This window comes from Bufo gargarizans, chromosome 1, assembly GCF_014858855.1.
Source record: "Bufo gargarizans isolate SCDJY-AF-19 chromosome 1, ASM1485885v1, whole genome shotgun sequence".
NCBI lineage: Eukaryota > Metazoa > Chordata > Amphibia > Anura > Bufonidae > Bufo > Bufo gargarizans.
In genome coordinates, this window is record NC_058080.1 from 358,698,973 (window position 1) to 358,987,330 (window position 288,358).

A 288,358-nucleotide genomic window follows, 5' to 3' on the forward strand; every position below is an offset into this window, starting at 1 on the left:
CGACACTACTAGGCTGGCAGCCTATCAGAGGCTGGCGTAGGCGGCGCAATTACGTCATCATGCCGCCTCAGCCGTACAGCGCTGGAGTCGGGACACAGGCCGGAAGAGACCTGCATCGCATCACTCCAAAGAGGTAAGTATAAGTGTTAATTTTTATTTATTTTTTTACTGCCAGTCTGGCACATAATGGGGGGGCCCTGGTATTATACTGGCACATGATTGGGGAATTTGGGGGGGCCCTGGAATTACTGGTACATGATTGGGGGGGTCTGGTATTACTACTGGCACATGATGGGGGGGTCTGGTATTACTACTGGCACATGATGGGGGGGTCTGGTATTACTACTGGCACAAGATTGGGGGGGTCTGGTATTACTGGCACATGATTGGGGGGTCTGGTATTACTGGCACATGTTTGGAGGGGGGTCTGGTATTACTGGCACATGATTGGAGGGGGTCTGGTATTACTGGCACATGATTGGAGGGGGGTATGGTATTACTGCCACATGATTGGAGGGGGTCTGGTATTACTGGCACATGATTGGAGGGGGGTCTGGTATTACTGGCACATGATTGGAGGGGGGTCTGGTATTACTGGCACATGATTGGAGGGGGGTCTGGTAGTACTGGCACATGATTGGAGGGGGGTCTGGTATTACTGGCACATGATTGGAGGGGGGTCTGGTATTACTGGCACATGATTGGGGGGGGTCTGGTATTACTGGCTGATGAGAGGCACTGGGGGCTGCTATGAGACATGGGGCTCTTATCTGAGGTCTGATTGGGGGTCATTCATATTGGGGTCTAAGCTGAGGTGTGATATGAGGTCTTATTAACATTGGGGATCTTATTGGGGCTGTTAGCTGAGGTCTGATTAACATTGGGGGTCTGATTGATGGTCTGACCTGAGGTGTAATGAAAAATATTTTTTTCTTATTGTGCCCACTTCCAGCCCGGAGCCCAGCTGCCCAGAGCACTGATCCGGTTCAGCTTGGAGAAAAAGGCCTCACAGTCTCCCAGCCAGCACCCCTGAGGCCAAGCCAGCCAGCCAGCACCCCTGTGTCTTCAGAACTGTAAGTAAATTATACACTACGTGCAGAATTATTAGGCAAATGAGTATTTTGACCACATCATCCTCTTTATGCATGTTGTCTTACTCCAAGCTGTATAGGCTCGAAAGCCTACTACCAATTAAGCATATTAGGTGATGTGCATCTCTGTAATGAGAAGGGGTGTGGTCTAATGACATCAACACCCTATATCAGGTGTGCATAATTATTAGGCAACTTCCTTTCCTTTGGCAAAATGGGTCAAAAGAAGGACTTGACAGGCTCAGAAAAGTCAAAAATAGTGAGATATCTTGCAGAGGGATGCAGCACTCTTAAAATTGCAAAGCTTCTGAAGCGTGATCATCGAACAATCAAGCGTTTCATTCAAAATAGTCAACAGGGTCGCAAGAAGAGTGTGGAAAAACCAAGGCGCAAAATAACTGCCCATGAACTGAGAAAAGTCAAGCGTGCAGCTGCCAAGATGCCACTTGCCACCAGTTTGGCCATATTTCAGAGCTGCAACATCACTGGAGTGCCCAAAAGCACAAGGTGTGCAATACTCAGAGACATGGCCAAGGTAAGAAAGGCTGAAAGACGACCACCACTGAACAAGACACACAAGCTAAAAAGTCAATACTGGGCCAAGAAATATCTCAAGACTGATTTTTCTAAGGTTTTATGGACTGATGAAATGAGAGTGAGTCTTGATGGGCCAGATGGCTGGATTGGTAAAGGGCAGAGAGCTCCAGTCCGACTCAGACGCCAGCAAGGTGGAGGCGGAGTACTGGTTTGGGCTGGTATCATCAAAGATGAGCTTGTGGGGCCTTTTTGGGTTGAGGATGGAGTCGAGCTCAACTCCCAGTCCTACTGCCAGTTTCTGGAAGACACCTTCTTCAAGCAGTGGTACAGGAAGAAGTCTGCAAGGTAAGAAAAACATGATTTTCATGCAGGACAATGCTCCATCACACGCGTCCAAGTACTCCACAACGTGGCTGGCAAGAAAGGGTATAAAAGAAGAAAATCTAATGACATGGCCTCCTTGTTCACCTGATCTGAACCCCATTGAGAACCTGTGGTCCATCATCGAATGTGAGATTTACAAGGAGGGAAAACAGTACACCTCTCTGAACAGTGTCTGGGAGGCTGTGGTTGCTGCTGCACGCAATGTTGATGGTGAACAGATCAAAACACTGACAGAATCCATGGATGGCAGGCTTTTGAGTGTCCTTGCAAAGAAAGGTGGCTATATTGGTCACTGATTTGTTTTTGTTTTGTTTTTGAATGTCAGAAATGTATATTTGTGAATGTTGAGATGTTATATTGGTTTCACTGGTAAAAATAAATAATTGAAATGGGTATATATTTGTTTTTTGTTAAGTTGCCTAATAATTATGTACAGTAATAGTCACCTGCACACACAGATATCCCCCTAAAATAGCTAAAACTAAAAACAAACTAAAAACTACTTCCAAAAATATTCAGCTTTGATATTAATGAGTTTTTTGGGTTCATTGAGAACATGGTTGTTGTTCAATAATAAAATTAATCCTCAAAAATACAACTTGCCTAATAATTCTGCACTCCCTGTATATAAGGGGAGATTATTGTTTCGGCGGGGGGGGAGCGCCACAGAAAGTACCCGGAATAACTGAAATATATGCCAAACGTTTGGTTAATTTCTGTGACCTGATAAACAAAGAACTGTTCCTTTTGCATATTTTTTTGTTGTGATATTTTTCACACACACACACTTAAAATTTAACGATATAAACAACTCGCAGTTTACTGAATAAGAATATACCCGGCGAGCAAAAATGCTGCCCCCCCCCCCCCCCCCAGATTTTTGGGGGTTCCTACACCCATGTCTTCAAGTACCTGCAGTAACCAGAATGAAACAAATAACTTGCAAGTTTCATATGGCAAAGATTCCAGTGACATTATTTGTGAATACATTTGGGAAAAGTTGTATAGCTGTGACTACAGTACTTTGAGATAAGTGACTACATTGTATACTTAATGGACTATAATCAGTGTGGGAATACTTATATTCCATAAACTGGCTATTCATGTATTATGCAATTCTATTCATTCAGCGTGGGGGGGGGGGGGGGATTGTAAAGATGTCTTGCTAGCAGATCACTGCTCATTGTCACAATAACTATTGGTAATTTTATCATTTCTTCTGCTTTCCATCACAAAGAAAGTTAGTCTTCTCAGGACAGCAATAGTTGTTCTGTTTGTATTGTTCGGAGAAAATGATTGTGGAATGTGTGTTTATAACCACCGTTTGTGTGGAAAATTATGGGTAAATTAACTTGTGACTGTGAAAATCATTTTGCTCATCCATTTCTGGACAAAGTTGGGACGTAAGAAAGAATGAGGTACTGTATATTTCAAATGTTTAGGCTGTGTTTACATCCGGGGGCTGCCACATGCAAACAAAACCCTGCCCACTCATGGCAGCCAGTAACTCCTATCCACTAAATATGCGACCATTGAGTGCCACAGATAGGCAGTGTTAGCTGTAACGTATCATTACCCTTGAAGGGTAGTAGTGGGAGAGATAACATGAAGGATAATGTTTGGACCAATGGGATATGGGATGGGATATGGGCCTATAGAGGGAGGGGGGGCGGCTTTTTCTTGATTGGTATAGTCTTTATCATTGCAACTTTCCTAAAAGAGAAGCTAGTCCAACATGTTATGTACTGTATATGTATAAAACTCAACAAAAAAAAATATAAAAAACAAACAAAGATAGGTAGTGTTCTGACCACATGTGGTGTTGTAACCCCAGGGTTATAATGCTTTTAAAGAGGACCTTTCACCACTCCTAACATGCCTGTTTTAATAGCTTCATGCATTCTCTATGTAATAATAATTCTGGAGAATCTATTCTTATGGCCCTATGTTGTGCCATTCCTTTATTATTTCTACTAGAAGTTATGAATGATTTGCTTGCAGTAAGGGTACAGAGGGGTGTTAACCAGTTGGGGGGGTGTCACTGCACAGTCTGACTGTATCCAATTAGTGCTGCCATTGTTAGATTGTGCCGGGCCCCCCCCCCTCCCCCAGCTGGTTACCACCCCCTGTACCCTTCCAGCAGACTGCTAGCAATTTATTCATAACTTCTAGTAGAAATAATAAAAGAATGGCATACCATAGAGCCACAAGAATAGATGCGCCAGAATTGTTATTACATGAGAGATGCATGTAGCTATCAAAGCAGGCATGTCAGGAGTGGTGACAGGTCCTCTTTAAAGAGGGACTTTAATTAAGTTACTGAATAGTGTTGATCGAGCACTGAAGTGCTCGGGTGCTCCAGTAGAACACCTCGGGATACTCGGGTGCTCTACTGAGCACCCGAGCACAATGGAAGTCAATGGGAAAACCCGAGCATTAAACCAGGCACCCCCTTGCTCTGAAGAGGGGAGGGTGTCTGGTTCACATGAAAAGGTCAGAAATTGATGGAAACACCACTGAAATGGTTCAGGAACAGCATGGGGAGGATGTCTGGATGCATCTTGGACTCCCAGGTCGCTGCTGGGAACGATGTTGTCCAAGTAGTACCCTACTTTTACAGACTGACAATAATACGCACAAAACCGAAGATAAAATAGATTTTAGAGGAAAAATTGTTAGGAAACATTCTTTCCTATATATTTACTTGTAAAAAAAGTGCAAGTGCTGCCAAAAATTACAAAGAGGCACTCCAATACAACCGGTATATCACGTAAAGGAGGGCCTCATTCACATTGTGGTACAATTGTTCAGGTAGTGGGACTCCTACACTCATAAAGCCTATGCACTAAGTGAAAGGGCTGCCAAAGATTACAAGGAACCGACACTCCAATACACCCTTTAGTACACATAAAGGAGGGCGTCATACACAAAATAGAAAAATTATGATTGATGGCCTGATGGTGACCCTCAAAAACATTAGGATCAAGGGATTGCGCTGGTGACCCTCTAAAACATTAGGGGCGAGGGCCTTCTACTGATCTGACCGTCTAAAAAATTAGGGGTGAGGGTCTGCTGCTGATCTGACCTTCTAAAACATTAGGGGTGAGGGTCTGCTGCTAATCTGACCATCTAAAAAATTAGGGGTGAGGGTCTGCTGCTGATATGACCTTGTAAAACATTAGGGGTGGGGGCCTGCTGCTGATCTGACTATGGAAATAATTATGGGCAAGGCCCTGCTGCTGAGCTGACCATCTAAAACATTAGGGGTGAGGGTCTGCTGCCGAGCTGACTCTCTAAAACATTAGGGGTGAGTACCTGGTACTCATCTGACCATGGGAAAAATTATGGGCGAGGGCCTGCTGCTGAGCTGACCATCTAAAAAATTATGGTTGAGGGCCTGCTGCTGGGCTGACCCTCTAAAACATTATGAACGAGGGCAGCCTAATAAGCATGTTGATATGATGGAGGAGGACGAGAAAAGGAAGATTGAACCATATACCCTTTTTTGTGGTGGAAGGGGTGCATGGAAATACAGTGTATTCAATACACCATAGAAGCCACATTTAACGTGCCTTTAAGTTCATCTGCTTTCCTTTGGTGGAGTAGAGAAGTCAAGGGCAATCCAGGCCTTGTTCATTTTTATAAGAGTCAACCAGTCAGCATTTTCAGTTGACAGGCGGATGCACTTTTCAGTTATTATGCCCCCAGCAGCATTAAATACCCGCTCTGACAAAACGCTGGCGGCAGGGCAGGCCAGCACCTCCAAGGCGTAGAGGACCAGTTCGTGCCACGTGTCCATCTTGGACACCCAATAGTTGTAAGGCACAGAGGGATCATTGAGGAAGCAGACACGGTCTGCTACGTACTCCTTCACCATCTTCCAAGATTTTTCCCTCCTTGTGACAGTAGGCCGAGCATCAGGGTGAGGGTGCTGGCTGGGTGTCATGAAACTGTCCCAGGCCTTGGAGAGTGTTGCCCTGCCTCTGTTGGAACTGCTGTGTGTTCCCCTCCTCTCCCCTCCTCAGTTGCCCAAGGAACTACGTACTCTGCCGCCAGCCTTGTCAGCTGGAAATTTTGGAGCAATTTTTCCACAAGGACCTTCTGGTATTGCACCATTTTGCTATTCCTCTCCACCACAGGAATGAGATATGAAAAATTCTCTTTGTAGCAGTGGTCGAAAAGGGTAAACAACCAGTAATCGGTGTTGGCCAAAATGGGTACAATGCGAGGGTCACAGGAAAGGCAGCATAACATAAAGCGATTAGAAAAGTAAACCAGCACCTCCACATATGATGTCTCGTGCAAGGACCCAGTCCAGTCCGTACAATTCCAGAGAAGTAGTACGAGATGTCCAACACCATTGCTAGTGTGAACAATATCCAAGGATAGTATGTTCAATCAGTATTGATAGGAACGGTGCTAGTTTTTAAAATTACGTTAGCTTATGTGATACCCCTCCATGTGGGGATTTATTCCCCTCTCATACTGAGGTTATATGTACATTCACTTTATTACAACAAGAATTATATGGGATTGGGGTATTGGAGGATTTCTTTAGAAATTTCGTTATTTAGTTATATGTATTGTATTTTATTGTGTTCTAACAAGTTCAAGTGAGCAGTAAAGGGTTAAATGCAAGGAGTAACTGACATTATAATCACCTGTGTGTTAATGAAAATACTAAACTGGTTGGTGCAGTTTTTTGCTTCCCAGGTATATACTGTAGGAGCATCATACTTGCATTTACCCTATACCATGATTAAGATTGTAAAGATCGCGTCGGTAGCGTTACCATCATCTATGTGAAGAAACTGTATTCTTTTAAATGTATTAAATAAAGACTGAAGATTTTTATTTATCTCGGTGCTGGACATCTCTTACTACTTCTCCAGCATAACATAAAGTCAGCCATGTGTGGCAGAGTCCCAACAGACAAGATTTCGCTGTCCTCATCAGGAGGATGAATCTCAATCTCCTCATCCTCTTCTGCCCATCCACGCTGAACCAATGGAATAAACCTGCTATGGGTACTACCCTCTGTAGCGGAGGCAACTGTCTCCTGGTCCTCATCCTCCTCAATGAGGGTGGTCTGGCTATCACTCTGTGTACTGTCTTACCCCATTTCCACCTTTTCCACATGCAAAGTGTCCGTCTTCATTGTGAGCAGCGAGCGTTTCAGTAGACACAAATGTGGGATGGTTACACTGATAATAGCGGCATCGCCGCTCACTATCTGTGTTGATTCCTCAAAGTTGCGTAAAACCTCACAGAGGTCAGACATCCATACCCACTCGTCTCTTATGAAGAGCGGCAGCTGACTGGAAAGGCGACGACCATGTTGCAGCTGGTATTCCACTACTGCCTTCTGCTGCTCACAAAGCCTGGCCAACATGTGGAACGTGGAGTTCCAGCAAGTTCTCACGTTGCACAACAGTCGCTGAGCTGGCAATTGCAAGTGCTGCTGCAGCACTGCCAGACTGGTGGCAGCTGTAGATGACCTTCGGAAATGGGCACACACGCCTTCACCAATAGCTCAGGCAAATTGTGGTAAGTTTTGAGAAACCGCTGAAACACTAAGTTTAACACGTGGACTAGGCATGGTATATGTGTGAGCTTGCTGAGCACCAAAGCCGCCACCAAGTTACGGCCATTAACCATGCCTGGTTGTAGGTTGAGTGGCGAGAGCCACAGTTCATTCTGGTCCCTTATACCCTGCCACAGCTTTGCGTCGGTGTGCTGTTTGTCATCTAAGCAAATAAGTTTCAGCACGGCCTGTTGCTGCTTCCCCACTGCAGTGCTACACTGCTTCCAGCTACTGACTGATGGATGACTGGTGCTAAAAGATGACAATTCAGAGGTGGAAGTGGAGGAGGAGGTAGAGGAGGAGAAGGGGGGTGGGGGGTTGCAGCCACTAATGTAGGTGGTGACGGAAATCCTGATGGAAGTATGGCCCACAATCCTTGGTGTCGGTAGCACCTGTGCCATCCCAGGGTACGACTCGCTCCCGGCCTTCACAACGTTTACCCAGTGTGCCGTCAGGGAAATGTAGTGTCCCTGGCCTCAAGCACTTGTCCATGTGTCAGTCTGTAATGACCGGCAACACGCACAGGGAGGAAAACAGGGAAAGCCCTGCCCAAGGGAGAGGGAAAGGTGGTGACCCTAACTCACCTTGCAGCTGGCACCTGCCTGCCCTGACGTCCCTAGACGGGTTCCTCACCCGTGCGGCGATCACGTGCCTAAACCCTGGCTTTCCCAGAAATGAGCCCTAGATAATGAACGGGCCGGTGGGATCGCTAGTCCTCACCACTGCACTAAGAGGGAAACACCAGGGAGAGGACAGACAAACACAGACAAACACAAACACCCAGGTGGACGGCAACAATTGTCCACAAAGGTCCAACAGGGATCCGGAGGGTAGCGTTCTAAGGCAACACTCAGAGAACGCAGCAACACAGCTCCAGTGGGTCAGAATAGATGTCCAGGCAGGAAGCTCTATATCTGGCAACCAGAGAAGTGTGAGAGGGGAATATAAGGAGGATTGGGAGTGCTGGACAAGGAACAGCTGAGAGAAGGAGCTACGGATCCCTGAGTGAGCCAAAAGGGTTTGTAAAGCAAACCCAGAAAGCTACAATAAGGAAACTTCCCTATCTGACATAGAGCGTGCAGCCAACCGCTGCGACCTCCTGACCCCGGGTACAACGGAGTCAGGCGTGGCTCTTGACACCCTCGTGACAGTACCCCCCTCTCTACGAGGGGCCTCCGGACACTCAGGACCAGGTCTCTCAGGATGAGAGGCATGAAAAATCCGGACTAGCCTGTCGGCGTTTACCTCAGACGCAGGAACCCACATTCTTTCCTCGGGACCGTAACCTCTCCAGTGCACCAGATATTGGAGAGAGCGGCGGACCCGGCGAGAATTAACAATTTTGGATATCTGAAATTCCAAACTACCATCCACGACAACAGGAGGGTGTGGCAGCGGTGACGGTTCTAGAGGTGGAACATATTTTTTGAGTAACGACTTATGAAAGACATTATGGATTTTAAAAGTCTGAGGTAACTCCAGGCGAAAAGCCACGGGGTTGATGATGGCTACAATCTTGTAAGGGCCAATAAACCTAGGACCCAGTTTCCAAGAGGGAACCTTCAACTTGATATTCCTAGTAGACAACCACACATAGTCATTCACTCCTAGGTCCGGACCTGGCGACCGTCTCTTATCAGCCATGCATTTGTATTTACCTCCCATATTTTTCAAGTTAGCTTGCACCTTCTGCCATACTGATGAAAGAGATGACGAAAACCGTTCCTCTTCGGGAACCCCAGAAGACCCCCCCTCTTTGAAAGTACAGAATTGGGGATGAAAACCATATGCACCAAGAAAAGGTGACTTGCCAGTGGATTCCTGACGGCGATTATTTATGGCAAACTCCGCTAACAGTAAATATGACGACCACAACTCTTGGTTTTCAGACACAAAACATCTTAGATATGTCTCCAGGTTTTGGTTGGTACGCTCAGTCTGTCCATTCGACTGAGGATGGAAAGCTGAGGAAAAGGACAAGTGAACCCCCAAACGGGAACAAAAAGCTTTCCAAAATTTTGAAATAAACTGGGTTCCCCGATCCGAAACAACATCGGAGGGGACCCCGTGAAGCTTCACGATCTCACTGACGAATACCTGAGCAAGAGTTTTAGCATTAGGTAGTGCGGGTAACGCAATAAAGTGTGCCATTTTGCTAAACCTGTCCACTACTACCAAAATCACTGTTTTACCCGCAGACAAAGGTAAGTCAGTGATAAAATCCATAGACAGATGTGTCCATGGTCTATTGGGAATGACGAGTGGTAATAGAGACCCTGCAGGACGTGTATGTGAAACTTTTGCGCGCGCACAGGTAGAACAAGAAGACACAAAATCCAATACATCCTGACGCAACCTTGGCCACCAAAAACGACGAGACAATAGCTCTAAGGTTGCTTTACTACCCGGGTGCCCAGCAAGTGCCGAATTATGATGTTCCTTTAATAATTCGAGACGTAGGTTCAACGGTACAAACAATTTCTCTGAGGGGCAAGAGACCGGGGCGTCCCCCTGGGCCTCTAACACCTTCCCCTCCAAAGCAGAGTGTACCGCAGAGACAACTACTCCTCTTTGTAGAATGGGTACCGGATCACTCACATTACCCCCTCCAGGGAAACAACGAGATAGTGCATCAGCCTTGGTATTCTTTACCCCAGGACGATAGGTAATCACAAAGTTAAACCTGGTAAAAAAATAGCGACCACCTAGCCTGTCTAGGGGTGAGACGCTTAGCTGATTCGAGGTACAGCAGATTTTTGTGGTCCGTAAACACAGTGACGGGGTGGACTGCCCCCTCTAAAAAGTGACGCCACTCCTCAAACGCAAGTTTAATAGCTAACAGTTCCCTATTGCCAATATCGTAGTTCTGTTCTGCTGCAGATAGTTTTTTAGAAAAGAAAGCACAAGGACGCCATTTGCCAGGAGACGGACCCTGAGACAGCACAGCCCCCACTCCCACCTCTGATGCATCGACTTCAACAATAAAAGGCTGAGAGACATCAGGTTGGACTAGTACAGGTGCTGAGGTAAACCTCTCTTTTAGAGAGGAAAAAGCAACTTTAGCGGCGTCAGACCATTTAGAAAAATCAGTCCCCTTCCTAGTCATGTCAGTAAGGGGTTTTACGATCACCGAATAATTTTTAATGAATTTCCTATAGAAATTCGCGAAGCCCAAGAACCGTTGTAGTGCTTTGAGGTTCTCAGGAAGATCCCAATCCAAAATTGCCTGGACCTTCCTAGGATCCATACGGAAACCTGACGCAGATAAATAATAACCTAGGAATTGTATCTCCTGAACGGCAAAAACACATTTTTCAATTTTAGCATATAATTCATTCGTCCGTAGGACCTGTAGTACTTGTCTGACATGCTCCTCATGTGTTTTCAGATCAGACGAATAAATTAAGATATCATCTAGGTATATTACCACAAACCTGCCGATTAGATGACTAAAAATGTCATTAACGAAATGTTGAAAGAGGGCAGGAGCATTGGTCAGGCCGAAAGGCATAACTAGATTTTCATAATGCCCCTCAGGGGTGTTAAAAGCTGTTTTCCACTCATCCCCCTCTTTAATACGAATCAGATTGTAGGCCCCCCTAAGATCGAGTTTGGAGAACCACCTAGCACCCGCAATCTGGTTAAACAGGTCAGGAATGAGAGGAAGAGGGTATGGGTCTCGGATGGTTATCCGATTTAATTCACGAAAATCTAGGCAAGGACGCAGGCCCCCATCTTTCTTTTTAACAAAGAAAAACCCTGCAGCCACGGGTGAAAAGAGGGTCTGATGTGTCCCTTAGCCAAACTCTCGGAGATATAATCCTTCATGGCTTGTCTCTCTGGACCTGAAAGATTATATAACCTGGTCTTGGGTAATTTTGCGCCGGGAATAAGGTTAACCGGGCAATCATAAGGACGATGAGGTGGTAACTTCTGACAACCCTTTTCAGAAAAAACGTCCTCAAAGTCCGAAACAAATGTAGGTAGGGTAGTTATGGAGGCGACTAAGCAATTGCTATTTAAGCAATTTTCTCTGCACGGCTCACTCCACTCCAATATCTCCCTGGCCTGCCAATCCACCACTGGATTGTGCGCTACCAACCAGGGAAGGCCCAGCACCACCGGAGTGGGAAGCCCCTCCAGAACATAACATGAGAGCATCTCGTTATGGTGGTCCCCTACCCGAAGGTGTAAATTATGAACGATGTGGGTGAGGTTTCTCTGAGACAGAGGAGCAGAATCTATAGCAAATATGGGAATAGGTCTCTGTAACGTACAGAGAGACAAACCCATAGTGCGGGCAAAATGGGCATCTATCAAATTTACCCCTGCTCCACTGTCTAGAAAGAAAGAAACAGTCTCTGTCTTATCACCAAAAACAATAACCGCTGGCAACACAAATTGTGATGTACGTATGGAGGAAACGTATACCCCCCGGCTGACATCCTCCACACAGCCTGGGGTTAGTAGTTTTCCGACGGTTTTTTTGTTTCTGAGGAAAGAAGGACAGGCGTTAATGAAATGACCCCTCTCCCCACAAAAAAAACAACCCCCACGCCTACGGCGAACCTCAGGAGGACGGACCTGACGAGTAGTTCCTCCTAGCTGCATAGGCTCGTCTATGTCCGTACAGACTAACTGCTGCTTGGGAGGGGTTACCAATGGCTCCGGTTTTTTCAACCTGTCCCTAAGGCGTCTATCTATACGGATAGAAAGGGACATAACTGCATCAAGGGAAAAGGGGGTCTCATACAATGCAAGCGCATCCTTAACCCTTTCGGATAACCCAGAGCAGAACTGACTCCTGAGAGCCGGGTCGTTCCATTGGGTATCCGTAGCCCACCTACGGAAGTCAGAGCAATACTCCTCTACCGGCCGCTCTCCTTGTAGGAGTCTCCGTAATTTTGATTCAGCCAGTGCGACTCGGTCAGGGTCGTCATATATGAGACCCAAGGCCACGAAAAACTCATCCACTGACCGAAGAGCCTGGGAATCAGTAGGTAAAGAGAACGCCCAGGACTGCGGGTCCCCCTGCAGCAGGGAAATAACAACACCCACCCGCTGTTCTTCATTACCAGAGGAGTAAGGACGCAGTTTAAAGTATAGTTTACAGGCCTCACGGAACGTCAAAAACTTGTCCCTTCCCCCAGAAAATCTGTCAGGGAGAGGGACCTTGGGTTCCGCAACAACCTGGTTACCAGTAGCAACCGCTGGGCTTTTTTTTTTTTACCTACACAAAAATAAGGGCCAGATATAATGTAATGACCGGCAACACGCACAGGGAGGAAAACAGGGAAAGCCCTGCCCAAGGAAGAGGGAAAGGTGGTGACCCCTAACTCACCTTGCAGCTGGCACCTGCCTGCCCTGACGTCCCTAGACGGGTTCCTCACCCGTGCGGCGATCACGTGCCTAAACCCTGGCTTTCCCTGAAATGAGCCCTAGATAATGAACGGGCCGGTGGGATCGCTAGTCCTCACCACTGCACTAAGAGGGAAACACCAGGGAGAGGACAGACAAACACAGACAAACACAAACACCCAGGTGGACGGCAACAATTGTCCACAAAGGTCCAACAGGGATCCGGAGGGTAGCGTTCTAAGGCAACACTCAGAGAACGAAGCAACACAGCTCCAGTGGGTCAGAATAGATGTCCAGGCAGGATGCTCTATATCTGGCAACCAGAGAAGTGTGAGAGGGGAATATAAGGAGGATTGGGAGTGCTGGACAAGGAACAGCTGAGAGAAGGAGCTACGGATCCCTGAGTGAGCCAAAAGGGTTTGTAAAGCAAACCCAGAAAGCTACAATAAGGAAACTTCCCTATCTGACATAGAGCGTGCAGCCAACCGCTGCGACCTCCTGACCCCGGGTACAACGGAGTCAGGCGTGGCTCTTGACACCCTCGTGACACAGTCGTTAAGTGGACCTTCCCAATAACTGCATTGGTCAGGGCACGGGTGATGTTATGGGACACATGCTGGTGTAAGGCGAGGACTGCACACCGGGCAAAATAGTGGCGGCTGGGGACTGAGTAACGAGTGACAGCCGCCGACATCAGGCTGCGGAAAGCCTTAGTGTCCACAACTCTAAATGGCAGCATTTCCAGGGCCAGAAATTTGGAAAGGTGCGCATTTAGTGCTATGGCCTTTGGGTGGGTGGCTGGGTATCTGCGCTTTCATTCAAAGGCCTGGGGTATAGACATCTGTACGCTGCACTGGTACACAGAAGTGGATGTGCTAGCTGATTCTGCTTGCGAAAGTCCAGGTGTAGGGCGGGAGGCATTCTGGCCTGCGTCTTGGACAGGGGATTGGCCAGCATGTAAAACAGGGGAAGAGGAGGCAGTGTTGTGGCCCGCAGACACTGATTGTGGACCCCGGCATTGAGCCCACCTATTAGGGTGCTTTGATGCCACGTGGTGGATCATGTTGGTGGTTGTGGGTAGTTGCTGCTCATTTTGGCACAGGTTTCAAATGACAATTCTTTTATCGTCCGCACTTTCATCAAAAAAGCGCCAGACTGTGGAACACTTACCCTTGGCAAGGTATATTTCCGCAAGGGGGTGCTCCGGGGAACAGTTGCGGGCCTGTTTGGTGTGGCCCGCCTTCTCCCTTTTGCCACCAAACTGCCTCTTCCAGCCTGTTGCGGTGCTGCGGATCCCTCCACCTCTGTACTGCTGTCCTCGCTTGGCTTGCCACCTTCCCAGGTTAGGTCAGTGATTTCATCGTCCACCACCTCCTCTTCCACTTCCTCATTCTGGTCATCCCCCTGACTTATTGACCTAACAGCAACCTCATTTATTGACAACTGTGTCTCATCCTCATCATCAACCTCTTGAGACACTAATTGCCAGTCCTGGACTTTGTGGAAGACAAGGTGGCGCTTAACCGACTGGAAGCATTATCTGCTACAATCCAACCGACCACCTGGTCACACTGGTGTGACATCGAGTGTGGTGTCCTCCGCCGCCCTGCAAACTGGGACATGAAGCTAGGTATCGTGATGAGTGTGTTTCTTGGGCTCTGGCAGCAGGCACAGTTTCACCGCACACAGGGCCACGGCCTCTGTGTGCACCATCAGCAGCACGGCCACTTCCCCGTCTGTTACTGCTTGCCTTCCGCATATTAAATGGTATATATGCTTGCAAGTATGTCACACGTACAGTAGCGCAGGTTTTGTAAGTGTATGCGCAAATAAATTAGACCAAATGTCACTGATATTTAGGATGGGCAAACGTTATACAGGAGATGTAGCACAGGTAATGTCGCTGCCACCAGCAGCGAAAAAATTTGACTGAATGTCACTGATATTTTGGATGCGCTAACATTATACTGGAGCTGTAGCGCAGGTAATGTGTCACCGCCAGTTCTGTGAGAAGGTCTGGCAGACGTTCTTCTCTACCTCTTGCATGATGTTCTTTGTTTTGGTTTCACTTTGTCATCTCCTTTCCTTCTCCCAGGGGTCACCTATTTAGACTATTAGTCTCCCTTTATATTCCCTCCCATACTGCCTAACTTTGCAGTTTATACTACTTCCTGAATGAAGTGTTCACTGCTGGAGGCTGCTGCTGTTTACTCAGATAAGTCTTTTCATGTATTGTGTTTCCTTGCTGGCTTGATTCTAGGTGACCCTGACTTCGTCCGTATTAAGTGCAGGGAGCCGGTGGTCGTGTCCCCTCACTATTATAGGGTTTTCAGGTGTCACACAGTCTTAGGTACGTGGGCATGCAATCGTCTACCATTGAGACCATTGCATGGGCATAGCAGTCAGGGAGAGCTCTTAGGGTTTTATAGGGCTCACCTATATGCTCCTTAGTTTGGGATCAAGCCAGTCGGGCGTTTATTCATAAGTTCCAGCTATCTGCAACATCATCCATGACATAATGTCACTGCCACCAGCAGCGACAAAATTACACTGAATGTCACTGCGCTACCGTTATACAGGAGATGTAGCGCAGGTAATGTCGATGTCACCAGCGGCGAAAAAAATTACACTTAATGTCACTGATATTTAGGATGCGCTAACGTTATACTGGAGATGTAGCGCAGGTAATGTAGCCATCACCAGCGGCGAAAAAAATTACACTGAATGTCCCTGATATTTAGGATTCGCTAACGTTATACTGGAGATGTAACATAACATACAATGCAACAGCACTCTGCAACCCAAATAAAGTACAAGAATGAATTATATTGCTTATGCTATGATTATAAATTAGAGATGCTTGGCAAATCATTTTGTACAAAATTATTTAAGCCCGTCTGCCGCACGTCAAGGCGATCTCTGTAAGACGAGAACCTAACACTAAGTTCAACCTGTTAAGTGCCATGTTGCATTGTACAGTATGTTATGTTCTATGTTGTGTTTTCAGCTATGGCGACATGCGCCTGCGCACTGGGATGTGCTGACTGACCCCCTTTTTTTCTTTGCGTTTGTGCTGGAGGCGTGGCTGACTCTCTTGTTTGGTCGTGCACTCCTGGTCGGCCTGTTTGCCTCATTGGCTGATTTTAATTAGCATGAGTATAAAGCATAGTTTGCTCAGCATGCATGTTGGTACTTGTAGTCCAGCATGCAGGCGGAACCTATACCCCCTGAACTTCATGGTTGCTGTATGGCACTTAACAGGTTGAACTTAGTGTTAGGTTCCCGTCTTACAGAGATCGCCTTGATTTTTCCCCCCACATTTTTATTATTTTATCACTATCAAAACGCAAGAAAAACTATACATATAAGGTATCATCGGATTCGTACTGACCTTTAAAAAAAAATTAACTGGTCAGTTTTATTGCACATTGAACGTCGTAAATAAGAAACCCGTAAAACTGTGGTGGAATTTATATATTTTTGCAATTTTACCATATTTGGAATTCTTTTCCTGCTTCCCACTACATCATATGCAATATTAAATGGTGGTGTTGGAAAGTACCACTTGTCTTGCAAAAAACAAGCCCACATATGGCTAGACAAATAAAGTTATGGCTCTGGGAAGGCCAGGAGCGCAAAATGAAAACGCCAAAACAAAAAAACCTCTGGGATAGAAAGGGTTAAAATGCATTTGCTGTACTTTTTTTTTAATCGGAGTGAGTAGTGGGGTACCATACATTCTTTAGGAGCTAAATCTGTAAGCAATTGCATCTGGTAGCAACATACTGATGAAAAAGTACAAGTCTATTTAATCTGCTCATCCTTAAAAAAATATTTTAATCTGCCCTTGTGACACATTTGTTAGGTTTCTTTCACACGAGTGTGACGGATTAGGTCCGGACGTGTTCAGGGAAACTCGCACCATTTTGCAAACAAGTTCAATAGAGTTTTGTCTGCGATTGCGTTGAGTTGTTCAGTTTTTTTCACGTTTTTTTCGTGTTCAGCTTTTGATGCATTTTTCACACGTGTGATAAAAAACTGAAGGTTTACAAACAACATCTCTTAGCAACCATCAGTGAAAAACCCATCGCACCTGCACTTGCTTGCGTATGCAATGCGTTTTTCACGCAGCCCCAGGGCTGCATGAAAAACGCTGAATATAGAACATGCAGCGATTTTCACGCAACGCAGAAGTGATTTGTGAAAAACAACGCTCATGTACACAGACCCATTGAAATGAATGAGTCAAGATTCATTGCGGGTGCTATGCGTTCGCATCATGCATTGCTCCCGCGTGGAAAATTTGCTCGTGTGAAAGAGGCCTTAGTAAGTATTTTTGTTCCCCATGAAGTAATAAAGCTGGTGCAACATTTTAGGGTGCCCATACACAGTGCAGCTAAGCCACTGTAATTGCATGCAGATTACCTCTACTTACCATGGTTTCACTGCTAGTACTGGGAAATCACAGATGGCTATGTATTGGCCCCTTGTATTCCATGGGGTTTGCTCCCTCTCTCACACTATCGGCCCATTGTGCTGAAATGACAGGGGGCTGATGGCTGCTAAGGCAACCCGATGTCTTACACAGGCCTCTGGGTCTGCCAGCAATGGAAGCCCAGCTCCGGGCTGGGTCTCATAGGCACGCTGTCAGTGTAATACTGACAGTTTAATGCATTACAATACATCATGTATTGTAATGCATTGTTTAGGGGATCAGACCCCTAAAATTATAATTTGATAGTGGGCCAAAATTATTACAGTAAAAATTGGGGAAATAAAATGTTTTACAAAATAAAAGTTTCAAGTAAAAAAAGTGTCCCTTTCCCATAATCAACTCATTTAAAATTGTAAAAAAGAAAAGAATACATATTTGTTTGTTTTTTCCCGCATCCATAATTACCGGCTCTAAAAAATATCACATGCTCTACCCCATCAGGCAAACATCGTAAAAAATAAAAACTGTGCCAAAACTGCTACTGTATGTTTGGTCGCCATGCCTCACAAAAAGAATAATATCAAGCAATCAAAAAGTACTATGTACCCCAAAAAACAAGCCCCCAAATGCTTTGTGTAAAAGTGATAAAACGTTGAAAAAAACGATATAAAATTGGTATCTCTGTAATCGTACAGACCAGCAGAATAAAGATAACATAATTTTTTTCCACAAGGAGTGTGTCACAATAAGTAAACCCAGAAAGTAGTTAAAAAAATGACAAAAAAGTTGTATGTACCGAAAACTAGAACCAATGATGATGGCTACTCACCTCACAAAAATTAGCCCTCACACCAAAAATTGCTGTTCAATAGCAACAAGGCACCCATAAACTAATCCATCAAAATCTGAACTGCAAGAGTTCTGAACACTGCAGCATACCCAATAGTAGTTTCTATGCACATTTTAGTACCCAGTAGAAACCACTTAACAGTTTAAAGGGTGTGGTGTGTTTTAGATGGCAAAAGCTGGGCACAACATATTAGCCACTGAAATGCCATATTTCTGAAAAAATAGCAATTTTAATTTTGCACAGTCCCCTGCTCATTATTTTTTTATAGAACACCTGTGGGGTCAAAATGCTCATCCCACCCTTTAACCACTCCGGGACCGCCGTACGCAGGATTGCGTCCTGCCGGCGGCCCTGCTCTTCTGGGTGGATGCATATACGCGTCCTCCCGCGATACCCGGGATTTCCTGTGAACGCGCGCACGCAGGCGCGCGCGCTCACAGGAACGGAAGGTAAGCGAGTGGATCTCCAGCCTGCCAGCGGCGATCGCTCGCTGGCAGGCTGGAGATATGATTTTTTTAACCCCTAAAAGGTATATTAGACGCTGTTTTGATAACAGCGTCTAATATACCTGATACCTGGTCCTCTGGTGGTCGCTTTTGTTTGGATCGACCACCAGAGGACACAGGTAGATGTGTAAAGTAGCACCAAACACTACACTACACTACACCCCCCCCTGTCACTTATTAACCCCTTATGAACCCATGATCACCCCATATAGACTCCCTGATCACCCCCCTATCATTGATCACCCCCCTGTCATTGATCACACCCCTGTCAGGCTCCGTTCAGACGTCCGTATGATTTTTACGGATGCACGGATACATGGATCGGATCCGCAAAACACATACGGACGTCTGAATGGAGCCTTACAGGGGGGTGATCAATGACAGGCAGGTGATCACCCATATAGATTCCCTGATCACCCCCTGTCATTGATCACCCCCCTGTCATTGATCACCCCCCTGTAAGGCTCCAATCAGATGTCCGCATGTGTTTTGCGGATCCGATCCATGTATCCATGGATCCGTAAAAATCATTTGGACGTCTGAATGGAGCCTTACAGGGGGGTGATCAATGACAGAGGGGTGATCACCCATATACACTCCCTGATCACCCCCTGTCATTGATCACCCCCCTGTAAGGCTCCATTCAGACGTCCGCATGTGTTTTGCGGATCTGATCCATGTATCCATGGATCCGCAAAACACATGCGGACGTCTGAATGGAGCCTTACCAGGGGGGGTGATCAATGACAGGGGGGTGATCACCCATATACACTCCCTGATCACCCCCTGTCATTGATCACCCCCCTGTAAGGCTCCATTCAGACGTCCGCATGTGTTTTGTGGATCCGATCCATGTATCCATGGATCCGTAAAAATCATACGGACGTCTGAATGGAGCCTTACAGGGGGGTGATCAATGACAGGGGTGTGATCACCCATATACACTCCCTGATCACCCCCTGTCATTGATCACCCCCCTGTAAGGCTCCATTCAGACGTCCGCATGTGTTTTGTGGATCCGATCCATGTATCCATGGATCCGTAAAAATCATACGGACGTCTGAATGGAGCCTTACAGGGGGGTGATCAATGACAGGGGGGTGATCACCCATATACACTCCCTGATCACCCCCTGTCATTGATCACCCCCCTGTAAGGCTCCATTCAGACGTCCGAATGATTTTTACAGATCCATGGATCCATGGATCGGATCCGCAAAACACATGCGGACGTCTGAATGGAGCCTTACAGGGGGGTGATCAATGACAGGCGGGTGATCAGGGAGTCTATATGGGTGATCACCCCCCCTGTCATTGATCACCCCCCTGTCATTGATCACCCCCCCTGTAAGGCTCCATTCAGACATTTTTTTTGGCCCAAGTTAGCGGAAATATATATATTTTTTTTTGTTTGTTTTTTCTTACAAAGTCTCATATTCCACTAACTTGTGTCAAAAAATAAAATCTCACATGAACTCACCATACCCCTCACGGAATCCAAATGCGTAAACATTTTTAGACATTTATATTCCAGACTTCTTCTCACGCTTTAGGGCCCCTAAAAAGCCAGGGCAGTATAAATACCCCACATGTGACCCCATTTCAGAAAGAAGACACCCCAAGGTATTCCGTGAGGGGCATATTGAGTCCATGAAAGATTGAAATGTTTGTCCTAAGTTAGCGGAAAGTGAGACTTTGTGAGAAAAAAACTAAAAAAAATCAATTTCCGCTAAATTATGCAAAAAAAAAAATTCTATGAACTCGCCAGGCCCCTCATTAAATACCTTGGGGTGTCTTCTTTCCAAAGTGGGGTCACATGTGGGGTATTTATACTGCCCTGGCTTTTTAGGGGCCCGAAAGTGTGAGAAGAAGTCTGGGATCCAAATGTCTAAAAATGCCCTCCTAAAAGGAATTTGGGCACCTTTGCGCATCTAGGCTGCAAAAGAGTGTGACACATCTGGTATCGCCGTACTCAGGAGAAGTTGGGGAATGTGTTTTGGGGTGTCATTTTACATATACCCATGCTGGGTGAGAAAAATATCTTGGTCAAATGCCAACTTTGTATAAAAAAATTGGAAAAGTTGTCTTTTGCCAAGATATTACTCTCACCCAGTATGGTTATATGTAAAATGACACCCCAAAACACATTCCCCAACTTCTCCTGAGTACGGCGATACCAGATGTGTGACACTTTTTTGCAGCCAAGGTGGGCAAAGGGGCACATATTCCAAAGAGCACCTTTCGGATTTCACCGGTCATTTTTTACAGATTTCGATTGCAAGGTACTTCTCACACATTTGGGCCCCTAAATTGCCAGGGCAGTATAACTACCCCACAAGTGACCCCATTTTGGAAAGAAGACACCCCAAGGTATTCCGTGAGGGGCATGGTGAGTTCCTAGAATTTTTTTGTCGCAAGTTAGTGGAATATGAGACTTTGTAAGAAAAAAAAAAGAAAAAAAAAATCATCACTTTCCGCTAACTTGTGACAAAAAATAAAAAGTTCTATGAACTCACTATGCCCATCAGCGAATACCTTAGGGTGTCTACTTTCCGAAATGGGGTCATTTGTGGGGGTTTTCTACTGTTTGGGCATTGTAGAACCTCAGGAATCGTGACAGGTGCTCAGAAAGTCAGAGCTGTTTCAAAAAGCGGAAATTCACATTTTGCCTCATAGAACTGAAGGAATGTCCCTGTGTTGCCAGCGCTCCGGGACAGCACAAAAGAGTTGTACATGGCAACCTGCACCAAGTAGACCGCAACTTTTTTGTACCATGCACAGGTTTTGTGCATGGCATTATATGGCTTGAGGACTTGATCAGAGAGATCAACTCCTCCCATATACCGATTGTAGTCAACGATACAATCGGGCTTGAGGACCGTTGCCGGGGTACCTCGCACTGGGACAGGGGTGATGCCGTTACCATGAATTGTGGACAGTACAAGGACATCCTTCTTGTCCTTATACCTGACCGGCAACAGGTTTCCAGTGGTAAGGGCACGGGTCTCACCCCTGGGGATAGGTACCTGAAGGGGGAGGGCAGGGAGGCCGTGTTGATTTTTCTGCACAGTCCCACAAGCGGACGTGGATCTGGCGACAAGGGACTGGAACAAGGGGATACTAGTATAAAAGTTATCCACGTAAAGGTGGTAACCCTTATCTAGCAGTGGGTGCATAAGGTCCCACACAAGTTTCACGTTAACACCCAGAGTGGGGGGACATTCTGGGGGTTGAATACGGGAATCTCGCCCCTCGTATACACAAAACTTGTAAGTGTACCCTGAGGTACTCTCACAAAGTTTGTATACCTCGCCCGCTTGGAGGGAACATACTGGCGGAAAATGAGTCTCCCCTTGAACGCAATGAGAGACTCATCAACCGCGACCTCCCTTCCAGGTACATAGGCCTCCATAAATTTGGGCCCGAAGTGATCGATGCTGCATTATCTGAATAATGCAGACATTTCCGGATGGTCTCAAACCGGGAGCGTGTCATGGTCGTATTGTAAAGTGTGGTCTGGTAGAGGACGTCCCCACTCCAGTACAGCCTGACACTGGGTTTCTTGACCAGGCCCATATGCAGCACGAGGCCCCAAAATGTCCTCATCTCGGCTGCACTGACCGGCATCCAGCCACCGTGCCTAGCCAAAAAGGAGCCCGGGTGTTGAGCAACGAACTGTTGGGCATACAGGTTCATCTGCTCCACCATCAGATTTACCAGTGGATCACTGAAAAAATTACAAAAAAAAGTCATACTCAGTGTAGCCCACTGTGGAAATCTGGATTCCTGATTGGCCTACAAAATCAGGAATCGCGGGCTCATATCGCTCTGGGGTACACCAGACAAGTTCACCGGCAGGGTGCTCTGGTGGATTTAACTGGTGGGCCGGAAAACTAGTATGAGCCCCAGAGCTGCTCGTACTAGGATGGGCCACAGGGTCCCTAACATGGCGGTCCCCTTGCTCCGCCTGGCGGCGTCTCCATCGCCTTGGGGGCTCATCATCATTGCTAGATGATGAGGAGGACGCGGATGACAACAGTAAAGTGGGGTCATCCTCATCCTCACTGGGACTCTCGGAGTCGGAGGCAAGCTGGGTGTATGCCTCCTCGGCCGAGAACGTCCGGCAGGCCATAGGGGAGTGTGTGTCTGCGTGTATATGTGCGTGTGTGTAAATCTTTATTTGGTCTGCTTATGTGTGGAGGCACGGGTGTTCGCGAACTCACCCTAAAAATAACAGGAAAAAAAAAAAAAGGGCAAAAAATTCTAAAAAAAAAATTCGAAACCGCTGATCAACCGTCCGGACGCTGAGAGTGCCAGCCACAGTCAGCGTACACAAAAAAAAAAATCCTGCACCCCAAAAAAGTTGGGGGGGCAGGGGGGGGACAAGCGGCAGCACCCCTGGCGGGTCTAGGGTCACACAGCTGTGCGGTGATGCAATCAAACTTTTTCAAACTAACTTTCCCTTTATTTTCCCTGCCTAGCCCAACCTTTTCCTATACTTTCCCTAAGTACCTGCTAAACAGATGGGGGGTGCTGGGGCACAGATCGGGTCCTGGTGGGCACAGATGGGGTGATGCTGGCACAAATCCACAACGTGCAGGCAGCGCTCCTCTCTCCTCCGGCTCCGGGACACAAAAGGAGGAGGAGAAGAGCGCTGGCAACATTTGAATCTGCCGCCGGCCGGCCCGCCCACCAGCCAATCAGAGGCGATCCTGAGAGGTGATGTCACCATCACCTCTCAGGATCGCAGGATGGTGATTGGTAGGGTAAAATCACACCACCGATCACCATCCTGTTCCGGGTTATCGGGTCCTCAGAGACCCGAATAACCCGGAAACGCAGAAAACCGCAGGTCTGAATTAACCTGAGGTTTTCTGCGATCGCCGACATGGGGGGGTCACAGGACCCCCCGACGCATTTAGCCTAGGTGCCTGCTCAATGATTTGAGCAGGCACCGGGTTCCGATCACCGCCCGCCGGGCGGCGGTGATCGGAACCATACATGACGTACTGGTACGTCATGTGTCCTTAAGTACCAGGACAACATGACGTACCGGTATGTCATGTATCCTGAAGAGGTTAAAAACTGGGTTTTGGAAATTTTCTTGAAAATGTAAAAAATTGTTTCTAAAATTCTAAACTTTCTAACGTCTTAGAAAAATAAAGTGACATTTTCAAAATGATGCCAACATAAGGTATACATATGGGGAATGTTAAGTAATAACTCTTTTATGAGGTGTTGCTATCTGTGTTAAAGGCAGAGAAATGTAAGTTTCCCAAATTGCTAATCTTTCCAAATTTTCTGTACATTTGGGATTTTTTTTATAAATAAAGATAAAACGTATTGACTCAAATTTACAACTAATATGAAGTTCAATGTGTCATGAGAAATCAATTTCAGAATGGCTGCATAAGTAAAAGAGTTCCAATTTTATTACCACTTAAAGTGACACGTCAGATTTGCAAAAATCGCCCTTAGATTAAAAAAATTGATTTAGAATAATGTGTAATGTATACATTTAGATGTCAGTGTTTTTTTTATTCAGTTATAGATGGAGGCCATCTTATCAGTGACTATCAGCAACCTCTGTATATACATTAAATGTCAATTTATACGGGCCAACACAGAAGGCAGTTGTCGGGAATGATCCATTCATTCCTGATAATTGCCTGTTAGCCATAGAAGGTAAGAATTGCATATACATGCAGCAATCACCTCTGCTGTATGGGGGCAATGGATTGCTGCTCTGATCAATCCTCCCCATAGAAAAACATTGTTTCTAGGCAGCACATCTGCTGCCCGTAAAAACAGATTTAGGTGACCACATCAGCGATACTTTAGCATCAGTGTGTGTTCTTTCTTGGGTGATCAGCTGCACATTCACACAGGGCAATTATTGGAAACAAGTATTCCTAGGAACACTCCTGTCCAATAATTGTCCTAATCATTGACTAGTTTAATGGGGCTACAGCAGAATGGACACACCACCTGAGAAAAGGACATGCCCCCTGAGCTGTCAGCCTGAAGACAATCTAGTAGAACAATTGGAGCAATAAAGGTTTCTGTTTCCATGTGGTACAGGGCTGGTTCTGGCTTTTTTAGAAAGAGACTGTCATCTACTATATGATATTTGATTTACATTTTTTTTACATCAATCATGGCATAACCCTTTTAAGAACCATGGAATGGTTGCCATCTAGATCCACTGCCTTATTTAACTTTAAAAAAGCAAGGGACAAATTTATTAAGACTTGTGTTTTAGACGCTGGTCTTATTAAAGCCCTAAGTGGGCAGTGGATCTTCGCAAGTATCTTCCTTGCTGTCTTACATTTAGACCTTTTTCTACACCTAAAACAGGCATGGAAAATGAGATGGGCCTACCTGACCGTCCCCTTCCTCCACCACACCACGTCTAAAATAAGCCTCCAACAGCCTCAAAAACAATGGAACAGAACCATTAACAGTAGAACTAGAGCCCTGGGCAAACAACATTTTCAGTGACATCAGTAAAAATACTGTCACAAGGCGCCGGCTTCGTGCTCCATCCCTTCGGTGCCGCCGGCGCCCTGTGATAACTTTGGTGCAAGGTCGTGCGCTGCGTCCTCGTCTCCAGGGCAACGGGGGGCAGAGAGGACCTGGCCACACACGCCTCCTTAGCATGGTTGGGTTCCTCCGCTCCCGTAGTTTCGGCAAAAACTGGACACTCGGCGCTCAGCAGTGTGCAGGAGGAAGAGTCATGTGATGCTGGCAACGTCACATGACTCCTTCTCTGCTCTATTTAACAGGCAGCCTGCTGGCCATAGATTGCCTGTGATTAACCACTTCAACCCCGCTAGCTGAAACCCCCTTAATGACCGGGCCACTTTTTACACTTCTGCACTACACTACTTTCACTGTTTATTGCTCGGTCATGCAACTTACCACCCAAATGAATTTTACCTCCTTTTCTTCTCACTAATAGAGCTTTCATTTGGTGGTATTTCAATGCTGCTGACATTTTTACGTTTTTTGTTATTAATCGAAATTTAACGATTTTTTTGCAAAAAAATGACATTTTTCACTTTCAGCTGTAAAATTTTGCAAAAAAAACGACATCCATATATAAATTTTTCGCTAAATTTATTGTTCTACATGTCTTTGAAAAAAAAAATGTTTGGGCAAAAAAAAAAAATGGTTTGGGTAAAAGTTATAGCGTTTACAAACTATGGTACAAAAATTTGAATTTCCGCTTTTTAAAGCAGCTCTGACTTTCTGAGCACCTGTCATGTTTCCTGAGGTTCTACAATGCCCAGACAGTAGAAACCCCCCCACAAATGACCCCATTTAGAAAGTAGACACCCTAAGGTATTCGCTGATGGGCATAGTGAGTTCATAGAACTTTTTGTTTTTTGTCACAAGTTAGCGGAAAATGATGATTTATTTATTTTTTCTTACAAAGTCTCATATTCCACAAACTTGTGACAAAAAATAAAAACTTCCATGAACTCACTATGCCCATCACAAAATACCTTGGGGTGTCTTCTTTCCAAAATGGGGTCACTTGTGGGGTAGTTATACTGTGTTGGCATTTTAGGGGCCCATATGCGTGAGAAGTAGTTTGCAATCAAAATCTGTAAAAAATGACCGGTGAAATCCGAAAGGTGCACTTTGGAATGTGGGTCCCTTTGCCCCCCTAGGCTGCAAAAAAGTGTCACACATCTTGTATCGCCGTACTCAGGAGAAGTTGGGGAATGTGTTTTGGGGTGTCATTTTACATATACCCATGCTGGGTGAGAGAAATATCTTGGCAAAAGACAACTTTTCCAATTTTTTTATACAGAGTTGGCATTTGACCATGATATTTATCTCACCCAGCATGGGTATATGTAAAATGACACCCCAAAACACATTCCCCAACTTCTCCTGAGTACGGCGATACCACATGTGTGACACTTTTTTGCAGCCAAGGTGGGCAAAGGGGCACACATTCCAAAGAGCACCTTTCGGATTTCGCAGGCCATTTTTTACACATTTTGATTGCAAACTACTTCTCAAACATATGGGCCCCTAAATTGCCAGGGCAGTATAACTACGCTACAAGTGACCCCATTTTGGAAAGAAGACACCCCAAGGTATTCCGTGAGGGGCATGGCGAGTTCCTAGAATTTTTTATTTTTTGTCACAAGTTAGCGGAAAATGATGATTTTTTATTTTTTTTCTTACAAAGTCTCATATTCCACTAACTTGCGACAAAAAATAAAAAATTCTAGGAACTCGCCATGCCCCTCACGGAGAACCTTGGGGTGTCTTCTTTCCAAAATGGGGTCACTTGTGGGGTAGTTATACTGCCCTGGCATTTTAGGGGCCCATATGTGTGAGAAGTAGTTTGCAATCAAAATCTGTAAAAATGACCGGTGAAATCCGAAAGGTGCTCTTTGGAATGTGTGCCCCTTTGCCCACCTAGGCTGCAAAAAAGTGTCACACATCTGGTATCGCCGTACTCAGGAGAAGTTGGGGAACATGTTTTGGGGTGTAATTTTACATATACCCATGCTGGGTGAGAGAAATATCTTGGCAAAAGACAACTTTTCCAATTTTTTTATACAAAGTTGGCATTTGACCAAGATATTTATCTCACCCAGCATGGGTATATGTAAAATGACACCCCAAAACACATTCCCCAACTTCTCCTGAGTACGGCGATACCACATGTGTGACACTTTTTTGCAGCCTAGATGCGCAAAGGTGCCCAAATTCCTTTTAGGAGGGCATTTTTAGACATTTGTATCCCAGACTTCTTCTCACGCTTTAGGGCCCCTAAAAAGTCAGGGCAGTATAAATACCCCACATGTGACCCCACTTTGGAAAGAAGACACCCCAAGATATTCAATAAGGGGCCTAGCGAGTTCATAGAATTTTTTTTTGGGCATAAGTGAGCGGAAATTGATTTTTTTTTAGTTTTTTCTCACAAAGTCTCACTTTCCACTAACTTGGGACAAAAATTTCAATCTTTCATGGACTCAATATGCCCCTCAGCGAATACTTTGGGGTGTATTCTTTCCAAAATGGGGTCAGTTGTGGGGTGTTTGTACTTCCCTGGCATTTGAGGGTCTCCGCAATCATTACATGTATGGCCAGCATTAGGAGTTTCTGCTATTCTCCTTATATTGAGCATACAGGTAATGAGATTTTTTTTTTCCGTTCAGCCTCTGGGCTAAAAGAAAAAAATGAACGGCACAGATTTCTTCATTCGCATCGATCAATCAGGAGGGGAAAGGCGTCTGCCAGGACATAGGAGCTCCGCCCAACATCCATACCCACTTAGCTCGTATGCCCTGGCAAACCAGATTTCTCCATTCACATCAATCGATGTGGATGAATAAATCATTGCCGGGATTTTTTTATTTTATTTTTTATATACAAAGTGTTTGCCAAAGCATAGGAACACCGCCTCCTCCTCAGCTCATATGCCTCGGCAAACTTATCTTTTACTGCAGAGGAGAAATCTCGTCTTGCAGCGCCGCATACACCGACTTGTGTGTAATCTGACAGCAGCGCAATGCTTCTGTCAGAATGCACATCAGTGCTGCAGCTAGTCGATCGGTTGGTCCACCTGGAAGGTAAAAAAAAAAAAAAAAGGCCGCAACGCAATCATTTTAAAGACATGTATAGAGGATGTATGAATGGAGGAGAACATATAAACGTCACGCTTGTCTCTCAATTTCACCGCGAGCAGTTCTTCGTTACACAAGGCAGCCCTCTCCCCCCTTGCAAGACGGGTGGTAACGAGCCGTTGGAGGAAGCCTGCGCGACTAGTTTGCGCGGTGCCACAGCAGCCAATCTGTTCTAGAAACAAATGCCTGAAGAGGACCACACTTGTGTAGAAATTGTCCACATAAAGATGGTACCCCTTGCCGAATAAGGGTGACACCAAGTCCCAGACTGTCTTCCCACTGCTCCCCAGGTAGTCAGGGCAACCGACCGGCTCCAGGGTCTGATCTTTTCCCTCATAAACACGAAATTTGTGGGTATAGCCTGTGGCCCTTTCACAGAGCTTATACAATTTGACCCCATACCGGGCGCGCTTGCTTGGGATGTATTGTTTGAAGCCAAGGCGCCCGGTAAAATGTATTAGGGACTCGTCTACGCAGATGTTTTGCTCTGGGGTATACAAATCTGCACATTTCTGGTTGAAATGGTCTATGAGGGGCGCGAATTTTGTGGAGCCGGTCAAAAGCTGGGTGGCCTCTGGGACGGGAGGTGGTGTTGTCGCTAAAGTGCAGGAAACGCAGGATGGCCTCAAAACGTGCCCTGGACATAGCAGCAGAGAACATGGGCATGTGATGAATTGGGTTCGTGGACCAATATGACAGCAATTCATGCTTTTTAGTTAGACCCATGTTGAGGAGAAGGCCCAGAAAAATTTTAATTTCGGAAACTTGGACTGGTTTCCACCGGAAAGGCTGGGCATAATAGCTTCCCGGGTTGGCGGTTATAAATTGTGTGGCATAACGGTTTGTTTCGGCCACGACTATGTCTAAGAGCTCCGCAGTCAAGAACAGCTAAAAAAATCCCAGGGCCGAACCGATCTGAGCTGTCTCAACCCGAACTCCAGACTGGGCGGTGAAAGGGGGAACTACAGGTGCGGCTGAAGTTGGGGACTGCCAATCAGGGTTTGCCAGCACCTCAGGGATTCTAGGGGTCTACGGGCCCGTCTTTGCGGTGGCTGCGACGGGGTAACTAATGCACGTGCCACCGTACCAGCTTCAACTGCCCTTCTGGTGCTCGCCACTTCACCAGTGTCACAACCAGACAGCTGAGAAGCTCTGACAGAGGCCTTTCAGAACCTCCTCCTTGAGTTCTCTTTGTTGTGCTGTTCAGTTCCTCATCTCGTTAGCCTCTCTCAGCTGTCATGGAGTTGGACTGATTGCATCCCTTTAAATTCCGCCCCATAATGCATTACTGGGCGGCTTATACTACTTCCTGGAGTGTGTGTGCATGCTGATCTTGTTTTCCAGTCTGCTACAAAGTTAAGTGCTCAACATTTCTCTGTCATTTTCTGTTTGCTGGATCCCAGGTGACCCTGACTCCCTCCGTGTCTGGTGTAGGGAGCTGGTGGTCGTGTCCCCTCACTATTGTAGGGTGTTCAGGGGTTATATAGTCGAGGTACGTGGATATGCAACCTTCCACCTTTCGGATCTTTGCATAGGCTGAGCAGCCAGGGAAAGTCTCAGGTCTTGTGCAGGGGTCTCCCTTTTGGTTCCTTAGCTTTGGATCCACTCAGTCATATATGCATGTTGCTTTGTCTTGTTTCCTGTACACCGTCCGTGACATTATAAGCCGCCAAAACCGTCTCAAGCATGGATCCGGTTTCACTTTTGGCTGAACGCCTTCAGGGTCTTTCATTGGAGGTAGCTGATCTCCGTAAGACTTTTTCTCAGCTTCAAGTGATCGGTTCAGCTTGCGTTCATGGAGTTTGTTCTGAGCCTAAGATCTCGCTCCCGGATACGTTCTCCGGGGGTAGTGAGAATTTTGTGTGTTTTAGAGAGGCTTGCAAACTCCATTTTCGCCTTCTTCCCCATTCCTCTGGTGATGAGGAACGGAGGGTGGGGATCATTATATCGCTGCTCAGGGGTAATGCTCAGTCCTGGGCCTTTTCGCTGCCGGAGGGGGCACGGCCTCTCCGTTCAGTGGATGAATTCTTTTTAGCCCTGGGTCAGATATTGTCACGGCTGGGTGTGGGGGAAACACCCAGCCGTGCGGTGCCAGGAAGATGTAAGGGTTACCCCTTGGCCGGGACCACAGAGTTAGGGAGCAGGTCACCTCCTATTGCGTCCCTAACGCTGACCCTGTCTCCTGTCAGTATGAGCCGACCTTGGTGGTAGGAGGGCTCATACGCCGGAACCTAAAAGTCCCTACGAGCCCTCAAGTCGGCCCTGTACTAGGGGACAGAGTGAGACGACCTGCTCCTCCTTGGCACGGGGGAGCAGGAGTCTCAACGGCCAAGCAACACAGGGGAATACAATAACAGACTTATGGAAATGACAGGTAAGTGAGACTAGTCCTGCACCTACCTGCCACAGACACACAAACCTGGAACCCAAGAACAAGTGCTGATGTCCACAGCAACATAAAGGACACAGCACACACCAGACATACAAGGGAAACCAGGAAACCATAAGCTGCACTAACATAATAACCCCACACACACCTAGATAACACTGTGAAACATAGTTTTAACTGACAATGGTTTTATGACCAGAAGGATGGTCCTCACCAGGCAGATGGAGGAGACAGGAGGCTGCTCCAGCCAGCATGGCTGAGAGCAACCTACTGAAGCCTGCAAGAGACTCAGGCTATATAGGCCAAGTGGCCACACCCAAACGGCCAGACACACCCAGTGACTCACACACACTGGGAAGGGAGTTAACCCTTCCTACACCACAGAAGAGAAGGGAAAACACCAACTTAAAGGGAAATAGCACACACACTCACTCACCTGTTACCGCTGGCAACGGCATGCGTGGCAGCCATGACCTGAAGAACAACCAGCAGGCCGAGACCCTGCCACTACATGCACACAACACCAGACGTTGCCGCGGACCACCGCAGGTGAAGGGAGGTGTCCAAGTGCATACAACCAACACAATCTCGTGCACAACAAACACACAAAGGGAGTGCACATAAACAGACGAAGGACGTGCACACCAAAACATGTTGCCAAGGGCAACCGCACGCATGCCTGTTATTCGCGGCAACCTGCACCTGAGGCAAACCACTAAGTGCCCCCAGCTGCGGTTGCGACAACACCAGACCGCGGATAACTGCATGCGGCTCCCAAGGAGTCACGACCATGACCAGGGGTCGTGACACTCCCTCCCCTCAAAGCCCCCTCCAACCGAAAAGGGAAGCTGGTGGGACCAAAACAACAGGGAGGGGGGGAGGGGCAATGCCTGATAACCACCAGTGTCTCCCTCCAGAGCTGCCGCCAACGGACCTGGACCGTACACAACAGTCCCAGGTCGCCAGCCAACAGAGCAGACTGGAAGAGAGAACACTGGAGGCACTGCCAGATAGATGCCCGTATCTCCCCCCGGAACTGCCGCCAACAGACCTGGACCGTACACAACAGTCCCCAGGTCGCCAGCCAACAAAGCAGTCCGGAGGAGGAACACAGGACACCAGACCGATGCCCGCATCTCCCCCCAGAACTGCCGCCAACAGACCTGGACCGTACACAACAGTCCCCAGGTCGCCAGCCAACAAAGCAGTCTGGAGGAGGAAAACAGGACACCGCGTCCAACTCAGGAGGACGTTCCTACTCCAGGTCGCTGCCAGCAGACACTCCCCAACCAGCACACCTGCCGGAACACCGAAGGAATGCTGCCAGCAGACGACCAGAGATAGGAACCCTGAGAGGGACGAGGGGTCACCAACACGGACACGGTTAGCAAGGTGGCGGGGAAAAGCCACCAACCGCGCCGTTAACGGTGAACCCCGTAACGCTCTCCCTCCGGAGAACGCGCATGCACCCCAACGGTCAATGGATGCATGCTTCACCCTCTTTCGAGGGGAAGTGCACATAATACATAACCCCACACACACCTAGATAACACTGTGAAACATAGTTTTAACTGACAATGGTTTTATGACCAGAAGGATGGTCCTCACCAGGCAGATGGAGGAGACAGGAGGCTGCTCCAGCCAGCATGGCTGAGAGCAACCTACTGAAGCCTGCAAGAGACTCAGGCTATATAGGCCAAGTGGCCACACCCAAACGGCCAGACACACCCAGTGACTCACACACACTGGGAAGGGAGTTAACCCTTCCTACACCACAGAAGAGAAGGGAAAACACCAACTTAAAGGGAAATAGCACACACACTCACTCACCTGTTACCGCTGGCAACGGCATGCGTGGCAGCCATGACCTGAAGAACAACCAGCAGGCCGAGACCCTGCCACTACATGCACACAACACCAGACGTTGCCGCGGACCACCGCAGGTGAAGGGAGGTGTCCAAGTGCATACAACCAACACAATCTCGTGCACAACAAACACACAAAGGGAGTGCACATAAACAGACGAAGGACGTGCACACCAAAACATGTTGCCAAGGGCAACCGCACGCATGCCTGTTATTTGCGGCAACCGCACCTGAGGCAAACCACTAAGTGCCCCCAGCTGCGGTTGCGACAACACCAGACCGCGGATAACTGCATGCGGCTCCCAAGGAGTCACGACCATGAGCAGGGGTCGTGACATATATATGATGACCCGGATCGTATTGCTCTGGCTGAGTCTAGACTACGTCTATTATGCCAGGGTAAACAATCCGCAGAAATATACTGCTCAGAATTTCGGAGATGGGCAGTTGATACTGGTTTGAATGATGCTGCACTCCGAAGTCAATTTTGCCATGGTCTTTCAGAGGGATTGAAAGATGCATTTGCCTTTCATGAGAGGCCTATTTCTTTGGACTCTGCTATGTCTCAGGCCGTTCGTATTGACAGGCGTCTTAGAGAGAGAGGAGAGATGTCCCCTTCCTGTCATACTCAGTCCCAGGACAGTGCAGCGGTCCCATTCTGTGCGCAGGGGTCTCAGTCGCTGTCAGCCCCTTCTGAGCAGGAGCCCATGCAGCTGGGGTTGATTGCTTCTGACAATAGAAGATTCAGCTTGCATGGGAGGGTTTGTTTTTGTTGTGGAGGTATAAATCATTTGGCAAATATTTGTCCCTCTAGGAGTTTCAGGCAGTTTTCTGGGAGTAATAATGAAACAAACAGGAAAAAATATTTTAAAAATGTTCCGTCTGTTACTATTGGCAGGGTTGAGGCGGAAATTGAAAGTTTTCCGTTTGCTTGTAGTTCCCGTTTTGTCCTGCCTGCTAGGGTGGCGCTAGAGAGCAAGAACATTTTTTGTGAGATTTTTGTGGATAGTGGAGCAGCGGTCAATCTCATTGATAATCAATTTGCGATAACTCATGGTTTCCAGATGCGCACTTTGGGAAAGGATATTCCTGTTTTCTCTATTGATTCCGCTCCACTTTCTCAGAAATCATTAAAGGGCATAGTTCACAATATCCGTTTAATTGTGAGTGATGCTCATGTTGAGGATGTGTCATGTTTCGTCCTTAGCGGTTTGCCTACTCCTCTAGTGTTGGGGATACCCTGGCTCACTAAACATAACCCCACCATTGATTGGCAAGCGAGGCAAATAAATGGTTGGAGTGACTTTTGCAGAGAGAATTGCCTCACGACATCTGTTTCTGAGGTTGCTACTAAGACTGTACCATCTTTTCTCTCTGAATTTTCGGATGTCTTCTCTGAGAGTGGAGTTCAGGATTTGCCCCCGCACAGGGAGTACGATTGCCCTATTAATCTCATCCCAGGCACCAAACTGCCTAAATCTCGTTTATACAATCTTTCCCAACCTGAGAGGATCGCTATGCGTGCTTATATCTCTGAGAGTCTGAGAAAAGGACACATACGACCCTCGAAGTCACCTGTTGCCGCTGGTTTTTTCTTTGTTAAGAAAAAAGATGGTTCTTTAAGACCTTGTCTGGATTTCAGGGAGCTGAACAGTATCACTATTCGTGACCCTTATCCGCTTCCTCTGATCCCGGACCTGTTTAACCAGGTTGTTGGGGCTAAAGTCTTTTCCAAATTAGATCTAAGAGGGGCATACAACCTGGTCAGGGTCAGAGAAGAAGACGAATGGAAGACGGCCTTCAATACCCCTGAGGGCCATTTTGAGAATTTGGTTATGCCTTTTGGTTTGATGAATGCCCCAGCCGTTTTTCAGCATTTCGTGAACAGCATTTTTTATCATTTGATGGGAAAATTTGTATTAGTGTATTTGGATGACATTTTGATTTTTTATCCTGATTTCAAAACTCATAAGGAACATTTACGTCAAGTCTTGCTCATCCTGCGGGAGAATAAATTATATGCGAAACTGGAAAAATGTGTGTTTGCGGTTCCAGAAATTCAATTTCTGGGGTTTCTTCTCTCCGCTTCTGGTTTTCGCATGGACCCCGAGAAGGTCCGCGCTGTGCTTGAGTGGGAGCTTCCTGAGAATCAGAAGGCGCTGATGCGGTTTTTGGGCTTTGCCAATTATTACAGGAAGTTTATTTTGAATTATTCCTCTATTGTTAAACCACTCACTGATATGACCAGAAAGGGGGTAGATTTTTCTTCTTGGTCAGTAGAGGCGCGTAAGGCTTTTTCTAATATCAAGGAGAGTTTTGCTTCCGCTCCCATCTTGGTGCAACCTGATATTTCTTTACCCTTCATAGTTGAGGTTGATGCTTCTGAGGTGGGTGTGGGGGCGGTCTTGTCTCAGGGTTCCTCTCCTGCCAAATGGCGACCGTGTGCCTTTTTCTCGAAAAAACTCTCCTCCGCAGAGAGAAATTACGATGTGGGAGATAGGGAATTGTTGGCCATCAAGTTGGCTTTTGAGCAATGGCGCCATTGGCTAGAGGGAGCCAGACACCCTATTACCGTATTTACTGACCATAAAAATCTGGCCTACTTGGAGTCAGCCAAGCGTCTGAACCCGAGACAGGCCAGATGGTCTTTGTTCTTTTCTAGGTTTAATTTTGTGGTCACGTTCCGCAGTGGAGTTAAGAATGTGAAGGCAGATGCCCTGTCACGTTGTTTTCCGGGAGGCGGGAATTTTGAAGACCCGGGTCCCATTTTGGCTGAAGGTGTGGTGGTCTCTGCTCTCTTTTCTGAATTGGAGGCAGAGGTGCAGGCAGCCCAGTCAGAGGCTCCTGATCTTTGTCTTCCTGGGAGGTTGTTTGTGCCTCTCGCTTTAAGACACAAGATTTTTAAGGAACACCACGATACGGTCCTTGCTGGGCACCCGGGGGCAAGAGCCACACTGGATCTCATCGCTCGGAGATTCTGGTGGCCTGCGCTTCATAAGTCGGTTGAGGGTTTTGTGGCAGCCTGCGAGACTTGCGCTCGTGCCAAAGTCCCTCATTCACGGCCATCAGGTCCTCTCCTTCCCTTACCCGTCCTTGGACACATCTGTCCATGGACTTTATAACGGACCTGCCTCGTTCCTCGGGGAAGACTGTGATTCTGGTGGTGGTGGACCGTTTTAGCAAAATGGTGCATTTCATCCCTTTTCCTGGTTTGCCCAATGCTAAGACGCTGGCGCAGGCATTTATTGATCACATTGTCAAATTGCACGGTATTCCTTCAGACATAGTCTCTGATAGGGGCACGCAGTTTGTTTTCTGTTCTCGCTTGGGGGTTCGATTGTCATTCTCTTCTGCTTTCCACCCACAGTCGAATGGCCAGACAGAGCGCGTCAATCAGAATCTGGAGACATATCTGCGCTGTTTTGTGGCGGAGAATCAAGAGGATTGGTGTTCTTTTTTGTCCCTTGCTGAGTTTGCTTTAAATAACCGTCGTCAGGAGTCCTCTGATAAGTCACCATTTTTTGGTGCATATGGGTTTCATCCGCAGTTTGGGACTTTCTCGGGAGAGGGGTCTTCTGGTTTACCTGATGAGGACAGATTCTCCTCGTCTTTGTCATCTATTTGGCAAAAGATTCAGGATAATCTAAAGAGCATGAGTGAGAGATATAAGCGTGTGGCAGATAAGAGACGTGTGCTTGGTCCGGACCTGAATGTTGGTGATCTGGTGTGGTTGTCTACCAAGAATATCAAATTGAAGGTTCCCTCCTGGAAGTTGGGTCCTAGATTTATTGGGCCTTACAAAATCCTGTCTGTCATCAATCCTGTTGCCTACCGTCTTGATCTTCCTCAGACTTGGAAGATCCATAATGTTTTTCATACGTCCTTATTGAAACCTTATGTTCAACCCATTGTACCCTCACCTTTGCCTCCTCCTCCGATTATGGTTGATGGGAATCTTGAATTTCAGGTCTCTAGGATTGTGGATTCTCGTCTTGTCCGCGGTTCTCTTCAGTACCTTGTTCATTGGGAGGGTTATGGTCCTGAGGAGAGGATGTGGGTCCCAGTGACGGACATTAAGGCCTCTCGTCTCATCAGGGCTTTCCATAGGTCCCATCCTGAGAAGGTGGGCTCTGAGTGTCCACTCGTAGAGGGAGGGGTACTGTCACAACCAGACAGCTGAGAAGCTCTGACAGAGGCCTTTCAGAACCTCCTCCTTGAGTTCTCTTTGTTGTGCTGTTCAGTTCCTCATCTCGTTAGCCTCTCTCAGCTGTCATGGAGTTGGACTGATTGCATCCCTTTAAATTCCGCCCCATGATGCATTACTGGGCGGCTCATACTACTTCCTGGAGTGTGTGTGCATGCTGATCTTGTTTTCCAGTCTGCTACAAAGTTAAGTGCTGAACATTTATCTGTTATTTTCTGTTTGCTGGATCCCAGGTGACCCTGACTCCCTCCGTGTCTGGTGTAGGGAGCCGGTGGTCGTGTCCCCTCACTATTGTAGGGTGTTCAGGGGTTATATAGTCGAGGTACGTGGATATGCAACCTTCCACCTTTCGGATCTTTGCATAGGCTGAGCAGCCAGGGAAAGTCTCAGGTCTTGTGCAGGGGTCTCCCTTTTGGTTCCTTAGCTTTGGATCCACTCAGTCATATATGCATGTTGCTTTGTCTTGTTTCCTGTACACCGTCCGTGACAACCAGGTTGTACGGCAGTGCTGGTACTAGGTCCAGGGAGGGCTGCGCTGCTGGTGTATGCCTCACCACGTAATCCAACAGCGCCAGCCCCACTCTGCTGCCCTTGAAGCGGGTCCTGCGCAACCTGTGGTCTAGCGACACGGGGCCGGGTACGCCTGGTGCTATCAGGGACCTCAGCCTCCTCGTCCGAACTTTGGGTCAGAGTGCCACTGCTTTCTACAGGTTCATATTCTGCCCCGCTAGATTCGTCAGATGAGGGTTCCCATTCCTCATCCGACTGGGTCAGAAGCCTGTAGGCCTCTTCAGAAGAATACCCCCTGTTTGACATTTGAGCAACTAAATTTAGGGGTATTCCCTGAGACTACCAAGAAAAAAAGCAAGCCGGTCTTACAAATGGGAGGCTAGCGAAGTACCGGAGGCCGCTGCGGTTGATAAAAAATATCAAAACCGATTTTTTTTATCGCCGCAGCGTGTGTAAAGTGAATGTGCAGTGATAAAAAAATATATATTTTTTGTCACTGCGGTGGGGCGGGTTTGGGCGAACGCACGTGTGGGCGACCGATCAGGCCTGATCGGGCAAACACTGCGTTTTGGGTGGAGGGCGAACTAAAGTGACACTAATACTATTATAGATCTGACCGTGATCAGTTTTGATCACTTCCAGATACTATAAAAGTACAAATGCTGATTAGCGATACGCTAATCGGCGAATAAGGGACTGCAGTGCAGTGGGCTGGGCGCTAACTGATCCCTAAACTACCTAACCAAGGGGCCTAAACTATCCTAAAACCTAATGGTCAATACCAGTGAAAAAAAAAAGTGACAGTTTACACTGATCACTTTTTTCCTTTCACTAGCGATTGACAGGGGCGATCAAAGGGGTGATCAAAGGGTTAATTGGGGTGCAGGGGGTGATCTGGGGCTAGTGTGTGGTGTTTGGTGTACTCACTGTGAAGCCTGCTCCTCTGCTGGATCCAACCAACCAAAAGGACCAGCAGAGGAGCAGGGCAGCCATATAACAGATCATATTTACTAATATGATCTGTTATCTGGCCTTTGATTGGATTTTTTAAAAATCATCAGCTTGCCAGCCGCGATCATTGGCTGGCAAGCTGATGACGCGACCCCCCTTGAAGAAATGCCGGCCCGCAATGCGCATGCGCGGGCCGGCTAAGCGCGTCATCTCGCGTCTCGAGTATGACGAGTATATGCGTCAGTCTGCCTGCAGCTGCCGCCTCCGGACCGTGAATCTGCATTAGGCGGTCCGGAGGCGGTTAAGGTCCTTAGTATTTTCCCTTTGATGTTTGACTAGGTATTTGTATTTCGGTTTGTTACTTGACTTCATCTCTTTCTTGCTTCTTTTGTACTGTTGAGTCTCCTGGTAATTGACTTCGGCTTGACTTAGACTTGTCCTCGCCTGCTCCCTGTGTTCTACTTGCTTTTCCTGGTATTAACTCTCAGCTTGTACATTGACGCTGCTTCTGCTTGTTCCCTGGTACCGCCTTGACCTCCTGGTTTTGACCTTGCTAGTTCGACCACTCTTTGTCTGTTTGTTTGTCTCTCTGCACTTACTCAGGTTAGGGATCGCCACCCAGTTGTGCTCCATTCAGTGGTGTACACAAAATCCATGGGGCCCCGGTGTGAAACTGATCCATGGAGCCCCCTCTCCGTCACCCACCCAACCTGCCTACACCCCCCACCCCCACTACTTCCCCTACCATTCACCCAACATGCTTCACAACAGTACCGCTTTGTGCGGGACAGGCCGATTTTGGATGGCAATCCTGCTGTCCTGGCAAGCTCTACCTCTGCACAATTCATGTAAAGCTTAACCCCTTAAGGACAGGGCTAATTTTCACCTTCAGGACCAGGCCATTTTTTGCAAATCTGACCAGTGTCATTTTATGTGGTGATAACTTTAAAACGCTTTAACTTATCCAGGCCATTCTGAGATTGTTTTGTCGTCACATATTGTACTTCATGACACTGGTAAAATGGAGTAAAAAAAATTAATTTTTATTTATAAAAAAATACCAAATTTGCCACAAATTTTGAAAAATTAGCAAATTTCCAAGTTTCAATTTCTCTACTTCTATAATACATATTAATACCTACAAAAATAGTTATTACTTTACATTTCCAATATGTCTTCTTTGTGTTAGGATCATTTTAGGAATGACATTTTATTTTTGGGGGACTTTACAAGGCTTAGAAGTTTAGACGTAAATCTTGAAATTTCTCAGAAATTTTCAAAAAACTACTTTTTAAGGACCAGTTCAGGTCTGAAGTCACTTTGTGAAGATTACATGATAGAAATCAAATGACCCCATTCTAGAAACTACTTTTTTTGACACCATGTCCCATTTGAAGCCCCCCTGATGCACCCCTAGAGTAGAAACTCCAGAAAAGTGACCCCCATCTAAGAAACTACACCCCTCAAGGTATTCAAAACTGATTTTAAAAACATCGTTAACCCTTTAGGTGTTCCACAAGAATAAATGGAAAATAGAGATACAATTTCAAAATTTCACTTTTTTGGCAGATTTTCCATTTTAATATTTTTTTTTCCAGTTACAAAGCAAGGGTTAACAGCCCAATAAAACTAATTATTTATGGCCCTGATTCTGTAGTTTACAGAAACACCCCATATGTGGTCGTAAACTGCTGTACGGGCACACGGCAGGGCGCAGAAGGAAAGGAATGCCATACAGTTTTTGGAAGGCAGATTCTGCTAGACTGTTTTTTTTTACACCATATCCCATTTGTAGCCCCCCTGATGCACCCCTAGAGTAGAAACTCCATAAAAGTTACCCCATCTAAGAAACTACACCCCTCAAGGTATTCAAAACTGATTTTTCAAACGTCGTTTACCCTTTAGGTGTTCCACAAGAGTTATTGGCAAACAGAGATGAAATTTCTGAATTTACACTCCTAGAGTGGAAACTCTATATTACACTTTTTGTGAAGCAAGGTAACAAGAAATAGCTTTTTTGGCACCGTTTTTTTTTTTGTTATTTACAACATTCATCTGACAGGTTAGATCATGTGGTATTTTTATAGAGCAGGTTGTCACGGACGCGGTGATACCTAATATGTATACTTTTTTTATTTATGTAAGTTTTGCACAATGATTTCATTTTTGAAACAAAAAAAATCATGTTTTAGTGTCTCCATAGTCTGAGAGACATCGTTTTTTCAGTTTTTGGGCGATTATCTTAGGTAGGGTCTCATTTTTTGCGGGATGAGATGACGGTTTGATTGGCACTATTGGCTTGCTACTTGTAATTTTTGTAAGGTCAAAATTTTTTTTGTTTATTTAGCACAGTTTTTATTTTTTACGGTGTTCATCTGAGTGGTTAGGTCATGTGATATGTTTATAGAGCTGGTCGATACGGACGCGACGATGCCTAATATGTCTATATGTCTTTTCCCTATTTTTTTTTACTATTTTTTTACTTTATTTTTGAAAAAGGACGCTTTGTTTTTTACTTGAAACTTTAAAGCGAACCTTTCACCTCATTTTCACTATATAAACTAGCAACAGTACCTTTATAGATTATCTTCAGTGTGTTCTTCTACATGTTAGAGCCGCTTTCTTGCGCTGTTTATTCTTGTAAAAATCGACTTATAAAGTTCTCATTTCCTGCTCCTGAAGTCACGCTACAAGTCAAGGGGGTAGCCCTTCCCTCACCTCTGGCCGTACCTCCCCTACCCTAACGCCGCCTCTATGCGCTGTAATTGACAGCCGACACAGTCGCCGGGACCGCGCTTGTGAATCCTGCGCATGCGCCGTCCTCCTCCATCGCCGCGCGATCCAGTCTTTCTTTCGGACACAAGCACGATCCTGTAACAGAATCGCGCATGCGTCATCCGCGATCCCTGCCTGTCTGCGCTCCCTCTCATGCTCGCGCTCCCCTATCCTCAGGCTCCAAGTGGCGAAAGAGGAGGACGGCGCATGCGCAGGATTCTCAAGCGCAGTCCCGGCGACTGTGCCGGCTGTCAATTACAGCGCATAGAGGCGGCGTTAGGGCAGGGGAGGTACAGCCAGAGGTGAGGGAAGGGCTACCCCCTTGACTTGTAGCGTGACTTCAGGAGCAGGAAATGAGAACTTTATAAGTCGATTTTTACAAGAATAAACAGCGCAGGAAAGCGGCTCTAACATGTAGAAGAAAACACTGAAGATAATCTATAAGGTACTGTTGCTAGTTTATATAGTGAAAATGAGGTGAAAGGTTTGCTTTAAATTTATTTTTTTAAACTTTAATTTTATAAACTTTATTTTTTTCACTTTATTTTTTGTCCTACTATGGGACAGGGTCTGATCCTTGTTTCAATACAGCACAATATATCTGTATTGTGCTGTATCGAACTGTTAGTGTCTTACACTGAAAGACACTAACAGTTGCCTAGGAGACCCATCCTGGGGGCTGGGCCTCTTAGGCTTCCAAACATGACAGGCCCCAAGCCTTGGAATGGCTTGGGGCTGCCATGGCAACCATTGAGTCCCCGCCACAGCAGTGCGGGGACCCGATTTATGAGGGGAGGGAGCGCTAACCGCCGGATCTCTGCTGCTGATCGGGGGGACCGCACGCGGGGGGATGAACGACTGCAAGACGAGAACGCTCGTCCTCTAGCGCTAAGTGCCGGCGATTGAGGACGAGCATTCTCGTCCTGGGTCGTTAAGGGGTTAAAGTGTAACTGCCATTTAAATTTTTTATTTTTTTTCCTAAAGTGTAGGGCAATTGATAGGTAACATTTTTGTAATATACTTTATTTAGCCAAAATGTTTAATTTTAGTAGTAAACTGGGGCTCAAATGGGCTTTAGCAGCGCTCTCAGAACTGAGCGTTACTAAGGCCATCCGTCTTCTATTTGAAAAGGGGAGACGGGTTGTGCGGGCGCTGTGCTTCTGCCTTCCTATGCTCCCCCAATGGCCATAGGCATCATAGGAGTTAAAATAATATGTATATTCACCATTTCTTTGAAATCTAATGCTCCGGTACACTTACTATCCTGCGTTCCGTGCAATAATCACTCATGAAAAAGCCGCCGGAAGTAAGTGCTCACTGCACACAGTGCTTCAACGTCCAGCGGCTGCTTCATAAGTGATTATCGCAGGGAAGGCAGTGTTATACTGTATATTGAACGGCATGGTGTATGGATTATAATGTACATTGTATAGCATTGTGCAGGGATTATAATGTACATTGTACAGCATGTTAGAGATTATAATGTATACTGTACAGCAAATGTTTGGAGGTTACACCATGCCGAACAATATAACCCCTGAGGTATAGATAGATATGAGATAGGTAGCTAGATAGATATGCCTATACTTATATACAGCCTATAGCTATATATAGTCTACACCTATGTACTGCAATATATAGTTGTAGGCTGTATATAGGTATAGGCTGTACACAGGTATAGGGTGTACATAGGTATCGGCTGTACATAGGTATAGGCTGTATACAAGTGCAGGGCATGCTTCTGCAGAACACAAGGGGTGAAACCACTGGCATGAACACACCATCCCAGTGATAGACTATCACTGGGATAGGATGGTGTGTCCCTGACAGTGGCTTCACCCTTGTGTTCTGCAGCAGCATGCCCTCCAGGTCTGTCCCCACTCCCAGCATACTTATGTAGCAGGTGCAGCAGGCAGCTCTCAGTCTCAGGAGGGAGTCTAGCTTCTAAGATGGTGACAACGCCGCCTCCACATTACCTCTCCTTGTGCAATACCGCTCCTCCTCTTCAGTCAGAAAAAGAAGGAGGAGGCAGAAGCAGTGACGCGGGGAATATGTGGTAGGCGGTGCCCCACTTACCTTGCACTCATCAATAGTGTGGGCAAGTGTGTGGGCATTTTGCAAGGTGGGCGAGCGGGCACGCTGAGTGGACATAGTAAACTTGTGAGTGGGGGCACAATAATTGCTGCTCGGCCGCTCACCCGCGCAGCTTAGAGGGAACACTGCCCAGGGGTCAGTGGCGTAACTATAGTGTTATGGGCCACAGTGTAAACTTTGGATTGCCCCCCCCCATTTTTACAAAGAAGCGGCAGATTGTCTTACTAAAGGCTCTTTCCGTGCGGCTAATCCGCTGCGTGAATGACAGCCAAGCCCCATTCTGGACAGCAGAGACATGGAGCAGTAACATGATGTGATCTTTTTACTACAAAATCATGGTGACAACTTTATCTCACTGTGATTTTGTAGTAAAAAGATCACAGAGCGCCATGGAGCATTATCAATCATGTTACTGCTCCGTGTCTATGCTGTCCGGAACAGGGCTTGGCTCTCTTTTACAAAGCAGATTATCGTGTTAAAGAGCCCTAAGCCCAATGCATGGCTACACTCACCCAGTCCTACCTCATCCAGGTGTCACTGGCGTCAGCGCGATGAACGCTGGATCCAGAACAAGGTCCCTTTGGTGAGAAAAAAGAATAATCACATAAGGAAGGGATGGTGACTGCCCCTGTAAAATCACCAGCAGGGGGTGCTGTGCTGGCTGTAAGACTGAGCCATGCCAATGTATAGCAGGGTAATCTAGGACATTTCCCCTAAGTGCAACCACACAGTACTAATGCCCACCTTGTGGCCCCTCACAGCAGTTATTCCCACCTTTGTTCCTGTCACAGTAGTTATGCCCAGATATGTGCCCCCTCACAGTAATTATGCCAAATATGTGCCCCCTCAGGGCCGTCTTTAATATTGATTGGACCCTGGGCAAAAATTTACTTGGGCCCCCTGGATCCCGCCTTCCCACACCTTAGCAGGCAATCATGCCCTCTACCACAACACACACACAAAAAATCCACACATCTGGTAGAGTACAGTGAATGACTGTAAATACTTCCAGTTCTGAAGACTCCAGCGGCTCAGGATCAGTGTTCTGGGCTGGAAGTGGGCACCGCTCTGCAGGAAGGAGATCAGGGCTCGGCTCACCCTAGTGTTACAGCAGCACCCCACAGTATGCAGTGTAGCACCCTATAGTATACAGCACCACACAGTATGCAGTATAGCACCGCACACTATACAGTACCCCACAGTATATAGTAGAGCAGTATAGCACCCCACAGTATACAGCACCCCACAGTATACAACACCTCACTGTATACAGCACCCCAAACTATACACAATACAGCCCCCCACACTATACAGTACAGCAGTATAGCACTCCACACTATACCGTACCCACAGTACACAGACCCCCACAGTATACAGTACAGCAGTATAGCACTCCACAATATACAGCCCCCCACACTATACAGGCCCCCCACACTATACAGCCCCCCCCCCCCCCACTATACTGCCCCCCACAAAGTATACAGCCCCCCACACAGTATACAGGCCCCCACACTATACAGGCCCCCCCCACAGTATACAGGACCCCCCACAGTATACAGGCCCCCACACAGTATACAGCCCCCACACAGTATACAGCCCCCCCACACAGTATACAGCCCACCACACAGTATACAGACCCCCACACAGTATACAGCCCACCACACAGTATAAGGCCCTCACACAGTATACAGGCCCCCACACAGTATACAGCCCCCCACACAGTATACAGCCCACCACACAGTATACAGCCCACCACACAGTATACAGGCCCCCACACAGTATACAGGCCCCCACACAGTATACAGCCCACCACACAGTATACAGCCCCCACAGTATACAGGCCCCCCACAGTATACAGCCCCACACAGTATACAGCACACCACACAGTATACAGTCCCACACAATATACAGCCCCCCAAAGTATACAGGCCCCCACACAGTATACAGAACCCCACTATACAGTAGTTTACAGTATATTAACATAACAGCCCCTGTCACCTTTTTCTGATGTAATCTTCACACAAAAAAGCTCCACAGTTAACTTCTGCAACACTCCTGCTAGGACCTGTGATGACCTCATAGCCATGTGACCAGTAATTGCTAGGTTACTGGTCACATGGTGATGATGTCATTAAGGTCCTAGATCACAACTTTAACACAGTACGATGCCTGTGTAGCTGACAGCTTGACACCCGGGGCAGTAGCTAGCAGGGCTCAAGAGGCAGCTGCCTTGGGCCCCCAGGAGCAACTGGGCCCGGGGCAGCTGCCCCTTTTTCCCCTTGGTAAAGACGGCCCTGTGCCCCCTTACAGTAGTTATGCCCAGTTATGTGCCTCCCTCACGGTAGTAATGCCAGAATGTGTCCCCTCACAGTAGTAATGCCCAGTTATGTGCCCCTTCACAGTAGTAATGCCAAATATGTGCCCCCTCACAGTAGTAATGCCCAGATATGTGCCCCCTCACAGTAGTAATGCCCAGATAATGTGCCCCTCACAGTAGTAATGCCATATTATGTGTCCCCTCACAGTAGTAATGCCAGATTATGTGTCCCCTCACAGTAGTAATGCCAGATTATGTGTCCCCTCACAGTAGTGATGCCAGATTATGTGCCCCCTCACAGTAGTAATGCCAGATTATGTGCCCCTCACACCAGTAATGCCAGATTATGTGCCCCTCACAGTAGAAATGCCAGATTATGTGCCCCTTCACAGTATTTATGCCCAGTAATGTGTCCCCTCAAAGTAGATATGCCCAGATATGTGCCCCCTCAGAGTGGTTATGCCAGATTATGTGTCCCCTCACACTAGTAATGCCAGTTTATGTGCCCCTTCACAGTATTTATGCCTGGTTATGTGCCCCCTCAAAGTAGATATGCCCAGATATGTGCCCCCTCAGAGTAGTTATGCCAGATTAGGTGCCCCTCACATTAGATATGCCCACATATGTGTCCCTTTACAGTGGTTATGCCAGATTACGTGCCCCCTCACAGTAGTTATGCCTTCATATGTGCCCCCTCATAGTTATGCCTTCATATGTGCCCCCTCACAGTATTTATGCCAGAGTAGGTGCCCTCTCAAATTAGTTATGGCAGATTAGGTGCCCCTCAGTAGAGATGCCCACTTTTGTGCCCCCTCACTCTAGTTGTGCCCATCAAACACCCCCCCCCCCTTGCCCCCAATCTGCAGCATTAAAAAACAAACACATACTTACCTTCTTCCCTGATGACAGGCTCCCACACTCATTGCGCTGCTGGCTAGGCTGAAGGCAGATTTCAGAGCTTTCAGCTCTCCTCCCACAGCCAGCAGCGCGATGTGGAGCCAGCAGGGGGAGCTCCTGAGCACTGAAGATCAGTGAAGCAGGGAGAAGAGAGGTTTTCCTGCTTCACTATGGAAACAAACTGCCTGGCTGGGTGTGTGTGAGTGAGTGTGTGCTCCCCCTCCCATATTATACATGTAATGGAGGCATGGAGCTCTCTGATGGGGCCTGAAATTGCCACTGTACTTCATGCCGGGCACCATCAGAGCGCTCCATTATATGTGAGTACAGCAGGGCCCCTGCCAGCGGCCGTGCCGGGCCCGGTCGCAACTGCGACCCCTGCATGTACACCGGTGGCTCCGTTGCCTAGGACGGGTAAGTGCAAGTAGGCAGGGACAGAGGTGTGGGTGGAGTCAGTGTGCACCTTCCCCATCGCTTCTCGTGACAAATACTCAGCAAAAGTAGCTATTCAAATGATCAGTGACAGCCTTAGCTGTGTTTCACGTTGGCGTTAGGAAATCTGGCAGTCTGTTCCAGCAGGGAACAGCCTTTCACATCTCTCTGCATTGTGGCATTGCTGGTAGCAACTGCATCGCCATCTGGCCCCATTCACTATAATAGGGATCTGCGCGATCCAGCTGCAAAGCAGCAAAGATACCGAGAAGCAGGCGGACAAATAGCTCTGCGTGCAGCAGTATTTGTGCAGTAACTTCTCTGAATGTTTGACGGGTTGTGGCCAGATCGCCGCCGTTTCCCATTATAGTGAATGGGGCCCGTGAGTGTCCGGTAGCTTCCAGCAGTGCCAGATCCAGACATCTCTGGCAGGCTGCTCTCCTATACTTGCCTATTACTAATTTCTGCAATTCTGAAGTTTTTTTTCTTTCAGTAACTAATGTACCTGTAAAAAGGTTTATCACCCTACATAAAAGAAGTCTGTTACCAACCTGACTGGTTTTACACAAATGTTAAAAATGTGGGGGGTTCAGTCCGCACGACCCTATGCAGGTGCACATTGCTATGGCGAAATACAGATAAATGCAAAGACACAAATGCAATCGCACTCTGCAACCAGCACCCTGCCCTGCCTCTATGCTGGATGTTGAATGAGGCATTGGTGTACATTTTGGCCAAAGCGTAATAAGCCACTCACCACGTCAAGGTCGCCTCCATGAGTGGTCCCTAACACTAGTTCCTACCTGTTATGGGCCATGACAACCACATAAAGTCCAGGGAGCGCAGGTACAGCATGCACGCCAAGCACACTCTGCTTTTAACCCCGTCCGGTGCCATTACAGCTTTCATCGAATCCAGGGATGCAAGTACCAACATGCATGCTGAGCCCTCTATATACTTCTCTTGGAGCCAAATGGCTACTGGTAGGTGCTATATAAGCAGACTCAGTTTTATACTGACTTTAAAACCAGCCTCCAGGGCAGACTAACTGGTCAGGTGTGCATGACTGCATGGAGATCGCCACACCTCCAATATATACTACAAAGAAAAAAATGTGGGGGGTTTAGTCCGCACAACCCTATGCAGGTGCACATTGCTATGGCGAAATACAGATAAACGCAAAAACACAAATGCAATCGCACTCTGCATACTTATATGTATTTCGCCATAGCAATGTGCACCTGCATGGGGTTGTGCGGACTGAACCCTCCACATTTTTTTCTTTGTAGTATATATTGGAGGCGTGGCGATCTCCATGCAGTCATGCACACCTGACCAGTTAGTCTGCCCTGGAGGCTGGTTTTAAAGTCAGTATAAAACTGAGTCTGCTTATATAGCACCTACCTGCCTGCACAGCCAAAGGCTGTCCAGGCATGCTGGGAGTTGTAGTTTTGCAACAGCTGGAGGCACACTGGTTGGGAAACACTGCAGTAGCCATTTGGCTCCAGGAGAAGTATATATGGGCTCAGCATGCATGTTGGTACTTGCATCCCTGGATCCGATGAAAGCTGTAATAGCACCGGACGGGGTTAAAAGCAGAGTGTGCTTGGCGTGCATGCTGTACCTGCGCTCCCTGGACTTTGTGTGGCTGTCATGGCCCAGAACAGGTAGGAACTAGTGTTAGGGACCACTCATGGAGGCGACCTTGACGTGGTGAGTGGCTTATTACGCTTTGGCCAAAATGTACACCAATGCCTCATTCAACATCCAGCATAGAGGCAGGGCAGAGTGCAGGTTGCAGAGTGTGATTACATTTGTGTTTTTGCGAATACACAAATGTTACCTGTGTTTAGTTTTTCAGATCCTCCAAATCAGCAAAAAAAAAGTTTTTATGATATGCTAATGATAAACAAAGAGGGAAATTCCAAAAATTGGAACTGTGTGGCAAGAATGACCATGGATATGTATGGAGAAAAATGGTGGAGGCCAGAAAGCCAAAGAAAACCATCCCAGCAGTGAAGCACTGGGCTGGCAGCATCATGTTATATGGGTGCTTTGCTGTCGGATAGAGTAGTGTACTTTACAAAATAGATGGCACTATTGGCAAGTAAAATGATGTGGAGATAATTAAGTAACATCTAAATACTTCAGACAAGAAGTCATAGCTTGGGTAAAAAATGGGTCTTCCAAATGAACATTGACCTCAAGCATACTTCCAAAGTTGTGTGAAAATGGCTTAAGGACAACTAAGTGAAGGTAATTGAATGGCCATGACAAAGCCCTAACCTTAATCCCATAGAAAATGTATGGGCAGAACTGAAAAAGTGCGTGCAAACAAGTTCCGCCACCCAGAACAGGATATTTGCAAACTGTGCCATGTACAGAGAATCACCTTCTTTGAGGATTATCTAATGACTGAAAGACCTGACTGAAGTCATTTTATAGGGAACCTGTCACCTACAATATGCTGATTTCAGCTGTGGCACTCAGTACTTTTAGAGTGCTGACATGCCAAACTCTGCAGTGTGTGCCAGTGTAAGGGTCAGCCCCTAGAATACTGTTCTCTGCACCGATATCTACAATATGGTGCACATAGACTGTGATGATTTATTTCAGCCACTAGAGGTCACTGTGGCTCTGAGTAAGAGGAAGCTGAACTGTTTCTGAGATGCCCAAGAGGTAGGAGGAGCCGGAAGTTCTTGGGGTTTTGAGTCCTGGCTAGAGGTGGGAGTGCCCTGGGAGCTGTGAGAGGATGGCTGCCATGTTAGGAGCCAAGTAAAGGCTAGTGATGGGACATGGAGCCTGACTGATGGAGTCCTGAGAAGCTGGCTGTGCTGGAGACAGGCCAAGATAGACTCTAAACTGAAGTGCTGCAGCTGGGACCCAGAGAAAGAGACTGTACTGTGTGTTCCAGAGAAGTGGGACTGTGTGTCTAGAGGCCAGACGGATCCCTCCTGCCAGAGGTGGAGAGCTGTATCTGTAGTGACCAGAGAGAGAAAGACAGACAAGCAAGCGACCGGACCTGGAGCCAGACTGCATCTTATTGGATCCAAGAGAATCTGCAGAACTGTGAGTGGCACCGGTACTTATCTGGGATAGGTTATAGAGTCAGGGACTTAGTCAGTGCGCTGTAGAAGCGTCCCCTGGATAGCAGGACTAGATAGGTAATTGGTAGTGAGAGTAGCCTGCAAGCTGACTGTTCGCTGTTTAGCTAATTCTGTGTCTATGCAAAATCTCATTACCACTGTTGTTGTGTTATATTCCTCTGTGCATACCATTCCTGTCATTGACCCATTGTGCCGCTGGTGTGGTGGTACTGTATTGTTACTCAGGTTTTCCGGCAGTTTCATTTTGATCCTTAATAAAGCCGGCTTTTGCTTCAGTCTCCTTGTCCGCTGTACTGTACTTGAATCCTGCTTTGCGGTCTCTCCCTCCTCTGACCACTACAAGTGGCGCTGCGAGCAGAGTACAGTCACAGAGATGGAGGCGGCTGAAGGTAATGTGCATAATGCTAATGTGAATACCTCAGGCAATGGTGGAACCTCTGCAAGGGCCCTCCCTATGGGCATGTTGTTTAACTTGCTACCCAAATTTGATGGCCAGAATATGTCTCTGTCAGACTGGGTGTTAAGGTTACGGAGCGCTACTAGGATTTACAATGTCGGCCCAGAACTCCAGGTGGAAATCGCGTTGGCCGCATTAGAGGGTGAGGCCCGGAAGACTGTTTTCCTACAACCAGAAGCCACCCATAGAAAGTTGGAAGAGATTGTACAATTTCTAGAAGAAATATACGGTGAGACGACTAGTGCGGGGCACCTCCGGACAACGTTCTTTTACTGGATTCAGCGAGAAGAAGGGGTCTCACAATATGCGATGGCGTTACAGGGAATATTGGCCGAGATACAGAAAAAAGAGGCAGATGGAGTAACCGGCCTGGGGCCCGTGGACCGTATACTGCGGGAACAATTCATTCTGGGACTCTACAGCACTCCCCTGAGACAGGCCCTGCAGGAACGAGTCGGGGTGGACCCTGCCCTAACCTTCTGACAAATATTTGCAGAGGCTGTGGCGCGGAGTAAAGAGGAAAGTTATGCGTCTGGAGTGATACGGACCCAGACCGTCACACCCCACGGGGTTACAAAGAGCGAAGAGGTCCTAGTCAGAGTGGTACAAGACTTACAGAGTGCTCTGAGTGCTATGCACGAAAAGTTGACGCACCTGAAAAAACGGATAGAGTCGTGTTATCTCCCTGAGGCGGCCTGTCCGGCCCGACAACAAGCCTATCAGGTGACCCTGCAGGTTCCTACACCAGAACATCCTCACCTTAGGTGGCCTCCCCACCAAGTTCTAGGGGCACCTCCTGCACGCAGACGGAGAGGGGGCCGTCGAAGGGTACAGTGTTGGCGGTGTGGAAATATAAGACATTTTGCCAGAGAGTGTTGGAGTAAGCCGCCTGGACACCCAGAACCTCGGGATTATTGGGAGCAAGCCACTCCACACAAACCTACCCAGACAGCATTTCAACAGCGGATCCGATTTTGTGGGACCCGGAAGAGAGTCCCAGCACACCAATCTGTGGTAATTCCGCGAGAGAAACGTCCCAGAGGCGATTTGAACGAGTGTTGGGAGGTACAGCCATACAAAGTGAGCAAGGGAGTGTATCCCGATGGTCCGGCTTACAAAGTGCAGGTTGAAAAGGAGGAGTTTGCCTCACGGACTCTACATAGGAATATGCCATGGCCATGCTGGTCCGAAGAACCCGCGACCACATCCAGATCTCCTGCTGTCCAGGAAGAACCCAAGTTAACAGCTACCAGTGGAGAAAGTCAGGTCCTAGCAGATAGTCAAGACCTCCGGAGATCCAGTAAGTCTACTGCAGGGGTTCCACCAAACAGGTACGCTGCTGATGAGTTCATTTGGCCTGCCTGTAGGTATGGTGGACAATGTTGTACTGCCGTTTAAATGTTCTATTAACCCCTTTGTTTTCCATGGACTATATCGCGAGGCTGAGGACGGCCGCCTTTAAAGTGGGGGGGCATGTAAGGGTCAGCCCCTAGAATACTGTTCTCTGCACAGATATCTACAATGTGGTGCACATAGACTGTGATGACTTATTTCAGCCACTATAGGTCACTGTGGCTCTGAGTAAGAGGAAGCTGAACTGTTTCTGAGATGCCCAAGAGGTAGGAGGAGCCAGAAGTTCTTGGGGTTTTGAGTCCTGGCTAGAGGTGGGAGTGCCCTGGGAGCTGTGAGAGGATGGCTGCCATGTTAGGAGCTAAGTAAAGGCTAGTGATGGGACATGGAGCCTGACTGATGGAGTCCTGAGAAGCTGGCTGTGCTGGAGACAGGCCAAGATAGACTCTAAACTGAAGTGCTGCAGCTGTGACCCAGAGAAAGAGACTGTACTGTGTGTTCCAGAGAAGTGGGACTGTGTGTCTGAGACCAGTCGGATCCTGCCTGCCAGAGGTGGAGAGCTGCATCTATAGTGACCAGAGAGAGAAAGACAGACAAGCAAGCGACCGGACCTGGAGCCAGACTGCATCTTATTGGATCCAAGAGAATCTGCAGAACTGAGTGGCACCGGTGCTTATCTGGGATAGGTTATAGAGTCAGGGACTTAGTCAGTGCGCTGTAGAAGCGTCCCCTGGATAGCAGGACTAGATAGGTAATTGGTAGTGAGAGCAGCCTGCAAGCTGACTGTTTGCTGTTTAGCTAATTCTGTGTCTATGCAAAATCTCATTACCCCTGTTGTTGTGTTATGTTCACCTGTGCATACCATTCCTGTCATTGACCTATTGTGCCGCTGGTGCGGTGGTACTGTATTGTTACTCAGGTTTTCCGGCAGTTTCATTTTGATCCTTAATAAAGCCGGCTTTTGCTTCAGTCTCCTTGTCCGCTGTACTGTACTTGTGGTCTCTCCCTCCTCTGACCGCTACACCAGCTCTGAGAGGGAAATTAGTCTGATGAGGCTCGCTGTTCCTGCTCTCCTGAGTGACAGTTTTCTTTCCTGATGCGATCTGTGTGGAGTACCACGCTTTGATTGCCTGCTCCATATGCCTTTCTCTTGAATAAAGTAAAGTTTGGACCTTCCTGGTGAGTGCCGTCTCGTATTTTTTTTACTGTGTACGTGTTGCATAGGAGGTGACAGCGAGTTTCATCAGGTTAATCTCCTTTGCAGAGCTGGCATGCATGCTGAGTTTGGCATGTCATACTATAAAAGTACTGACTGTGAGAGGCCACTGAAATCAGTGGGCTTGGGCCTGTCAACACTAGTGTCACTAGTGTGCCTCAGTGAAGGCAGCATAGTGAATAAGCAATTGGAATCTTTGAACAGGTTTAAAAATCATTGTTTACTGTGTAATCAGGATCTGCTGCCGGCAAACAGTGATCAGTATGGGGACGAGCGATAGCATAAGCAATCGCTCCGCCCTATACTGAGGAGGAGATCGCTGCATGTAATAGAAGAGGTCTCCTCCGCTGACAAACTGAAAATTTCTGGGAAGGAATGCTTTCCTTCTGACAATCACGTGGGTGATCTGCCTGTCTAATACAGCCTTATACAGGTCCTTCTCAAAAAATTAGCATATTGTGATAAAGTTCATTATTTTCTGTAATGTACTGATAAACATTAGACTTTCATATATTTTAGATTCATTACACACCAACTGAAGTAGTTCAAGCCTTTTATTGTTTTAATATCGATGATTTTGGCATACAGCTCATGAAAACCCAAATTTCCTATCTCTAAAAATTAGCATATTTCATCCGACCAATAAAAGAAAAGTGTTTTTAATACAAAAAAAGTCAACCTTCAAATAATTATGTTCAGTTCTGCACTCAATACTTGGTCGGGAATCCTTTTGCAGAAATCACTGCTTCAATGCGGCGTGGCATGGAGGCAATCAGCCTGTGGCACTGCTGAGGTGTTATGGAGGCCCAGGATGCTTCGATAGCGGCCTTAAGCTCATCCAGAGTGTTGGGTCTTGCGTCTCTCAACTTTCTCTTCCCAATATCCCACAGATTCTCTATAGGGGTTCAGGTCAGGAGAGTTGGCAGGCCAATTGAGCACAGTAATACCATGGTCAGTAAACCATTTACCAGTGGTTTTGGCACTGTGAGCAGGTGCCAGGTCGTGCTGAAAAATGAAATCTTCATCTCCATAAAGCTTTTCAGCAGATGGAAACATGAAGTGCTCCAAAATCTCCTGATAGCTAGCTGCATTGACCCTGCCCTTGATAAAACACAGTGGACCAACACCAGCAGCTGACATGGCACCCCAGACCATCACTGACTGTGGGTACTTGACACTGGACTTCAGGCATTTTGGCATTTCCCTCTCCCCAGTCTTCCTCCAGACTCTGGCACCTTGATTTCCGAATGACATGCAAAATTTGCTTTCATCCGAAAAAAGTACTTTGGACCACTGAGCAACAGTCCAGTGCTGCTTCTCTGTAGCCCAGGTCAGGCGCTTCTGCCGCTGTTTCTGGGGAATGCGGCACCTGTAGCCCATTTCCTGCACACGCCTGTACACGGTGGCTCTGGATGTTTCTACTCCAGACTCAGTCCACTGCTTCCGCAGGTCCCCCAAGGCCTGGAATCGGTCCTTCTCCACAATCTTCCTCAGGGTCCGGTCACCTCTTCTCGTTGTGCAGCGTTTTCTGCCACACTTTTTCCTTCCCACAGACTTCCCACTGAGGTGCCTTGATACAGCACTCTGGGAACAGCCTATTCGTTCAGAAATTTCTTTCTGTGTCTTACCCTCTTGCTTGAGAGTGTCAATGATGGCCTTCTGGACAGCAGTCAGGTCGGCAGTCTTACCCATGATTGCGGTTTTGAGTAATGAACCAGGCTGGGAGTTTTTAAAAGCCTCAGGAATCTTTTGCAGGTGTTTAGAGTTAATTAGTTGATTCAGATGATTAGGTTAATAGCTCGTTTAGAGAACCTTTTCATGATATGCTAATTTTTTTAGATAGGAATTTTGGGTTTTCATGAGCTGTATGCCAAAATCATCAATATTAAAACAATAAAAGGCTTGAACTACTTCAGTTGGTGTGTAATGAATCTAAAATATATGAAAGTCTAATGTTTATCAGTACATTACAGAAAATAATGAACTTTATCACAATATGCTAATTTTTTGAGAAGGACCTGTATGTAAGGCAGGGCGATTAATTGAATTAATTCGCCCTTTCAGAGCCTGACAATGTTTTTTGAAGCATCAATTTTTTTTTCACCAGGGCACTGTATCAGCGCAATCTTTTTATGAACTGTTCTGGTGCTGCGGCAGGTTAGTTAGCTGCTTCCTTGTGTCACCTCAGCTCTGATCAGGAGTTGGGTTTTGCTCCTACCCATGACAAGAACTGCTCCCTGGCCTGTCACCAGCCGCAAGCCCCACAGTTACTGTACTTGCAGCGCTCCCCTCCCTGTATCCCAGTCGCCTTCACGGCCCACGCGATCGAGTGATGGCACTAATGCAGGTGTTGGAACTGAATAGCAACATCAAAGGCATGCACTGAGGCCTGGCAGATAATCAGAGTGCTGCTGACTGGAGACCCTGTCCACCAAGTGACATCCCCCGTGGAGAAATGTGCTGCCAGTGTTCCTGTATCTAGCTGTATATATTGATCTTGCACCTGTAACTGTATATAATGAGCCATCTGGACCTATATATAACTGAATATAATGAGCCTGTACTTATTGTAAGAAGGTACAAGGAATCATTGTGTATGATAGGTATCGGTCACCAAGGTTCCTGGCCCCGGTGGAGTATGAGACGTTTTTTATTTGTCAGCAGCAGTTGCTGTTTGACACCTTTAATACTTTGTATGGCTGTATAGCTGAGCTGCTTCGGTATGGCTCTTACTGGTAGTAGTCAAAGTGCTGGGTGGGTGACTACTCCCCATGTTCCATGCCGGGTTTTGCCAGGCCTAAAAAACAGCCAGCACTGCCAGGTGAGGAGGATTACCTCAGTCTGACAGTGGAGCTCAGGAGGTGTGTGTGCTGGGATCAGAGGCTTGTGCCGTGCTGGAGGGCTGAGACCCGTCTGTAAGGGATACGGGCCCCCTAAAAGCCTGCTATGGACTGCTGGAGGCAGAACTGCCAACAAGGTGATTTTTGCTATGTGGACTTTCCATTGTGTGTGAACTAACACCAAGACTGCAAAGTGACGTTTTGTTTTTGCTTTATGTGTGAATAAACATGGAAGTTTGATTTAAGAACGGGTAATTTGCCTCTGTACTGTGTCCGCACACCCTGTCGTCCAGAGCGAATCCCCACAATTGGTGGAGGATGCGGACAAGGGCAGTGAGGCTGGCGTGAACGCCAATATTTTTGGGTTCTGCATTTTTCCAGGCACGGTTGTATGTCGCACATTAGACCAGCAGTATTACAACTAGTGCCCCACGACAAAATGGAGGCTGTTGTGAAGGCCCTCATGGAAGCTAATCTGCCGCAGTGAGAGACAAACCTGCATCAACGCAAGGCTAATAAGCAGCAACAGCAGACCAACCAGTTGCTGCTACAACATGTGATAGCTTTGCAGACAGCAGGAGCAACCTTGAACGTCCACGATGCCCAGAACTCCTAAGATGACCCCCGCAGCCAACATCGAAACCTACCTGGCGATGTACGAGAAAGTGGCCATCAGGGAGAAGCTACCTAGAGACCAGTGGGCTGAGCTTGTTTCTCTGTTCCTGGCATCCGATTTCCAGCGAGTGTATTTTGACTTGCCGGACGATCAAGCGTCCAACTACCAAAAAGTAAAGGGTGAGATTTTGGCAAGACTGGGGGTGAATGTGTTGGTCCGGGCCCAGCGGGTACATCAGTGGGGGTTTAAGCCGATGGAGCCTGTGAGACCCCAGTATTATGATTTATTCCACCTCTTGCAAAAGTGGTTACAGCCTGATGTGCTAAGTCTCACGGCTATGCTGGATAGACTATTGGCTGATGTGTTCTGGAGGGCTCTGCCACCCCCTCTCCAGCACTGGATCGGCCAGGTGTCTCCTGGCAATGCTCTGGAAATGGTGGACCTGGTGGAGCGCTACGAGGCAACTAAGAATCTTACAGGAGGTTCTATTGGGAGGGGGGCAGTCAAACCCCGTAAATATCCATCCCAGACCTGGCGACTTGTACCAATCAAACCCACCCGGGATGTACACCCTACGAACCTGGCTCCGATAGTCTGCTGGAGGTGGCAGGAGCCTGGCCATGTAAGAGCTGACTGTCCACATCAGGTGGAACCTATGGCCTATGGATACTAACTATGGCTACCGTCAGTCTTTATAGGCCAGGAAGCTGTGTGCAGCAGGTACCCCAGAAACTCTAAACCACTTGTGCCGGGTGGAAGTGGGAGATACTCCAGCAGAGGCTCTGCTGGACTCGGGGAGTCTGGTGTCCCTAGTAAGGGCTCCCCTGGTACGGTCTACGGCGTATACTGGCTGGAAAGTTGGGGTCATGTGCATCTATGGAGACTTAAAAGACTATCCCCCCGCCTTGGTGTCTCTAACCACAAGGGCCGGCAGGCGGACTCGCGAAGTGGCAGTTGCCACAAATTTACACTATGAACTTCTGTATGAACTTATAATAGGAAGAGACTTCCTGGCACTGTGGCCTGCTACGAGAGTGACTGATACCTATGAGACAGGAGTAACCCCAGCAGAGTGACCTGGCTCCAGGGGGAGGCCAGAACCCTGGGAACTCAATTCCATAACCAACACAGACCCTACGAACCGCCGCAGCTTGGTTGGGGTCTCGCCATCCTTAACCCATGCTGGACCCAAGACTGGGCTTCAGCTTCCAGTGGGTGAACCTCTACTAAATCTAGAGAGCAGGAACAAGCTCTTACAAGAGCTTATACCCAGGAGAGTATTGTGATATAGCAAGAGTGTAGTTATCCCATCCCCCAAACATGAGTCAAGACTTCATAAAGGGGTAAAGCAGGACTCTATAATGGGGCTACCTGTCAGCATTTTATTCAGTTTCTTCCAGCAAGGGACACTCCCCCTGCGGACCTTGTGGAAAACTGCGACAGTTTATACATTAGCCAATCACTTGCATTTACAGTATTCCAAAACACCACATATCCCCATAAAAGTCACATCCCCTGATAACCTCGATCTTGGTGAACAAACTATCCCAAAATCACCCAGATTGGTTCAGGGGTTCAGGAATTTCCTGGAAGTCTTATTTTTACCCCACCGTGGTCTTATGCCCAAAATAGTTCCATACACTCGACGGCAAAACACTGCTGGACAATTTAAGATGGCCGCCACCACATGTTTGAATCTGTTCCGGTTAAAAGTCCAAGGGGCAGAAAAAGTGCCTTTAAAATCCAATATGCCCAAATAGTGTCCCAGGGGCCATAGTCACAGGGCAAAAGACTGGCAAGCAGGCCTCTCCAAATCCCAGTGACAAAGGTGCTTTCGTCACACATCTTCCCTCCCAGGGGGAGACTAAGCAGGTACCTGACCTCCTGCCGGTCAGTACCTGAGTTAGTCGAGAAGCCCACCCACAACCAAGTACTGCACCTGTAGTTCTCGGGTGTCCAGCTTTGTTCGGTTTGTCCTAGGCTGCAGAGGGTAAATCTGCTTCCCCTGATCTCCCTTGCGTTCCCAGGCATGGGGCTGCAGGTATGTGGTGGGCAGAGGCCGACTGTGCTCTGCCCCTGTTCCGGCGCTTCTGCTGGGACAACCTGTAAGCAGTCAGGCTCTGGATCAAGGAAAAGGGTAGAGCAGAGGCTAGCAGCGTTCTGCCCGGATGCCAGCTCTTCTGCTGGAAGGGGGTCAGTGGGTATTAACGTCTCCTTCACTACCACCAGAACTTGGTTGAGCAGCTGCTGCTGGAGAGGGGGACCAGTTGTCCTCTCTCTCTGTTTCATACATGGGCATTGGGGAATGGGACCAGTAGTTTCCACTTCCTGTAGGACACACTGCCGCTGGGGAGAGAGACAGACTGCTTCCTCTCCCTGTGATGCTGGCTTCTGCTGGGGAAAGAGACCGGTTGTCTCTTCTCCCTTTACAACACACTGCCGCTGGGAAGTCAGACTGACTGTCTGGACTTCCGGTAATGCTGTCTGGTGCTGGGTAGTGGGTGCGACCATCTCCACTCCCAGTGATGCTGGTTGCTGCAGGAACAAGGGACCGGCAATCTCCTCTCCCTGTGATGCTGAGAGACAGACTGCTTCCTCTCCCTGTGATGCTGGCTGCCGCTGGGGAGAGACCGGTTGTCTCTTCTCCCTTTACAACACACTGGCGCTGGGGAGTCAGGCCGACTGTCTGGATTCCGGGTAACACTGCTTGGGGATTAACAGCCTGCTGCTGTGGGGATGAGGGACCGACAATCTCCTGGTAGGGAAGCAGGGGGTATCACCGCCCAGTCTTCCCAGTTGTAGGATGGCAGGTCTGGCTCTGCTTGTTGGGTAGGTTGGTGCTAAACGGAGCTGAGCAGGTGTTGGTAGGTCTGCTCCAGCTCCCACTCCCTTGTTACCAGGTGGGTCATGTCTTTGCTCATCTCCCATCCGTCAGCATAAACATACATGCCCATCCGGTAGTCGTAGATGTCCCAAAGCCTAGACTCCTCTGTGCTGCCGAAATCAATGTCCTCCTCCAAGGCCTTCCATAGTAACCCAGGTCAATCATAATCCTTCCCTTCGGGTAAGTCGTGCTTGGCCGTCCAGGGGGTATGTTGAATGACATGCCACTGTAGGGCCTGGTAAGCATACTCTAGCCAAAGCTCCTTACATACCAGGCTCTGGAGCTCTGTTACCCACTCGTCCAGGGGCTGCTCTCCCAAGAGACCCATCCGCATCGCCACACGCTTCTGTAGCCGCTGCTCATAACTGGGGAGACTCTCACCTCGCTGCCGCTGGGCATTTTCCAGGGCATCTTACCAGACTTCCTTTCTATCTGCATCCCTATAGTCCGTGGCCGCCTCCTCCTTCTCATCATGGAACGCTGTCCGAAGACTAGCAGATTCCATACTGCTGTAGCCAGGGGTGCTGTTCGGATACTAGCATTGCCCTCAATATATTCCACCCGTTACCGGTGTCTCCGAGCTGCTTTTCCTCACACTAGGATGCTAACCCACTGCTGCCACCACTGTAACGGAACGCCTGGCACCCTGACTGGACACCTTCCGCTGACTGATTCTCCTAGTGCTTCCCGAGGGCTCCAAGTACTACACTGGACACCATAACCACCACAGACCTCACGAACAGCCCCAGCTTGGTTGAGGTCTCGCCGTCCTCCACCCACACTGGACCCAAAACCTGGCTTAAGCTTCCAGTGGGTGAACCTCTCCTAAATCCAGAGAGCAGGAACCAGGAACAAGCTCTTACAAGAGATTATATTCAGGGGAGTATTGTGATATAGCAATCCCCAAGAGTGTAGTTATCCCATCCTCCAAATATGAGCCAAGACTCCAGGAAGGGGTAAAGCAGGACTCTTTAACGGGGCTACCTGTCAGCCTTTTATGCAGGTCTTCCAGCAAGGGACACTTTCCCTGGGACCTTGTGAAAGAATGAGACAGTTAATACATTAGCCAATCACTTGCATTTACAGTATTGAAACACTCCCAGCAATTGTACACAACCCCCCTCTGCCTGTGATACAATTAACAAAATACAATGGGCATTGTCTGTGACACAATTAACAAAATACAATGGGCTCTGCCTGTGATACAATTACCAAACACAATTAACTTAATCACTCACAGGTAGAAAACACATTTTTCCCAACCACAGAAAACACCCCAAAACACCACATATCCCCATAAAAGTCCCCATGATAGCCTCGATCTGGGTGAACAAACTATCCAAAAATCACCTAGATCGGTTCAGGAATTTTCTAGAAGTCTTATTTTTGCCCCACCGTGCACATGGTCCCATGCCCAAAATAGTTCCATACACTCGACGGCAAAACACTGCTGGACAATTTAAGATGGCCGCCACCACATGTTTGAATCTGTGCTTTCGTCACAGATCCGTCATAGGATCTCGATAGCGGAAGAAAACGCTTCAGTTTTGTCCCCATTCATTGTCAATGGGGACATAACTGAACTGAACGAAATGTAATGCACCAAAATGCATTTTGTTCCTTTTGGTTGGGTCCCCATTGCGGACAGAATAACGCTGCAAGCAGCATTTTTCTGTCCGCGTTGCGGTGCGGAGCAAGACAGATCCATCCTGACACACAATGTAAGTCAATGGGGACAGGTCAGTTTTCTCTGACACAATAGAAAACAAATCCTTCCCCCAATGACTTTTAATGGTGTTCATGACAGACCCCATCATGGCTATATAATAGGACTGCACGATATGGGAATTCAGTGCGATTGCGATTAGGGCCCTAAAAATTGCGATAACGGTATGCAATGCGATATTTTAAGGGAATTGTGCTAGAGGTCTATTTGCTTGGATTTTCAAGGCAAAAGCACACACAAATGCTGAAATGTAGTTATGCTTAACTCAAGACCTGAAATGCACAGTGTTTTTCAAAATAAAACATTTTACTAAATTAAATAACATATTTGCATTACTGCAAAAGTACAAAATACAAAACTTGCCATTTTCTTAATAGCACTGCACAGAACAGATAAATAAAATAGAATAAATAGAAGAACATTTGTTCATTAAAATAACGACTTGCCTCCAGCCCCTCCTCTCTCCCCATACTGTAACTGATGTATCGCCGGCCGCTATGCTGCACAGAGCGGCCGGCAATACATCCTTGTCAGCCACATAAAGAGTCAACCATCGCTTTATAAGGCGCACTGCCATTTCCCCCCCACTTTGGGGGGGGGGGAGTTTGTCTTATAAAGCGAAAAATATGGTAATATAATTGCAGCATTTTTGGGTCGGCCAATTGGCGATTGCGATTAATTGCGCGATATATTGTGCAGGCGTACTATATAAGACATTATACAACCGGATCCATTCATGATGGATTCATGCAGTTGTATTATTGTAACAGAAGTATTTTTGCAGATCCATAACGGATCCGCAAAAAATGCTAGTGTGAAAGTAGCCTTATAAATAGCATGGACTTGAACAGAGCATTATATGGAGAGCCAACACCTGTATATTGCTGTATATAATAAGCTTGGACCTGTATGTACCTGTATATAATGATCCTGTACATGTATATGATTGTATATAATGGTCGTATATAGCAGTATATAGTGAGCTTCCACCTATATATAGTGAGTCTGTACCTGTAAATAGCTGAATATAATGATCCTGGACCCGTATAGACTGTATATACTGAATTCCTGCTGGATGGCGGTGTTCCTGCAGGAATTCAGTTAGGGCACACTGGCCGTGAACAAGGTTCCAGGATGGAACCGAAACGTTGGCCGTGCTTTATTTGTACTAATCGGAGTGAAATAATAAACTAACTGTAACTAACCTAAAGTTTGAGTGCCTTGATTCTTCAACATAAATATTCATAGTGGCCATCTCAAGTGTTGCAAGCCATCTTCCACTTGCTGCCCTCACGAATCTGGATCAAATTATAGGGCCCACGGAGATCCAATTTTGTGAAGGTTCTAGCTCCACAAAAAGCTCAAAGATCAGCTGCAGGGGATATTTAGTCTTCACAGTAATTTTTTTCTAACCCCCAATAATCAATGCAGGGCAGCAGAGAAACTTCCTTCTTCTTGATGAAAAAGAATCAGGCCCCAGCTTGTAAGGGCAACTTTATAATTAATCCTCTCTCCATGTCCTCTTTTATATAGTCAGACATGGCCTAAGTCTCAGGTAAGGATAATGGATAGACTCGGTTGCAAGGGAGCATCTTACCAGGTTGAATCTCGATGATGCAGTCATATGCTGTGGCTGAGTTTCCACCTCCTTCTTATTAAAGCCATCTGCACAACTAATGTAAACTGAAGGTGGGCCCTGTAGGTTCTGGGGAACCTTTGGAGCCCGGGCAGGTCATACCTAAGCCAGAAAGCACAAAATCTGACCTAATGTGATGAAAAAAAATATAGGAGACATAGCAGTGCCAGTAGGAAGGGAATAGTTGACAAAGTTGGTAGTTGGCAGGACATAAAAGGAAATATTTTCTGTGTGCAAAAGTCCCAATGGGAGATCCATGGGCATCATGTTGTATTTTATGGAATCCAGAAGTGCCATTCTGTTGCTAGACGTAACCACCAAGAACTTCTCCAATTACTTGGTAGGGATTTGAGATGAGCTAATCCATTCTGAATTAATCAAATCCATTATAAATTTCACAAAAATTCTGCTGCCAAAAGAATTTGAAGTTTTGGCGATTCACTTCAGTCAAATCACGCAAAACAGTGCCTTTTTACAGTGAAAACGCAGGGAAAATGACAGGAAGGATGGAAATAGAGGATCACATGACCATGGGAGGGAAGGGGATTGCCCTGATTGGCTCACAGACTGTTAGCCTATGAGCCAATCAGGGGCCATCATTCTGACAGGTCCTTATGCTCAAAAGCCAAAGTCATCAATCTGAGTGTAGCTTGTGATCTGAGAGCATGTGTCTTGACTGTTGTGATGGACTAAACTGTCACTGGGGCTGCTGGAGAGGCCTGAGGGCCAGCCTCCTTCCTACGGACTATGGAGACCCCCCTCAGACCTTTTGGGGTTACAAAGAACTATGAACCCTGATTTATGTGTGGAATGTATATGCCACATATTTCCCATTGCCCATTAAAGGTGCAGGGTGTGAATTCAGCAACACAAAAAGGGTTAACTCTGCACTGAGACTCCCACTGATTGTGTTAGTGATAGGATTAAGATAGCTGACTTTAGGAGCAGCCGACTCCTAGATGAGTAGAACACCCTATGATACACTCAGGAGATAATCCCATCATATGTGTGTCTCCTCTCTCCCTATTCATTCATTATGGAGGGAATGAAGATGTCTGTTTGCATGTTGTTCATGGTTGATTGATTTATGTTGTTAGACTTCTTGAACTGTATATATACTGAGTTTATCTTCAATAAAGTGAGTTCCTGTTTTGGCCTTCAACATAGAGCCTCGTCTCATGTGTGTGGGGATTACTATACGCTGTATACTCCCACAGCTATAACCCCTAGTTCTTGTAAGAGCTGTTCCTGTTCCTTGTTCCTGTGGTGGTTACGGTGTTGGGCAGAGTGCTTGGAGCCCTCAGGAAGCACTAAGAGCATCCATCAACTGAGGTACCCAGTCGGGGTGCCAGGAGATCCGTTACAACTGTCTGCCAAAAAGCAATTATAGTACATGCTAGTAATCTAGGTGTGGTAGGGAGAGTATAGGGGCAGTACAGGGACGTTTTAGACGCCGGTCTTAACAAGCCTCTGTGCTGGCGCCACCCTCTACATAACTTTGTGTATTCAGTGCCGGTCTAAATGTAAGCCAGCTTCGTCTACAGTTAGACATAGTGGTGGTGTGTTGAGGGGACAAAGGTATCTGGAATGTAAATGCTCTACAAAGGGGTCTTCTCTTACGTCAGACCTCCATATCATGTTCTCAGAATCATACAGTAGATCGATTCACTTGGCTAGAGATACCAACACATCCATGGAACTAGGTACACCACGCCCAGCCAGTTCGACTTTTATCTGACCTGTCAATCCTTCCAAATAAATGCCATCAGAGACTCATTATTCCATCCCAGCTCCAAGGCCAATGTTATGAACTGGATGGCTTATTGGCTCACAAACTGCTCTGGTGAAGGTGTAACAGAAGCCGTAGAAGTGGTCTCAATAAATAACCTCCAAAAGGTCTCGAGGAAGTCCTTTAAGTTGTTAGTAAGGGGATTATTTCTCTCCCACAGTGGATTGATTTAGGCCAGAGCCTCTCCAGAGAGGTGAGACATCATAATGGCAACCTTGGCACAATCAGTGGGAAACTGGAGGGACGGCAGCTTGAAGAGCAGAATTCACTGGTTTATAAAACCATGACATTGCTTAGGATCTCCGTCAAACTGAGGAGGAGCAGATAAGCGCGGCCCAAATCTGGTCATAGAAGCCGCTTGTGGTGGAGGAATAAGTGCAGGAATTGCTGTGGAAAGCTACGCAACTGCTGCGGCAGTAGTCAAAGAATTCAGACGGGCATTAACATTATACAAATACAAGAGTATTTGTTCTTGGTTTTCACGCTAACAACTATCAACTCAAAATGGAGGAACAACTAAAACTTTACTTTTATTAGGATTGTTTAAAAAGAAAATTATGTAAAATATGAAGTTGTTTCAAAAATTATATGTCTCTGGTGCATCCATCATATCTTTATGCCCAGATGACACATTAGACCATTAAAGAAGTTAGGTAACCTAGTGTCGGTTATTGAGGTCTACTTTCACCCCATCAACTAAATGAGTACTCTAAACCATCCTACCTCCGGCATAGTCGGAACACCTGCTGTGATAAGAGCAACCCTAGCAGGCACAGGAACCTAAAATTCATCCCTACACGCTTCATTAGGTTTTTCTAGCTCCTCAGGGACTTATATGAGCAGCATAGTAGGAGGTCTAAGGTTGGAGCGGCAGTGGCGAGTTGCCGTGGCCGGCTCGCTCCTTTTATTCATTGTGCTCTTCCCCTTGAGAGCTCGTCATCCACAGCAGACAATCACCATTCGGTGGGCATTCCTGCATCACACCGTGTCATATCATTGTCTCTGTGATGATGTTCCTTATACCGGAGCGTCGGATATAGTCATGGAGACCTTAACGCATCTCCTGGCTGTAAGAACTGAGCGGTTCACTTCTAACTGATGGAATAATATGGTGTTAGATTGTTTATTATGAATCACTGAACGCACTCTCATCAATCATGTATATTGTTATGTTATTATGTATGAGGAATCAGGGAATCTATTTATAGCCATCAAGGATGCCTAGGCAAAACTGAAACTCTGGCTTTTATTGAGACCAAAAGGTGTGTGTGATTTTAAGTTTTTATAGATCCATTTCAATTCTATTTGTAGGAGTAATTTATCCCAGTCACCCTCTCTTGTGTTTGGGGGGTACTGAATGTGATAGATTCCATATCCACTCCATGTCTATCCCATGCATGTTTGGCAAAGAGGGCTATCCCTTTTATTTCAGATTTAATCAGTGTGTTCCCTATTCATTTCCGGAATTCACTTTAGTTTTTTCCCTCATAGTCCAGTGGTCATGTGCATTTCCCCAGGTATTTGACTTCTTTAGTTTTGCAGTTAAAAAACTCTCTGGTCATATAACTTCTTTCAGTGCAACTACTATTAAATCTCTTGGATGGAGATATTTTATTGCATGCAGAACATGTGCCACAGTCTTGCATGGGTATGGGGGTTAAATCACTTTGTACCAAAAATTATTTTACATTTGGGCTTCTCCTAAATGATAATCTGTGCTCTGTCTACTATCATTTTTTTCAGGTGTGGTTCCATACATAGGATTCCCCCCAGTATTTTTCTAAAATGTTACAGATTCCATGGTGGGCGTTATCATGCATGCCAATTATTCTGATTTATTGTTCTGCCATCTCTTTTTTTTTTTTTTGGGTACCAATAAATCACTCCTTTTTCTTTGAATTGACTCAGTGAATGTCTCCCTCAGCACTTTATCAGAATTCTAATCCTTCTAATTCTGAGATAATGTTCCTTGGGGATTCGCTTTTTTAAGCTATATGTGTGGGCACTTTCCAATCTCAACAAATTGCTGGTAGCTGTAACTTTTTTCTAAACACTCCAGTTCTAATCGTGCCATATTGTCCTTTTTTGGAGGAGTACATCTAAGAAGGCAATTTGCAGATCGTGAATTTCAGGCCCAAGTTGTTATAATCGATTTCTTGAATGAATCCATGAAAGTCTTCTCTTGGGCCAGCCCAGAGGATGAATATATTACCGATATATCTACGCCAGAGGTGCAGGTTGTTATACCTTCACAAAAAATTATTCTGCCTCCCACCAACCCAGGAATAAATTGGCATATGTCAGTGTGCATGGGCTCCCCATGGCAACACCTCTGAGTTGGTGGTAGTACTGGTTGTCAAAAATTGTAGTAACTTTAGAATTAATTAATTATATGCCCTCATTCTTATATACCTGGTTGAAAGAAATTATGTCACTGTTCTAAGCTCTAATGTATGATATGATGTATTGATATATATAGCTTTGACATCAATAGATGCCAGGAGCATCTGGTCATCTAGGAAGAGACCTTCAATCCAGGATAGCTAATCAGGTGTATCTCTTATGTATGATGGCAAAGTCATGACAAAGGGTCCGAGGACAGTGTCTATATAGATGCTCACATTCTAGATAAGACTCCCTATGCCAGATACAATTGGCCTTCCCCTCATGGGGTTAACACCTTTATGTATTTTGGTAAGGCATAAAATGTTGCGGTTGTAGGATATTCCAATATAAGCTATAATATATGCTATTTCTTTGACTTCTTATAGAAATGCATCATTCGTGTTAGATGATAGTTTCTGATAGAAATCTGAGTCAGACAGCAGTGATTTACACAAGTTCCTATATTCCTCAGTATTGAGGACCACAACATTTCCACCTTTATTAGATGGTTTGATCGTTATATTTTTGTTATTCTTTAATCTTGTGACTGCTATACTTTCTGATTTAGTCAGGTTGAATTTCTTATTACTAGTGCTTCTAGTTCATCTACATTCCATCTCTTGGAATAGCTCAGAGAGTCCACTTGGGTTTGGGTCAGTGGGGTACATGGCCTGACCTTACTATAACAGACAGTGGGTGTGAACCAACTGTGCCAACAAACTAGTTTGACTTTGGGCTAAACTGAAGGGTGTTGTCCCGGTGGTTCCCTGGTATTCACCCTTTAACCCCTGTATATAGATCTGAACTTTGCCACAGGGAACCAACCAGGCTGCTTCCTCTGGAGTATTCGGCTGCTAACCCACGGGGGTCAGAGACACTGTTGCACCAAGGAATCGGGCAGAAGACGTAATCTGAATACAGTCCAAGGTCTGGGCAAGCTAAAATGGTGCGTATTCCAGATAACATTTCCACTGTTGGGGTAGGCTGAGTACATGCGCAATTCACATAGCAATTCCAAGTTCGGGCCAGGCGGCAAGGAGCAGAATTGACAGTCAGGAAAAGTACAGTACATGGGTAGTCAGATGAGAGATAACACCTGGTTACTAGAGACTAGACAACCTCAAAGCTCAGACGAGGAGGTGGATACACAGCCCAGCTAAATAGGAAGGCTGATCAGCTCCTTAAAGGGAGTGTCCCATGAAAAATATTCTACAGTTTCTGAATACTGACGCCCAGGATAGGCCACGTTGTGCAATTTTCAGAACGGACATAGGGATGCAGACAGCAATTCCAATGTACTGCAAAGCACACCACATCTCAAGGCTCCTGGAAACAGATTCCTAAAAGTAAGGGTACTTTCACACTAGCGTGTATTGAAATCCGAAAAAGGGTCTCAATACCGAAAAAAAACAAAACGCTTTTGTTTTGTCTCAATGCATTCTGAATGGAAAGCAATCCGTTCAGTATGCATCAGGATGTCTTCAGTTCCTTGTACGGTATTTTCTTTCTGGCCAAAATTCCGGAACACTACTGCACTTGCTGGATCTGGCATTAATTTCCATTGAAATGTAATAATGCCAGATCTGGTACCAAGTGTTCCGTAAATTGTCGCATCGCTGTTTCCGGTTTTACGGTCTGCATATTCGCAGTTCTTTCTAGCTTTGAAAAATACCGGATCTATTATTCCGGATGATAGCGGAAAGACGAATCCGGTATTTCAATGAAAAAGTCTAACTGATTCGGAAAAAAAGATATCCGTTTGCATACGGATTTACGGAAACGGCAGGCAGTTCCAGCAACGGAACTGCCTGACGGATCCTCACTACCTAGTGTGAAAGTACCGGAAGAAAGCCATGGTGATAACACTCTTAGTGGACAAATGGCCTGTGGTGGCCGACAGTAACATGATGTAGCCACCTTGCTCCAAACCCTCGGCTAGAAACTAGTTGAGCGCCACTTCCTCATACTCCAGTTACTAAGCTGTGAGGCGCCTCAGGCTGCGCAGTCAGGAGCGCGCCCGCCGTGACGTCCTGCTCCCTATTCCCCCCTCCACTCCGGCTGCTACGTCACGTCCAGAGCGGGAGTGCGCATCCTGAGGAGGAGGGAAGATGGCGACCTCAAATAATCCACGGAAATTCAGTGAGAAAATTGCACTGCACAACCAGAAACAGGCAGAAGAGACCGCAGCCTTCGAGGAGGTGATGAAGGATCTGAGCATCACCCGAGCTGCACGGGTAAGACGCGTGCCAGTCATGGGGGAACGTGGTAGATGTCGCTGTGGAAGAAGAGACACCACCAACGGGTAGCTTGTTACCAGACACCCCCCTCCGGGGCAGGGGCGGCCACCTGCACTGGGGTGGAGGGTGCTGCGTGCAGGGTGTCCAGGGCTGGGCATTGGGAGGGGGTGGCCGTGGGGGTGACAGTGTGCAGCAGGCCTGTCATCGAGAGTCACTTCATCATAGCATCTCTAAGCCCTGCACAACCCATGAGACAGGGGTGCCACCTGCCCTTCCAGGCTGTGCCACCCCTCAGGAGTGTCCACTGCCACCGCTGTCCAGCGCTAGTGGACAGACCTTGTGCCTGTACACCCTGGCACCGATGGCAGCTGCATCCTGTGTTGTGTGTGGTGACATCTGCTGGATTTGGATGTGTCTCCTGTTTGTTGCCATGAACTTTGTCTTGAAAAGTGTTCTACTTGGGCATGTTAAGTACCAGGTGCTGGCACTGCTCCAGTGTGGGGGAGCCCTTAAATTCAGCTTTTCCTACTCTGGAGCCTTCGTATATTATTACATATGGAACTGTTTAGTTTGAATTGTTGCTTTTGGGTTAGAGGAGTATTGGCTAATCCTTTGAATGATTCCTCAATACAATCATCCGTCTGATGTAAGATCACAACATGAATGGTTCAGGGGGAGCCAATTCACAAGGAACCAGTGCACATTGAATGGGCCATAGGCTATCGGTGCATAGGATCACTAAATATGCTACTGGTCAGCCAGGGCATACTGGTGGGTGGATGGCAGATGCTGTAGACCAGTAATTTCCATTCTCCCAGCCTTTGTTATTTTATAACAGGTAATGAGCTGCAGGTCGGAGACTGCTCCTATAGACGAGCCAGATGAAGCCAAGTGTTTATGGCTCCTGACTAGTGTTGAGCGATCTTGTGTTAAGTTCGGCGTCTAAAGTTTGGGTTATTAAAGAATCGCATTATGGATTCCGCTACCACGGACCATAATGCAATTTATAATCCATAACGCAATTCTTCGATTATCCAAACTTTAGACACCGAACTTAAAACACAAGTTCGCTCAACACTACTCCTGACTAGGGATGAGATAACTTGTGTTTTCAAGTTCGGCGTACAATGTTCGGGTTATCTAAGAATTCCATTATGGATTCCGCTACCACGGACCATAGCTTATGGTGAATCCATAACGGAATTCTTAGATAACCTGAACATTGTATGTCGAACTTGAAAACACAAGTTCGCTCAACACTATTTATGACATTTGAACTTTTGCTTGGTTATCCTTGTACACGGTTCCTTGGCTTTTCCTTGTTTGAGAAGTTTTAGCAATGTATGTTTTTGACTTATTGTATTGACTTATTGAAAAATGGAAAAGTAGGCCTAAGGAGACATAACAATTGGCGCGACATTGAATCTAATGATTGTGAATTGAGTCGAAGTCGTAACTGGACAGTAACAGCAAATCCAGCACTGTTAGAGTTTTGGTTGTGAGCACAATACTTTGCGGAACGCACACGGACGCCATCCGTGTTTTGCGGATCCTCAATTTGCGGACCGCAAAACGGTCGGGTGCATGAGGCGTAAGGGTGCATTCACACAGCCGTATAAATGTATCCGCAGCCGTTCCTCAAATTTGCAGAACAGGTGTGGACCCATTTATTTGAACGGAGCCGCAAAAGATGCGGACAGCACACAGTGTGCTGTCCACATCCGTTTCAATCTGCGGTCCTGCCAAAAAGATGGAGCATGTCCTATTCTTGTCCCTTATTCGCTATATAGCGCTGGCCATGTGCGGTCCGCAAATTGCGGAACGCACACGGTCGGTGTCCCTGTTTTGCGGATCCGATTTGCTGACCGCAAAACACTTATAGTCGTGTGAATGCACCCTTAAAATAGTCGCACTACTGCAAGTTGCAGATAAGTCGCAGAATTTTTGTAAAAATCTTTTAAAATTTTTTTTGGGGTGACTTGCTAGAAAAGTATATATATATTTTCACAGTAATTCTGGCTGCAGAATTCAGGTTTCCGTTTCTGCTTGTAGCTGTATTTGGGCACTTTCTATGGTAATTTGCTTACGCTGTATAGCCTAGACATAGTAGCCTGATGTCAGAATGGAAAGTTTTGTCACATCTTGTTTGTTTTTTTTTTTTGTTTTTTTTTTTGCATGCAGTGGTACGTATAAGGGTACTTTCACACTAGCGTTTTTCTTTTCCGGCATAGAGTTCCGTCACAGGGGCTCTATACCGGAAAAGAACTGATCAGTTTTATCCCCATGCATTCTGAATGGAGAGTAATCCGTTCAGTTTGCATCAGGATGTCTTCAGTTCAGTCGTTTTGACTGATCAGGCAAAAGAGAAAACCGTAGCATGCTACGGTTTTCTCTCCGGCGAAAAAAACTGAAGACATGCCTGAACGCCGGATCCGGCATTTTTTCCCATAGGAATATATTAGCGCCGGATCCGGCATTCAGAATACCGGATCCGTCGTTCCGGCATGCGCAGATCGGTAAAAATGTACAAGACGGATCCATCGGTCCGCATGACAAGCGGAGAGACGGATCCGTCCTTGCAATGCATTTGTGAGACGGATCCGTCTCACAAATGCTTTCAGTCAGCAGCAGATCGGCGGATCCGGCGGCCAGTTCCGACGACGGAACTGCCCGCCGGATCACACTGCCGCAAGTGTGAAAGTAGCCTTAGCCATAGGGTCTCATGGTTAAAAAAAAAAAAAAAAAAAAAAAAGTGTGTAAAATATATTCGTGGTTTTGTTACTGTTTAGGAAAGTACAGCTGAGTATGAAAAAAAGAACAGTCTTGGCCTTTGTCCGCCATAAGCTTTCAGAGTTCTCCTGGCACGTTGAGCGATACCAGTGCAAAGATAACATGTGAGCCTAAGGCCCCTTTCACACGGGCAAGTTTTCCACGCTGGTGCAATGCGTGAGGTGAACACATTGCACCCGCACTGAATCCAGACCCATTCACTTCAATGGCACTGTGCACCTGAGCGGTGATTTTTCACGCATCACTTGTGAAAATCGCAGCATGTTCTATATTCTGCGTTTTTCGCGCAACGCAGGCCCCATAGAAATGAATGTGGTTGTGTGAAAATCGCAAGAGTCCGCAAGCAAGTGCAGATGCGGTGCGATTTTTCACGCATGGTTGCTAGGAGATGATAGGGATGAGCAGCCCCATCAAAGTCTATTCACTGTATTATTTTCCCTTATAGCATGGTTATTTTAGTAAGCATCCTGTATTCAGAATGCTATTAATTTCCCATATAACCATGTTATAAGGGAAATCTGGGACACCCGTGTGAAAGAGGCCTAAGAGCCCTTTCACATGTGCTGAAGAGCGGGACAGTTACTGGGGAGGAATGTTTGTACGAATAATCGTTGTAGGGATGAGCAAAGAGAGCGTCAGATCCTAGATCTGAAGTCAGATCTCCAAGTTTTGAGTGACAGCATTAAAATGTATGGCCTCCGTCGAGGCGAAGTCAGTTATTCCCGCAAGACTTCGGTGAATAACTTCAGTATTTGATTTTTAAACTGGAAAACCATTTCAAAACTTGGATCCGAACTCTGCTTCAGTTCCGACTGGTACCTGGTTGACAAGGATCACCCCATGTAAAGGTGCTACTGATCACCCAACAAATAATCAAACACTCATTTGGTGGATGATTGCATCTTTCATTCAGTAATTAAACAATGAATCTGTATGGATCGGATGATTGCTGAAGGAGCTGGCAATGATCAGGAATAAGCAGTTAGTTCCTGATCATTTCCCTGTAAAAAACACACATAACCACACAAATTGCAACAAATTTTTAATTTGGTCAGTCTTCATGACGTTCACATGGCGGAATTTTGGCGTGGACAGCCATGCCGAAATTTGCCAAAAACCCGCTGACAGCCGCACCCTCTCTGCCTCCCATATACTTCAGTGGGAGATAGTGCTGAGGAGGCAGCTTAAAGCCACTTTCTCGTCGCAGCTTTAAGCCGCCGTTCTGCGATCCTCCGCTGCCTCTCATTGAGATGCATGGGAGGCAGAAAGGACACGACCATCGGCAGGTTTTCTGCAAAACTTCGGCATGGCTGTCTGGTCAAAATTCCGCTTAAAAAGCCGCTCCGTGAATGTCCCCTTATGGTGCCTTCACATGTGGCGGAAAAATCCGCTTGAAAATATGCAGCATAAAGTTTCTCCAGATGTTATGATATGGGGTTACTCTGCTGCGGAATAACATTCAGCTGTGTAATAATGTGTTGCAGCTTTTCTGAAGCAGAATGTTTCCGTTAATTTCAAAGGTGGATGCGGGCCAATCCTGCTGTGAGTGTTGCCTCCCCCCCTGTCTAGAGAAAAGGCCTATTCTTGTCCACAAAACAGACAAGAATAGGACATGTTTTATTTTTTTCGTGGGTCTGCAGAATGGACTCATGGATGCAAACAACACACGGGTGTGCTGTCCTCCTCTTTTGCAGACTCATTGAGATGATTGGGTCCCCATCAGATGCGCAAAAACCACGGATGGGAATGCAGACTTAAACAACAGCCATGTGCATGGCACCTGCATATTTTTTAGTAGTTTCAGTTTTTACTCCATAAGCAGTTAAATGCATATAGGGCCCCCCTTGGTGCGATGGATCTCTAAGGGAAAAGTATAATTATATTTAGGAAATATGATACATTAAAGTTGGTTGTCTTACCTTGGAGCTGAGAAACCATGTCCCCCTGTACATAAACCCAATCACCTGTTCGCTGTCCACTGCTGCTCTGTTCACTTGCGTAGTGCTCAGCTTGCACTATGCAGTGTATAGAGGAAACTGCGATCATGAGATCATTAAGTGTCTCCGCCATAGGAGACCCTGTCAGCTCAACTTTTTATACTTCTTTTTTTTTTTTTTTTTTTTTCTTTTTTTCTCCAGCTTCCCACTTATGCAATATTAAAGTGAGCCACAACTTGTACCGAAAAAAGGAAATCCTCATACAACTGTGTGAACGGAAAAAAGTTATGGCTCCTGGGAAGGCAGGAGTGAAAACTGAACATTGCTATGTCAGGAACGAGTGAAAAACAAAATGAACAAAAAAATTGTTATATTATTTTTGTAGTCCAGCAAATAAAGTTTCAACCGTTGAACCAGCACATGTGCTAAGGCCTCTTTCGCGCCATTGATACGGATTGTGTCAGTATCTGTTCAGAGAAAAACTGATGAATAATAATCTACATCTCCTCGCAAACAACCACCAGTGAAAAATGCATTGCATCCGGATGCCTTATGTTTTTCACGCAAGCCCCATTCATTTCTATGGAGCCAGGACTGTGTGAAAAACACAGAATATAGAACATGATTTTTCCTGAATGCAAAGATTATGCCTGAAAAACATGTGCTTAGACCAGTTGATGAATGAGTCAGGATTCAGTGCGGATGCTATGCATTCACACCACGCATCACTTCCGCTCGTGTGAGAGTGATCTAAGGGTACTTTCACACTAGCGTTTTTGTTTTCTGGTATTGAGTTCCGTCCTAGGGGCTCAATACCAGAAAAAAACTGATCAGTTTTATCCTAATGCATTCTGAATGGAGAGCAATCCGTTCATGATGCATCAGTTCAGTCCCTCTTACGTTTTTTAGCCAGAGAAAATACTGCAGCATGCTGTATTTTTCTCTCCAGCCAAAAATCCTGAACACTTGCCGGAATGCCAGATCCGGCATTAATTTCCATTGAAATGTATTAGTGCCGGATCCAGCATTAATATTGCCGCATTGACTGATCCGTTCTTCTGGTCCATGCATGCGCAGACCTTTTAAATCTGTGAAAAAAGTAAATACTGGATCCGTTTTTCTGGATGACACTGGAGAGACGGATCCGGTATTTCAATGCATTTGTCAGACGGATCCGGATCAGTCTGAGAAATGCCATCTGCTTGTGTCCGGATTGCTGGATCCGGCAGGCAGTTCTGGTGATGGAACTGCCTGCCGGAATCCTCTGAACTACCCTAACCCTAAGTTCACACCTGAGCGTTATACAGCGCCTTCCTACGCGCTGTAAAACGCTCGACAAGGAGAAACCAATGCTTCCCTATGGGAATGGTTCTCACCTGGGCGTTTTACAGCGCGTACGATCGCGCTGTAAAACGCCGGACGCTCAAACAAGTTCTTGAGCTTTTTTGGGGCGTTTTGTCGCTCGTTCCCGTACATAGATATTCGGGAACGCGCGACAATGTGTGTTCGCTTGTCTCTGTATGCGCGATTGTAAACGCCCGTACAATCGCACATACAGAGTGCTCCTTTCAGAACGCTCAGGTCTGAACCCAGGGTAAATCACAAAAGTCATTAAGGTCTTTTCAGGCCTGGTTATGAAAGGGTTAAAGGGAAGTTGGTTACAGATTCACATTAAAAGTTAACATTTGTTTTCAAAGGATAAGTAATGTGAATATATATATATATATATATATATATATATAATAATTTTTTTTTTTTTGCCCCCCCCCCCCAGTATTTTGCTTTTCTACAATAATAATACATAGTGTCCCTGTACTTAAAAAAATACTTTTGATATGTCACAGTGACGTATCAAAGGTTTTGATCAGTGAGGGTCTGAGTGCTGAGATCCCGACCGATTTTCATGAATGAGTGGAAAGAAGTGCTCACACAGAGCGTTCTCTCTTCACTGCAGAAGACTGCTTTCTCCACAGTCTAGTTATGGCTGGGGCTCTTGGCACTTGAACCTTTGATATGACAGGCATGGCCAACCTGTGGCTCTCCAGCTGTTGTAAAACTACAATTCCCACCATGCCCTGCTGTAGGCTGATAGCTGTTGGCAGTCTGGGCATGCTGGGAGTTGTAGTTTTGCAACCTCTGGAGAGCCTCAGGTTGGCCATCCCTGCTCTATGACATAAAAAAAAAAAAAAAACTTTAAATCACACACAGATTTTTTTTTTACACCAGAAAACATAAAACCGCTCTATGTAACGTAAATTATGCTGAATCTAAGATTAATTACCTAAGATACTTTGTCTCTTAAAGGTGTTTTCCTACGTATAATACTCTACAGGTTTCAAACCAGCACCTTGTTCTGAATACTTTTGTATTTGCATGTAATGAAAAATGTATTATAAATACAGTTATTCACTGAACTCTCTGTATAGCGCCACCTACTGTTTGCTCTTTCTAAATTCTCTCTACATTAATTATTCGATAACTCCTTAACGCATAATGCTGTACGTGTTCGGCATTATGTACCCTCATTTGGATAGCGCAGGCTGCTGCAGTGAACTCGCCCCATATGCGGCGGGTGCCGGCTGTATCATACAGCAGGCACCTAGCCTCAATTACCAGGAACGGCAATCCCACCGAATGTCATTTAACCATCAAATGCCGCGATCATCACTGATCACGGCATCTGTGGCGTTAGGCAGAGGGCTGTGGACAGTGAAATTGCGGGGCTCCGATCGGTTACCATGACAGCCTGGACGCTGCTGAAGCCTGTTATGGTAATCTGCCTGCTGAACTATGCACGAGGCATAGCTCAGCAAGGACAGTGTAAAAATCCTAGTCACCCTAATAGATCTCTATTGGGGTGAATAGGACAAGGCATCAAAAGGTTGTAGCTCACTAAGGTGGCTAATAGTTAAAGGGAGTCTGTCGCCTCCATATGGCCATATACAGTGCTTACGTGGCTCTGTAGCAAACCTATACAGGATTGTAACAGTACCTTTGTTCTTTTCTTTAGACTTGCACAAGCAGGAAAAACTAAGTTTAATTCATATGCAAATGAGCATTTGCAAGTGCCCAGGGGCGGAGTTCAGTGTGTAGGTGCCCAGGCTGCTCTGCCTTCTTTTCACTTTACTCCTCCCCAGTCTCTTCCTTTGCCCGCCCTCCAAGTCCTTTACGTCATCGCTAGGTCCGGCCAAGATCCCACGCCTGTGCACTGCTTCGCCGGGCTGGGGCATGTGCACGGTGATGCCCATTGTGGGCTTCACCTAGTGCGCATGCCCTCGGCTGGACCTATCGATGAGGCAAGAGACTTGGAGGGCGTGCAAAGACAGAGACTGGGGAGGAGTAAAGTGATAAGAAGGCAGAGCAGCCTGGGCACCTACACACTGAACACCGCCTCTGGGCACCTGCAAGTGCTCATTTGCATATATATAAAACTTCATTTTTCCTGCTTGTGCAAGCTATATAAAGTTTAAATCGCCCGAATTACCAAATTCTCCATATAAAAATATATAAGCAATAAACATATCGGTAATTGTCTGAACTATTAAAATATTTAAAATGTTCCTGTGTGGTGAACACCGTAACGGAAAAAATTAAAAACATGCAACTTGACTGTTTTGCCCAGAAAACTTTCTTTTCATCACCTATACATTAGGTCTCAAAGTGTATGCAAAAGTTTAGGTACACTTTTCAAAAATGTTTTGTGTTGCCTTGGTAAAATATCTTGTAATTCTGAAAATACATTAGTTCGTCCAGCTCAATCTATTAATCTTTAATATTGATACAGAGAGAGAGAAACAAACACCCATGAATTTAGGTTTTCTAATTTTAGGGCAAAATCATTCCAGAGTCCTCCAGAAATCTATTAACTATAATTTGTAATCAAGAAATGAATCTAGACCCCTCCATCACCACCTCCACCTTCCATAATCTCACTGCCCTTAGAATCCTCTTATATATTGGTGTAGGAGGATATCCCCTTATTACTATCAGTCATGTTTGTTACAGCTGTATGTTATAGCTGACTGATCCAGCGTGGTACTAAGGCCCACCCATTTACAGAACAGGAAAGGATATCTGACCTATGCAGAGGATGAGATGCACAAAAACTGCTAAAATAAAAGTTCAAAATGCCAGTCATGTCATGCATTCTAATAGTTACACTGTCTATATACACATATCTTCACAAAACCATAGAGACTAGAGAGACCAGAAATCTTGTAAACATTCAATAAATGTACAACTGTTCAACTTCTCACTGCTTTACTAGAAAAAAAATACCTCTTCTATATAAATGAGAACACAGATCCTCTGTCATTTGTAGGTGATAACATGAAGAAAAGATCCTGTATCGCGCCCCTGGGGTTACTGAAAAACTGTACGTGGGAGAGATTGGGAGTAACAGGCTGTGATCTATCTTCTTGCTGTCACTTGCTGCCTTCTCCCACTTTACAGACACACAACCACAGAGTGAACATTTTCAACCTGCTCGCCGAGTGCTGTGTCCTAAATATTCCACTAAGAGCTTTGTTCCTAATATAATTTAAAAGCAATTTTTATTTTTTGATACTTTAGACATGCCAGACGTTTTACCCCTTAAAGGGGTTATATGAATTCTAAAATATTCAATGCCCGGGCCCCTTGTATGAATTATATTTACCGGTTTCCCAGCACCGCGTCGCTCCCGAACCCACCCCCACCCCCCGGTGTGGCCTGCCCCTGTTGTCGAATGTTTTGATCAGAGTGACGTGGAGATGCAGTGGTGGCTGCGCAGGGATCAGGAGCGACACGGGTGTCAAGCAGCAGGTAAGTACAATCCATGCAAGGCGCCTGGGCATTGGGGGGGATATTTTAGAATTTGGATAACCCATTTAACGATCACCAATATGTCTTTTTACAGCTGCCGTTTTTATCGCAACTTAAGCGATTCTCATCTTCTTTGTGTGGTGCCAAATCAATTAGAGGTATAAGCATGCACGTTCCATACTGCTTTCATAACGAGACCAGACACACCAGTTGGTTTCATGAAAAGATCTCATCCCCCTGAGCAAGAGTTTTGTTCAAGATAGATTCACTTAAATAGCAGACATGACATCACAAAAGGGGTGTTCCTTAAAGGACTATTGGCTCCTTAACTTGACAGGAGTGAATCTGAGTTTCATTGGTAGATTTGTAAACTGAAAATGGCATTCAACCTTCTCCCTACAGTTGTCTTAGGAAAAATGTACAGAGGCTCACACAGCTAGTTAGCTGCCACCTTGTGGACAAAAATGTGTGCTACAGAGTGTTCATATTATATAGAAAAACCTATCTCTCACAAATCCCTCCTTTTGTGGGAAATGGACCAAAGGTGAACAGGCAACGTAAGGTACTCTCCCAACGCCCTAAAAGGCGAAGAGCTGGACATTCCTTATTGCTTCACCAGGTCCCCTCAACTCCCTTGCGTGTTTGCCTTCACCTTGTCCCATTTACCCCGCAACCATCAACAATAGTAAGTGCAGTTATATCCCTGCACTATGCTCTACGTTTACTGATACTTAGTTTATAATGTCTGGACCCATGAGGGTTCTCTTTAATACATTGCAGAGGGTTGTCCGAGAATTTTAATTTTTCTTTCCCTGCCCCGTTACCCATTACAGACAAGGATAGGACTGTTTTATTATGACCCAGACATTCCATTTCACAAAATGTGGCACACATAGCGGGTATCCATGTTTTGCGGACAGCAAAATGGGCAACTGTTGTATGCATGAGCCCTAACTCTGTTGAATCCATACATTTTGAACCCTTTCATTATGGCAACCTGTGCATTTGATCTCAAGTCCGACTCCTTTTTTTAATGTGTAAACAAGAACTGTCTCTCCCTGTGGCTGACTTCCTGTGAACTATAGGATGACATTGTTACCAATCAAATCCTTCCTGGCAGCTTTCAGGCCCTTCCCCCACACTCCTCTGTATTCTGTTGAAGATTTAAAGGGGTATTTCCATCGTAGACAATGGGGGGCATATCGCTAAGATATGCCCCCATTGTCTGATAGGTACGGGTCCTACTTCTGGGACCCGCACCTACAATAAGAACGGAGCGGGGGAATGAACGGAGGGCGCACTGCACATGTGCAGTCATTTCTATGGGGCTGCCGAGAATCTGCTATTCCCGTCTGCCCCATAGAAATTTAATGGGAGCAGGGGCCGGGTGTGCCCTCCCATTCACTTCTATGGAAGCAGTGCTTGGTGGTGGACAGACCCTGGGAAATCCAGGGTCCTCCAGCCACAGCTCTTTCCACTCTGTTCTCGTTGTAGGTGTGAGTCCCGGAGGTATCAGACAATGGGGGCATATCCTAGCGATATGCCTCCATTGTCTGTGATGGGAATACCCCTTTAATATCTCCCCTATCTGAAGGACCAGGAGTGCAAATCTATATTAGATGCGTGTATACAGTGATTAGCTGCAGTTTTATAAACCTCCTAACTCCCACTCCTTGTCTGTACTATCTGTGTGTGCTGACTCTCCAGTGTAGTTATATTGAATATAGCTTCACACCTTCTACCTGTTAGAGATGACAGGAGAGAGGGCAGACATGCTCAAGCGGTATCCTATACGTGGAGACCCTGCGGTGTAAGAGGAAAGCAGCTGTGTCACTAATCTGTCTTTGCTGCCCTCAGAGGACACAGCATAGTGCAGTGTGTAGAGACTCTATTCCCACTGCAAAGTCAGGTGTGATGGGAAATATGAATTATTGAGAAAACCATATCTGAGGGAAGAAAGAATCAAGATGGCTGACAACCCTCAATTTATACGTTAGGAAATTTTTCTAATTTACTTAATTTAAAGGGATTCTGTCACCTCCCCTAAGGCAAAAAACGATTTAAAACCAGCCATGCAGCACAGCTTACCTGGATTAGGCTGTGCTGTTCAATCTTGAAATCCGTCCAGCAGTTAGTTCAAAAAACGAGTTTGATCAATGAGGAAATGCGTCCTGAAGGTGCCCAGAGGGGCGTTTTTTTCTTCTGAGAGAGCCCAGTCCCGCCCCTTTTTCAGTGCCCAGCCCGCCTTCCTTTTACTTCCTAACTGCCGCCTCCAGCCTGCCACAGCCTCCCCTTCCTCTCCTCCCCCTCCCTCTTGCCGAACGAAGTCTCGCACAGGCGCAGTACCCACTGAGGGCTGCGCCTGTGCGATCATCAGGAGACTGAGGGCGGCAGCTTCATCTTCGTCACTGGGCATGCGCCGAGCCCAGTGACGTCCGATGCTCGCTCTTCCCTGCTGACTGAGGGAAGAGCGAGCATCGGACGTCACTGGGCTCGGCGCATGCCCAGTGACGAAGATGAAGCTGCCGCCCTCAGTCTCCTGATGATCGCACAGGCGCAGCCCTCAGTGGGTACTGCGCCTGTGCGAGACTTCGTTCGGCAAGAGGGAGGGGGAGGAGAGGCAGGAGAGGCTGTGGCAGGCTGGGGGCGGCGGTTAGGAAGTAAAAGGAAGGCGGGCTGGGCACTGAAAAAGGGGCGGGACTGGGCTCTCTCAGAAGAAAAAAACGCCCCTCTGGGCACCTTCAGGACGCATTTCCTCATTGATCAAACTCGTTTTTTGAACTAACTGCTGGACGGATTTCAAGATTGAACAGCACAGCCTAATCCAGGTAAGCTGTGCTGCATGGCTGGTTTTAAATCGTTTTTTGCCTTAGGGGAGGTGACAGAATCCCTTTAAAATGTTGCTCATATACTAGGGATCGACCGATTATCGGATTTACCGATATTATCGGCCGATATTCAGGATTTTGAACGTTATCGGTATCGGCATTTATTTTGCCGATATTCCGATAACGTCCTGGGAACACAGATCGCGCTGCTGTCAGCGCTCTCCGTGCTCCCTCAGCAGCAGCACAGGGGAGAAGGAGCAGTGTCTCCTCCCCCTGTGCTGCTGCTGCCGCTCCAGCCAATGGGAGGACAGGGGACAAGAGGAGGGGAGGAGCTATGGCCACTACTCCACCAATGAAGATTAATCTCACATTAATTCATATACAGGAGGCGGGAGCTGCAGAATCACATAGCCGGCTCCCGGCCTCTATGAGCTGTAGCTGCGATCTGCGGTAGTTAACTCCTCAGGTGCCGCGGATCGCAGCTACTGCTCATAGAGGTCGGGAGCCGGCTATGTGATCCTGCAGCCAGCTCCCGCCTCCTGTATATGAATAAATTAGAGATTAAGCTTCATTGGTGGCGCAGTGCGCCCCCCCCCCCAAGCCCCCCAGTATCAGACATTGGTGGCGCAGTGCGCCTCCCCCCAAGCCCCCCCAGTATTAAGCATTGGTGGCGCAGTGCACCCCCCCTCCCCCCCAGTATTAAGCAGTGGTGCGCTCCCCCCCCCCCCCACCCCAGTCGCAGTGCGCCCCCCACAGGATTCCCTCTCCCCTGCTCCTCCGATCGGAGCCCCAGCAGTGTAATGCTGGGGCTCCGATCGGTTACCATGGCAGCCAGGACGCTATTGAAGCCCTGGCTGTCATGGTAAGCTCCATGCTGCTGTGTGCACAAAGCACAGAGCAGCAGGGACAGTGTGAGCTCCTATTCACCCTGATAGATCTCTATCAGGGTGAATAGGACAAGGGTTCTAGTCCCTAAGGGGGCTAAAAGTTAGTTTAAAAAAAAAAAAAGTAATAAAAATAAAAACACCAAAATATTAAATATAAATGAAAAAGAAAGATTTACAAAAAAAAAATACACATTAACAATAAACATTAATTTTCAGCAGATTTGTGGGAATTGTAATTTTTTTTTCAAAAATGAAAATTCCCAGAATATCGGTATAAATTATCGGCTATCGGCCTGAAAGTTCACAAATTATCGGTATCGGCCCTAAAAAATCAATATCGGTCGATCCCTATCATATACCCTTGTTACGGTGTACATCAGTGCAGTAGGCCACTGTTGAACGAAACGTGGTATCAGTCATGTGACCCACCCAGTCATGTGGCCTAGAATTCAGTTGCCGCTGTCTAGGTAGCTAATGGACAGCAGCCTCTCATTGTCTGTCATGCAGATCTTTAATTCTTCTGTGTCCTTTGCTTTTTAACATTTAAAGGGGGTTATCCATCCTAGAAGCAAACAATCCTTATTGTCCAACATGTGTGCCATAAAAAAAAAAAAAAGCTGCGGTTTTCAATCATCGCAGAACCCGGTAGTGGCTTGGTCCAGTGAAAGCTACATTTGGGTTGCCCTGGGCTGAAAAATGGAGGAGGCTTGTGTAAACCATGCCCATAAATAGGTGTTCTCAGTCTGATTAAAGTCATTCCCAAGGCTGGGCTTAAATGTCCTGAATATATAAACAAGAATGTTGGTAAATGTGGGTCATGTTGCTTGTTTGCTAACTGAATGCCAGGGGTCACATGACTGACACTATGTTCAGTCCTAATGATTCCCAGAGATGCATTACACAGGACTGATCCACAGGCTGCACCATGGATACTCAACTGGCAGATGTAGGTCCAAATCTGCACCATGGATGCCAGCTCTCTGGACTCCTGCAGACTGCGGTATGTTGAGCGACAGTCTCAGCAGAGACTGGTGCAGACCTGCTGTGCTCTGTTTGTCGAGGGAATGTGGGGAAGGTAATAAGAGGTATCACTCTGTGTGGGGCCAATTAATGGGGCATCATACTGAGTGGGGAGCACTTAAGAGCCGTCTCTCTGTGTGGTGCAGTTAGGAGCCGTCTCTCTTTGTGGGGTGCACTTGAGGGAACCTCATACTGTATGGGGCGCACACTAAAGGAACCTTGCTCTGTGTGGAGGCACATCATCCTGCTGTGAGGAGGGGGGGGGGGCATAAGGGGCATCATTTTGTGTAGGTGGTATCATACTATGTAGAGGCCACTAGGGGGCATCATATTGAGTAGGGAGTACTAAGGGGCATCGTACTGATCTGCCTAAAAAATATGGATGAAAAGCATTTTTTGTTCACCCAGCCTCTCAAAAAAACATACAAACAATTTAAAACATTTTATGTACTCCAAAATGGTACCAATGAAAATGGCAATTCATCCCATAAAGAATTAGCCTTCACACACCATTGCCATGGAAAAAGAAAAATATGGCTCTGAGAAAATGGTCACACAAAAACTTTTTTTTCATTTATGCTTTGATTTGTAGTAAAAGTGTAAAAAATAAAGAAATAAATTTAAAAAAAAATTCCCTGCTCACGCAACGTTTACGAAAGCGGCAAAAAAGGGACCAGCAGTCTTGTCTCATTCTTAATTTTCCACGCCAGTTTTTGGCGTGAAAATTACCTTAAACTTTGCCAGTAAGGGAGCTGGTGTAGATTAAAGCTTGTTGCACGGCCGGCGGAAGCAAGAGCAAAAGTTATGTAGAGGCTGTGCATCAACATAACTTTAGAACATCCACCATCAGCTCAGATGGATTAAGACCTGCGTCTAAATCCCCAGTGTTTGCAAAATGGGGTCCCTTCTCAGGGGTTCCATACATTTTATTATTTCACCCCAGACCCTCTACAATTGTCAGCAAAAGCGATGTAAACCACATTGGGCCTCAAAATGCACATGGTACTATTTTACTCCTGAGTCCACTCATATGTTCACACAGAAGAATAGGGCCACATGTAGGGTGTTTCTAAAACCAGGAAACAAAGGCTGACTTTCACAAAAGCACATGCTGGGCACAACATATTGGGCACTAAAATGCCCTTTCCGTGAATTTTTTCATTTTGCACCATTTGTTGTGCATTAATCTTTGAAAAACACCTGTGGGGACAAAATGCTTCCAACATTCCTTGGTATACTGTGTGATGGATATGGTTTCTAAAACAGAGTCTCTTCTTGGGGGTTTCTTTTTTTAATTTCGCCTCAGAATCTGCAGTTGTCGGCCAGTGCTGTATAAATCCCAAATCCAGGCCTCAACTGCAAACGGTGCTTTTTCTCTTCTGAGCCCTGCATTTTGTACAAACAGTTTATGACCGCGTAGGAGTAAGGGGAAAAATTATGAAACAAAATTTAAGATGCATTTTCCCCATTACCACTTGTGAAAATTAAACATTTGAGGCTAAAACTACATATAATTAAGATAACATTTTTCAATTCATGTCCCAATCTTAAAAAAAATTCTATGAAGCAACTGTGGGGTCAAGCCAATCACTTTACCTCTCAATAATTCCATGAGGGGTACAGTTTCTAAATCGCGGTCAATTTTTTTTTTTGGGTGGTTTCCACTGCAGAGGTTCCTAAGTGTCTCTTCAAATGTGACATGGCGGCTGAAAACTATTCTAGCATAATCTGGCCTCCAAAAGCCAAATGGCGCTCCTTCCTTTCTGAGCCCTCCGATGTCCCTATTCAGCAGTTTTACAACCACAAATGGCATGTTGCCTTATTCAGGAAAAATGTTTACCAAATTATAGGGTGCTTTTTCTTCTGTTACACCTTGTCAAAATTAAACATTTTGAGCTAAAACAACATTTTATTGGAAGAAATGAAACAAGTGTCTCCAAATTTTATGAAGTGCCTGTTGGGTCAAAACACTCACTACACTCCACGATAAATTCCTCGAGCGATGTATTTTCCAAAATCAGGTCACTTTTGGGGTGTTTCTACTGTATGGGTGTTTCAAGGTCTCTTTAAATGCGACATGGCGCCCAAAAATTATTCCTGCTAAATCTGCCGTCCAAAAGCCAAATTATTATTCTCTTCTGAGCCCTATCGTGTGCCCATACAGCAGTTTACGACCACACATAGGGTGTCTCTGTAATCTTCAGAATCGGGGTAATAATTGTTGTCGTTTGTTTTTCTGTTAACCTTTGTATGGATTAAAATGGGAAAATCTGCACAAAAAAATGACATTAAGTTTCACCTCCATTTTGCTTTTATTCCTGTGGAACACCTAAAGATGTTAAAGTTTCTAAGATAAGTTTTAAGTAATTTGAGGGGTGTAGTTTCTAAGACACTTCAAATCTGTTCACTTGGCAAACAGATGTGGAAAGCACACGGAAGACATCTGTATTTCCATTCTGCCTGTCCTGTTCTTGGCCACAAATGCGGACCATGGACCTATTGATCAATGGCCTCGCAAAAAAAGGATGTCGCATGGACATCATCCATATTTTGCGGACCGCAAAATAAGCCTGGTCATACGAATGCCCCCTAAGTAAAAGCATTTCAAATTTTTTCCACAGTCTATATTGCATATGTTTTTTTTCCGGTAAGGGTTAAACACGATTTGTCTCAGATTCTTGAATTTCTACTGTATTCATATTTATCAATTCAAAGTTTCTTGTCTCCTCTTGTTAAGCTTAAGTTTTTGTTCTTTTCTTGGGAAAGAAGTTTTTTTTATTATTGTTCCTGTTGGTGAAAGTAAGGCACCATTTTTACTTTTTCTTTACCAGTGCCATGACTGGCATTATTGTGCCCTGCTCTCTTTTATAGCACAGTCTTCCTGTTGCTGTGTACAGTGTATAATTAGTCTCCATTTGTTATTGAATTCGGGTTTCCCATTTCCTAAGCTTGTGTTTAGTTTTATGTTACTCTCTATGCTGTTGGAAACGGGTACAAGGGGAGACTGCAGCTTTCACTGCACTCATAGTGCTGGAAAAAAACGATTGCACCCTTTGTCTTGCACAGCACGAATGTCCTGTGGGGTTATCTAGGTTTTGGTTCGTGAATAATTTTACTGTACCTAAAAGCACTGCTTTTACAATTTTTAAGTAAAAAAAAAAAAAAAAAATACACTCTATATACTCTTTAAAACTATATTATTAAATATATGAAAGAAAACAAAACCTATAAACAGGATCCCTATTTTCCCTAATGTACCCTTATGGTTATCTTATAGGATTAGGTTCAGTCATGAATACTAGCATTTGTTTTAAATGCTCACTGCACTTTCAAGTGATGAGTGTCACTTTTAGTTACAGCTACAGAAGACCCAATATTTGCAGTTGGGACAGAACCGCGGGCAGTACTATGGAGGGTCTCTGCCAAACGTCAATCAGATTGGGAACAGTGGTATTGACCTGCCTTTTCAGGTGAGTATCTTAATCTGTGTCTGTATGTCCATGAAAAATTGGCTAAAGTTCTTTTTTTTTTTTTTTTCTAATTTGCAATATCCAAAATTTAAATTTCTTTTTGTTGTAAAGATAAACCATTTGGTCGTTTGTGTAAGGCCTAACACAATATTGCATAGGTGTAAACAGCCATTTGGAGCCCCTTGAATCTGATTCATAGCTCTCCTTGTATAGTTTTCTCCAGGAGTCCTTGCAGCACTTGCACAGCAAACTAAACAAAAAACAATATTCAGATGTAGCAGAGTTAACACAGACTTGGTGAGTTATCACATCTAGTTAATGCATTATGACTTTGACTGTTGACTCTGCTGCATCTGTATGCCTGAGTTCAGTATCCCCCCTGTATTATGTCATTAGATAAGGTAGCATAGGAGCCATGACCATGCAACTTTAGAACGTTTAAAGGGAATCTGTCACCTCCAGTAAGCCCTAATAAGTGTCGTAATACATGTATAAAACGCCTAACTCTGAATAAGTAATTTGTATGTCTATGCTCGCCCCCAGTCCACCACTGTACGCCCACAAACCAGCAATGGAATGCATTGAGAGGACTCCTAATGGAGAGTACTCCAGGAGAAGTCATCTGTATGTATTCCACCGCCAGTTTGTGGGCACATAGCGGGAGATGGTAAGTATGGACATACAAATGACTTATCCGAAGTGAGTGGTAGGGGTTCTGTACATGTATTGGTGTACTTAAAGGGAACCTGTCACCGGGATTTTGTGTATAGAGCTGAGGACATGGGTTGCTAGATCGCCGCTAGCACATCCGCAATACCCAGTCCCCATAGCTCTGTGTGCTTTTATGGTGTAAAAAAAACCGATTTGATACATATGCAAATTAACCTGAAATGAGTCCTGTACGTGAGATGAGTCAGGGACAGGACTCATCTCAGGGTAATTTGCATATGTATAAAATCGTTTTTTTTTTTACACCATAAAAGCACACAGAGCTATGGGCACTGGGTATTGCGGATGTGCTAGCGGCGATCTAGCAACCCATGTCCTCAGCTCTATACACAAAATCCCGGTGACTGGTTCCCTTTAATAGGGTTTGACGGAGGTGACAGATTCCTTTTATAGAGGACCTTTGATCAGAAATGGGGCCTCGATTTTATGAGAAAAATAATTAGCCCCTTAAAGAGTCTGTTGCATCGATCTTCCTATTCAACTGTTGACGTACACACACAGCTGTAGTTTACCTCAATGAATGTGTGTTTTATTTTTTATTATTTATTTATTTTTTATTCCAGGCTCAGTTCCCGAATTTGTATACTTATTCCTAATCTAATTACGCATTTGATGCAATGAGGGAGTCTCTGTTGCTCTAATTGCACAAAAGCTCATTTTCTTTCTGTGGCAAGCCCCTCCCTTGCTGGTTTCGTGGACAAGGCAAGGCAGCGGCAAAGCTTTTTGTCTATGCAAACAGTTGGCTAGGGAGGTCACTAGTGACAGACTTTCTTTAAGAAATAAATTTTTATCCAAATACGTCCAAGTATGCAGAATACCTGACTGCTTGCAGGAGTCTGGTCTGAACTTCCATCCCAGAAGTATTAGAGCTCTGACTAAACAAGCGCTGTCTGCAGCATTAAAGGGTTTATCCTACTATAACAGCTGATCACCTATCCACATGAGAGGTAAAAGTATGTGATTGGTGGGGACAGATGCCTGCGACCCCCACCAATAATCCCTGAGTGAATAGAGATTTGGTTATGCATGTGGCTTCTGCTGGGGATAGCGGAATACAGCCCTCTGTGATCTCTAGCAGTCTTTGCATGCTTAGAAAGTAAAACTTGGCACTCGGGTGCAATCAAATTGAAGTGTTTATTTGTGCAATGCACTAAGATACAAATAAACGAGAACGTTTTCTGTCAGTAGACCTTTCTCAGACACAGATTGCAGAAGCAGAGCCAGATGAAAGATGGAGAGCAAAGCTAGGGAAATGCCACGTACCACCAGGAAATGCAGTAGTTCCATTCCTTCATGGAACTCGAGGAAACCCCATTCTCATGATCGGTGGGTTCCCAACAGTCAGATCCACTACTTATCACCTACCCTGTGGATAACGAATACATTATTCTGCTGGTACAACCGCTTTAACAAAGTAGTTGCTGCTGTGTTAATATTGCAGATCAGAAACTGTAGACAGTGCTCCTTCAGTCAGAGCTGTGAGATATCTCGTTCTGAGATTATACAATTGCATGCTGCTGTACAGGTTTTGTGGGAAGCCATTGAATGCCTGTGGTTCGGTCCCAACTCTTAAATTTTCACAAGTGGTTTATGGAGGGAGTTGGCTCCCTCTTTACCCCATCAACAACAAGATTGGTCTCGATGGTTCTTATTGCAGCCGGAGACCCTAGAAAGGGCTTTGGGTTTACCATGTACAGAGGACCTGTCAGGTGAAGTGTCAGTGACAACTAGCGCAGTGTTTTGACCATTGTACACGTTCCCTAGATACATTTTTAACAAATCTATTTTGAACAAATTCCCCCCCCCCCTCTTATCCAGCCATTATTAATTGGTACAAAATGAAAATATAATAAATTATACATAACTGGATTCACCATGTCCGTTCTGAACTAATATATAAAAGATCTCATTAATTACCCCACACAGTGAACACCATAAAGGAAAAATAAATGGCATAAAAAAGGGCTCAACAAATCCCAAGCGCCAGATCTCCATGGCGATCAGGAATTTTGTCCTTGCGCCTGGGTATTTGCCCTCACATGGCTGCCCCACAGTAATCTGGGGCGCTCCCGGCACTCCGCCGCCTATACGTGGACTTCTCGGACAGTCTGACAGGGAAGGAGTTGCCCGGATCCGCCCCGCCTGCTCACTGGATGCTGCTCGTGGCTAGAGACATCAGCTTCTCTAGTGGGCATTCCTTCTCCCTGGCTGTAGCGCTGTCCAATCGAAGCGCAGGGAGAAGGAGAACCCAGGAGAGAAGCGGATTTCTCCTCCCCATTGCTCCGATAGTAATTAGCATATGGCGCAGGAGCCAGTGATGGGCACTGTGGGCGAATGGAGCGGCGCCCAGGAATAATAGTAAGTGCAGGGACATCTCTGGGCGCCGCTCTGTGTAACCTGCTACCTAAATTCTGGACCCACGTCTTTAGCCGGCAGCAGAATCGCATAGTCGGCACCCTGCCTCTGACAGATAGCTGCGATCAGCGGCAGTTAACCCCTCAGGTGCGGCACCTCAGGGGTTAACTGACGCTGATCTGCTGCCAGTACCAGCCTCCTGTATTAAGGGTTAATTATCATTGTTGGCACAGTGTGTCTCCCCCCCCCCCCCCCCATTAAAATCATTGGTGGTGCCCCTCTCAACCCCCCAGTATTAACATCATTGGTGGCAGTGGCCACAGGGTCCTCTCCTCTTCATTGGTGGCAGTGGCAGCTTCTGATCGGAGCTGTGTAATCCTGGGGCTCCGATCAGTTACCATGGTAGCCAGGACGCTCCTGAAGCCCTGGCTGCCATGCTGAGCTCCCTGCTGCTGTGTGCACTATGCACAGAGCAGCAGGTAGAGTGTAAAGTCCTATTCACCCTGATGGAGATCTATTAGGGTCAATAGGACAAGGGATTAAAAGATCCCAGGTTCTGCCCCCTAAGGGGGGGAAATAGTTATTAAATAAAAAGTGTAAAAAAACACAAACAAAAAAACCCCCACCAAAATATTAAGTATAAATCATCCCCTTTCCCAATTTCACATTTAATATACATATATATATATATATATATATATATATATATATATATATAAACATCGCATATCGCCACGTCAGAAAAGTCCAAACTATTAAAATCAAAAAAAAAAAAAATCTATGTGGTGAACGCCGGAACAGAAAAAATAAATAAATATGCCCGATTCGCCATTTTTTAAAAATGCGGAATGCACGTGGCTTTTTTTTTTTTTTTTTTTTTTTTCCGCATGGTATCGAAATTGAATCAAAAATTACACTGCCGCTGTATATGTGTGTGCGGTACTGTACACTGCCGCTGTATATGTGTGTGCGGTACTGTACACTGCCGCTGTATATGTGTGTGCGGTACTGTACACTGCCGCTGTATATGTGTGTGCGGTACTGTACACTGCCGCTGTATATGTGTGTGCGGTACTGTACACTGCCGCTGTATATGTGTGTGCGGTACTGTACACTGCCGCTGTATATGTGTGTGCGGTACTGTACACTGCCGCTGTATATGTGTGTGCGGTACTGTACACTGCCGCTGTATATGTGTGCGGTACTGTACACTGCCGCTGTATATGTGTGTGCGGTACTGTACACTGCCGCTGTATATGTGTGTGCGGTACTGTACACTGCCGCTGTATATGTGTGTGCGGTACTGTACACTGCCGCTGTATATGTGTGTGCGGTACTGTACACTGCCGCTGTATATGTGTGTGCGGTACTGTACACTGCCGCTGTATATGTGTGTGCGGTACTGTACACTGCGCTGTATATGTGTGTGGCTGTACACTGCCGGTTGGTACTGTACACTGCCGCTGTATATGTGTGTGCGGTACTGTACACTGCCGCTGTATATGTGTGTGCGGTACTGTACACTGCCGCTGTATATGTGTGTGCGGTACTGTACACTGCCGCTGTATATGTGTGTGCGGTACTGTACACTGCCGCTGTATATGTGTGTGCGGTACTGTACACTGCCGCTGTATATGTGTGTGCGGTACTGTACACTGCCGCTGTATATGTGTGTGCGGTACTGTACACTGCCGCTGTATATGTGTGTGCGGTACTGTACACTGCCGCTGTATATGTGTGTGCGGTACTGTACACTGCCGCTGTATATGTGTGTGCGGTACTGTACACTGCCGCTGTATATGTGTGTGCGGTACTGTACACTGCCGCTGTATATGTGTGTGCGGTACTGTACACTGCTGCTGTATATGTTGTTAATGCCCATGTTTGGTTCTATACTTCTTTATATGTTAATTTAAGATGTGTTATTTTTGTCACTGAAAATAAGGCTTTATAAGGTAAAAAAAAACAGCTCCTAACTTTTTTAGCAGACTCCTAGATTCCAAGGAAATTTGTCAAGCCCTTGCATAAAAAGTGCCAAATGTGCCCCAAAATGGTAGCAATAAAAACTACAGCATAAACGACAAGCCCTTACACCGCTACCTCAACCTAAAAAAAAGTATTAGATATGGAAGTGCAAAAAGTTTTAAATTGTGATTTTATGATGCAAATGTAAAATGAAGAAGAAATAAAATATATATAAATTTGGTGTTTGTATCAACTTGCAGAATAAAGTTATATCCCGCATGGTGAACCCTATAAAATTTGCATTTTTTGCCCACCTCACCGCCCAATAATGGCGATCAAAAGGTCATATGTACCCCAAAATGGTAGCAATAGCAAGTCCTCAGACACAGGGCTCCAGATGGTGACCAGGAATTTGCAAATGGCGATAAGACTTTTAAGTAACAAAAAAAGAACTTCCTTCAGCAGATGCTATTCCCATGACATCCAGCCAGCGAGGACGGCAAGCTTGATGGAGGACAGACAGGAACTTGCTTTCCCATAACCCTTTTTGTCGCGAAGCATGGGCCGCAGCCAATCGGACTCTAGATGTTATTCACGCTTCCCTGAGTAACGCTGGGAAGAAATGGCTTCCTAGGGTGACTTCCAGCTGCTCCGCGCTGTCTCTTTCATCTGAGAGTCCCGCACAGCTGCCCGCAAAAGGAAGGGTGGGCTCGGTCCTGGATGTGCGCAGGTTAGATCATCACTTATGGGGTGGGCGTTGATACCAGCTCGGGTCAGACACAGCGCTACACTTCAGTGACCTGCTATGATCGGTTACTGTACAGAGCTCAGGGCGCTGGAGCAGTGTATGGTGGAGCAGCAGCTGCTAACGCTTTGATCGTCCCGCAGACCCGAGCTGACCACAGACTACGAGTGTGTGTGTGTGTGTCTGTCTGTCCGGCGCTGTGCACTGCATGCAGTGAGGTCTTCTCAGTGGGGTCTGTGCAGTGTGATCTTTTCAGTGTGGTGGAGGGTGGTGTGATCATATACAGTTATGACTAGTGCAGTGTAGTAGTGTGCCCAGTGTAGAGTAGGGCAGAAGATTACGGCACCAGCGCTGCCTGCCCAGGGTAGTGGAGTACGGCACCAGCGCTGCCTGCCCAGGGTAGTGCAGTGTGTTTTGTGTAGCTGTTGTCTTATACCTCTTTCTCATGAGCGTTTCCCTTACGGGAATCTTGCTTCGTGTGAGAGCGATCCTCCTTTCTGGACTTAGGAAGCGCATGGCGTTATACTGATTTATTATGCTCTTTGTGACCTTTATCAAGCCCAGAGAACTGCCTTAATAAAAGTTGATAGATAAATTATATATAACCTCCGGATGGTACTATTGAAAAGTAGAATCCCATGTGAACGAAGGTTTATCTGCCCGAAACAGAATTAAAGCAAAAGGTATGCAATCAATTCATATTTCTACACTGGAGGATCTAATCCAAATTAGCTCAGAAGGCCCTTCACTTGAGCCATTTAATCCTGAGCCCTGTGTTACATGCTGGTTTGGATCTAAAAGAGGATGCCTCATTACACAGGATGGCCAAGTGACGCTAACATTTTGACTGTTTATTTGGACCAACTATGTAAATAGTTTTGGTCAGTGATGAAAGTTCAAATTTAAGTTCAGCTGTAAGAGGACCAAATGGAATGAGGAGGAGAGAGATGCAGGACACTGCACACAGTCAGCCCTCATTTACACATCAGTGTTTGGTTAGTGATTTTTAAGCGAAAGCCAGGTGTGGCTCTAAACACAGAAGCGCAGATCTTTCCCTCAAGTTGAATGGGTCCGGCCCGCTGCACGGATGTTGCCCGTGCATTGGGGACCACAATTGCATGCGGCCTATGTCTGTGTAGCCTACACTCCTGGTTGTGGCTCACAATCACTGATGGAAATCGCTGACCAAAACACCGTGAGCCAATTTTTTTATATCATAATTATATATGTATTTAAATTTGGCGACTAAAAATTTTAATTCGCTCCCAAAATTTTTCAGTTCGGAGCCAATGGCTCCTAGGTAATTTTGTTTAGTCTGGAGCACTGAGACAGCAATGTGACTGAAAAATAAAAATGTTATTCATGTTAGTATATGGCGATGCAAAATTTAACTGATTTTTAATAGTGATTTTATGGGCAAAAGTAGTAGATGAAAAAATAAACTATATAAATTTGGTCCCCATAAAAGCTTGTGTTATTTCTTGGGGTTTCTACTGTTTCGGTACCTCAGGGGTGTTGCAAGTTTAGCATGGTGCCCAAACCTATTCTAGTAAAATCTGTGTTTCAAAAGCCAAATGGCCCTCCTTCAAAAGCCAAATGCGCCCTGCTGTGTGCCCAAACAGATGATTACAACCAACTGTAGGCTATTGCTGTACTTGTAACAACTTTTGGGTTGCATTTTCTGTTGTCACCAGTTGGGGGGGTGTACCTGCACAGTCTGAAAATGGCAGCACTGATTGGATTGAGTGAGTCTATGCAGGTACCACAAATGCAGACTGATTTGCAATTCATTCATAACTTCTAGTAGAAATAATAAATGAATGGCACAACATAGAGCCATAAGAATAGATGCTCCAGAATTGTTAGTACGTGGGGAATGCATGAAGCTATAAGGGGAACTTTCACACTAGCATTAGAAGAATCCTGCAGGCAGTCCCATTGCCAGAACTGCCTGCCAGATCTGGAAACTTTTTAATTTTTTTGGGTTCCGTCTTTCTGTTATCGTCTGGAATAATGGATCCAGATATATTTGGATCCAGCTAGAAAGCACTGCGCATGCACAGACCAGAAAACCAGATCCGGCGATGTGGTAATTTCTGGAACACTTGGTACTGGCATTAATACATTTCAATGGAAATTAATGCCGGATCCAGCAAGTGCGGTAGTGTTTTGGGATTTTGGCTGGAAAAAAAAACACTGCATCATGCTGTGGTATTTTGTTTGGTCAAATACCGTACAAGGGACGGAACAGAAGACATCTTGATGCATACTGAACGGATTGCTTTCCTTTCAGAATGCTTTGGGACGAAACTGATGCGTTTTTTTCCGGTATTGACACACTTTATCGGATTTCAATACTGGAAAAGAATAACGCTAGTGTGAAAGTACCCTAAGGGTCCATTCACACGTCTGTAGTGTACTGCGGATCTGCAAATTTCGGATCCGCAATACACTGGGCCAGCACCCTTTTATAGAAATGCCTATTCTTGTCCGCTATTGTGTACAAGAATAGGACATTTAAAATAAGAAGGTAGCAGGCACACTCATAGATGGGATAAATAAAGTGTTTTTTATTTTGTTAAAATCTTACATATGTTAAAATTGGGTACTGGTGTTTCAAGAAAAGGTAAGTGTAATAGTCTGGGCACTTGTTACGGGTGCCAGATGGGAGGTGACTGATATTAGGTGATCTTGGGGTAAATTCGTGGAGAATGGATGGGGGAAAAAATGGACGGTATTTAGTCCGGGGAGTACAGTCTTTTGAGACTGGCTAGAGTAGGTGGGGTAGCCTTTCCCAGTAGTTTGTGATATATGGTGTAGAATAGAGTGAATTGGGCTAAAGGGAAAAAAACAATTCATGTAGTAGGTGAAATAAAATGGATAAAAAATAGAAAAATTATGTAAAAAATAGAAAAGAGTATTATAGTTCAGTATCCGGTGGTCCCAAAGATAGCGCTAAAAAGAAAAATTAAAAATGGTAGAGAGATAGTATGTGTTACGTATGTAACTTATTGTCCCATAAGTAGCACTTTAAACAAGATTTCAGTGAGTTAAAAAGTGATACTTTTTTGTGTAATAGAAGGCCTTATATTTGTGGGAAGATGTATAGCTCCTGTGGGGGAATTGGTGCTCTGGACCTCGGTGCGGCGTCCCGCACTGTCTTAGGTACAGAGATCACTTACCCGCCACGTGGAGGTGTCTTCCTTCACTGCTCCGGTCAGTTGTTGCTTGCAGTAGGATTCTCCGGCTGTCGGCGTCCCTCGTGGTCTCCAGGCGCGCGCGCTCGTAGTTAGGTCTGTAATATTCATGTGACCTAGTGTCGGTCACGTGATCGGGATCTGCCGGGCCGGTTTGCAAGTAGAAATAGAGCTGGGGGAGCGCTTCTACTTCTATATCCACTATCACTGCCCCCGTTTGGCAAGATTCCTCCTTTCTCCTTAAACGCGTTTCGGGACTATACTTGGTCCCTTCTTCAGTAAGGCTTACTGAAGAAGGGACCAAGTATAGTCCCGAAACGCGTTTAAGGAGAAAGGAGGAATCTTGCCAAACGGGGGCAGTGATAGTGGATATAGAAGTAGAAGCGCTCCCCCAGCTCTATTTCTACTTGCAAACCGGCCCGGCAGATCCCGATCACGTGACCGACACTAGGTCACGTGAATATTACAGACCTAACTACGAGCGCGCGCGCCTGGAGACCACGAGGGACGCCGACAGCCGGAGAATCCTACTGCAAGCAACAACTGACCGGAGCAGTGAAGGAAGACACCTCCACGTGGCGGGTAAGTGATCTCTGTACCTAAGACAGTGCGGGACGCCGCACCGAGGTCCAGAGCACCAATTCCCCCACAGGAGCTATACATCTTCCCACAAATATAAGGCCTTCTATTACACAAAAAAGTATCACTTTTTAACTCACTGAAATCTTGTTTAAAGTGCTACTTATGGGACAATAAGTTACATACGTAACACATACTATCTCTCTACCATTTTTAATTTTTCTTTTTAGCGCTATCTTTGGGACCACCGGATACTGAACTATAATACTCTTTTCTATTTTTTACATAATTTTTCTATTTTTTATCCATTTTATTTCACCTACTACATGAATTGTTTTTTTCCCTTTAGCCCAATTCACTCTATTCTACACCATATATCACAAACTACTGGGAAAGGCTACCCCACCTACTCTAGCCAGTCTCAAAAGACTGTACTCCCCGGACTAAATACCGTCCATTTTTTCCCCCATCCATTCTCCACGAATTTACCCCAAGATCACCTAATATCAGTCACCTCCCATCTGGCACCCGTAACAAGTGCCCAGACTATTACACTTACCTTTTCTTGAAACACCAGTACCCAATTTTAACATATGTAAGATTTTAACAAAATAAAAAACACTTTATTTATCCCATCTATGAGTGTGCCTGCTACCTTCTTATTTTAAATCTTCTCCTTTTGACTGGGTGAGTCAAAACCAGCAGTTCAGCACCTCAGCCATTCTACTGACCAGTTGAGCCGCCTTAATCCTATTTTTCAAGAATAGGACATGTTCTATTTTTTTTTCCGGGACCTGCGGATCAGAAATGCGGATGCGGACATCCTTTCCGTCCCTATTGAGAATGAATGGGTCCGCACCCGTTCCGCAGAATTTCGGACCCATTCTACGGACGTGTGAATGGACCCTTAGACAGACATGTCAGGAGTGGTGAAAGGTCCTCTTTAAAGATGGATACCATTAGATCAAATGATCTATGTGTGAGAAAAACAATAAACGCATATTGGGGGGGCATTTATCAATCCAGATGCCTCTTAACAAATCAAGCGCACCAGAAACTGAAGTCTACGCCAGCTACAGGCTAGCGTAGACTTCAGCTATAACTTTCTGGTTGTAATAAATGCAGCGGGTGGAGCGAGGCTCCGTCCCCTTTTCTCACCACTTTGGAAAAGTGACGAGTAGCCTAATAAGTCGCAAGTTATAGCGCACATATGGCGTGCGCCACAATGTGCAACTTATTTACACCAAAGGACTTTTTATCCCATCAAAAATAATGGATTCAAAATAAGCACAATGGATGCTCTAATGCAGTGATGGCTAACCCAAACTGCAACCCAAAAACCACTTATTTATCGCAAAATGCCAACACTGCAATTTAACCTGAATCCCAGTACAGTATATCTTCCATGTACTTTATCATTTAGCCTGCATTCAATGCACGGTCTGCTTTTCATAGTGCGCCCTGTGCTGATGAATGGCATACAGAGTCTGGCATATTGGCACACCTCAGACTTTTTTTCTAGGGCGCGGGGGCCAACAGAGAGAGCTTGAAGTGCCGCCTCTGGCACCTGTGCCATAGTTTTCGCCACCACTGCTCTAACAAATCAGAAGAACGGAAAACTAAACGGTGATATGAACCTAGCTTTATAGTTATTAGAATTCTAGGGATTTCCCCCATCCTCCCCCCCCCAAGATGAGGAAAATTAGCTTGTACCTAACTATTATTTTTTTTTTTTTTTTTTTTAAATATATCCCTTGTGAACCCGCACCTATATTGAGAGCGGAGTACTCCGGTCCAGCTACCAACAAGCCAGCTTCCCACAAAAGTGAATGGGAGCGCACCACGCATGACCTGCCACAGCTCCCATTCACTTCTATGGGCTCAATGGAAATGGCTGAACCAGCGCTATTTTCGCCGGCCCCATAGAAAATGAATGGAGGGTGGCTGCGCTGGTGCAGTGCACCCTCCTTCACTTTCAGGGCTCCGTTCTCGATATAGGTGGGGGTCCCAGCAATATGCCCCCATTGTCTGTCATGAGACAACCCCTTTAAGACTATTGCAAGGCCTGGTGGCTGATGTGCCAAACTTATGTAGAGGCCTTTGTTTTCTCCGGCAGCGCAGAGGGACTTGAGACCTGTATAGAAAACACTGATCTTAATAAATGTTTTTAGACATATGGCCTGAATGGGATGTCAACTGAACGTACTTGAAATCAGGTTTTTGTTTTTTAGGCTGCATTCACATCTGTGTCAGACTCCATTTTGAGCCTCCACTGCAAATTTTGTTTTTTATTTTAAAAATAGCATTGCAAGTAGAGCTTTTTATCCCATAAAAAAAAAAGCCCCTTTTTGTCAATGGGCATCATTGTGCAGTGGAGCCAGCGTTACATGGTAGATTCTGTTTATAGCAGAAACCTCGACGCAGATATTAATATAGCCTTACTCCAAGATTTCCAAAAGTTCCTTTGCAACATAAAATTTTATCTGCGGACAGCTTGAATGGTTCCTTGTGTGGGATTTAGTTATTGCAGGTAATCTGCTTCTAACTGTAAAATGTCTCCTGACACATGTTCCGAACAGAAACCCACCGACTTATGGAAGTGTGTACTTTATATAGTTACAAATGACATACATAGGTTGCTCAACCCCATTATACCAGGCATATTGCCTGGTAGAGTCGATTATTGTGAATAAAATGAGCACTGTATTGCTGCAAATTATACTGCAATGTAAAATCAATAATTGTATATTTATGCAAATGAGGATGTGAGAGCACCAAGGGACTGGCCTGGCCTCTTGAAGCACTGCTTCACCACCTCTTCTTACCCATGACCACTCCCCCTTGTGGCTTGATTTTATGCTTGCGCTGGGGTAATGTCATCACGGTTAATCTCGGGAGGGTCTTTCCGCTAAGTTATGCGCTATGCAAACTCCTTCTCTGCATGATGCACAATAAGCTGCACCATTCTATACAGTTTAAAAAAAAAACTTTTGGGGGAGATTTAGAAAACTGGTGTAAAGTACAATTGGCTTAGTTGCCCATAGCAACCAATCAGATTCCACCTTTTTTTACAGCCCCTTTGGAAAATGAAAGGTAGAATCTGATTGGTTAGCTAGTTGCACTTTACACCAGTTTGATAAATCTCCACCTTGATCTTTGTCAGGATTTATTAGACCTGTTCGGCAAAGGTGCCAGGCATGCTTGTTACTTAACCGCCTCCGGACCGCCTAACGCAGATCCGCGGTCCGGAGGCGGCAGCGCTGCGCACAATCACGCATTGGCGCGTCATCTCACGAGACGCGCTTAACCGGCCCGCGCATGCGCAATGCGGGCCGGCATTTCGTCAAGGGGGGTCGCGTCATCAGCTTGCCAGCCAATGATCGCAGCTGGCAAGCTGATGATTTTTAAAAAATCCAATCAGAAGCCATATAGCAGATCATATTAGTAAATATGATCTGTTATATGGCTGCCCTGCTCCTCTGCTGGTCCTTTTGGTAGGTTGGATCCAGCAGAGGAGCAGGCTTCACAGTGAGTACACCAAACACCACACACTAGCCCCAGATCACCCCCTGCACCCCAATTACCCCTTTGATCACCCCTGTCAATCACTAGTGAAAGGAAAAAAGTGATCAGTGTAAACTGTCACTTTTTTTTTTTCCACTGGTATTGACAGTTAGGTTTTAGGATCGTTTAGGCCCCTTGGTTAGGTAGTTTAGGGATCAGTTAGCGCCCAGCCCACCGCACCGCAGTCCCTTATTCGCTGATTATCGTATCTCTAATCAGCATTTGTACTTTTATAGTATCTGGAAGTGATCAAAACTGATCACAGTCAGATCTATAATAGTATTAGTGTCACTTTAGTTCGCCCTCCACCCAAAACGCAGTGTTTGCCCGATCAGGCCTGATCGATCGCCCACACGTGCGTTCACCCACGCCCGCCCTACCGCAGTGACCAAAAATTATTATTTTTTTGATCACTGCACATTCACTTTACACGCGCTGCGGCGATAAAAAAATAGTTTTGATATTTTTTATCAACCGCAGCGGCCTCCGGTACTTCGCTAGCCTCCCATTTGTAAGATAGGCTTGCTTTTTCTCTTGAGTAGTCTCAGGGAATACCCCTAAATTTAGTTGCCCAAATGTCAAACAGGGGGTATTCTTCTGAAGAGGCCTACAGGCTTCTGACCCAGTCGGATGAGGAATGGGAACCCTCATCTGACGAATCTAGCGGGGGAGAATATGAACCTGTAGAAAGCAGTGGCACTCTGACCCAAAGTTCGGACGAGGAGGCTGAGGTCCCTGATAGCACCAGGCGTACCTGGCCCCGTGTCGCTAGACCACAGGTTGCGCAGGATCCGCTTCAAGGGCAGCAGAGTGGGGCTGGCGCTGTTGGATTACGTGGTGAGGCATACACCAGCAGCGCAGCCCTGTATGCCACACAATTTTTAACCGCCAACCCGGGAAGCTTTTATGCCCAGCCTTTCCGGTGGAAACCAGTCCAAGTTTCCGAAATTAAAACTTTTCTGGGCCTTTTCCTCAACATGGGTCTAACCAAAAAGCATGAATTGCGGTCATATTGGTCCACGAACCCAATTCATCACATGCCCATGTTCTCTGCTGCTTTGTCCAGGGCACGTTTTGAGGCCATCCTGCGTTTCCTGCACTTTAGTGACAATAGCACCTCCCGTCCCAGAGGCCACCCAGCTTTTGACCGGCTCCACAAAATTCGGCCCCTCATAGACCATTTTAACCAGAAATTTGCAGATTTGTATACCCCAGAGCAAAACATCTGCGTAGACGAGTCCCTAATACATTTTACTGGGCGCCTTGGCTTCAAACAATACATCCCAAGCAAGCGCGCCCGGTATGGGGTCAAATTGTATAAGCTCTGTGAAAGGGCCACAGGCTATACCCACAAATTTCATGTCTATGAGGGAAAAGATCAGACCCTGGAGCCGGTCGGTTGCCCTGACTACCTGGGGAGCAGTGGGAAGACAGTCTGGGACTTGGTGTCACCCTTATTCGGCAAGGGGTACCATCTTTATGTGGACAATTTCTACACAAGTGTGGCCCTCTTCAGGCATTTGTTTCTAGAACAGATTGGCGCCTGTGGCACCGCGCGAACTAGTCGCGCGGGCCTCCCCTAACGGCTCGTTACCACCCGTCTTGCAAGGGGGGAGAGGGCTGCATTGTGTAACGAAGAACTGCTCGCGGTAAAATGGTGAGACAAGCGTGACGTTTACATGCTCTCCTCCATTCACGCAGACACGACAATCCAAATTGAGCGAGCAACCCGTGTCATTGAAAAGCCCCTCTCAGTCCACGACTATAACCTTCACATGGGAGGGGTGGACTTCAATGACCAGATGTTGTCTCCGTATTTAGTTTCCCGCAGAACCAGACGCTGGTATAAGAAGGTGTCTGTATATTTGATTCAATTGGCTCTGTATAATAGTTTTGTTCTCTACAGTAAGGCTGGGAGAACACGATCCTTCCTCAAATTTCAGGAAGAGATCATCGAGAACCTCCTGTACCCAGGAGGTTTCGTGGCCCCATCCACCAGTGTAGTTATCCGTCTACACGAGCGACATTTCCCCAATGTCGTTACCGGTACCTCAACCCAACCGTCACCCCGAAAAAGATGTGTCTGTAGCAGGAGTGGAATAAGGCGTGACACCCGCTATTTCTGTCCTGACTGCCCTATGCTTAGGGGAGTGTTTCCGGAAGTGCCACACACAGGTACACCTAGCATAGGGATCATCTCACCAGGACAGGCACACAGGGCTATTAGGGCCCATTCACTCACAGCTGCTGCAAACGTCTCCTTTCACCTGGTACAAAGTGCATAACGCACTTCGCCCCATCTTTGGGCGATTTGCGCTTTGCACATTGTCCCATGAAGGAGAGGTTTGTTCTATAAAGGTAAAAAATAAAAATAAAAAAAATCACCAGTAAGCAAAAAGGTTAATGTTCAGTTCAAAAAGTTAGTTTATATGTTCTGTTCCAAAGTTAATAAAATTATTGCGTTGCGGCCTGTTTTTTTTTTTTTTAACCTTCCAGGTGGACCAACCGATCGACCAGCTGCAGCACTGATGTGCATTCTGACAGAAGCATTGCGCTGCTGTCAGATTACACACAAGTCGGTGTATGCGGCGCTGCAAGACGAGATTTCTCCTCTGCAGTAAAAGATACGTTTGCCGAGGCATATGAGCTGAGGAGGAGGCGGTGTTCCTATGCTTTGGCAAACACTTTGTATATATAAAAAAAAAAAAATCCCGGCAATGATTTATTCATCCACCTCGATTGATGTGAATGGAGAAATCTGGTTTGCCAGGGCATACGAGCTAAGTGGGTATGGATGTTGGGCGGAGCTCCTATGTCCTGGCAGATGCCTTTCCCCTCCTTTTTTTTTTTTTTTGGGCAGAGATTTTTTCATCCACATTGATCGATGCGAATGAAGAAATCTGTGCCGTTCATTTTTTTTCTTTCAGCCCGGAGGCTGAACGGAAAAAAAATCTCATTACCTGTATGCTCAATATAAGGAGAATAGCAGAAACTCCTAATGCTGGCCATACATGTAATGATTGCGGAGACCCTCAAATGCCAGGGCAGTACAAACACCCCACAACTGACCCCATTTTGGAAAGAAGACACCCCAAGGTATTCGCTGAGGGACATATTGAGTCCATGAAAGATTGAAATTTTTGTCCCAAGTTAGTGGAATATGAGACTTTGTAAGAAAAAAAAAAAAAAATCATCATTTTCCGCTAACTTGTGATAAAAAGTTCTATGAACTCACTATGCCCATCAGCGAATACCTTAGGGTGTCTACTTTCCTAAATGGGGTCATTTGTGGGGGTTTTCTACTGTCTGGGCATTGTAGAACCTCAGGAAACATGACAGGTGCTCAGAAAGTCAGAGCTGCTTCAAAAAGCGGAAATTCACATTTTTGTACCATAGTTTGTAAACGCTATAACTTTTACCCAAACCATTTTTTTTTTTGCCCAAACATTATTTTTTTTTTTTTATCAAAGATATGTAGAACAATAAATTTAGGGAAAAATGTATATATGGATGTCGTTTTTTTTCCCAAAATTTTACAGCTGAAAGTGAAAAATGTCATTTTTTTGCAAAAAAAAATAGTTAAATTTCGATTAATAACAAAAAAAAGTAAAAATGTCAGCAGCAATGAAATACCACCAAATGAAAGCTCTATTAGTGAGAAGAAAAGGAGGTAAAATTCATTTGGGTGGTAAGTTGCATGACCGAGCAATAAACGGTGAAAGTAGTGTAGTGCAGAAGTGTAAAGTGGCCTGGTCATTAAGGGGGTTTCAGCTAGCGGGGTTGAAGTGGTTAAAGGGGTTCTGCAGCTTTTTTTTTTTTTCTTCTAATCTATCTATGGATAGATCATCAGCATCTGATTGGTGGGGGTTCGACACCCGGGACCCCTGCAGATCAGTTGTTTGAGAAGGCAGCAGCTCTTGGCAGTGGTACTGCAGTCTGCTCCCTGTTTCTAGCATGTCCAGTGACATCACGACTAGTATCACTGGTCTGAACCCTGCCAACCAGATTATGATAATCTATTCAGAGGATAGATCAACAGTTTAAAAAAAAAAAAAAAAAAAAGCTGCCAGCGTCTAGTGCTCTTGAGGAACGTGCCACACCAACAGCGGCAGCCATTACCCCCAGTTACCCATTCTCCCAAATCTTGTCTTGTGTAGGCTAATTGTTCTGGCATGTGTCAGGAGAGGTGTGTAGCCAGCATATTTGATTTTTAGGTCCCTATGTCTGCAACGATAATGACAAAAATCTGAAGATAAAACTTTCTCTTTAGAATCTATTATGGCCTGTGACCTCAAACAATCATATCCTTGCATCTAAGTCAAACCCCTTCCATAAAGGAAGGCTCACTGGCTGTCAGCTGGTTGGTAGGATTTCAGCAGCTGTAAACCCTCCTAGGTAGCATCACTGAAGTATGGCATTACTTTGTGCCCATTCAGATGAATCATATGGCCATGGAGACATCCAGAGCAGTGTCTCTCCGCTTGCTATGAATAGAAGACCTGTATCTCATCTGGCTCCGTCCAGTACTTATTTCTGGTATATTTCTTCTAAAGCTGTAATTGATAAAGGGAAACTTAATAATTAATGTTCTTTCCTCGTTGTTTTTGAACCATCATTTTCTGATTGATTATTTTTTCTTTTATTTTTATAGCAGTAGGAGCTCCATATTTTCCTTTGGTCAATACAGATGTCTAAATCTCTTGTATAAACATATAAAACATTTGTCTGATCTTGACCGACAACCACTATTCCATACAAATGCATCCAGTTAAAAATGTGTAGCACGCACCTACGGTTGACAGATGTCACTGTGTGCCTACAGTGACGCATTAATTGAAGGTGTATGTCGGGGAGGTTCCATGACGCATATCTTTGATGGACACTGCTAAACATATTTGTGTGCGAAGAGTTTTACAGAGCAGACTGCTCTTAGTGATCTTTCTCAAAAAGGAAGGGGATTTGGGGGCAGAGAAGTTGTAATAAGACTGTCCTAAGTGCTCAGCTGTGAAATGGGGAACATTTTGGAGGTGAGAACCCAGGTTTGAGAATGCCACATTGTAAGGGTGAATCTTTATTTTTATTGCGTATATACATATATTATATAAAATTTCCCCCTTTTTTTTAGGGCAAAAATTGCATAAAGTAGTATCAAGACAGGCTTGGGGTTGGTGTTGGATTTTTTTTTCACAGGCTTTTTGGTTTATTTTTCCATTTTTGTCTTAATTTATTATGTCTGAAGGAAGGTAGGAATAACGTGTTTTCTCATACATTCCATTGGGGGACACAGACCATGGGTATAGCTTAGAGGTATTAGTAGGAGGGACACTATGCAAATATAAATGAGCGCTCCTCCTCCTCGGGCTATACCTCCAGGAGGAACTCAGTCTTTGCTTAGTGTCTGGTGAAGGAGGATGACACTTATTGATTCTACTCCTTTTTTGTTATTTTCATTCTAGATGGGGACACAGGTTAGCATAGCGCTTTCCTGGTCCCCCGTGGAGTGCCCGCCGCCGTCTTTTAGATGCTGCCTGGCTGCCTCCATTTTTTTCCCCCAAGAAGACAAGTGGATCCGGGCTTGACCTGTTAGCTCCGGCATCCCACCAGCCTCTGGGTCACCTGCTGCTGCCCTCCATCCAGAGCCCTGCTGGTACTTAACAGAGGGAGAAGACTTCAGGAGCAGATAAGTATACTACAATCCCTCTCTGCTCCCCCCCCCCCCCCCCCTCCCGCAGCAGCACTCGCCAGCAACTGGTCTCCCGCTTCATTCGGGGGCCTCCGACAGAACTGCAGGGGATGCCGTACCTTCATTAACCCACGTTACTCCGTGTTCGGCGCCGGGGGACATTTTTTCATATTGCGCAGGGAGCGGAGTGAGCGCTCTTTTCGCGCTTCTATGACGCATCCTGGGGGAGGAGCCTAGTGCTTCGCTCCGGCATCTTCCTCCGCCTGCTGAAAAGCTCCTCGCGCCTGTGACTGCTCCCCTGCTCCTGGTGTTCTTTTTCTGTGCTGTTGCCTGGGTGGTGGGACTTTCCATTTTCTAACTGCAGCTGGTAGGCATGATGGCAACCATAAAAAGATCTAAGTCTGCCAAGACCCCTTCTCAGGCCCCAATGGGGTCCTGTATGGAGTGTCTTCTACCACTTTCTGTCACTGGTACCTGTGCCTCCTGCCCTGCCCCTTTTCCTCCTTCTCTTGCCCAGCCCAGTTCTCTCCCTGTCCCTGCAGAGCCTGCTGTACCCGCTTGGGCGTCTGCCATGTCCAGCGCGGCCGCTGATTTGGCCTTAGTCGCCGAGGCAGCCATGTCCTTTATGGAACATATGGCAGTTTCCAATCCAGTGGCGCCAACCACTCAGTCTCCTCGCAGTGGTTCCTGCAGAGGACCCCTGACTACTAAGAGGCAGCGTGAGTGGCAGCATCCCTCCTCAGATAACGCCGATTTCCCCCCCCCCCCCCCTCGTCTAGAGGCGCGTTCGGACGATTCCCGCCCCCCCCCGAAGGGAGCGCAAGTCTAAAGGGGGAATTGTCTGGCTCAGACGAGGTCATGGAGCGGGAACCTCCGCCTAAGCTCTCCACCATGGTGGCTGACTTAGTAGCGGCTGTTCGTCACACCTTTACTCTCAAAGGGGATTCTCCTCCTTCCTCTAGGTGGGAGTTCGCCCTTTTCCCGTCCAAGAAGCCGGAGGCTGCCGCGTTTCCTATCCATGAGGAATTTTCAAATCAAAAGTTTTCTGCCACCAAACGCATGGATACCCTTTTGTGGAGAGGTGTTCTTCTCCCCCTAAGGTGGATCCCCCGGTGGCCAGGTTAGCCAAAAACACGGCCGTCCCTGTCCTAGACGGCTCCTCTCTGCAGGACGCTGTGGACAGGCGCCTAGAGTCTTTCCAAATCCATTTTCTCACTGGCGGGCTCGTCACTGCGACCTGCCTTTGCCTCGGCATGGGTGGCCAGAGCTCTCTCGGTGTGGTTGCAGCGCCACCACCAAGACCTGGCGGAACAAGATGCGTCCACTGACACACTGGATTTGGTTCTCCAGATGTCTCGGGCTTCCAAATTCCTTTGCGAGGCTTCCATGGACATTGGTTCCCTCTTTGCCCGCATTTCAGCCCTCTTGGTCATTAAGTGCAGAGAGGTCTGGTTGAAGGTGTGGGACGCCGACGCTTCTTTCAAGCGTTCCCTGGCTAACCTCCCCTTCGAGGGTTCCAGACACTTTTTGAGTTAATCTCTGCCGCTACAGGGGACAAGAGCACTCATCTTCCACAACCTAGGTCCAAGCGCCCCTTTAAGACCAGGTCTTCCGGTACCAGTCCTTTTGCCGCTTCTCGTCCAGCAGGACGTCGTCTGCTTCCTCCGCAGGGGCGGTTACAGGACTCCCGCAAGAAGCCCTCCTTCAAGCCCAAGCCTTCCTGGAGCCCGAGGGCGCAGTCGTCTCGCCCTGCTGCTCCCAAGCAGTCTTCTGCATGAAGGGACGCCCCCACCCCTCGTGGTGGGGGGCCGCCTGCTCTCTTATTAGCAGGTTTGGAGGGCTCATGTTCACGACGCCTGGGCTCTAGAAATTGTAACATCGGGTTGCAAGATAAAATTTGCGTCCAAACCGCCAGAACGTTTTTTTTTTTTTTTTTCCACTTCTCGCTTTTCGGGGGATCCGGCCCGAGCCTCGGATCTCTTGATGGCAGTTTCTTCCCTTCTGGACCGGGGGGGTTATTACCCCAGTTCCCCCAGAGGAAAAGGGCACAGGTTTCTATTCAAACCTGTTCGTGGTCCCAAAGAAGGCGGGTTTGGTGCGTCCGATCCTGGATCTGAAGCTGCTCAACAAGTTTCTGCGGGTGCGGAGGTTTCGAATGGAATCCCTCTGCTCCGTTTATTGTTTCTCTTCTTCCAGGGGAGTTCCTCGCGTCCTTAGACATCAAGAACGCCTATCTGCATGTCTCGATCGCAGAATCTCACCAACGATTCCTGTGCTTCGCCATTGGTGGCCGGCACTATCAGTTTGTCGCCCTTCCTTTCGGGTTAGCGACTGCCCCTCGGGTCTTTACCAAGATCCTAGCGCCGCTAATGGGTCTTCTTCGCACCAGGGGCATTCCTTTGCTGCCCTACCTGGATGACATCCTGATAAAGGCCCCTTCGCTTCCGCAGGCCGAGGACAGCGTCCGGATCTCTGTTCAGACTCTGGAACAGTTCGACTGCCTGATAAACTTCCAAAAATCCTCTCTCCTCCCGGCCCAGAAGCTCTCCTTCCTGGGGATGGTTTTGGATACCTCGGCCGCCAAAGTGTTTCTTCCAGACTCCCAAGTCCTCCCAGATCCAAGGGGCAGTCTCTCCATCCGGGAGTGCATGCGGGTTCTGGGTCTTATGGTAGCCTCTTTCGAGGCTGTACCATATGCCCAGTTTCACACTCGTTCGCTGCAACAGGAGATCCTTTCCCTCTGGGACAAGACCTCTCGTGGTCTGGACGCTTGCATCCACCTGTCTCTGCGGGTTCGGGCAGCTCTTCCTTGGTAGCTGTCCCCTGTGAACCTGATGTTGGGAAGATCTTTCCTCCCGTTCTCCTGGACGATCGTCACCACCGATGCCAGCCTCCTGGGTTGGGGCGGCGTTCTCCGATCCCGCACGATTCAGGGAGTTTGGTCGGCGACAGAATCTCGTCTCCCGATCAACATCCTGGAGCTGAGAGCGATTTTCCACTCCCTCTCCCATTGGACTCCTCTGCTTGCCGGACGCCCGGTGAGGATTCAGTCGGACAATGCCACGGCGGTGGCTTACATCAACCATCAAGGTGGGACCCGCAGCCGGGCAGTGATGCAGGAGGTGAGGAGAATTCTGCTGTGGGTGGAGTCACACGTTCCGGTGTTGTCAGCGGTATACATTCCAGGAGTAGACAACTGGACAGCGGACTTTCTAAGCCGCAACAAGGTGGATCCAGGCGAGTGGTCTCTGCATCCGGATGTATTCGAAGACGTGTGCCGCAGGTGGAGCCGTCCGGATGTGGACTTGATGGCGTCCAGGTTCAACAACAAGCTCCCGGTGTTTCTGGCTCGCGCCCGGGATCCGAAGGCATACGAGGTGGACGCGCTGGTGTCTCCGTGGCAGGACTTCAGCCTCCTCTGTCTTCCCTCCACTTCTTCTGCTGCCGAAGGTTCTACGCAAGATCGAGACGGAAGGGATTGCGACCGTTCTCATCCCCCCGGATTGGCCTCGCTGTGCATGGTTCTCGGACGTGGCTCGGATGCTGGCGGACGCCCCATGGCCTCTTCCCGACAGAGAAGATCTGCTGTCTCGGGGCCCGCTCTTCCACCGGAATTTACAGTCACTTTGTTTAACGGCGTGGCTGTTGAAACCGCCATCCTGAAGAAGAAGGGGTTCTCTGATTCGGTGGTTAGGACCATGATCAGAGAGAGGAAGCCGGCTTCCTCCCGGATCTACTATTGTACCTGGAAGGCCTTCCTTGCCTTTTGTGAGAACTCGGGTTTTCCTCCCCTTCGTTTTTCCATCCCGATGGTGCTCTCGTTTCTTCAGTCCGGACTCAAGATGGGACTGTCACTGAGATCCCTGAACGGTCAAGTTTCGGCTCTGGCCGTCTTTTTTTTCAGAAGTCCCTTGCTGTCCTGGGTCCTGTGAGGACTTTTCTTCAGGGGGTGGCGCATTCGGTTCCTCCTTACGTTCCCCCTTTACCTCCTTGGGATCTCAACTTGGTCCTGCGCGCCCTCCAGACGGCCCCCTTCGAGCCTCTAAGGGAGGTCTCCCTGACCTTTCTCACCTGGAAAGTGGTCTTCCTTGTGGCCATAACTTCCATCAGGTGGGTATCGGAGCTGCACTTTCCTGCCAGGAGCCTTTTTCTGGTTTTTCACCAGGATAAGGTGGTGCTCTGTCCGGTTCCCCTCTTTTTGCCCAAGGTGGTCCCCCCTTTACACCTTAACGAGGATCTTGTCCTGACCTCTTTTTGTCCTTCTCCGGCAAACCCCAAGGAACGCGCTCTCCATTCCCTGGATGTCGTCCGGTCCCTGAAGGTGTATCTGATGGCTACCGCCTCTGTCCGCCATTCAGACTCCCTCTTTGTGATTCTCGAGGGACCTCGTAAGGGTCTGGCGGCCTCCAAGGTCACTGTGGCGCGATGGATCCGCTCGACTATCTCCGCTGCTTATCGCGCTCGTGGTAGGGTTCCCCCGGCTCGGATTACAGCTCACTCCACTAGGGCGGTGGGAGCTTCTTGGGCAAGGCACAGTTGTGCCTCTGCGTCTCAGCTGTGTAAGGCGGCCACCTGGTCGTCCTTACATACTTTTACGAAGTTTTATCAGTTGCATTCGCTGGCTTCGGCTGATGCTGTCTTTGGCCGCAGGGTTTTGCAGGCTGTGGTTCCTGTTTGACCGTTGGACGTTCCTCCTGGCGGTGCTGATGTTTTTTCCCGTCCCATGGTCTGTGTCCCCCAATGGAATGTACGAGAAAAGGAGATTTTTTTTTATTTTTATTTTTTGTGAAACTAGCCTGTAAAATCTTTTTCTCGTCTTTTCCATTGGGGGACACAGCTCCCACCCATTCTGCCTGTTGCGGGAGGGGTTCAGTTCAGTTCTGTTTGTGGTTGGACCTCATGGGCTTTGGTCCTATGGCTTCCGTTATTTTTTCTTTCTTTCTCCTACTGCTTTTGCAACGCCTGAGTTCCTCAGGTGGAGCCTGGGGGTATAGCCCGAGGAGGAGGAGCTCTTTTATATTTGCATAGTGTCCCTCCTACTAATGCCTCTAAGCTATACCCATGGTCTGTGTCCCCCAATGGAAAAGACGAGAAAAAAAAAAATCTCCCTTTTCCTCTGTATGCATATCACGGGTAATGGTGAACTAGCCATTAGGTCATTATTTGAAGTGGATTTCTGGGAGGACACAAGTCCTCATTGTGAGCCTCACAATAGGCTGACAGAAGAGATTGTCCGAGATGAAATTAATGCTGCAGCAGTACATCATAAAATAATATTATTATTTTTTTCTCCCACTACGCTTCCAGCGTTGCGCTACAGTCTTCCCTGCCTATTAAAATAAAAAAAACATATATCGGCAATAATGCACACCATTGTACTTCAGTCTAATTACAATATATAGATGCAGCTTTTCCCTTTCTGCGGGAGGGCAGCAGCTCATCAGATGACAATCAAGATCTGCATTGCAGTCATCTGTTGCTAACCCTTTCACCTGTGGTTCCACTAATAAATAGCACTATGGTATGCAGTGCCCCCCAGATTTTCTTCACTTCTTCTATGAATTTAGAAGTAGGAATGAATGAATGGTGCGTGGACTGCTAGACTACGCAGACACTTAGAGGGTGAATGGAGCAGGGATGCTACCGCACATGTCTTGTCCACCGCTGAATGCAAGAGAAGCTGTCCCACAGTTCTGGCCACATGAGAAACAGCAGGGGGTGCCACCAGAGAGGAAAATGTAATGTACATAAAAATGCCTAACAACATTTTATCGCATGTATGTAGATATAACATCTCATATGACATTCCCTATTCATTGCATAGTAACACTTTTTATGAGATCCTTTTAACAGAGCAGAGCGCTCCGAAAAGATGGATTGTACAGAAATAAAATCTACAATCCGAAAATAACAAAACACACTTCACAATCTAGTGTTGGTTATCAAAAGAGGATGGTTTAGGTAGAAGGGCAGTCCTAATGCAGGCGCAAATATTGGTTACAGCATTGAGAGCTCTGATTGCACTATGGTCATAATTTTGGTGGCGATTTGGAGGCCCCGAGGTTTAGTTCAGTGAGTTTACTGTCTGTTCCAGGCATTTAAAGGGGTTGCCCAAGCTACAGATATTGATGACCTACTATCTGGATAGGTGATCAATGTCCAATCAGTGAGGGTCTGACACCAAAGCACTCCCGCTGATCAGCTGTTGCGCCAGAAACTATGCAGTTTACTGAGTGGAAATTAAAGGCTTATTCATGGTGTTGTTTTTGGTGACAGAATACTGAAGCTCAGCTCCCATACACTTGGATGGGAGATGAGCTGCAGTACCCCAATTGGGTGTACAGCGACTTCTGCTTCTGGTCGTTAGAGGGGTTTCCCGAGACTTTAGTACTGATGACCTATTGCCCAGCCCCGTAGCCTTCTCTCTGCTTTTCATATGCCGAGTGACTACATCTTCATGTGTCACATGACCTAGCTGCAGCTCAGCCCCATAGAAGTGAATAGGGCTGTACCAAGCACAGCTAACTATACAATGTACGGCGCTGTACTTAGTAAGCAGAGAGAAGGTGATGGCACTCACAGGAGCGCCGGTGCCTTCTTAACCCCTTAGTGACCACCCATACGTGTTTTTACGGCGGTCACTAAGGGGCCTTGGGCTGGAGCGCCGCCTTTTTACGGCGGCACTTCAGCCCGAGTTAACGCTAAAATCAAGCGTAGTAGCTCCGTGCCCGCAGCTACCGGAGGTAGCTGAGGGCTCGGGGCAGTGATCAGAGACCGTGACAAGCGGTCTCTGATCACGTGATCGCCGTGATACACTTTATCACGGCGATCACCGAAAATGATGCCTGAACTAAAACTTTCTCCCTCCTCTCATGTGAGAGAGGAGGGAGAAAGTCTCCGGTGCTAGGATCGGGTCCCCCAGCACTTCTGTCCCTAAGCTGTCCTCACCCCCCCACCCCCCTTACCCTCATGGAAGATGGCAGCGGCGGCCCGGCGCATGCGCAGACTGAAAGCCGGCCGCCGCCGCTTACTGTAAGGTCTCTCTCCTCAGGAGAGGAGAGAGAAGTTCAAGTTATGCCCCGATCGGGTCCCCCAGCACCCCGATCGGGGCAATAGGGCCCTTAGATATATTTTAATAAAGTTATTAGGGCGCCCCCCCCCCATCTAATAAAAAAAAAAAAAAAATGGCACAGACATGCGCACTGGTTACTGTGCTGAAGATCTGCCTTCAGCACAGTTACCATCAGGGACCAATAATAATGGTCCCTGATCATGTGGTCTCCATGATAAACCTATCATGGAGATCACATCCATTATATTTACAAAACATGGCCAGGACAGGGGCTGTGCTTCTCTCTCCCCTCAGCGCAGTTGTTCTGTGAGGAGAGAGAGATCAGACTTCTGTCCTGGCTCTGTGATTACATACTGTGAAAAAAAAAAAGAAAAAAAATCAAATTATAAACTGTCCGTCAGTAACTGGCGGTCAGTGGATGTCCGTGATTAGGCGTCCGTCATTAGACGTCTATTAGTTACAGTCATTTATCTTTATTAGGGACCCTGTTCGTCTGTTACTGGCGGTCAGTGAGTGTCAGTCAGTGAGTTGTTGGGTGTCACTCCGTCAGTCGGTGGGTGTCGCTCCGTCAGTCGGTGGGTGTCGCTCCGTCAGTCGGTGGGTGTCGCTCCGTCAGTCGGTGGGTGTCGCTCCGTCAGTCGGTGGGTGTCGCTCCGTCAGTCGGTGGGTGTCGCTCCGTCAGTCGGTGGGTGTCGCTCCGTCAGTCGGTGGGTGTCGCTCCGTCAGTCGGTGGGTGTCAGTCATTTTTAGGGACGGTCAGTTATTTGAATTTTTCTGAGCTGTACAGAAAAAAAAAATGGCTCGGAGATTGTTAAGTGCGGAGCAGGCATACGAATTTCTCTGCTCTGACCACTCTGAATCTGGCACCGCTTCAGAGGCGGAAATATTTTCAGATAGCAGGGACTCTGATTCCATCCCCAGACCCCATAGCCCTATGGTGGTAGAAGTCACCACCTCCCCTCATTCTCTACCCAGCGGTCCCGTCCCTTCTGCTACGTGGGTTCCTGCCACTTCATTTTCCCCCCAAGTACCCCAATTTTTACCCACTCCCCAAATTAATGTGGATGTCGGCAATTTTACCCCTTATGATTTTTTTCATTTATTTGTAGATGATAAAGTCCTGGAGTTAATTGTGCAGCAAACTAATTTGTACGCCACCCAGTTTGCTGTACAAAAGCCCACGTCTATTTATGTAAGACGGTGGACCCCCACAAGTGTCCCTGAAATAAAAAAAAAATTTGGGGCTTACCCTGGACATGGGCATTGTAAAAAAAACCTCTGTCCGATCCTATTGGGCTGCGAGTACTGTCCACTCAACCCCTGTGTTTGCAGCAGTTATGTCCCGTAACCGATATGAAGTCCTAATGCGGTTCATGCATTTTTCAGACAATTCCCAAGTCCCCCCCAGAACTGACCCAGCCTTCGACCGCCTAAATAAATTGAGACCCCTTATTTCCCTCCTTACAGATTTATTTTTGAAATTATATACCCCTGAGAAAAAATTATCAGTTGACGAGTCCCTTTTTAGTTTTAAAGGCCGCCTTTCCTTCCGTCAATATATTCCTTCCAAGCGTGCCAGATATGGGGTAAAGTTGTATAAGGTGTGCGAGAGCACAACCGGCTACACCTGTGGCCTGTCTATTTATGAGGGCAGAGACTCCCAACTTAACCCCCCAGGCTGCCCCGAAAATATTGGCACATCGGGAAAAATTGTGTGGGATTTATTGGCACCATTCCTGCACAAAGGGTACCACGTGTACACCGATAATTTTTACACTAGTATACCCCTTTATAAATCCCTCCATGCTGCAAACACAGGGGCTTGTGGGACAGTCCGCAAAAATAGAGTTGGATACCCACAACCGCTGGTCTCCAAACGTTTGGAGAAAGGAACATCCTTCGCCCTCGCAAGTGACCAGCTGCTTGCCGTGAAGTGGAAGGACAGGAAGGATGTCTACATGCTGACCACCTTGCATGCAGACACCACAGTGGCAGTTAGGGAGAGGGGGGCTACGGCGGACAAGCACAAACCGGTCTGTGTGACAGACTACAATAAATTTATGGGAGGTGTAGACCTCTCGGACCAAGCGCTTCACCCCTACCTGGTGAAGCGAAAAAACAGGGCCTGGTATAAAAAGGTAGCAATCTACCTCATCCAGATTGCTACCTATAATAGTTTTATTTTATTCAAAAAGTCCCAGGGAAACCTTAACTTCCTCGAGTACCAGGAGAAGGTGATTGAGAGTCTCCTGTTTGAGTCCCCTGCACCTAGGCAAGCCTTCGAATCGGAGGACGTTCGAAGGCTTTTAGAACGCCATTTCCCTCACCCCGTCCCTGCCACTACCAGCAAAACGTATCCACAGAAAAGATGCCGGGTGTGTAGCAAACATGGAAGGAGGAGGGACACCCGGATTTACTGCTCCAGTTGCCCATCACAACCAGGGCTCTGTAATTACCCCTGCTTTGAAACGTACCATACGGTTGCAAATTATTAATTTTATTTAATACCAAAAAGAACAGGGGGGGTGTCAGGAATTCAATTTATTCTCATTTTCTGTTTAGTTTGTGGGCTTTCCAGGGAGGGAGGGATCCCTTTGGGATGGTTCGTGGAGCTATTTTTTTTTTTTTTTCACCTTCTTAGCATTAATTTCTACAAAAAACTAGGGGGTCTAAATGCTCACTACACCCCTAGATGAATACCTTAGGGGGTCTAGTTTTCAAAATTGGGTCCATTGTGGGGGTTTTCTATTGTTTTGGCAGCTCAACGCCATTACAAGTGTGCAATGGGGCCTAAACCATTTTCAAGCAAATTTTGTGTTCTGAAAACAACTGGGTGTTCCTTTATGTTTGGGCCCTGCCGTTTGTCAAGACATAAGATTAGGGCCACAATGGGGGTATTTCTGAAGACAGGAGAAACAAGGTGATACATTTTGGAGTGTACATCTTCATTTTCATGTGCTCTGTAGAAAAAAATCTGTCTTTAAATTGACACTTTTGTGTAAAAAAAATGAAAATTACATTTTTTTTTCACCTTAGCATTAATTTCTACAAAAAACTAGTGGGTCAAAAAACTCATTACACCCATAGATAAATACGTTAAGGGGCCTAGTTTTTAAAATGGGTTCACTTTTGGGGGGTTTCTATTATTCTGACACTTATAAACCTCTGCAAACTTGGCTTGTTTCAGGAAAAAAATATGTACTTCAAAAATTTTAACATTTATGTGTTATTTTATCGGTAGAATTTTTTCACCTAAGTAAAGTACAATATGTGACGAGAAAACAATGTCAGAATTACTTTGATGTGCAAAACCGTTACAAAGTTATTCTAAGCTAAAATGACACATGTCAGATTTCCAAAATTTGGCTTGGTCATTAAGGCCCAAACAGGCTTGGTCACTAAGGGGTTAAACAACTGACTGGCACGGGTCCCAGGGTTCGGCCCACTGATCAGATGCTGATGACCTATCCAGAGGATAGCTCGTCAGTTTTAGAGTCTTGGAAAACTTTTAACTGCATAGTTTCTGACTGCGGCATCCAATCTGTGTGGGTGCAAGATGTCGAACCCCCACCGCTCTAATATTGATGACCTAGGTAATCAATATCTTTAGCACAGACAACCCCTTTAAGCCTAAGTAAATCTGCAGTAGCAGATTTACAGACTGCCTACATACAGTCTTGTCATGAGATCTTGCGTAGGAGAATAGCTGTGAGTCAAGAAAAGACCATTCTTTGAAGGAGTCCTAATGCAAGGTCAGCAGGGTGCCCAGTTTCAAAGTCTAGTGGGTAAAGACTTACGATAAGAGTGTCAGGATGCATTATTTTATTTGGAGGATATGTCGATCAAGAAATCTGGAGCAGGGAATGTATTCATCGGCATAATCCCAAAAGGTGGGGGGGTATAAAAAAAAAAAAAAACTATTCTAGAAGATCAGCGAGTACAGTGGACCATGACTCGTGCCTTACTGCTGGTCTGTTGGGGTCTTGTGTAGCACTTTTTCCTTCCCTGCACAAGTGGTTCTTTGACCCCTTTTTTTTTTTTTTTTTTTTTTTTTTGTGCACTTTTTTGTTCAATGGGTTAGGACAGTTACTTGTGTTGTCCTCTAATTAACGAAGCTGATTATCTTTAGTACAGCAGCCTTGCATGTTAGAGAATTCATCTATTGCTCTTTAAATATGATTTTGCTTTAACTTAATTCAAACGTTTCCTTAGAAACAGATGGAAAGTGTTTGTACCAGCTTTTTGTAAACTAGAAGATCAACAACATAGATCACTGAGCAGAAGTAGAGTTTACGGATGACACATTTCATGGAATGGTTGATTATTGGATATTAAATAGAATTTATGCATAAGGCGACTTTAACATCTGCGTCTTTGCTGGACCCGTCAGGGCATTGGCAAAAAATGCATCCAGTCAATAATACAACCGTCTGCATCTGTTCAGAACGGATCCGGTTGTATTAACTCCAAAATGAACAAGACTGTCCGAAAAAATGGATCGCGCACCATTGAGTTACATTATGTCTCATGCCGGATTCATGTCCTGATTAGTATCCCATGATGCACACACAAAAAGGTTTTCTGTCCGTTATGGGAACACCGCAAAACAGAACAGAATGTATTCTGGTGCACTCCGTTCCAGTTTGTTCAGTTTTGTCCCCATTGACAGTAAATGGGGACAAAACTAAAGCGTTTTCCTCCAGTTTTGACATCCTCTGACAGAGATTTTAAAACCGGAAAGGAAAACACAGATTTAAAAGTAGCCTAACCCTATTATCAGTATGTAGGAATTATTGTCCTTTCTCACCCTTGATTTCAAGAACTGCGATATCTCGCGTTGACCACCAATGTTTATCTAATGTGTGTGGCCACCATCTGCAAAATGCATGCTGCATAGCAATTCAATTTAAGACTCTGTGTAAAGGTGCCCATACGCCACCTCCAATAGCTGTCGACTGTTAGGCTAGTTCCTCCATACATATACATGCTCAGCCAAACACTTTTTCTCAGTGAGGAGAGGCGAGTAAGCCATTGCCAGACAGTTCTGATGGCGACCTATAGACTCTGAAAAGGGAAGGATTGGTCTTTAAATTCAGTCTGCAAATTTACCAAAAACACTCATAATGGAAAAAATGCCCACACAGAAATATCTAAAAATGTAGATAATTTGAATAACAAAACTGGTACAATTATGCAAAAATTTAAGAGATTAAAAGGAGGCAGAACAAAGCAGACCCACCGACCCAGACTCCACACATTAAATCCCCTGCTTTAGCAAGGATAACAGAAGATATTGGATAGTGGCAAGCAAGTATGTGCAAACCTAAATATAGTAAGTGTATAATACACCCTTAACTGAAAATCTATCCTATAATATATCAGCAATAATAGCAAAGGCATATCAGTAACAGTCTGAGGTGGCTGATCTGTAGTAATGCTACTGCATAGTCTGGCCCCTTATAATCGAGAAGCGGAGGAGCAAGGGTGAATGTGTAGGCAGTCTGTCACCCTGATTTTGCACTATTATCTAAAGCAATACACGCGTAGTACTGCAGATCACTAATTTTTAATTTCCTGCTGCCCCTTGTTCCCCCGCACTCAGCTCTTAAAGCTGTGCTTAAATACACAGTCTGGACTCTGTTCTAAGAATAGAGCGAACTCATGTTCACGTGCACGGCAGTCCTGACAATGTATTTCAATGCAGCGCAGAGAGAAATAGTGATCTGGACTCCATATCTGCAGTACAACTCATGTATTACTGTAGATAATAGTCCAAAAGCAGGGAGAAAGATTTCCTTGAACAGATGATTTGCATATGGATTAGAAGTGCTTTTTTTCTGGAATGAAAGGCTAAAGGTGGCCATACACATTATTCTAATGTTGATGAAAACTGACTATTTTAACCAAAATGAATGTTCGACAGTGTGAAATTTAACAATCTGTCGACGGGTGACAGACCATTATCATTTGAGAAGAAGTTGTCCGTGTTTAATATTTTCTCCAGTAGTTGGACGAACGATCTGTAGCAGCCACTATGGACCAAAATGTGTATGGCAGAGTCATTGTTCAATCATCGAACAGCTTCTGTCTAATGTTTTTGGCCACCTTAGGGCTGGGAATAATATACATAGGTTCCCTTTAATTGCTAGAAAGTCTGTCACCGGGATTTTGTGTATAGAGTTGAGGACATAGGTTGCTAGATGGCCACTAGCACAACCACAATACCCAGTCCCCATAGCTCTGTGTGCTTTTATTGCTTTAAAAAAATGATTTGATACATATGCAAATTAACCAGAGATGAGTCCTGTATGTGAGATGAGTCAGGGACAGGACTCATCTCAGGTTAATTTGCATATGTATCAAATCGTTTTTTTTTCCACAATAAAAGCACACAGAGCTATGGGCACTGGGTATTGCGGATGTGCTAGCGGCCATCTAGCAACCCATGTCCTCAGCTCTATACACAAAATCCCGGTGACAAGTTCCCTTTAACTATTGAGCTACAGCTGTAGTCCAGAGCAGTAAAGTTCTACAAAAAGTCTAGGTGTAGTCCTAGCCTAAGGGGACAACCTCTTATGTAATAACTGTTCTGGAGGCTCTATTTTTATGACTCTATGATGTGTCTTATTGTTGCTAGCAGCTTGCAATGAAGTCCACAGTCTGACACTATCATATCAATAATTCCAGTGTCAGATTGTGCCTCAACTGGTAGCACCTAGATGGACCTTCATTGCAAGCAGCTAGCTGTTCATTTATACATACATTTCTGGAAGGAATATTTTTTTTTCTAAGTTTTGTTTTTGCAGCATTAACTGTGTGCATTGACTATATTTTGCAGGTCAGTATGAGTGTAGCAGTTAAAATGTATACAGTTTTTATTATGCTTTAAATATTCAAGATATTTAGGCAAAGTGGAGTAAGTGGGACAGAAAGGAGATGAGCTTGGGCTGAGCACTTGGTTTTCTCATTTGCATATCAAAAAGTTCATTTTCTGGGCATCAAAATTGTGAATAAAAGGAACAATGGTATGTTTTTAAAGATATATTAGTGCCCAACAGTTCTTTAGCATTAGTTATATATGCTAAATATAGGTGACAGACTATCCTATTACAGCTTGCTGCACTGATTGGGGATCGAAATTGCCATTATACAGCTTTGTAATTCCAGCAAACCGTTCTTATTAGGGTACAAGTGCTGTTTGATACAGGCATTAAGAGGGTTTATTACAAGGAAATATTTCTACGTCTTATTTGCCCTTGTGCGGTGCAGTTATATGTACTAAAGCATTTTTCTGCTTGTATTAGCATGCAAAAAAGGGCTTATTAGCCGTTGTGTGGTGAAGTGAGAAAATTATAGCCCTTTTTGTCATGTATTAGTGGCAAAAGTAAAATATATTTGCCGTTCAGCGGTGCAATTAAGAAACGAAAAGTTGACAGTGAGGGACGCCGCTTCCAGGACAGGTGGAATATTTTTTCACAGAAATACAGAATCGCTGTGTTTGTCTGATATGCCAAGAGACTGTGGCTGTTTTATAAGGGAATTTAATGTCAAGAGACACGAACAGTCGAGACATGGCACATACAACAAGCTAACCAGGCTTGACCGTAGTGAAAAGTCGAAGCAACTTGAAGCTGTTTTAACATCACAACAGCATTTTTTTGTTTTTTGTTTTCCCTAAGAGCCAGTGAGTCAAATTAAAATGCCACAAGGGCTAGCTACGGACGAGGTGGCAACGTTATTTGCTAAAAATTGTGAATCTTTTGCTGAGGTTGACGTTATCAAAGAATGCGTTATGAAAATAATGCAGAATCTGTCCCGAGAAGAAGCAAGAGTTTTCCAACATTTGCCTGGCTCATAACACTGTAGCACAGAGAATTGAAGAAATTTCATAAAAAATTAAGATCCAGTTAATGTCAAAAGGAGTTTATTTTAACTTCTTTTCAATAGCCTGTGATGAAAGCACGGACCTCTATGACACAGCTCGGTTGCTGATTTTTCAGAGGGGTGGATGATGAAATAAATGTGACTGAAGAGCTACTTGACCTCCAGAGCCTTAAGGACCAAACAAGAGGAAAAGATTTATTTTGTTATATGTTATGAATCATGTTATGAAACCAGTGCTGAAGACCATTCATTTTATTCGCTCTAAAGCCCTGTGCCACTGCCCGTTTAAACATTTTCTACTGGATTTCCAGGCTGAATACGAAGATGTTGTGTTTTTTTTTATTTATTTTTTGTTCTATCAGAACGATGTAAGATGGCTCTGTTGGCGGTCTGCACTGCAGCGTTTCTACTCTCTCAGAAAGGAAACAGGAGAATTCTTGGAAACAAAGGGACATCCGATGCGAGAAGTATCTGATCCTATTTGGCTGGCTGATTTGGGGTTTCTAGTCGACATAAAGCATCTGAATGTACTGAACACAAGTCTTCAAGGCAAAGATGCAGCGGTGAACCAGCTTTATTTACACTTCAAAGCCTTTGGAACAAAGCTGCAACTTTTCCAAAGGCATTTGTCACAAACGCAGCCCAATACAATTCAGTTTTCCACAGGATGATATCTGTGCGCAAACGGGCAGGTATGCAGCAGACATCGCTGCTGGGGAGTTTAAACAGCGCTTTCAAGCTTTTGCAGCTATTGAAAAGGAGATCAACCTTTTCTCCTCTAAATTCTCTGACCCCGACAATGCTCCAGATCAGCTGCGGCTCAGGCTCATTGACCTGCATTGTAACAGCGAGTTACGCCGTCATCACCAACAGCTCTCTTGTGAACTTTTACGGCCAACTGGTTAAGAGCCAGTTATAAGTGATTCGAACATTGGCTAAGAAAACGCTGAGCTTGTTTGGCTCAACATATATTTCTATGGGGCCACACGACGATCCGGAATTGCAGGCCTGGATCCGGAATTGCGGACCCGTACTTCCAGGTCCGCAGTTCTGATCCTGAAAAAATTAGAACATGTCCTATTCTTATCCACAATAGCGGACAAGAATAGGCATATTCTCTTAGTGCCGGCAATGTACGGTCCGCAAAATGCGGAACGCACATTGCCGCTGTCAGTGTTTTGCAGAGCCATGGATCTGCAAAACACACGGATGTGTGAATAGACCCTAAATGTCAATTGGTGTAAATCAGTTAGAAAAATATATTTGAACACATGTATACTTGGTGTTATGTTCCTGTTCACATTTTTTTTTTTTACTTAAAAGTTGACAGACAACCTTTTATTACTTTGTGTAATGTACTTTAGAAGGTTCCTGACATATTCCTGTTTTTTTTTTTTTTTTTTTAAATATTAAAGGCAGAGTGATTTAACACCTGTTTTAGATTTGTCATCCAAGTATGCTGTTTTCAAGAAACTTTGCATAAAATTGTTAACGGAATGCACACGGAATACCTTTCGTTGTTTTTGCGGACCCATTGAAGTGAATGCGGATCCAGTTTTTTTGCGGATTAGATGCTGACCCATTTACTTCTATGGGGCTCTTTTTTTTATTTTTATTTATTCCACCGTACCGCAAAACAAATGAAACGTGTCCTATACTTGTCCGTGAAAATCGGGATATGGCCCCATCCGCAAAAAATTTATAGCATTCAATATTTTGCGGACAGCATATGGCCGTCTGAATGAGCCCTAAGGCTGAGTTCATACTTGAGTTATTTGGTCAGTTTTGGTTCCATAACTGCCCAAATAAGTGAAGTGTGCATATTCGGATCGATCCAAATGTTTTCCAAAAATTCAGCGAACCGGCCAAATCGAATTTTTGAAAAATTTGCTCATCTCTAGTCTCCACCTCCTAAATGGTCTATACACCCTTTCAATACCAATAAAAGTAAAGGAGGATAAATCTCCCTTAGGCCTCTTTCACACGGGCGTCATGTTTTTTGCCCGGATAAGAGGCGGTGCGTTGCGGGAAAATGCGCGATTTTTCCGCGCGAGTGCAAAACACTGTAATGCGTTTTGCACTCTCGTGAGAAAAATCGTGCATGTTTGGTACCCAAACCTGAACTTCTTCACAGAAGTTCGGGCTTGGGATTGATGTTCTGAAGATTGTATTATTTTCCCTTATAACATGGTTAGGCTACTTTCACACTAGCGTTCGGCTGTCCGCTCGTGAGCTCCGTTTGAAGGGGCTCACGAGCGGACCCGAAACGCTTCCGTCCAGCCCTGATGCAGTCTGAATGGATGCGGATCCGCTCAGACTGCATCAGTCTGGCGGCGTTCAGCCTCCGCTCAGCAGGCGGACACCTGAACGCTGCTTGCAGCGTTCGGGTGTCCGCCTGGCCGTGCGGATCCGTCCAGACTTACAATGTAAGTCAATGGGGACGGATCCGTTTGAAGATGCCACAATATGGCTCAATCTTCAAGCGGATCCGTCCCCCATTGACTTTACATTGAAAGTCTGGACGGATCCGTCTGAGGCTATTTTCACACTTAGCTTTTATATGCCAATATAATGCAGACGGATCCGTTCTGAACTGAGCCTCCGTCTGCATTATTATGATCGGATCCATTCAGAACGGATCCGATCGAACGCTAGTGTGAAAGTAGCCTTATAAGGGAAAATAATAGCATTCTGAATACAGAATGCTTAGTATAATAGTGCTGGAGGGGTTAAAAAAAATAAAAAAAGTTAACTCACCTTATCCTCTTGATCGCGTAGTTCCCGGTCGGTCTCTTCTTTAGCTGTGGGCTAAAGGACCTGTGGCGATGTCAGATCACATGCTCCATCACCATGGTGATGGACCATGTGATTGGAGCATGTGATCTGACATCACCACAGGTCATTTAGCCCACAGCTAAAGAAGAGACCGACCGGGAACTACGCGATCAAGAGGAGAAGGTGAGTTAACTTTATTTTTTTTTAACCCCTCCAGCACTATTATACTAAGCATTCTGTATTCAGAATGCTATTATTTTCCCTTATAACCATGTTATAAGGGAAAATAATACAGTGAATAGACTGTCACCTAGAACCCATGCGTGAAAATCGCATAGCATCCGCACTTGCTTGCGGATGCTTGCGATTTTCACGCAACCCCATTCATTTCTATGGGGCCTGCGTTACGTGAAAAACGCTGAATATAGTGAAAAACGCTGAATATAGAACATGCTGTGATTTTCACGCAACGCATAAGTGATGCGTGAAAATCACCGCTCATGTGAACAGCCCCATAGAAATGAATGGGTCAGGATTCAGTGCGGGTGCAATGCGTTCAACTCGCGCATCGCACCCGCGCGGAATACTCGCCCATGTGAAAGGGGCCTTAGGCTTCATGCACACAAACGTATTTTCATTGTGTCCGTTCCTTTTTTTGCGGTCCGCAATGGGTCCGCAAAAATAAAAAACAAAAGGTACTCAGTGTGCATTCCATTTCCGTTCTGCAAAAAAAAATAGAACAGGTCCTATTATTGTCTGCATTACTGACAAGGATAGGACTGTTGTATTAGGGGCCAGCTGTTCCGTTCCGCAAAATACAGAATGCACATTGATGTCGTCTGTGTTTTTTGTGGACCACAAAATACATACGGTCCTGTGCATGACTCCTCATGGATATTACTAAAGTGTTTAGACACAGCAGAAATGGTCAACGCCTTCTCATTATTGACATCAGAAAGATGCTTGTGTATCCTTGTCTTCAAGGCGTTTGTGGTGCAACCTACATACTGCAGCTTACACAAACTGCAGTTCACAAGGTACACCACAAATTTGGTATTACAATTAATATGTGAAGATATTTTATAAGTGCTATTGGTATTGAAAGGGGAAAAAGGTTATGGCCGCATTTAAAAAAAAAAAAAAACTTTATCTATCCATGTATAGCAAGGTTTGTCAAAAAAACAAACTTGGCGAAAGAAACAAACCAATAGTAGGTGCCCTCTTTGCAACGCAATCAACACCTTCCTGCAAGACCCTTTTGTAAATGTTTCATCCTGATGTAATATCCGAATATATTTATTGATATCGGCTGTCTGTCTGTATTCAATGCTTTATGTTGTGGAGAATGTAATATTCTTGTTCTTTTATTATTTCTTTTGGTGTTGGTCTGATCCTGACTTAGCAGGGTTAGGGGTTAATAATTAATTTCTCTCTTTGTCAGAGGCATATTTCGTCCAGAGTCCAATTGGGATACTCCCTAGCCCTGAAGCAGCTAGAGACCTGTTCACATTCCCTTTTGAAAGTCTTGTCACCTGAGCAGTTTCTCCTAACTCTAAGGCCCCTTTCACACGGGCGTCATTTTTTTTGCCCGGATAAGAGCCGGGTGCGTTGCGGGAAAATGCGCGATTTTTTTCTGCGCAAGTGAAAAACATTGACATGCGTTGCACTCGCGTGAGAAAAATCGCGCATGTTTGGTACCCAAACCCGAACTTCTTCATAGAAGTTCGGGCTTGGGTTTGATGTTCTGAAGATTGTATTATTTTCCCTTATAACATGGTTATAAGCGAAAATAATAGCATTCTGAATACAGAATGCATAGTAAACCAGCGCTAGAGGGGTTAAAAAAAAATAAAAAAATAATTTAACTCACCTTAGTCCACTTGCACGCGAAGCCCGGCATCTCCTTCTGTCTCCGCTGCTGATGAACAGGACCTGGGGTGAGCTGCTCCATTAAATACAGGTTAAGGACCTTCGATGACGTCACTCCGGTCATCACATGGTACGTCACATGATCTTTTACCATGGTGATTCACCATGGTAAAAGATCATGTGATGACCGGAGTGACGTCATCGAAGGTCCTTAAGCTCTATTTAATGGAGTAGCTCACCCCAGGTCCTGTTCATCAGCAGCGGAGACACAAGGAGATGCCGGCTTCGCGAGCAAGTGGACTAAGGTGAGTTAAATTATTTTTTTATTTTTTTTTAACCCCTCTAGCGCTGGTTTACTATGCATTCTGTATTCAGAATGCTATTATTTTCCCTTATAACCATGTTATAAGGGAAAATAATAATGATCGGGTCTCCATCCCGATGGTCTCCCAGCAACCATGCGTGCAAATCGCACGGCATCCGTACTTGCTTGCGGATGCCATCCGATTTTCACACACCCCATTCATTTCTATGGGGCCTGCGTCACGTTGAAAACGGACAATATAGAGCAGGCATCCTCAAACTACGGCCCTCCAGCTGTTGTGAAACTACAACTCCCACAATGCCCTGCTGTAGGCTGATACCTGTAGGCTGTTCGGGCATGCTGGGAGTTGTAGTTTTGCAACAGCTGGAGGGCCGCAGTTTGAGGATGCCTGATATAGAGCATGCTGCGATTTCAACTGAACGCACAAGTGATGCGTTAAAAACATCGCTCATGTGCACAGCCCCATAGAAATGAATGGGTCAGGATTTAGTGCGGGTGCCATACGTTCGCCGCACGGATCGCACCCGCACGGAAAACTCGCCCGTGTGAAAGGGGCCTAATAAATTCTCCCTTAGGGGATATTTTTAATGACGTGTATTGGATGACGGTATTTAGCATGTAGCAGTGAATTAACCGCAAAGGACTTGACAAAGACTGAACGCAGTATTGTAAAACACTGCTTGAAACACTTCGGAGGGTCCACATCTGTCCAGTTCACATGAGGACAAGGGGGAAGATCTGTGAGCAAGCTGTGACTGTTAATATACTCTGTGTTCACTGACCTGAGAACCATTTTAGAAGGCAAAAAAACAGGTTAACATGAGAGACCTGATCTGGTAAAGAATAAATCTGTCTTCCGTTGTGACATTCCCAGGGTTGACTTCATAATTTGTTGGCCAGTTGAGAAATACACTGCAGCCTTCCCTTTTTAAATTTTTTAATTTTATTTTTTCGTTTTAGGAAATGCCACAGGAGACTAATTCAGCAGCATGCCAAATCTATCAAAAATATTCTGTAACTGTCCCATTTTTATACATTAGGGGACATCTAAGCATGAATATTGCACATGTTTTGTGTGTAAAAGTGCATGTAGTGCTCATATACACACCTGTATTAAACCCTTCATGACCAGGCCTTAAGGCTGGTTTACCACGGTCAGGTATTTTAAGGTTGCCGCCACACGTTCAGGTTTTTTTATTCAGTTTTTTTATCCAAAATCGGGAGTGCATCATAAAAGGAGAGACTATATAAAGACTGGTACGACTTCTGTTTTTTGAACCCACGCTTTGTTTTGGCATCAGGTTTTCTGATGCAGTTTTTGACCGTGTGGTAGCACCCTATTGTGTGTTTTTTGTTTTTTTTTGTTTGTTTTTTTGTTTTTTATGGCAAAACCGGTGTGGATCCTGAAGGACCTTACCTCCTTTTTGAATTTGGTCCTGCTGCTGTCTTCAAAAACTGCATTTGGGTGTTTCATTTATTCAGATTTCCACAGGTGTATAATATCCAGCACCTAGCTATGCAGTCTGCCTTTACATACATATGTGGAAGAATGGGTCCTTCTAAAGAGCTCATGGAGTTACTGTTGCAACAAGTCAGTTTGTGAAATTTCTTCGCTATTGATGTTCTACAAGCAGCTGAGTGGTATTATTACAAATCGCAAGCTTTTAGGAACCACCGCAACTCAATCATGAAGTGGTAGACCATGTTAAGTTACAGTGCAGGGTTGCTGCAATACCAGGAGAACACGACTGACTGCATTGTCCCAGCTTTAAAGTTTAGTGGAGGAAGGCTAATGCTATGGGATTGTTTTTCTGGGGTTGGTGCAGAACTCTTAGCTTCCAACTTTGTGGGGACATTTTGGGGAAGGCATTTTTTCTATTCCATCATGACTCTGCCCCAGTGCACAAAACAAGGTCCATAAAGGCTTAGTTGGATGAGTTTGGTGTGGAATAACTTGACTGGCCTGCACAGAACTGCCACAGATGCACTCTACAATATTGTAGACAGCCTTTCCAGAAGAGTGGAAGCCGTTTTAACCAACTCCATATTAATGCCTATGGATTTAGAATATGATGTCCTGAAAGCTCCTGTTGGTGTAATGTTTAGGTGTCTCAATACTGTTGTCCATAGTTTATATTCAGACCAACAATTGGACACCTACATTTTTTATTTACAGTGATAGTGCCTAATGCAAACTTTTACCCTGACAAGAGTTTTTCCAAAGTTTTGATTACTGAGATTCCCCCCAGTTTTGATGATAAAAAAAAGAGGCTAAAGCTAAAGTTGTATTTACACGACACGATGTTCAGCCGATTATCGGGAACAAACATTCCTGCGACCTGCCTGTAATGTAATGGGCAAAAGGCAAATCGCACACAGCAAATGTAATGATACAATTAAAAAAATAGAATTACATTAATGTAACTCAAGTTTGCTGTGTTTTTTTTTTTTTTTTTTTTATTATTGTTTTTGTCCTTGCTGGAAGGGGTTGCAGCATAAGTGCAGATATGTTGTTGCAAAAAACACATTTTTTTTTATTTTGCAGTTCTAAGCCCTAGTTCACACTACAGTGATTTCCATTAGTGATTGTGAGCCAAAACCAGTTGTGGGTGAAAAAAACTTTTGCAAATTATTTTTATTATATAATCTCAGTGTAAGCTTAACTGATGGAAATCACTAAAGTGTGAACTAGGTCTAAGGTTGCTGCCACACTGCTCAGTTGTGATGCAGTTGAAAATGGTATGCAGTTACTTCATTAATAAGCATGCATTCTCAAAGCAGTTAAAGAGCCTCATTAAAGAGGTATTCCATTAGTGACAAGTTATCCTCTATCCACAGCATAGCCACAGGGGTGGAATTGATTCCAAAACAGCATCTGGTAGCCTTACCGTGTGGTCGTACCCTAAAAGCATTTTCATAGGGGGGGTGTGGCCGGAAGCTGACCTGAGCGGACGCACTTAGCTGAGCTCCGGACCCAAACCCTAACTTCATGATAATCCTGTACTTTATCTGCCGCAAACAAATTTCATCCAGATCGGACAGGAGGTCGGAAAAGACCCGCAGCACAACCATGGCCCGTAACAGAGCGCAGTTGGCCGCTGACCGACTCTGGGAGTTTGTCCGCGTGGAAGATCAAGATGGCGCTGGCTCCCGCTCACCGCCTCCGGACGGGATTAGAGATGGCCCTGCACATGAAGAAGCAGAGTGTGCAGCTACAGAACCGACCTTGAAACAGGTCACCGAGCAATTACTGCAAGCGATAGCTGACTGCCGCTCGTCAATGGTGGGCAAGCTGGAGGAAGTAAAGGTGGATATCGGCCTGCTTCGCCATGACATGCAGACCATGCGTGAAGTGGAAGACCAGGTACAACCACTCCCTGCAAAGATTCAAGAGCTGGAGCAGAAAGTCAACTTCTGGCAGCAAAAGTGTGACGATTACGAGAACAGCACAAGATGCAATAACTTGCGGATCATTGGTTTACCTGAAAAATCTGAGAGTAATAACCCATGTGCATTCATCACCACTTGGCTCCGTAACACCTTTCCAGAGGCGACATTCTCATCGGCCTTCATTGTTGAGCGTGCACATCGCATTCCCGCCAAGCCACTTCCACCGGGAGCTCCTCCAAGACCTCAACTGGTGAGACTGCTAAACTGTACAGACAGAGATCATGTGCTGCAAATAACAAGCAGGAGCTGAAGTATGATAACAATAACCTCATGATCTTCCCGGACTTTTCATCCGAATTACAGAAGCGCAGGGCAACGTTCAGTGCAGTGAAAAGAAGACTTTGGGAGCAGAACCTGTCCTACTCCATGGCTTACCTGGCTCGATTAAGAGTGGTAGATGGGGAAGTGAGCCGGTCCATCAATAATCCTGAAGAGGCCACAAACTGGCTGGATGGCAGGGGCAGAAACGCCAGACCTCCAAGATGAAAACTCACCTATTTCTTCATCGGCAGAGAAGAGCTTTATGGATCCCAACTCTGGGACCTGCGGGGACACTAATGCTGACTAAATATCAGTATTTTCTCCTACCACTGTTTAACATTGATCTCACTTTTTGGCTAATCATCACCAGTGATAGAATGATCAAGCCCATAGTTAGATAAGAAGGGAAATGTGAGATTGGCAGGGGCATTATATATGTCGTGTAACTATCTTCTATGTCACAGCTCTTGTCTGAGCAAAGTGGAGATGGTGTTAGCGAGTGGGGTGTCCCTGTTGGCCACTTACTCGGGTCTTGGGTCTGGATACCATTAGAAGTTAGGGATTGGGTCCATTGTCACTATGTTATATAGCTTCTATAAGTAAGATACAAGTTATATGGTGCTACTGGTAACTCGCCATACGCACACCCCGTTTATTTGAAGTGCCACTCAACTGGTGAAGTGTCTTGTATTTAACAGAGAGGGAGACAGGAGGGCAACGAGATCCTTTTGACGAGTTTGACATGTCAGAAATACGTTTAATGTCCTGGAACGTTAGGGGACTGGGCAGTACCAGAAAACGCACCATGGTCTTTTCTGCAATCAGAAGATTCAACCCACATATACTCTGTTTGCAGGAAACCCATTTAACGGCAGATACTACTAGGCGTACCCAGAAGCCTTGGGTGCAATGGGCACAACATTCGTGTCGCACCAGTCTGTCCAGAGGGGTATCGATACTGGTACATAAGTCCCTTAGATGGGAAAGGAAATGGAAGCCAGTCAAATAGACCTGGCTGGGAGATTTGTATTTATAACTGCATATATTAACTGTATACTATGTTATCCTGGGCATCTACATTAGTATCACCAGCCATAAACAAGTTTATAAAATTATACATGATACATCAAAGTTATATGTCTCCATGGAGGTTGCATAGGATGGGCAGGCTTGCCCATTCCAGATGCCATAGATGTGCAGCAGAAAATGCTGATTTCTGGCATCTTATATGGGCATGGCCCTACATAAATAGGTTTTGGGAGGAGGTGGTGACTCTACTCACAGATTTATTGGGATGTACAGTGTCACTTCATCCTAAAATATGCCTTTTCGGAATATTGGATGAGATTCTTTACTCTCGCCATACAAGGATATTCTTGAGAGAAACCCTATTTTTGGCACGAAAAGCAATAGCCATTAGATGGATGGGAGACAGAGTGCCTACTCTAGCACAATGGAAGTTATTGGTCAATACTGTAATCCCATATGAAAATATTGTGTTTAAGAACAGGGGGTGTATGTCTGTCTAAATTTCAAAAGGTGTGGGGGGTATGGTGTTCATCAACACCAAACGCTCTATTCAGCTCGAAGATTGACAGAAGCACTGCAAGCGGAACAAGTCAGACACTTGTAAAGTTTGGCAGGTCGGGGAAGGTGGGATATTGTAGACCTAGATATGCCACCTTAGTTATTACTGCTGATATCTCTATTGGCAATATGAGCCTTCCCTCTGGAGGATGGATTGACTTACCGACACAGCACAGGTGTTCAATGTTTTATTCATTTTAAAACATTGTACAACTCACTTTTACTATGCTGATGTATAATGTATGGAAGTATTTGTACATGAGAATCGTTATAATTGGCTTTAAGTGTTCAATAAAGCAAATAAAATAAAAATAAAAAAAAGCATTTTCATAACGATTTAACTTGATTGAGACATGCTGCAAGATTACTAGCAACAATGCATACTTATGTGGCCTATAGTCAATACGTTGTGTAGTAACCATGATCTAAATGACCATATTTCTAATTTTGATAAATGTCACAAACTATTTAGTACAACTGGTTTACTGCATCAGTTTACAGTTTTCACATTCTTATATTTTCTTTTTCTTCACAGACTCCCTTTCCATCTTCTGGATTAGATACAAGTAGGACAACTCGACATCATGGTCTAGTGGACAGAGTATATCGAGATCGCAATCGCCTTGGATCCCCACATAGGAGGCCTTTGTCAATAGATAAACACGGACGTCAAATATCCTTACCAAAAATGCTACGTGTTGAAGGCCTAGCTTTTTTTCTGGCTAGCCATTTTGCTGCAGGCTGGATATTTACTTAAAGGGGTTCTGCACTTTCATTTAACTGATTATCTATCCTCTGGATAGATCAGCTTCTGATCAGCAGAGGTCCGACACCCAGGACCCCTGCCGATCAGCTGTTTGAGAAGACAGCGGCGCTCCAGCAGGGCCGCGGCCTTCTCACTGTTTACCGCCGGCCCACTGAAGTCACGACTAATATCAATTAGCGTGGGCGCGGCTAAGCTCTTTTCACTTGAATGGAGCTTAGCCCCGCCCAAGCCAGTTGATACTAGTCGTGACGTCAGTGGGCTGGTGGTAAACAGTGAGAAGGCCGCGGCTCTGCTGGATCGCCGCTGCCTTCTCAAACAGCTGATTGGCAGGGGTCCTGGGTGTCGGACCTCTGCTGATCAGAAGCTGATGATCTATCCAGAGGATAGATCATCAGTTAAATGAAAGTGCAGTACCCCTTTAAATATACAGTGGTCCTTCAAGTTATAATAGCCCATAACTTTATGGAATTGGTTTCAAAGCCCCAAAATGTCATCCCAAGATAAGGCGGCTTTCACACAGTAAGGCCTCCTGCACACGACCATAGGTGTCCCGTTGCCATATTGCGGACCACATTTGCAGATCCACAATACACGGGCACCGTACAGTGTGCATTCCACATCATGGATGCGGACCTTCTCACTTCAATGGGTCTGCATATCCTGAGTTGTGGAACGGAGTGCTTCCTTGGGGTTTCGTCCCGTACTTCCGTTCCTCAAAAAAATAGGACATGTTCTATCTTTTTGCGCAACGGCTGGATCGAGGACCCATTATATTGAATAGGTCCGCGATCTGCTGCGGCTGCCCCATGGTCGGTGTTAGTTCATTGCGGGCCGCAGCACGGCCATGGGGCAGGAGACCTAAGGGTTTGGCGAGTAATTTCCATCAGTAATTAGGAGCCAAAACCAGGAGTCGAGCCTACAGTGAGATGAGGTATAATGGAAAATTTCCTCTTGTTCTGTGTTTTTGACCTGCACTTGGTTTTGGCTCACAATAACTGATGAAAATCACTAACCGAACATTGACTGTGAAAAAACATTACAATACAGTAATACACTGGTATAATCTATACCAGTGTATTGCTGTACTGTGGTGGCAGCAGGGAGCGCACGGCGTCATAGCAACCAATGACGCCGTGCGCTCCTTCTCTCAGCAGGAATCCAGCCTGTGGTTCCACGGACCGCTCACTGCCGTGAAAAACGGCCGCATGCATTCGGCCTAAGAGTGTGAAGATTAAAGAAAAATAAGCTGTTTCTCAGTTTTCAAGAGCTACTCTAGTATATAAAACAAAGTTCACATCTGCGTTGGAGGCTTCCTTTAGGGTCTCCATTGCAGAGTTCGACAAAAATAGCGGAGAAAAGTCTTGCATGCAGGATTTTTTTTTCTCTCCTAAAAAACAAAACATTCTCTTGAATGGAAACCTAACCAATCCCATTATAGTAAATGGGATCTGTTAGTGTCCGTTCCTGCCAGTTATGTATTGAATCCAGCACTTGCGCTAATTTTGTTCTATAACTGAATGAAATAAATAGCACTGATGTGAAAGATCCCCAAAGGTAAGCTCATGGTCATGCGGTTCCTGGACTGATTTACATTTTTCCAAGCCATGCCAATGTGTTGATCAGATTTTCATCCAGTAGTAGTAAACAATAAGAATTCTTATTGAATTATCTTGACTGCAAGATCTTGAAAACCAATGTAGAAGTGATACAGAAGGCTTTTTAGAAAAGGTTATACATTTTCATTGTACCAAAAACATTTATTTGTTCAACATAAAATGTTCATAGAGAACATATGGTATCTTCTCCTTAATATTATCTTTGCATTGGTGGACCCAGAACATTGTTGGTTTTTCTAGATGTTAAGACAAAATTTAAAGAAAAAATGGATCTCTACAGGACAGCATCACGATTTTCTTTATGTATAGAAATACGTAATAAGTTGACTGAGAAGTGCAGAACTATCTATAGATGTTTGCAGCTTATATTACTGATATGGCAATATAATTCTACATTGCAGTATTCATATAATAAATGTTAGTATTGCATTGTACAGTGTGTTGTCAGTTGATCCAGTCTAAATAGTGTCTAAGGCTACTTTCACACTAGCGTTCGGGCGGATCCGTTCTGAACGGATCCGCCCATAATAATGCAGACGGAGGCTCCGTTCAGAACGGATCCGTCTGCATTATATTAGCTAAAAAAAGCTAAGTGTGAAAATAGCCTGGGACGGATCCGTCCAGACTTTCAATGTAAAGTCAATGGGGGACGGATCCGCTTGAAGATTGAGCCACATTGTGGCATCTTCAAACGGATCCGTCCCCATTGACTTACATTGTAAGTCTGGACGGATCCGCACGCCTCCGCACGGCCAGGCGGACACCCGAACGCTGCAAGCAGCGTTCAGCTGTCCGCCTGTCCGTGCGGAGGCGAGCGGAGCGGAGGCTGAACGCCGCCAGACTGATGCAGTCTGAGCGGATCCGCCTCCATTCAGACTGCATCAGGGCTGGACGGCTGCGTTCGGGTCCGCTCGTGAGCTCCTTCAAACGGAGCTCACGAACGGAAACCCGAACGCTAGTGTGAAAGCAGCCTTAAATGTCTTTTTTGTTACTGTATGTGTTTTGGTGTCAGTTGCCAACTCACGTGCTGTACGTGATTTTCATTTTGTTATTGCCTCTGAGTTCAGTGTATATTAATCTGTATGCCGTCGGCTCCTTCCGGTGGTGACAACCAGAATAATATTTAACTTTTGTATTTGCATAGTTATAAAAAAATCTTAGCACAAAACCATTTTGCCCTGTTAGATTACAAAGTAAAATGCAGTTCATGAGTGGATAAACACTTTAAAGGGAACCTGGCAGGTTAAATATGTTAACTTTTTTGCGTATAGTGTGAGGGTGCCTTCATACCCGGCAGATTTTCTGGCAGAAAATTCTGCGACTGAAAATTTGAATGGAGCAGCAAGCACATAAATTTCTGCAAGCTCCATTAACCACCTAACTGTTTTGCCCGAGCCCGGCACTGGCTGTGGGAAAAGTACTTATCTAGTCTGCCAGAGCTGCACTCGAGGAAGGGGCAGAAGTCGAGGAAGGGGCTTTAACTGCTGATTTCTCCTGAACGGTAGAAGATAGAAACATGGAGCTGGTCTTGTTTGAAATCTGGCAGGCGATATCACTGTTAGAAATCAAGTGCGGAATATTTGCGGGTAGAATCTGCTTTTGCTTTCACTTTCAGCTGTATTCACTGCTTCCCGATTTCTAACAGTGAAATCTTCCCAAGTACTGAAGCTATTGCTTTCATTTTGGTATTGTATGAAAGCTTGGGATACCAGCTTTTAAACAATACAAATATGGTACCAAACCCTAGCTATAAGCAGTTAAAGCAGCCACCCCTGTCCACTTCAGTCTGGAGGAGGAGGGGGAGCAGTTGCAGAGATGACAAGCTGCAAGAGGAAAATAAAAATGTAAATAAATATATAGAAATGTGGTATCATCATCACTGTACTGACCCACATAATAAAATTCTTTTTAACCACACAGTGAACACCGTAAATTCCATACAATATAAAAAATGTTATTTAATACACTATACCCCAAAATGGTTCCTAAAAAGCTTACAACTAATCCCACAAAATAAAAAATTAGAAGAATAAAATTAAAAAGTTATGACGAAATATTATTGGTTAAGGCTAAAATGTATCAAGTCACTAAGGGGTTAAAATGCAGTCTTGTCCCCTAAGTTGTGCGCCAACAAGATTTTCTGCAGACACACATTAAAAATCTACAATAAAAAAGTTACATTTTTGGGAGGGTTTTTCAAATTTTAGCATGACTGTTAGGAGGTTAACGTCAATGGAACTGATTTTTCAGTTGCTGAATTTTCTGCCACAAAATCTGTCACGTGTCACCACAGAACCCCTGGGGCACTTGCAGACGAGCGTTGGTCACGCTGCGAGTCGGCATAGCAGCTGCCGGGGGTCACATAGCATTATATTGATTTATGATGCTATGTAACCCTTCAGTTCTGGAATGTATTGGATAACACTGGCAGCATTCTGCCAATGTTATCCAATACATTGCAGAACTGTAAGGGTTGCATAGCATCATAAATCAATATAATGCTATGTGATCCCCGGCAGAGCTGGGAGTTCATGCCGGGAGCTGCTATTGCGGACTCGCAGAGTGACCAACACTCGTCTGCAAGGGCCCTTACAGAGCCGAAAGAGCAGAGTGGATTGAGAAAATTGCTTTATTGGAAAAGATCCATTTTATACCTGTATTTTGTATTTTATTTATCTAACCCCTTCAGGACCCTGAGATTTTCCATTTCTGAGTTTAGTTTTTCACTCCCCGCCTTCCCATAGTCCTAACTTTATTTTTCCATTCACATAGCCTTATGAGGGCTTATTTTTTTGCGGTACAAGTTGTACTATCTAATGAACCATTTATGGTTGCATACCATGTAGTAGGAAGCATTAAAAAAAGTTCCAAATCGGGTAGAATTGGGGAAAAAAATGCAATTCTGTTAAAGGTTTTTATTAATTTTTTACACTGTACACTATGCGGTAAAATTGACCAGTTATTTTCATTCTCCAGGTCAGCACGGTTACAACGATGCCACACATGTATAATTTTTCTTGCATTTTAATACTGAAAAAAAAATATTAAAACCTTTGAGGAAAAAAAATTTACTATATTCTGACCCCTATAACTTTTTTGTAGTTGTGTATGGGCCTGTGTGAGGGCTAATTTTTTGCGGGACTATCTGTTCTTTTCCGTGATGCCAATTTGAAGTGTGTGCGACTTTTTCATCACTTTTTATGAAAAAATAATTGGCTAGTTGAAGTGACAAAAAATGGCAAATTGGCTGTTTTAATTGTTTTTTTTTTCAATTTGCCGTATGCTATGCCATTAATATTATTATTTTAGTCGTATGTGCATTTTCGCACACAGTGATGCCCATGATGTTGTTGTGTGCGGGTTTTTTTTTTTTGTTTTTTTTTAGGGGATGATTTGAACTTTTATATATTTTATAAAAATATCCAGAGGATAGTTCATCGGTATAAAAGTCACGGAAAACCCATTTAACACACGCAAAAAAAACTGTATATTAAATTGCTCAGCTCCTCCTGCTCTGTAACATGCTTTCTACAGATGTCACTACATTTTCAATGTGACAAGTTCCCTTTAAGCAGAATTAGGCAAAAGCTGGTCCATAGAGACTTCAGAATCCTTCAAGGCAATCCTGTCTTGCTATTAGGCTAGGTCTACACGACGACATTTGTCGCGCGACAGATAGGGCGCAACAGTTGTCGCGCGACATTTTGTTGCACTAATGTCGCGCGACAATTTTTATAATGGCAGTCTATGGTGTCGCACTGCAACATGCGACATGTTGCGACTGCGACGCGACAGTCGCAGAAAAATCCATCTTGAATGGATTTTCTGCGACTGTCGCAGTCGCAGCATGTCGCATGTTGCAGTGCAACACCATAGACTGCCATTATAAAAATTGTCGCGCGACATTGGTGCAACAAAATGTCGCGCGACAAATGTCGTCGTGTAGACCTAGCCTTAATCCCGTTTGCATGCGGCAGCCAGCTAAATCTGCTTTTTCACCGTTAAACACTTGAAAATGTGTACTCAGAAGATGACATTATTTCGATTACAATAAGATGTCATGTTTTCTGCAACCTACTTGTCAGCTTTGCTGTGTAGACTGGTAGAGACTGAGCAGAGCCAGAAGATTTTCATTTAATAGAATTTGATAGAACTGTTAACCTTATATTATACTGGTAGATAATCTTGCAGATCATGGCTAGCCACCGCTCGTATGAACGCTCTTTAGTGATGATCTGGCAGTGTAATACTGCTGCTGATTACCCGATGAACATTTATCGGGTAATCAGAATCTTTCAGCAGGTTTAAAAATCATTGTTTGCCGGTGGCAGATCGTGCTGTCAGCAAATTAGTCAGTATGGGGATGAGAGTTGGCACTAGCGATTGCTCCTTCCCATATGTGGTCGTAAACTGCTGCATGGGCACATAGCAGGGCTCAGAAGGAAAGGAGCGCCATATTTTAATGGAGGGCAGATTTTGCTGGAAAGGTTTTCAGGTGCCATGTCACATTTGAAGAGGCCCTGAGGTACCCCCTAGAAAGAGAACCCCCATTTTGGAAACTACCCCCCTCAAGGCATAAATTTAGTAGTGAAGTGAATGCTTTGACCCAACAAGTGGTTTTATAGAATTTAGAAACAAATCGCTGTGAAAATGAAAAAAAATAACTTATTTCCAATATAAAGTTGCTTTAGCCCCAAATTTTTCATTTTCACAAGGGGTAACAGGAGAAAATTCACCCCACAATTTGTTATGCATTTTTTTCCTGAATACTGAAACGCCTCATACATGGTCATAAACCACTGTTTGGGGGCATGGCAGCATTCGGAAGGGAAGGAGCGGCATCAGGATTTTCTAACATATAATTTGCTGAAATTAGTTTACGGTCCATAACATTTGTATTTTTTCACAAATGTAGCTGTGTGGGGACTTGTTTTTTTGCTGAACAGGCTGTCATTTTTATTGGTACATACCGTATGTCTTTTTGATCACTTTTTATACAATTTTTTGTGGAGATGAAGTGGGCAAAATGGCAATTCTGTCAGTGTTTACTGTTTTATGGGGCTCCTCTTGTGGTAAATATATGCCTATTTATTTTATTCTGTGGGTTGATACGGTTATGGCGATACCAAATTTATGTTGTTTTTTTTTTGTTTTTGTTTTTTACTACTTTTTCAGCATACATTTTGTGTTTAAAAATAAATTATATTTTGCATCGCCATATACTAAAGTCAATAGCTTTATTTTTTTCACCAATGTAGCTGTGTAGGGCTTAGTTTTTTGTGGGGCGGACTGTAGTTTTTATTGGTATCATTTTGGGGTACATATGTCTCCTTTTGATCACTTTTTTTTGTGGACGTGAGGTGACAAAAACAACAATTCCATTAAAAAAAATTCTACATTGTTTTACTGCGTTTGCCGCGCGGGATTAGTAATATGATACTTTTATAGATCTGATCGTTACAGATGCGGCGATACCAATTATGTGTATTTTTTTTTTTTTTATGACAAATGAACTGATATGAGAATAGACAATTTTTATTTCCTTTTTTACACTTTTTTATATATATTTTTTTTATTTATCAAGACCCATCTGGATCTTAAAGATCCAGTGGGCCTTATGGCTATACAGTGCATTGCAATAGTCTTCTAATGCAATGCAATGTATAGTGTCTATTACTATTACACTAATGCTGATCAGACCCTCAGGGTACATGGCAGCCCGGACACCTTTTGTAAGGCGACTGGTTGCCATGGCAACCATCGGCCGCTGCCATCGCAGCAGCAGCGGCCCGATGGAAGACAGAGGGAGCTCCCTCCCTCTAAACCCCATGGATGCTGCGGGCGGCTGCTGACCATGGCATCTATGGGTTTAAACGGACGAGATCTGTGTCAGCACCGATTTTCGGCCGTAGCAGCAGTGTGTCAGCTGTAAGTTACAGATAACACTCTCTGCTGATGGCAGCGGCCCCTTTCCTGAGCCGCTGCCATCACACTGAGGCCGGCTGACAGGAGGCAATGGGAGCATCTTGGGGGGCATTATTACAGCCTGAAACCGGCATTTTTTACACTAAAGTGCTTAGATTGGTTAGTCTCTGCAGACTAACCAATCAGAGTGCTTGCCGGCAAGGGACCACTCGTATTGGTCCTTTGTCGGCTTCCACGGTGTCTCTGCTCTCGTTAAGCAGTTTGGACGTGACTGTCCAAATGCAGTAAATTACTTGCAATTTGAAAGTACAGTAACGTCCAAATGCGCGAAGGGGTTATCCCCTGCCAGTCTTTGTTTACATTGCAAAAGCCTAATTTAGTCAGCACCTTGCAAAGTGAAATAAACAGGCAGGTGCAGATACGCTGTGAATCATATTATACCTTCTTCCCTATATATTTTTATTTTATTTTTTTATTTAGTTACCTGGCACATTAGGAAAAGGCCAAAGTTATGTCTTGTGAAACAAAACGTATAAAATAAAAACAATCAGACTTGCAATCAATGCAGACGCAAAAAATTAGAACATGGTTCTATTCCTGTCCGCAAAGCAGGGACACCGACCATGTGCGGTCTGCAAAATGGAACGCATACGGCCGGGGTGTATGTCTTTTGTGGATCTGCAATTTGCGGACCCCAAAACAGTTGCGGATGTGTGAATGGACCCTTCACAAAATCAACAATACTGACCAGATAAAAATAAAAAAATATAGATATTGCTCTCCACTGTATGTGACAGGGAACACACAGGCAGTAATGTTTGGCCAAGTAATGATATGCAATTTGATCGTCCCTTATTTAGGTCCTTTCACTCAGCCCAGTGGATGGGGGATGAACGATTGTCGGCCACAGTGTACTTTCCGCATCTATATTTACATTCCTTGTCCTCGCAAAAATAAAATAAAAAATAGAACCTATCCTAAATGCGGAATGTGCACAGTTGTTATCCATTTTTGTGGATCCGCAATTTGTGAACCGCAAAAACGGATATGGTCGTGTGCAGGAGACCTAATCCTTAGCTGGTTTTAAAAGGCCCATATCTTCTCTGAAAAAAGTGGGGAAAATTGGGTGGAAACTGATGAAAAGATTCAATTACTTTATATAATGGTTTTGTACTTTATACCACATACTTTTAATAAGAGTTAATCTTCCTAAATGAAGTACATTTTATTAAAATTGGCATAAATGGTCCAAAATATTAGTAATTCACTTTTTCTTTTCTTCCCGTTCTGCTAGTTAGCTGAGCGAGCACAGGCCAGGAGCTGATATAAGACATTGCTCTGCTGATAGCACTTGTATGCCAGGCTTTAGCGAGTAGCGCTGTTCTGTGGAGCTCCTCCTGCCTGTACAGTGCTTACAGTATGGCTGCAGCGCTTTATGGGTGTACAGATTCTGTGCATGAAAAAAAAGTGACTAACAAATATTGTTTGCCCATTTACTAGAAGTTTTAATAAAGTGTTCTTAAAAGTTTAGGTACAAGTTAATATTTATATGCCAGAATAACCCTTTAATATTTTGGCTTTACTGTGATATCAAGATCTTGGGCTTCGTTCACATCACCGTTCAGCCTTTCCGTTCTCCTGCTCCTAAATGGAAAGGACGGAGAAGGCACATAATGGAGCCTAAGCCCCCTATAGACTATAATGGGGTCCGTCATGTTTCCGCTCAGAAGATGATTTTGTAGCGGAGACAAAAGTGGTGCATGCAGTACCTTTGTCTCCGCTCCAAAATAATCTTCTGAGCGGAAACATGACGGACTCCATTATAGTCTATTGTGTCCTTGGGCTCCATTTGGCTCAGTTATGTGCCTTCTCCGTCCCTTCCTAAATGGAGCAGGAGAACGGAAAGGGTGAAATGTGATGTGAAGCTGTAGCTGATATATTCTAGCTGCAGTGCAGTCATGACATGTTACTTCCCTCCTTGGTAGTAAATCTGTGAATACTTTTGCTGATGTTTAAGCTTTATTCCTTGACTTGCTTCATACGTAGACAGCTGCCCCTATGGAACTGTGTATTTATCGCCTCCCCCTGATACCAGCTGGAGACGGTAGGTTTGGTTTTTTTAAAATAAATTTTGTGTTTGAATTATATTCAGTCCTGACTGTTCTTAAAGGTTATGTGCACCTCTACCATGTTATTTATTGGTTTGTGCATTGTCTCCTAGTTTCACTTACTGGCTTGCTCTATGTGTTTCCCTTCCTTCTCTAAATTTTGTAATTCCTTTGTTATAAACCCAGTCCTGCCACAACCAATTTGTTTCTTCCTCCATTCCTTCCAACATAGCTTCCTTAATTTTTTACAGGACAAGTTTTGATTTTTAGCGGTGCTATTTAAAGTTCCATTTAATGTTTTGTTACACTGTGGAAAAATTTTGTGGACTGCAAAAGGGAAAAACACTTCCTCCAGTTTTTAGGGTATTGTTTTTACGGAGTTCAGTATGTAGTAAAAGTTACATGACAACTTATTCTCTGGGTTGGTATGATTTCGGCAATTCCAGATTTTCCTAGATTTTGTTTTGCCCCTAATTAAAAAAAACAAAAACCTTTGTGTCACCATATTCTGACACCTAAAACTTTTATTTTTCCATCAATAGAGCTGTGTGAAGGTTAATTTCTTTTACAAGATAAGATGTAGTTTTTATCTGCACCATTTTGGGACCTGGTTGTTTATTTTCCAAGGCCAATTGACTAGAAAATAGCAATTCTGGCTTTAGGATTCCTTTTTTCTTCAATATGTTCACAGATAAAAATGTAATACTTTAATAGTTTGGACCAAGAGGTTGCATTAACGCCTGTGCCTGAAAATACCAACGACAAAGCTCCTTACAGCAAGGTCGGGCATGTGAACGGCTGCTCCATTCATGTCTATGGGAGTTCCGTACATAGCCGAATCCCAGCTGTAGGACCCCCACCGATCTAATAGTTATCCCCTATCCTATGGTTAGGGGATAACTTAAAAGGGTTTCCTCATTTCAGCAATCATGTAGAGAAAGTTAATACAAGGCACTTACCAATGTATTGTGATTGTCCATCTTGTCTCCTTTGCTGGCTTGATTCATTTTTCCACCACATTATAGACTGCTCGTTTCCATGGTTACAACCACTTTGTAATCTATAGTGTTCAAGCAGGACCACCACTGCTGGATTGTGGGGTGGCTGTAATCATGGAAATGAAAAGTGTATAATTCGATGGAAAAATGAACGAAGCCAGCAAAGGAGGCAATATGGATAATCATAATACATTAGTAAGTGCCTTGTATTGACTTTCTCTACATGATAAACACCATTTGCTGAAGTGAGACAACCCTCTTTAATGTAAACTAAATACTCCTTTAATTTCTTTTAGGCTTGTCTAGTATAAAATATGTTTCACATGCACCAATCAGTGATAATATTAAAAAACCTCTTGTTCATAGATTTTAATGGGAGCAACGGCACACATGCTCTACCGCCACTGCATTTTAAACTCTTCCTTGTCGTGGTTCTGCCTCCACCAGTCTGATATTTATTACCTATCCAGTAGATAGTTTGTAGTTGTTTTAGGCCAGAATACCACTTTGACTTTGACTCTATAGCTATCAAAATAGTGTGAATGACCAATTCTGAGAACTGTTTAATTCTGAAGGGGAGAGGATCTGGATCTCTGATGTATCCAAAAGTTAGAAAGAATAGAAATGGTCGCTCTTTGTTCAATGTAAGCCATCATGGGGCAATGTTTTGAATAGGTCAGTCTTTTAGGTAGCGAGAGACATCCACTAGTTTAGATTGATGTTTTCCTTGTAATTTTGGCAACTTCCAATACCTCCTCATATTATGAGATGTTCTTGACTAGTGAATAATTGTGGGAAAGGTTGGTGCAGGAGACTTTCCGGGTGCTGGTACTACTACAACCTTTCAATGCTTTATCCTAACAGATGTCCTTTTTGTTTGGGTTTGCTGCTTTTAGGAATAATAATCTGAAATAATAGAATTTCAAAAGTTTATCCAAAGGCAAGTTAAAGAGCAGGAGCCTCATGTTTTACGCAGGCCCGTATTGACAGAAGGCAAAGCAACACAAGTAGGCCTGGACAGTGTTACCATAGTACAGCGCAAAATGGCCAGGTGCATTAGTATCTGATGCTTTTCGAATTAATGAATGTTGAGAATTAAATTATGTACCTGGTGGGCGGCCATGAGAACAGCTATTGGCCCACCCGAATATTTCCCTGTAGGGTTCACGGCCAGTATGCTCGTTAAAGGAATTTTACTGTATGCAACACAGCAATCATTTTCTTTTATTTTCTGCTTATTCTTTGTTTCCTCTCCATTATACGGTCAGAAGGCACTCTAGTTTTTGCAGATTCTCATTGAGCTCAAAATAAAAATGCCCTACCAATAAATGGTGATTTAGAAATGTTTTAATTTTTCTTCTTTTATAAGCTAGAAAAAAAAAAAGATGTTTAGCTATTAGGAATTAGTAACAAACCCCAAAAAACTAATGTGGCTATAAGGCCAAAAATGTTATGCATTTGTGTAAGGAAGTAGTGGCAGTGCTTGCTGCTATAATTTTTGGACTAGTACATTTATGCCTTCTCAAATATGTTTTATAACTTGAAATTCATATTTAAAGACCCTTTTACATGGAACAATTTAGCACGTCAGCAATCGTTTGTCGGTGAAAGAGACCGCTGCTATTGCATACAGTGATCTCCAGAGTATGGGGAGGAGAAATCATTAATGCCATCACTCGTCTCTATACAGAATCATTCTTTGCAGGCAGCAGAGAGAGTTTAGACTGCACGATCTGCTGCCAACAAACTATTTTTTGTGTCCGCACCTTAAAATTAGCAGATATTCACTAACGAGCATTCCTACGAAAGCTTCTTAGCTATTTATTTGGCCAATTCTTGACCAATGTAAAGCGACCTTAAAATCTATGTACACCTTTGGGGCAGTTTTTCATTGGAACTTTACTCATTTTGGGCTAAAAGTAAATTTTTGCATTGGTCTTTATTGAAAATATTGAGCTATTCTGTCACAAGTGGCCTAAAAATTGCAATAACGATATGTGATGCGATATTTTAAGGGAATTGTGCTAGAAGTCTATTTGCTTGGATTTTCAAAGCAAAAGCGCACACACAAATGACTGATAATGCTGAAATATAGTTATGCTCAACTCAATAACGGAAATGCACAGTATTTTTCAAAATAAAACATATTTTACTAAAGTAAATAACATTTGCATTACTGCAAAAGTGCAAAATACAAAGCTTGCCATTTTCTTAATAGCACTGCACAGAACAGATAAATAGAATAGAAATAAGAGCATGTGTTCATTAAAATAAGATTTTCCGAATACTGAACAAACAGGAACTTTTTAAAGAACACCAGTCAGCAGCAGCAATATAAGGTAATATACCGTATTTTTCGCCCTATAAGATGCACCTGCCCATAAGACGCACATAGGTTTTTGAGGAGGAAGATAAGAAAAAAATATTTTGAACCAAAAGGTGTGCTTTTGGTGGGTTTTAAACTAATGGCGATCTGTGGAAGACACTATTATGGGGAATCTGTGGATGACACTGTTATGGGGGGGGGGGATCTGTGGATGACACTGTTATGGGGGGATATCTGTGGATGACACATATATAGCATCTTATGCTATGTGCCATCCACAGACCCCCCCCCCCCCCCCCCCCCCCCCGCAATAACTGTGTCCCTGCAGTGTGAATGACCCCCTGGGGGCCAGCATCTGGATTAGGAAAAACAGTGGGGAACGGTGCAGTCCCTGTATTCTAATGCACCAGCCCCGCTCACTGTTGTATAGTATTATCTAATCTGTAGGCACTGTTAAGCTATAATAATCATGTGTAATCCAGCTGTATTACTTACAACTAAGTTCCGTAGAAGAGAGGACGGGCGGGTGACGCGTCACTTGCTACGTCCCGCGCCGCCTGCTTCATTCAAAAAGTAATCGTAGCCATATTGCAATCGTTGATTATCGCGATGCGATTGCTTTGGCGGGGGGGGGGGGGGGGCGTTTCTTCTTTTTGAAGCACTGGGTTTCTCTGAAGAAACCGAGCTGCAGCTGGCAGGCCTCTATAGGATAACTGCAAATTAAATGTTAACTGTCATATTTTCATCAAAAAATCTATTTTAGCACATGTTACTGCTGCAGCAGCATTATGAATAAAGCAATCTTTAGTTATTTCACTAACTACTGTTTTCCTCGAGTTTTCCCCTTAGTTACGGCTGTTTTGAATCCTACATTAGGAGGATCTTCTCAAGATGGCTCCTCTGCCAGTTCTCTGAGGCCAAAACTGCATTCTCTCAGGTCACATACAAACATGCTGTAGCCAGCAACTTCCTGCCAGCCAATCAGATTGGATTACTGAGAGACACGCCTCCTCACTCTAAAGCCTAATGCAGGCATGCAGTGTGAAGGACCGCCCCTCTGTCTTCCTAGCCATCTTATAAGGGAGCAGTGGAAAGGGACAGGGAACATAAATGAAAGCTGTTATTATAAGGTAATTACAGATCTTTTGGCAATCATTGGCAGACTAACTCAGGTGTACATGCCTAGCTCTAATAAACTAGCAAATAAACTAGCAAATCTAAAATAATATGAGCGTTATTCTTTAAGCTTAGACTGTAGTTCTATTGAACTAAAAATAAATCAGAATGTTTTATATTGTAGTCTCCTATTGAGGCTAAAAAAAACTTTTACATTTTTTTAAGAAAGATAATTTTTTTTTATAAAAATGTAAATCTCCCCACTTTCCCCAGAATAAAAAAAAAATGGTCATGGGCATTACTCTGTCCCAAAGCACCTGTACTATTAAAATATAAGAATTTATCCCATACAGCGAATGGCGTAATAGGGGGAATAAAACATCAAAATAGCTGATTCACAATTTTTTTTAAATCTCTTCACTTGCCCCCAAAAAATGAATAAAATGTTATAAAAAAAAATCACACACTCCAAAATAATATCCATAAATACTACACACAGTCCTGCAAAAACGAACCCCTACCCTGCTCCATAGACATAACTAGAAAGTTATGTGGGTCAGAATATGGCGATGAAAAGAGAAAAAATTTTTTTTATTTATTTTATTTTTTCAGTATTAAAACACAAGAAAAACTGTATGAGTGTGGTATTGCTATAATCATACTGGCCCAGAGAATGAAACACACAGGTCAATTTTTCCACATGGGGAACTTTGGTGGAATTGCGTTTTTTTCCCCAATGCCACCCCATTTGGAGTTTTTCCCCTGCTTCCCACTACTTTTTATGACTAAATGGTGGAATTAGAAGGTACAACTTAACTGCAAAAAAATAAGCCCTTCTATGGCTACGTGAACAGAAAAATAAAAAAGGCAGGAACTGAAACGAAAGCGCAAAAATCAAGAACCCTCCAGGGGTGAAAGGGTTGAACGAGTGCTGATAGACTTTTTATATTGTTGATCAACAGTCATTCAGGGCTGAAGTCAGCCCATGCAAAGGGACTCAATAGTAGAGAAAATCAACATTATCTTTTGCTGTTTTGAGTCTTGGTAGTTTTTGTAGTCATTACCTCCTACTGATTAAGTTTTTGCCTTTTTACATGAAATATTATTTTGGAAAAAGTAAGTTAATCTGAAGAATTATCTAGGAATTGATTTGCTTTTGAATATTCAATGTGTTCTTTTTCTAACCTTTAGAACGAATTCAGATTCTGCGTTGCATCAAAGTGCAATGAACCCCAGTCAACAAGAAGCCTTCAGTGGAAGCTCTCAGAATATTCAACAGAAGAGAGGTACTGATGTAGTAACCATAAATTGCTCATGAGTTTACTAGTTCTTTGTAAGCACAGCCTATGAGAAAAGGAAAGTGTTTGACACCAGGAATTGATCCATTTAGTACCAGTGTTTGCTTTTGGCATCCATTAGGTAATCTGTTGAGCTTCGAAAGACTTCATGATGGCCAAGCCTGCCTTGTGATCAGAAACTTGTGGGTATCCCAAATTGGCGGCAATAAAAACTACCACTCGTCCTACAAAAAAAAAGTTATATATACAGGTGAAACGCTCAAAATTAGAATATTGTGCAAAAGTCCATTCATTTCAGTAATGCAAATTTAAAAGGAATTGCATTAATGCAGCTTAAAATTCGAATTTTGTGAAAAGGTTCAATATTCTAGGCTCAAAGTGTCACACTCTAGTCAGCTAATTAATCTATACCCCCTGAGCAAATGGTACCTCAAAATTGTGACTTTGGGGTTTCATAAGCTGTAAGCCAAAATCATCCAAATTATAACAAATAAAGGATTGAAATATCTCGCTTTGCATGTAATGAGTCTGTTACTTTCACCTTTTAAGTTGCATTACTGAAATAAATGAACTTTGCACAATATTCAAATTTTTCGAGTTTCACCTCTGTATGTGTATATATACAAAAGTAAAACATAAAGAGCTATACAAATTTTGTATTGTAATCGCTCAACTGAATAAAACATGATATCATTTGTACTAGCATGAATAAATGGATACTAATATATATTTACACACACACACACACACACACACACACACACCCCTGATACATTTCATGATGAGTGGGTGCCTGTTAATACTTTTGTACAATATTTACCTTTGCACAGTGAATCCCATAAAAAATTTAAAACATTTACAGAATTCATATCATTTAGCCAACTCCCAAATAATGCAATAAAAAGTGATCAAGATTTTGTAAGTACACCAAAATGGCACCAAAGGAAACTACAGCTTAGATTTTGTGTGTTAAAATGATGAAACATAAATTTGATAGGAACATAATTGTATCAACCCAAAGAATAAAATAACTGTTTCTCGCCCTATAAGATGCACCTGCCCTTTAGACCCCACCTTCAGATTTTAGAAGAGGAAAATAAGAAAAAAAGATGCTTTTAATCAGACTTCCCCCCCCCCCCCCCATGTAAATCAGAGCTCAGATCAAACCCCCAATGTTAATCCGATCTCACCACAGACCCCCAATGTTAATTGACCCCAGCTTATAGACCCCCAAACAGACTTCAGATCAGACAAAAATAATTTCAATTCATCTTTCCTGTTTCGGACGCCGCTGCTGTTCCTGGGATTCAACGCTCATTAAAGAATAAAAAGCTATAGCTTGAAAAAGTCAATTTTTTTTGCAGTTTTCCTCAAATCTAAGAAACAAAATTGCTGAAAACATATTAATAAAAATCTGTCAATTAAAGTCACCAATTTGGTAGTCTAACAAAGTTATAACCATTTAACCACCACATGCATTAACCTCTTAAGGACATAGGGCGTACAGGTACGCCCTTGTGCCCTGGTACTTAAGGACACAGGGCGTACATGTACGCCCTGTGTATTTCTGATCACTGCCGTGCGGCTGGCAGTGATCGGAACCCGGTGCCTGCTCAAATCATTGAGCAGGCACCTAGGCTAAATGCGCGGGGGGGTCCCGTGACCCCCCCATGTCGGCGATCGCGGCAAACCGCAGGTCAATTCAGACCTGCGGTTTGCTGCGATTTCTGCAGTTTCTGAAGGGACCGCGGGGATCAGAAACTTTAGTATTCCTGAAATGCATCTGTATCCCCCCCCCTGCACCCCTTAGTGATTTTTGCCCGGTGGGAGGTGCAGGGGGAGGGTTGCGGGAGGCGGGCGGTGCGGCAGGCGGGATCGCGATCCCCCGCCCGCCTCCCATTGCGTAATCGTTGGCGTCTAGTGGGTATACCAGGGTGCCAGCACATTGCTGGCACCCTGGTATAAACGGCTGACATCTGTGCTGCGATGTTAGCCGTTTAACCCTTTCCATACCGCGGTCCGTACGGACCGCTGTATGGAAAAGGTTAACAGCGCAGGGAGCTCCCTCCCTCTCCCATCGGGGGGCTGCTGTACCTTTGCAGCCCCCCCGAATGGAGAGGGAGAGAGCTCCCAGGCAGCCCCCCAAGCCCCGTCCTTACCCTTCCCCGTCTGCGCAGTTCTGACCATAACTGAGCAGACGGGGAAGGTTCCCATGGCAACAGGACGCCTCTCAGGCGTCCTGCTGTCCATGGTGCTGAACAGATCTGTGCTGAAAGCATAGATCTGTTCAGTGTAAGTAAAATATAGTACAGTGCAATATATATTGTACTGTACTGTATTATACAGACATCAGACCCACTGGATCTTCAAGAACCAAGTGGGTCTGGGTCAAAAAGAAAGTGAAAAAAAGTGAAAATAAAGTAAAAATCAAAAAACACATTTATCACTGATTAAAAAAAAAAAAAATGAAATTCCCTACACATGTTTGGTATCGCCGCGTCCGTAACGACCAGATCTAAAAAACGGTCATGTTACTTTACCCAAACGGTGAACGCCATAAAAATAAAAAATTAAAAACTATGATGAAATTGAAATTTTGCCCACCTTACTTCCCAAAAAAGTTAATAAAAGTGATCAAAAAAGTTGTATGTACTCCAAAATTGTAACAATCAAACCGTCATCTCATCCCGCAAAAATCATACCCTACCCAAGATAATTGCCCCAAAACTGAAAAAACTATGGCTCTTAGACTATGGAAACACTAAAACATGATTTTTTTTGTTTCAAAAATGAAATCATTGTGTAAAACTTACATAAATAAAAAAAAGTATACATATTAGGTATCGCCGCGTCCGTATCGACCGGCTCTATAAAAATATCACATGACCTAACCCCTCAGGTGACTACCGTATAAAAAAAAAAAAAGAAACGGTGTAAAAAAAGCAATTTTTTGTCATCTTACTTCACAAAAAGTGTAACAGCAAGCGATCAAAAAGTCATATGCACCCCAAAATAGTGCCAATAAAACCGTAATCTCATCCCGCAAAAAATGAGACCCTACTTGAGATAATCGCCCAAAAACTGAAAAAACTATGGCTCTTAGACTATGGAGACACAAACTTTTTTTTGTTTTAAAAATTAATTCATTGTGTAAAACTTACATAAATAAAAAAAATTGTATACATATTAGGTATCGCCGCGTCCGTGACAACCTGCTCTATAAAATTACCACATGATCTAACCTGTCAGATGAATGTTGTAAATAACAAAAAAAAAAAGTGCCAAAAAAGCTATTTCTTGTTACCTTGCCGCACAAAAAGTGTAATATAGAGCAACCAAAAATCATATGTACCCTAAACTAGTACCAAGAAAACTGCCACCTTATCCCGTAGTTTCTAAAATGGGGTCACTTTTTTGGAGTTTCTACTCTAGGGGTGCATCAGGGGGGCTTCAAATGGGACATGGTGTCAATAAAAACAGTCCCGCAAAATCTGCCTTCCAAAAACCGTATGGCATTCCTTTCCTTCTGCGCCCTGTCGTGTGCCCGTACAGCAGTTTACGACCACATATGGGGTGTTTCTGTAAACTACAGAATCAGGGCCATAAATAATGAGTTTTGTTTGGCTGTTAACCCTTGCTTTGTAACTGGAAAAAAAATATTAAAATGGAAAATCTGCCAAAAAAGTGAAATTTTGAAATTGTATCTCTATTTTCCATTAAATCTTGTGCAACACCTAAAGGGTTAACAAACTTTGTAAAATCAGTTTTGAATACCTTGAGGGGTGTAGTTTCTTAGATGGGGTCACTTTTATGGAGTTTCTACTCTAGGGGTGCATCAGGGGGGCTTTAAATGGGACATGGTGTCAAAAAAACTGTCCAGCAAAACCTGCCTTCCAAAAACCATATGGCGCACCTTTCACTCTACGCCCCGCTGTGTGGCCGTACAGTAGTTTACGGCCACATATGGGGTGTTTCTGTAAACGGCAGAGTCAGGGCAATAAAGATAGTCTTGTTTGGCTGTTAACCCTTGCTTTGTTAGTGGAAAAAATGGGTTAAAATGGAAAATTAGGCAAAAAAATGAAATTCTCAAATTTCATCCCCATTTGCCAATAACTCTTGTGCAACACCTAAAGGGTTAATGAAGTTAGTAAAATCAGTTTTGAATACCTTGAGGGGTGTAGTTTCTTAGATAGGGTCACTTTTATGGAGTTTCTACTCTAGGGGTGCATCAGGGGGGCTTCAAATGGGACATGGTGTCAAAAAAACTGTCCAGCAAAACCTGCCTTCCAAAAACCATACGGCGCACCTTTCACTCTACGCCCCGCTGTGTGGCCGTACAGTAGTTTACGGCCACATATGGGGTGTTTCTGTAAACGGCAGAGTCAGGGCAATAAAGATACCGTCTTGTTTGGCTGTTAACCCTTGCTTTGTTAGTGGAAAAAATGGGTTAAAATGGAAAATTAGCCAAAAAAATGAAATTCTCAAATTTCATCCCCATTTGCCAATAACTCTTGTGCAACACCTAAAGGGTTAACGAAGTTTGTAAAATCAGTTTTGAATACCTTGAGGGGTGTAGTTTATAGAATGGGGTCATTTTTGGGTGGTTTCTTTTATGTAAGCCTCGCAAAGTGACTTCAGAGCTGTAGTGGTCCCTAAAAATTTGGTTTTTGTAAATTTCTGAAATTTCAAGATTTGCTTCTAAACTTCTAAGCCTTGTAATATCCCCAAAAAATAAAATATCATTCCCAAAATAATTCAAACATGAAGTAGACATATGGGGAATGTAAAGGCATCACAATTTTTAGGGGTATTACTATGTATTACAGAAGTAGAGAAACTGAAACTTTGAAATTTGCAAATTTTTCCAAATTTTTGTTAAATTAGGTATTTTTTGGTGCAAAAAAAAAATTTTTTTTAACTTTATTTTACCAGTGTCATGAAGTACAATATGTGACGAAAAAACAATCTCAGAACGGCCTGGATAAGTCAAAGCGTTTTAAAGTTATCAGCACTTAAAGTGACTCTGGTCAGATTTGCAAAAAATGGCCTGGTCCTAAGGTGTAAAAAGGCTGTGTCCTTAAGGGGTTAAATCACAAAAAAAGTCTTTTTATTAAGAACTCTTTAAGACATGTCATTAAATAGGACCTGTCTACACAAAATGCTATGCAATCTGTACATATGTTATGGAGCTGGGAAAATTGGGAGAAGATTCCCTAAACCTTGTAATATATACATTTATGTTTTTTTTTTTGTATACGTGGGAGGTGTTATCCGTGATATTGATGGCATTCTCTGTGTAAGTGTGTGTATACATAGATAGCTGTCAGTCACTGATAGCTTTACATGGGGGAGGTGTTATCAGTGATTACTAGCATTCTCTGTGTAACTGTGTATACATACATACGAATTAATGTGAACCCGACCAAATAATGAGTATTTTGGTTATGGCAACACTGTTATGTCCATTCTGACAGTTGTTTTGATGGTAAATTATTTAACCTTATGATTGCCATTACTTACCACCAAAACACATACAATTAATAATCGCTTTTAGGTAATGTTTGAGTGTTTTTTGATATTTTGCAATCATTTCTAATAGTTTATTTATAGCACCCAAACTGACACCACATTCCATTGCAATGCTTCTGTGTGTCATTGAAGTATGCTCGCTAAGCGTGATGATATTTTCTCTTTTCCTTGGAGTAATATCCATGATGCCAAACAATCGTAAACAAATTTAGAATTGATCAGAAATTTATTATTTTAGAAATGATCGAATATTATTGCAAAATATCTAAAACGCTCTAACATACAATAAATAATCATTTTTAGGTTACCTGTTTTTGGCGGTAAGTAATGGCGATCATAAGGTTAAATGATTTACCGTCAAAATTGACCGAAACGTATTGCTATAACTAAAATACTCATGTTTGGCTCAGGAGCTAGAGAAAGTTCAAGTCAACAGCAATGCACTGTTCCAACAAGACTCAGCTCCATGCCATATTTCTAAGACTGTGGTGATTAGCATTTTGGACTGGCCTGGAAATTCGCCAGATCTAAATTCTATTGAGAATTTATGGGCGATCTGCGAGGCCAAATTACAAAAGATGGACTGTACGACGAAAAACAAGATGGTGGAAGCAGTATTTCAGGTGTGGTTTCGAGAGGAGGCAATCAAGAATAATTGTAAAAATCTAGTTGACTCCATGCCGAGCAGAGTTCAAGCCGTGATTACAGAAAAGGGAGGACATATTTCATATTAAATAATAGTATTTAAACCTTGTTTATAGGTCTAAGAATAGTTTTATTTCCAATAAACAATATGTACGAAAAAAATCCTTGTGTTCACATTAATTAGCACAATACTGTAGCTGTCAGTCACTGATAGTTGTACACAGGGGAGGTGTTATAAGTGATTCATAGCATTCCCTGTGTATGTGTGTATACAAAGCTGTCAGTCACTGATGGCTGTACATGGCAGAGGTGTTATCAGTGATTAATAACATTCTCTGTATAAGTGTGTATACATAGCTGTCAGTCACTGATAGTTGTGCACAGGGGAGGGGTTATCAGTGATTCATAGTACGGATCGACCGATATAGATTTTTTATTTTTTTTTGGAGCCGATACCGATAATCTGTGAACTTTCAGGCCTATAGCTGATAATTTCTACCGATATTCAATGCATTTTCATTTTTGAAAAAACTAAAAATTCCTACACAAATCTGCTGAAAATGAACATGTTTATTGTGAACGTGTAGCTTTTCGTTTGTAAATCTTTATTTTTCATTTGTACCTAATATTTTTTACTATATACAGTACAGACCAAAAGTTTGGACACACCTTCTCATTCAAAGAGTTTTCTTTATTTTCATGACTATGAAAATTGTAGATTCACACTGAAGGCATCAAAACTATGAATTAACACATGTGGAATTATATACAGTATATAAAGTTCATTATTTTCTGTAATGTACTGATAAACATTAGACTTTCATATATTTTAGATTCATTACACACCAACTGAAGTAGTTCAAGCCTTTTATTATTTTAATATTGATGATTTTGGCATACAGCTCATGAAAACCCAAATTTCCTATCTAAAAAAATTAGCATATTTCATCCGACCAATAAAAGAAAAGTGTTTTTAATACAAAAAAAGTCAACCTTCAAATAATTATGTTCAGTTATGCACTCAATACTTGGTCGGGAATCCTTTTGCAGAAATGACTGCTTCAATTCGGCGTGGCATGGAGGCAATCAGCCTGTGGCACTGCTGAGGTGTTATGGAGGCCCAGGATGCTTTGATAGCGGCCTTAGGGTCCATTCACACGTCCGTTTTTTCTTTCCTGATCTGTTCCGTTTTTTGGGACCAGATCTGGACCCATTCATTTTCAATGGGTCCTGGAAAAAAATGTGCTGTCCGTTTCCGTTGTTCCGTTCCGCATGTCCGTTTAAATATAAAACATGTCCTATTCTTTTCCGCAAAATTCGGATCCTGGTACAATACAAAGTCAATGGATCCGCAAAAAACGGAAGACATTCGGATGTCATTCCGTATGTCATCCGTTTTATGTGGAATCCGTTCCTGGAAACACATAACAAATTTTTTATTTTATTTTTTTATTTTATTTTTCAAAGAAATCCAAACAACTTTATTTGATTATTGAAATTTATACGGATGACATACGGAAACATTTTCAGGAACAACGGATCCGCAAAAAACGGACCGAAAATCGGGATATAGGAAAATACTGACGTGTGAATGTAGCCTTAAGCTCATCCAGAGTGTTGGGTCTTGCGTCTCAACTTTCTCTTCCCAATATCCCACAGATTCTCTATGGGGTTCAGGTCAGGAGAGTTGGCAGGCCAATTGAGCACAGTAATACCATGGTCAGTAAACCATTTACCAGTGGTTTTGGCACTGTGAGCAGGTGCCAGGTCGTGCTGAAAAATGAAATCTTCATCTCCATAAAGCTTTTCAGCAGATGGAAGCATGAAGTGCTCCAAAATCTCCTGATAGCTAGCTGCATTGACCCTGCCCTTGATAAAACACAGTGGACCAACACCAGCAGCTGACATGGCACCCCAGACCATCGCTGACTGTGGGTACTTGACACTGGACTTCAGGCATTTTGGCATTTCCCTCTCCCCAGTCTTCCTCCAGACTCTGGCACCTTGATTTCCGAATGACATGCAAAATTTGCTTTCATCCGAAAAAAGTACTTTGGACCCCTGAGCAACAGTCCGGTGCTGCTTCTCTGTAGCCTAGGTCAGGCGCTTCTGCCGCTGTTTCTGGTTCAAAAGTGGCTTGACCTGGGGAATGTGGCACCTGTAGCCCATTTCCTGCACACGCCTGTACACGGTGGCTCTGGATGTTTCTACTCCAGACTCAGTCCACTGCTTCCGCAGGTCCCCCAAGGTCTGGAATCGGTCCTTCTCCACAATCTTCCTCAGGGTCCGGTCACCTCTTCTCGTTGTGCAGCGTTTTCTGCCACACTTTTTCCTTCCCACAGACTTCCCACTGAGGTGCCTTGATACAGCACTCTGGGAACAGCCTATTCGTTCAGAAATTTCTTTGTGTCTTACCCTCTTGCTTGAGGGTGTCAATGATGGCCTTCTGGACAGCAGTCAGGTCGGCAGTCATACCCATGATTGCGGTTTTGAGTAATGAACCAGGCTGGGAGTTTTTAAAAGCCTCAGGAATCTTTTGCAGGTGTTTAGAGTTAATTAGTTGATTCAGATGATTAGGTTAATAGCTTGTTTAGAGAACCTTTTCATGATATGCTAATTTTTTTAGATAGGAATTTTGGGTTTTCATGAGCTGTATGCCAAAATCATCAATATTAAAACAATAAAAGGCTTGAACTACTTCAGTTGGTGTGTAATGAATCTAAAATATATGAAAGTCTAATGTTTATCAGTACATTACAGAAAATAATGAACTTTATCACAATATGCTAATTTTTTTAGAAGGCCCTGTACATAACTGTGAAACAACTGAAAATATCCATATTCTAGGTTCTTCAAAGTAGCCACCTTTTGCTTTAATTACTGCTTTGCACACTCTTGGCATTCTCTTGATGAGCTTCAAGAGGTAGTAACCTGAAATGGTCTTCCAATAGTCTTGAAGGAGTTCCCAGAGATGCTTAGCACTTGTTGGCCCTTTTGCCTTCACTCTGCGGTCCAGCTCACCCCAAACCATCTCGATTGGGTTCAGGCCCGGTGACTGTGGAGGCCAGGTCATCTGGCACAGCACCCCATCACTCTCCTTCATGGTCAAATAGCCCTTACACAACCTGGAGGTGTGTTTGGGGTCATTGTCCTGTTGAAAAATAAATGATGGTCCAACTAAACGCAAACCGGATGGAATAGCATGCCGCTGCAAGATGCTGTGGTAGCCATGCTGGTTCAGCATGCCTTCAATTTTGAATAAATCTCCAACAGTGTCACCAGCAATGTACCCCCACACCATCACACCTCCTCCTCCATGCTTCACGGTGGGAACCAGGCATGTAGAGTCCATCCGTTCACCTTTTCTGCGTCGCACAAAGACACGGTTGTTGGAACCTAAGATCTCAAATATGGACTCATCTGACCAAAGCACAGATTTCCACCGGTCTAATGTCCATTCCTTGTGTTCTTTAGCCCAAACAAGTCTCTTCTGCTTGTTGCCTGTCCTTAGCAGTGGTTTCCTAGCAGATATTCTACCATGAAGGCCTGATTCACACAGTCTCCTCTTAACAGTTGTTCTAGAGATGCAGTGCTCCAGACAAAAAAAAATCTCAAGGAGCCATTGGCTCCTAATCTGAAAAATTCAGGAGCCAAATGAATTTTTTAGTCGCCAAATGTAAAATACATATAATTATAATAAAAAATAAGACTTGTCTGGCTACAGTGCGGGGAAAGCGGACTGAGGTGACGTTACGCAGTCCGGCATGCTGCCCAGTTGTGGCATGGCACAGTAGGGCCCATCCCTTGCGGCTCTTCAGCGTACGGGGCCCCAGTGAACACTGAACAGACGCGTCCACTCTGGGGTTCACCTGAACCCCTACTTCTTTGGTGTAAGAGCGGCTCAGTCAGCCCCAACTCCGGCCCCAGCTGGCTGAGCAAGGCCTACAGCAGAGCCCATAACCAGTAGTTATCCAGGCAGTTAAAGGGAAGGGCATACTTCATAGGCCCCCTTGTAGGGAGGCTTCCAGTAGGGCCCCTTGGGTTTGTAGTAGGGGGGGGGGGGGCTGTAGCCGGTAAGTGGGCCCATAGTTTGGGAAGGGCGGATAGGGAGGGTGCATGATCAGAGTCCTGCAAGGAGCAGGTGGGCTGCGCGGGTGCCCCTTATATCAGCTTAACGTTACTTTAACGACCGGCAGCCCTGCAGCCTTAACACCTTCACTGCCAGCCACACCTGAGCCTCCCCAGCGTGGTGGCATCTCCGCATCGTAGGCTGTACAAATGGCGGCGTGCTCCCTCATACCGCTGCACGTGCGCCAACTGATGGAACTGGTCACAATCGCACTTTTCAGGCTCACACCAGAAAAGGTTCCCCCCCCCACTTCAGCATAAAATAGGAGATGCGCCGAGAAAGTTAGGTAGGTAGGCGGGGGGGATACTGGGCAGCAACAGCAGCCATTAGCAAGTTGTGAGGTGATTATCAGTCATCTCACCACTTGATAATGTTAAGTATGCAAAGGGTTAATAGGAGCCCGCGCTGGTTAAGACACTAAAAAGCCAGTGAACCATCTCTCTTTCAAAAGTCGTGCTTAGTAGGAGGGGAGGTTATCTCCTACTAAGCACGATTATTGAGAGATATGGTTCACTGGCTTTTTAGTGTCTTGACCAGCGGCTCCTATTAACCCTTTTATTCCCTTATTAAGGCCTCTTTCACACTACCGTTTTTTTTTTCAGTTTTGCGGTCCGTTTTTTGCGTTCCGTATACGGTCCGTATACGGAACCATTCATTTCAATGGTTCCGCAAAAAAACGGAATGTGTTCCGTATGCATTCCGTTTCCGTATTTCCGTTTTTCCGTTCCGTTGAAATGATAGAACATGTCCTATATTTGGCCGCAAATCACGGTCTGTGGCTCCATTCAAGTCAATGGGTCCGCAAAAAAAAAAACGGAACACATACGGAAATGCATCCGTATGTCTTCCGTATCCGTTCCGTTTTTTGCGGAACCATCTATTGAAAATGTTATGCCCAGCCCAATTTTTTCTATGTAATTACTGTATACTGTTTATGCCAATCGGAAAAACGGAACCGAACGGCACGGAAACGGAACCACAACGGAAGCAAAAAACGGAATAACGGATCCGTGAAAAACTGACCGCAAAACACTGAAATGGACATACTGTAGTGTGAAAGAGGCCTAAGAATGTTTTTGAGCCCAGGCAGGGAGCTCACACGGAGCACCAGCAGCGGCCCCTGAGTGTTATCAGGGTTGTAAAGACGATAAGGATTAGCCTTTATCAGCGGCAGCGCAGAGTGACTGTGACAGTCTGTTTGTGGATTGTTAAGTATTCGCTTCTCAAGCTAACCTCTGTTCTATGGAGCAGTCGGCATGGAGCGGCTCCCTGTCTTCATGACTCTGACTGAAGATCAAGCTGCTGCTGTGTTCAGCAAAGTTGTCCCAATTTTTCAGACTGACTGACCTTAATTTCTTTACTTAGCTGCTTTTTTTTCTTGCCATAATACAAATTCTAACAGTAGGACATCAGCTGTCAGCTGTGTATCCACCTGACTTCTCCACAGCACAACTGATTGTCCCAACCCCATTTATAAGGCAAGAAATCCCACTTATTAAACCTGACAGGGCACACCTGTGAAGTGAAAACCATTTCAGTTGACTACCACTTGAAGCTCATCAAGAGAATGCCAAGAGTGTGCAAAGCAGTAATCAAAGCAAAAGGTGGCTACTTTGAAGAACCTTGAATATGACATATTTTCAGTTGTTTCACACTTTTTTGTTGAGTATATAATTCCACATGTGTTAATTCATAGTTTTGATGCCTTCAGTGTGACTCTACAATTTTCATAGTCATGAAAATTAAAGAAAACTCTTTGAATGAGGTGTGTCCAAACTTTTGGTCTGTACTGTATGTTCTCCCTATATGTCCCTCCCTGAACCTCAGCCCAGGGACACCCCTTAATGGTAGGGGTTCCCTGTCCTCGTACCTAGCCTACAAATCCTGATTTTGCCCTATATCTCAAATAGGGTGTAGAGTGGAAGAGACTTAAGTATATAGATAACTCGCCCATTAATTCATATACAGGAGGCGGAAGCTGGCTGCAGAATCATATAGCCGCACCCGACCTCTGAGTGGTAGCTGCGATCCGCGGCAGTTAACCCCTCAGGTACGGCAGGGGTTAACTGCTGCGGATGGCAGCTACTTGTCATAGAGGTCGGGTGCAGCTAGGTGATTCTGCAGCCAGCTCCCGCCTCCTGTTGAATTTGAATGAGTGAGTTAACATCATTGGTGGCGCAGTGGCCACAGCCCCTCCTCTTCTCTCCCCTCTCATTGGTGGCAGCAGCGGCACAGGGGGAGAGGGAGAAACTGCTTCTTTCTCCCCTCTGCTGCTGAGGGAGCACAGATCGTGCTGACAGCAGCGCAATCCTTATTCCCGATTCGTTATCAGCAAAATAGATGCTGATGCCGATAACTTTGAAAATCCTGAATATTGGCCGATAATATCGGTAAAACCGATAATCGGTCAATACCTAATTTATAGCATTCTCTATGTATGTGTGTGTGTATACATAGCTATCAGTCACTGATAGTTGTACACAGGGGAGGTGTTAGCAGTGATTCATAGCATTCTCTGTGTAAGGGCTCATGCTAGATCGTCATCCCATGTAAAGGGACCTTTAGCCTAATAGTAGGCAGCACTTCTTCTTCTGTACAGATCACTCTACCTGCTTGTCTACACACAGAGGTGATACAGTACAGATACATTAGATGTTTGACAAAACTTATCTCTTCTTTCCTTGTACAATGACCTCTGTACAGGTCACTGAGCATGCCTAGAAATCTCTCCCATAGAAGTCAATGAGGACACCTCCAGGCCATTGTGCCTATGGCCCATTATGGCTGCTGTAAAGCAATTTTCTAAAGGCTGTTAAGAACAGCTCAGGAAAGATGGCTGCCCCCATAATCATGTTCAGAAAAAGGATTACAAAATCTACAGTCAGAAAGTAACAGATTAGAAACAAAAGAGATGTGCTACCAACTAGTTTTAACTGGAGAATAAAATGTTGGTGACACATTTACTTTAAACCTCATCTGCCCCTTCTCTGCCCAAGCCTCCAATCTATCCAGATCCATCTGTAGCTGTATAATCTCCTCTTCCGTGTCATTACTTTACACAGTTTAGTGTCATCTGCATGTTACTGTGCGGCCCCTCTTTGCAATCATTGCTGAGAGAAAGCTGCGGCCAGACTCCTCTGGAGCCTGCTTATCTCCCAGGAGAACAAAGGGATTGAAAACATTTGGTTTGCCTGCTCCTTCTGTTTCCTGACATCATCTGAAAGAGTCTGGAGCTCCCAATACATAACTGCAAGTTTGGCCATTTACCTAATGTGTTTAGGAGCCTTTAGAAAATGTCTTCAATTCTTGGTGTTTTAAGTAGTCTTTTGTTTATGCATTGCTCTCTTTGTAGATGGTTGTGGATTAATCTGAATTTGCTGTTGTACCTCAGATTACTTTACCAGATAATAGAGGCAGATCTTACGGTGTAAATGTACAAAAATTATTTGCTTGCTTGTGTAAAATGTCTGATTCTTTTCCTTTAAATATGTTTATGCAGTGTTGCTTCTGACTGTGCCAGGAATGGAAGATAATTCTTCAGAAACTGATAAACCTCTTAACAAACAAGGATGGGACACAAAAAAGGTAGTATTTATTTATTTTTATTTTTTAAAATTGCATGTCAGCAGGATCAGCTCCATTAGCCTTTTGCATACTGTCTGATATTGTTTATCAAATATACCTGTATGGCCAAAATCTGTTGTGCCATTTTAGTAGCCCTGGAACTACATCAGCTCCTTCCATTGTGTAGTGGACAGAGATAGTTGCTGCAGGCCTGGGATCAACACTGCAGTAACCATTACATATTGAATGGAGCTACTCAGGAACAGCTGATGGGGTTGTGGGATGTCTGACTACCGCTGATCAGATATTGATGGCCTACCCTAAAGATTGGCTATCAGTATTAAATGCTGGAATATCCCATTAAAGAGAACCTACCACATTGAACATGGTGTCTAATCTGCAGAAAGAGCCGAGCAGACTAAAAGGGTTCAGTAAAACCTGTACTTTCTTTGGTAAAAACTCTGCTGTTCCTGAGCTCAGTTGCCCAAGAGAACCATCTTAGCAGTGACTTTATAATTGTTTACGTAGATGGCCGTCAGTCAATGATAAGACCACCCTCATGCCTACTGAGGTCAGAAACAGCAGAAGTTTTAATATGAAACTAGAAAAGCTACAATTTCTGGGGAAATTGTGTGTAAAGTGTTCTTGCCTCCACCAAAGTCTACAACTGGAGTGGGCGGAGTAACTGTGTGGAGAGGCTTGAGTAACTGTTGTGTGGTTGGAGTGGCTGGAGTAAGAGTCCATTCACACGTCCGCATCCATTCCGCAATTTTGCGGAACGTGTGCAGACCCATTCATTTTCAATGGGGCCGAAATGTGCTGGCCGCATTTGTGGATCTACACTTCCGCATCCATGCTTCCGTTTCCGGAAAAAAATAGAACATGTCCTATTCTTGTCCTCCATTTACGGACAAGATTAGGGATTTTCTATTATAGTGCTGGCGATGTGCGGTCCGCAAATTGCGGAATGCACATTTGCCAGTGTCCGTGTTTTGCGGATCCGCAATTTGCGGATTCACAGAACACTTACGGACGTGTGAATGGACCCTAACTGTGGAAAGGTTGGAGTGGGCAGAGTAACTGTGTGGAGTGTTTGGAGTGAGTAAAGATAGTAAGCATTGCACTAACCAATTGATCAAATTTAAAAAGTGCACATGGCAGGCTTGATAAAGGGAGAAATGCATTTCAACTTTTATTTATATAAAACATTTAATTGCAGTGTTGTTGCCCAAAGTGCTTCACAGTTACAGTAAAACATACATTTATAAAAACATTAGCAGCCGACTTGTTTAGGTGGGCTTGAAAATGAGGGAGTGGTGGCAAGTTAGAAATAATGTCCTGATTTTTGTTTTCAGCTCACACTCTCTTGCTTTTGTCCGCTTCTGCTGGCTGCTCACACACCTGGGTTCCTATGGCAACTCGCGCTACAGCAAGGGCAGAGAAGAGTGGTTAAAAACAAACTGCTCCAACTTGCTTACTTCATTGGCGGTTGCCATCTTCAAATGGTTGTAGTTTAAAATTTATTATATAGATAAATTAAATTATTATATATAAATTCTACAGTTAAAAGCTTTATATTGTGAGAATCGCAAGACCCAGACCTATGTTTTGATGCATAGTATGTCTCTAATTAAAAATTAAGGCACAGTCGCAGTTTAGAAATTGCCTTTAAAATTTAAGGTGGCTACAGTGGAGTTTCAACGAATGTCAATCGGCGGCATGAATTGCAAGCAAATGGTCATATTGTGAAAACTATCAGGACTACGGCTTTCCCGTGGACATTTTGTAGTGGTTTGGCATAGCTGAACGATTTGATATAAGATTTGTGTAGGTGGACTTGAAAATGAGGGAGTTGTGACCGTTTAGAAATAATGTCCTGATTTTTCAGCTCACACTCTAGCTTTTGTCACTCTGCTGGCTGCTCACACACCTGGGTTCCTAGGGCAACTTACTCTACAGCAGTGATGGCGAACCTATCGCACGGGTGCCAGAGGCGGCACTCCGAGCCCTCTCTGTGGGCACCCGCACTGTGAAAAAAGTCTATGGTGTACCAATAAGCCTTAGACTTTTCCTGCCATTTATGAGCGCAGAGCGCACTATGAACGGCACAGGCAGAGCACTGAATGTAGGCAGGATATTATAGCTAAATTATAAAGTACATGGAAGATATACTATGTTGGACTGTAGTATTCAGGTTAAATTGCCGTGTTGGCACTTTACGATAAACAAGTGGATTTTGGGTTGCAGTTTGGGCACTCTGCCTCTAAAAGGTTCGACATCACTGCTCTACAGCAAGGGCAGAGAAGAGTGGTTAAAAACAAACTGCTCCAACTTGCTCACCTAATTGGCGGTTGCCATCTTCAAATGGTTGTAGTTAAAAAATGATAAATCCTACAGTGAAGAGCTTTATATTGTGAGAATCACAAAACCCAGAAATACATTTGGATGCATAGTATGTCTCTAAAATATAAAAAATGCACAGTCGCAGTTTAGAAATTGCCCTTCAAATTTGAGGTGACACTTACGGATGTGTGAATGGACCCTAACTGTGGAAAGGTTGGAGTGGGCAGAGTAACTGTGTGGAGTGTTTGGAGTGAGTAAAGATAGTAAGCATAACACTAACCAATTGATCACATTTAAAAAGTGCACATGGCAGGCTTGATAGAGGGAGAAATGCATTTCAACTTTTATTTATATAAAACATTTAATTGCAATGTTGTTGTGTGTCTGTGTGCTTCAGTTACAGTAAAACATACATTTATAAAAACATTAGCAGCCGACTTGTTTAGGTGGGCTTGAAAATGAGGGAGTGGTGGCAAGTTAGAAATAATGTCCTGATTTTTGTTTAGCATAGCAAGGGTTAAAATAAAATTAAACCTCATTATTTATTACAATGATTTTTCAGTTTATTCTGGCACTGTGACTTGCAGAAGTACTGGGGCCTTCCATTGCTTGATTTGTAAGGATTAAGGCCTTTATCACCACCTCTTGAAATTGTATGAATGTTCTTGTCTGGCCTCTAGATCTAAATAGCGCGTACGCATTGTGCAGCTCTATCTGTACAATGTGCACGGCCAGCTTTTTGTACCACACTTTTTTGTTTTTTGTGTGGCACTGTAGGACTTCAGAACTTGATCTGAAAGTTCAACCCCGCCCATATGCCTATTGTAGTACAGAATGCAGTCTGGTTTGGGGACAGTGGTAGGTTGTACCATGTACAGGGGCAGGGGAGCTGGTGTTGCTGTGAATGGTGGTCAGCAAAAGGACATCCCTCTTGACTTTGTACTTAACCACCAACTTGTTCTCATTGGGGAGAGCATGGCTATCTCATTTTCTTAGTGGTTGCCCTCTAGGGAGGCCTCTCAGATTTTTTTGTGTACTGTGCCGCATGCCACAGTACCTCTGGAACTTAGGGACTGGAACAGTGATAGATTGGAGTAGTAATTATCCATGTATAGACGGTAACCCTTATTCAGCAGTGATTGCAGTAAGTCTCACAGTATCTTCCCACTAACTCCTAGGACAGGGAGGGGGCAGGGGCCTTCTGGGGGTTCAATCCGGGTGTCCTCCCTTAATAAACCCAGAACTTGTGACTGTACCCAGAGCTACTCACAGATTTTCTACAGTTTTATGCCATACCTTGCCCGCTTATTGGGTAGGGACTGGTGGAATCTTACCCTCCCTTTGAAAAGTAATAGGGATTAGTCTATGCAGACATTTTGTTCTGGGGTGTACACGTCTGAAAACTTTGCGTTGAAGTGGTCAAGGACGAGTCAAAATTTTGAACAGACAGTCAAATGCGGGGGTTATTCTGAGTTGGGCACTGTGCATTATCAGTCTAATGCAAAAACGGAAGTATTGATTGGAATCTATTACAGGCCATGGTATTACTGTAAATTGGACTATGGTACAAGACATCCAATACTGATTAATCTTTGTTTTATTTAAAGGGAATCTGCCACCTCGTTTTAGCCTATAGAGCTGTGGACATGCACGGCTAGATCGCCGCTAACATGTCTGCAATATACCTGTCCCATAGGGCTGTGTGCTTTTATTGTGTTTAAAAAAAATGATTTTATAGATGTGTAAATGAGCCTGGTAAGGAGCCCAAGGGGCTGTACTAACCTTCTTGGGGCCCACGCCCCCCTGTGAAGGAGCCCAGCACCGCCTGCGTCCTCCGGATCTCCTCCTTGCTCACAAAGTTAGATCGCCGTAATCTCACGATGCTCAAGCTCTCACATGGAAGGAACACTATGTCGGCACTGCGCAGAGATCTAACTGTGAGCAAGGAGGAGATTCAGAGGACGCAGGCAGTACTGGGCTCCTTCACAGAGGGTGTGGCTGGGCCCCAAGAAGGTTAGTACAGCCCCTTGGGCACCTTACCAGGCTCATTTACATATCTATAAAAAAATAAAAATTAAACACAATAAAAGCACACAGCCCTATAGGACAGGTATATTGCGGACATGATGGCGGCGATCTTGCCGTGCATGTCAGCAGCTCTATAGGCTAAAATGAGGTGACAGAATCCCTTTTAACAACGCTCATATGCAGCAAGAGCCTCCATCTAGCATATGGCGGCGTGGGGTTCTGAGAAATAAATTGCTGGGCATATACCCTGGGCTTCTACCCTGGGGCGCCTTCTAAAGGGTCCCTCATCATGATGTGTGAAATGTGTAAACCTTTATTTAGTGTGAGGGGTGTGTATGTTGCGTTTTCACTTGTGAAGGGGCTAGTAACATATTTGAAATCAAATTTAGGAGAAAAAAAGGAGAAAAGAAAATTGGTCAAAAATACAAAAAGGCTTTTCTGCACAAAAAAAACTTTTCTTTTTTCTTCAGGAAAATTTCAAATCGTAGTGGTGGTTCATCACAAGTCCCAGCAAGCCAACAGCAGCATAGAAAGGGACAGGACCTCTGCTATAGCACTGCCATTGGCTGGAGCGTTGTTTTAGCCAATCACAGTGCTGGCAGGAGACTCCAAAAACTGGTGTCCCCTGCCTGACTTTGGGGGACACTGGTGCTGACTTGTTCTGCTCCCAACTCCCATGAATGGTTTAAAGGGATTCTGTCACCTCCCCTAACCCAAAAAATGATTTTAAAGCAGCCATGAAGCACAGCTTACCTTGATTAGGCTGTGCTCTTTTATCTTGTAATCCGTCCAGCAGTTTCTGCAAAAAACGACTTCTATTGATATGCAAATGAGTCCTGAATGTGCCCAGAGGGGCGTTTTGTTCCTCTTAGAGAGCCCAGTACCGCCCCTCTTACAGTGCCCAGCCCGCCTTCCTTGCACTGTCTAACCGCCCCTAGCCTGCCACAGCCTCTCCTCCCTCTCCTCCCCCTCCCTCACGCCGAACGAACTCTCGCAAAGGCGCAGTACCCACTGAGGGCTGCGCCTGTGCGATCAGCAGGAGACTGAGGGCAGGAGCTTCATCCTCGTCACTGGGCATGCGCCGAGCCCAGTGACGTCCGATGCTCGCTCTTCCCTGCTGACTGAGGGAAGAGCGAGCATCGGACGTCACTGGGCTCAGCGCATGCCCAGTGACGAGGATGAAGCTCCTGCCCTCAGTCTCCTGCTGATCGCACAGGCGCAGCCCTCAGTGGGTACTGCGCCTGTGCGAGAGTTCGTTCGGCGTGAGGGAGGGGGAGGAGAGGGAGGAGAGGCTGTGGCAGGCTAGGGGCGGTTAGACAGTGCAAGGAAGGCGGGCTGGGCACTGTAAGAGGGGCGGTACTGGGCTCTCTAAGAGGAACAAAACGCCCCTCTGGGCACATTCAGGACTCATTTGCATATCAATAGAAGTCGTTTTTTGCAGAAACTGCTGGACGGATTACAAGATAAAAGAGCACAGCCTAATCAAGGTAAGCTGTGCTTCATGGCTGCTTTAAAATCGTTTTTTGGGTTAGGGGAGGTGACAGAATCCCTTTAAAATCCATCCGGAAATGCGATTGGCCGGTCCGTAGAAACCGTCTAATGGCAACGATCGGGGCAGAAAAACCTCCCTGTGCCCGTATGAAAGATGGCTGCCTGCCGTGCAGAGCAGCCTTTGTACCCCGGTCACAGAGCGATTTCGCTTGGAGACAGGGTGTACACACTGGGATTTCTGACCCACTTTCCAGTGCCGTACATGTACGGAGTGGTATCCTACGTGTTAAAACTTGATTTTTGGCGCATGGACTCTCACAAACTAAACAAGGGTAACATTAGAGTCATATACTTGTGTCCCACACAGCTTTATAATAAGTTTAAATCGTGACTCCTTTTTAAAAAAAATTGTATACATAAAACAGAAATATGTGTTATGTTTTATAGGCATCCTCAGGGGTTTAAAGCTGAAAGTAATATAATCATTTAGAGCTTGTAGTGAAGTGAAGCTCTTATAGAGCAACTCTCCATTCTGACTCCTAGAAGGGGACCCCAAGTGTGCACCCCAGTTACTGGTGCCATAGTCTTGCCAGGTGTTATTTTAAGCATATACATGCTTATCTCCGTGACCTGTCTGGGTCATTGCAGGAAGAGATAAAAAAAAACATAAAGTAGGAAACGGGCGCAGATAATGTTTTGCTCATTTTTTTAAAATCCAAAACAAGTTATTTTTCAGTTAGTTTTTTCTTTGTGCAACATAGGGAAGCAAAAAGGCCATTACCTCCTAGAAGCCATCCAGCTTTAGTTGACAACCGTTTTTTTTCGTGGCTTTTCTTGGTCTCCATTTAAAGTGAAAATCCAGTCCCCATAGCAGAAGTTCTGTTATACAGTGTATTTAGCATGAGGAGTGGACCATGCAGAAAAATAACATGTAATCACGGATACTGTGTGCTCTTTTTTTCTTTTTTTCTTATGCTGTAGTGCGCAGTGACAGGTATGCATCTATCAGCTAGGCTCGTTGGGGAAACTATGTGGACATCAGCACATTATCTACAGGCACTGTATACGCCACATTCATCATTGATAAGTGTTTTAAGCATAGTAGCACCCTTTATGCCATTGTCGTTCCTTTATTTTAAATATAATGTAACCACAAATAAAGTGTGGAGCCTATTAATCTGCTGTGTTAGGGCATATGGAAGTCCTAGCAGAAGGTAACCCAATTAAGCATAGACCTGCTGCAGAGAGCAAACTTTGAAATCTCTCCATGACCATAAATGCTTATGTATATTAATGGGAGCCTGTTTCTGCACTTTTTTCCCTGCCCCTGCATTGGCTGATCAAATCCGTACATGGAAGACCATACACGACAGAGAATACCGTACGGTAGACAGAGGGCAGAGAGACTCTGTTGCAGCACTGAGTGAGTGATTTAGTTCACCCCAGAGTTGGATAATATATTACCTGATAATCCATCTATGGGGTGAGATCTCTTAATAGTAGTTGCATTCATCTCTCTGCCCTCTCCACCTCCTTCCCAAAATTTCAATAAACTTGAACAATAAGCTAATTTCTTCGATGTACAGATTGTCTGTCAGTTAAGAGACAGTGAAGAGTGCAGAGGGAGGGAAATATGTGCAGAAATAGGCAGTCCAGACCGTATCCTCTTTCTCTCGCGCTCGTGTAAAACAGCCCTTAAAATCTGTTCCGTTCATTAAATGGGGTTGTTTTGGCGGCAATCCCCATTCAGGTGAATGGAACTCATTTTCAGTTGTAAAGGCACCCTGATTCTCCTCTGGATAGGCAATACATTTTCATTGTAGCAAAACCCCTTTACCCAAAAGTTCTTCAAGTAATCTTTAGTTTTGCTGTTTTTACTTAGATTGGATCCTCGAGACCTAAATCATGTGAAGTTCCTGGAATAAAGTAAGTGATGATAATTATGCTTTTTTTTTTTTGTCTTGGTTTCATCTAAACTTCTGCTCATTTACTATAATAATTAGAGAATTTATCAAGAGGGTAATATTTAAAGTCTGCATTGGTTTAGTTTACGTCAGTGTTGTCAAATGGTACACATTGAGTTACATTTAGTAAAGCTTTTATGCCACTATTGTGGAGTAAAATAAATAGCAAATTATGATGCACACCATATTTGCGCAAATATTTGCAAGGTTTCTAGCTTCTTGGCACTTTTCCAAAGAAACTGGTGTAAGATATAGCTGAAGTCTGTAGCTCAAGTGAATGGAGCAAGTACTAGTCATTACACTGTACAGCCAAAACTTCAGAGACAACGGGTAGTTCAGCCCTTGCATGTATCGCTGCATCCTCTTCAAGCAGCTGATTAGCATTTGTGCCAAGTGTCGGACCCCTGCCAATCAGATATTTAATGCCCTATCTTGACGATAGGTGATTAATATAAATGGCAGGAGAACCTTTTTAAACCTGCCAGGTTATATTGTAACCTAATGGTCAGTCGGGAATATATGTGGTATGTTATGAAACAGAATATTCAAAACTTTTATGCCTCTGTTAAGAATGTAAACCGTGATACTAAAGGCTGCACCTATGCTATTAATGTTTACTGGACCTTCGTATTCCCTGTAGTCAGAAGAAGAAAAAAAAAAGATGATAATGTAGTAGTTAAAAAATGAGCTACGTAAATGACTCCCCCCCCCCCCCCCCCCCTTCCTTCCAAAAAAATAAATAAATGCTATTCTCTAGCAAATATACTATCAAACATGAGATACACATTACAGACTGTCACACTAATATTTGTTACACCATCATAATCTGTGCAATAAAATCAGAAGAATAAATTGAGCAGCTTAGCATATGACTTTGCAAAAGTAGAATTTTTGCACTGGTCACAAAAAGCTTTGAACACCCCCCTTCCTCTGCTCCATTCACAAGAGTTAATATGCCTTTCATCACTTGGCTTTTAAAAGCCGCCTTCTAGCAGTGTTACAACCCACGAGTTGCAGCATAAAAGGATATGTTGTCGGTTTTTGATGCCTAAGGGACAAGATTGCAAGAGATTTTCTATTCTTTCATATCAGTTAATAAACTTTGAAGGTTGAAAAAACGTGGGATTGTGTGGGTGTTTCTGAATGCTGAAGCACTTGCTGAAGTTGAAACATATTTTTTTTGTAATAAATTCTGAGCGCTAACATCTTGAAGAGTGTTAAGAAAAAACTGTGGAACACATGTTGACATACCAACATCACAATTCCGTGGAAGCGCAAGATATAGTCGGTAAAGACTGTGCTCCAGACTAAAAAAAATACCTAGTAGCCATTGGCTCCTGAACTGAAAAATTTAGGCGCCAAATCGAATTTTTAGTCGCCAAATCGAAACCAAATCAAAATTTTGGTATCGTGACAACGCTACGCCGATCAGATCGGAGTAGGGATGTTTTGATACCAAAATTTTGATTCACTTTCGTCGCCATAAAAAAGTATTGCGATACTCAATACTGTGCAAAAGAAAAATTAACACCAAAAAAAGACGCGTGCATTTCGCATTTTATGAAACATTCGGCCAAAAATAGAACAGTTCTATACTATTTTTTTGGGGTGACAAAAAAATGGCGAATGCTCACCGCATAGGAGATATTTTTTTAATAATGTAATAGTTTGGACAGCGCTATGTAATGTTTATTTATTGTTTATATATTTTATATGTAAAATTGGGAAAGGGGGGATTTAAACTTAATATTTTAGGGTACTTTCACACTAGCTTTTTTCTTTTCCGGCATAGAGTTCCATCCTAGAGTCTCTATACCGGAAAAGAACTGATCAGGTATATCCCTATGCATTCTGAATGGAGAGCGATCCGTTCAGGATGCATCAGGATGTCTTCAGTTCAGTCATTTTTGACTGATCAGGCAAAAGATAAAACCGCAGCATGCTACAGTTTTATCTCCGGCAAAAAAACCTGAAGATTTGCCTGAATGCCGGATCTAGCATTTTTCCCCATAGGAATGTATTAGTGCCAGATCTGGCATTCAAAATACCAGAATGCACCCACACTAAATCCGGACCCATTCACTTCTATGGGGCTGTGCACATGAGCGGTGATTTTCACACATCACTTGTGCGTTGCGTGAAAATCGCAGCATGCTCTATGTTGTGCGTTTTTCACTCAACGCAGGCCCTATAGAAGTTAATGGGGCTGCGTTAAAAATCGCAAGCAAGTGCGGATGCGGTGCGATTTTCATGCATGGTTGCTAGGATGAAAGTCTATTCACTGTATTATTTTCCCTTATAACATGGTTATAAGGGAAAATAATAGCATTCTTTAATATAGAATGCATAGTAGAAGGTCAATATAATGCGCCGCCCCAACACCCCAGAATGATAAACATTGGTGGCGCAGTGCTCCCCCCCCCCCCAATATAATAAACATTGGTGGCACAGTGCACCCCCCCAATATAATAAACATTGGTGGCGCAGTGCCCCCCCCAACACCCCAATATAATAAACATTGGTGGTGCAGTGCGCCCCCCCCCCCCCCCCCAACACCCCAGTATAATAAACATTGGTGGCGCAGTGGGCAGTGCCAATGAGGGTTAAAAAAATAAAATAAAAAAAAATTAACTCGCCTCTTCCAATTGATCGTCTCCTGTTCTTTCTTCAGGACCTGTCAAAGGACCTGTGTTGACATCACTGTGCTCATCACATGATTCATCACCATGGTAATGGACCATGTGATGAGCTCAGTGACGTCACCATAGGTCCTGAAGAAAGAACAGGAGACCGGCAGCTACGTGATCAACTGGAGGAGGTGAGTTTGTTTTTTTTTTTATTTTTTTTTAACCCTCATTGGCACTTCCCACTGTGCCACCAATGTTTCTTATACAAATACAGGAGGCGGGTGCCGGAATCAAATAGCCGGCACCCGGCCTTTGTGACAGGGAGCTGCGATTAGCGGCAGTTAACACCTCGGGTACCGCACCTGAAGGGTTAACTCAATTTCAGCTGATCGCAGCTCCCTGTCACAAAGGTCGGGTGCCGGCTATTTGATTCTGGCACCCGCCTTCTGTATTTGTATTGCAGGTCAGTTTTCTTCATTGGTGGCGCAGTGGCCACAGCCCCTCCCCTCCTCCTCCTGTCTCTTCTTATTGGCGGAGGCGGCGGCAGCAGCACAGGGGGGAGGGAGAGACTCCTCCTCCTCTGCGCTGCTGAGAAGAACATCGGCGGCGGGGCAGAGAACTATCATCTCCTGTGCCCGCTGCTGTATTCAACTGCAGAGCTGCGGCGGCGGGTCTAGTCGCAAATGGCAACAAGACTAAAAAGTCTTGTCGCCATTTGTAAATTCTAAGTTGCATTGGCGGCCATTTTGGTCGCCATCTGGAGCCCTGATGAGTATTAATTGTTCTGAAAAATGCATTACTCATCTGGATGAAATAGTTATTTAAATTATTTATTTTATGCACTTATATAACACTACTATATTCTGCAGCGCTTTACAGACCTTAGCATTGGGCTGTCCCCAATGGGGCTTACACTCTAAGTTCCCTATCAGTATGTCGTTGGAGTGTGGGAGGAAACCCACGCAAACACGTGAAGAACGTAAAAACTACATGCAGATGTTGTCCTTGGTCAGTCGAACATAGTACCCCAGCACTGCAAGGCACCAGTGCTAACCACTGAGTGACCGTGCTGCCGTGTAGCCACTAAACCAGCATATACAAAAAAATAAATAAATGGCTCTCCACTATAAAAATGCTTCAACAATGAAGTGGATATAGAATAAAGGAGCGCATGTCATTATTAAGGCTAGTTTTACGCTATCGTTGAGATCCGGCAGAATTCAGCATTGCTTGAAACTGCAAGGTTTCCTTCTTGTCCATTTAACTATAACGGTGGAGATCTGTCCGCCACTTGGTAAATATGCCGTGAATCGGACAGACTAAAACCACTTCTGCGCAGCAGATCTCTGCCAGTCACCATTATAGTTAATGGGGCCAAAAGGCGATCGTGTAATTTCCAGCAATGCCGGATCCAGAGAGACCCAGCAGGCTGTTTTTCAGATAAATGTATTATCTAAAAAAATAATTTTCCCAAGTCACCAAGGCCGGAGTTGCGGATAAACAATAGGATAGTAAAAATAACCAATTTACTTTCTATTATCTGGCTGCTTGTTACTTTATTGAAATAATTATCAAACTGTTTAAATGATGTAACCTGTTTATTTACAAGGTCACACTGCAACATTATTCTGTGAACAAAAACAAACCGCCTCGGCGGTGGATTACCATATACGGGGAGTATATACTAGAACTAAACTTGAAACACCTTCCCACTTATGTAAAATATAACTTTTAATATTCTCTTTAAAAATAAGCTCAGATCAAGCCCAGACCCTGTGGGTCATTAATACAGATACATATGGTACACTTGTTATCTCAGAACAATATACTCAATGGTTTTACAGAGATTACTCACGGTTTGTTGAGATCTCAAGATATTGCTGCAGCTATACAGCCCTTGAAGATTGCAGAGGAGTCTCTGTAGGTAGATACTTCAGAATGCAGATAGGGGGTCAGGAAAGGATCTCATTACCTATGTTCTCCCTATATGTCCCTCCTTGAACCTCAGCCAAGGGACACCCTGGTAGGGGTTCCCTGTCCTCGTACCTAGCCTATAAATCCCTATTTTGCCCTATATCTCAAATAGGGTGTAGAGTGGAAAAGGCTAATGTGACCCGCTGAGTATTTGAAAGAGTGTACCACTAGAAGGCTAAACCAAATGACATTGGTAGGTATAGAACAAAAAAATTCTGACGTGGCGTTTCCCCAGTCACTAATGTAGAGACCGATTCGTCTGGGGATTGTATACTAGATATATACTATACTTAATTCTCTTCCATATATATATACACACACAGTGGGATGCGAAAGTTTGGGCAACCTTGTTAATCGTCATGATTTTCCTGTATAAATCGTTGGTTGTTATGATAAAAAATGTCAGTTAAATATATCATATAGGAGACACACAGTGATATTTGAGAAGTGAAATGAAGTTTATTGGATTTACAGAAAGTGTGCTATAATTGTTTAAACAAAATTAGGCAGGTGCATAAATGTTGCCACTGTTGTCATTTTATTGATTCCAAAACCTTTAGAACTAATTATTGGAACTCAAATTGGCTTGGTAAGCTCAGTGACCCCTGACCTACATACACAGGTGAATCCAATTATGAGAAAGAGTATTTAAGGGGGTCAATTGTAAGTTTCCCTCCTCTTTTAATTTTAGAGTAGCAACATGGGGGTCTCAAAACAACTCTCAAATGACCTGAAGACAAAGATTGTTCACCATCATGGTTTAGGGGAAGGATACAGAAAGCTGTCTCAGAGATTTCAGCTGTCTGTTTCCACAGTTGGGAACATATTGAGGAAATGGAAGACCACAGGCTCAGTTCAAGTTAAGGCTCGAAGTGGCAGACCAAGAAAAATCTCGGATAGACAGAAGCGACGAATGGTGAGAACAGTCAGTCAACCCACAGACCAGCACCAAAGACCTACAACATCATCTTGCTGCAGATGGAGTCACTGTGCATCGTTCAACCATTCGGCGCACTTTACACAAGGAGATGCTGTATGTGAGAGTGATGCAGAGGAAGCCTTTTCTCCGCCCACAGCACAAATAGTGCAACTTGAGGTGGGCTAAAGCACATTTGGACAAGCCAGCTTAATTTTGGAATAAGGTGCTGTGGACTGATGAAACTAAAATTGAGTTATTTGACCATAACAAGGGGCGTTATGCATGGAGGAAAAAAAAGCATGAAAAACACCTGCTACCTACAGTAAAATATGGTGGTGGTTCCATCATGCTGTGGGGCTGTGTGGCCAGTGCAGTGTCAAAGTTGAGGGATGCATGGATTCCACTCGGTATCAGCAGATTCTGGAGACCAATGTCCAGGAATCAGTGACAAAGCTGAAGCTGCGCCGGGGCTGGATCTTTCAACAAGACAACGACCCTAAACACTGCTCAAAATCCACTAAGGCATTTATGCAGAGAAACAAGTACAACGTTCTGGAATGGTCAACTCAGTCCCCAGACCTGAATATAATTGAAAATCTGTTGTGTGACTTAAAGAGAGCTGTCCATGCTCGGAAGCCACCAAACCTGAATGAACTAAAGATGTTTTGTAAATAGGAATGGTCCAAAATACCTTCAACCAGAATCCAGACTCTCATTGGAACCTACAGGAAGCATTTAGAGGCTGTAATTTCTGCAAAAGGAGGATCTACTAAATATTGATTTAATTTCTTTTTTGTGGTGCCCAAATTTATGCACCTGCCTAATTTTGTTTAAACAATTATAGCACACTTTCTGTAAATCCAATAAACTTCATTTCACAACATCACTGTGTATGTCTCCTATATGATATATTTAACTGACATTTTTTTATCGTAACAACCAACGATTTATACAGGAAAATCATGACGATTAACAAGGTTGCCTAAACTTTCGCATCCCACTGTATATACTTAAGTCTCTTCCACTCTACACCCTATTTGAGATATAGGGCAAAATCGGGATTTATAGGCTAGGTACGAGGACAGGGAACCCCTACCATTAAGGGGTGTCCTTGGGCTGAGGTTTAGGGAGGGACATATAGGGAGAACATACTGTACAGACCAAAAGTTTGGACACACCTCATTCAAAGAGTTTTCTTTATTTTCATGACTCTGAAAATTGTAGATTCACACTGAAGGCATCAAAACTATGAATTAACACATTTGGAATTATATACATAACAAAAAAGTGTGAAACAACTGAAAATGTCATATTCTAGGTTCTTCAAAGTAGCCACCTTTTGCTTTGATTACTGCTTTGCACACTCTTGGCATTCTCTTGATGATCTTCAAGAGGTAGTCACCTGAAATGGTTTTCACTTCACAGGTGTGCCCTGTCAGGTTTAATAAGTGGGATTTCTTGCCTTATAAATGGGGTTGGGACCATCAGTTGCCTTGTGGAGAAGTCAGGTGGATACACAGCTGATAGACCTACTGAATAGACTGTTAGAATTTGTATTATGGCAAGAAAAAAAAAACAGCTAAGTAAAGAAAAACGAGTGGCCATCATTACTTTAAAAAATTAAGGTCAGTCAGTCTGAAAAATTGGGAAACGTTGAAAGTGTCCCCAAGTGCAGTCACAAAAACCATCAAGCGCTACAAAGAAACTGGCTCACATGCGGACCGCCCCAGGAAAGGAAGACCAAGAGTCACCTCTGCAGCCTCAGAAATCGCAGGTTAACAGCAGCTCAGATTAGAGACCAGGTCAATGCCACACAGAGTTCTAGCAGCAGACACATCTCTAGAACAACTGTTAAGAGGAGACTGTGTAAATCAGGCCTTCATGGTAGAATATCTGCTAGGAAACCACTGCTAAGGACAGGCAAGAAGCAGAAGAGACTTGTTTGGGCTAAAGAACACAAGGAATGGACATTAGACCAGTGGAAATCTGTGCTTTGGTCTGATGAGTCCAAATTTGAGATCTTTGGTTCCAACCACCGTGTCTTTATGCGACGCAGAAAAGGTGAACGGATGGACTCCCACCGTTAAGCATGGAGGAGGATGTGTGGGGGTGCTTTGCTGGTGACACTGTTGGGGATTTATTCAAAATTGAAGGCATACTGAACCAGCATGGCTACCACAGCATCTTACAGCGGCCTGCTATTCCATCCGGTTTGCGTTTAGTTGGACCATCATTTATTTTTCAACAGGACAATGACCCCAAACACACCTCCAGGCTGTGTAGGGGCCATTTGACCTTGAAGGAGAGTGATGGGGTGCTGCGCCAGATGACCTGGCCTCCACAGTCACCGGACCTGAACCCAATCGAGATGGTTTGGGGTGAGCTGGACCGCAGAGTGAAGGCAAAAGGGCCAACAAGTGCTAAGCATCTCTGGGAACTCCTTCAAGACTGTTGGAAGACCATTTCAGGTGACTACCTCTTGAAGCTCATCAAGAGAATGCCAAGAGTGTGCAAAGCAGTAATCAAAGCAAAAGGTGGCTACTTTGAAGAACCTAGAATATGACATTTTCAATTGTTTCACACTTTTTTGTTATGTATATAATTCCACATGTGTTAATTCATAGTTTTGATGCCTTCAGTGTGAATCTACAATTTTCATAGTCATGAAAATAAAGAAAACGCTTTGAATGAGAAGGTGAGTCCAAACTTTTGGTCTGTACTGTAGGTATTGATATCCTTTCTCTTCCTGGCCCCCTATCTGCATTCTGAAGTATCTACCTACAGAGACTCCTCTGCAATCTTCAAGGGCTGTATAGCTGCAGCAATATCTTGTGATGTCAACAAACCGTGAGTAATCTCAATGTGTACCATATGTATCTGTATTAATGACCCACAGGGTCTGGGCTTGATCTGAGCTTATTTTTAAAGAGAATATTAAAAGTTATATTTTATATAAGTGGGAAGGTGTTTCAAGTTTAGTTCTAACATTATTTTGTGCCCAAGTTTGTATTGAGTTAAGACAGCAGTAAAATTATCTCTATTACTGACCCACAAAATAAAGTAACATCATTTTGCAATGAACATCTTGAAACAAAACCCTAAAGGCAATGGCAGAATTGAATTGTTTTTTTCTAACACGGCTACCCACAATTTTTTTTATAAAGGGTGCACAATACATCTGAGGTACCCTAAAATGGTGGCATTAAAGAATACATCTCGGGCCGTTCAGATTTAATACAACCTTCTGCATCCGTTCAGAACGGATCAGTTTGTATTATCTGTAACCTAGCCAAGACGGATCCGTTTGTATTAACTTTAACATAGCCATGACTGATCCGTCTTGAACACCATTGCAAGTCAATGGAGGACGGATCCATTTTCTATTGTGCCAGATTGGGTCAGTGAAAACGTATATCCATCCTCCATTGACTTACATTGTGTGCCAGGACGGATCCATTTGGCTCAGTTTCGTCAGACGGACACCAAAACGCTGCAATTTTTTGTTTGTGTTTTCTTACTAAAAAGTTAGTTTTCCTTTTTAAACATTGGGTTTTTACAAGCTTTGCATGAACCTTTTTCTATCTGTTGTGTAGCGATCTGTTCTATGAATTCTCATATATATTTTGTTTCTTTATTATTGAAGCATTTACCCTTCAAATGAACAGGAGAACACTACCAGCCTCATCCCCGCTGCACATAACACTGGAGGTTCACTGCCAGACCTGACAAACATCCATTTCCCTTCTCCATTACCAATTCCGTTAGATCCCGAGGAGTCTACATTCCCGACTCTGACAAATTCTAACAGCACTGGCAATCTTGCAACAAATCTAACTCACCTGGGTATCAGCACTGCCAGCCAAGGTAAGCAGAGCCTTAAGTGTATTATTATTTTATGTTCTTTTTATTAAGCATACCTTATATAAAGAGCTTTTAAAGGGGTTGGCCCTGAACATCATTCATCACCTACCCACAAGATAGGTGATTAATGTATGATCGCTAAGTGCTGAAGCCAGTCCTAGAGACACTATTGCTCCATTAACACAGGGGAGTCTGGAACCCCTGTTTTTGTTATCGTTGGATATCCTAGCGATAGGAACACCAGTGATCACATATTTATCACTTATCTTGTGGATATGTGATAAATGTTGTTTGTGGGCCAAATTGTTTAAAGAGCTTCTGTCGGCATATTGCCCGGTAGTAGTATAGAAGTAGCCACAGAAGTAATTTAGGAGCACAGATTCTGTTCCAGTCAGCATGTTACACATGGAAACCAAGGGGGGGAAAAAATCCAGCAGTAGGGTTGGTCATGCTGAGTAAAATTTATATATTATTTTTTTTTTCTCTAGGGGGGAAAGTTGTGGAAACTAGGCTTGAGCGAATCGACCTGCGGATCATAGATTGAAGTTGATTCGTTCAAATACTTTGATTTTAATGTTGTTTCCGTACAGCAATAAAATGTATTGGCTCCGTGGAGCCAAAGTTCGTGTCCGCCAAAGTTGCATGAGACTTTGGTGAATTACAACTTTTATTCATATCTGCATCTATAAAAACAATTTAAAATAGGAATGCAAAGTAGGCTTTGTTACCGGGGTAACAGCCACTACCAAAGCAGACTTTGGATTCCTATTTTAAATTGTTTTTTTTAAAAATATATAGATAGTAACACAGTCGTAATTCACCGAAGTCTTGCACGACTTAAGCCTCATTCACACATTCGTGCTCAAATCCGTGAGCAGGTGGTCAGTGATGCGTCCGTGTTGGGTATGTGTGTCCGTTTTTTGCTGTCTGTGTTGCATCCGTGTTTTACTGACACTGAACAGCTGGAAAATACGTTTCAAATAATCTCTTATTAACCCCTTCCCGACCGCAATCTGTATATATACGTGATAGCTGCACATACCCCGTGCAGCTTCCACGTATATAAACGTTCTGGCAGCTCTTTAATCCGAGCGCTGCAAAGCGCTTGGATTAAAGCTTCTGCCCCTGCCCTGTATGCTGTCACGGACAGCATACAGTGCAGTAATGCCGGCAAGGGACCAATCGGAGTGGCCCCTTGCCGGCAATCGATCCGATTGGTTAGTCTGCACAGACTAACCAAATCGGATCGCGGCAGTGAAAAAATGCCGGTTTCATGCTCTGATCTGCGCTCTGCAGATCAGAGCATGAAATCAGGTAATGTGTCCTCATAATACACCCCCCCCGATCTGTGCCGCCTGCAGCTCATCTCCTAGCTGCCCTGATGCAGTCCGCCCCCTCCCCGCCCCATGCAGTCATTTTGTAGCCGCCCCAGCCTCCCTCAATATTCGCCGGATCTCCCCCCCCCCCCCTTTCCATCGCTGCCCCCGATCACCCTGCTGTGTGCGATGGCGGCGGCTCCATTACTGAGCCGCCGCCATCAGCAGAGTGTCAGCTCTATGCTGACACTCTCCTGTAACCCCATAGATGCCGCGGTTGCGGCATCCATGGGGTTAACAGAGGGAGGGAGCTCCCTCTCTCAACCATCGGGGCTGCAGCGCTGTGATTGCAGCACCCGGTGGTTGCCATGGCAAAGGCGTCCGGTTGCCATGGCAAAGGCGTGTATAGTGCTGCCACCTACAAGACATCTGGAAGTATTATACTTTGGAATGCAAGAGCATTGCAAAGTATAGTACAACTATCAGCCCCACTGGATCTTCAAGATCCAAGAGGGAACTGATAAAAAAAAAAAAAGTGAGAATAATAAAAGTAAAAATGTAAATTAAAAAAAGAAATGGCCTTTTCCTATGAAAAAATAAAATAAAATACACATATTAGGTGTCACCGCGTCCGTAACGACTGTCTCTATAAATATATCACATGATAGACCCCGTCCGATAAACACCATAAAAATAAAATTAAAAAAACTGTGCCATAAAGCTATTTTTGTCACCTTAGATCACAAAAAGTGCAACAGCAAGCGATCAAAAAGGCTTATGACCCCCAAAATAGTACCAATCAAACCGTCACCTCGTCCCGCAAAAAATTATACCCTATTTAAGACAATAGCCCAAAAAATAAAAAAGCTATGGCTCTGACTATAGAGACACTAAAACATCATTTTTTTTGTTTCAGAAATGCTATTATTGTGTAAAACTTAAATAAATAAGGAAAAGTATTCATATTAGGTATTGCCACGTCCGTAATGATCTTCTCTATAAAACTATCACATGACCTAACTCCTCAGATGAACGCTGTAAAAAAAAAAAAAAACTGTTCCAAAACAGCCAAGTGTAATAATGAATGATCAAAAAATCCTATGTACCCAAAAATGGTACCAATAAAAACCTCAACTTTCTGCAAAAAAACGAGCTCCTGCACAAAACGATCAGCAGAAAAATAAAAAACATATGACGTTTTAGAAAACCAATCCAGCAAAATCTGCATTCCAAAAACCATGTGGAGTTATTTTCCTTCTGCGCCCTGCCGTGTGCCCGTACAGCAGTTTACAACCACATGTGGGGTGTTTATGTAAACCGCGGAATCGGGGTAATAAATATTGAGTTTTGTTTGGCTGTTAACTCTCAATGTGTTAAAGAAAAAAAAAAATTATAAAATGGAAAATCTGCCAAAAAAGTGAAATTTAGAAATTTAATCTCCATTTTCCTTTAATTCTTGTGACATGCCTAAAGGGTTAACAAAGTTTGTAAAATCAGTTTTGAGTAACTTGAGGGGTGTAGTTTCTACAATGGGATCATTTATGGGGGTTTCCACTACGTAAGCCCCACAAAGTGACTTCAGACCTGAACTGGTCCTTTAAAAAGTGCGTTTTGGAAATGTTCTTAAAAATTGTAAGAATTTCTTCTAAACTTCTAAGCCTTCTAACGTCCTAAAAAAATAAAATGACATTTCCAAAATGATGCCAACATAAAGTAGACGTATGGGGAATGTTAAGTAATAAATATTTTATTAGGTATGACTTTCTGTTTTAGACGCAGAGAAATTGAAATTTGGAAAATTTTGAATTTTTCCAAATTTTTGGTAAATAAAGGTGAAATATATTAACTCAAATATATGACTATCATGAAGTACAATGTGTCACGAGAAAACAATCTCAGAATGGCGTGGATAAGTAAGTGTTCCAAAGCTATTACCATATAAAGTGACGCATGTCAGATTAATCCATGAAACTCGATAATCCATTAACTCGCACGCAACACGGATGGCATCCATGGTTTTCACTGACCCATAGACTATAATGGGCATGATGGATCAGTGAACACGGACAAAATAGAGACTGCCTCTGTGCTAAAAACACGAATCCACGGTCCGTGCTAAAACACTGATGGGTCGTGTTCTGTCCATGGAGAATGTGTACAGCACACATCGTAAAACACTGATATGTGAATGAGGCTTTAGGGCGAGACGAAGTTTGGCTCCATGGAGCTGTTAGAAAAAACTGTTGATTCGCTAAAGCCTAGTGGAGACATTATTTTCTTTTGTATTTGGTTGCACTCTATATGCCTGGATCAACTAATAGGGTTGATTATGGTGGCAGAGGCTGTTCATGTGCAGTATAATATTATTTACTGTATTTGTTATCCATATATTTAGTTTGATTAACACGCAACTAAACCAGCAAAGACACTTCTATACTTAAAGGGGTCCTCCGGGCTTTTAATATTGATGACCTTATCCTCAGGATAGATCATCAATATTATCAGATCGGCGGAGGTCCGACACTCGGTCCCCCAAAGATCAGCTGTTTGAAGAGAAGGCGTGCGCCGTGCCAGCGCTGCCTCCTCTTCATTGTTTACCTTCTCGCCGTCGCCTCTGCGTCGGTGAGCAGGTGTAATTGCACCCAAGCCGTCCCATTCATTTCAATAGGACGGATCGCTCCTATACAAGTGTATGGGAACAATCCGTCCCATTGAAATGAATGGGACGGTTAGGTGTAATTACACCTGCTCACCGCTGCAGAGGCGACGGCGAGAAGGTAAACAGTGAAGTATAGGTCATCAATATTAAAAGCTTGGAAAACCCCTTTATGGGATTATCTAGCCACTTAAAAAAAAAACAAAAAAAAAAAACAGAATGATGTAAAATTATTTAGATACACTACGCTTATAATAGAATCTTTATTGGAATAGTCTAGACACTTATTTTGTGGATTTGGTCAAGTTCGGGGAAAAATAGACGTGATTTACATGTTAAGAACAGACTTCAAATCCACATGCCAAAAAGGGTGGTTATTTTTATTAGTCAACACCACCCATTCATTATATTCGTCTGGGAAGTCCATATTTAAATGCTGTTTTAGACAGGCAGATACTCTGCCACATCATCAAGCGTTTGTAGTCATGATCTGGCAATGTAATACTGCCAACGATTACCGCATGAACAAGCAAACACTTGTTTCATCGGGTAATCCCAATCTTTCAACGGATTTAAAAATAATTGTTTGCTGGCAGCAGGTCGCTGTGTCTAATCACAATCTTCTGCTGGCAAACAATGATTCAGTATAGGGACGAGCAATGGCATTAGCGATCGCTTCTCCCCGTTACAGTGGAGAAGATTGCTGCATGTAATAGGAGCGGTCTCCTTTGATGATGAGCAGGCAATTGCCGGGAAGGAGCCCTTCCCTCCCGACGATCGGGAGCACTGCCATGCTGCCGCCAGAACTCCACCCCGCCCTCATTATTGTCAATGGGGTCAGAGCGGCGGTCCGGGGGCACATGTGAACTAGCGGCAGGATGGATCTGACAGGCTGTTCGCCCGCCAGACTCCCCTGCCGCTAGTGTGAAACTAGCCTAACATGTATCTGTATAACACCACCAGCTTTTTACTCTCCACCTCATTAACATTGCTGAGGTGAATGCACAAGCTCAGTTCCATACTGCCACCAGCTGTAGCTAATGTTAAAAGCTGTGACAGTTTCAGGAAGAGAGCAGTAGCAGAAAGGACACCCCCTAAGCCAGTGATGGCTAACCCTGGCACTCCAGCTGTGGTAAAACTACAACTTCCAAGATGCCCTCCTTGCTTGGCTGCTCTCAGAACTCTATAGAAATAAATGGAGGATGCTGGGAGTCGTAGTTTCACCACAGCTGGAGTGCCAAGGTTAGCCATCACTGCCCCAAGCTGTGATGGGGAGAAAACTGTAGCAGAATACATCTAGCAGAGCAATGAATGGGGAGATGTCTGGATCTACGTGAGGCACAGGGCTGGTTCTAGCTTTGATGGAAAGAGATTGTCATGTACTAAATGTCTAATTTAAATTGTTTCATATTAGTCATAGGTTAGCCCCTTGAAGGATTTTTTTTGCATTAGATAGAAATGTAATGGACCAACTTTCAGTGTTCAGTCATTCAATATATTGCCATTCATTTACATTTTAGGAATGACGACAACACAAGGGACGGTCACATGTCCCACACAGCATCGACAACCCTCTGTAAGCCCTTTGTCGTTAAATTCAGATTCGAGAAGGCAACCGTCCCAACAGATGTCTCCAACTATATCTCCTCTTTCACCTATAACTCAGGTATGATTGTTCTGTATACGGCTTAAAGGGTAAGACATAGGATCAGATCACTTGCGTTAGTAAACAGGACATGGCTACTTTGCAGTTGACATTGACAACAAGTAACAGACAGTTGCCATGTTATATCATACTTAGTATGACATGAGTATGGTTTCTGTGTGATCAGGAACATGGAAACAGCTGTATTAGGCTGGGTTCACATCTGCACTGTGAACTCCAGCAGTCTGTTCTGGTGATGGAACAGACTTCTGGAGTTCACTGTATCCGGCATAGCCGGAAACCACCATGCTCCGCCAGACCCCATTTACTGTAATGGACACCGGCAGTAATCTGGCCACTTTCTGGCATATATGCCGACTTTTGGCCGGACAAAAAAATGTTGCGTGTAGCCTTTTTTGTCCAGCTGAAAGCTGTTATGTACGGTGGATACAGTGACCGTATTAGTGTCAGAGTTCACAACCCAGATGTGAACCCGGCCTTATACTGCAACCCCGCTGTAAAAGAGGAGACCAGAGATATGCCTGTAAAAATTTGTGTGGCTCAATCAACGTTGGTCACAGCATACAAAGGATCACACAACAATGAGTCCCTGTATGTGAAGACAGCCTAGTCTCCATTTGTCTGCCCACATTCCCCGTTGTTTGGGCATGCTTAGACTTAATGGAACATTACATCAATTTTTTATTATTTATCACCTATTGACAGCTGATATGTGAATATTCTGTTCCCCTCCCCCAGCTCTGCAAAGGAAGTGAATAAAAGTGTTGCCTTGTCAGCAGTACGGGATAATCATGTTGTATGTGTGGAAATGTCTTCCTGCTACCTATTCTTATACAATGCTCTACAGACACTTCCTCAAAGCCAGCAGAAGATTACAGAGGAGAGAACTCCTCTGGTCTTTGTCAGCTCCGTGTTTGCAGGGGGAGGAGGGAGAGAAGATCCTGTACAGTATTTGTCTCTTCAGTGCCTGGAGAGGAGGAACCCCTGCAGCTGCTCAGTACCTGAGGCAGAGCCTACAACCCTGAGTCTGTGCTGCTTATGGTAGAAGGGGTTAAACTGTGCTGAAAAATCCAGTAGGAGGGGAGACACAGGGCAGACAGCTAAGCCAGCAGATCGGCAGTGCAGGGGGCGCGTGGCTTATGACTCTAATCAGCACAGCCTTCACAATCACGTCTCGTGTACAGACACAACGCTGGGTTCAGACCTGAGCATACTAAGCGTACGCTCTGTATGCGCGATTGTACGGGCGTTTGCAATCGCGCATACAGAGACAAGCGAACGCCCATTGTCGCACGTTCCCGCTGAAGTCTATGTACGGGAACGCGCGACAAGATGCCCCAAAGAAGCTCCTGTACTTCTTGGGGCGTCGGGCGTTTTACAGCGCGATCGTACGCGCTGTAAAACGCTCAGGTGAGAACCATTCCCATAGGGAATCATTGGTTCTTGCCTGTTGAGCGTTTTACAGCGCTGTAAAACGCTCAGGTCTGAACCCAGCCTAACTGCTCCCTCAGGCTTGTGCACGGAACATCATCAGAGAAGGGAAAGAAGCTGACATCACAGGTCATGTGACGCTCAGCTAACTAGGAGAACAGGGCCATTGTAGATGAAGTAAGTGAATTGAAAACCCCTTACATTTGCTTAGTTAGAAACCTACAAAGAACAAAAAAAATACTTGGACAACCCCTTTAACTTCCTCCTTTGGACTTTTAGCACAGCGAACAGCTTGACATCATTCACCCCGACCAGAGAGAGAAGGGAGATTGACTCAATTAGAGCGTGACACATTACACTGATAAGTGCAATGCTTTTCTGTGGACATCTTTAGCTAGGCCTATCAGGCGAACAATAGAATTATCATATTGGTGTCCTAATTCTACTAGTCTACTATTTTACTATAGGATAGCATCTTCCCAGCACTTAAGCAGATAACTAATAGTGGGTTACCTATCTATAAAGGAGTTTTATCTCTGTGCTGACAACTACAGAGATACAATATGTTGCATTTAATTTTTAGTCGCATCTGACTGAAGTGTCTCTAATGGTCTTAAAAAAATTTAAATAAAAATAAAACGACAACACGCACAAAAGTACCTGTTTTAAAGTGGTTGTCTGGCTGAACCCGGACATATCCCCATTTTCATCCCAGGCAGCCCCCCTGACTTGAGCATTGGAGCAGTTCATGTATCGGGCTGCCAGGCAGGGCCACCGCCCGGCTGTGTGTTGTAAAGGCCTTGCCCTGCGCATTTCATGCTCCGATGCTAACTTCAGGGGGGCTGCCTGGGTGAAATTATGGGTATGTCTGGGTTCAGCTCTGAACCCTGACAACCCCTTTAAAATTAAGGCTACATTCACACAAACGTATTTTGTTTCTGTGTCCGTTCCATTTTTTTGCTGATAGGATGCAGACCTGTTCATCCATGTGTCCGTTCCGTAGCCCCGCAAAAAAGATAGAACTTGTCCTATCCTTGTCCGTTTTGCTGACAAGGATAGGCATTGTTACAATGGACAAAAAAATTAACGGATGCCATACAGAACGTCATATATTTTTTTTTTTGCGGCCCGCAAAACGCATACGGTCGTGTGAATGTAGCCTTAGTCATCATCTCTCCTGCGGTTGTGGCTTACCTCCCCCGTAAAAACCATACAAGTTTTAGGCATTGACATTCATTCACCATACACAGGGTTTGGCCAACAATAGTTTAACTAACTAGTTTTTTTTTTGTTTTTTTTTGTTTTGTTAATGTGTTTATTTGATGGTTACCTGTCTGTATTGTAAGCTATAAATGTCACAATATGTTTGTCCTTTTAGCTAAAATGGAACAAATAAACTTTTTTTTTTTTTTTTCATTTTAACAGGCAGTAGCAATGGATGCTTTGTCTCTGGATCAGCAACTGCCCCCATACACTTTTTTTACACAGTCCGTTTCGCAGCAGCAATCCCAAGTGCCAAGTGGCATGTCCCAAAACTCGTTAATGCAGGGCTCCGGTTTACAGAGAGGTACGCAGCTCCCTCCTCTTACTGTCACAATATCAACTACAGTCCCACAGTCACCTCCTGGCATTCAGACGCCTTCATCGCTGGCTATGGATATCACTTCGGTAAGTTGGAACCTATTGTTGATGTTATTGCTATATAACTATAATTATATTTTTGGTCAGTATGACAGGTTTTATGTGTGTTAGATCAGTATCTTATTGGTGAGGGTCTGACACCCAATACCCCTGCCGATCAGCTGTTTAAGAAGTCACCAGCGCTTCTGTGAGCATTGATGCTTTCTCTGTACTTGCCAAGCACTGTGATGTATGTTGTATAGCGGCTGTGCTTGGTATCGCACTCGGCCCCATTCACTTCTATGGGGCTGAACGAGATACCAAGCACAGCCGCTATACAATTTACAGCGCTGTGCTTGGCTAAGGTACAAGAAGATCACAGCACTCACAGGAGCTCTGGTGCCCTCTCACACAGCTGATCGGTGGCCGTTGGGTGTCTGACCCCACTGATCAAATACTGATGACCTATCCTAAGCATAGATCATCAGTATCAAAATCTTAGAAAACCCCTTTAATACCTGTCATTATGAAGAGGAGTTCCAGCAGGAATAAAAATTGGTGTCAATATCCTCAGGAGGTTAAAATAATAAAAGAACTGATACTTGCCTCAATGATCCCCCTCAGTGTCCTGTTCTGATACTGCCTGGCTCTCCCCGGCGCTCTACTATTTGGTCTAATCTTGACACGCAACCATTCTATGGCTAAGGTGGGTGGGTTACTGCTGCAGCCGTTGATTGGCTGAATGGTTATTTCCAGGCATTTCCTGTGCTGAGAGGTGTCCAGGAAGTAGAGACGAGCATTGCCCCTGGCAGTATTGGAATAGGAGTGATGGGAAATTGGCAACAATCAATGAGAAAAGGCCCATCCTCCAGTATGTTTCAGTTTTTATCACTGACCCATTGACGTGAGTGCAAGTACTGCATGAAAAGCTCATTGAAACATGTGCCCTGCGCCTGGTTGCATTTTTCACACATTTAATTTCAGGTCCTTCTTGTGTGCGCATATTTTTTTTTTTAAGCTGATCGATCTTGAGTGAGAAAAAACTCCTGTACAAACCTAGGTTTCACTGCGGGTGCTGTCCGTTTTAGGCTGGTTTCACACGAGCGAGTGTCATGCTCTGGACTCGCAGCGTGAATGTCAGAGAGCTCCAGTCCTGCACTGACTGGGTCGCATAGCATTATATTGATCTATGATGCTATGTAACCCTTGCTGTTCTGGAATGTGTGACATAATGCTATCACTGTTATCCAATACATTCCAGAATGGTCCTACGTTATAACTGTAGGTGAGTAAATTACAAGACAAAGGTTAGGAAACACACAGTAACTAAAAATTTCATTTTAAGTTACTGTGTGTTTCCTAACTTTGTCTTTTAATTTACTCACCTACATTTATTACGTAAGACCATTTTCAGGAGATCTTCTTAAAAAGGTCTCTTTTTACTTTATCATTTAATCCAAATTTAATTATGCAATTGTAATTACTAACTTGTTAAATTATATATCTCGCTTTGGTAGAAATGGCTACAAGTTTACATCAGGTACTGCACTATTTGTGTCTGAATAGAGGCTCCACCATTACTTTGCAAAGTAAAGACTTCTCGAAGCAGACAGATGCTTCATGGTGGAAGAGCAACTCTTTGTCCTTTTTACCATTTTCACAATCGCAATCAAATACAGTAACCACTATTGATTCAGTAGGTACCAAAATAATATTCAAGGATACCCTTTTCTGCCTTAGGCCATTTTCACATTTGCGGCAAGAGATCCAGAAGGCTGTTCCAGCAGAGAACAGCCTGCCAGAGCTCTCTGGATTCTGCATTGCCAGACAGTGCCAGAATGGCCACCTGCCCCATTAACAATAATAGGATCCAGCGGAGTTCCAGCCTCTACTCTGCAAATATGCAGATAATTGGCTAGACTAGGGTTGTCATGATAATCTTTATTCGATTTCGATGCCATAAAAAAATTATTGTGATACCCGATACCACGCAAAAAAAAAAAAAAAAAGCCAAAAAAACATGTGCTTTCTGCATTTTATGGAACGTCCGGCCCATAATAGAACAGTCCTGTCCTATATTTTGGGGGGGGGGGGGGGGGGGACAAGGTGACTCAAAATGGCGAATCGCACGGTTTAGATTTTATTTTTATTTCTGTTATGGCGTTCACCACATATAAAATATTTTTGCAATTTTTTTGGATGTGGTGAAATCTTTAATTTTTTTTTATATAAATTTTTTCATGTAAAATTGGGAAAGGGGGTGATTTATTTATTTTTTTACTTTGTATTTACTAACTATTAGCCCCCTTAGGAGCTAGAACCCTTGTCCTTTTCACACTAATAGAGCTCTATTAGAGTGAATAGGACTTTACTCTTTCCCTGCAGCCCTGCGCTTTGTGCACACAGCAACAGGGAGCTTACCATGACAGCCAGGGCTTCTGTAGTGTCCTGGCTGCCATAATAACCGATCATAGGCCCGCAATTACACTGCTGGGGCTCCAATCGGAACTGCCACTGTCACCAATGGAGGGGAGGGGACCATGTGGCAACTGTCACCAATAAATATAACAATGATGGAGTGGGGGTGGGTGCCCGTGGAAATGGGGGGAGGGGTTTAAGCGGACTGCGCCACCAATGAATATAATTAACACCTTAATGCAAGTGTAGGCAGCAGGTGTCGGCTGTATTGCATACCTGGCACCCGACCTCGGACAGGGTGCTGCGATCCCCGTGAATGTGCACCTGAGGGGTTAATTGCCGCGGTTCAGCGAATTGCCCTGCCCGGTTATTGAGGCTAGGTATGTGATACTGCCGCCGGCACCCGCTGCCTTCACTTGAATTAATGTGTTAATTACATTCATTGGTGGCGCAGTGGCCACAGCCCCTCCCCTTCTCAGTACTATGTTCTCATTGGTGGCAGCAGCGGCACAGTGGGGAGGGAGGGACTCCCTCCTTCTGCTTTGTGCTGCTGAGTAGAACATGGCGCACGCTAAGTGCCATGTTCTCTAACGGATACTAGGCAGCACAACTGCATAAAAGTATAGATTCGGTATTGATACTTGGATTCCAGGTGCAACTCTAGGCTGTGGTTTTTGTCCAGCCGATTCTCTGCATATTTGTTGGGAGAAATGCTGCAGTAACCAGTTCTGCAATTTTGCATCAAATCCCAACATAAAAAAATAAAAATAAAAAAATGCATACAGTTTGTGGCTAAAAGTCTGACCCAGTCAGAGCCTGCGACACATAATACCTCCTAGCCAAAAAATTATAATGATGCAGAGTTCATACACATATCCTCATGTGATCACTAGAACTGAAGAGACCAGAATGATCAGGTGCCAGTGAACATTTCAGTTTAAGTGCGTAGCTGCTTATCTGGTCATCCCTGTAATAGAAAAAAAGAGCCTGGTATTGTTTGGAACTTGGGCTTTAAAGGGATTCTGTCACCTCCCCTAAGCCAAAAAACGATTTTAAAGCAGCCATGAAGCACAGCTTACCTGGATTAAGCTGTGCTCTTTTATCTTGTAATCCGTCCAGCAGTTACTCCAAAAAACGACTTTTATTGATATGCAAATGTGTCCTGAAGGTGCCCAGAGGGGCGTTTTGTTCTTCTTAGAGAGCCCAGTACTGCCCCTCTTACAGTGCCCAGCCCGCCTTCCTTGCACTGTCTAACCGCCACCCCCAGCCTGCCACAGCCTCTCCTCCCCCTCCTCCCCCCTCCCTCACGCCGAACGAACTCTCGCACAGGCGCAGTACCCACTGAGGGCTGCGCCTGTGCGATCAGCAGGAGACTGAGGGCAGGAGCTTCATCCTCGTCACTGGGCATGCGCCGAGCCCAGTGACGTCCGATGCTCGCTCTTCCCTCAGTCAGCAGGGAAGAGGGAGCATCGGACATCACTGGGCTCGGCGCATGCCCAGTGACGAGCAGCAGACTGTTATTAGACAGCACAATCCGCTGCCTGGAGACTATTTTTTAACCTGCTTAAAAATTGCAATTGCCCAACTCGTGCATTGGGTAATTGGCAGCAGCAATATACAGCCAGATCAGTTTCCTACGAACACTTGTTAGCGATGTTCTGGCCGACTATCGCTAGGCGTAATCCAGTCTTAAGAGTTATGTCAGGATTTACTTAGCTTTTTACTCAGAAATTCTGTTCCTGAATAATATAGCCTCATATAATATAACTAGGGATGAGCGAATCGACTTTGGATGAAACATCCGAAGTCAATTCACATAAAACTTCATTCTAATACTGTACGGTGCAGGAGCTCAGTACAGTATTAGAATGTATTGGCTCTGATGAGCTGAAGTTAGTGCTTCGCGATGTCTCCCGAGACTTCAGGTAATAACTTCATAAATTAATTTGTACATTAAAAAAAAACTATTTCCCGACCTCTGGTTCGGTTACAAGTGATACCTTGATGTTTCATCCAAAGTCGATTCGCTCATTCCTAAATATAACCTTCTGTATCACACACATCTCCACCCCTCTCTTGCATCTCATTCTCAGATAGGGCTGCAGAAATCACGTGACAACTTCGCTATAAATGAAATGATAGTTGTCGTGATTTACAGTGTTCAAAAGTTTGTGGACTTGCATTACATTAGCACCAACTAAAATCCTTGTACATCCAGTCCCACTTGTAAGGCAGTTTTTAATTAAAAAAATAAAATAAAAATTGTAATGTACATATAAATTATATGCTTTTTTGCATCAGAAATATAGAAAGTGATTTTTGACTTTTTTATTTGTTTATACTGTATATAATTCACACTGAATAACCTGTTAATTGAGTTGGTTGAGTTATTTAGTGGTGTGGATACCTTTTCACTGTAGGTTTTTTTTGGCTTACTTTTATGTAATGTTCTAAAATGTATTATGTAAAGTAATCACGTATGTTTTGCAAGCCTTTTTCTATTAAATTAAACAACATTTTTAATGTTTTATTACATATTTTTTTAAATTCTCGTAAGGGATTACTGTCTTAAGTTATTTTATACTTCAAATGTAGTAGCATACTCCTGTATGCTAATACATTATACTGTGTGTCTCTATGGCACAGAATGTGGTTGCGTTAACATTAGTGTGTCCTAACAGCAGGATTACTGAATTTATAGTCCTGGGGCCCTTTTTGGTCCCCAGGGCAGAGTGCAGAAGACTTGCCTAGCCTCCGATCAGATCATTGGTGCCCAGTTAGAGAGTGAAATCTACTTTGATAATGCCGTGGTCACAGACGGCAGCAGCCAAAGGGTTAACAGTTGGGCTTGAAACTACCTGTTGTTTTCTGTATATATGTGAAAACAATTTTATTTTGTCACCAGAATTGGCTACTCGGCTCCACCATGTTGTAGAATATATCTTTTCAGCAGAAGGTTATGTGATATATAATGTGTATATTGTTAAATCATTCCTCCAGCTATCCTTCTAATGGTGTTCCTTCAACTTTATGATCTAGAATAAATGAGTGCCCCATGCTGTATGTTCATTCACTTGTAGGCTGCACATGTGCACCACCATATAGAGCAGTGTACAAGGAGACTTCAAGCCCTGCAGCCCTTTACTTCCTCCCTTGTGAGATAAGATCCTGGAAAACTAGAGCATGAGATAAGGGCAGTTTAAATAACTTGACTGTTTTACCCAAGCAGAGACTAACAAGCTGCCTCCATGTCTATATAAAGATCTTAGTAGTTAAATTCTCCTTCTCAAGCAGGGTTGCCAACCAGAATTTTTAATTTTTTTCTTTGACAAGTTATCCAAAAATCACAGACAGACATTTTTTTACAGAAAAATTGAAAAAATAACTCGGGAAGGAAGATAACACTATATCAATGTGTAAAGTCACTGAAAAGATCCCAAAAAACGCTGAAATCAGTAATGAATTATTGAACTAAAACTTAACTTTTTTAATTTAAGCAATATTAAAATCATAGGCCCTAAGGTAGTAAGATAAATCAAAATAGCTGCTTATAAGCAATCACATATAATGTTAACGCAAGTAGGAGACTTGTTGCACAGCGGCACTTGGTATAGAAAACCTTGTTCCTACCGCTCTGTCGCCAAGATCCAGTGGGCAGCCTGTATCCAGGTAAGTACCAATTAGTCCACTTAGAGGAGACTGTATGCTAAAATGCTTGTTTGGATTTGGGGTCTATTATATCCTTGATGTAACCCTGTGTAGCCTCTAGATGTTGGAGCAGCCTCACCACAGGGCACTCGTCCTTAAAAGGGCGACTCCATCCAGAACCTTTCCCTGTTCACTGGCCTTGATACAGCCCTATCCTAATCAAAGTCCCTACATGCACGTTTCATATTCAAGTAGTACAATCATCAGGGGAATTATTCAGGCTATTTGGGCAAGATAAAAAAACCAAGGGAGGATTGTGGTGCGGGTATATAAACGCAAACCACCCACAATCAACAGTATGATAAACTGTTCCCTCAATGGGTGGAGAGGTGATACCAGTTATAACACACCTCACCACCCAATAAGGGGGAGAGGGAGAACTAGATATAACTCCCTAGCCCCACAAAAATGGTAATCTTTCCTTCACCCTCTATATTCAGTTACTTGCCGTCTCATGTCGCCTGCACTTCAAAAACATCTCTAGAATCCACCCCTTTCTTACTGTGGAAACAACAAAAATCCTCATTGTTGCCCTGATTCATTCTCGTTTTAATTACTGTAACGTATTACTAGATGGTCTCCCCCTCACTAAACTTTCCCCTCTCCAATCAATCCTGAATGTAGCCGCCAGGCTCATGTATCTAACCACTACGCCGATGCCTTTACCCTTTCCAGTCATTGTACTGGTTGACCTTACAGTATAGGATTCAATTTAAACTGCTCGTTCTCACCCACAAAGCTCTCCACGGTGCTGCACCTCCTACATCTCCTCCCTCATTTCTGTCTATCCTACCCGTGCTCTCCGTTCAGCCAATGACTTACGATTAACATTCACCATAATCCAAATCACCCACTCCCGTCTTCAAGACTTCTCCCGAGCTGCACCAGCTTTCTGGAATGCCCTACCCCAGTGATGGTGAAACTACGACTCCCAGCATGCTCCATTTATTTCTGTGGAGTTCTGTGAATAGCTAAGCAAGTGTGCATCTTGGGAGTTGTAGTTTTATCACAGCTGGAGTGCCAGAGGTTAGCCATCACGGCCCTACCCCAATTAGGTTAATTAACAACATCCGCAGTTTTAGGTGCTCACTAAAAATGCATCTTTTTAGGTTGGCCCATCACTTCCCCTGATCTAACTCTTCTCCTTCCCAACCCTCTTTTAAACCTGATCCATTGTCAAATCTCAACACCTCATGCGCTTAGACGCATTACAGCTCCTGCAGCTTTATATCTGCTTCCCTATTGTGTTAAGATGGCATTGTAGAATACAAGCTCCTATTACCATCTGTCACCCCTATCTTCTCATAGATTGTAAGCTCTTCCGAACAGGGTCCTCATTCCTCTTGTTTTAAATGTTGACTTGTTTCTATTTTATTTATGACAGAAAAAAAGTTGTCTATTTTTACGTACTGTCCAAGAATATCCGGACGTTACACTGCTCATGAGTGGAAGGAGAAGGAAGTATAATGTCAGATACTAGGCAGTGATGAGAGGCCATCTTGCACTATGTCTGTAACATGGAAGAGAAAAAAAGAGCAATGTGTAGCACAAAACATCTGTGAAAACACTCCACAAAAGATGCTGCACATGAAGCTCTTAGAGTACTGGAGAGACACTCAAGCACTTGACTAAATCAAGAGTCTAAACTGATGTATGTATGTAATTAAGTGCTACTGTACGTCTGTACTTAATGTAAACTTGTCACATTGAAAATGCAATCTAGTCTACAGGCAGCATAGTACTGAGCAGGCGAAGCAGATTGATATGCAAGTTTGCAATAAAAGATTCAGTATAACTTGTTGTTTATTCCTTTCAATTTCTTTGGAGTCCAGTAGGTGGTCCAACTTGATGGACAGATATAGCTGTGTGCACATGTCTACAGAGAAGACTGTCAGTCCCTGATTAGGACCGCCCTCTAGACTCCTAAGGCTAGTAGGCTAAGGGAATAAAAGATGCATTATACTGAACGTGCTCAGCTCCTTCTGATTATTTTACTATACTGCTTGTAAGATTAGATTACATCTTAAATGTGGTAGTTTTCACTAATGTCAGTGTACCTAACTGGGTATCATAACCAAGTGCTTTCCCAGAGGACATCTTCAAATACAAACTGTAACCTGCCAGTGCTATTTAATTCTGTGTTGTTCTGTAGGCCTCTCTCCAGCAGTACCGCAGTAATGCTGGGTCCCCAGCCAACCAGTCTCCCACTTCTCCTGTCTCCAATCAAGGTTTCTCTCCAGGCAACTCCCCTCAAGTAAGGGAATCTGTGCCTTGACTTTGTTGCAGGCTTTCAGTCTTACCATTGCTGCCCCCATGGTCTGTCACTGTTCCTGTCGTGTTTTCCATGACACTGACGTCCCATCATGTTGCATAGTATCATACTTAGCTTGTGTGTTTTGTTGAGGTATCAGCAGTTGCTGTAATGTATGGTCTTCAATCAGTCCTTTGGGAGATCTATTCAAATTTTACAGTCTAAGCCAAAATAACAATTCATTTTTGACATTTGCGTTATTGTATTTGGAATTATGTAGTCTATATTAGAATTATGATGCTGTATGTGTTTACAGGTTTGCCATCAAGACATGATTTGTAGCAGAGGTTTGGCCCCTTTAACCTCTTAGTGACCAGCCTGTTTTGGGCCTTACCGACCAGCATTTTTCTTCCTTTTTTAATAGTCTCTTTCCAAGAGCTATAACTTTTTTATTTTTCAGTCTATATTGCTTTTGAGGGCTTGTTTTTTGCGTGACAGGTACACATAACTTTCTGATTAACTTGTATTAACTCTTTCTGGAAGGGAGATGGGAAAAACAAAAATACTGCCACTGCGTTTTTACGGTATAAATTTTACGGCGTTCATTTTTCGGTATAAATAACATAATATATATTTTATTCTCTGGGTCAGTGTGATACCAAATAGTTTTTGGTGGCAATTCTGTCTGGCTTTTTGTTTTACGAAGTTCACCGTAGGGGATAATTTACATGATATTTATGTAGTCTGGGTTGTTACGGACGCGGCAATACCAAACATATGGGAAAGATTTTATTTTATCTTTTTCATTTTTTTTTTCATTGAAAAGTGTGTTTTCAATGGGAAAAAAAGCTTAATTTTTTTATAGGATTTTTTTAAAAATTGGAATACATTTATTTTTAACTTTTTTTTTTTTTACTACTTAATAGTCCCACAAGGGGACTATAACAGACAGCTTTTTGATTGCTTTTAAAATGCAATGCACTATCCCTATAGTGCATTGCATTTTAATGGCAATGCTATTCTAACATTGACCAGCAGGCTGCGCCAGAGAAATCACTGAAGGTTGGTCTGGGGCCTACATCCGACCCCAGGCATCCTTCACACACATCGGCACCCCGCGATCGCATTTGCAAGGTGCTGATGGGAGACAGAGGGAACCCGAGGCATGTTAAGTGTTAAACAGCCCGGATCGGCACTCCTGCCGGTTCGGGTTGTTAGCGCAGGGCCGCGGCTCTCATGTGAGAGCCTGCACGGAGGACCCGTGCAGCGCCTAGATTGGGCCGCCACCGCGGCCCAGCTTAAGGCCCCTTAGTGACCGCCATAAAAAAAAAAAAAAAACACTTATGGGTGGTCACTAAGGGTTTGAAGAAGCATCAAGCAAAAATGTTTATTCTCTGGCCTTTAGAAAGATAGATGACGTAAATTGTAGTAGAGGTGATGTTTTTACCGGTCGCTGTGTTTGTGAGTTATTCACTTATTTCTGATCCTCGTGTGCCAACAGTCTGACTCTTCAACTGACATGGTGCCTTAGGCTACTTTCACACTCGCGTTTTGGGTGGATCCATCATGGATCTGCAAAAACGGATCAGTTACAATAATACAACCGCATGCATCCGTCATGAACTGACCCGTTTGTATTATCTGTAACATAGCCAAGACGGATCTGTCATGAACTCTATTGAAAGTCAATAGGAGACGGATCCGTTTTCGATTGTGTCAGAGAAAACGGATCCGCCCCCATTGACTTACATTGTGTGCAGGCAGCATTTTGGTGTCTGCCTCCAGAGTGGAATGGAGGCAAACTGATGCATTCTTAGCGGATCCTTTTCCATTCAGAATGCATTAGGACAAAACTGATCAGTTTTGGACCGCTTGTGAGAGCCCATGATGGATCTCGCAAACGGAAAGCCGAAACGCAAGTTTAAAAGTAGCCTAATATGTGGGCAGGAAATCCGTTTCATATTGATTTATTTGTAAGCCTTGATGTCACTCTCATTGGAATGAATGGAGAAACTAACTTCCTGTCCACTTAAAGGCACTGTCATTTGGAGAGTCAGCTTTGTCACATGACACAGCTGGGGATCAGAAGAGTGGATAACAGCCACCAGTAAGAAAATCGCCTTCACTACAATTTATTGGACCAAAGAAAACTTTTTGAGAAAGTGTCTGAGGCTCTGTTCTCATTAACATTATGCAGGAAGGGGTTATTTTTGCTCTATTAACGTCAGTGATAAAAAATAATGTGAGTATCCTGATCAATAGAGCTATCAGACAGTTTGCTCGTTAACAGTGCCATAATGGTTCCGAATGTCCATGTGATAGCCACTGCACCCTCATTAATAATGACGGCTTCATTACCCTGACATCAAAGTATGTAGAGTGGAATAGTGGGGTGCAATGATGTGTTACCTGGTAGTCTTTCTGTGGCACCAGCTCGTTAAAGCTTCACTATTCTCACTTGAGTGTTAATTTATCTGCTTCCAAAAAAGTAAATCATTTCTAACACCTATTGATGTTTGCACAAATGGTATTTTGTGCAAAAAAAGTTGGAAGTTTTGCCTTTTCTCTGCTGCTTTTAACCCACTTTAAAGAGAACCTGTTACATTGAGCATGGTGTCTGAGCTGCAGGAAGCATGTTATAGAGCAGAAAGAGCTGAGCAGATTGATATAGGGTGGATTACGCACGCTTGTTCTGATTTGAACACAGTACCAGCAAAGTGAAAGATATGTCAAATCTCATACTTTTGCTTTTTGTTTGGTGCAGACATTGACCTGTAGTGCAGAGTTTAAGATCCATAGCATGCCAATTGTTTCTGTAGAGTGGTTTTCCCCATAGAGTTCAATGGGTTTGTTCCACAAGAAAAACTGGATTAAAAATGGAAAAAAAATGCACCAAAATCGCAATAAATAGTACAGGTTTATGTGCATGGTGTCGGTTGCAGACTTTCTGCACATTATTCTGGACCGTGGGCAGCCACTATTTAGTTTTGTGGTAAAAGTTTGGGCAAAACTTTTCTTAATTTAAATTCCTGCTGATTCTAGGCTTTAAGGTCAAGAGGATGGTCCTATCAGTGATTGACAGCCTTCCCTCTATTACGGTCTATACATACATAGCTGTCAGTCACTGATAGGACACCTCCTGGATGTCAAAGCCCAGAACAGGAATTAAAATGATGCTGTAGATTACGCAGCATTTTCTTAGTGACAGTTCCCTTTAATGGTAGGACTCTGTGGAAGGAGGTGGAGCCAGTAACCCGCTGCATACAATGCACACAATAATACAATAATTTAAATTGCCGTGAATTATAATGGAATTCTACCTCCGCTTCTAATGGGTGTAGGTTTTAGCTTCTGGCGCAGGAACATCACAGATGCATCATATTAAGAGATGTGTGCCTCCTAATAACCACATCTTACTATGGCTTTTTACGAAGACTGGTGTGTCAAACACTAATCTATAGTAAATGAGCCCTATTGCCTCTTTAGACTTTGATTAAAAGGTTTTAGACACCCACAGTTTAGGCTACTGTCACACTCGCGTTTTGTGCGGATCCGTCATGGACGGATCCGTTTAGATAATATGGCAGTCTACAGCCGTTCAAACTGGATCCGTTTGTATTATCTTTAACATGGCCAAGACGGATCCGTCTTAAACACCATTGAAAGTCAATGGAGGATGGATCAGTTTTCTTTTGTGCCAAATTGTGTCAGTGAAAAAGGATCCGTCCCCATTGACTTGCATTGTGTGTCAGGACGGATCCGTTTGGCTCAGTTTCATCACGCTGACACCAAAACACACTGCAGGCAGCGTTTTGGTGTCTGGCTCCAAAGCGGAATGGTGACTGAACTGATGCATTCTGGGCGGATCCTTTTCCATTCAGAATGCATTAGGGCAAAACTGATATGTTTTGGACCGCTTGTGAGAGCCCTGAACGGATCTCACAAACGGAAACCAAAACGCCAATGTGAAAGTAGACTTTTATAGATAAGTACATCATGTTATTTATTGGACTTAGAACCGAATTACCGGTACAAAAATGGCATCAGCTGTAATTATGTTGAGCAAGTACTATATGTACATACAGTATGAATGCTCTACCTGTTATCCTATCCTTGTACAGTACATAATACTGAGTGCCATGTACAAAGCACAGGTACTGGTATATCAACATCCTTTCCAGCAATTGCCTGCTCGTCAGTGAAGGAGACCACTGTATTTACATGCTGAGATCTCCTCCATAGTATGAGGAGGAGTGATCGCTAATGCCATTGCTCGCCCATATACAGAGTCCTTGTTTGCCTGCGGCAGAGCATAATTAAACACACCGTTCTGCTGCCAGCAAACAACGATTTAGGTGCCTGCACAAACAAATCAATTACCTGACGAACAAGCATTTCACTTGTTCATTAGGTAATCGTTGGCAACTTTTCACTGCCAGATAAACGTTCATAAGGGATAACCTGGTGGATTTTCAGCCCCTGTGATTTATTGTTACAGAGAGGGACATGACACATGTCTTTCCTGCATGCGAGTATATAACCGAGAGAAGAGTAAAGACTTTTCATTTTCCCCTCTCTGTGATTCGTTCATTCACTGTAAAAGAAAAAGACAGCAGTGTGTAAACCTGTTTTCCACAATTCTGGAATTCTAACTGGTTATGAATGTACATGTGCTGAGTTTTTTTTGTCTGTTTTCTTTTTTTCTCTTTGCCTAAATTACATAATTCAAATTAATTTTCTGTTATATTATAGTAACTATTGGGGGCTTTGTAAAAACAGTACTTTTCCTGAGTGTATGCATATAAAATAGTATTGTTTGATACAATTTGCACTCCACAGAAACCCTTCAGTTGATTACCAATTAATTACAGACTGTAACTATAATTTTTGCTTTTATGCATTTTATTGTCTTATAATCTGAAAAATATTGTAAAATGCTTGAGTTTGTGAATTGTCAGTATGCAGTATGAATTAGTTGTGTACATGTCTTTTACTTGGAAAAAACATAGAGAAAGTCTTAAGTATTTAAAAATTATAGTCATTTTGTGTTACATTATGTTCTTGAAATTCAATGCTTTATTGAATATCTGTAATACTGTATTTGCCATGGACTGTGTGATATTGCATTGTCAATATCGTGGATATTACTTCTATGTAATTTAAAAATTAAGGGGTTGATCTAAAGTATTTGGCTTACAGAAATAGCTAAAGTTGTTCCGCTTAAGGGGCCAAAATCCAATAAAAGCTATAAAAAATAGATCATTTAGGTCCCTTGCAGACGAGCATGTGTCAGACTGCGGACTCATGTTATCTATACACAGAGGTGATATGTGCCATTCTAAACCTCCCTGTTAATAGGAGATAACTGCAGTACAGTGACCTGTGCAGACCAAGACCGGGGTGAGTTTACTGGTAAACCGCTGATAACAGGAGAACTAGACATTTCTCACTGATAAAGCATATTACAAAGTTTATTGTGGTCACTATTGATTTATACAAAGCTGTGTAAAAAGCTAGTGACCATTTAAATGTTATACATTTTACTAAATCTTTTCCCACAAAACGATATATTTGTTTAGCACTTCCGGCTCTATAACATGCTGCCTGTGGATTGCACTGAATTTGTTGGTGATAGGTTCTTTTTAAAGCCTGGAATACACTACTATTCTAACGTATCTTAAAGTATGCAAATGTTACATCTGTACAGCTTTGTTTCAAAGTTTTAGTTTAAAAGTGATGATGAATTATTCAGTTTTTTTTAATCTTTATTACCATAATTTTTCTGCAAACTATGTAGGCTAAGTTCATATATGCGTTGAGCTTTCCGTTCTTCTGATCCTTTAGAACAGGCATGTCCAAACTGCGACCCTCCAGCTGTTGCAAAACTACAACTCCCAGCATGCCTGGATAGCTTACAGCTATTAGGGCATGCTGGGAGTTGTAGTTTTGCAACAGCTGGAGGGCCACAGTTTGAACATGCCTGCTTTAGAAGAACAGAACATAAAAAAATAAAATGATCCCTTATTTTGGGCATCAGTTGTGGTGCTCAGTTTTTGTCAATTCCATCAGACTTCAGTTTTTTTTTTTTACACTAGTTAATACATTGTTAAAAAGTATTAAAAGCAATCAACATATATGATGGTAGACAGACAAAGCTATTCAATAGAAGGTAAGCTAATGCAAGCATTCATACCAATGTGGAGCAGTAGTCCCAAGTTCTCCCACTTTAAAACAAAAGCTGACCATGGTAGCACTGGAAAATCTAGCAAAGACCACCAACCCCCCTCTTCCCAGTGCTATTGTAATTTATGTAATGTATCCCTCTTCATATAAAACCCTCAGCCCACATATCATCTATAAGAATATCCCCTACATTGCCCAGCCGACCCTTTCAAAGGACCACAATTAAGCCAGCCCAAAATTTTGAGAACCAAACAAGCAAATAATATATTTAAAGGAGGTGTACTGGATTCTGAGATTTATCAGCATGTGATTGGTGTGGGTCTGACTCCTGGTACCCTTGCCGCTCAGCTCCAGTGAGCACTGTGGCTTCTTCCTAGGCCAGTGATGCCACGTTCATCAGTCACGTGGCCTTGGGGTCAGAAGTGAATGGGCCTGAGCTGCAATACCAAACACAGCCACTAACCAGTGTACAACGCTGTGCTAGGTAAGCTGCGAGGAGGCCGCAGTACTCACCTGAGTGCCACAGTCTGATCAAATAGCTGATCAGCAGATGTGCAGGGTGTCTGGACACCCATTGATCAGATATTGATGATCTATCCTGAGGATAGTCCATTAATATCAAAACAGCTTGAGCGCATTCCGATGAGTTCTCATATTCTTGAGGTCCTGGCTTTTATCCCCGTCTGACAGTTTTTTCCAACTAAAATCAGAAACATGTGGACGGCGAGAGTCTGGAGCTCTATATATAGGTTAAATTGGATTGTCCCATCAATAAATACTACTCTCGTTCTTGTGTCTAGTGCCGTTGGTCACACATGCTCAGGTGGCTTGGAACTTCTTGTACACGAGCAGTCTTTAAGAGCAGGACTCTTAAAGGAGTTTTTTGCATTTATTTTATTTATTTTTTTAATGTTCCCTCCTTCATGTGAAGCACTTTAATAGTCATAATTGAAAGTATTCCTATCGGGCTTGCACTGCACACTCTGGTGTAATTACATTGTAGGCACCTCCTGCATCACGTGCCGTACATTTGAAACATGATCGCAGCCGCGTGGTACATCAGTTGCCTCTTCGCAGTCAGACAGCCTCAGGCACTAACTGCCAACAGCGTCTGAGCATGCATGACTGCGTAGGCACAACCCACTTACATCATGGGTTGTAACCGAGCTAGACTCTCCTGCTGAATGTACAGAATGTGATCCTGGAAGTACCCTCAAAATAATTACACCAGAGGGCGCAGCGCTAGCCCGATGGGAATATTTTTTTAAAGTTATGACTGTTAAAGTGCTTAATCACATGGAAGGGACCATTCAAACAATATTTGCAGATAACCCCTTTAAGAAGCTGCAATGGACACATTAGATCAGGGATGCCAACATTTTTTTTTTTTTTTTTTAATTGCAGTCTGAGATTGTGCTACTTCAAGAGACTGCAATACATTTCAGATATACAAAACGCAGAGGTAGCTTTAATTTGTCCTACACTGACATGATATGCGTACAACCTCTTACTGGCACATTTCTAGATTAATAATGGGCACTTGCCTGAACTGTGGCACCTTTACTACACTATTAAACGGGTATTCGTGTTATGTGAAGTTATACCTATCCTATAACTTTTACACTGGTGGTAGTTCTACTGCTGGAAACCCCACTGACCATGAGAACAGGGACCCTGTGGAACTCCCCAAAATGAACAGAGCCATCAGTCGGGCATGCTTGAAGCTGTGCCATTCATTTCCTAGCGGCTCCATTCATTTCAGTGGGCTGCCGGGTGTACCAGGCACCCGATCTTGTGATCGTAGGGGGTCCTGTTGACAGGGGATAACTTGACATAACCAGAATATCCCTATAATAAGAGTACCTCACTTGCATTATTAATAGAGGCATTCCACCTGCTGTATTAATAATAGGGGCCCTCTGCTGACAAGGAGGCTTCTTGATATAGAGTAGTATGGCAGAAAGGACGACAAAAGCACGTAATGACAACAGAAAGCGGAAGACACTTTGTGAATGGAGCAGAAGCTCTCATGGAGTGAGAAAGTGGTTTTCTTGAGGTGGATTGAAACAACAAGGTAGGGACTTCTGAGCAGAGAAAGGGAAGTCAAGGTGACCGATGCTCTGAAAGGTGGAGCTCTAGGGTGGTGGAGACACTGCATGTAATGAGCTCTGTTGGGGGGCAGAGTAGGTGGCAGGAACTATGGGGCAAAGTGGCTGAGAAGAACCATTCATATTAAAGCATACGACTGCACAGAAAACGCAAAGGCAGCAGCTTCGGGATTTCTCTCGCCTACCTTTACCCCACAGAGAAGAAACAACACTACAATTACTTAGAGTTGGAATGGAAGTCTTCATACTGCACCCACTTCTCACTGAAAACTGCTGCCTGGTTTTCTGGGAGACTCCATACTGCACTTGTATGAGCTCTGCCAGTCAGGAACCAGTGAGCACGTTTACTTGTCATAGAGGAAAATGCTATTTGGTTAATGCAGGCTCCTGTCACATAGACATAGCCCATAATTGTGTGACGGACACCTGTATTAAACAATGAGTGCTTTCCTCTGTAGTAAGGGAGAGTGCTCATTGGAAACTCCCTAATGGCTGCCACACCGTTTCAAGCTATGTCTGTGAGAAAGGAGACTGCTTGAACAAATGAGCGCTTTTCTACACTAGGAAGGAAAATACGTACTATAGTCCTGCATCTACAGACACAACTGATTGGTCTGCAACCAGCTGTGTCCATTTGCACGACAGAGGCTGAACATTTTGCACTCAAAGGAATACCAGGGGGCACCATACCAAGAACATATCAATATCTAAGTATGAGAGCATGATTCCAATTAAAGACTTATGAATAAACCCATTTACCACTCTAATGGTCACTAAGCAAAATCCAATAATCCTTATTGAAGATCCAATCCGCAAACACCTTGCAACTGGTCACAAATTAACGTTGTGTGGAACCACAATACCTTCCTCCTTCAGCTGTGAAACCATGGCATCAGACCTCATTGACAGCAGCACGACATGAGTCTCTTCACCATCTATTGTAGAGGGTTGGTGGAAGGATCTCTGATGAGGACTATTGAATTTAGTTTGACTTTTAGGCCTTATTCACACATCAGTGAAAAAAACAGAGACATGCACTGTTTTGGTCTGTGATAAAATATGTAAGGGACTTTGTAGCTAGAAAAGGTAGACATACAAAGTATTGAAGGCATTTTATGCTGTTGAATTTCTGCCTAAGAATTTGCATCTTCAGCTTTAAACTTTTGACATTTTGAACACTTTCGTGAAAATATCTGTGGCTGTTTATGGCTACTTGCACACCTGCACTTTGCATTCCGGCAGGCTGTTCTCAGATGAACCGGATCCATCACAGCCACATGGGAACGCAATGTCTTCCGGCCCTTTTGAATTATAATGGAGTCCAGCTCGCCTTGCGTTTGTATCTGGCTGACAAGTGGAGCAGGCTGCGGTTTGTGTCTGGACGATATTCCACTTGCCTGCCGGAACAAGCTACCAGACATTTGCTAACGCATCTGTGAAGGTAGCCTATGACTTCACACTATGTATAAGAAATCCATTCTTGCAAAGGACTGTTGAGATCACAAATAAACTGTTAGGATACTGTGTGTAGGAGTGTCCAGCAACTTGTTTTCATCTGTATTTGTTGGTTTTGTGTTCCATCGTTTGCTATGAAGCAGGCTAGGTTGTTCTTTATTAAGCTTTTTATTTAAATGAACTCAAACCTATGGGTCAGCACTGTATGTATTACTCCATGCCATAGGGTGGAAAGATATGAAGTAGAAGGTAGCTCTTAAAGCCTATTGGTGCACAAGGGAATTAAGATGGCAGCTCATCCAGTGTGAGACGTGTATAAATTTCCTATCCATTCAAGTGTATTCTTTAGAGTAGCCAATCTATGTATAATTGGAATAGTTAATTTGTTGTTTTGTATTTTCTTTGGTTAAACTGTTGTGCTTTATTTTTGTGTAGCTGTACAAAAAATCCAATTCACTTGGGGGGAGACATGGTCAGCCAAGGAAACCCTATGGTCTGCATGGATAATACTATTTATGAAGAGCGTGTCCAGATTTTATTATTGGGGGTGATGTGCACTGGATTTTTCTGTGCTTAATTACTCCCATCTATGCGTGTGTGTGTGTGTGTTTATATGCTTATGTACTGTTATCATTGCATAATGATGTTAAGTGAAAATATACCCTGTGAAGTTGGCTCCCTGAAAGAGTTGGCTGTAAACTGCATCTCTTTATAGAAGAATGTATGAGAACTATTACCAACTTGTTTTTCTCTCCTTTGTAGCATTCAATTTTAAGTAGCGTGTTTGGAGATTCCTTTTATGACCAGCAGATGACTGCACGGCAAACGAATGCTTTGTCTCACCAGGTATGCTGCAAAATAAAGTGTATTATCCAAACTCTTTGATGTTTTTTGTTTTTCCACTTTTTTCCTTTGTTTTCAGTCCACCTGTTTCTTCTGCTGCTCTGACATCTTTATCTGTAACCTTTTTTCTCTTGTACTCTGACAGCTCATGAACACTCATTCAAGGCATAATCTTATCACTTTGATATGATTGAGCTGTCAGAGAGGGGAGCGCCTTTGTTATGAGTAAACCACTCAGATGCCAGTATGCCAGTATGTCGGTAGTAGCCATGGCATTTTAGGAGTCAGGACAGGTCAGCAATGATCTGCAGAGGTCCGACATCTCAACCAATCAGCGGTTTGAAGAGGAAGCGGCACATCATGCGAGCGCTGGTTCCTCTTCATTAACTACGCGTCAAGTGAATGGAGCCAGTACTTGTCATTAGTCATTTCTGAGACAACGGGCATTGTATTGAACAGGAAGCTGCACTTGCATGTAACGCCGCCTCCTCTTCAAACAGCTTATCGGTGGGGGTACCAGGTGTTGGACCCCCACCAATCAGATATTGATGACCTATTGTGAGGATAGGTCATCATTATAAAACCCCTTTTAAAGCAAAATTTTATACAGCTTCCCTTTGTGCTATAGTAATCCATTTTTGCTGGATCACAGAAGGATTCAGTCTGTGTGCTGCTTTCAGTGGATCCATCTGTGTTTACATCATTTGAATTTATATTGTCCGTTTGTATCAAAACTCATCAGTAAATAATCTGATAATTTCACTCTCGCATATGCCGCCTCCTAATGGCAGCTGGGCTTTACTTAGTATAGTGATACTCCAGAGTAAACATCCTTTTCAGTTGTGTATACTAAGCCATAAATTCCAGTTATATCTAGAAACTTTGCAGGATTTTTGACTAATACGACAAAATTCCGCTAATGTGTAATTCATTTTGATCCGAAGTAGCAACTTGCAGTCTTTTTACTATGTTGGTTTATCTTAGGTTAGACATTATGATATCTGGAGTCTGTCAGACGGACCCGTTATCCTACGTTTTGCACTTAAATTAAGAACCTTGGTAAATATTTAATACTGTGTGTATTGCATTGCTGTGAATTATTCAGTACTCTGCAGCTGAGGTCTGTACTGCTTTCTTGTTAGACGTGGATGAGAATTGGTCTACCCTAAGGCAATTCTGATATTGACTAATGACTGTGGGAACACGTATACAATTTTATAGCATTACAAAATAGTGTTAGTTTTAGGTCGCAGGTGAAAGTATTACTATGTGGACATTTAACGCATTGTTAGATTTGAATGTCTAAGGCCCCATTCACATGACTGTATTTTTGGTCCACCTCTGATCCGCATTTTTGCAAGTTGAATGCACCACAGACCTGCAAAAAAAACAAAATGTCCTATTCTTGTCTATTTTATGGACAAGAGTAGTGTCGGGTATATGTAGGCATTGTTACAATGGGTCTGCAAAAAAACTGGATGCCACATGGACGTCATTCCTATTTTTTGCAGACCGAAAAAAACATACGGTGGTGTGAATACACCATAATCGTCAGCCTCCTGTTTTTAGGGCTAGAACCTTGTCCTGATTCTCTGATGTTTCTTGGTTCTACACTGATATCTACCTTTGGCATCTATTTCCTTTTACTTTGCAAAAACATACTAACATACAATAGTAGTGTATAGAGAAGGGTAACTTGTAGCAACCCTAAAAATGAGCCAATTCCTATTATGGTGGTGTGTTGCCACCTGGAACAGAAGGGCCTGGTGTTTATTTGCCCCCCTCCATGCTCTTTTCATTTCTCTTGGACTACTACCCTTGACAAATTAGGCAGTTTTTGTCAAAGATGGATGTCTTACAAGGGTTTCACCACCAAATAGGAAATGGGATGGGGCTAGCCAGGGCAGGACCTACTCTCTTTAACCCCATTAGGACACAGCCATATTTCACCTGAAGGACCAGGCCATTTTTTGCAAATTTGACCAGTGTCTCTTTAAGTGGTGATAACTTTAACCTCTTAAGGACACATGACGTACCGGTACGTCATGATGTCCTGGTACTTAAGGACACATGACGTACTGGTACGTCATGTGGTGTTCCGATCACTACCGCCTGGAACCAGGCACCTAGGCTAAATGCGCAGGAAGGGGTCCCGTGACCCCCCCCCCCCCCCCCCCATGTTGGCGATCGCAACAAACTGCAGGTCAATTCAGACCTGCAGTTTCATGCGCTTTTTGCAGTTTCTGATCCCCGCGGTCCCTGACCGTGGGGATCAGAAACGTTATAATGCCAAAAATATATATGTTTCACCCCACCTGCACCCCTGAATGATTTTATGGCGGCGGGAGGTGCAGGGGAAGGGTTGCGGGCGGTGCGGCAGACGGGATCGCGATCCCCCGCCCGCCTCCCCTTGAATAATCGTTGGTGGTTAGTGGGTATACCAGGGTGCCAGCACATTGCTGACACCCTGGTATAAACGGCTGACATCTGTGATGCGATGTCAGCCGTTTAACCCTTTCCATATCGCCGTCCGTACGGACCGCTGTATGAAAAAGGTTAACAGCTCAGGGAGCTCCCTCCATCTCCGATCGGGGGGCTGCTGTGCCTTTGCAGCCCCCCGATGGAGAGGGAGAGAGCACCCAGACACATTTATCATTGATTAAAAATGAAAAAAAAATAATTCCCTACACATGTTTGGTATCGCCGCGTCCGTAACGACCTGATCTATAAAACGGTAGTTACTTTACCTGAACGGTAAACGCCATAAAAATAAAAAACTATGATGAAATTGAAATTTTGCCCACCTTAGTTCCCAAAAAATGGTAATAAATGTGATCAAAAAAGTTGCGTGTACGCCAGAATTGTAACAATCAGACCGTCACCTCATCCCACAAAAATCCCTACCCAAGATAATCGCCCCAAAAATGAAAAAACTATCTCTTAGACTATGGAAACACTAAAACATGATATTTTTTTTTGTTTCAAAAATGAAATCATTGTGTAAAACTTAAATAAAATAAAAAAAAGTACAGTGGAGGAAATAATTATTTGACCCCTCACTGATTTTGTAAGTTTGTCCAATGACAAAGAAATGAAAAGTCTCAGAACAGTATCATTTCAATGGTAGGTTTATTGTAACAGTGGCAGATAGCACATCAAAAGGAAAATCGAAAAAATAACTTTAAATAAAAGATAGCAACTGATTTGCATTTCATTGAGTGAAATAAGTATTTGAACCCTCTAACAAAAAAAGACTTAATACTTGGTGGAAAAACCCTTGTTTGCAAGCACAGAGGTCAAACGTTTCTTGTAATTGATGACCAAGTTTGCGCACATTTTAGGAGGAATGTTGGTCCACTCCTCTTTGCAGATCATCTCTAAATCCCTAAGGTTTCGAGGCTGTCTCTGTGCAACTCTGAGCTTGAGCTCCCTCCATAGGTTTTCGATTGGATTAAGGTCCGGAGACTGACTAGGCCACTCCATGACCTTAATGTGCTTCTTCTTGAGCCACTCCTTTGTTGCCTTTGCTGTATGTTTTGGGTCATTGTCGTGCTGGAACACCCATCCACGACCCATTTTCAGTTTCCTGGCAGAGGGAAGGAGGTTGTCGCTCAGGATTTCACGATACATGGCTCCGTCCTATTTTCCCGTTTATGCGAATAAGTTGTCCTGTGCCCTTAGCAGAAAAACACCCCCAAAGCAAAATGTTTCCACCCCCATGCTTGACGGTGGGGACGGTGTTTTGGGGGTCATAGGCAGCATTTTTCTTCCTCCAAACACAGCGAGTTGAGTTAATGCCAAAGAGCTCTATTTTGGTCTCATCAGACCACAGCACCTTCTCCCAGTCACTCTCTGAATCATTCAGGTGTTCATTGGCAAACTTCAGACGGGCCTGCACATGTGCCTTCCTGAGCAGGGGGACCTTGCGAGCCCTGCAGGATTTTAATCCATTGCGGTGTAATGTGTTTCCAATGGTTTTCTTGGTGACTGTGGTCCCTGCTAATTTGAGGTCATTAACTAACTCCTCCCGTGTAGTTCTAGGATGCTTTTTCACCTTTCTCAGAACCATTGACACCCCACGAGGTGAGATCTTGCGTGGAGCCCCAGAGCGAGGTCGATTGATGGTCATTTTGTGCTCCTTCCATTTTCGAACAATCGCACCAACAGTTGTCACCTTCTCTCCCAGCTTCTTGCTAATGGTTTTGTAGCCCATTCCAGCCTTGTGCAGGTCTACAATTTTGTCTCTGACATCCTTGGACAGCTCTTTGGTCTTTCCCATGTTGGAGAGTTTGGAGTCTGCTTGATTGATTGATTCTGTGGACAGGTGTCTTTTATACAGGTGACTAGTTAAGACAGGTGTCCTTAATGAGGGTGACTAATTGAGTAGAAGTGTCTAACCACTCTGTGGGAGCCAGAACTCTTAATGGTTGGTAGGGGTTCAAATACTTATTTCACTCAATGAAATGCAAATCAGTTGCTATCTTTTATTTAAAGTTATTTTTTCGATTTTCCTTTTGATGTGCTATCTGCCACTGTTACAATAAACCTACCATTGAAATGATACTGTTCTGAGACTTTTCATTTCTTTGTCATTGGACAAACTTACAAAATCAGTGAGGGGTCAAATAATTATTTCCGCCACTGTATACATATTGGGTATCGCCGCGTCAGTATCGACCAGCTCTCTAAAAATATCACATGATCTAACCCCTCAGGTGACCACCGTAAAAAAATAAAAACAGTGTAAAAAAAAGCCATTTTTTTGTCATCTTACGTCACAAAAAGTGTAATAGCAAGCGATCAAAAAGTCATATGCAGCCCAAAATAGTGCCAATCAGTCATCTTATCCCGCAAAAAATGAGACCCTACTTAAGATGATCGCCCAAAAACTGAAAAAACTATGGCTCTTAGACTATGGAGACACTAAAACATTTTTATTTATTTTTTTTAAATGAAATCATAGTGTAAAACTTGCATAAATAAATAAAAAGTATACATATTAGGTATTGCTGCATCCGTGACAACCTGGTCTATAAAAAAGGGTCACTTTTTGGGAGTGTCTACTCTAGGGGTGCATCAGGGGGGCTTCAAAAGGGACAATGTGTCGAAAAAAACAGTCCAGCAAAATCTGCCTTCCAAAATCCGTATGGCATTCCTTTCCTTCTGCGCCCTGCCGTGTGCCTGTACAGCAGTTTACAACCACATATGGGGTGTTTATGTAAACTACAGAATCAGGGCCATAAATAATGAGTTTTGTTTGGCTGTTAACCCTTGCTTTGTAACTGGAAAAAAAAAAAATTAAAATGGAAAATCTGCCAAAAAGTGAAATTTTTAAATTGTATCTCTATTTTCCATTAAATCTAGTGCAACACCTAAAGGGTTAACAAAGTTTGAGGGGTGTAGTTTCTTAGATGGGGTCACTTTTATGGAGTTTCTACTCTAGGGGTGCATCAGGGGGGCTTCAAATGGGACATGGTGTAAATAAACCAGTCCAGCAAAATCTGTCTTCCAAAAACCAAACGGCGCACCTTTCACTCTACGCCCCTCTGTGTGGCCGTACAGTAGTTTACAGCCACATATGGGGTGTTTCTGTAAACGGCAGAGTCAGGGCAATAAAGATAGTGTCTTGTTTGGCTGTTAACCCTTGCTTTGTTAGTGGAAAAAATGGGTTAAAATGGAAAATTGGGCAAAAAAATGAAATTCTCAAATTTCATCCCCATTTGCCAATAACTCTTGTGCAACACCTAAAGGGTTAACGAAGTTTGTAAAATCAGTTTTGAATACCTTGAGGGGTGTAGTTTATAGAATGCCGTCATTTTTGGGTGGTTTCTATTATGTAAGCCTCGCAAAGTGACTTCAGACCTGTAGTGGTCCCTAAAAATTGGATTTCTGAAAAATTTCAAGATTTGCTTCTAAACTTCTAAGCCTTGTAACATCCCCAAAAAATAAAATATCCTTCCCAAAATAATTCAAACATGAAGTAGACATATGGGGAATGTAAAGTAATCACAATTTTTGGGGGTATTACTATGTATTGCAGAAGTAGAGAAACTGAAACTTTTGAAATTTGCCAATTTTTCTAAATTTTCGGTAAATTAGGTATTTTTTTTTACTAAATTTTTCAAGTGTCATGAAGTACAATATGTGACGAAAAAACAATCTCAGAACGGCCTGGATAAGTCAAAGCGTTTTAAAGTTATCACCACTTAAAGTGACACTGGTCAGATTTGCAAAAAATGGCCTGGTCCTTAAGGTGAAATAAGGCTGTGTCCCTATGGGGTTAAAACACTTTGACTTATCCAGGCCATTCTGAGATTGTTTTCTTGTCACATATTGTACTTTATGACACTGGTAAAATGAAGTTAAAAAAAAATAATTTAAAAAAAAATACAAAATTTATCAAAAAATTGCAAATTTCCAAGTTTCAATTTCTCTACTTCTATAATACATAGTGTTAAAACCACCCTAAATTGGGGCATTTAAGATACACTCTGGTGTTCCAAATCAATGTACCCCCCAGGGGTTAATATCCACGCGTGGCTGAGAGACTAGACACTGACACAGAAGTTGGTCAAAGCAATCTCTAACTTTAATTACATGGGGGTAAGCGTATATACATCTTCAGAAGAGGGCAGTCCTCACTGAGGCTAAAATATTGTTTCATTGGTCAAAAAGGAAGAAGAGATGAGAGAGAGGAGATAGCACCCTGGCTTCTGCGCACTGGGTCCTACTTTGGAATGTGAACTAATGTAAACATCTGGTTACCATCGCCATTTTGTAATGGAGTTTATTCTAACAAGAATACTGCCTACGTCATATGTGACACTTCAAAGAGGTGCTTCTCTATAGGCAGTGAATAATATATACATATCATCAAGCCACATGATTGGCTTACGCATTCCACCACACTCTATGGGACACCTGTAGAAAGATGAGAAATCAGACACTTCCCACAGCACAGCTCTTTGCCCCCCTCTCTCTCCTCTCCAGTCTTGAAACAAAGAGGGGGGTGGGTGGGCACTTGGAAGTAGAAAAAGTTAACTTATTACAATCCTAGATATACAAAATATAGAATAAAATTCACACATCTTTAACAATAGTAATACCTACAAACATAGTTATTACATTACATTCCCCATATGTCTACTTCATGTTTGGATCAAATTGGGAATGATATTTTATTTTTGGGGGATGTTACAAGGCTTAAAAATTTAGAAGCAAATCTTGAAATTTTTCTGAAATTTTCAAAAACCCACTTTTTAGGGACCACTTTGTGAGGCTTACATAATAGAAAACACCCCAAAATGACCCCATTCTAGAAACTACGCCCCTCAAGGTATTCAAAACAGATTTTACAAACATTGTTAACCCTTTAGGTGTTCCACAAGAGTTAATGGCAAATGGTGATAAAATTTCAGAATTTTTAGATTTTTTTTGGGGGCACATTTTCCATTTTAATCCATTTTTTCCAGTAACAAAGCAATGGTAAACAGCCAAACAAAATGCTGTATTTATTGCCCTGATTCTTAAGTTTGCAGAAACACCCCATATGTGGCCGTAAACTACTGTAAGAGCACACAGTAGGGCGCAGAGGGAAAGGTGCGCCGTATGGTTTTTCGAAGGCAGATTTTGCTGGACTGTTTTTTTGACACCATGTCCCATTTGAAGCCCCCCCTGATGCACCCCTAGAGTAGAAACTCCATAAAAGTGACCCCATCTAAGAAACTACACCCCTCAAGGTATTCAAAACGGATTTTACAAACTTTGTTAACCATTTAGGTGTTCCACAAGATATAATGGAAAATAGAGGTACAATTTCAAAATGTCACTTTTTTGGCATATTTTCCATTTTAATCATTTTTTTCCAGTTGCAAAGCAAGGGTTAACAGCCAAACAAAACTCAATATTTATGGCTCTGATTCTGTAGTTTACAGAAACACCCCATATGTGGTCGTAAACCGCTGTACGGGCACTCGACAGGGTGCAGAAGGAAAGGAATGCCATACGGTTTTGGAAGGCAGATTTTGGGCGATTATCTTAGGTAGGGTCTCATTTTTTGCGGGATGAGGTGACGGTTTGATTGGTACTATTTTGACGTACATACGACTTTTTTGATCACTTTCATTACCTTTTTTTGGAAGTAAGGTGGGCAAAATTTCCATCATAGTTTTTTATTTATTTATTTTTTTATGGCGCTCACCGTTCGGGTAAAGTAATATGACCGTTTTGTAGATCAGGTTGTTACGGACGCGGTGATATCATGTGTAGGGAATTTTATTTTTTTCATTTATAATCGGTGATAAATGTGTTGTTTTTACCCAGACCCACTTGGTTCTTGAAGATCCAGTGGGTCTGATGTCTGTATAATACAGTGCAGTACACTTTATAGTGTATTGTACTGTATTTTACTTACACTTTGTCTGAACAGATCTATGCCTTTAGCACAGATCTGTTCAGCACCATGGACAGCAGGATGCCTGAGAAGGCATCCTTTTGCCATGGGAACCTTCCCCGTCTGCCACAACTGAGCAGACGTGGAAGGAGGGGGGCTCCCTCCCTCTATGACACCATCCTGTCTGGGGGCTGCAAAGGCACAGCAGCCCCCCGATGGGAGAGGGAGGGAGCTCCCTGTTAACCTTTTCCATACAGCGTTCCATACGGACCGCTGTATGGAAAGGGTTAAACGGCTGACATCACAGCACAGATGTCAGCCGTTTATACAAGAGTGTCAGCACATTACTGACACTCTGGTATACCCACTGGACACCAATGAATATTCAAGAGAAGGTGGGCGGGGGATCGCGATCGTGCAGGGGGGATGAAAAATCAATATTTTCAGCATTTTAAAGTTTCTGATCCCCGAATTGACCTGCGGTTTGCTGCGATCGCTGACATGGAGGGGCGGCGCATCTAGCCAAGATGCCTGCTCAATGATTTGAGCAGGCACTGGGTTCCGATCACCGCCCGCCGGGTACCAGGACAACATGGCGTACCGGTACGTCATATGTCCTGAAGAGGTTAAGAGCTCTGACAGCTGCATGGATTGTATGTATGCACCTGAATGGAATCAGTTTTATTCCTAGCATAGTGGGAAGCAATATACTCATCTTACCACTTAGCCGTTTTGTTATTTATGTTGACTATTGCAGTATTCCTTCTTTTGCTTTGTTGTATGTATAATTACTTTTTTAATTTTCTTCTGCAGCTTGAACAGTTTAACATGATTGAAAATGCAATTAGCTCCAACAGCCTTTACAGTCCTTGCTCAACCCTCAACTATTCTCAGGCCGCCATGATGGGTCTTACGAGTAGTCACAGCAGCTTACAAGATTCTCAGCAACTTAATTATTCCAGCCACAGCAACATACCGAACATCATCCTCACAGGTAAGTCATTTCTACCCTTCTTAAGTAATATGCAAATTATAGGTTCCAGAGATGTTTATTTTTTTTATTTCATCTAATCCATATGTTTATAATTTTGCAGTAACTGGGGAGTCTCCCCCAAGTTTATCAAAGGAACTTACCAGTTCATTGGCTGGGGTTGGAGATGTGAGTTTTGACTCTGATTCACAGTTTCCCTTGGATGAACTGAAAATTGATCCCTTGACATTGGATGGACTGCATATGCTTAACGACCCAGACATGGTCTTGACTGACCCTGCCACAGAAGATACTTTCAGAATGGACCGACTGTAGACTAAACATTTGCAAATTACAGAATATGCTGCCCCCTTCCCCAGCTGAGCATAAAAGTTCAGCAGGACAGCCATGTCTAAGGCAACTGCTGAGAGATGTCGCTCTGTGATGTACAATGAGTAAAATCTTGTTGTCCCAAGCTTGCGATGCTACAAATCCCTCATTGTGCAAATTGTTTTAGATCTTGTAATTCACTCATTGCAGACTGATGAAGAACTTCACCTGAAATCCCCACACTCACCACCAAAGTTGTCCACAGTGAACTGACACTGCGCCGCATTTAGGATATAAGAGGAGCGCTTTGCAGGAATGGCTGTGGTCGTTGCACGATAAGTCCAGTAATGCTGCAAACTGAATTACTACAGTGATGAATGAAAGGCCAGAACATAAGTTGTAATTATTATTTTTATAAACAATAGTTCCACTTATGTTTCATGGGAATGTGCTGCTTGAATACGTTTATCCATTCTCGTTTGTTCACAAAGGAATGAGTCCCTTCCAGTGAAGGAGTTCTGTAGGGCAGTACTATGGAGAGGATGAAAGTGATCTTCAGTGGAGATTTTTCTGTAGCTAAATCCATCTGATGCAAGCTTCTTCCTATTCCAGTCTTTTTAATGGTGTATTTTGTTAATTGTTCTGTTCTTGGTCTCTTGACCGTGTTGCTGCAGGAAAAGGCCAGCAACAATCATAAGTACTGATATTTAATTTTTTATGATATTTAAGTGTTTTAAAGGTATGGAGTGTTGTGATGCTTCATGATGCCAATGTTTTTATTTCTTATGCAAACTGGAAATTGATATCTGTAGACTACTTAAAAGGGAATGCATGTATTCTAGAAAGGATGGACAAACCATGATTGTCATTTGACTCTCTTGACTCTCAATAGTTCCATTCCACTGAGTAATTGGTAGTTACACAGTGACACAGAGTTTACAGACTAATCACCATGTCATTCTTCGGCAAGTGGCATAGTGGCTTAATACTTATCATTTTGTCTCCTTTAGTATGCGGATTACACCAACGAAACATCCCATGCATGTTTTGTTGTTAAATGAAGAGAAAGGAATACCCACCATTGAGAAGGTGTCTTTGCTGCACATTTCTAACACCAGCTCTCTTATCTGTATAGACAAATCATTACAAAGAAATATCATTGTCTTTGCGATGTGTAAAGTAAACGTGCGAGGTGCAGACAGGTTCTGTGATTTGTGCACCATTTTACTATTTGTAGTGGTCTGAACGCGTTACAAAGTGAACCAGCCTCTTGTTCCTATGGACTTGTACCTGGGAAGGTGTAGACTTGACTGTCCGAGGTGTATACGATTAATACCAGTATGTATGCGCCCGTCTGAAGATTGATGACTTTAGCATTAGAACAAAAATGGTGTTGGCCATGTTACTTTCAATATAAACCCTTCAGCATTAATATCACATCTGCCTTAGGTGTTTAGGGCCCTTACAGCAAAACATAAACTGATCCCTAAAGTGTTGAAATCTATTGAGTTTAGCCTGAAATACTAAAGGAAAAATGCTATAAAAATATTCAGTGTTGAATAAGTTATGAAATACTGTAAACAAGTTTCTTATTTTCTCATTTAAATTTTTTGTAAGGGTACTTTCACACTTGCAGCAGAGGATTACGGCAGGCAGTTCCGTCGCCGACACTGACTACCGGATCCGGCAATCCTAACGCAAACTGATGGCATTTTTCAGACTGATCCGGAGCCGTCTGACAAATATATTGAAATACCGGATCCGTCTCTCTAGTGTCATCCGGAAAAACGGATCCGATATTTTATTTTTTATTTTGCATTTTCAAACCAGATCCGTTTTGCCGGAAAACTTGGGGCCGGATCCGGCATTAATGCATTTCAATAGAAATAAATGCCGGATCCGGCAAGTGTTCAGGATTTTTGGCCGGAGAGAAAACTGCAGCATGCTGTGGTATTTTCTCCGGCCAAAAGACATAAGAGGGACTGAGCTGATGCATCCTGAACGGAATGCTCTCCATTCAGAATGCAGTAGGATAAAACTGATCATTTTTTTTTTTTCGGTATTGAGCCCCTGTGACTGGACGGGACTGAACACCGGAAAAGAAAAACGCTAGTGTGAAAGTACCCTTACGCTAATGTTTGAGTTACCTGCAAGGTTTGATCTGTGAACCTTGACATCATTGTTTGAACACATTTTTTAAAACCGTGCACTTTCGCAACCACATAGTCACTCTTAGCATGCTAACGCGTGTGAAAGTTGCATGCAGTTCATAAAGCGCAAGACCAGCTTTGCTGAGATTTGGCACACATTGTTGATATTGCTGACAGTTGGAGCTGAAAACCTGACTAGAAACTTTTCACTTTTCAGCTTGTCAGATGGTATGCTTTACCCCGCCAATCCGAGTCCTTCATGTTTATAGACTGTACTGAATAACATACACATGACGCCTACTCATGTCGGCCGGGCAGACAATTCAGGATTGGTGTAGTTGAGATTCATCCAAACTGATGCCATGTCAGTCTGCGGTGATTGGCTGCCGCAGCTCTGCGAGGCCACTTTGCATGGATACAAGTATAGTTTTGAACAAAGATGAGTGGGAGTGTTTGGGAATACTACAAAATCAATCACAGTGTGTGTGTGTGTGTGTATGTGTGTGTGTGTGTGTGTGTGTGTATATATATATATATATATATATATATATATATATATATATATACACACACACACAGGTCCTTCTAAAAAAATTTGCATATTGTGATAAAGTTCATTATTTTCTGTAATGTACTGATAAACATTAGACTTTCATATATTTTAGATTCATTACACACAACTGAAGTAGTTCAAGCCTTTTATTGTTTTAATATTGATGATTTTGGCATACAGCTCATGAAAACACAAATTTCCTATCTCAAAAAATTAGCATATCATGAAAAGATTCTCTAAACGAGCTATTAACCTAATCATCTGAATCAACTAATTAACTCTAAACACCTGCAAAAGATTCCTGAGGCTTTTAAAAACTCCCAGCCTGGTTCATTACTCAAAACCGCAATCATGGGTAAGACTGCCGACCTGACTGCTGTCCAGAAGGCCATCATTGACACCCTCAAGCAAGAGGGTAAGACACAGAAAGAAATTTCTGAACGAATAGGCTGTTCCCAGAGTGCTGTATCAAGGCACCTCAGTGGGAAGTCTGTGGGAAGGAAAAAGTGTTGCAGAAAACGCTGCACAACGAGAAGAGGTGACCGGACCCTGAGGAAGATTGTGGAGAAGGACCGATTCCAGACCTTGGGGGACCTGCGGAAGCAGTGGACTGAGTCTGGAGTAGAAACATCCAGAGCCACCGTGTACAGGCGTGTGCAGGAAATGGGCTACAGGTGCCGCATTCCCCAGGTCAAGCCGCTTTTGAACCAGAAACAGCGGCAGAAGCGCCTGACCTGGGCTACAGAGAAGCTGCACTGGACTGTTGCATGTCATTCGGAAATCAAGGTGCCAGAGTCTGGAGGAAGACTGGGGAGAGGGAAATGCCAAAATGCCTGAAGTCCAGTGTCAAGTACCCACAGTCAGTGATGGTCTGGGGTGCCATGTCAGCTGCTGGTGTTGGTCCACTGTGTTTTATCAAGGGCAGGGTCAATGCAGCTAGCTATCAGGAGATTTTGGAGCACTTCATGCTTCCATCTGCTGAAAAGCTTTATGGAGATGAAGATTTCCTTTTTCAGCACGACCTGGCACCTGCTCACAGTGCCAAAACCACTGGTAAATGGTTTACTGACCATGGCATTACTGTGCTCAATTGGCCTGCCAACTCTCCTGACCTGAACCCCATAGAGAATCTGTGGGATATTAGGAAGAGAAAGTTGAGAGACGCAAGACCCAACACTCTGGATGAGCTTAAGGCCGCTATCGAAGCATCCTGGGCCTCCATAACACCTCAGCAGTGCCACAGGCTGATTGCCTCCATGCCATGCCGCATTGAAGCAGTCATTTCTGCATAAGGATTACCGACCAAGTATTGAGTGCAGAACTGAACATAATTATTTGAAGGTTGACTTTTTTTGTATTAAAAACACTTTTCTTTTATTGGTCGGATAAAATATGCTAATTTTTTGAGATAGGAAATTTGGGTCTTCATGAGCTGTATACCAAAATCATCAATATTAAAACAATAAAAGGCTTGAACTACTTCAGTTGTGTGTAATGAATCTAAAATATATGAAAGTCTAATGTTTATCAGTACATTACAGAAAATAATGAACTTTATCACAATATGCTAATTTTTTTTAGAAGGATATATATATATATATATATATATATATATATATACACACAGATGTGTCCTCCCTTAACTTGTGTATAAACATGGCATATTCCGGGAGGAATGGATCAAGATGTTAAACAGGGAAGAAAACAATCGGAGTAGATGACTGCCATCTGTCAGCTTCCATGTTTAAAAAATAATAAAACGTTTGTCTTTGTTTTTTTACAGGATGGATTGTGATTTTATTAAATTAGTATGCAAATGTTATATCTTATAAATTTCAAGAAACGAGAAAGGTGGACACATCTGTATTGCAAGGAAAATATATAACTTTTTTAAACATTATTTTCAGATCCCAGATAACCCCTTAAAATTCACTAATGTTCCTACAAGAATGTTTCATATTTATTACAAAGCAGAGATGCACTGTAGCATTGAGATAGGCAACATACTGTACTGGCAAGTATTTGCCACCCGGAGTTTTGTTTAGACTGCTTGACATGTTTTTATCGACTATTGTTCGGTTAGCCATTAATGCATATCATAAGTTTTATATATCCTGAGTCAAGTGAAGCATTGCCTGGCCAATAAACATATATATTTTTTCCACTAATCTAATGATCCACAGTAGTGAACCATGAAAATAATGTAGGTAAAAGTAAAGAATTTGTTCCCTGTGGGTTACCTTTATGATTATATGTAACTGTTCTACATAGCTTATTGTGGTATGACCACACACTGGTTCCTGAACATGTCCTTACTGTACATAGCATATGAAAGACTGCCTGCTGTTCCACTTTTTAGGGCTTCCCTTCACTGGACATTTAGTACTCGCCACAGCAGCAAGATAACCATTGCCCTGACAGTCTTTCTGTTGTTATAAGGCCAAGTATTTATTTATTTTCTTACAAAAAATGAAACCATTTTAGCATTTCAGATTTCTGTAGCACTGCATAACATGCCCATTTTACATTGACGTAGCCCTCAGAACACCTAGATATATATGTATTGGTATGCAGCTATTGACCATAAAGTAAAACATGTTAAATTTGAATGCCCTCAAGCACGTTGCCATTGTTTTTAAGTATAGATGTGTGTGTATATATTATATACACACACACACACACACACACTTTTGTGTAAATTTCTGTATAAATTTGGTATCCACTGCCTAGTAGTTCTGAACATTAGCCAGTTTTTGTTTACACCTTTTTACAATTTACACAAGTTCTGTTGCTTGACCTAAAGGAAAATATGGTTTTATATTCAGATTTTTTTTTTTTTTTAGATGAGGCTAAAATGTCCATTAGTAGCAAAATCTAAGAAAGTAACAATATAAATAATGCAATGGCTTCTTATTAAATGTAATACTCTACACGCTCCCCCACTTCCTAGTGCCGCTGGCTGCACTAATTCTTTATATCCTACTGGTTGGATAGACCTAGACGCTTTTTATTGCTATACTATTTTACTCCTCTAAAATATGGGCTAAAGTTGCCCCAGTGTGGCCTTCATATATCTGTACAAAATGGGAACTAGCATTTTATAGAGGTTATTTGGTCATATATTTCCAGTATTATCCATTGCACATGTTTCTTCAGATGGAACCTAGAAAGATTAAACTGTGCTGATTGACTTCTGACCATTGTACTAAAAGGGGTTTTGCCACTTTAGCAAATAGCATTTATTATGCAGAGACAGTTTCTATGGTTACCACCACCCTGCAGTCCAGCAGCGGCCGTGCTTGTACACTATAGAAAAAAGAACCAGCCTATGTGAGCTCCTGCGGTCCTGGCCACCAGAGGGGCCAGCATTTTTTCCTATAGTGTGCAAGTACGAGCACCTCTGCTGGATGGCAGGGTGGTCGTAACCATGGAAACGAGCAGTGTATAATAAGATGGAAAAATGAATCAAGCCAGCAAAGGAGACAATATGGACAATCATAATACATTAGTAAGTGCCTTGTATTAACTTTCTCTACATGATAAATGCCACTTGCTGAAGTGAGACAACCCTTTAAGACCACCGTTGGGCAACTGTCAGTGACTGAGAGCTATGTACATATGTGTACACACTTAAGCCTTATACACACAAACTTATTTGGTTTGCATTTTTTACGGCTCAAATGTGGACCCATCAATTTCCATGGGGCTGCAAAAAACTGTGGACAGCACACGAATGTAGAGAAAATTAATACAAGGCACTTACTAATGTATTGTTATTATCCATATTGCCTCCTTTGCTGGCTTAGTTAATTTTTCCATCTTATTATACACTGCTCGTTTCCATGGTTACGACCACCCTGCCATCCAGCAGTGGTGTTCGTGCTTGCACACTATAGGAAAAAATGCCGGCCCCTCTGGTGGCCAGGACCGCAGGAGCTCACATAGGCTGGTTCTTTTTTCTATAGTGTACAAGCACGGCCGCTGCTGGACTGCAGGGTGGTGGTAACCATGGAAACTTTCTCTGCATAATAAATGCTATTTGCTGAAGTGGCAAAACCCCTTTGATGAGAAGACCAGACCCATAATGTTTTATTGATTTAAAAGGTTACCTCACTAGTCTCAGAAGTACTATAACTCTGGCATATACTATATTTCTCTTAGAATGAAATCCAATCCTAGAAATGGGGTATTTTTTATATAACTTTATACGCTACATTATAAAAAAAATCTGTCTCTGCTGAATAGTACTGACATAATTCCACCAGTACAATGTAATAGATCCCAGGTCAGGCCGGGACAGACAGCATTGTAAATCATTTTACTGCCATGAGGTCCTGTCAAAGGAGCAGTATCCATAATGGGTTTCTCCCGGTGGACATGCTCGTCTGAAGTTAGCCTATGGCGTTTAGTGCAGTTGTACTGTGGTGCCATAGATGGAAGTTTGTCTTCATACAGAATAAATCATGGTTACGGTCCATCAGTTGCAATACTGTAAAGCTTTTCTTCCATATATGCATAAAGTCTAGGAAAGACTAGCACCATAGTAAGGAGCCATAGGGACTCTGTGTGCCTCCAGTTCCCCTGAACTTGCACTAATATACTAGAAAATTGTATTACTGGTCCTATTCTAATAAATGCTAATTAATCGTAAACCAGTGACGGGAATCCACATAGAATTTGATTAACACTATTAATTCTCATAGCATGTGTATCTAAGTGACATCTCATTTCTTATTGCTACAAAAAAGGGAATGTGTAAATGTGAAATTTATAATAATCATCTGAGAATCCGTCAGTTTTCCTACCGGTCACCAAGCTTAATAACATGACACAGTTATCTACTTATCACAGGCAGAATTACCATGACAGAGAACACCTCTGTGAATAGCACCTTTCGTGATAGGTGATGGATACCGTTTAGTCTCTCTTTGCACAGGTAAACTGTCCCATAGAAATGAATCTCATGTCAATTGTTTTTGTGGTTGCTTTAAACCATATTTCTTCATGGTAACAGCAGCTTAGGCAAGATTGCTTCCCACATAATGTGCTGAAAACCCCTAAAAAAAAATCCGTGAAAATGAGCGCTAAATTTTAAATGGCTATCCAAAGTTTTAAACGTATCCCCTATCCACAGGCAGTCAGTCCTTATGGATATGAATGGAGTAACGTGGTCATGCTTGACCCACACTTCATTCATGTGGAAGGACATGGCATCAATGTTCTGGTGATCGATTGAGGTCCCAGCAGTCTGACTTCCACTGACCTGACGCTTATCCCCATACCTGCGGTGAGGACACATGCTTTTTAGAGGCATGAATTCTTTTTAGTTTATAGGTACAGGTTGAGGCTTTGTCGGTTATCCACCAACCTATATTCTTTCTGTTTTTGGTGCACTGCTGAAGAGAGTATGAGTGAAAAGTTTGCACTGGTGAAGCGATCCAAATAGTTTCTAGCTTGCAGAGAGTTTTATGCTTTGTTTGTCTTGTTTTTTGGTGTACTACTTGGTAGATGTCCTGTCTCTACAGATTTATCTTCATCCTGCATATTTATTGCTTGCAAATACTTTACTAGACTGTTCAGTAACCCTTTTATAAGGCCGCTGAGTGAATACAATCTTAGGAACAAGTCGGAACTGTGGGAATGGAATGAGTGTTCGTCTACCCAGTGGATAGCGCGTGTGTGAATATTTGGGTTAATCGAAAAACAAACACATTTGTTAATAGAGCTACATGAATAGCCCTACTGTGAGGCTCCTCGAATGCTAGCGCATTCCTAGCTTTCAGAAATAACTTCTGAGGCGGCTCTAGATGCTGTGTGGTGCCTTGTATGTTGTTATATTACCAGGCCAAGATAACGAACGAGATTATGTAACAATGTCAAATTTTGATTATATAAATATATAGAAAATATGTATTATTCTGACCTACTTTTGACACCTTAATGTTAACTGTTAATCTCGCAATGTATAAAGTATATTTTCTACGACACTGTTTCAAAACTATTTTGTCTGGGTGTACTATATGCTGCTTTTCATTTCATCTTTTTCTTCTTTGGGTTATTGGGTGGTATGGGTCACAAATAAGACTGTTGCTTATGCTTACATTTGGAAACCTTTTATGGTATTCTCATAGTTGAAGTATACCTTAACATAAAACTGTGATTTGATTATGAAACTGCAAATATTACCTAAGGGCATGAGTGATGATGGGAGAAATCTTCTTTATGTAGAGTTGTGCATAATGAGTACAAAAATAAGTGTATGCTGCCTGCATGAAAACCATGCATAGGCACCAGAAACAAGAGTGTCGGTGATGCTATGTGATGCAAATGCATGCCAATAGAATTCTTTCCCCATTATTCGTTAATGTATTAGTCACAAGTATGTACCTCCATTACTTTTTTTTTTTACTATCATTCTGTGCCTGGAGTTCCAGACACTATGTAATGTATTAATTGTAAAATATATCACTGATTCATTTACCCTATGGAATTTGGTTAATATCAGTATGCAATCTGCTTTCCTTTTCAACCACATTATATGTCCTAAATGTACTAATTTGCAAAGCTGTATAAAAATATATATTTCTTTAAGAGACTATATAAAAAAAAGAAAAATCCACTCAAACCAGCATGGTACAAAATATCCAACTGTACAACAAAAAAAATACAAAGGTCTGAATAAATATTCTAAATACTGAATGTGGATGTGTGAATGAAAATATTATTTCCTGTTGGCAATGAGCCTGTCACTGTGAGTCTGAAGTGAACGATTTCTTGTTTTATATGTTTGTTTAAAAGAAAACAAAATGCTAGTGTTGTCTATTGTATTTTTAGTTGGTTATTATTTATATTGATTAGGCTAGGCATGGATGCATGTGCATTTTCTATGCTAGCACGGCAGCGTAAATATCTGTGTATTATAAATCATTTTTACCTTTTTAAAAAGATCATTGTGTGGAATTTATATCTTGCAAAGCAAACACTATATTATGTCCTATTCATTTGTGTTTTTTTTTTATTTATTTTTGTTTTTGTTATATATATATATATATATATATATTTTTTCTCTTTATGGGAATGAAAAATTGGAAGGGGCTATTTGTTTTTACTGTGGTGTTTACTTGCCTTATTTGTAGGCTTCACAAATTAAAGAAAAAATAAATATACAAAGGAACATCTGAATCATTATTGTGTTTGGTTGCAATAGTTTATAGGGATTAAGGCCAAATTGTAAGGTTTGTTCATGTATACACAATGTAATTTCCTGCAGACTTTGTCTTGACCTTTTTCAAAAAAAGAGCGACTAAGCCCCCTGTCTGATGCACATAATATATTTAAAGGGTTTCTGTCACCCCAATTTTCGCTATTAAACAGGCTAAAATTATAGATGTGAAAATGTCACCTGAATTTAACTCTGCATTTCTTTTATTCAAGCATGCACCCGTTTTCGGGGGCATACTTGAATAGGGCAGTCAGTGGAGGTTCGAGCGAAGTGCGCCAGCCGGCGCATGCACACTTCGCTAAACGAGGCTGCTGCCAGTAGTCCACATGGGCACATCAGGTTATACCTAGTGCGCACGCGCGGGATCTGGCTGATTCGAGCGGACGTACGAGAGGCGGCGTTGAACTGAGCTGAGGTAGGCGGATCGAAAGAAAGTGAGGGCGGCGATTTCAGCATTTGAAGGCGGCGCTGGGCACCTAAATGAGATGGATGCAGCTGGGCACCTTTCACCAGGAGACATCCCCATGGACACATTTCGAAGTGATTGACAGGTGATGTAAACCTCTTTTTTATGAATATAGAGCCACAGGGGCATTTGATAAACTCACTTTAGGATTCAGTGTTTTACAAGGGACATCACCATATGTTTAGCTTATAGGACCAATTTCTCACGACAGAATCCCTTTAAAAGTACACGAAAATGGGGGCATACTTAAATAAAAGTGCAGAGTTAAATTCAGGTGACATTTTCACATCTCTAATGACAGCCTGTTTAATAGCGAAAATTGGGGTGACCGAAACCCTTTAAGATGTGTTTCACATGGTATACTGAATAGAGTTAAAAGGGTCATCTTATGTGGACATTTATCTCATATCCATAGGATATGCCATTAATATCTAATAGCAACAGATCCCACCTCTGGGACTTGCTGTTTATCTAAAAAATGGGGCTTCACCAGGAATGGAGAGCATGCCAAGCATGTGTGGCTTTCTCCATTCACTCCTCTAGGATTATGAAAATGGGTGAGTAAGGCAAGGCACATGTCCTCAGCACCTTTTCCATTCCTGGTGGAGTCTCATGCTTGAGATCGAAGCAAGTACAAGAGGTGGGACCCAAACATATTGGAAATTTTTTGCATATACTGTGGATATACCATAAGTGTCCAGGTGGGACAACCCCTTTAATGCATTTCTTTAGTCTACAAACAGACACAAAAAAATAAAAAACTATAAATGATCTGTGGAGTGCCATATATTGGATTTCTCCTCCTAGAACACGTCACATGGCCTAGCGTAACCTGTGAGAAGGCGCATCTGCCTTCTCAAACAACTGATCAGTGTCGGATCCCCACCAACCAGAGGATAGGTCATTGGTTCTAAAGTCTTGGAAAACCCCTTTAACGTAAACAAAATGTAATCTCCATTTCTAACATTAGATTTGTAGATTGTAACTGTTCCTGTTTTCACATAAAATTTTAATTGTTATTTTTTTTTCTTCACTTAAAAAAATGCTGCTTAGTCTATTAATGTTCTCTTTTAAGATGTTTGAAAGGACCAGCCTGCTTATAGTGTAGCTTTCATTTATAGTCGGACGTTATGATGTTCACATGTGTAAAATGGGAATTTCTAAATTGCTTATTTTAGTTGTTTCGCATGCCACCTGAGATCTTTTTGCCTTTTTTCGAACTGAGCGTGACTGTGCAGCTGGAAGTTGAATTATATCCCTGGCAACATTATGTTGCTCAGAAATCATGTGATGCTAAAATAAAATAATTCATCCAGCAACTTGTTAATGCTCGCTGTTGAACGTTATGTGTTACGAATGGCTTTAATTCTGACATACTGTTGGAGAGGGTGGGAATGATTGCTTCTGAGTATGGGACACTTCACAGCTGTAAGTAGATGGGAACAGACTGGCAACCAACCTACAAATCACTTTTGGAAGGATGTTGAGAAGGAACTTAAATGAAAGTGAGTCTGTCATCCTCTACATCACTATCCATCCCAGCATAATGCCAGATAGGCACACCTAATTTTAGCTGTACCATTCGTATAGTGATATATGGCTTCCTTGCAGATAAAATCACTTTTTGTGAAACATGAAAAAGATCCCTTTAGTATAGTGAGGGCAGAACATTGGCAGTGACGGGTGAGATTACTGTACATACCCACTGCCTGGCCATGTCAATCAGTGTTCCAGTGAATGGAGTGGAGCTTGTGTGCAGTGCTCTGTCCTCATTGTACTTTAAAAGCATAATTTGCCTTTAATCTGCAAGGGAGCCACAGTTGGAATTAGGTGAGTTTATTATGGTTTGCATTGCCATGTTGCGAATGACAGACTCACTTTAAAGGGACACTGACAGGCCCAATAACCATAATTAGCTGTACATATCCATGCACAGGTCTTCTGATGTGCAATAAAAACATATAAGTATCCCTCCTGTCCACATTCTGAATACAGTAAACTCACGTTTTATAACCTGAACTAATCGCCGTTCTTTCCGCCCAAGGGGCGGGGTTTCAGCTTCTCTTGCGCCCAGCCAGCATCAGCCCAACCGCCGTTTTTGAAGCGCCGCCCAGCTCATCAATATTCACATAGCTGGGCGGCTTCTGCAGTCCCAGACCTTCCGAGATCCGGCGCATGCCCAATAGAAAGCTATGGGCATCGGACTCGCTTTCAGCTTCTGCGCATGCGCCCGACACCCATAGCTTTCTATTGGGCATGTGCCGGATCTCGGAAGGTCGGGGACTGCAGAAGCTGCCCAGCTAAGTAAATATTGATGAGCTGGGCGGCGCTTCAAAAATGGCAGTCGGGCTGATGCTGGCTGGGCGCAAGAGAAGCGATTAGTTCAGGTTATAAAACGTGAGTTAACTGTATTCATAATGTGGACAGGGGGGATACTTATATGTTTTTAATGCACATTAGAAGACCTGTGCATGGATATGTACAGCCAATTATGGTTATTGGGCCTGTCAGTGTCCCTTTAATGATTGCAGCCACCACACCATTGTTCATAATGGATTGATTAGTGGGCACGTCCAAAAGATATGCAGTATGGATCCTTTTGTGTCCTTGGCATCTCCAAAAATAGCCAAAAACTAATGAATTAACATTTATGTAGTAACATTTATGTAGCATTTTGTGAATGTGATACCAATGTATCATCTTCTTTGTTCCTCAGTGTACACAAGAACTATTTTGCTACATTACGCCAAATAATTTTCTCAAATTATCAAGGGGTATCTCTGCTTATACAGTGTTCCCTCAACATACAGTATTAATTGGTTCTGCGACGAACATTGTATGTTGAAACCATAAGTCTATGGAAAATGGGTAATTGGTTCCAAACCTCAAAAATGTTGACCGTCATAAGAAAAAAGGGAGGATTGAGGCACATTAAGCACAAAATGAATAGAAATAAAGCAGGTTCTTACCTTTAGCAGTCAGAAGAAGCTTCTTGATTATTCTCTACATGTGTGGGAGCATCTTCAAGGTCTTTTATTGGCCTTTTGGTACTGCTGAAAAAACGTCTAATGTAACTAAGTAGTTCAGCACCTTGTCTTCATAATTACAAGTTTTAAGCTCAGCAAGAGCGATGTCTGTCTGGGTTTTTGGACAACATTCTTTACAACTTCCCAGGAAGGAAACAGATTCATCTCTTGAGCTGTGATAACATGGTCCTCTTCACAACGCTCCTCTTCTCCACTGTCATGCTGTATTGACTTCTCAAGCCCAAGTAACTCTTCTGTAGTCAGTTCGCTCTCATGGTCTTGAATGAGCTCTTCTACATCATCTTTATCAACTTCCAGACTCCTAGACTGGGCTAAAGTGACAATCTCCTGCTCAATCTCATTTTCTGTATGAACCACAAACAGTGGCTTCATGCACGACAGAGGGCCATAAAAGTCTTCAAGTAGAATTAAGGACACGAATAGAAACGTCATTCCATGCATTAACAATTAGCCTCACACAGTACAAGATGTTAAACCTTGCTTTGCCAATGTCAATTTTTTGTCTGCCTCAGTCGCTTCAAAGCATTTCGCAAACATCTTCTTGGTGTACAGTTTCTTGAAGTTTGAGATGACCTGTTGATCCATAGGTTCAAGAAGAGTGGTGTTTGGAGGTAGAAATTTAATTGTGATTAAATTAAATTGGGCCTCCAAGGATTCTGCCAGTGCTGGGTCATGACCAGGAGCGTTGTCTAACAGCAGCAGTACTTTTAACGGCAGTCCTTTTTTCTCCAGGTATGATTTGAAGGACAAGACTTCTGTTGCCCATTTATTAAACACATGTCTGGTCACCCAGGCCTTCCTATTGCAGCGCCAGAACACTCCTAAATTGGCTTTACTTCTGTTTGAAAACTCTAGGGGTGTCCTAATGATAAACCAACTTTGGTTTTAGCTTAAAATCCCCTGATGCGTTAGATCCCAGCAGGAGGGTTAGTCGGACTTTCATAGGCTTGTGTCCAGGAAGACTAGCTTCTTTGGTGATGTATGTTCGCTTGGGCATTTTCTTCTAGAATAAGGCAGTTTAATCGCAATTCAAAACTTGTTGTGGAAGGTAGCCTTCATGATCCAGAAGATGCTAAAATTCCAGTTTAAAAGAATCATCTGCTTCGCAATTTGAGCTAGCTGCCTCTCCATGTCGTATAACACTTTTCACCTCCCATCTTTGCATGAAACATTCAAACCAACCTTTGCTGTCTCTAAACTCTTCATAACGACTGGTACCACAGTGGCGTCACCACTTGACTGAATTTGCTTTCAGTTCTTAAAAAAAATTCCTTTTGCATGTTCACAGTGTCCTGGAACAGTGTCCCCTCTCATTTGCTTTTTCTTAATCCATAAATACAGCAACCTCTCCATCTTTGTGCACTGTGGTTGATTTGTCAGTCTTTTTAATGCTGTTAAGTGTCTATCTTCACAATTGTAGAAATGGTTGGTTGTGGGAAATCATACTGTTACACTAGCTCACTTATATTTATGCCATAGTCGTGTTTTTTTTTTTTGTTTTGTTTTTTTTAAATTAAGTTCCTGTTTTGTTTTTATAGCAATTTTATTTTTTGCCTGTTTGGGAGGCATAATGTCCCTTCACACTTTAGCTAGACTAGAAGATAAATTCATATATTCAGTTGTAAATAGATTTCTCCCGTACATGTACACATCTTAGATTTATAAATGAAATGTTCATCATTTGGTCAGGCTCAGAGAAGGATTTTGTCGACTTTGTTGATTACTTAAACAAAGACAACAGCAGGAATATGGAAGTTGGAATTCTTGGACGTGCTTATTACAGTTAGGGATGGTGAGTTGGTGACAGAGGGATATCGCAAACCCACTGCCACCAATTCACGCCTACAGTATTCTAGCTTCCACCCTTTTAGTGTCAAGAAGGCGATCCCCAATGGTCAATTTCTAAGATTGAAGCGCATAAATAGAACAGAGGAGGATTATGCAAAGCAGGCCTCAGATTTAAAAAAAAAAAAACGCTTTCTAGCCAGAGGATAGCCAATCAGTTTGCTCAATGAAGCTTTGTCAAAAGTAACACAAATACAGTAGGTGACACTCATAGGATTGCACAGAAACAAAAACAGGAAGACGCACAACCAATTGTCTTCTCTTTCAAATTTTGTCCCATGGCAGAACAGATTAAAAAAGTAATAGACAGTAATTGGGACATTTTGGAAGGAGATTACAATTTAACCAATGTGAAGGGCATTCGCCCCATTATTGCATTTAGGAGGTGCCACACATTCAAAGACAAGTATAGTACGCAGTCGCTTTAGGGAGGAGACAAATACCTGGTTAGATGGGTGGAAACCCAAGGGTAACCGCCGCTGTGGAGACTGCATATGTTGCAAATTTAGCCCTCAATGGGAAACTCTAATCTTTGGAGGTGTCCAATATATAGGGTAAAAACACTTATTACTTGTAAAACCAAGTTTGTTGTTTACTTATTAATTTGCACATGTGGCAGATTCTACATTGGCAAAACAGTTAGAAACCAAAGTGAGAGGATTAGGGAACATGTTTTATCCAGAAGTTCAGGCAAGGGCTGCCCACGTGTAATAGAACATGTCAATTCCATACATAATGGAGATGTCAATGTATTAAGGTTTGCGGGCATAGAAACGGTACAGAACCTCCCTCATGGAGGAGATAGGCACCGCAAATTATGAAGGAGAGAAAATAGATGGATACTGCGCACGGGCGCAATGGGCCCGCTAGGTCTAAATGACAAAATAGATTGGCAAGTGTTTCTTTAACCATCTCATATGTTAGCAAGAGATTTGTTGTTTTTATGATTGTGTTTTAATACACCATATAGCACCGGCTCCAGGGCGACGTCAGACGAATGTTCCTAGTCTGTGACGCAGCGGATGACATCATAATGGTGAGACGCCGGAGCCTATGCTTAAAGGATAACTGTCACATTTAGACCCTAATTTCAATTTTCATATATTTAGTTACTAATAACATGATATTCCAGAATCAGTTACTATTAGACTGACTTACCCCTTATTTAATTTGATTCAGCCCTTAGCAACCAGTCTGCATAAAACTGCAATTTCACTATTCAGTTAAGATGGCCGCCACTGCCCTCACCCAGAGGCTAATCCCGGCTGCCCTCACTACCTGCAATGCATTGAGCTCCTCACATGCACTAGCAAGTAACAATAGCCCCCCAAAAGTGTCAGTAACCCTGAAGGGTTAATCTCCTGCAGCACAAAGAGGTCCTCTTACCACATGTTGCTTTTATTTATACACTGAGCAGATGGCAGATCTCCCTTCCCTGGTCTGCGCTACTCCAACTCTGCATTCTCCAGCTCTGCTGAGTGAGGGAGCGTCTGCCAAGTGCAGGGACAGGGAGAAGTGCACACAGCCCGGGCAGTGTTCAGCTGCTGAGGAGGACCTGGCTTTAATCATTAACTTACAGTCCCTGTTTGTCAGTAATGTGAGCCTGCAGCTGCGTGCTCTGTCTATCAACATAGATGTGCCATGCCTAGCAACCCTATTTTAAAGGGACACTGACAGGTCCTATAAACATATTTAGTTATTCCTATGCAGTCAGGTCTATTAAAGTGTATTCCAATCACATAAGAGTACCCCCTGTCCGCATTTTAAACCATGTAAAAACAACTTTATAATCATCTGTCAATCACCTTCCTTTATGCCCAAGGGGCGTTTTTTCACATTTCTTTATGCCCAAGGGGCGTTTTTACTCCTATCTTTGTGCCCAGCCGCGCCCCAACTGTCGCTTCCTAGCGCCGCCCAGCTCATTATTATTCACTGCGCCGGGCGGCTTTTACAGTCCCCGATCCTCCCGCGCAGGCGCAGCAGGAGACGCTAGCATTGAATAAGGGACGCAGGCGCACTGCGAGTGAGGGTGCCAGGGTCTCCTGCTGGATTGAACTCACTTGGGCAAGTTATCCGGCGCACGTGCAGAAGGTACAAGTGAGTTCAATGCCAGGGTCTCCTGCTGGATTGAACTCACTTGTACCTTCTGCACATGCGCCGGATAACTTGCCCAAGTGAGTTCAATCCAGCAGGAGACCCTGGCACCCTCACTCGCAGTGCGCCTGCGTCCCTTATTCAATGCCAGCGTCTCCTGCTGCGCCGGCTCGGGAGGATCGGGGACTGTAAAAGCCGCCCAGCGCAGTGAATAATAATGAGCTGGGCAGCGCTAGGAAGCGACAGTTGGGGCGCGGCTGGGCACAAAGGTAGGAGTTAAAACGCCCCTTGGGCATAGAAATGTGAAAAAACGCCCCTTGGGCATAAAGGAAGGTGATTGACAGATAATTATAAAGTTGTTTTTACATGGTTTACAATGTGGACAGGGGGTACTCTTATGTGATTGGAATACACTTTAATAGACCTATGACTGCATAGGAATAACTAAATATTTTTATCGGGCCTGTCAGTGTCCCTTTAAGCACAGGTAAAAATAGGCAGTACAGGGAACAAAAATGTGGAATTAAGGGGTAATTGAATACACAGTGAAAAGTTGAAATAGGGCCACCAATGTGATATTAATCACCACAATCTAATACTCCCCCCAAAAATATATACGACAGTTATCCTTTAAATAACTGGCGCGGACACGCAGTTATATCTAAGGGCCAGATGAAGCGCTGACGCGCGAAACTGCCATCGCCGAATCTCAACCACTGCATGCTTGTATGCAAGTCCTTCCGATGCCACACACATACAGTGGGATGCGAAAGTTTGGGCAACCTTGTTAATCGTCATGATTTTCCTGTATAAATCGTTGGTTGTTACGATAAAAAATGTCAGTTAAATATATCATATAGGAGACACACACAGTGATATTTGAGAAGTGAAATGAAGTTTATTGGATTTACAGAAAGTGTGCTATAATTGTTTAAACAAAATTAGGCAGGTGCATAAATTTGGGCACCACAAAAAAGAAATTAAATCAATATTTAGTAGATCCTCCTTTTGCAGAAATTACAGCCTCTAAACGCTTCCTGTAGGTTCCAATGAGAGTCAGAATTCTGGTTGAAGGTATTTTGGACCATTCCTCTTTACAAAACATCTTTAGTTCATTCAGGTTTGATGGCTTCCGAGCATGGACAGCTCTCTTTAAGTCACACCACAGAATTTCAATTATATTCAGGTATGGGGACTGAGATGGACATTCCAGAACGTTGTACTTGTTCCTCTGCATAAATGCCTTAGTGGATTTTGAGCAGTGTTTAGGGTCGTTGTCTTGTTGAAAGATCCCTTTGTCACTGATTCCTGGACATTGGTCTCCAGAATCTGCTGATACTGAGTGGAATCAATGCGTCCCTCAACTTTGACAAGATTCCCAGTCCCTGCACTGGCCACACAGCCCCACAGCATGATGGAACCACCACCATATTTTACTGTAGGTAGCAGGTGTTTTTCTTGGAATGCTGTGTTCTTTTTCCTCCATGCATAACGCCCCTTGTTATGGCCAAATAACTCTATTTTAGTATCATCAGTACACAGCACCTTATTCCAAAATGAAGCTGGCTTGTCCAAATGTGCTTTAGCCCACCTCAAGCGGCACTTTTTGTGCTGTGGGCGGAGAAAAGGCTTCCTCTGCATCACTCTCGCATACAGCATCTCCTTGTGTAAAGTGCGCCAAATGGTTGAACGATGCACAGTGACTCCATCTGCAGCAAGATGATGTTGTAGGTCTTTGGTGCTGGTCTGTGGGTTGACTCTGACTGTGGTCTTCCATTTCCTCAATATGTTCCTAACTGTGGAAACAGACAGCTGAAATCTCTGAGACAGCTTTCTGTATCCTTCCCCTAAACCATGATGGTGAACAATCTTTGTCTTCAGGTCATTTGAAAGTTGTTTTGAGACCCCCATGTTGCTACTCTTCAGAGAAAATTAAGAGGAGGGAAATTTACAATTGACCCCCTTAAATACTCTTTCTCATAACTGGATTCACCTGTGTATGTAGGTCAGGGGTCACTGAGCTTACCAAGCCAATTTGAGTTCCAATAATTTGTTCTAAAGGTTTTGGAATCAATAAAATGACAACAGCGCCCAAATTTATGCACCTGCCTAATTTTGTTTAAACAATTATAGCACAACTTTTGTAAATCCAATAAACTTCATTTCACTTCTCAAATATCACTGTGTGTGTCTCCTATATGATATATTTAACTGACATTTTTTATTGTAACAACCAACGATTTAAACAGGAAAATGACTATTAACAAGGTTGCCCAAACTTTCGCATCCCACTGTATGTACCCAGCTTTTTAATCCAGCTATTTGTGTACTCAGCTATATACATGTACCCAGCTTTCTGATGTATTCAGCCTCTGATGTATTCAGCTACAACCGCTCATGTATTCAGCTTTTGATGTACCCAGCGATCCATCTGAGGATTAAAAAAGCCTGTTGCACTGATTGGTGAGTGCAGCCTGAATATTTTATTTTTATTTGTTGATAATTTGAAACCATCGCATGTCAAGTACATCGTAAGTTGAGGTATCACTGTACATCGCTCTCATTGTAGCATGTATCCATGTTTAGTTATGGATTCTGTGGTTGACAGGCTCAACAGGCTATACATTTGGATATGAGACCTTTGGAATAGGGTTCATAAAGAGCGCAAAACCATGACCTCGATATAACTGTCACGAGGGTGTCAAGAGCCACGTCTGACTCCGTTATACCCGGGGTCAGGAAGTCGCAGCGGGTGGCTGCGCGCTCTATGTCTAAAGATCACGTTGTTTCTTAGTGATTGTTTTCTGTGTTTGCCTTGCAATCCTTTTTGTCTCACTCAGGGATCCGTAGCTTCTCCTCCTCAGCTGTTTCTTGTCTGCCACTCCCAACCTCCTTATATTCTCCTCTCACACTTCTCTAGTTGCCAGTTATAGAGCTTCCTGCCTGGACTTCTATACTGACCCACTGGAGCTGTGAATCCTGGTTGTTGTTCCAGAGTGCTACCCTCCGGATCCCTGTTGGGCTTTTTGTTGTCTCCTGTTGTCGCCCACCTGGGATTATATGTTGAGTCTGTATTGTCTGTCCTCCCCTTGGTGTTTTCCTTTAGAGCTAGTGGTGCGGACTAGTGTTCCCACCGCCCTGTTCACTATCTAGGGCTCATCTTAGGGAAAGCCAGGGTTTTAGGCACGTGATCGGCGTACGGGTGAGGAACCCATCTAGGGACGTCAGGGCAGCCAGGCGCCAGCCGCAAGGTGAGTCAGGGGTCACCACCTTCCCTCTCACTTGGGCAGGGCCTTCCTCTTTCCCTCCCTCTGTGTCACGCATGTGATAGTCACGCCGATCGTGATAATAACTAGATGGGAGTATTAGGTCAGGTGTGAACAACGAATCTGAAAGATTTCAGTCTAGCAAAATCCATAAAGCATAGGGTTGAATCTGGGCTAATTTGCAGGTTAAGGGAGAAAGAGTGATTAGAAGCAACTGTAAGCTTTTCATTTTCTGTCCATTTGTCCAAAAGGGAAACTCAGACTAGACCTAATAATCCTTCACAATAATGGGGAAAGTTTAAGCCACCAAAGGTCATCACAAATATGTATGCAGATGCTCAAATGTAGACTGCCTAGATATGTACCAAATTTATCACAGTGGCTCAGGCTGGATGATAAATTTGGTGCATCACTAGACACTTTTGTCTAAGGCTAGTTTCACACTTGCGGCAGGACGGATCCGGCAGGCTGGTCTCCCTGTCGGATCCGTCCTTCCGCTGTTTCGCCGGACCGCCGCTCCGTCCCCATTGACTATAATGGGGACGGGGGCTGAGGGCCGGCGCTACCATAGAGGCAAGGGGGGCAATTGCCCCCGGGCCCCCGACTCTTTAGGGGCCCCCAGCACCGGCCCGGCCGCAACTACTATATTATCTATAATTCTATTGTGTGCCTGTGTGGTCTGGAAACGGTCCGGCGCCGCGCCGCAGTAATGTAATTAAAATTAACTGGGCTGGAGTGGAAGGGCCCCCCGCCAGGCACGCCGGCGGCCGCTGACTGTGCTGCCACTGCTTGTGTCTTTAAGAGATTCGAGACTGGAGCAGCGGCATGCATGGCACAGGCAGGCACGTCTAGCGTCTGGCTGACGTACGTTGCCACAGGCTCCGCCCCCCCCCCCCCCCCCGCCCAGAGCAGAGAACTTGGATTGAACTTAAGGAGCAAGCAAGCGCCATTGGCAGCCAGCCGGCCACAGCCCAGAGCCCAGTCTGACTCTGCCAGCAGCGCCAGGGAAGGCCCGCCGCCCACAGTCAGAAGGCAGCCAGCCCCCAGCCAAGTTCCAAATTTCCATTAGTAGGTTCATTGGTTATATTGTTTTGTTGTTAATTAAACTGGATCGGATCCATGATGACCCATCCATTCCCAGTTTCCCACTCACTGACTTACTTGGTTCCAGGCACCATCTCACCCGTCCGGGCCGTCCCAGTGTACTACTAGCCCGCCCTGCGGCCCTGGTTCTGTTTGTGTTTGGAGTCAGTTGGACTGGAGAAATGTGCATTTGGAGGGGGGGGGGGGGCAGTTACTGGTACTACCAGTAACTGCCCTCCCCCCCCCAAATGCACATTTCTCCAGTCCAACTGTCCAAACAGAACCAGGGTGTGCTAGTATACTGCCACTGGGATGGGTGAGATGGTGCCTGGGATGGATCCGATCCAGTTTATTCAACCAACCTACCAGTAACTGGATGGTTGATTAAACTGGATCGGGATCCATCCCAGTCTGGTAGGTTGGTTGATTAAACTGGATCGAATACATCCCAGGCACCATCTCACCCGTGCCAGTATACTAGCCCGCACTGGTTCTGTTTGGACAGTTGGACTGGAGAAATGTGTATTTGGGGGGGGGGGGGGCAGTTACTGTTAGGTTGGTTGATTTAAACTGGATTGGATCCATCCCAGGCACCATCTCACCCATCCCAGTGCCAGTATACTAGCCCACCCTGGTTCTGTTTGGAGTCAGTTGGACTGGAGAAATGTGCATTTGGGAGGGGAGGGGGCCCGTTACTGTTAGGTTGGTTGATTAAACTGGATCGAATCCATCCCATGCACCATCTTGCCCGTGTACTAGCCCGCCCTGGTTCTGCTTGGAGTCAGTTGGACTGGAGAAATGTGCATTTGGAGGTGGGGGGCCCCTTATTGTTTTTTGCCCCAGGGCCCCATTTCACCTAGACCGGCCCTGGCAGCACGGCGAAAGCCGCTGGACTAAAAAGTCGGACATGCAGGACTTTTTAGTCCGGCGGCTTTCGCCGTGCTGCGCCGGAGCTCAGCCCCCATCCCCATTATAGTCAATGGGGACGGAGCGGCGGTCCGGTGAAGCAGCGGAAGGACGGATCCGACAGGGAGACCAGCCTGCCGGATCCGTCCTGCCGCAAGTGTGAAAGTACCCTAACTTTTATACCAGCTATTGGCTTAGTTTGAGACGGAATTTTATGCCAGAATAGTTGTGTAAATTTTGCTCACAATGTTGCATATTAGGCCACGTCCCTTTCTGTAAAGCTATACACATTTTTTCAGTAAGGGTCCATTCACACGTCCGTAGGAGTTTTGCGGTCCGAAAAATGCGGATGCACGAAACACCGGCAATCTACGTTCTGCATTTCATGGACCGCACATCGCCGGCACTAGAATAGAAAATGCCTTTTCTTGTCCGCAGTTGCGGATAAGAATAGGACGTGTTCTATTTTTTCCGGGAATGGAATTGTGGATCTGTAAATGCGGATGCGGACAGCTCATAGTGTGTTGTCCACATCCGTTTCGCCCCTATTTGAAAGTTAAAAATTGCGGAACGGATCCGGACCCAAGTTCCGGACATGTGAATGGACCCTTAGCTGTGCCCCTTTGGCGGGCTAGGTGCAGATAATTTTACTAAAACTAGATGCACCAAAGTATGTGACATTTTCGCATGATTTAGTTCAAAATCTAGGTACACTCACTAGATTCAGGAAGGTGTGTAATTGTTGGAAGACTTTGCAAAGGACAGGAATGGGATAGATTTGTATAAATAGGACTTTGGTAGAATTGTCAGTTTTTATGACCAGTAAGTGACAGGCAGAGGTTTCCATTTAGTCGGTAACTGTTAAACTAGGTGGATCGATAAGACACCTGGTGTTACCAACTTGGTCTTTATTTATAAGATGAGGCCAACCGGTCCTCAGTCTGCTAGTCAGAAGTTTTGAAAATATTTATTAGATTAATTTAGTCTGATAGGCCACTGCAAATGGTCTTTTCCAGGATTTGGAATCACTGTAGTGTGAGAATAAAGCATAGATGGTAAGATTGGTTCTCCTTTAAAGAAGTAGCTAACATTTGCAGATTAAAAATATTGCCAAATATTTTAGAATCTAAGTAGTGGAGTCGGTCCAAACCAGAGATATACCATTTGGTCTGCTCCTAACAGTCTCCGCCAGTGTTTCTACTGAATTTTCACTATTAAGTTCATCAAGTGCTCCAGAGGCCAGTCTGGGGAGTTGTAATTTGGAAAAGAAAGAAGAAAGTTACTTATTTCGTAGCTCTGATGGTATAGTGGATAAGAGGGAATATAAAAGTCCTAGCAGAAGGTTCGAGGAGTTTTGTGTTAGAAAGAGACCATCTTTATGTTGTTTAGCAAGAAGGAAATGAATTTCATTGTTTTGTGGGCAATAGCGTTTCTTAGAGAGGTGGAAAAGTTTTTCCTAAATCTAACAGGGAGAGCTCCCTTGGCCCAGGTGTCTACTAGTCTCTGCAAAGTAGAAATAGAAGTTTGTGCAAGCATCAGATTGTGAAGGTTCAAGATCAAGCATTATACTGTAAAACTAAGGCTAAGGGTTAGTAATTTATCAGAATAGTCTTCACTGTGATCAAGAGGGTATATGTGGAATGCACATTCTGTTTGAGGTTAGATTCAAATTTCAACCTATGAGGACTATGTGTTGAATGAAGTTCAGGATGTAGAATATGCCACATAAAAATGTTTTCTCACTGGGTGCATAAATGTTACATAGGATAATTTGGTGACCCTCAGAACAGCAACCCTGTGGGTCTATATTAACATGTAAAATGACAGTTCCTGCTTCTTTTAGTCAAGCTGTCTCTGTATTAGCATAGAAATAATCTTTTTAGCAAAATTAAGGTTGCCTTCTAAATCAAAGTGCATTTCTTGTATAAAAAAAAAAATGGGGGAAATTTGTCAAAACGTGTAAAGAAAAACTGACTTAGTTGCTCACAGCAACGGTGGAATCTAGTTGCCATGGACTAAGCCAGTGTTCCTTTGCACTAGTTTTGAGAAATCTCCCCCACCAGCTGGCTTTTGGGTTATGATTTAATTCCTTAAGGGCTTGTTCACACGACCGTGCCATTTTTTGCAGTCTGCAAATTGCGGATCTGCAAAACACGGATGGCGCCATGTGCCTTCCGCAATATGCGGAATGTAACAGGAGGCCTATTATAGAAATGCCTATTCTTGTCTGCAAAACTGACAAGAATAGGACAGGACTCATATTTTGCGGGGCCAAGGAACAGACCAACGGATGCGGATCTTTTGCAGACTCATTGAAATGAACGGAACTCAGAAAACGGCCCGTATACAGAGCGCAAAATACGTTCGTGTGAATGAGCCCTAACATCCAGTGATTTTAGTCTTGCCATAATTGATGTCCATTATAAAAAAAAAAATAACACGTGCATCATGAAAGGAGGGGTGGGAAAAATTAAATGCAAAACATGAACAACCAAAAAAAAAAGGTAATTTGAAGAACCACAGTAAATATAGCTGGTAAAATTCCACAGCATGTGGAAGAGCTTTGGGAATTCTCCCTGGTGGCAGTGCTGTAATTGAATATTAACAGAACAAACACCTCTAGTCTTGATAGTATTTGCCAAACTACACCCTGTGCGGTTGGTTGTGAGAGATATCTAAATGGGAGAATATAGTCTAATGGGACCCAATCTGCTGGTGTTAATATAACCCATAGGGTCAAAGTATGTTAAGTACATTCAGTAGAGTAAAGCTGCCAAAGGCACAAAAAAACTGTTAAGTAAACCCCTTATTGGAAAACAGGATGTTATAAGCATAAACAACCTAGGCATCAGAATAAAAAACATAAGTGTAGTCAGTGGAGTGTCCAGGGAAACAACAGCTCATTGTCTATTCTTTGACTGGAGGTTGTCATAATTGAGCTAAATTTGGGAAGGTCCTTGGGGTGAATGGAAGAAGGCATAATGTCAACCTTTTTTGGAGGTGAGGCTGAATAGGAAACCCCCAGCATTCTATCAGTATATGCAATAATGGATGTAGGAGTCCACAAGGAGTTCTACATTAGTTCTTTTAAATTCTGTATCACAAAGAGCATGTGATGTCCTCTTTCAATGAACTGTTACACAACATATTATATCTTGGGGTTGCCAGCTGGATCTCCTAGACCATAATGCCCTGTTAGTCCAGTCTAGTTTAATGAATGATTTCAACTGTTGCCCTAGGATTTCCTTAAACAAGGTTTGTGGTGTCTCCTAAATATTTTCAGATTCTTGTGGTTCAGGGAGACCTCGAACTATAATATTGTGGTGGTTGAGGAGCTGTGGTGTTATGCATTGTTCTGGATTTACAGAATCCAAGTGCAGGTATTTGGTGAGTGTATTCTGAAGAGTTCCTGGTTTAGTGCGTCTGCTTGCAGGGTTTCTGGTGTGTTTTGTGTTTTTTTTGTTGTTTTTTTTCTTTACCACTTCACAAATGACTTCTTGAAATTGGCAGCAGTTGTGCAGGATTTTGACCCGGGTATGCAGCAAAAATTCTGTTAATTAAGCCATTGGGTGAAAACCACAACCCCTGTAGAATTTTTCAAACAAATGTTGCAATTGAGTTTGTTTTAGAGGGCACCAATCAGTAAATTTAGTTCTAGGGACTCTGGAGGTTATAGCGGCAATTAGGCTACTTTCACATTAGTGTTTTCAATTCCGCTATTGAGATCCGTCATAAGATCTCAATAGCGAAAGAAAACGCTTCAGTTTTGTCCCCATTCATTGTTAATGAACCAAATGCAACAAAATGCATTCCGTTCCATTTGCAAGCAGCATTTTTCTGTCCGCGATGTGGTGCGGCGCACGTCCTGACACACAATGTGAGTCAATAGGGACCGATGCGTTTTCTCTGACGCAATAGAAAACTGATCCGTCCCCCATTGACTTTCAGTGGTGGTCATGACTGATCCGTCATGGCTATAGAAGACATAATACAACCTGATCCGTTTATGACAGTTTGCAAAAAATGCTAATGTGAAAGTTGTCTTAAACTTTAAAGAGGACCTGTTGCCTCAACAGACATGTCTGTTTTAGTAACTACTTGCAACTCCCATGTAGTAACCATTCTGGAGCATCTATCCTTATAACGCTATGTTGTGCCATTCTTGTATTATTCTTGCTAGAAGTTTATAAATAAATTGCCAGCAGTCTTCTGTAAAGGTATTGCTGGGTGTTACCAGTAGTGGATGTGTCCAATCGGTGCTGCTAGTGTCAGACTGCAGAGAAACACCCCCAAACGTCTAGCAATTCATTCATAACTTCTAGTAGAAATAATAAAGGGATAAAAATAGACGCTCCAGAATTGTTATTGCATGGGGAATGCAAGTAAGTACTACAACAGACATGTCGGCAGAGGTGACGGGTCCTCTTTAAGTCTAATCGTTTAAACAAAAGTCCTGACAAATTTAGGCTATATCCCTTCATGGATATAAGTTTGTAAATATGTTGCATGCTAGCAAATCTCAGGAAGATACTGTATGTGTATGATCCTCTACTGAACTCTGAGAACCAGACTGTCTACAGTCTCTTTAAAGGGAACCTGTCATCGACTCTATGCTGATCTCACTGAGGGCAGTATAAAATAGTGACAGACAGGGGCGTACACAGAAATCATTGGGCCCCATAGCAAGAATTTAGATTGGGCCCCCATGCCCGTTCCTAGTCCCTCCTACTATGCACCCTGGCTCATCTTACTACCCTCCCTAACTTCTCCCCTGCCTCATGCAGAAGTATTTTGTTCTACAAAATGGCAGTACTCATGCCGGATCCCAACAGACCCATTAGGCTACTTTCACACTTGCGGCAGGACGGATCCGACAGGCTGTTCACCATGTCGGATCCATCCTGTGGCTATTTCGCCGTGCCGCCGGACCGCCGCTCCGTCCCCATTGACTATATAGTGCACGGCAAAAGTCGCCGGACTAAAAAGTCAGACATGCAGTACCTTTTAGTCCGGCGGCTTTCGCCGTGCACCGCCATGCTGCGCCAGAGATCCACCCCCGTTATAGTCAATGGGGAAATAGCCACAGGACGGATCCGACATGGTGAACAGCCTGTCGGATCCGTCCTGCCGCAAGTGTGAAAGTCGCCTTATAGAGAATGGGATCTGATAGTTCTGGCGGTGTTCAGCATATATTGACAAGAATCTGGGGCGTTACATGATGTAATACAACCCAACTTTCCTGCTGTCCAGCATGGCACATGCACATAGACATGAGAAAAGTTTGAGGAAGCGAGTGCCCCCCATCCTCTGCGTCATGCAGGACAGCTAGAAGACACTGACATTACTCGCTATCCTGCATGACACATGTGCAGAGACAGGAGTCTCTGGGAAAGCTGGGTGAACATTACATGATGTAAGCATTTATACCTTGCAGGATAGCAGGAAATCTGAGGGACATTGCATGATGTAATAGCACCCAGCTTTTCTGCTGCCCTGCATGGCACATGTGGAGAGACATGAGAATAATCTGAGAAAGCTGAGTGATACAGCTCCCACCTCCCCTCATATCTTCTCCTGCCTCTGCACTTGTGCCATGCAGGACATCAGGAAAGCTGAGTCACATTACATAATAGCACCCAGCTTTCCTCCTGTTCTGAATGACATATGTGCAGAGGAATAGCCTGGGAAAGCTGAGTGACCCCCCCCCCCCCTCCCCCCCTCACTGCACTGTCCTCACCAACAACTGGTCACTTACTTCATTACTGGTGGGGTAGTGGCAATCCAGAGAGGAATCAGGCATAATGGAGCTAACAGGCGGGAGGCGGAGCTAGCCGACGGGAGGCGGGGCTAGCAGACGGGAGACAGTTAGGAAGATAGACGGGGGCGGGGCCTCTCCTCCACTGCGGGCCCCTCTTCCTCACGGGCCCCATAGCAGCTGCGTGGTCTGCCTATATGGTAGGTACGCCACTGGTGACAGAAATGCTGAATCCAGCGATGTGTCGCTCATCAGGTAAAAGTAAGTGGTTGCTGAGAACCAGCATCATAATCATTACAACCCAGGCCTTGAAAAGAGTCAAATCTACCTGAGAAGAGTCCTGGTTATTCATAATCTCCTGCACTCACCCATCTGCTGATGATTGACAGTTCTTTCCTAGAGAGAAAGGAAGAAAACTAGGTAGAAGACTGTAACTCATCAGCAGGTGGGCAGGCATGACTCTGCTCAGGTGGCCGTGACTCTTTTCCAGGCCCAGTCTGCAATGATTGTGATGTTGGTTCTCAACAACCACCTACTTTTAACTTATAAATGACAGACCGCTGAAATCAACTCTCCTGTCTCTACTTTATACTGCCGTTAGTATGGGCAGCATAAAGATGATGACAGGTTCCCTTTAAGTTGTAAGTGGATACTGTATATGTATTGGTATGTGTTGCTCAAAAATTTAGCCAAATAGTAGGCCGCAACGGGGACAAGCCTCCATAGCATCACCTGGTGATGCAGCGGCGGCCGTGCGGGGATCAGGAGCGATGCAGGTGTCGGGGAGTGGGGTATTATCTATATGAGGGGCCCCGTCATTGGGGGGGGGCATGTTTTAGACATTGGAAAACCCCTTTAGGGACTAGGATTGAACTTAAAGGGTTTGTCCAGCCTTTAGGCAAGGGCTACACAGCAACGCTGGTCGTGGCCAGGATTGCTGAGTAGCGGTGATCCCATAGAAATGAATGGGATCGCCACAGCAGTCACAAGAAATCCAGCCGTGTTAGATTTCTTGTGACTGCAGCTGAGATCCCATTTATTTCTATTGGATCACCGCTACTTAGTGATCCTGGCTGCAACAGTTGTCACACGACTAGTGTAGCCCTTGCCTAAAGTGATGGCCTCTGCTCCGCATAGTTAATACCTGTCGCACACAAACATACAAATAGTCTGATTAACATTAATATCTATTTCTTGTGTTGGCATTCATATATTAAAGCATTATTCCTTTAATTTTTTTGTTAATCGTAATTTTTCGTTTCTATAATGTAATATTTTATATAACACATGCATTTAGGATGCTGCTCTAATATCTTTTTACATGGATTAATCATGTAATTAATATATGGTCTAAGTGATGTAACACCAGTGCTCCAGGCCTGCCAACCTATCTGATCCCGGTTGAAGCTGGGGTGCTCACCTGTTCTGCAGATTTTCTGATCTGGTGATACGTTTCCTCTGGAGTGCTGGTGACTGGATTGCTGAGCTCCATACTCAGCATCTGCAGTCTCCTGACTGCTGTACTCTCTGCTCTTAGGGTATGCACTCTCTGGTTCTTAAAATATCGCCTCTCATGACCTGGGTATTAAGGGCCTCTTCCCCTCCCTACTGGAGGGTGCCTGAGCAATAGCTTCTCTTGCTTGCTAATTCCTGTGAAGGCACTCATTCTGTTTTGACTACCCATGCTTAAAGGGGTTCTTTGGGAATTAAGAAAATGTAAATACTTAAATATTACTTCATTATAAATATATTCTCAAATGCCTTACATTAGTTATAATAGCTTGTTTTGTCTGAGGAGCAATCATTAGGAGAAACAAAATGGCTGCTGTCCTATTAGTACACACACAACCTGTCCTAATCGCACAGCAGGACAAGTTACTTCACAACACTGAGATAAAGAGCTGCCTCATCCTCTTCTCTGCTCTACCTGTCAGGGATTCTGATCCTGAATACAGATGATAAGATCTTTAGCTGAATCTCTGTAATTGAGTTCATGAGTGGATCTGGCTAATGAGCAGCACCTCTGGTATGCAGTCTCAATTACCACAGTCTGCCCAGTCCGTCCTCTCTGTACTTCGTCTTCTCCTGAACTACATTCCCACAAAGATTCAGCTATAATTATTAAACTGTATTCAGGATCAGAGAGGAGGAGGAGGAGGCGGCGGCAGCTTTTTACCTCAGCGTTATGAAGTAACTTGTCCTCTTGATTAGGGCAGGTTCTGTGTGTACTAATAAAACAGCGGCCATTTTGTTTCTCCCTAGACAAATCAAGACGTTATAACTAATGAAAGGTATTTGGGGATATATTTATAATAAAGTAATATTTACGTATTTTCATTTTCTTAATTCCTGGAGAGCCCCTTTCACCTCTGCCTGACTTCCTGTGCTGATCTCTGCTTGTCCACTGACTATGATGTTTTCTTGGTGCAACATATCAGTGTCTTTTGACCTGCCTAGGTCAGCTGTCATGGAATACTTCAAAGGTAGAAGTCTGGTGGTTCCAGATCCTATACAGGGGTTAAAGAGTAAAGATCACTGAGACCACTTAGGTAACACCCTTAGCACAAGCCTCAATCCAAATGGTGGAATTGTGATTTTTATTTTATTTTTATTTTTTATTCTGATTATTACAACTTTGCTGTGTGTATTTAGGGATATTTATTTAAGGGTCACATTACTGATATGACTTTGTAACTACTCAAACATGTTCACGGCAACCAATGAGCATCAGCAGTGGTTACATGCAGGTGTTTGTTGCTGTCCTGCAATGATAATTTTGCAGAGACCATTGGAAGAACTAGAGTGGTAAGGGATTTTCCACATGAGTAGTACTTATTTTATCACGTCCTCATAAGGTCTGCACTTTCCAGTGCTGTATCTGTTGTGTCTATAATGTAGTTTCTGTAAAATTTACCATTAGCTCCATTGTTTACATTGCTCTGTGAGAAAAGATCACTGATGATTGACAGATTGCTCCCTATGACCAGTAATAGGGTACAAACTGTTGATCATTAGTGTGAGGTCCCTGCAGCTCATTAATACGAGTACTCCTTCCTGTGATCCCAGTGCTGCAACTAGCAATTAGTCATACAGATGCTGGATATCCTCCTGTAGTATGTCATTCCAAGCTCTTTCAACTTGGATCCATAGTTCACCCAAGGTGGTTGTTGGTTGCTGTATCTGGAAGATCCATCACCCCATCCAGGCCGAGACATTCTCACTGAAGAAGAGATCTGGCAATTGAACAGGCCAGAGCAGCTGCTGGATACCCTTGGGCTGGAGTTATCTTGTTTGAACACCGAACTAACTGGGTCAAATATGGCAGGAAGACTTGTTCCACAATGTCTTTGACATAATAAAGACTGGTCAGTGTTCCCTTTATGAATATCATATGGGAAGAGCCAGGGTAGCTAATGATGCCATACATCATGACCCCTGGTATTTGTCCTTTTGTGTTTCTGCACTATGCATGATGACGCTCTCCACTTCAGAATGAGAAAGTGAAAATAGAATGTTCGAAATCTCTAATTTATTAAAAAAAAGGAAAACAAAAATATTGCTTTGACATACAGGTGTATCTCAATTAATTAGGATATCATTGTAAAGTTACACTGACCAATAATATAAACGCAACACTTTTGGTTTTGCTCCCATTTTGCATGAGCTGAACTCAAAGCTCTGAAGCATTTTCTACATACACAAAAGACCCATTACTCTCAAATATTTTTCACAAATCTGTCTAAAACTGTGTTTGTGAGCACTTCTGCTTTGCCGAGATAATCCATCCCATCTCACAGGTGTAGCATATCAAGGTGCTGATTAGACAGCATAAATATTGCACAGGTGTGCCTTAGACTGCCCACAATAAAAGACCACTCTGAAATGTGCGCGGTTTTCCTTTACGGGGAAGGGGGTCAGAAAACCAGTCAGTATCTGGTGTGGCCACCATTTGCCTCACGCAGTGCAACACCGCTCCGTCTCATAGAGTTGATCAGGTTGTTGATTGTGGTCTGTGGAATGTTGGTCCACTCCTTTTCAACAGCTGTGCGAAGTTGCAGAATATTGGCAGGAACTGGAACACGCTATCGTATACAGTGATCCAGAGCATCCCAAACATGCTCAATGGGTGACATGTCCTGTGAGTATGCTGGCCATGCAAGAACTGAGATGTTCTTAGCTTCCAGGAATTGTGTACAGTTCCTTGCAATATGGGGCCCTGCATTATCATGCTGCAACATGAGGTGATGGTCGTGGATCAATGGCACAATGGGCCTCAGGATCTCGCCATGGTGTCTGTGCATTAAAAATGCCATCAAGCTACTTAAGGACCTACAAAAAGAAATAGATAGTCTGTTGTCTAAAGAATGGAGTTGGTTCGGAAGACTCACTCTATATAAAATGCTTATACTTCCTAAATTGCTATATAAATTCAGGACGTTACCCTTATCCATCCCTAAAAACCTTTTGAGAAAGTTCCAGATACAAGCTTCTAACTTCATCTGGAAAAACATGAAGCCTAGGATATCCATGCTAACCCTTGCGAAGAAATTTCAATTTGGAGGAATCTCGTTCCCTAATATTGAATCCTATCATAAAACTATTCTAATTCAGCAATCATTAGATTGGATCAAAAGTAAAAATATCCCTAAAAGTTGGGTGGAAATTGAATCCAAAGCATTACAAATGACAAACTGGTTACAATTTATTTTAAACTCTGGAAAAGCCAAAATGCTAGCAAATTCATGTATGCCCACGATTAAAGCTTCATTAGAGGCATGGAACATGCATACTCTTAATGATAGTAATTCTCCAGATAAAGTCAAGCACACTTTAGAACTAGAGTCCCTAAAATATTTTACCTCAATAAAAAAAATTGAAAATTGGACCTCCAAGGGAATTACTACATTTGTTAGCATAGTTGAAGGCGATATTATTAAGCCCTTCAATCTAATAAAGGAAAAATTCAATCTCTCAGAAGAAGACAAGCCAGTATATAACGCCTTGAAAAAGATGTGGGAAAGATGTCCCAAAACAGATACATATATTCCCCAGCAGTTGTCAGACCTATTGAATCAAACCTACACTAATCCTACAAAAAGCAACTTTAAACCAATATACGACATACTAAACAACGACTCAACTCAAGAACTTTTGCCCTACCATAAAAAATGGGAATTAGACCTTAATAAAAACATACCCTTAAATAATTGGAACACAGCATTGATATTGTTTAAAAAAGCAACAATTTGCACTAACCATAGAGAACAATTATTTAAAACACTATGTAGATGGTATCACACCCCTGCAAGATTACATTTCTTTTACGACACATGCTCAGACACATGTTGGAGAAACTGTAATCAAAGGGGAACTTTGTTCCATGTCTTTTGGTCTTGCCCGAAACTGACGAGATTGAAAGGCGATATAGGTATACTAGTTAATATGATCACAGGTAAAACCCTTACTATCACCCCAGAACTGGTATTGCTGAATCTGGGAATAGACTCTATGGATTCATCGGTGCAGTTCCCCTTGATACACATCTTTATTGCATACAGAACATTGATAGCAAAAAACTGGAAAACAGAAACAATACCAATTACTAAAAACATTATAGAGATGGTGTCAAGAAGTTGTATCAATGAAAAATCGTATGCAATATGTATGGAGAGGTATACCATTATGCAACAAAAATGGGAAGCATGGCTAAAGTACTTCCCTAAGTAAGGAGGGAGTCGGATGTGTGAAAGGAGCCGGTCAACCGAAAAGTCAGACAACATAAGAGAAAGCATAAATATAATAAAGATTATAATGCATAAAACCAATTTAGTATTGCTAGATAAGATTAGTGATACATGTAATTAAAGATATGTTCTCAATGTATATGTAATAAAGATTCACTTTTCTTTATGCATTTAAGGTTAAAAGTTAACAAAGATTTAAGAAGGCACTTTTGTGTATATGTTTATTTTATTTTACTGCAATTTATTCTGATACATGCATCACCAATTATATTTGAAATGTAGATTGTGTTCTCACCTCATGTGATATGAAGTAATATTACGTGTGAAACATTCAATTTCCTGTATGTTATATTGAAATTTCTTTGAAAATTCGAATAAAAAATTTATTTTGTTCTAAAAATGCCATCAATAAAATGCACTTGTGTTCATTGTCCATAACATACGCCTGCCCATACCATAACCCCACCGCCACCATGGGCCACTCGATCCACAACATTGACTACAGCAAACTGCTCACCCACGCGACACCACACATGCTGTCTGCCATCTGCCCTGAACAGTGAAAACCGGGACTCATCCATTAACAGAATGACTCTCCAACGTGCCAGACACCATCAAATGTATTTGCCCACTCAAGTCTGTTACCACGACGAACTGCAGTAAGGTCCAGACCCCGCTGAGGATGACGAGCATGCAGATGAGCTTCCCTGAGACGGTTTCTGACAGTTTGTGCAGACATTCTTTGGTTATGCAAACCGATTATTGCTGGAGCTGTCTGGGTGGCTGGTATCAGACGATCATGGATGTGAACATGCTGGATGTGGAGGTCATGGGCTGGTGTGGTTACACGTGGGCTGCGGTAGTGAGGCTGGTTGGATGTACTGCCAAATTCTCTGAAACGCCTTTGGAGATGGCTTATGGTAGAGAAATGAACATTCATTGCATGAGCAACGGCTCTGGTAGACAGTCCTGCAGTCAGAATGCCAATTGCATGCTCCCTCAAACATTGCTAAATCTGTGGCATTGTGCTGTGTGATCAAACTGCACATTTCAGAGTGGTCTTTTATTGTGGGAAGTCTAAGGCACACCTGTGCAATATTTATCGTGTCTAATCAGCACCTTTATATGCCACACATGTGAGGTGGGATGGATTATCTTGTCAAAGGAGAAGTGCTCATTAACACAGATTTAGACAGATTTGTAAACAATATTTGAGAGTAATGGGTCTTTTGTGTATGTAGAAAATCTTTGAGTTCAGCTCATGCAAAATAGGAGCAAAACCAAAAGTGTTACATTTATATTTTTGGTCAGTGTACTTTATTTCAGTAATTCTTAATAATTGAATTTTTTTTTAGCATATTCTACAGATTCATTACACACAGAGTGATCTATTCTAAGTGTTTATTTCTTTTAATGTTGATATTTATGGCTTACATCTAATGAGAACCCAAAAGTCAGTACCACCGAAAATTAGAATACTATATAAGACTTGTTAAAAAAATATTTTTAATACAGAAATGTTGGCCTACTGAAAAGTATGTACAGTGTATGCATGCAATACTTGGTCGGGGCATGAATTACTGCATCAAGCAGCATGGCATCGAATCGATCAGCCTTGGCACTGCTGAGGTCTTATGAAAGCCAAGGTTGCTTTTATTTATATAGTTAGGTGTGCAATAGCTGCAAGAGCAGTTAAAAGAAAGCACCCCCTATGGTAGTATACTCCAAATTATGATAGTGGTTGATAGAACAAAAAATGGAGGCTCACCTTAAGTGGTTGTGCTAAACATAGGCACAACCCTATTGTGGACTTGTTGGAAATACTTAGCCAGGCTCCGAGTATGCAGCCGTGGAGTCCGATTCTTCAGAAGGAGAGGCGCAATCTCACCAAAGACAGAATGGTGGTAGTGTATTAGGACGGCAATTTAGGCGCAAAAACACCGGTCAGGACAGATGTATGAAGGACGAATCAGTTCTTCTTTATTGGATATTTCTCATCAAATGAGGCAGATAATACAACTCGTTTCGGGGATACTTAGGTCCCCTTCATCAGATAAAAAGGCTTCATCTATCGTTGCTTTTATAGCAACCTTCAGCTCATCTGCATTGTTGGATCTGGTGTCTTTCATCTTCCTCTTGACAATACACCATAGATTCTTTATGGGGGTTAGATCAAACGAGTTTACTGGCCAATCAAGCACTGTGATACCGTTGTTATTAAACCAGGCATTGGTACTTTTGGCAATGTGGGCAGTTGCCAAGCCATGCTGGTAAACGGCTGTGCTGACTTTGGACTTAATATAACACAGTGGACCAACACGAGCAGATGACATGGCACACCAAACCGTCACTGACAGTGGAAATGTCACACTGGACCTGAAGCAGCTTGGATTATGTGCCTCTCCACTCTTCCTCCAGACTCTGGACCTTGATTTCTATATAAAATGCTAAATTTACTCTCATCTGAAAACAAGATTTTGAAACACCAAGCAACAGTCCAGTCTTTTTTCTCCTAAGCCCAGTTAAGACGCTAAGGAGTCATTAGTGGCTTAACACAACAGTTGTAGCCCATGTCCTAGATATGTCTGTGTGTGGTGTCTCTTGAAGCACTGACTCCAGCCACAGTCCACTCCTTGCGAATCTCCCCCAAATTCTTGACTGCCTTTCTCTAGACCATCCTTTCAAGGTTGCGGTTATTCCAGTTGCTTGTGCACCTTTTTCTACCACACTTTTTCCTTCCACTCAACTTTCTATTAATATGCTTGTATAGCACTCTGTGAACAGCCAACTTCTAGACTACTGAACCAGACTGAGGGACAATTTAAAGGCTTGGGAAACCAACACAAAACATCTGCAAAGATTAGCTGATTAAAATGTGACACCATGACACTACAATATTGAATAAGAATCTGAAGTGGGCTTTGGTACTGGCTGGTACCTTGGTACCCAAGCCTGCTTCAAATTCCTATTTGAAATTGTTTTTAAAGACGCAGACAGGAATAGAGTAGTACCAAATACACTGACCAAAAATGTAAACGCAACACTCGTTTTTGCTCCCATTTTGCATGAGCTGAACATACACAAAAGACCCATTACTCTCAAATATCGTTCACAAATCTGTCTAAATCTGTTAGTGAGTACTTCTCCTTTGCCGAGATAATCCATCCCACCTCACAGGTGTGGCATATCAAGGTGCTGATTAGACAGCATAACTATTGCACAGGTGTGCCTTAGACTGCCCACAATAAAAGACCACTCTGAAATGTGCAGTTTGATCACACAGCACAATGCCACAGATTTAGCAACGTTTGAGGGAGCGTGCAGTTGGCATGCTGACTGCAGATATGTCTACCAGAGCTGTTGACCGTGCAATGAATGTTCTTTTCTCTACCATAAGCCATCTCCAAAGGTGTTTCGGAGAATTTGGCAGTACGTCCAACCGGCCTCACAACCGCAGACCACGTATAACCACACCAGCCCAGGACCTCCACTTCCAGCATGTTCACATCCATGATCGTCTGAGAGCAGCCACCCGGACAGTTGCAGCAACAATCAGTTAGCATAACCAAAGAATTTCTGCACAAACTGTCAGAAACCATCTCAGGGAATCTCATCCTCATGCTTGTCATCATCATCGGGGTCTGGACCTGACTGCAGTTCGTTGTCGTAACTGACTTGAGTGGGCAAATGCTCACATTCAATGGCGTCTGGCATGTTGGAGAGGCGTTCTGTTCACGGATGAGTCCTGGTTTTCACTGTTCAGGGCAGATGGCAGACAGCATGTGTGGTGTCGTGCGGGTGAGCGGTTTGCTGGCATCAACATTGTGGATTGAGTGGCCCATGGTGGCGTTATTGTATGGGCAGGCGTATGTTATGGACAATGAACACAGGTGCATTTTATTGATGACATTTTGAATGCACAGAGATACCGTGATGAGATCCTGAGGTCCACTATTGTGCCATTCATCCATGACCATCACCTCATGTTGCAGGATGATAATGCACAGACCCATATTACAAGTATCTGTAAACAATTCCTGGAAGCTGAAAACATCCCAGTTCTTGCATGGCCAGCACACTCACCGGACATGTCACCCATTGAGCATGTTTGGGATGCTCTGGATGGCGTATACGACAGTGTGTTCCAGTTCCTGCCAATATTCTGCAACTTCACACAGCTGTTGAAGAGGAGTGGACCAACATTCCACAGGCCACAATCAACAACCTGATCAACTCTATGCGACGGAGCTTTGTTGCACTGTGTGAGGCAAATGGTGGCCACACCAGATACTGACTGGTTTTCTGACCCCCTTCCCTGTAAAGGAAAACTGTGCACATTTCAGAGTGGCCTTTTGTTGTGGGCAGTCTAAGGCGCACCTGTGCAATATTCATGCTGTCTAATCAGCACTTTGATATGCCACACCTGTGAGGTGGGATGGATTATCTTGGCAAAGGAGAAGTGCCCACTAACACAGATTTAGACAGATTTGTGAACAATATTTGAGAGTGATGGGTCTTTTGTGTACGTATAGAAAATGTTTTTAGATCTTTGAGTTCAGCTCATGCAAAATGGGAGCAAAACCAAAAGTGTTGCGTTTATATTTTTGGTCAGTGTATAAACAGAGCACTGTCTAAGGCTACTTTCACACTGGCATTTTGGCTTTCCGTTTGTGAGATCTGTTCAGGGCTCTCACAAGCGGTCCAAAACGTTTTAGTTTTGCCCTAATGCATTCTAAATGGAAAAGGATCCGCTCAGAATGCATTAGTGTGCCTCAGTTTGCCTCCGTTGCATCTCCATTCCGCTTTGGAGGCGGACACCAAAACGCTGCTTGCAGCATTTTGGTGTCCGTCTGACAAAACTGAGCCAAACGGATCCGTTCTGATACACAATGTAAGTCAATGGGGACGGATACATTTTCTATGACACAATCTGGCACAATAGAAAACGAATCCGTCCTCCATTGACTTTCAATGGTGTTCAAGACGGATCCGTCTTGGCTATCTTACAGATAATACAAATGGATCCGTTCTGAACGGATACAGATGGTTTTATTATCTGAACTGATCCGTCCAAACGCAAGTGTGAAAGTAGCCTTAGCTAAAGATATTTATAGTGATAGATGCTTATGCGCATAAAGCAGTATTTTCATTAAGCAAGATTATTGTTGCTATATCAATGAATGTGTTTGTGTAACCAATTTTCTTGATCCTACTCATATAAGTACAATTTGAAACGGTTTACTACATATTTGTGCCTCACTGTGAGTAGCACTGTATGCACACCCCATATGCTTTTTCTAGTAGTGTTAATATTTTGCTGTCATTTGATGAATCACAATCCTACAGCAGTATGTACATGGCTCTCTTTGTGGATAAGATTCAAGTATCACTTAATATTTCTGCCAGCACTTGTAGTCCACAACATCTTTGCTATAGCAGTGGTACTGGTATACATGTGGCAGTGTGAGTCACATGTGTATACAGATTTATTATAGGTAGGTTAGATAGATAGGTAATAGAATAGCGAAAATGTAGAAATTGTAGATGGCTGCCAACGGCTGTAGAAACAATCCTAGTTCCTGGAAATATAGTGCAAAAATTCCACAGCACTCCAACAAGTAAAAGGTATTCTGTGTTTATTCACCAAACAGCATTGATTGAAAAAGGTTCCAGAAAGAGGACCGAAACGTTGCTGTTTGGTGAATAAACACAGAATACCTTTTACTTGTTGGAGTGCCGTGGAATTTTTGCACTAGATAGGTAAATCGATAGATAGACATACAGATAATACTGTATATGTGTTGGTGTATTAATCAAACGGTAGTTTTTCCTGTCCAGGGAGTCTTTGCTGTAGTGTCCATAGTATTTGTGTAGGAGTTATATCTTGGTTGTGCAGAATGCAAACAGTTATTACCAAAGAATTATATTAATCCCATTCTAGCCTTTGTCCTATTGTGACTCACGTACTGTTAGTATGTGTGTGGGTGAAACTGTTAAATTACAGAGCTAAAGAACAGTTCACCCACTGTGCAAATAAAGGTAAATTGTTGAAACTTTTCAAAGCTGTTATATTCATTTCACACATTGTCAGTACTACATAAAATTAACCATCAGGGGCCATAAATTAGAAGCTGTATGAAGAGAGAATAGTCTTGAATTGATATGTGCATAATATAATAAATGCTCATGTTAAAATTAACTCTAGAGCCTACGTTATGTGATTTTACAGAGCAATTCACTAACACAACCCAGGAGGTTTAGCACTGGTAAAATGGACATACTAGTGTACAAATTATTTCACTCTGGTCCCTTCAAATGCTCTAGACACCATGGTCCTCAACACCACAGCATATAACAAAATGGTCATGTTACTGAGCTGTACAGGAGAAATTTTTAAAAGGATGCCCCTTCTCTGACATAACATGCTGCTCTACCTCACAGATTCCGACTCTGCAGCATTGGCTGAAGATGTACCTCATAGATGTCTTGCTTGCCCCATTTTGTGCATACACACTATACATAATGCCAGTAAGGGTACGTTCACTCAACCCTATGTATTTTGCAGTCTGCAAAATATGGCTACTGTCTGTGTGACGTCTGCATTTTTTACAGTCCCGTTGACTTCAATGGGCCTGTGGTTCAAATTTGCTGTCAAAGAATAGGATATGCTCTATCCTTTGCAGAACCATATTTTGGGGACCGCTTTCTGAGAGTTTTCTGCTCCATTGTAGCTGATTCCTCCTGCACCTGGCCCTTTGCAAATTCTCCTTTACAGCCCAGTAATAAGCACAAGCAGCCAGGTTGTTATTTCCTGTGGAATTAAAGGGGAACTGCATTTCATATTGCCAGGCACTGTGCTGGAATATTTTTTAAAAAAAAGGACCCACCGATGCTCTTGTTCCAGTGTTGAGCTTTCTTCTCCTTTGCTTCCAGTGCCTTCTACATGGAGGTCACCGCTGGCAGCCAATCAAGCCAAGACAAGTGCCTTGGTGTAACTGCCTGCAGAGATAACTCTGATGCTGTACCTTTAAACCCTTATATGCAGCAGGCATTGCTGAACTTGCATCTAAGCCGTTTACAGAGAGAGGGATCCTCGTGATATGACTATGGGGTGCTGATAGTCGCTGTGGATCTGCTAGCTACTGAAGCGTATGAGGCCCAGCCACAGGCATGGTCTCAGGCTAATGGTCAGTGTAAAACTGACAGTTACAATGCATACAATACAGCATGTACTGTAATGCATTGTGCATTTGATTAGACCATTAGAAGTCGGAATTGCCTAGTGGGATTAAAATGAAGTGCAAAAAAAACTCCCCCCAGGCAATTTATTATTGGAAAAAAAATAGTATCCCTCAAGTGAATGCGGTACAATAAAAACAATGTCAGAACAGCCTTTTCTGGTCACCTCACCTCCCAAAAAACATATCAAGCGCTCAAAAGGTCATATATACCCCAAAATGCTATTAATGAAAACATCAACTCATATTTATGGAAAACTTGCCATTTTAATTTCTCACCATGCCCTGCTCATTAATAGAATTTCCAAAATGGGGTCACGTCTCAGGGGTTCCATTTATTATTTCCCCCTAGAGTCTCTACAGTCGTCAGCACAAGCAGTGTAAATAACCACATTAGGCCTCAAATACATATGGTGCTCTTACTCCTCAGCCCTCTCATACATTCAGGCAAAAGAATAGGCCACATGTAGGATGTTTCTAATACCAGAATGCACAGCATAATAATGGCAAATAATAATAATTGGTCTTGACACAATGGCACATGATGGGCACAACATATTGGGCACTGAAATGGCATGCCTGTGGAAAAATTTAATTTTAACTTTGTACCACCTCCTGTGCATGAATGTTTGCAAAACAACAATGGCGTCAAAATGCTCACGATGGGTCCCAGTACTGGCTTACCTTGTAGGAGACGCAGGCACCCGCCAGCATTCCGCCGCGTCCATCCTCACTGCCAGGTGTCATCTGATGCGCTATAGCACGCGTGCGTGCACCTCTCCCTTTCTTATAGGAGTAGGCAGCTGAATACTGTCCCCACCCAGAGGCTTGACTATATTTGTATTTAAGGCAGCTTCACTCATCATGAAGTGCCCAAGTGTGGTTGTTGTACCTCTTGACTCCCGCTGAAGCGTCCCACTGTGTCTGTTTATTGGATTTCCTGGATTCTGACCCCTGCTTCGTTTGACTACGCATCTGCCCATCGCCTCCTGTAAGTCTGCCCGGATCCTAACCCTGCACTGCCTGACAACGAGACCGCTTATATCTGCACGCTGTATTGCTCTGAACTTTGTTTTGCCTGTATCTGTCAGGTGACTTTTGAATACTGTCTGCCAGTAAAGACCATCTGTTCCTTTACTCCGCCTTTGTTGGACTCTGTTCACACTACGGCAGGTAGCTGCATTCTGGGTAACTGGTGCAGACACCAGGGTCCTGACTCTGAGTCAGCAGTCAGCAATATTTGGATCATTCCCAGTCATCTATCAGCTGACACAGAGGATTCACATCCTCTGGTCGTAACACCTAGTTTAATTTCTTGGAGTTTAGTTTCCAAATGGGTTAACATTTGGGGGTTTTTCACTGTACTAGTACCTCAGGAGCTTTGCAAGTATGACACCTGAGAACAATTCTGACTAATTCTGCCCTCCAAAATCCATATGCCGCTCCTTCTCTTTTAAGTTCTGCTATGTGCCTATACAGCAGTTTACAACTACCAATCGATGGTGTTCCAAAAATCATTGATAATATAATGCAGGTGATTTTCTTGTCCCCTCCCGAGTGGTGATGTTAAATCACTTGGTCTTCTCGCTTCTCCTCTCCTGCATGTGCCGCTCCGGCCGGCAGCTGGTGTACGCGTAAGGGAAACAAACAAAAGTTAGTCCAAGAGCGTTCACACTTATAAGTACGGATGCCTCCAAGGGTAAAACAACCTTCCAATGCGTTTCGGAACATGCATGTTCCTTCGTCAGGGATAGGTAAGTATCTTAGTCCTCCTGGTTAAATAGGCGTTCCATTCCCATGACAACTATTGCATAGTTCAATAGGTATTAACCATTTACCTGCCTCTATTTATTTATTCCTCTCATATTTCCAATGGTTAATTTTGCAGATTATAAGGTTTTTTAAAAATTTCCAATGGTTAATTTTACAGATTGTTATTTTTTTAAAAATTCTTTGCAGCTGCTTTTTATGGTGAATTCCTCCCATATATTTTACCAGTGGTAAATCATTATTGGAAAGCAAATAGTTCAATTTCTTGATTTAAGCCTCTGGGTCCCTATTAAGCCTATTAATCCACGTGCTTTCATACCGTGACATTTGTTTTATATAGTCACCACCTCTCACACGCATTTTCACTTTCTCGATCCCTTCAAGCAATGAGCCTAAAAACTGTCCTCCATGGTATTCCATGTAGTGACGTCATAGGGGGTGGTCATCATATTTTTTCTGTATGTTTTTTATATGTTCTCCTATTCCTTTTTTTAGAGCCCTTTTAGTTCGCCCTGCATATATTTTCTCACTGGGGCATTTTATGTAATATATTACCCATTTTACCCAGTTACACGTAATGTGATCCCCAATTTTATACAGATCTGGGCCTTCCCTAATTTCTGCAATAGTACTTTTATTCTTTATTAATCTACAGTTTTTACACATTTTGCAGGGAAAGAATCCTTTTTTTGTTATTATTTTCCAATTGTGATGTTTGAATAATACCCATAGAGGAGGCTACTAGACTGGCCAAATTATGTTCTTTTTTTTTTTTTAAAGTGAAAATCGGATGTGTCATTATTTTTTTCTCCTATAATTTTATCCTGTTTAAGGATATCCCAGTGTCGTTTGACAATTAAAAAGTTTAAAGGCCCCTACTTTTTCGCTATATTCTGTTATAATTGGGACTCTAAAGGTTTCTCCATCCTCATTTTGTTCTGCTTTTATAGCATGTGTTTTGTTCTGCAATAATATGTCACGGTTCATCTTTATTTCTTCTTTTATGGGCTCTAGTTTATTAATTTCATATCCCTTTTCCTCAAATTTTCTGTGTAATTAATTTGCTTCCTATTCAAAGTGTTCAATTGTACTACAGTTTCTCTGCAGTCTAATGTACTGACTGTGAGGAATGTTTGCTAGCCATATTGGTAAATGACAACTATTTAATGAAATAAAACTATTAGTAGCTGTAGGTTTATCGTAGGTTTTATTCATCCTTTATAAAAAAAATAGTAAGATCTAAAAAGTGTATTTCCTGGTGATTCCAATTTGGAGTAAAGTGCAAATAAAAATCATTTTTATTTATAGCGGTTAAAAATTGTGTCAATGAGGCCTCGCCCCCTTTCCAAATAAAAACAACATCATCAATGAATCTCTTCCAGAGGACTAGGTTCACACCCAGGGTGCCCTGGGGATATATCGTTTGTTCTTCCCACCTTCCCATGTACAGGTTGGCAAAACAGGGTGCGAACCTAGTCCCCATTGCGATCCCCCACGCCTGAAGGTAAAACTCATTTTTGTATTTAAAATAATTCTGGGTTAAAATGAACATAATACATTCCCCTAAAAAGTTTATTTGTTCTTTGGGCATCAGGTTTTCTTTTTCCAGGAAAAATTCTGTAGCTTTTTCTACTATGTTTTCTACTGTGGTATATAGGGAGGTGACGTCAAGGGTCCCTAGAATATAGTCATCCTGCCATTCTATCTCACTTAATAATTGTAGAATGTGTTTCGTAGCTTTCAGATACACTGGAAGTTTCTGTACATAGTTCTGTAGGAGCACATCTACATATTTTGATAAATTGGAAGTGGGACCTCCAATCCCTGATATTATTGGTCTCCTTGGTGGATTAATTTAGCAATTATGTATTTTTGGGAGATAATAGAATATTGGGATTCTAGGATTTTGAGTGTTGATATATATGGCTTCCTTATTTGACAATATTCCCTTTTCTCTCCCCTTTTTGATTAATTTACTTAGTTCTCTTTTGTACTGGTTAGTGGGGTTAAAGAGGTGTTTTTTTATATGTTTTTTATCTGTCAATAATCACATAGATTTCTTGTGATATGCCTCCTGATCCAAAATCACAATACCCCCCTTTATCCGTGGGTCTAATAATAATGTCATTATTCATGTGTAGTGTTTTAATTCCCATTTTTTCCTCTTTGGTCAAGTTCTGTATACGTCTTAATTTATTAGGGTTAATTTTCCTTAGGTTTATTAATACTAAAGTTTGAAAGGTTTTAAATGCGTTAGAGTATTCACTCAGGGGGTTGAAGTTGGATCTAGGTTTAAGGCCTGTATGGTGATAGATAGCGTCTACTTTACTCATTCCTTCTTTATTTTGGTCTTTATTTATATCTATATTTTTGTTTATTGAGTTTTTTTATATATTTTTTAAAGCCAAGTTCTGTAGAAATTTTTATATATCAATAAAAGGACAAAATCTTGAGGAAGGGGCAAATTTAAGGCCTTTATGTAGCAATTCTAGTTCTCCTTTTTTTAGGGTGTATTTACTTAAAATAATGTATTCCTTGTCCCTTCATAATGCTATAATTCTTTCTTTTCGTTAGTCCCCTCCCCCTTTTTCCTCTCTGTGTCGTTTTCTTGCTGGTTTTACCTGAAAAAAAAATCCTTCCTCACAGTTTTTCTTTTTACATAGTTTTTATTTATAATATCTTTGGTTACTTGATTTGTCTTTGGTGTTGGTTTCAAAGTTTCTCTTTTAGGGTTAGTATTCCCCCTTTATAATCTGTAAAATTAACCACTGGAAATATATATGATAGGAATAGTAAATAAATAGAGGCAGGTAAATGGTTAATCCCTATTGAACTATGCAAGAGTTGTCATGGGAACGGGACGCCTGCTTAACCAGGAGGACTAAGATACTTACCTATCCCTGATGAAGGAACATCAGTGCGGGAACCCAGTTAACCCTTTTATTAGCTGCATGTGCATATTTTTTTGAGTCTGGGCAGAAGACTCTATTTTGGGGAACCAGCAGCGATTCCCCTGAGTGACATCAGGAAAGTAAGACACATAGACAAAAAGCGGCAGCGCAGGTGTATATTCACCACTATTATATTTATAAATTCTGTGAAACACCTGTGGTGTGAAAGAGCTCACTACACTTCTCAAGGGTTGTAGTTTTCAAAATGCAGTCACATTTTGGGGGTTTACATTGTAAGGTACTTCAGGGTATCTTCAAATGTGGCATGGCGCTGGAAAGGCATTCAAGCAAAATCTTCCCTCTAAAAGCCAAATGACACTTTCCCTATGGCTATCTCTGGAACGCCCATGGAAATTAATGGAGCAGCTGCGCACATGCCCAGCCGGCTGCTCTGTTTTTTAGGGAGCTCCACAGGGTACAGGGCCCCCATTTTCCAAAATCAGCTTTGATTAACCCTTTCAGTACCGGGCCACTTTTCACCTTAAATTCCAGGCCAATTTCTGCAAATCTGACGTGTCACTTTATGTGGTAATAACTTTGGAAAGCCTTTATTTATCCAAGCCATTTTTAGATTGTTTTCTCGACACATTGTATGTACTTCATGACAGTGGTAAACTTGAGTCGATATATTTCACCTTTATTTATAAAATAATCCCAAATTTACCAAAAGTTTGGAAAAATTCTCAATTTTCTAAATTTTTATTTCTCAACTTTTAAGACATATAGTAATACCTCATAAAACGGTTATCAATCAACATTTCCCATATGTCTGCTTTATGTTGGCATAATTTTGTAAATGTCATTTTGTTTTTTTAGGACGTTAGAAGGCTTAAAAGTTTAGAAGCTATTTTTCACATTTTCAACAAAATTTCCAAAACCATTTTTTTAAGAAAAAAGTCAGTTATAAAGTGATTTTGAGGGGCTTGGGCAATGGAAACCACCCATAAATGACCCCATTTTAGAAACTACACCCCTCAAATTATTCAAAACTGATGTTACAAACTTTGTTAACCCTTGAGGTGTTCCACAAGAATTAAAGGAAAATGGAGGTGAAGTTTCAAAATTTACCTTTTTAAATTAAATTTTTTAATGTTAATCAATTTTTCTTGCAACACAGCAAGGGTTAACAGCAAAATAAACCTCAATATATATTACTCTGATTCTGCCAAAGATGAAATGACTGCAGCACTCCAATGATTCAAAATCTTCTGGAATTTATTAACAGCGAATACAGTAAGGTTTTGACCACACTGGTCTTTGTCAAGCTTATACAATAATACACCACAGTGAACATATATATACACCCACATCTAACATCTGATTGGGTGCAGAAACTACTACCTTATTAAACCCCTCCTCTTCCTCAACCCTATCCCGTTCCAATAATCCCATGCTTCCAACTTAGTTACCATCTATAAAACCATTCCTTACCTATGCCACATGCTGCAGGAATAATCCGAGGAGTCCATGAATCACGTGTATGCAGTCGTGTAACGTCCCGAATCCTCAACTGTGCATGCGTCCCTATGTCTTACTCCTGGCGATCTCACGAGACTTCCAAGACTATTCTAGTTTACTTCTGATCTCATGATCTGTCACATGGTTCGGTCACATGATTCCTGACCATACCACGTATGCCAACGACTCCGCTGACCTTTTAAATACAATAGGTCACCTGTCCCATCGTTGCCAGGATACCCAGTAAATATTAGCGATACTCATAGTAAGTAGCCTAGAGCGTCCTCACTGACAGCATCCTAAGCGTCCCTACTGCACCCTATTTTACTATATTACTCTAGCATTGGCTTCTATTATTATTCACAGTGGGGAGGGTAATTACACACCAAATGTCTCATTGGGACTGGGGCACAGACTATTTAAAGCACTAACAAATTACCCAAAAAGTATTTTCTTTATTAAATACAAATTCAAATTTTGGGTATGTAAAAGACGACCTCATGGGGAATACCAATCCATAATCCATACCACTGCAGGTGTAGATATGTTTAACTGCCAGGTGGTCCCCAAGTCAACCAACTGGCAAAACACCATGCACCAATAGTTTACACCCCGGCCCATGGCCTCCAGCCCTTATTCTCATTCATTCTAGGGGGGGTCATAGCTAATGGATACCCACCAGCCCCCCCCCCCCCCCCCCCTAATTAGGACCATGACCGTTCCTGGCCCTACGTCCTCTACAGCCCTCATTCATAGATTAAACCAACAATCACTCATCATAACACAATCACCCCTCAGTGAGAACCCTAATACATACCCCCATTTAATAGCATTTTTTCACATTAAGTCCGTACCCCTCACCCACTACGAAACATTAGCGTGTCCGCAACCAATAGATTATTAACATTCAGAAATTTATTTTAAACCTTATCCTTGATCGATGCTAAAAAAAATAATCATCTTAATAAGTCAAAGGTGCAGTGGTATCAAATTTTCCTTGTGGTTAATATTCCTGCAGCATGTGCACAGATCTTCCTGTGAGATGTTATGTTGACAATTCCAAAAATGTTCCGCCTCTGGTAATTCTACCTCTTCTCTGTACTCTCATTCCTGTCTCTTAGAAATCAAATAGCGAATCGTATATCTATGTTGATTGATTTGATTCTATTCTTGCAGGGCTGTGTGGTCTCTCCCACATAGAGTAGACCACACAGACACTGTGATAGCGAACTCCGAAGTGCAGGTATAGAAGTCATTGATTTTATATTTTTTACCTGTTCTGGGGTGACTAAAGGTATCACCCCTGATCAGGTTTCTGCAATTGCAGCAACCCAGGCAGGGGTGACAACCCTTCCTCTCCTCCCTTTTATTCTTCACAACAATATCAGCACATGTAAGATTGTCACTTAAATTCCTGGACCTTTTATAAGACGTCAGTGGAGGAGACTGTAATTCCTCCACATCAGGAAAAGATTGGGACAAAATATGCCAATTATGCCTCAATATCTCAGTTATCCTCCCACTTATCCTTGTATAAGTGGACACAAATGGTATCCTTTTTGCTCTCTGTCGTGTCACATTACCTCTCAATAACAGTAATTGCTGTCACTCACTTTGTTTCACCTTTAATGAATGACGGTTTGCCAGATTTCGAGGATACTTCCTATCGCTAAATCTTTGACTCCTTGTCTGTAATCTCTCATCTATCAGATTTTCGTCTGACACTATCCTTCTAGTTCTTAAAAACTGGCTGCATGGTAACGTTTCTACCATCCTCCTAGGATGGGCACTATCAAATTGCAACAATTTATTGCGATCAGTAGGTTTTATAAACAGATCAGCCTCCAATTTCCCATTTTTCACATATACCAGAGTGTCCAAAAACTGCAAGGATTCTGCTGAAAAAACTTTTGTGAATTTCAACTGGCTATGTAACTGATTAATGTAATCATGGAAGGCATGCAAGTCCATGATCGTACCCTTCCGTACCCAAAAAAAAAATCATCTATTTACCTCATCCACCCTCTCACATGCACGTAGAGGGTGGATGGGTATATATGCTGTTGCTCCAAGCCAAAAACATAAATATTTGCACATGTCGGGGCCACATTGGACCCCTTTGCGGTATCCTGACACTGCACATAAAATACATCTTCAAACAAAAAATTATTACAGGTCAACAGGATTTCCAACAGGGACACGAGAAACTATTTAATTTCCTCCCTATATTCGGATTTCACCAAGGCCCATTTGACTGCCTCCACACCCAATTCATGGTCTATGCTGGTATAAAGGCTAGTTACATCAAAAGACACTAGCAAATCACCTTCTTCAAAATCAATAGTATTCAACCTAGATTGGAACTCTGTAGTATCCCTCACATACGATGCAGCCCCCATTGTATATGACCTTAACACCCTGTCTAGAAAAGACGGATTCTATACCAGACACTATCGGGCGTCCAGGGGGATTTCTCAAATCCTTGTGGATTTTGGGGAGGGCATTGATATAGAAATATTTGTAGTTGAAATACGCTCACATCAGACTTTGTGTAAGGAAAGGTAAATCTCTCAACCACAGTCAGACAAAGGTGTTACCATCTTGAATTATTGCTGAGCACTCCAACCTTCTCCTGCCTAGTCTCCTTCTTTATTAAGGCAATAGCATGACGCCCCATAGGAGATGGCTTTACAATTTCAGCCAGTCAGCCAAGAAAGTACAGGTACATGTCAAAGGACAGGGGAGGGCATCAACATGGCCGAACAGTGCAATGCACACACCCCATCCCTGTATAAGGAAGGATGAGTCATGTCCATTGTCTGATCAGCCAGGTGGCCGCCTATCCCCCATCACTATCAGCATGGACCCCATTCAATACTGCTCAAAGTGACCAATATCTAGTGAAGATCATTCTACTGGTTCCTATAGGTTTGAGACTATCTGCGAGACATTGCTACGGCTATTGTCAGTATACGGTACGAGTATACCGACAAGGCAGATATGCATGTCTTAAAAGCAGATATGTATCCAGAAAGGGATAGTGAAGCCGCAGCAGAGGTATAATATGTATCTCTCGTTATGCAAACTTCACTTCTCTAATGTGTATAGACATTTGAAGGGAAGAAGCCCAGCGCATTGCACTTAGTGCTCACAAGCTGGCAAACGTCCCCCTACACACTGAGAACACGTCTCCAAGCCCATGAGAAGGTTTTCATACTGACTGTTTTACCACTGGTCTCGATTCAACCCAAGTACCCTCTGCTAGAGCGTTCTTTGGTTAAATCTGACACAGGGAGACAGATGACAATCTATAAAAACACACACACATCCTAAGATAAAATGTCCGCATAATAATATTTCCACAACAGCATAAAGCAGTGGGATCACCGGATTTTGTGGTATAAGGCAGGTATGGAGTTTCTCATCAATCAGGTCACTGGCATAAGCATTGTCTACCAGTAACCTGATTTTCCATGTAATCTCCCATTTCGGATCTTTGTTAAAGGGCCCAAATGTGTCAGGCACAGCACTATCAAGTGCCTTTTGCACTGTGGCATTAGAAGAATTTTTATATCTCTGACTTTCAGTCTAACCAGACTGTCTGTTACTCTTTAATTCCTCTAGCGCCATTCTATGGAAACAGTAGGTTTAAAGAGCACACCAAATGCTTGAAAATAACTTTTTTATTAACTTAACTTTTATAATACTCAGCAGCAGATAGTCCATGTACAAAACACGTGTTGAAAAGATATCACAAAATGGCGGTATGCAGTTAGCAGTGACTATTTGCAGATTGGTTGAATATGATCTGGTATGGTTGTATGCAATTTGGATTGCAATATGTTTGCAGGGTATTTGTAGTAGTTCACAGTTTGAAACTGTAGCTTGCAATTTGTATTTGTACTTTTCAATTGGTGGAACTGTAAGTAAACACACATATAACTGGTTCAATATACAGTTCCAATCACAATATATACTGTAACTGTTTTAAATACCTATGTTGGCCTCTCCTGCTTCCATAAAAACACAGCTCTCAGTGAAGTGAATGTCTCTTCAGCTCCTGTCTCTGGTGAATAATGATTCTAGCAGCTCCTGCTAGGGGAATTCCCAGACAGACTGTGTGTGAGGCTGGCTGTAATTGGTGAAAACTCTTGCTGTGTGAGAAGCTGGCTGTGATTGGTCTAAACTTCTGCCCAGCAACAACAGATTAACACTATGCTTTCTGTTGTTTCTGCTGTGTCACTGAGCTTACCTTACACTATAAATGAATCTTAAAGGCATATTATCTTTTCTGCTTCCGTGAATACAAATTAGAACAGTTATATGACATCCAAAACATATCACAGTAAATAACTCTGCTTTTGTCTTTAACACATAAACATAGGAACTGTATTTAGGTTATTGGCACGTCTGGCTATATACACATATAAGCTATATTTGCAACCCAAGACAAGTCTTAGCTGGCCAGCTACACTATACACTTCTCTATCCTGCACCTGCCTTAAAATTTCCAACCTGTATTTTTCGGTGTCCATCACCACAGTAGCTCCTCCCTTATCTGTCTTCTTTATAGTAAGTTCCTCTCTATTCTTTAAAATGGATAGGGCTTCTTTCTCTCCCCTAGTCAAATTGGCATCATGGCCAAGCCCAGAGAATTTCCTGAGCTTCTCCATTTCCATTCTGACAAGGGAGACAAAAGTATCAATTGCCTTATGATTTACTGGGTATCCTGGCAACGATGGGACAGGTTACCTATTGTATTTGCAAGGTCAGTGGAGTCGTTGGTATAGGTGGTATGGGCAGGAATCATGTGACCGAACCATGTGACAGATCATGAGATCAGAAGTAAACTAGAATATGGAAGTCTTGTGAGATCACCAGGAGTGAGACCAGTGTGGTCAAAACATTGCTGCATTCTGTGTTAATAAATTCCAGAAGATTTCGAATCATTGGAGTGCCCCAGTCATTTTATCTTTGGTTGTCATTAGAGGAGACCCAAAGTCCGGGACTCAACACTGCAGGCACTGCCACATATTGGACTATCTGAGATTGCTCAGTGAGTAGTGCTGTCTTAGAAACATAGAATGTGTCGGCAGATAAGAACCATTTGGCCCATCTAGTCTGCCCAATATACTGAATACTATGAAAAGCCATGAATAGCCCTTGGCACTATCTTATATGAAGGATGACCTTATGCCTATCCCATGCATGCTTAAACTCCTTCACTGTCTTGCTATTTAACTCTGATTCTGCAGTTTACAGAAATACCCCATATGTGGCGGTAAACTGCTTTATGAGCATGTGGCAGTGGGGATTTTGGAGGCAGATTTAGCTAGAAAAGTTTTTAGGCACAATTTTGTATTTGAAGAGACCCTGATGTACCCCTACAGTGGAAACCCTCAAAAAGTGACCCCATTTTGGAAACTACACCCCTCCCTCAAAAAATATATTAAGGGGGTACTGACCACTTGAGCCCCTAAGCGTTTTTCGGAATTTGGAAACACTTGATTGTAAAAATGAAAAGTTTTGTTTCTTGCAATAAAATGTTGCTTTTGCCCAAGGGGTAACAGGAGAAAAAGCAACCCATAATTTGTTACCCATTTTGTCCTGAGAGGGCACATGGCAGGACTCAGAATTTTTTATTTTTTTTGTTACAGCATTCACCTGGGGGGGGGCATATAATGTGATATTTTTATAGAGCAGGTTGTTACAGACGCGACGATACCTACTATGTCTAACATTTTTATTTTTCTGAAGTTTTACACAGTGAAATCATTTTTGAACAGAATCTAATCTTGTTTTTTGTGTTTCCATTTTGTGAGAGCCCTATTTTTTTTTTACTTTTTGGGTGACTGTCTTAGGTAGGAGCTTATTTTTTGCAGGATGAGATGATGGTTTGATTGGTACCATTTTGGGGTACATAAGACTTTTTGATCACTTGGTATTACACTTTTTGTGAAGCAAGGTGACCAGAAAATGGCTTTTTTGACACAGTTTTTTTTATTTTTTACCGTTGCCAGTGCATACAGCAGAGGTCCGGCTATCTGTGAATGCCGGACCTCTGCAGTTGATCGGGTGGGCGCAGCGAAAGGATTAATACACCAGCATCAGTGTTTTCACTTATGTGTGTGCATACAGCAGGGGTCTGGCTATCTGTGACTGCCGGACCCCTGCAGCTGATCGAGCTGCGCCCGACCAATCCGAGTGCTGTAGCTGTAGGGCGCTGGGATTTGTGACCCTGATTCCAGCACCGTACATGTCTGACATGTCTCAGATCTGACATGTCTCAAGCGATCAAGAGATTGTAGGTTCAAGTCTCCTAAGCAGACTAAAGTCTTATGCGCCCAGCCGTGTACTCCCCGCATCACATTCACTTGAATGGGTCTGCAATCCAGAGCTGCGGTGCCGAACGGAGGCACGGAACCCTGCGGAAGCACTACGGAGTGCTTCCTTGGGGTTTTTCTCCGTGCCTCCACACCGCAATGGATCACGGACCCATTCAAATTGAATGGGTCTTGATCCCTCCTGGCCGCCGCACGTACGTTTCCCGTGCATTGGGGACCGTAAATTGAGGTCCCCAATGCACAGAACAGCCGCACAACGGCCGTGTGCATGAGGTGTAAACTAGACATGAGACAATCAATTCTAAATCGGATTCATCACGAATATCCCAAAAATCTTTCCTTGGTTGCAGCCAGATGACATCCAACTAGTCCCTTTTTCCCCCAAAAAAATGTGTTGCAGTTTTTCCACTATTTATAAGTGTGTCAATTGCAGTGTATCGTTTAGTCATAGCCAGGGGACGTCCAATTGGGCCTGTATTTTTATTTATTTTTTAAAAAGCCTATTGCAATTTTTTTTACTGTGTATAAATGAGAAATTAAGCATACCTTAGTGCATCAATAGCAGTGTATAGTTTGGTCGCACCCAGGAGATGTCCAATGATGCCTTTTTTTTTTTTTCAAAAAAAAAACCTGCAGCTATTTTTATACCATTTATAAGTGTGCAAATAAGTGTATTTTAGTGCATCAGTAGCAGTGAATAGTTTGTTCGCAGTTTGTAGAAAAATCTACAGGTTTTTTAGAAAAAAAAATACAGGTCTAATTGGACATCCCCTATGTCCAATTAGACCTGTATTTTTTTTTCTAAAAAACCTGTAGATTTTTCTAAAATTCTTAGGTCCCTTTCTCACGGGCGAGTTTTCCACGTGGGTGCAATGCGTGAGGTGAACGCATTGCACCCGCACTGATTCCGGACCCATTCATTTCTATGGGGCTGTGCACATGAGTGGTGATTTTCACGCATCACTTGTGTGTTGCGTGAAAATCGCAGCAAGCTCTATTTCGTGCGTTTTTCACGCAACACAGGCCCCATAGAAATGAATGGGGCTGCGTGAAAATCGCAAGCATCCGCATGCAAGTGCGGATGCGGTGCGATTTTAACGCACGGTTGCTAGGAGACCATCGGGATGGGGACCCGATCATTATTATTTTCCCTTATAACATGGTTATAAGGGAAAATAATAGAATTCGTAATACAGAATGCATAGTACAATAGGGCTGGAGGGGTTAAAAAATAATAATAATAATAATTTAACTCACCTTAATCCACTTGCTTGCCCAGCCCGGCTTCTCTTCTGTCTTCATCTTTGCTGTGCACAGGAATAGGACCTGTGGTGACGTCACTGAGCTCATCACATGGTCCGTCACATGATCCATCCCCATGGTGATGGACCATGTGATGGATTATGTGATGAGCGCAGTGACGTCATCAAAGGTCCTTTAGCCAGGTCCTGAAGAAAAAAAGAGGAGATCCGCTACGCGGATGGAGTGAGTTAAATTTGTTTAATATTTTTAACCCCTCAATGGACATTTTACTAAGCATTCTGTATTAAGAATGCTAATATTTTCCCTTATAACCATGTTATAAGGGAAAGTAATAAAATCTACAGAACACCTAACCCAAACCCGAACTGGGTGAAGAAGTGCGGGTTCGGGACTGGGTACCAAACATGCCGATTTTTCTCAGGCGCATGCAAAACATCTTAAAACGCTTTACACTCACGTGGAAAAATCATGCATTCTCCCGCAATGCACCCGCATCCTATCCGGCCCTCACACGCGACGCCCGTGTGAAAGAGGGCTAACACTGATTGGAAACAGGGGTAGAAGTTGCTCCTGGGCACTGGGGTCTGAAAGGTCCCTCTGACACATTAGAAGACACCAGCATTTAAATAGCACATTAGTTCCCAAGAACTTCAAGCCTAAGATTTTGATTGGTCTATCTATCTATCTACTTTTCTATTTAATCTATTTACAGTATCGCTCTATATAATCTATCTGTCACTTATGTCTGACACCTTTACATAACGTTTTATGTAAAGCACAATAGAGGAAGTATAACAATGTAAAACATAAGCTAGAATAAAATGGGGCATAAGACTTATTTTCATATTCATATATTAACTGTTGCTGTATTGCTTTCATAACCTGACCTAATCTATCTTTTTCTGTTCACATTCCCACATGTGCTAAATAATTCTTGTTGTCTAGGTGAGAACACAGGGGTGAGAAGCAGCACGTGACTAATCTTCATGGAAACAGCTAGCTGCATAAAAAGGAATTGAGCTGTGATACATACATACTTGGGTGTGATGACTGATAATGCATTCTCAATAATAAGACTTCAGATTTCTGTGCATAAAACCGGCGATGTCTGTATGTATTTTGACAGTTCCTCTAGCTTAGTGTTATGCGTTGCAAAATACTGCATTTATTTCATTGCTTTTACAGGAGTAAAGTAGCATCAAATAAATCTTCTTTTCTGTTCATTTGTTTCTTCCATATTATTTGCTTCCACCTTCAATTGATAATTACACGTGATGAAAAGCAATAAATGAACAGCCTAAAGATCTGTCGGCAGACACTGACTGTTCCCTGTAGTCCTTTGGGTCATTATTTGAACATCACTGCTGCTAAGGTTAACGAATCCAATCACATTGTATTAGGAAACAGTTTTTTTCAATGACCATCCAATGCAGTCTCTCAAAGTTGGCACACATTGCAAAGGCCATTGCCACCATCTGAAAATATTTCAAGACTATGAGGAGTAGAAGCATTGGTCATAATTTGGTGGGAAGACTAGGAGACTTAAAATGGGTATGCAGTTCTACAAAATCTAATGCCTATTGAAAGTATGTGTAAGTAACATATAGAAATTAAACCTTTTTGGTAGTTCCCATATCATCGCAAGGTTCCCTCTAGGCAATTGAAACTAGTAAGCAAGGCACTTAGGGACCTGGGTACTGGTCCTTCTAAATTGGGTGATACAAAATTGTCTCAAATAAATATTGCTGTATAGGACCAAATAAGTTGCTGTGATTACTTAAGGTAGTTGATGGTTTTTTTATTAAAATCCCTGAGGTCAGAGAAAGAGAAGGAATTGATATCTGCAACCCTCGTGGTCTATGGCAGTGAAGAGGTTAATGCCAGTATCTCTGATAACCTGGGGTAGAGAAGGGCCTTATGTCTGGATTTTTGGTGGTCCAGGGCAGAGGAAGTATTAGGGCTGTTTCACACGAGTGGATGCCGTGCGTGACATCCGCTGCGTGAATGACAGCCAAGACCCGATGCGGACTGCAGAAGCACGGAGCAGTAACATGATTGATAATGCTCCGTGCCTCTCTGTGATCTCTTTACTACGAAATCACAGTGACAACTTTATCTCACTGTGATTTCGTAGTAAAGAGATCACAGAGAGGCACGGAGCATTATCAATCATGTTAATGCTTCTGCTGTCCGCATCGGGTCTTGGCTGTCATTCACGCAGCAGATGTCACGCACGGCATCCGCTCGTGTGAAACAGCCCTTAATGTTGCATACCTGGTGTCCATTATAAATGTAGTACTAGTGTTGTGCTGTGCACTGTGTGTGTGTAACTCTGCAGCCTGACTTCTATGTGAATGACAGAATAAGAATATCTGGTCGCTTCAGTGTTTAGGATTGAGCAGCAGCTAATTTCATACATGCCTAATTGTAAAGGACTCATCCAGGATTGGAAATAAAGGTTTTACTTTTCAAGTGAAGGGGGCTAAGCTGCAATACCAGATACATCCCATTGGTCATGTTGCATCTAGAAGAAAAGCAGGTCTGTTTTTGTCATTTTTGCCAACTCCTCTAACCCCTTTAGCCCGTTTCATACGAACATTATGGATTAGGTCCGGATGCGTTCAGGGTGTGTTCAGTGAAACTTGCACCATTTCACAAGCAAGTTTTGTCAGTTTTGTCTACGATTGCGTTCAGTAGTTCAGTTTTTTCCGTGCAAGTGCAATGCGTTTTCATGCGTTTTTCAGGCGCGTGATAAAAAACTTAAGGTTTACAAACATCTCTTAGAAACCATTTGTGAAAAACGCATTGCATTCACATTGCATGCACAGTTGACAAACTCTAATCTGGCCTTCCTGTTTTTGAGGCTCACCAATGGTTTTCATCTTGTGGTGAACCCTCTGTATTTACTCTGGTGAAGTCTTCTCTTGATTGTTGACTTTGACACACATACACCTACCTCCTAGAGAGTGTTCTTGATCTGGCCAACTGTTGTGAAGGGTGTTTTCTTCACCAGGGAAAGAATTCTTCGGTCATCCACCACAGTGGTTTTCCATGGTCTTCTGGGTCTTTTGGTGTTGCTGAGCTCACCGTGCATTCCTTCTTTTTAAGAATGTTCCAAACAGTTGTTTTGGCCATGCCTAATGTTTTTGCTACCTCTCTGATGGGTTTGTTTTGTTTTTTCAGCCTAATGATGGCTTGCTTCACTGATAGTGACAGCTCTTTGGATCTCATCTTGAGAGTTGACAGCAACAGATTCAAAATGCTAATGGCGCACTTGAAATGAACTCTGGACCTTTTATCTGCTCATTGTAATTGGGATAATGAGGGAATAACACACACCTGGCTATGGAACAGCTGAGAAGCCAATTGCCCCATTACTTTTGGTTCCTTAACAAGTGGGAGGCACATATGCAAACTGTTTTAATTCCTACACCGTTCACCTGATTTGGATGTAAATACCCTCAAATTAAAGCTGACAGTCTGCAGTTAAAGCGCATCTTGTTTGTTTAATTTCAAATCCATTGTGGTGGTGTATAGAGCAAAAAAAGTTAGAATTGTGTCGATGTCCCAATATTTATGGACCTGACTGTATATTGGGCGTTTCTAGGAAATTGCCCTGATCGTTGAACCAGGGGAAAGGACAGGAGAGACTACCTAGACAGCTCTATAATGAAAAAATATATAAGCACACTGAATATTAATATTCCATATGCCACAGTTTTCATATTAATCAAAACAAATTTATGCAAAATTACTATGAACCTCATATAGGCTTAAAGGGGTTTTCTGAGTTTTTAATACTGATGATTTATCCTCAGAATAGGTTATCAGTATCTGATTGGTGGGGGCCCGACACCCAGGAACCCTATCGGTCAGATGTTTCAGAAGGCAGTGGCACTCCTGTGAGTGCCCTTCCCTTCTCACTGCTTACCAAGCACAGCGTTGTACATTGTATAGCGACTGTGCTTGGTATTGTGTTCAGCCCCATTCACTTCAGCATGGTCTAGGCAGTTTAATAATGGATGGGGTGGGGGGGGGGAGGGGTGCCTTTTTATAGTTCACCTCATGCAGCAGAGAGACTAGGTTAACTCCTGGCAGATTTTCTATTATAGAAGGGGGGTATAGGGTGGCTCTCCCTCTGGTTGGAGATGGCAAGGTGCTCCAAACTGATGCCGCACTCTATTCACCAAAATATAGTAGTAAAAACGAAATGAGTGGGCACTCTAGACACTGAGGAAGAAGACAGTATAGTCTTCGAAACGCGTCTGGTGTATAAGATAAGATATTTGAATCTGGCATTATAATAACCGGCAAATGGATAACTAACATCGCTCTCCTAGCTGATGTTAAAGAAAGCGCTTTCATCCAAATAGGGTTTGGCGTGCTACAGAAAATAGCAGGAAGCTAGCGAAGCCCCATCACCTGTATAGGCACCGCCGGAGACACGAGGGACACCAGAGAAATACAGGGAGCCTTATCATAAGCTGATTCTGGTACAACTAGAGAAGAACTATGATTTTAGTTCTGTCTACCAGTCACAACAGACTGCATCTGCGGCAATGAGGTACTATTGAAGCCTTCTATTTACAAAAGACAAAAGTCAGAGGTAACCTTCCCTATACTCACCCCACGTGGGACGCCACGAAGTGGATATCACCTTCATACATGTGAGTACTGGACTAACCCTTGGCAAACTGCACTGTTTATTACGGAACCCTTCTTCTTGATCATACTGTGAATTCAAGTCCCAGATTGCAACATTGTATATGAACATGAAGTAGGAACTATAAGCTACATTCCCTAGAGAACTATAAGCTACATGCCTTAGGGAAGTGACTTGGACATTAGAGTTGAGCGAACACCTGGATGTTCGGGTTCGAGAAGTTCGGCCGAACTTCCCGGAAATGTTCGGGTTCGGGATCCGAACTCAACCCGAACTTCGCCCTGAACCGGAACCCCATTGAAGTCAATGGGGACCCAAACTTTTCGACACTAAAAAGGCTGTAAAACAGCCCAGGAAAGGGCTAAAGGGGTTCAAAAGGCAGCAAAATGTAGGTAAATCCCCTGCAAACAAATGTGGATAGGGAAATTAATAAAAATAGAAATAAAATAAATAAAAATTAACCAATATCAGTTGGAGAGAGGTCCCATAGCAGAGAATCAGGCTTCATGTCACCCACCACTGGAACAGGCCACTGTCAGATATTTAGGCCCCCGGCACCCAGACAGAGGAGAGAGGTCCCATAGCAGAGAATCAGGCTTCATGTCATAGCAGAGAATCAGGCTTCATGTCACCCACCACTGGAACAGACCATTGTCAGATATTTTTAGGCCCCGGCACCCAGACAGAGGAGAGAGGTCCCATAGCAGAGAATCAGGCTTCATGTCACCCAACACTGGAACAGGCCACTGTCAGATATTTTTATGCCCCGGCACCCAGACAGAGGAGAGAGGTCCCATAGCAGAGATTCAGGCTTCATGTCATAGCAGAGAATCAGGCTTCATGTCACCCAACACTGGAACAGGCCACTGTCAGATATTTTTAGGCCCCGGCACCCAGACAGAGGAGAGAGGTCCCATAGCAGAGAATCAGGCTTCATGTCATAGCAGAGAATCAGGCTTCATGTCACCCAACACTGGAACAGGCCACTGTCAGATATTTTTAGGCCCCGGCACCCAGACAGAGGAGAGGTTCATTCAACTTTGGGTTGCCCCGCAATATAATGGTAAAATGAAAATAAAAAGAGGATTGAATGAGGAAGTGCCCTGGAGTACAATAATATATGGTTAAGGGGAGGTAGTTATGAATGTCTAATCTGCTCAGGCCTTACCGTCCTTACAACGGCATTGGGCCCCACCAAATATCGCTGTAAATTCTGGCGTCTACTGGGACCTGAGGTAGTTGGTACACTAGGACGTGTGGCTGTGGCAGAACGGCCACATCCTCTCCCAGCACCAGAGGGTCCACTAACACCACCACAACCATGTCCGGGTCCCTTACTAGATGTTTTCCTCATTGTTACCGTTCATCACAATAAGAAAAAAATGTTTTGGCCCAATGTATTGAATTCAAATTCAGGCCTTTTTTACAGGCACCTAACACTATCTGGCTATCTACTTAGGTACCGTATTACACTAATACAGGCACAGCAGTAACCACAGATTTAGCTGAATTGTAGGCCTATTATTTAGGCGCTGGATGACAGGTATACGTATACGGACAGAATTAGACTTGGAAATGCACGGTAGCGTGTGAAGTTATTGAGGATGACCCTATCCGCACATTCAATCTAATATACCCTTTTATGGATAGATTTAAACTTGGCCTGATACAGCAGAAACCACTGATTTAGGGAATTGATCATTTGGGAATTGTATTTCAACCCAGAAAAAAATATATCCTTTGCCAGACAGCAGACAGTATTACAATTGGCTAGCCTCAGCTGAAACACCAGATTTAGGGTACTGCTATTTTGGCGATTGTATTTCACCCCTCAATAAAATAGCAAGCACAGCCAAGCCCCTGATGTAGGATATAGCAAAAAAAAAAAAACACACTATTGATGGTTAAATGTACTTGGTGGCAGCTTGTGCTGGCGCACCACAAGACACAAAATGGCCGCCGATCACCCCAGAAAAAAGTGACTGAAAAACGCTCTGGGCAGCCTTAAAACAGTGAGCAATTAACCACCTCAGCTCCCCTAGCCAGGGTCGACTTTAATATTGATTGGACCCTGGGCAAGAATTTACTTGTGCCCCTGGATCCCTCACATTCCCCCCCCCCCCCCGCACTTACCCTGTACTTGCTATACAGCAGCACTTACCGGTCACGTCCAGGGTCTCCAGGTGACGTCTCCTCTCTGTCATCATCTTCTCTGTAGATCTTCTCTCTCATCATCTTCTCCACTCGGTCTGGACAACTTCTCTCACATTCTATCATTATCCCCCAAGTGGAGTCCCCACAGTGTTATCCTGCTGCTTGCTGTGCCCCCCCCCAGGGGTGTAGCTATAGGGGGTGCAGAGGTAGCAGTCTCTACCGGGCCCAGGAGCATGAAGGGGCCCAAAGACACTTGTGCTGCATAAGAAGACACACAAAGCACTGAGGGAAGGGGGGGCCCAAGCTGAACTCTTGCACCGGAGCCCATGAGCCTTTAGTTATGCCCCTGCCCCCCCCAATACCCCCAAATACTATCCTGAAGAAACAGTACTGCCTCCCATAGTAATAGTGCTCCTCATAGTCGCACCAATAGTAATTCCCTTCTAGAATGCCCTCATTAGTAACACTGCCCCAACCGTGATAATGCTCCTCAACAATGCCCCCATTATTAGAAGGTAGAAATAAGACCCCCTATTCCCCCAGTGGTAATAAAGCTCCCTACAGACCCCTCAGTAGTAATAAGGCCCCCATAGTGCGTTTAGTAGAAAAAAGGCGGATCTATAAGACCCTCCTATAGAGCCCCCAGTAGTTATAAGACCGCCTACAATGTCCCCTGGATCTGCAGTGCCCCCTGCAGTTATACTCCTCCCTTCACCATACAGTCCCATGTAAATAACATCACCTCCTCCCCAGCCGCCTCCAACGCACAATCCAATGTAAACATCACCCCCTAAGGCTACTTTCACACTTGCGTTCGTGCAGATCTGTCCTGTACTTGTACAGGACGGATCCGCACCGATAATACAAACGAATGCATCCGTTCAGGACCAATACGGATCCGTCCCGACTTACATTGAAAGTCAATGGGGGACGGATCTGTTTACAATTGCACCATTTTGTCTCAATGCAAAGGGATCTGTCCCCATTTACTTACATTGTAAGTCAGGGTGGATCCGTTTGGCTCCGCAAGGCCATGCGGACACAAAAACGCTGCTTGCAGCATTTTGGGGTCCGCCTCCAAAACAGAACAGGGGGCCGTACGGAGCCGAACGAATGCATTCTGAATGGATCCGCATCCATTCAGAATGCATTGGGGTTAAACTGATGCATTTGGGGCTGCTTGTGAGAGCCTTAAAATGGATCTCACAAGCGGATCCCCAAAAGCAAGTGTGAACGTAGCCTAAACATTAAGTCCCATGTACATAAACGTCATTCCCCCCCCACCATCCACTTTCAACATACAGTCCCATGTAAATAACATCACTCCCTCCCCCAGCCACCTCAAGCACACAGTTCCATATCAATAACATCCCTCCCTTCAGCCCTAACATACATCCCAGTTAAATAACTACAACTCCCAGCATTGCTCTGCCTCCCCCTTCACTTACCTCTCCAGTCCTCATATACAAAAATCAGCATTAGGTTCCTTCTCCTCTTCACTCCGGTCCAATCCTGCACTGGTCACATGATGGTGACATCATCCAGGTCATCCTATCACAGCCTGTTTTGCTGATCACATGACCTGTGATGTCACCACAGGTCCTTCACCTCTTCCCAGTGTATTAGATTCAATTGTATTGCTGTTCTGTGTAAGGCAATACAGTTGTATCTAGCAGGCAGGGAGGACATTCGGGGCCTGGGACAAAACATCCGGGGCCCAGGCCCCGAATGTTTTAACCTAGTGACGCCCCTGGACTAGTGAATGGGAGTCGGGAAATGGAGCTCCCTTGGGCCCCCAGGAGCAACTGGGCCCGGGGCAGCTGCCCCTTTTGACTTGCGGCAAAGACGGCCCTGCCCCTAGCTTAAACACCCTTAATGACCAGACCACTTTTTACAATTCTGCACTACACTACTTTCACAGTTTATTGCTCGGTCATACAACTTACCACCCAAATGAATTTTACCTCCTTTTCTTCTCACTAATAGAGATTTCATTTGGTGGTATTTAATTGCTGCTGACATTTTTACTTTTTTTGTTATTAATCGAAATTGGCCGAAATTTTTGCAAAAAAATGACATTTTTCACTTTCAGTTGTAAAATTTTTCAAATAAAACTACATTTATATATAAATTTTTCTCTAAATGTATTGTTCTACATGTCTTTGATAAAAAAATAAATGTTTGGGTAAAAGTTATAGCGTTTACAAACTTTGGTACAAAAATGTGAATTTCCACATTTTGAAGCAGCCCTGTCTTTCTGGGCACCTGTCATGTTTCCTGAGGTTCTACAATGCCCATACAGTAGAAAAAACCCACAAATGACCCCATTTCAGAAAGTAGACACCCTAAGGTATTCGCTGATGGGTATAGTGAGTTCATATAACTTTTTATTTTTTGTCACAAGTTAGCGGAAAATTATTATTATTTATTTATTTTTCTTTTCTTACAAAGTCTCATATTCCACTAACTTGTGACAAAAAATAAAAACTTCCATGAACTCACTATGCCCATCACAAAATACCTTGGGGTGTCTTCTTTCCAAAATGGGGTCACTTGTGGGGTAGTTATACTGCCCTGGCATTTTAGGGGCCCTAATGCGTGAGAAGTAGTTTGACATCAAAATGTGTAAAAAAAATGCCCTGTGAAATCCTAAAGGTGCTCTTTGGAATTTGTGCCCTTTTGCCCACCTAGGCTGCAAAAAAGTGTCACACATCTGGTATCGCCGTACTCAGAAGAAGTTGGGCAATGTGTTTTGGGGTGTCTTTTTACATATACCCATGCTGGGTGAGATAAATATCTCTCTAAAAGACAACTTTTCCAATTTTTTTTATGCAAAGTTGGCATTTGACAGAGATATTTATCTCACCCAGCATGGGTATATGTAAAAAGACACCCCAAAACACATTGCCCAGTACAGCGATACCACGTGTGACACTTTTTTGCAGCCTAGGTGGGCAAAGGGGCCCACATTCCAAAGAGCACCTTTAGGATTTCACAGGGCATTTTTTACGCATTTTGATTTCAAACTACTTCTCACGCATTAGGGCCCCTAAAATGCCAGGGCAGTATAACTATCCTACAAGTGACCCCATTTTGGAAAGAAGACACCCCAAGGTATTTCGTGATGGGTATAGTGAGTTCATGGAAGTTTTTATTTTTTGTCACAAGTTAGTGGAATATGAGACTTTGTAAGAAGAAAAAAAAAAAATCATCATTTTCCGCTAACTTGTGACAAAAAAAAAAATTCAAGGAACTCGCCATGCCCCTCACGGAATACCTTGGGGTGTCTTTTTTCCAAAATTGGGTCACTAGTGGGGTAGTTATACTGCCTTGGCATTTTAGGGGCCCTAATGCGTGAGAAGTAGTTTGAAATCAAAATGTCGTACTCAGGAGAAGTTGGGCAATGTGTTTTGGGGTGTCTTTTTACATATACCCATGCTGGGTGAGAGAAATATCTCTCTAAAAGACAACTTTTCCAATTTTTTTATACAAAGTTGGCATTTGACAGAGATATACACATTTCCCAACTTCTCCTGAGTACGGCGATACCACATGTGTGACACTTTTTTGCAGCCTAGGTGGGCAAAGGGGCACAAATTCCATTTAGGAGGGCATTTTTAGACATTTAGATTCCAGACTTCTTCTCACGCTTTAGGGCCCCTAAAATGCCAGGGCAGTATAAATACCCCACATGTGACCCCATTTTGGAAAGAAGACACCCTAAGGTATTCCATGAGGGGCATGGTGAGTTCATAGAAGATATTTTTTTTGGGCACAAGTTAGCGGAAATTTTTTAGTTTTTGTTTTTTCTCACAAAGTCTCCCTTTCCGCTAACTTGGGACAAAAATTTCAATCTTTCATGGACTCAATATGCCCCTCAGCGAATACCTTGGGGTGTCTTCTTTCCAAAATGGGGTCATTTGTGGGGTGTTTGTACTGCCCTGTCATTTGAGCGTCTCCGCAATCATTACATGTATGGCCAGCATTATGAGTTTCTGCTATTCTCCTTATATTGACCATACGGGTGATGAGATATTTTTTTTTCGTTCAGCCTCTGGGCTGAAAGAAAAAAATGAACGGCACAGATTTCTTCATTCACATCGAACAATGTGGATGAAAAAATCTCTGGCAAAAAAAAAAAAGGAGGGGAAATGCGTCTGCCAGGACATAGGAGCTCCGCCCAACATCCAAGCCCACTTAGCTCGTATGCCCTGGCAAACCCGATTTCTCCATTCACATCAATCGGCTCATAAGCCTCGGCAAACGTATCTTTTACTGCAGAGGAGAAATCTTGTCTTGCAGCGCCGCATACACCGACTTTTGTGTAATCTGACAGCAGCGCAATGCTTCTGTCAGAATGCACATCAGTGCTGCAGCTGGTCGATTGGTTGGTCCACCTAGAAGGTAAAAAAAAAAAAAAATCAGGCCGCAACGCAATAAATGTATTAACATTATAATAACATTTGAACGGAACATTAACTTTTATAAACTTTATTTAACTTTTTGAACAGAACTTTTACTTTTTTGCTTACCAGTGATTTTTTTTTTTGTTTCGTTTTTTTTACCTTTTTTATAGGACAAACCTCTCCTTTCCCATGGGACAATGTGCAAAGCGCAAAGCGCCCAGAGATGTGGCGAAGTACATTATGCACTTTGTCCCAGGTGAAAGGAGAGGTTTGCAGCAGCTCTGTGTGAAAGGGCCCGAATAGCCCTGTGTGCCTGTCCTGTGAGATGCAATCCCTATGCTAATAGTGTACCTGTGAGTGGTACTTCTGGAAACACTCCCCTAAGTATAGGGCAGGGTGGTCAGGGCAGTCAGGACAGAAATAGCGGGTGTCACGCCTTATTCCACTCCTGCTACAGACACGACATCTTTTTCGGGGTGACGCTTGTGTTGAGGTACCAGCAACGACATTGGCGAAATGACGCTCGTGTAGACGGCTCACTACGCTGGTGGTGCTGGATACAGGAGGTTCTTGATGATCTCTTTCTGAAATTTGAGGAAGGATCTTGTTCTCCCAGCCTTACTGTAGAGAACAAAACTATTATATACAGCCAATTGAATTAAATATACAGACACCTTCTTATACCAGTGTCTGGTGCGACGGGACACTAAATAAGGACCCAACATCTGGTCATTGAAGTCCACCCATGAGCGAATTATAGTTGTGGACCGAGAGGGGCTTTTTAATGACACTGGTTGCTCGTTCTATTTGTATTGTCGTGTCTGCGTGAATGGAGGAGAGCATGTAAACGTCACGCTTGTCTCTCCATTTCACCGCGAGCAGTTCTTCGTTACACAAGGCAGCCCTCTCCCCCCTTGCAAGACGGGTGGTAACTAGCCATTGGGGGAAGCCCCGGCGCCTAGGTTGCGCGGTGCCACAGCAGCCAATCTGTTCTAGGAACAAATGCCTGAAGAGGGGCACACTTGTGTAAAAATTGTCCACATAAAGATGGTACCCCTTGCTAAATAAGGATGACACCAAGTCCCAGACTGTCTTCCCACTGCTCCCCAGGTAGTCAGGGCAACCGACCGGCTCCAGGGTCTGATCTTTACCCTCATAGATCCGAAATTTGTGGGTATAGCCTATAGCCCTTTCACAGAGCTTATACAATTTGACCCGATACCGGGCGCGCTTGCTTGGGATGTATTGTTTGAAGTCAAGGCATCCGGTAAAATGTATAAGGGACTCGTCTACGCAGATGTTTTGCTCAGGGGTATACAAATCTGCAAATTTGGTCATAATAGCTTGGCATAATAGCTTCCGGGGTTGGCGGCTATAAATTGAGTGGCATACCGATTTGTTTCTGCCACGACTAAGTCCAAGAGCGCCGCAGTCAAGAACAGCTCAAAAAATCCCAGTGCCGAACCGATCTGAGCTGTCTCAACCCGAACTCCAGACTGGGCAGTGAAAGGGGGAACTACTGGTGTGGCTGAAGTTGGGGGCTGCCAATCAGGGTTTGCCAGCACCTCAGGGACTCTAGGGGCTCTACGGGCCTGTCTGTGCGGTGGCTGCGACGGGGGAACTACTGCACGTGCCACCGTACCAGCTTCAACTGCCCTTCTGGTGCTCGCCACTTCACCATGTTCTACGGCAGTGCTGGTACTAGGTCCAGGATGGGCTGCGCTGCTGGTGTATGCCTCACCACGTAAACCGACAGCGCCAGCCCCACTCTGCTGCCCTTGAAGCGGATCCTGCGCAACCCGTGGTCTAGCAACACGGGGCCGGGTACGCCTGGTGGTATCAGGGACCTCAACCTCCTCGTCCGAACTTTGGGTCAGACTGCCCATTCCTCATCCAACTGGGTCAGAAGCCTGTAGGCCTCTTCAGAAGAATACCCCTTATTTGCCATTTGGTCAACTAAATTTAGGGGGATTTCCCTGAGACTACCCAAGAAAAAAAGCAAGCCTGTCTTACAAATGGGAGGCTAGCGAAGTACCGGAAGCCGCTGCGATTGATAAAAAATATCAAAACAGATTTTTTTTATCGCCGCAGCGCTTGTAAAGTGATTGTGCAGTGATAAAAAAATATATTTTTTTTTTGTCACTGCGGCGGGGCGGGCGTTGGTGAATGTGTGGGCGACCGATCAGGCCTGATCGGGCAAACACTGCGTTTTGGGTGGAGGGCGAGCTAAGTTGACACTAATACTATTATAGATCTGACTGTGATCATTTCTGATCACTTACAGATACTATAAAAGTACAAATGCGATGCGCATGCGGGACGCGATCCTGGACGCGATCCTGCGTTAGGTGGTCCGGAGTCGGTTAAATAGCAGAGGTTGAATGATACACAGCTGTACATCGATCACTTCACTAATTGTTTGCCCCATAGTGCCCCAGTAGTAATAAAGCCCCTGTATAGTGGCTACAGTAGTAATTATGCCGCCTATAGTGTCCCAGTAGTTATAATATCCTCCCTGTAGTGCCCCCTTTAGAACCTCCAGTAGTGCCCCAGAAGTTATTATATGCACCATTAGTTATAATATGTTCCTCCAGTAATGCTGCCCATATAGTGCCCTCAGTAGCTATAATGTCCACTTTTAGAGCCACCAATCCTGTGGTGCTGTACTCATGGTATGTGAATTTTTTAAACAGACTTTATTAAATGATGTTGTTATACTACAGACACTGTTTGCTGGACTTCACCAAGATTTGCTGGATTGTGTTTTTTTCCCCAAGTCTCTGTGTTTGGCATATTTCTTTAAAGAGCAATACACCTTATTTTTCAATTTGTTGATCGTGCAATAATCTAACAAACACATCACGTGTATTTTATACCTTTATCAAGATGGACAGAAAAATACAATTAAAATGAAACAGAATGTATTAGTGTACATGGGCAGTTTAGCACACATTAGTAAGTTCTTGTCAGAGCTATCATTTACACACAAAAAGTATGCAATTTAAAGGGGTTGTCTGAGATTTTTATATTGATGGCTGATCCTATGGAGAGTTGCAACCTCCTCCTAGGCCAGTGATGTAATTTTCATGGCTTAAGCGCAGCACAGTCCCAGTCAAGTGAATGATCCTTGGCTGCAATACAAAGCACAGTCACTATACAATGGATGGCGTTGTGAGGAAGCCACAGTGCTCACTGCCGCAGCCTCTTCCAACAGATGATTGGTGGTGGTGCGTGGAGTTGGACCCCTACTGATCAGTTACCCTGAGGATCGGCCATCAATATCAAAATCTCAGACAACCCTTTAATGAACGATTGATATGATGAGTCATTATATTATTAAAAAGCAAGACTACTATGCATTTAAAGTAAATCCAGCTCTGAAGCAGACAATCACTGGGCATGGATCACATTTAAAAAAACTGCCATTGATATAGTCTTGACCCTAAAGTCAGGTTTCAGTAATAATATGATATGCCTAAAGCTATAAAGGCACAATAGTGTTCATGGTTCCCATTGACTGGAGATCCATATATGGATCCCCTGAGAGCTTCCCTGTAGCTCCCAAGCCAGTGGTTTTCTATAGATGAGCATGTATTCACCATGATGATGGTATTAGAACAAGAACTCTGTTTCTAATCTTTATTTATCCTATCAAATGTGCACATAAATTCAATTGAGCATTTCAGGCAAGTGAACAAATGCAAACTGTGCTGTGTATTTATGCTGGAAGACTGTGCATTACTCAAAGCGGCTTCCAACTTCACCCTTGACGCCTCTGCTCTTTAAATGTTTCATAGTCGTTTGGTATGGTATCTGAAAAGTAGAAAAGAAAAGGTTTTGCAGTGTTTTAAAACAATTTTTTCTAGGTCCCCAAGTGAACCACAACATGCATTCATAAGATTTCAATTTGTATATTATCATATACATCAATCACTATATTATAATTCAGTGCTGCCACCTGCTGGCTTGAATTGTAATATACAAGTAATGAGCCTGGAAGCCTAGTACAGGCTCAGACTATCTTCACCCGGGGGAGGAGTTCCTGCCTGTGAAGCGCATACCTCTGGGTTTTTGGCATCTTAGATGCCATGGTGACATTTGAACACAACATCTGAGGGGTTAATTGTCTGTGATCTGCATTACCGCCAATTGCGGATATTAGCCACGGGTGTATGAAACAGCAGACACCCGCTAGTCATGTTTAAAGACAATAATGAAGGGGTTAAATGGTACATAATTTGCAGCAGAAAAATCTGTGGATTGCAAAAGCTGAAAATCCGGGTAGAAATCCACATAAATAACCATGTGGTGTATTAATAATCCAATATCACAGGTCTTAAATATCTCATACACTTTGCTAATACTGAAAAAAGGGACTGATTTGCTATGCACTAATCCACAGGAACAAATCCACAGCATATCAGACCTGTGTGAAAATGCTCTTATGTTCTGCATGGACTGTAACTCTGAAGCCATGTCCACTCACTTTGACACATATAGCATCCTAAAATCTCATTGTGAGAGGTACATACCGTATGGGAATATAAGGTTAAGGAACAAAAAGAAACCAATGTGGATAAACAGAACTGTAAAGAAAGCAATAAATGACAAAAATAAAGCATATAAAACACTAAAACAGGAGGGTAGCACGGAAGCACTGAAAAACTATAAGGAAAAAAATAGAACATGTAAAAAACAAATAAAAGCGGCCAAACTAGAGACCGAGAGATTAATTGCCAAAGAGAGTAAAACTAACCCTAAAATGTTCTTCAATTATGTAAATGTTAAAAAGTATAAATCTAAAGGTGTCGGCCCGTTAAAGAGTAATGAGGGGGGAGTCGCAGAGAGCGAGAAGGAGAAAGCAAAGTTGTTAAATATTTTTTTCTCCAATGTATTCACTGAGGAAAATAAACGTCAGATGACATGCCGAATGTTGAAATAAATTCCCCATTAAAAGTGTCCTGTCTGACCCAGGAAGAAGTACAACAGCGACTTAAAAAGATTAAAATAGACAAATCGCCAGGACCGGATGGCATACACCCCCGTATCCTAAGGGAATTAAGTAATGTCATAGCCAGACCCTTATTTCTGATATTTGCGGACTCTATACTGACAGGGAATGTCCCACAGGATTGGCGCATGGCAAATGTGGTGCCAATATTCAAAAAGGGTCCAAAAACAGAGCCTGGAAACTATAGGCCGGTAAATTTAACATCTGTCGTGGGTAAACTGTTTGAGGGTTTTCTGAGAGATGCTATGTTAGAGCATCTTAACGGAAATAAGCAAATAACGCCATATCAGCATGGCTTCGTGAGGGATCGGTCATGTCAAACAAATTTAATTTGTTTCTATGAGGAGGTAAGTTCTAGACTTGACAGCAGCGAATCAATGGATGTCGTATATCTGGACTTCTCCAAAGCATTTGACACTGTACCACATAAAAGGTTAGTATATAAAATGAGAATGCTCGGACTGGGAGAAAACGTCTGTAAGTGGGTAAGTAACTGGCTCAATGATAGAAAACAGAGGGTGGTTATTAACGGTACACACTCAGATTGGGTCACTGTCACTAGTGGAGTACCTCAGGGGTCAGTATTGGGCCCTATTCTCTTCAATATATTTATTAATGATCTTGTAGAAGGCTTGCATAGTAAAATATCAATTTTCGCAGATGACACTAAACTGTGTAAAGTAATTAACACTGAAGAGGACAGTATACTACTACAGAGCGATCTGGATAGATTGCAGGCTTGGGAAGAGAAGTGGCAGATGAGGTTTAACACTGACAAATGTAAGGTTATGTACATGGGAAGGAATAATGCAAGTCACCCGTACTTATTAAATGGTAAAACACTCAGTAACACTGACATGGAAAAGGATCTAGGAATTTTAATAAACAGCAAACTAAGCTGCAAAAAACAGTGTCAGGCAGCTGCTGCCAAGGCCAGTAAGATAATGGGTTGTATCAAAAGGCCATAGATGCCCGTGATGAGAACATAGTCCTACCACTTTACAAATCATTAGTCAGACCACACATGGAGTACTGTGTACAGTTCTGGGCTCCAGTGAACAAAGCAGACATAGCAGAGCTGGAGAGGGTCCAGAGGAGGGCAACTAAAGTAATAACTGTAATGGGGCAACTACAGTACCCTGAAAGATTATCAAAATTAGGGTTATTCACTTTAGAAAAAAGACGACTGAGAGGAGATCTAATTACTATGTATAAATATATCAGGGGTCAGTACAGAGAGCTCTCCGATTATCTATTTATCCCCAGGACTGTGACTGTGACGAGGGGACATCCCCTGCCTCTGGAGGAAAGAAGGTTTGTACACAAACATAGAAGAGGATTCTTTACGGTAAGAGCAGTGAGACTATGGAACTCTCTGTCTGAGGAGGTGGTGATGGTGAGTACAATAAAGGAATTCAAGAGGGGCCTGGATGAATTTCTGGAGCGTAATAATATTACAGGCTATAGCTACTAGAGAGTGGTCGTTGATCCAGGGAGTTATTCTGATTGCCTGATTGGAGTCGGGAAGGAATTTTTATTCCCCTAA

General features: G+C 43.6%; 2 protein-coding genes across 3 annotated transcripts in view; one reads left to right on the forward strand and one right to left on the reverse strand.

Annotated features, from left to right (window-relative positions):
* The first annotated feature begins 68,921 nt into the window (after window positions 1-68,921).
* CRTC1 (CREB regulated transcription coactivator 1) lies at window positions 68,922-216,944 on the forward strand. 2 transcript variants are annotated; one of them, XM_044283337.1, is made up of 13 exons: window positions 68,922-69,071; window positions 86,693-86,809; window positions 131,385-131,522; window positions 141,199-141,260; window positions 146,896-146,990; window positions 160,805-160,890; window positions 168,614-168,657; window positions 177,859-178,079; window positions 183,569-183,714; window positions 186,571-186,813; window positions 205,651-205,734; window positions 214,937-215,117; window positions 215,218-216,944. In XM_044283337.1, exons 1-13 carry the CDS (start codon window positions 68,946-68,948, stop codon window positions 215,427-215,429), a joined length of 1,755 nt encoding a protein of 584 aa, XP_044139272.1. In that variant the 5' UTR covers window positions 68,922-68,945; the 3' UTR covers window positions 215,430-216,944. The 2 variants fall into 2 exon arrangements, with proteins under 2 accessions (XP_044139272.1, XP_044139282.1); XM_044283347.1 differs by lacking the exon at window positions 86,693-86,809.
* Window positions 216,945-284,746: 67,802 nt separating this feature from the next.
* LOC122929708 (cartilage oligomeric matrix protein) overlaps window positions 284,747-288,358 on the reverse strand; it is a 139,224-nt gene continuing 135,612 nt past the window's right edge. The window contains exon 19 of the mRNA XM_044283371.1: window positions 284,747-285,614. Coding sequence (XP_044139306.1) covers window positions 285,562-285,614 — 53 coding nt within the window. The 3' untranslated portion in view covers window positions 284,747-285,561. The remainder of the gene's footprint in view (window positions 285,615-288,358) is intronic.

Excerpts from the sequence above, each read along its gene's own strand:
- CRTC1 (XM_044283337.1), top strand. The coding sequence starts at position 68,946 with ATGGCGACCTCAAATAATCCACGGAAATTCAGTGAGAAAATTGCACTG. Across the intron at positions 69,072-86,692 it reads GCATCACCCGAGCTGCACGG|TTACAGCTACAGAAGACCCA; the intron begins GTAAGACGCGTG and ends TGTCACTTTTAG. Across the intron at positions 178,080-183,568 it reads TATCAGCACTGCCAGCCAAG|GAATGACGACAACACAAGGG; the intron begins GTAAGCAGAGCC and ends TTTACATTTTAG.